Raw genomic sequence first — 288,358 nt, forward strand, 5'->3', positions numbered from 1 at the left:
ATTCTTGTTTGGATAGCCAAATTGTGAGTCTGAATTAATAACATTGTGTGAGGAATACGAATTTGCAGAAATCTGATCTTGACTGTTGTGACCAAGTACTGTCAAAACTAAAATGTAACATACATCTATTCCAGAACTACAAGAAATGGACAGAATAGAATCCCATTATTTGTCATCTCTCTCGAAACCCCAGCCCTCGATGGCCAGCAGCTAGTTCCGTAGCAGTACTAAAATATTTGTTCACCTCTGTAACTATTGTCTCTGGAAATATCACCAGGGTCTACGACCTTTAACTGGAGACAGCAAAAGAGTTACTCAGTTATCAACTTCCAGATTACCTGTAGTGGTAGTATGTTAACTGCCAGAGAACGAGAACTGTGAGCAAATATAATAACTACCAGAGAAAATACAGATCTCTGAGAGTTATTTCCACCATCACTCGAATTCCTTATAGTAACTGTATTTGTACTACCTGCCCAAACTAAACTGACAAATAGTGCAATGGCTCAAGGGAACGACCATATATGTGCAATGTCTGTATGGCCACTTCTATCAGCCACTGCTCTGACAGTAACTTTATTTAATTGTTTGTGCTCAAAGTAGTGAGGGCACACGAAAGAGTACACATTCTATCAACAGATGGCATGCAGTCTCAGTTATTTTCGCAACCTATAGAATACCCTCCAAATGGTCTATCCCTCTCCTTCGTAGTTAGATCTCTGATGAGTTGACACAAAAGTGTAGTACAATCTTTGCTCAACAGACGGTGCAAAGCACTGTTGGCAGTTATTGGAATAACTGGTAGTATCAGATGAGCAGTTATCACAGTTAACCGCTACTTCTCAGTAACTGGTTATTTCTATCAGTTACGTTATTTTTTGCCACTTCTACTCTGCAAAACACTGTGAAGCACCTCGAAGTGGGTACCTCCCCTCCCGTTGATGTGTTTGCATGCCTCCGTGTGCACAGCAATTATTGTAATCTTATCCTCGCGATACCTATGTGAGCAATACATATGAGGTTGTAGTATATTCCAAGTCATCATTTAAAGGTTGTTCTTCAAATTTTGTTAGTAGACTTTCTCCGGATAGTTAATGTCTATCTTCAGGAGTCTGACAGTTCCTTTTTTCAGTATTTCCGAGACACTTTTTCACAGATCAGACAAACTTGTCACCATTCATGTTGTCCTCTGTACATGTTCAGTAACCTCTGTTAAGGCCAGTTCACACATCATGTCACGTCACATCCTGTCCCGCCAAAACATTCTGCAATGCATTTCAAATGGGAGCATCCACACTGGCTATCTTGTCGCATCACATCATGGCACCATCAGGTTTTCTGAGGAGGAAAGTTTTGACGTTTGACATCATCCGTCCATTTCTGATCATGTTACCCACAAGCACATTTCCTCCTGATACACGGCCTCGGGATGATCTCCATATTTCGTTTTGTCCTGGTTTTCGCGCTTGATATCAGTTATTTGTTGTTAGTTATTTGCTTTAAATTGTTTTGTTTCGTTATTTTTTTGTTGAAATTCATAATAAATGATTACAGATCAATTGAAGCAGTGAAAAAGCAGTCTGGATTATACGACACGAGTGTACTAAATTACTTGCCCTCTTCTACATTTATAAAGTGGATTTTTATGAATAGTGTTACCGTATTTACCATTTCACTATGAAAAGAATTAGAACATGGCTGCAACTTACAGTGAAAAATGTGGAACTGCATTTTTACGTAAAGAAATGCTCTGAAAACATTTAGACACTGCAAATTGTTTGTATCAATATGTATTTGTAGCTATTAATTGTTAAGCAGCTCTTTGAATTTTTGTGTGTAACGGTTTTGCAAGCAGCATTCATCAATATTTATGTGGTTTCACTAGCTAACTCCAGTACAAATGAGGCACTTGAACTGCTACAAGCCAAATGCAACATATAAAGAAAAGCTATATACCTTCAAGGGAAGGGATTGAGGAAGACATGACTACTGTACAAAAATTTGTACTGGACTGGCAACCAAAATTAACATTAAACCAAGTGTCCACAGAATGTGATGGCAGCTCATGATACCATGTTCCTTTTATTTATTGCAATTTGATGTAAGAAATAAAAAACTGATGCTTCCAAATTTCTAAAACGTAAAATGCAGAATCCTTTTCTTCAAGGTCCTTGTATAAGGTGTGAAATTCCCGTTCTGTACCATATAATGACATTTTTCCAGACCCACTCACTTTCTTTGTGTCGTTATGCACTTCTGTCTCCCTTCTCTATAAGCAGTTGTAAACCATTTGAGTAAAATAAATCTCATTTTCATACAAATTTTGACTCCAGATATAAGCTACCGCATTGTGTATGTGCGCTTAGTCCACAAAATCAGTTGAAAATCATCTTGCAAAGATTGCAGTTCCCACAAGAAGAACAGTTGAGGCCCGCAATGCGAGAAGAGATCATATGACTTGAATTGGCTTGATGTGCCATGACATGACAGACAGTGTGAATACACCTCAACATGATGGTGCCATGACGTGATAATGCTGTGATGGACAGTATAAATTGGCCTTTAGTCCTGTTTGGTATGAGTCCCACATACTTGAGAACCAGTTGCATAAGTTATGTTTAAGCAATCTCTTTTGTAAGGTGGTTGCACTTTCCCTGTATTATATCACCCACTTTACCCACGACTGGACGTTCCAGTTCATATCCCCACAGAGTGCTACACCCAGCTACTGGTATGAGTTGGCCAGTACCACCAGTGACTCATTGATATTAGTCATAGAATAATATGTTTTTTTTTTTCGTTTTTGTTTTGTTTCGTGCCCGCATCTCGTGGTCGTGCGGTAGCGTTCTCGCTTCCCACGCCCGGGTTCCCGGGTTCGATTCCCGGCGGGGTCAGGGATTTTCTCTACCTCGTGATGGCTGGGTGTTGTGTGCTGTCCTTAGGTTAGTTAGGTTTAAGTAGTTCTAAGTTCTAGGGGACTTATGACCACAGCAGTTGAGTCCCATAGTGCTCAGAGCCATTTGAACCATTTTTGTTTCGTGAAGTGCTTAGTTTTACATTTTTTGAACATTTAAACTACAAGCGAACACCGGTGTCCGTGAGTAGGCATGTGTGATATTCACTACCCCATCTTCTATGATAAGGTATAGTTTCTTTAGGAATCAGTTAAATGTTTATGTTCATTGTGGCCCTCAGGATATCCATACATGTATAATTGACTCCAACAGTTCTTTTACATTTACATCTTGACCTTCTGTTATACAGATCAAAAATAAAACACCATCTAGTGCATGATTTCATATTTGTCTGTAACTTTAAAACCTCTAGTATCCTTGTAGTTTGTTCTAAGGTTGTCAATACGTTTGTTGGTATTGGATGCTATCATATCTTTCATATCAGTTTCAAAAAACTTGAAAAAATGCATCAATTTTGTCACAAATATTGTTTCAAAATGGCTCTAAGCACTATGGGACTTAACATCAGGGGTCATCAGTCCCCTAGACTTAGAACTACTTAAACCTAACAAACCTAAGGACATCACACACATCCATGCCCGAGGCAGGATTCGAACCCACGACCATAGCAGCAACACAGTTCCGGACTGAAGCGCCTAGAACCGATTGGCCACAGCGACCAACAGAAATAATGTTTGAATAGCTTGCGAGACTGGGTGAAACTTTTGTAATTTACTGTGCTTATTTTTTGTTTTGCTTTAGAGGCTGTTTTTTTACTCCAGTTTGGACATTTGTCTTTTCTGAAGAAAACCCCAGGTTCTGAATTGAATGGTACAGACATTCAAAATTGTCAGAAAGAAACGAGTATAACACAAACAGGTGTTCACAATATGGAGTGCCCCACTAGCGTTTTCCTTGTGAGACAATGCAGTATTGAGGGCTCTGAGTCACAGAGAGAGGGTAGAGGGAAGGAGGGGGGAAAGAGGGTCAGATAAACAAATACCTAGAGCTGCCACATCACAAGGCAGTGATATTCGGCAATGGGGCAGTCAATACTGCTGCGCACCCACTAAACCAAGCTGCCAATCTTTGCACCACTTTGAAATCTTATTAAGATCTGACTGAATATTCATGGAGCTTCTTTCTAGATAACTGCATCATCTTTGAAAAGCCTGAGGTCACAATTAATATTGTCTGCAAAGCTGTTAATATACAACATTAATGATAAGGATCCCAACAGTCTTCCTTGGGGCACATCTGAAATTACTTATACATCTGATGATGACTCTCCATCCAAGATGAGAAGCTGCATCCATTCGATCAAAACGTCCTCAATCCAGTCACAAACGTCATTTGATACACCAAATGATCATACTTTTGGCAGTGAACATAGGTGCAGTCCTGAGTCAAATTTATTTTGGAAATCAAGAAATACTGCATCTACCTACATACCTTGATCCAAGCTTTCAGTTATGTGAAAAGCATGCGAGTTGGGTTTCACATAATCGATGTTTTTGGAATCCATGTTGCTTGACATCGAGCAGGTCAGCCTGTTTGAGATATCTCATTATGTTTGAGCTCATCCGTTCTAAGATTCAAGAACAAATAGATTTCAACGATATTGGGCAGACGTTCTGTGTGTTACTTCTACTACCCTATTACCTCTACTAACCTTCTTGTAGATGGGCGTTACCTGTGCTTTATTCCAAGAACTGGGCGTGGTTTTTTGTTGGAGGGATATACGATTCATTATAGTTAGAAGAGGGACTAACTCGGCCGCAAATTCAGAATAGAATCAGATAGGGGTTCCATCAGGCCATGGAGCTTTGTTCAGTTTTAACAATTTCAGCTGTTTCTGAACCCCATTGCCACTAATACTTGTTTCACTTGTCTTTTCAACGGTATGAGGATTAAATTGGGGCAATTCTCCTGGGTTTCCTTTGTAAAGAAACATTTGAAAACAGAGTTCAGCACATCAGTTTTTGCTTTGCTACACTCAGTTTCAATTCCTGTCTTATTCGCTAGGGTCTAGACACTAACTTTGGTGACACTAATAGCCATTACATATGACCAGAATTTCTTTGGTGAAAGATTGTTTGCCAATATTCTGCTACAGAGTCCCTGAAGGCTTCGTGCATTGCTAGCTTGACAGCCAAATGTGATTCATTCAGAATCTCTCTACCTATAGCCCTATGCTTTCTTTTGTTCCTATTATGCAGTAATCTCTGTTTCTGTAGAAGTTTCTTTACAGTGACTGTACACCATGGAGGGTCCCTCCCCTTATGAACTGTTCTGCTGGGTACTTATCTATCCAGTGCATGGTAAATTATTCTTTTAAACGTGAGCCATAGTTCCTGTACATGCTCATACTCTGTGCTGAAAGACACTACTACTGATTTCTTTTCTAGTTTACTGAACATATATATCTTCCTGCTTGTTTTAGTCCTTTGTACTTTTGTAAACATTGTTGCCACAACTGTGTAGTAGTCACTGATACAAGTTTCAATGTGGACATCTTCACAGAGGCGAGGTCTATTTTTTGCCATTATATTGTATTTCCATCATGAGCGGTTTTCAGAACTATCTTTTCTAGGTAGTTTTCAGAGAAGGTATTTAGTAATTTTTTATTTTAGGCGTCTAGTTCTGTAGGACGAAATTTAGGAGCAAATTTACATGGTCACAGAATGTGTTAGTACATGAAATTGCAAAGAAAAATAATAACAGATAAAATAAAATGTTTATGAATCCTAAAAACACGTCGAGCTGTTCACATAAATGCGATTAAAAATATAACTTAGGAATCAGCTCAATGTTTCAAGGAATTCCTCAGCAGAATAGAACAAGTGACCCATGTGGAAACTTTTAAGATTCGATTTGAAAGTACACGGATTACTTGCAAAATTTTCGTATTCTTGTGGTAGCTTATGGAAAATGGATGTGGCAGAATACTGCACGCCTTTCTGCACAAGAGCCAATGAAGTCTGATCCAAATTCAGGCTGTATATCTGCCCAATATTAACTAAGTGACAGCTGCTGATTTTTAGAGATAAGCTGATATTGTTAACAAGAAACGACAGTAATGAATGTATATATTGAGAGGTCAGTGTCAGGGTATCCAGATTAATGAATATGAATCGACAACAGTTTCGCAAACTTACATCTCTTATTGCTTGAACTGCCCGTTTCTGAACCAAAATACCGTTTGAGCATGTAAAGAGTTACTCTAGAATATAATACCATATCATAAGCGAATGAACATAAGTAAAGTAGACTACTTTTTGTGCCAAACTATCTATCACTTATTTCAGATACTGTTCTAACAGTAAAAATGTCAGAATTAAGACTTTGAATAAAATCCTGAATATGGGCTTCCCATTACAATTCACTACCTGTCTGAAAACCTATAAATCTAAGGTGCTCAGTCTCAGTAATCATATACCCATCCTATGCAAATAGAACATCAGATTTTGCTGAATTGTGTGTTCGAAACTGTAAAAACTGAGTCTTACTGTGATTTAGTGTTAGTCTGCTCTCTACAAGCCATGAACTTATGTCTTGAACTGTACTATTTGAATCAGTGCCAACATTGCACACAACATACTTCACTACCAAGCTAGTGTGATCAGCAAACAGAAATGTTTTAGAATCACTTGTAATGCTAGAAGGCATATCATACACATAAATAAAGAACGGGAGTGGCTCCAGCACTGATCGCTGGGGCACCCATTCTGACCTCACATCATAGGCATTCTCAGTACTGTGAAGAATGACCTTCTACTGTCTGTTGTTAAAGTAAGAGGTGAAGCAATTATGAGTTACTCCCCATATTCCATAATGGTCCAACTTCTGGAGCTATATTTTGTAATCAACACAGTCAAACGCCTTAGTTAAGTCAGAAAAGAAGCCTAGCATTCGAAACCTCTTTTTAACCCATAAGATACCCCACAGAGAAAAGAGAAGATAACATTTTCAGTTGATAAACCACTTAAAACCAAACTACATTTGCCAGCAAATTATGTGTAATGAAATGATCGATTATCCTTACATGCACAGCCCTTTGATTAACTTTAACAAACACTGACGGCATAGAAGTAGGTCTAAAATGATCCCTTTCTCCCTTTTTATAATGTGGCTTTACTACAGAGTACTCTAATTTTTCAGGAAACTGACCAATCCTGAAGGAAGTACAGGACTAATATATGCAGCACAGTACTTTAGTATTCTGGTAGATACTCCATCATATCCATGAGAGTCCTTAGTTTTCAGTGTTTTAATTATTGACTCAGTCTCCCCCTTGTCAGTATCACAGAAAAGTACTTCAGATATCAGTCTTGGCAAGGCACTTTCCAAGAGAGTTGTATGTTTCCTTGTAGAAACTAAGTTTCAGTTTAATTCAACAGTTATGTTCAGAAAGCGACTGTTAAATATTTTACATATATCTGGCATCTTAGTAACACAAACATGTTTACTGTGTACTGACTTTATATCCTTGACTTTGTGTTGGTGACCAGACACTTTCATCACAGCTGACCAGATGACTTTAATTTTATCCTGTGAATTAGCTGTTCTATTTGCACCCACATACCCTTCGCATTCCTAACAATATTTTTAATCACCTTATATTACTGTTTGTAATGGGCTACTGCAGTTCGATTGCGACTACTTCGATCATTTTTATATAATTCCAGCATTTTTCTACATAATATCGTTATTCCACTAGTCAGCCATCCCGCTGCTTTTTACTACTAGTACCTTGCTTAGAACGTTCTAATGGAAAGCAAAGAGCATAAGAAATGTGTTAAGGAAAGCATTATATTTGTCATCTACGTCATCAGCACTATAAACGTCCGACCCTCTTGTTCCTTAATGAGGTTTAAGAAATTCTATAATGCCATTGGCAGATTAGCTGTTATACATAGTTTGCTATTATGTATCACATTTGTTCGAGTACAAGAAACTTTTGGTGTTAAAATTCATGCATCATGGTATGAATAGCCATTCACCCTTGTACTAACTGCATGCCCATCTAGTAATGAAGAATGAATAAAAATTAATATTGAAGTCACCACATACAACTAATTTTTGGTACTCCCTATAAAGTGAACCAAGACTCATCTTTAGCTTGAGCAGAAATACTCTGAAGATAAAGTTAGGGGACCAGTAAACAACAACAATCACGATGTTTACATGTGACACATCTTCCAGAAGACGAAAACCGGTTTTTCACTGTGATGTTTATGTGTTAAGATCTGAAGCAAATTTGCCATCGTAGTTAAATATGGCGCCTGGAAAACTGCTGATATAGTTGTGTCCTCGCAGTCTTTCACAGTGGCATGTGTGATTAAAATCTTATCGGTTTTCAAGCCGCATCATTTCCAATAACATTCTCGAGCATTTGATGGCTAGCTCGGACATCGTCGTCAGCAGTAAAACTATTGACTGTCAGGGTTGTTTTTTCTTCTTTATTGTAATTTCATTCCCCTGCCCCATATGGGCAGGAGAGGGCTGGCAGTGGCACAGTCCACTGCTCTTCAGCCAGTTGGCTTTACAAAAATACAGAAGGGCAATTACATCAAAAGGGGGACATAAGAAAACACAGTAAATCGAGATGATGGGAGTTAAAATATACACTAAGATGGGGACAGGCACTGGCAGACAGTTAAAAAGTCGATATAAAGTTAAAAGAACACAGCTGGCAAATCAAAGTGCACTTAAATACCACTGGAAGCAAACACAAGTTAAAAGTCGGGCACAGAATAAAAATCACACAGAGCAAGACACTTAAAAAAACCACTGGAAATGACAGAGCACTCATGAAGAATTAAAAAAAACTGTTGGTAGGGACCTGCAGAGGGACTGGAGGCTAGAGAGGAAGGAAAAAGAGGGGAGGAAAGTGTGGTGGGGGGCTGGGGGGTGGGAGGAAAAGAAAAAGAAGGGGGCAGGAGGTGGACTAAGAGGCAGGAGACGGGCAGGGTGGGAGACAAAGAAGAAAGACAAGGAAGGAGGGAGTGCAGAGACACTGAAGGGGAGTATGGGAGAGGGAGGAGGTGTAGGAGGGGGAAAGCTGGTTAGGAGAGGGAGCCCTGAGGGGGAGGCAGGAGGAAGGTGGGGTTAGAGTTGGTAGGAGGGGTAGATGTCAGGGCAAAGCTCATCATCTGGGAGGAGTAGGTGCTGGAAGTTGCGTTGGCAAAGGAGGTGGAGGGTGTGGTGATGGAGAGAGGGTGGGACACAACGGTAAAGGTGTGGCAATGAGCTGGGGGTCGAGAGAAGGGGGATACCAGGGGGTGAGGGGGATCGAGTCAGTGGACAATATACAGGGTATAGATGTGTTCAAGGAAAAGGAGAAGGTGGGGGAAGGGAATGAGGTTGTAGAGGATGCACGTGGGGGACGGAAGGCGGTTATGGGAGGTGAGGCAGAGTGCATAGTGTTCTAGGATTTGGAGGGCCTTTTAGAACCTGGGAGGGGCGGAAATCCACGATACACTGGCATAACAAAGGATGGGGCGGATCAAGGATTTTTAGGTGTGAAGGATGGTGGAAAGATGCAGTCTCCATGTCCGGCCGGACAGGAGTTTCAGGAGGTGGACTCTGTTGTGGGGTTTGTGTCGGCTTGAACAGAGATGGGGAGTCTAGGTGAGGTGGCGGTCGATGGTGAGGTCAAGGTATTTGAGAGTAGGAATGAGGTGGATAGGATGGCCATAAATGGTTAGGTAGAAATCGTGGAGGCAGAAGGAGCAGCTGGTGTGGCCTATGATGATCGCCTGGGTCTTGGAGGGTTTGATATGAAGGAGCCACTGATTGTACCAAGTAGTGAACAGGTCAATGTGGGTTTGGAGAGTACGTTGGGACCATTGAAGGGTAGGATAAAGGGCTAGGAAGGCAGTGTCATCAGCAAATTGGAGGAGTGCTTGTGTTTCTTTGCAGAAAGGAGGTTCCAGATGTGTTGCCGTAATTTCCAGTGACAGATGAGTGTATCCCAGTCATGGGTGCAGGGGAAGGAGTGGTAGAGCCTCTGGATGCACAAAGAAGAAGGACGGCCTGTGGAGGAAGCGTAGGGTGGTTAAGCATCCACAGCATCACTGATGGTCTTCTGAAGGAAAGAAGAGGCATGGGTGATGTCAGCGGGATGGTGAAAGGTGAGGGGATGGCTTGCGACCTGTGAGGCAATGGATTCCCAGTAGGCATCCCAGTTGGTGTGGTGGTAGTCATGGAAGGACTTTGGAGAGGCAGTTGGACAGGGGGCTGTAGGGGGGCCACGGGCAGAGGAGATGGTGAGAAGGATGGGGAGGTCGTCACTACCAACAGGATCGAGAATGTCCACAGTGATACAACCAAGTAGGTTCGGGAAGTGTGGATAACATCTGGGGTGGAGTTACTTTCCAGGACGGGTGTGTTGTGTGAGAGGAACAAGGTCACCATGGAGGGTGGCAAGGAACTGATGCCACTGGCAAAGAGTTGCAGGGTTACGGATTTGGATGTTGAGGTCAGTGGCAATCACATAGGTGGAGAAGGTATGGTGTAACCTCCCCACAAAAATTTTAAAAGAAAAGGACGATACTAATTAGAAATGCTGATGGACATGGCTCTATGCGTAACCTGCCCACAATGAAATGTACTGACAATGGCAACAAAAATGTGAAATTCGCAATCTGACTCAAATATAAATTCCTCATGAAAAATTAAAGTCCATTCAGTGATAAGGAAATTCAATTAAACCGAAATATCGGTCTTTGGCCCTGTGTAAAACAATCAGAATTAAAGTCTTACCTCAGAATAAATGGATGTCACATATCTGCTCTTGTTGTTGCGCACCGCTTGGAGGAACTGCATTGCAAATAATAATATTCTCTTTTTTTGTGATTTTACTGGAATTTTTCTTCAAAAGAAGTGGAATGAAATGGGAAGTGCCACGAAATCTTGAGTTCAATAAAAAATTAAACTTTTGAGAAAATGCTTTTGAAATAAAAAAATTATTATTGAGAGACTTGTTGGAGAATAATTACAATAAATAAAATTTTACATTATCTAATGATTATATTAATTAACAGTATACCTTATTCACCATCTTGACCAGTGTTGCCGTCCGCTCTCCATGACGACTATTAGCGTACCGCACGCGACGACTACCGACAGAGTACTGCTCTCAACTAGACAGAGCTACAGACTCGCAACGACTAACTGACTGACTCGCAACGACTACTAACGGACTCGCAACGACTACTACTGACCGACTCGCCACGACTACTCCTGACAGAGAACCGCTCGCAACACTCGCGCGGTCAAGCGCATACTCTCTGGTCACAGATGCTACAATGCCTCGCCATCGCTGCTATGTTACATACGTGTTTCATAACCCTCCACTGGGGGGGCAAAAATTTGGCAGCGATGGTGAGTCATTTGGACTTGCCAAGCGCGGCAAAATTTTTCTTTTATTAACAAAATCCTACAACTTACAGAATATTTAAATGTTGTGCACACGCACTAAGTACAAAATATATCAGACAAAGACAAAATGTGAATACTAAACATAGTAGCAAATCAGAAAAGTATATACAAATTATTTGACAGATAACAAAGTGCACAGGCACTGAAAATTCTTTAGCATATTCAGAACAAATAAACAGACTGGCAAGAATAATTAGATGTAGTACATAAAGTAAATGTTGTGCACACGCACTAAGTACAAAATATATCAGACAAAGACAAAATGTGAATACTAAACATAGTAGCAAATCAGAAAAAAGTATATACAAATTTTTTGACAGATAAAGTGCACAGGCACTGAAAAAATTCTTTAGCATATTCAGAACAAATAAACAGACTGCCAAAAAATATTATGTTGACAAGTGACAGATAACAAAGTGCACAGGCACTGAAAATTCTTTAGCATATTCAGAACAAATGAACAGACTGGCAAAAAATATTATGTTGACAAGTGACAGATAACAAAGTGCACAGGCACTGAAAATTCTTTAGCATTTTCACAACAAATAAACATAATGGCAAAAAAAATCATGTCCAAAGTGCACATGCACTGAAAAATGTCTTTAGTATTTTCACAACAAATAAACATAATGGCAAACATCATGTCGACCAGTGACATAAGTGTACTCACACTGGAGTTTAGCGAATCGAAAAATGTATAACCTATGAACATAAATGATGTTACCAAAAAAAAAAAAAATTTTTTCTTTATGTGACAAGAATCAGGATAGGAAAGGGAAGGATTGCATCATGGTTGTAGCACTTTAGATTGCACACAGCTGCTCTGAAAGTCCATATCTTTCCACAGAAGTACAATACCAAGTGACACAACTTGAAGATCTTTTCCCATCAGAATTTATCAGTGTAGCAAAGACACTGAACTGTCGTAGTAATGTTCCATGTTTTCATTTTGGCAGTACATTAGGTACACCAAACAGTGGGACCATAATAACGTCTTCATTGCTCACGGTGGTGGACAGCATGTCGTGTCAACACCACACTATTACAAGGCACACCAACGTAGAATTAGTGCAAAACCAAAGATAGTGCTCCATGATCACTAGGATAAACAGGACAAATGGACATTGCAGTAATTCAGGGTAGTTAGCTTATGAGGAGAAGGACATTATGTCACATAATATTGACAATTACAGACTTAATTAGTAGTTTGTGGCATTCATAGCCCAGTTATTGAACATTTCTGTACCAAGTATGTAGTATTACAGAAAAATGTTCATTAATTGTTGTACATAGAATCAGTAGCCTTCTTTTCCTGGTTACAAAGCATTATGAAATAATCGCATTCTTTTCAGTTACAGAGTATAATTAAGAATCATTAACCTTCTCCTAATTACAGTTAATTAATCATTTGTCATTCCAATAATCATTAGCCTTTGCCTAATTACAGTTAATTAATCATTTGTCGTTAATTAATCATTTGTCTAATTACAGTTAATTAATTGATCATTTGTCATTTCAATCTATTAAGAATCATTAGCCTTCTTCTAATTACAAAGCATTATTAAACAGTCACATTCTTTTCTGGTTACAAAGTATCAACATTGGAAACAAGAGCTAATCAATGGCATAATTAATAACAATTCGTGGAGTGACATTAATTATTGGCACTCAGTGGCCAGCAAGTATTGAATAGAATCATCATTCAGTATTATTCAGATTATTACGAAGTCATTATTAAAAATCAGTTAATTACAGTCAAATCATTAATAATCACAGGCATTATAAGTGGTAACATTACAATAAACAGTGTTCCTCCTTCAGTAGTATTCAGACCATTACAAAGTCATTATTAAAATCAGTTAATTACAGGCAAATCATTAGTAATCACAGGCATTATAAGTAATATCATTACAATAAACAGTGGCAGTTATCAGCTAGTGACAAAGCATTATTTTGAATATAGTCTCATTAAGAGGTCATTATTCAAGTGACATGCTATTCAGAGTTGATCAGTATTATTCAGAATTTTCTCAAACTGGTATCACTATTTGGGACTGTTAATACATTTTATATTTTTTTTTTGTTAGCAATGCATTGCGTTGGGATCGATAATTAATTGCTGAAACATAACACTATTTGCTTTTGACCTATTGCAGCAAATGAGGATAGGTAACGTCATTCGTCATGAGTCAGCTGTAGCAAGATTATGTAACAAGGCAGTATATGTGATCACATTTATAAGTGATAAACACAAATGGGTAAAAAAATAAAAATGCAAGTACTAGAACAGGTATAATAAGTAACAGGTTTAGTAAGTATCATGAAAAAACTTCTCCTGGAAAAATTACAAAAACGGATTATTGACCTGAAAGAAGAAACGCACACTATGCTGAAAAGTAGTGAACTTCGAATTAACAAGTAGTGAAATGTGTATAAAATGTGTTCCATAGCTGTCCTTTCCAAAACTTTCAGTCATCCTACTATGCAATGTAACACCTGCTGTCAAAGCAAACTGCAACAAATACTTAAATAACTACGTAGCATAAATACATTACTTCAACATTATCCTCATCTGTAAAGAAAAAAACTTCATTATCCATATCATCATAACTTCATTATCATCATCACCTGTAAAGAAAAACTTCATTATTCATAATACCATATCCTTCATCATTATTCATCAGTATTCACTATCATCTGCAAAAAATCACTTCATTACTCATTACATAACTATTCCTTATCTCTAGCATATTTCATCACTAAAACTAAGATGTGTAGTTCAGTCTGACAGCCTGCATCAATCACCTTGTATTCTGAAAGAAAAAATTAGTTAAGACTGCTATTCTTCGATGAGTATAGTATATTCTTGTTAATGTTTGTTAATCCTGATCCATTTACTCTTCCTCATAAAGTTATTGCATCTCCTTTCGTTTATTCCGTAGGTGAAATTCCATTTATGTTAAATTTATTTCTTAGAATCATCATTCCTTTCTGAAATTGATGAACAAAGATTAATGTCCTGCATTTAAATCATATACCCACTAGATAATGACTGGTTTATGGTAACATAATTAACCCTACAGCATAACATGACAGAAAACGTAATATGTCAAAAACATTGACAGTGTTCAAAAACAAAGATATACACAGAATAATACAATGCAGCAGCAAAAAAATGTGAAACAGTCACGATGTTGAGATGTCATAAGGCAAAAAAAATGTCAAAGTCGACTGGTGTGTGTTATATCTTAACTATTTCATAGTCCATACAAACAAAACTGGAGTACAGTCACATACACAAAAAAATGGAAAATGTGCACGGTCTGATGTGTAACGACAAGAAAAGCGACCTGCTAACCTTACCTTGCCGGGCACTTGCCAAGAAAAAATACGATAGTCATCAATAAGTAGTCACATAAATATAATTGCTGAAATAGTCGTAAATGTGTAAATTTATCTGGAAAAATATGCACGGTCTGATGTGTGACGACAAGAAGAGCGACCTGCTAACCTTACCTTGCCGGGCACTTGCCAAGAAAAAATACGATAATCATCAATAAGTAGTCACATAAATATAATTGCAAAAATAGTCATAAATGTGTAAATTCATCTGGAAAAAATATGCATGGTCTGATGTGTGACGACAAGAAAAGCGACCTGCTAACCTTACCTTGCCGGGCACTTGCCAAGAAAAAATACGATAATCATCAGTAATTAGTCAGGTGAATTAATTGCATTAGTAAATGGCATCATAGTGTGTTGAATCATACAGTGGTTTCACTCAATAAACGGTTTAATGTTTGAGATATGGTGATTGCCTTTCGATTTTCTGGTTCTCAAAGTTTCGACGTGTACAACATTGGGGTGAGGGATGCTGCGAATCCGATATGGACCTGCGTATAGAAGTTCAAATTTACTGCACTTACCTTTTAATTTGCTGGATAAATAGTGTGTACGCACTAATATTTTCTGTCCAACGTGAAAGTCTCGACGTTTACAAACCTGTTTTTGCTGTCTTCTCCGGCGCTCTGCGGCACGTTTGATGTTCTTCAGCGCAATGTCAATTATTTCGTGGTGTCTTAGTCGACGACATTTAGGGAAGTTTACTAATTCTGTGATTTTGTTAGGTGGTTCAACGTTTTTCAGTATAACAGTCGGAGATAGCATAGTGGATTCATTTGGAATGGAATTAATTACATCTTGGAATGAGAGTATGTGTGTATCCCAATCAATATGTCTTTTGTGGCAGTATATTCGGCACAGCTTACCAATTTCTTTCATTAATCTTTCACAAGGGTTCGAAGAAGCGTGGTACTTGGATATATAGATCGGAGAAATGTTTCTGGCTCGTAACATGCGTGTCCATACGCTACTACGAAATTGAGATCCATTGTCAGAAATTACTTTCATTACATGCCCTACATGAAATAGAAAATGTTTTACAAATGCATTTGAAACAGTTTTGGCAGTAGCTTTGCGTAACGGAGTGAAAGTAACAAATTTTGAAGTGAGCTCAACAGCGACAAAAATGTAGCAAAAACCTCTGTTAGTTCTCGGAATCGGACCAAAAATATCTACAGCGGCCATGTGTCTTAATTTCACAGGTATAATGGGATATAAAGGAGGAATATGTGAAGTGGTGTCTGATTTAGCTTTCTGGCAAATTTTACAAGACGCTAAAACTCGTCGTATACGTTTCTCCATGTTGGCAAAATAACAGTTCTGTCTCAGTATAAGAAAACATTTTCGTGCTCCGTAATGTGCGTAGCTTAAATGAGTGTACCAAATTAATTTGTTGACCAGTTCGTCAGGAATGCATAATAACCAATTGTTGCTGTCAGGATGAGAGCGGCGAAACAGAATGTCATTGCGTACAGTGTAGTGGTTTCTAATCGTAACATTATTCTTATCTTGCCAAAGCTGTTTAATTTCTTTCCACACATTGTCTTTGTTTTGTTCTTGTGCTATGTCCTGTAATGACGATGAAATAAAATTTTCAAATGCAACTTGCTGAATGTACATGACACTGAAATTTGTTTTGCAGAAGTTGGTTGCTACGTCTTGCTGATTGTTACCGAGAGAACGCGATAGTGCGTCTGCTATAACATTTTGCGTGCCGGGAATGTGAACTATTGTAAAATTAAATTCTTGTAAATAAAGTTTCCATCTGCTTAACCTGTCGTGAGTAAATTTAGCTGAAAGCAAAAATTGTATAGCTCTGTGATCTGTGTAAACTGTGGTATGTCTGCCATAAAGAAAGTGCCTAAATCTCATAAAAGCCCATACAACACATAATGTTTCAAGTTCTGTAACGGAGTAATTTCGTTCAGCAGGTGACAAAATGCGACTTGCAAATGCGATGTTTTTAATTACTGTAGAACCATCTTCTTCTATTTCCTGGAAAATGTGTACGCCTAAAGCGGTGTTGGAACTGTCGGTGGCAATGGAAAAATTTCTAGTAAGATCTGGGTGCGATAAAAGTGGTGCATTCAACAAAGCATGTTTCAAATAACATTCTCGTGAGCAAAATTCTGCGTGTCAAAAGTAATGTTTGCGTTACTGTCCTATGCAATCTGTGCTGTATCTGGTTAAATTCTGTCGTACGTGTTATTATTTACGGGAGAATGTTGTGGTATATCCACTATACGAACTGTTCTTTTATTTCTTATTGACGTGTTACGCTATGGATGACACCTATTGTCTGTTTCATTCATGATTATTTGTTGTTGCTGATGTTGTTGCTGCTCATAAGATTGACTGTTATTAAATGTACGCTGAAAATTGTGCTCATTATTTTATTTTTTTTTTTTTTTTTTACTTCTGTCATGATAGTAATTTCTATACGGCGTATTGCGATACGAGTTGAAATAGTGTGTTGTCTGTACATAGTTATTTCTTTGCTGCCATGCGTTACTATTTGTTGGAGCTGGGACTATACGTGCACGCGGCGAAACATTAAAGTTTGGTTGACCTTGTAGACTGCATTGTTGGTTAGGTATGCTAAGCGGCTTACTTTCATGCTGTTGTGGTGAAAAACATCTATTGTTACAAAAATATGGTTCCTATTGCTGATCATTTTACACATACTGATGATTACGATTTTATCTGTTATTAAAATTACGGCGGTAGTGGTCATTACGGGAGTGCCTACTGAAAATTGTCACATTCGGTAAAGATTTGTCATATCCGGTTTTCATTACATATTTTTCTTAATTCTAGGTAGAGCAATAGTTAAAGAGCTGTTTTGATAGATATAAAGGATAGTAGAAGAGAAGGCAGCAGTGCAGAAAACTAAAGATGAAACAGCACTACTACAGCTCGGGGCCCTATGCTCGCTACGGCACATATTCATTAAAGCGTAATGAATCCCCTGAGGTCAATTACGCACTGCAAATAAATTTTAGCTTTTGCGTTGCAGGCAATTGCGGTATAAATTCAAAAGCAAATAGTTGTATCCAAGTTAATTCTAGTTTCTGCATAATACGTAATGTTGATGAAAATACAATAGCAAATTGTCGCAAGTGCAAAGCTAGTTTCTGCATTACAGGTAATAGCGGTGAATGTACAAAGACAAATTGTCGTATACAGTGCAAATCGCGTATCTGTGTTCTGCCATTATTAAATTCTTTACATTTTCTTGCGGATAAAAATTGCTCGAAATCTACGTTCTCGTCATTGAATTTGAAAACACGTTCGGGTTTGTGTGTGAATCTGTTCGTCTGTGTCATTTCGTACTTCAAGTTGCGTATCTTTTCATATTTTAAGTCGCGTGGCTTTTCGGATTTTACATCTCGCAGTCTCTGTAAATTGCTCACATTATACACGCTGCGTGAGTCAGGCAAATGCTCGCAACGTGGCGGATTCTGTGACGTATTGGTGACTGAAATAGTTTTCAACTCTGTTACTGTAACACTTTCGACATTTTGGTTGTTCTGTCGTTCACTCTTATAATTGACTTCCGTATTCGCAGTGTGTGAAACTTCCACTGACTCTAAATTAACTTCGTCGCAAATCTGTACTGCGTTTTTAGGGCATTGTTCAGTGATTGCATTAATTTCGTGTACCTGTGTTTCGTTCGCTGAACATTGTTCGGTGACTCCAATAATCTCGTCTTTATGTGATTCTGTTGTGCCTACACGTGTGCTACTTAATTCCTGTGCAACAGTGCCAACTTCTTTATTACTGTTTTTAGCACAAGCCTCAGTATCCTCACGTAAATGTACTTTATTGTCCCGACATTGCACGGTAACAGCTGTAATCTGCTCACTAACTTGTTTGTTCTGTTCTTTAAGGTCGTCTTGTTTTTCGTTCGTCAGTTTGAAACTTTCATCAATTGTTTCGCTAAGTTGTTTGTAATGGTTGTCGAAACTTTCACTCTGTTGTCCGGTCCGTTCAATAAGTTTGTCTAGTTTCTTGTTCCGTTCACTAAATAGTTGTTGTAACTCTTTACGACTGTTGTCTTGCTTTTCTATCATTTGGTTAATTAGTTGCAACACTAGTGCCAAAAATTGATCAAGGCCAAAATTAGCGTTTATACTCTCTGTGCTGTTTAGTGGTGGATCTGGAATTGTCTTGTTTTGCGTGACCATTTGGTCATTCTGTAATTTACAAAAAGGTTTCTCACTCGAGTCCGTCGTATTTTCGGTACACTGACCACTTTCACGAGAATTTTTCAAACCGGGTGTGTTAGGCTCGGCAGCGCTCATTACTATAGAGCATTCTGCGTCATCAATTGTCGTCAAGTTAACAGACGAGACAATTGAGTTCGCTTGTTCATCATTAAGATAAAAGTCATCATTAATGGTTGGAATGCACTGATTGTTAGTGAACGCAGGATTGTCATCATTACGTTGCGTATCACAATTACTATCGGTCACGTTGTTTAAGTCGGTAATTTCATTCACAATACTTCGCGATACACTATTCACAGTCTTTCGCGGCATTTTTACAATAGTCAAAATTTTTCACAAAACAAATCAACACAGTGCAAAAGCAACACACAAATACAACAAAGCAACAAACTGCCGTTGACCTGTAGAGAGAAAGTCACAATATTATTAACAGCGTTGCGCTAAATCCTAATTATATCTAAGCAAACAACAGCAGATATCTGACTGTTGTTCAAAAGACTCTCAACGAAATACGATCCTGGCAGGGTCGCCAAGTGTAACCTCCCCACAAAAATTTTAAAAGAAAAGGACGATACTAATTAGAAATGCTGATGGACATGGCTCTATGCGTAACCTGCCCACAATGAAATGTACTGACAATGGCAACAAAAATGTGAAATTCGCAATCTGACTCAAATATAAATTCCTCATGAAAAATTAAAGTCCATTCAGTGATAAGGAAATTCAATTAAACCGAAATATCGGTCTTTGGCCCTGTGTAAAACAATCAGAATTAAAGTCTTACCTCAGAATAAATGGATGTCACATATCTGCTCTTGTTGTTGCGCACCGCTTGGAGGAACTGCATTGCAAATAATAATATTCTCTTTTTTTGTGATTTTACTGGAATTTTTCTTCAAAAGAAGTGGAATGAAATGGGAAGTGCCACGAAATCTTGAGTTCAATAAAAAATTAAATTTTTGAGAAAATGCTTTTGAAATAAAAAAATTATTATTGAGAGACTTGTTGGAGAATAATTACAATAAATAAAATTTTACATTATCTAATGATTATATTAATTAACAGTATACCTTATTCACCATCTTGACCAGTGTTGCCGTCCGCTCTCCATGACGACTATTAGCGTACCGCACGCGACGACTACCGACAGAGTACTGCTCTCAACTAGACAGAGCTACAGACTCGCAACGACTAACTGACTGACTCGCAACGACTACTAACGGACTCGCAACGACTACTACTGACCGACTCGCCACGACTACTCCTGACAGAGAACCGCTCGCAACACTCGCGCGGTCAAGCGCATACTCTCTGGTCACAGATGCTACAATGCCTCGCCATCGCTGCTATGTTACATACGTGTTTCAATGGTCAACTTGGAAAATGAAGTCGGATGGCAGAGGAGCTGCAGGACGGATATAGATAGCAGCACAGGTAATGGTGAGGGAGGGAAAAATGATGCTGAGGAGAAGGTGTTCAGTCGAGTCACTGAGCAGGGTTGTGGTCAGACAGGGAGGTGCTTGAGGTGGCCAATATCGACCCCACCTCAGGCGAGGGGAAGGGGATTGTTGGTGTGGTGAAGGAGATAGGGAGAGGAACAGACAACATGGTGAGGTTGGAGGGTTTCATTAAGGATGAAGGAGTCGACCTGGTGCTGGGAAAGGGTGTGCATGAGGAGGTATTTGTTGGCAGGGTGGTAGCAAATGTTGAGATAGAGGAGACGATACTGGTGATACGCCAAGAGATGGGAGGGGGGAAGGAAGCGAGGTGGGGAGAGAGGGGCTTAAATGAGGGTGTCTAGGCATGTGAAGGTAAAGTAGGCCTGGTTTTGGGAGTAGGTGGCGTAGGTATTTAAATGGTAAACAGATTGGGCAGTGAGGGAAATTTGCTGGAGGGTATGTGGGTGCTGGAAGGGGTGGATGTTGTGCAGGGTGATGGTTAGGAACTGATGATGTCTTCTGCCATAGGGCGAGGGTGGAGGGAATTGGTGGCATGGATGGGCAGGTCAATGGGGCGAAAGGGGATGCTTTGCATTTGGAGGAGTAGGTGGGGTTGGCTTTTTTTGCACGTGTTGCAGGAAGGGGAAGAGGCGAGGTTAGGGCACTGTTTAAGGAAGTGGGTGGTTTTACAATGGGGGCAGGTGGGGGGGGGGTTCATGCAGTTTAGGGTGAGGTGGTCTCTGTACAGGAGACAGTGCTAGCAGCAGTAGGACTGAGGGTGGGAATGGACGGGTCAATGGGGTGGCGGCGGTTGAAAACTAGGGCTCCCTGTGTGGGGAGGTGATGGATGGAGCAGGCGGACTCAGTAAAGATACGCATGAGGAAGGTAGGGCCAGAGGAGTTGTAAATGCGGTGGGCAGAGCGGATTTCCAGGGCGGGGTGGGCGTACAGTTCTGCCAACACCTCCGCCTCCGTGATCACAGGGCTGAGTTTTGTGATCGAGGTTGGCTCTATTTACCGGTTATATACCAACGATTACGGCCGCTGGCACCGATCAGCGACTGCCAGAATGGCAGAAGGTGAGTTGGGCAGCTCACAGCAGCTCCAGCCCTCTGCAGAACCGAATGACGTCAGGTGGTGCGAGGGGCTGGCGTCAGATTTGAAACTGCCACTCCCGCCTCCCAACGAGCGTTAAGCATTCGTTGTTGCTTCCTTTCGACATCTAATTTCCGCTCCAACGCCCTACTCAGTGTGTACCCATGGTAGCTGTTGAAATTGTTGCTGTTCAATTTAATCTTAGCCGCCTATTTATAACGGAGTTCCAGTATGTTGACGCATGGGCCAAGACTTTCGTGTTCTCAAACTGTTTTTTGTGACCGTTTTTGAGGCAATGCTCAGCTGTGGCCGACTTGGCGAACTCCCTTCGCTTGACATGTCTCTCGTGCTCGCTGCACTGCTTTGCAACTCTGCGAATTGTCTGGCCTATATAGATGCTGCCACACTCACAAAGAACACCATACACACGAAACACTCGAAGAGCTACGTCGCCTGTAACAGGGCGCAACATATCTCGTATCACGGGGGCGGGGCAGAAGACTGGTCTCAGTCCATGTCTTGCAGTACACGTCCTACCTTGTTGTTCGTTGTCCCACAGTATGGCAGGAAATCCCCCAGCTTGGCTTCTTTTGCCTATTCACAAGGCGTCCTTCTTCGGTGACACCTGAAAGTGTTTGCTGTAGTCGTTCTCCCTGAACATGTGCCTCAGCTGCTACAATTCAGACTGGAGGTGGTCGTCGTCAGAAATAACTTTGGCTCTGTTTATTAACGTGTTCAGGACCGCTTTCGTGTGTTCGGGTTGGTGAAAATTACCGGCGTTGAAACATCAATCAGAGTGCGTCGGTTTCCTGTACACTGAATGACCGAGCCGGCCTCCTGCCTTCCGCCCAGCTAAAACGTCTAAGAACGATAGCTAGCCATCCTTCTCCATCTCTGAGATGAATTTAATATTGGGATGGACACCGCTCATGTGATCCATGAACTGCTGCAGTTTATTTTCACCATGAGACCATATAAGGAAGGTATCATCAACGAACCTAAGGTAGCAAGAAGGAAGCAACACCGCAGAGGTCAGAGGCTGCTCTTCAAAGTGCTTCATGTAGAAATTCGCTACTGCAGGAGACAGTGGTGAGCACATTGCTGTGTCATCCGTTGTTTCCTGATATTCGTCGCGCTACAAGTAATACGTTGTCGTTACAACATGAGGGAAGAATTTGACAATTCCAAGTGGAAACTGTTGGGCCAAAAGATCCAGCATGTGTTGTACTGGCAACCTCGTAAAAAAGTGATACCACGTCCGGACTAACAATTACATCGTTTCGACCTATTTTCATTTTCTTGTGCGGAGGAGGAGGATATTGGTGTTTAACGTCCCGTCGACAACGAGGTCATTAGAGACGGAGCACACGCTCGGATTAGGGAAGGATGGGGAAGGAAGTCGGCCGTGCCCTTTCAAAGGAACCATCCCGGTTTCTGCCTGGAGTAATCTAGGGAAATCACGGAAAACCTAAATCAGGATAGCCGGACGCGGGATTGAACCGTCGTCCTCCCGAATGCGAGTCCAGTGTGCTGACCACTGCGCCACCTCGCTCGGTTTTTCTTGTGCGTTTCAAGAAATGTCTGCGAGTTCACAGTGACCCAATTTTGGCACTAACAATCCTTCAAGATGTTTTGCCAGTCTGTACGTGAACGAGCTGATTGCACAAACAATGGGCCTAAGAGGAACATGCTTCTTATGTATCTTCGGCAGTCCATAAAGCCTGAGAGGTCTGTTGACGTGAGGCATTAATTTCTTCATTACTACATCTGGTAAACCAGATTCCTTTAATAACTTCTCTGTTCCTGATTATGGCCTATGTCGGATCGTGACTAAGCCTCCGGTATGCATCATCTTCTAATAAATGTAGCACCTTCAGGTGGTAGTCTTCAGTGTTCAGAACCACGATGACGTTTCCTTTGTCGGGTGGCAAGACAACCAGGTCCTCGTTCTCATGCAATAGGCATACGCCACGTCGATCCTTCTGGCTAATATTTGATTTTGGTAGCTTGGCTTTCGATAGTATATGTCTGGCAGTGAGTCTCACGTCCTCAGATGCTTCGAGCGACAGATGCCTAATGTACTCCTATATTCCACTAACAGTCTCCAAACTTGGCAGACGCCGCAGGATTGGTGAAAAATTAAGGTCTTGACTCAGCGCTGCCACAGAGCCGTCGTCCAGTTCATGTTTGGAGAGATTAACAACTGTTCTGTGGGCCATATCAGTTCCTCCACGATTAAGCAGTCAAACTTGTTTCATTGTTTAGACGTTGTCTTGCACTAACTAGCACGCTGTTGTCCTGCTGTCGCTACGTCCACCCACTCCCAGTGGAATAGCGACAGCGTTGATGACAAAAATTGATGACAATCAAACAGATTTCTGGCATTAAGATCAAGTTCATATCTTATCTGCCGTATCCTCTATTCTCAGTATGGCGTGACCTATCCTCTTCAAAATTCTTTCCACTGCAGCATGTGGTGCTTAACTACAGCAACGCGAGCAACTACCTCCTTGTCACATGTATCGTTTCAAAAATGGTAACGAACTCAGCAGATGTGATTTTTTTGCGCAGTTTTTTCAGCAGTCTCACACTGCGCATTACATCCTCACTGTAGGGGAAACATATGTCTCTTGGCAGTCTTTCGAGGCGGCATTTCTGAATAACCTCTTCTCGGTTTTCAAGTTGCATCAATTCGAATAAAATTCTCGAGCTTTCGATGGCTAGCACCGCCATTGTGGTCAGGAGTAAAACCACTAAGTGCCGGGGTTGGCACTATTTCCTGCTTGTACGGCTACAATTGCGGCCACTGGCAGCAATCGGAGAGGGCCGGAATCACGCATGTGCGGAAGGTGAGTTGGGCAGCTCATAGGAGCTCCGGTCCGCCCCGGGACTGAGTTACATCAGGTGGCGCGAGGGGCTGGCGCCACATCTGAAACTGCCGCTCATGCCTCCCTACAAGCGTTAAGCAACCGTCGTTGCTTCCTTTAGACATCCGGAGCCCTCCCTACTCCCTGCTTAGTATGTACCACTGGTCTCTGTTGACACTGTTGCTGCTCGTTCTAATCTTATCCGCCTCCTTTATAATGGAGTCCCTGTATGTTGACGCGTGAGCCAAGTCTCTGGTGATCTCGAACTGTATTTTGTGACCGTTTTCGAGACAATGCTCAGCTGTGGCCGACTTGCTGAGCTTCCCTTGCTTAATATCTCTCTAATGCTCGGTACAACGCTCAACTAAAATATTTACGAACGGTAGCTTGCCATCCTTCTCCATCTCGATGGTAAATTTAATATTGCGACGGACAACGTTCATGTGATCCACGAACTGCTACAGTGTATTTCGCCACGAGGTTTCATCGAGATACATAAGGAAGCAAAACGGTTCTCAGATGTTTTAACTGAGCAGGTGGGAGGACGCTGCTTGGCCATTCAGTGTACATGAAACCCAACCACACATATCAGTATTTGAACGCCGGTAGTTTTAACTACTCTGTACACAAGAACGCGATCCTGAACACGGTAATACACATAGCCAAAATTGTTTCTGATGACGACCACCTACAGTCTGAATTGCAGCACCTGTGGCACACGTTTAGGGAGAATGGCTACATCAGAAGAGACGTTTCAAATGCTTTCAGGTGTCACCGAAGAAGGACGCCTTGTGAATCAGCAGAAGAAGTTAAGCCGGCCGCTTTCCTGCCATACTGTGGTGCAATGAGCAGCAAGGCAGAACGTGTACTGCAGAGACATGGAATGAGACCAGTGTTCTGGCCTGCCTCAAGATACGACATGTGCTGTGCCCAATTAAATACGACATAGCTCTTTGTGTGCTTCGTGTATGTGGTGCCTCTTGCGAGTGCGGCAGCATCTACAGGGTGTTACAAAAAGGTACGGCCAAACTTTCAGGAAACATTCCTCACACACAAAGAAAGAAAATATGTTATGTGAACATGTGTCCGGAAACGCTTACTTTCCATGTTAGAGCTCATTTTATTACTTCTCTTCAAATCACATTAATCATGGAATGGAAACACACAGCAACAGAACGTACCAGCGTGACTTCAAACACTTTGTTACAGGAAGTGTTCAAAATGTCCTCCGTTAGCGAGGATTCATGCATCCACCCTCCGTCGCATGGAATCGCTGATGCAGCCCTGGAGAATGGCGTATTGTATCACAGCCGCCCACAATACGAGCAAGAAGAGTCTCTACATTTGGTACCGGGGTTGCGTAGACAAGAGCTTTCAAATGCCCCCATAAATGAAAGTCAAGAGGGTTGAGGTCAGGAGAGCGTGGAGGCCATGGAATTGTCCGCCTCTACCAATCCATCGGTCACCGAATCTGTTGTTGAGAAGCGTACGAACACTTCGACTGAAATGTGCAGGAGCTCCTTCGTGCATGAACCACATGTTGTGTCGTACTTGTAAAGGCACATGTTCTAGCAGCACAGGTAGAGTATCCCGTATGAAATCATGATAACGTGCTCCATTGAGCGTAGGTGGAAGAACATGGGGCCCAATCAAGACATCACCACCAATGCCTACCCAAACGTTCACAGAAAATCTGTGAACGTTTGGGTAGGCATGATTGCACAATTGCGTGCGGATTCTCGTTGATTGTGAAAATTTACAATTTTATCACGTTGGAATGAAGCCTCATCCGTAAAGAGAACATTTGCGCTGAAATTAGGAGTGACACATTGTTGGATGAACCATTCGCAGAAGTGTACCCGTGGAGGCCAATCAGCTGCTGATAGTGCCTGCACACGCTGTACATGGTACGGAAACAACTGGATCTCCCGTAGCACTCTCCGTGCAGTGATGTGGTCAACGTTGCCTTGTACAGCAGCAACTTCCCTGACGCTGACATTAGGGTTATCGTCAACTGCACGAAGAATTGCCTCGTCCATTGCAGGTGTCCTCGTCGTTCTAGGTCTTCCCCAGTCGCGAGTCATAGGCTGGAGTGTTCCGTGCTCCCTAAGACGCCGATCAATTGCTTCGAACGTCTTCCTGTCGGGACACCTTCGTTCTGGAAATCTGTCTCGATACAAAAGTACCGCGCCACGGCTATTGCACCGTGCTAATCCATACATCAAATGGGCATCTGCGAACTCCGCATTTGTAAACATTGCACTGACTGCAAAACCACGTTCGTGATGAACACTAACCTGTTGATGCTACGTACTGATGTGCTTGATGCTAGTACTGTAGAGCAATGAGTCGCATGTCAACACAAGCACCGAAGTCAACATTACCTTCCTTCAATTGGGCCAACTGGCGGTGAATCGAGGAAGTACTGTACATACTGACGAAACTAAAATGAGCTCTAACATGGAATTAAGCGTTTCCAGACATATGTCCACATAACATCTTTTCTTCATTTGTGTGTGAGGAATGAGCCGGCCGAAGTGGCCGTGCGGTTAAAGGCGCTGCAGTCTGGAACCGCAAGACCGCTACGGTCGCAGGTTCGAATCCTGCCTCGGGCATGGATGTTTGTGATGTCCTTAGGTTAGTTAGATTTAACTAGTTCTAAGTTCTAGGGGACTAATGACCTCAGCAGTTGAGTCCCATAGTGCTCAGAGCCATTTGAACCATTTTTGTGTGAGGAATGTTTCCTGGAAGTTTAGCCGTACATTTTGTAACACCCTGTATATAGGCCAGACAATTCACACAGTTGCAAACCATTGTACCGAGCACGAGAGACATATTAAGTAAAGGGAGCTCGCCAAGTCGGCCACAGGTGGGCATTGTCTCGAAAACGGTCACGAAATAGTTTGAGAACACGAGTGTCTTGACTCATGTGTCACACTCAGACTCTGTTATAAAAGAGGCAGCCGAGATTAGAATGAACAGCAACAATTTCAACAGAGACCACGGGCTCACACTGAGTAGGGCGTGGGACAGGCTCTGGATGCCAAAAGGAAGCAACAATGGGTGCTTAACGCTTGCTGGGAGGTGGGCGCGGCAGTTTCAAACGTTATGTCACCTAACGTCACTCGGTCACATGGCGGGCCACAGCTGCTATGGGCTGCCCAACTCACCATCTGTGGGCTCGGGATTTCGGCATTCTCTGATTGATGCCATCAGCCTTAATCGTAGATATATAAGTGATAAATAGAGCCAGACATCCTGTGGGGTGGATTCCCATGACTTCCAAGCTGGAGGATTTTCGCTGCCTGGGCTACTCGCAAGTGCAAAATCGGCGTTTTGGAAGCTCCCCCCCTCGACTGCTGCTGCCGCCCGTCGGCACCTGCTGCTGCGTGTTGCGGCCCACTACTGTTACCCATCACTGGCTGCTGCTGGTGCCTGTCATTGCCTGCTACTACCCCTTGCCACCTGTTGCTGCTGCCAATTGCCGCCTGCTGTTGGTGCCCAATGGTGACCGTCGCCACCGCTGCCAATGCTGCCACCATTGTCCTTCATCGCCGTCGCTGTAGCCATCGCAGTCAGTAATAGGGCAAAGTTTGTATGAACCCAGTTTGTTAGTGCAGGCTGCCCACATCAGAAGCACGTGTGCACTGAGGGGCTATCCTATTGTTCTCCTTTGATTGGCAGGTACTTAACCTACTGTTCTTCTTTGATTGACAGGTTCTTAACCTATTGTTCAGCTAAAAGGATCCTTTCTTTTGACTGAAGGGTACTTAACCTATTGATCCCATGCCCCTTCTACTTCCCTCCCCCCTCAGAAACCCTACTCCCCTTCGCTGCCACAGGCACACTTTCAGGTATGAGTTATTGGAATAGCCCCTCTCACTCTTATCAATTTGATTGACAGGTACTTAACCTATTGTTGTCCTTTGATTGACATGTCCTTAACCTATTGCCCCCTCACCCCCTCCCACACCATTCCCCCAAAGAAACCTCCCCTTCGCTGTTAAGGTACACTTTTGATATCAATGTGATTAACTGTTTAATTAAACCTAACCCCATCCCCAACCTCCACCAGAAAATGGTGGAAGTTCAAATTCCAGCTGGACAATGCAACACACCAAGGCTACATCCACTAATCTAAGAAAACGGCGGAAAAACAGGTCACTTGGGCTACCTCCACTAACCTAAGTCATCTGACTGCTACCTATTCCTAGGAATTGGCAGGAAAAGGACTCAGCCCGTGCTGGATAGGAGGGACATAAGTCTTTATTTTGCAGGCAGTCTTTATTTAAACAATTTGAGGCAGTACTGCCACCCAGTGTGCCCACCATGACTTCCAGAGTCTAACTGACCTAGTACACAGTACTGCCACCAGAGGGCATTATCACCCCTCCCATGACGTAATCCGAGATGGCGGTCTGGAGAGGAAAATGGCAGGGAAAAGACTCAGCCTGTGCTGGGCTGCTGAAGAGAGGAAGGAGTGTACTTTATTTATTTTCGAACAATTTATTTATGGACAGATTTGACGTAGTATATTTATTACACTGATACAAAACACTCACCCTGACGTGCTTGAGGTCGCAGTAAAAACTCTACAGGCCTGCAAACTACTTGTAAATAATGCAGTACACTGATATGCAGAGACGCAAAGAACTCAGGGGCAAACATGTTGCATAACCCAATGTTCAGCACTGTACTCTGGGTGTCTTAACATAATGTTCGGCCCTTTGTCAGCACTTAACCTATTGTTCTGTTAAGTGGTTTTCCATGTCACCCCCATTTCCTTAAGCTATTGTACAGCCTTTATACCAAATTAAGTAATTAGTTATGTACTCCCACCCTTTTCTGGTACACTTTTCGAATTTCAAATGCTTTTGAACGCTATTTCTGGGGCATTCTTCTTTGTCACCCTCCCACTTAAACTATTGTACTGCATTTTACATAAAAATTATGCAAATTAACCTAGTGTTCTGCACTTAACCTGCTGTTCTGCTCCATGTCACTCACTCACACACACCTTCCCCTTAACTATCGTACTGCTAACATCACATTGACATAAAAAATTTATGCACGTTAATTAAATCGATGTTCTTCACATGTATGGGGTAGTTTTTTTAATTCACAGCATCCTATTGGTTGGTGATATCGATGGAATATAGTTTAAACAAAAGATCGCTAGTAAAAAACACATCCCGCTGTCCCCTGTCCACTGGACTGCACAGGACGCTACTGCACATACTCACGTGAGTCAGGGTGCACTGGAGGCCCCATGAAGTAACGACATGGCCATCAGCTGCTGAACCACGCACAGGTGTCAGTTCAGGCCCCCGCAAGGATGAGGCAGCAGCATCTCTTTCATACTTGACACCCAAGCAATTCCTGTCGAATTACGTGTTCACCTAGGCACCATTGCTGGCGCAATCACGCAGAGCTGCAGGTCCAGCGCTATAGAACTCTATTCCATAGCTTCACAGAATATCACAGGCTGCTTTCACTTTCTCGCAGTCCTAACGGGACATTCGAGCTGTGTCTAGCTGTGCTTACCTGCCCAGCGTGCCTGACATATTGCTGTGTAGTGTGCGCGTGCAGCTACACACCATCGCAAGTGCATCTGAAGAAATTTGCTGTGTAAAATAAGAACCAAGTCGACCTCTCGGAAATTGTATAGTGCCCCAGAAATAGTTAACGCTCACTTTTGTAGGAGCTTTTGTGATGTCTCAGCTTGTCTACATGGAAATTCCTGCCCTAACAGAACCTGTTTACGAAAATAACACAGAATAATGTCTTCCTCACAGTCCTAATATAGCATCTCGTCCGTTCCATGTTACCCCTCCTGCTTTCAACATACACAAAAGTTCTCACCGCTATGTAGAGACTCCTATATACGAGCACAAAGGACGTCTTGTGAATGAATGGAGCATTATGATTGGCTGTTATCGAATTTACCCCCTGGATTACTGATGCACCGTTCCCCTTTATTTTTCTTTCTTAGGATGAGACTTTCAGCGGCAAAAAACTATTTTACACAGATCCCCATATTGCACCGACAATTAAATCTTGCAAAGTGCCCTACATATCGTCAAATACATGGTGGACACAATGGGTGGCGGTACTGCCTCAAATTTTTTAAATAAAGTCTGTCTGCAAAATAAACACAGCACAGGCTCAGTCCTTTTCCCACCAATTTCTAGGAGAAGGTGGTGGTCGGATTACTTAGGTTAGTGGAGGTAGCCCAAGTGACCTTTTACCGGCTGTTCTTAGGTTAATGGATGTAGCCATAGTGTATTGCAGTGTCCTGCTGGAATTTGATCTTCCGCCATTTTCTGGAGGAGGTGGAGGATGGGGGTCAGTTTTAATTAAATAGTTAATCAAATTGATATCAAAAGTGTACCTGTAACAGCGAGAGGGAGAGGGTGGGTTGGAGGTTTCCTGGGGGGAGGGGGGTGGGAGGGGGTGAGTGGACAATAGGTTAAGCACCTGCCAATCAAAGGAGAACAATAGGTTAAGTACCTGTCAATGAAATTGATAAGAGTGAGAGGGGCTATTCCAATAACACAGACATGAAAGTGTACCTGTAGCAGCGAGATGGGGGGCGTTTCCTGAGGATGGAGGGGAGTGGGGGAGGGCATGGGAACAATATGTTAAGTGCCTGTCAATCAAAAGGAAGGATCCTTTTGGCAGAATAATAGGTTAAGTACCTGTCAATCTAAGGAGAGCAATAGATTTGCCCCTGAGTGCATTCCTGCCCCTGATGTAGGGAACTCGCACTAACAAACTGGGTTCATACAAACTTTGCCCTACTACTGCCGTCACCACCGTCATCGCCATTTATGTCACCATCATGTCCTCTCCTCCTGTCTCTGACTGCTGGTTAGCACTGTTTTAGTTTTCTCTCCCTACCTTGGTGACACCTGTCACCAGTGGGCCTCCACACAGTCCACCATAGACAACCCCACCACCAAAATCATTTGCACCTCTCCTTCACCTGCACTCACCACTCCATCCTGGAGTGCCTCCTCCAGAATTCCCCCTGTGCTCCACCTTTCCACCTCACAGTCTCCTCCACTTCCATCTCCTCTGCTGCTCTATATCCCCACCTATATACTGCTCCTGTTCCTGCACTGGCTCTTGTTCCTCCTCCTCCCACTCCTGCTCATGCTTATGCTCCTGCTCCCACTGCTGTCACCTGTCGGGACTGCTTTCCTCCACTCCTCACACATTCCACTACGCTCACTCTTGTTTCCCCCCACCCATGCCATTGCCTGCCACACCACAGTTGCCAACATGGAACGCACACCTTCACTTCCAAATGCCTCTGCCTAACATGAGGGCCTGCCACTTGTCACCTTCCACTCCCCTCCTCCCAGGCCACCCCTGCCAAAAAAAACCAAAGCGTGCAAGTGCTGTTCTCATCTGCACCACTGCCCATCCCTCTCCTTTCTGATCCTCCCCATGGACACAACTCCTCCTCCCACATCCCTAGCCCCCACTCTGCACATATTCATCGTTTCCAACCCCGATCCCAGATTCCTTAAAGCCAACACCCTGACACAAGAAATATGCAAGTATGTCCCCATTGTCCCCACTGCTCAGCTTACCCCCGCAGAGAGCATCCTTATCAAATCCCCCTCTCTCTCATTCCACACTGATCTACTCCAGAAACTTCCCCATGTCACCTTTGGCCCCAAGATGTCTGTCACACCCTTCCTTTCCACCTCCTCTCCCTATCAGCCCCAATCCCCTCTTCATCCTCCAATCATCACCTCCATGATTACAAAGTTCAGCACTGTAGTCACAGAGGCAGAGGTGTTGGTGGAACTGAATGTCCATCCCACCCTAGAAATTCGCTCAGCCTGACAAATCTATGACGACTCTGGCCCTACCTTCCTGATGCATGTATCTGCCAAGTCTGCCTCCTCTACTGATCACCTCCTCACTCAGGGAGCCCTGATTTTTCATCTTCACCACCCAATTGACCTGTGTCATTCTCCTCCTTAATTCTGCCACTGCCAATGACGCCTCCTATACAATGATCACCTCACCCAAAACTGCAAAAACTGCTACACCTGCCCCCCCCCCCCACTGTAAGGCCTCCCACTTCCTAAAACAATGTCCTAACATCGCTTCTTCTCCTTCCTGCTACATCTACAATGTATCCCATCCCACCTACTTCTACAAATGTGAGGCCAAACCCTGTCCCACAAATCCTAAGCTTACCATCCCCATTCAGCCCATCAATCAGTCCTCCCACCCTTACAGTTCCCTCTGCCCATACTCTGCAGCAGAAGATATCATGTGTTTCCTCACCATCATTATCCAGAACATACACCCCTTCCAATGCCCCTCAGGCAGATCTCCTTTGCCACCTGCTCCATCTTCCATTGGAACACCTACGCCACCTACTCCCACAACCTGGCTCAACTCACCTTTACCTGTCTTGACACCCTCATTTAAGCCTCTCTCCTCCTCCCTCCACTCCCTTTTCCCCTCCCAACGATGGGGTACCAACAGTATTGTCTCCTCTACCAAAACCTCCTCTTCTTCCCTGCCAACAAATTCCTATTCATGGATCGCCTGTCCTAGCGCCAGCTCCTTCATCCTTAATATAACCTTCTTATAACCTCACCATGTTATCCACATCTCCCCCTATCTTCCTCACTGCATTGACATGCCCCTTTCCCTAGCGTGATGTGAGGTCACTAATGGTCACTTCAAGCATATCCCTGTCTGGTCACAGCCCCTTCTTAAGGACCCAACTGAACACCTCAACCTCAGCATCTTTTTTCCCTCCCTCAATGTCACCTGTGCCACAGTCTATGTCTGTCCAGTAGTTCCTCTCCCCTATGACTTCATCTCCCATGTTGACTGCACCTTCTCCATGTATGTGATTGCTGCAGACCTCAACATCCACCACCGCTACTCTGCCAACCTTCAGCAGTGGCATCAGTTGCTCGCCACTCTCCAAGGCAATCTTGTTTCCTGCTATGGCACACCCATCCCAAAAGTGACTACACCCCAATGTCATCCTCACTTCCCCAAACGTTCTCACTGCATTGACATGCCCCACCCCTAGTGTGATGTGGGGTCACTATTGGCCACTGAGCTGACTGGGGTGTCTACTGCAATCCCATTTCCACTCAGACTGACAGCCACCAACTTACCTTCCAACATCCCACTGACATCACCCATGCCTCATCCTTTCTCCAGAAGACCATCACTGACACTGTGGAGGCTCATCTTCCCACCAAAATTATACATCCTCACCAATTTACTCTTCCTCCACAGGCTGTCCTTGTTTCCTATGAATCCCACAGGCTCTACTACTCCTTTCTCTGCACCCATGAATGGGATACACTTCTCTGACGGCAATTACAACAACACCTATGCAACCTCTTAACAACAAAGAAACGCTGGAACTGGTGTCAGACATGTACATGAATCAGAGCCACCCTCCATGTCAACTCCTCAAAGTTTTGGCTTGCTTTCCACTGCCTTACTGGTAGCCATCCTGCTCCCTTCTCCATGTCAACTGCTCCTTCCCTTACAACCTCAGTAAGGCTAACAATTTTGCTTCCCACCTCTCTGAAGTGTTCTCCATTCCTGATGATCCCAACTTCGATTACTCCCTCTTCCCCACCGTCCTTGGATGCACTGATACCTCCATCCCTCCACTCGCCTCCAATTTCCAGTACTTGGATAAGTTACCCCCCTCATGCATAAACACTCCCATTACAACACACTCTAAATGCACACCAGCCCTGGTCATGACAGTCTCACCTCAAGGAATCCCTCCTCCTTCCTTCCTGGCTGTCTTGGCTACCTTGTATAATGTCATCCTCTCCACCAACTTTTACCCCACCCTATGGAAGACTTCCTACATCCTCTTGTTCCTTAAACCCAACAATCCCACTCCTCTGACACCTCTTCCAATCATCTCATCTGCCTCATCTCCATGTTCAGCAAGGTTTTCGAGTCCATCTTCTCCCAATGTATTTGCCACCACATGAACCAGCACTATCTCCTTCCCCTTACCCAGAGTGGCTTTCGGTCCTCTGTCTCAATTGATGACCAGCTACTTAGCCTTACTACTCTTCTTACCCTCCAACTGAATTCCCATTGTTCCACTATCTTTGTTTCCCTCAATTTTCAGAACACCTATGACCATGTATGGCATCCTGGGCTCCTCTCTAAACTTCAGTCCTAGGCCCTTCCTATCAATTTCGTTTTTCTTGTTGCTTCCTTCCTCTCCCATCGTCCTTTGTATGTCATATCCACAATACCAACTCCTATATGTTTTATAGTACCAAGAATGTCCCCCAAGGCTCTCTCCTTTCACCTCTCCTCTATCTCCTGTATACTGCAGATATGCCCAAACTTTCCCTGCCTGTTCACCTCCTCCATTTTGCTGTTGACACTGTCTTCCTGGCCCTCTGTCCTACCCTCTCACAGTTCCAACATACTCTTCAAACCCACCTCAACCAGTTCACCACTTGGTACAACCAGTGCCTCCTTTTCATGAACCCTTCCAAGACCCTGGCAATCATCATAGGACATACCACCCCTTCCCTCTGGCTCCACGATTTTTACCTTACCACGGTCATCTTATCCATGGCACTCCTACCTTGAAATAATTTGGCCTCGCCCTCAACTGTCTCCTCACCTGGACTCCCTATCTCCCTACAGTACAACACAAAGCCCACAGTAGACCCTGCCTCCTGAAACTCCTCTCCAGTCGGACATGTCGGACATGTGGACTGCATTCTTACACCATTTTTCACATCTACGGATCCTTGATCTGTCCCGTCCTTTACTATGCCAGCATCACCTAGATTTCCACCCCACCTAGATTTTATAATGCTCTACAAATCCTCAAACACCATGCACTCTGACTTGCTTTCTGTATCTGCTTCCAGTCTCCCACAAGGGTCCTGTATGACCTCATCCCCTTTGGGCATCTTCTCCTTTCCCTCAGATACATCCAAACCCAGTACATTGCCTGCAGAGTTGATCCCCCTCATCCCCTGGTGTTTCCTATCCTCTCTACCCCCACCTGTTCGCACACCTTTACTGTTTTCCCCCATCCTCTCTTCATCTCCACACCCTCCACCTCCTTTACCAAAGCACTTCCAGCCCTTACCACACTCAGATGACGAACTTCACTCTGACATCTACCCCTCCTACCAACACTAACCCCTCATTTTCCCCTTCCCTTGGGCTTATTTCCTCCTTCCTTCGCTTCAGTATTGGGTCAAGGGTGCCACCACCCCAAATTACCGTTATCCAAGATGGCGACGACGATGTCGTCAAAATGGCGGCCATGACGTCATCCAAGATGGCGGCTTTTGATGGGAAGTTCGAATTTGGTGGAAGATAGGTCAATTTGACTACCTCCACTAACCCCCCCCCCTCCCCCAGAAAAATGGTGGGAAGTTCAAATTCCAAAAGGATAATGCATCACACCTCTACTAACCTAAGAAAATCGCAGGAAGATAGGTCACTTGGTCTACCACCACTAACCTAAGTCACCCGACTGCCACCTCTTCCTAGGAACTGGCACCAAGTTTTAATTTTGGTGGTAAAGAAAGGTCAATTCACATACCTCTACTAAGCTAAGAAAATGCCTGGAAAGAAAGTTTACCTCCACTAACCTAAGTCACCCAGCTGCCACCTCCTCCTAGGGATTCGTGGGAAAAGGACTCTACCAGTGCTGGACATATGTCTTTATTTTGCATATGCCAGTCTTTATTTAAACAATTTCATGCTGTACAGCCATCCAGTGTGTTTGCCATAAGGTCCGGACTCTAACTGACCTAGTACACAGTACTGCAGCCAGAGGGCACTCTCATGCGTGACATAATCCAAGATGGCTACGGAGAATGGCGACAGACAGTGTCTCCACCAAGAGATCTCGAGTCCGAATGACCTAGTACACGGTACTGCCACCAGAGGTTGTTGTCATCCATGATTTAATACAAGATGGCGGTGGAAAATGGCGACAGACTGTGTCTCCACCAAGAGATCTAGAGTCTAACTGACCTAGTACACGGTGCTGCCACCAGAGGGCGCTGTCGTCTGTTCTGTGACATATCCCAAGATGGCAGTCTGGAGTGGGGGAAAATGGTGGGAAAAGGACTTTGCCTGTACTGGACATGAGTCTTTATTTTTCAGGCAGTCTCTCCATCATGAGACCTGGAGTCAAACTGACCTAGCACACAATACTGCTACTAGAGGGTACTGTCATCTCTCCTGTGATGTAATCCAAGATGGTGGTCTGGAGGGGGAAAATGGCATGAAAATGACTCAGCCTGTGCTGAGCTGCTGGGGGCAGTTAGGAAGGAGTATACTCTATTTATTTTCGAACAATTTATTTAGGGATGGAGTATATTTATCACACTGATACAGAACATACACTCTGACATGCTTGGGGTCACGCCACACAGCCCACAGACCTGTAAATTACTCCTAAATAACGCTCTGCAGGCACGCAAACAGCTCCTAAATTACCGAAATAATTTCAGTACAGACATGCAACTCCTCCTAAATATTGCAGTACACATATGTGCAGACACGAAATCAACTAGTAAACTATCCAAATAAAGCATAGCACAGCCCACAGACCCGCTCGCAAAATAATGCAACAGACACCCAAACAACGCACACAGAAACCACCCACTGCCCCCTGTCCACTAGACCGCACAGGAGGATAACAACAGCCCCTCAAAGTGACGCAGCCGTCAGCTGTCAAACCACACACAGGTGCCCGTTTGAGTTCCACATGCATGAGGCGGCGACTTCCCTTTCATACTTGGTACCTGAAAAATTCCTCTCGAAATACGTGTTCACCTATGCACCGTTGCTAATGTGACCAGACTGGAGTGAAGATTTATTTACAGAGCGCAAACACTCCAAGCTGGGACGAGTGTGCATGGGTTTGCCACTACCCTCCCTTTACCTGTGGTCTGGCGAAGACGCTGCAGAAATCCATACCAGAATAGCACAAGCTGCTTTCACCTTAACGATTCTAATGGATCATTCATGACGTGTGGCTGACGCATCGCCGCACATAGCTACTTACCATCGCAAGTGCTTCTAGAAATGTCCTCAATGTTATACTGAAGCCACATGGCTATCTAAAATAATAACCAAGTCGAACTCTAGCAAAATTGCATAGTGTCCCAGAAATACTTAACGTGCACTTTTGTAGGAGTTTTCGTGATGTCTCAGATTGTGTGCACGGAAATTCTTGTACTAACAGAATCTGTTTACAAAAATAGCGCAGAATAACATCGAATGCACTCTTCCCAGCAGTCCTAACTGGATACCCCATCCATCACTTGTTACCCTTCCTGCTTTCAACACACACAAACGTTCCCACCACTATGTGCAGACTCCTATATCCCAGCACAACGGATGTCTTGTGAATGAACTGAGCATTATGATTGGCTCTTATCGAATTTACCCTCTGAATTACTGATGCCGCCAGTATCGAAGCACCATCCACCTTTTATTTCTTTCTGCAGACGAGACTTTCAGCGGTAAAATTATTTTGCACAGATCGCTAAATTTAACATAGGCTTTTGTAATAAGTGAAGAGTTTATAGATATTGTTAATATTTTTGAAGCTAATGAAAAGTAAGTGATTTTACAACAATAGAAAACATTTGAAACTTTGTAATTAATGAAAACACTAATAATTTTGTAATGAAAGAGAAAATATAGATTTTTTTTTGTAAGAAGTGAAAACTTTAGGAAACTCTGCTGATTTGTTTTTGGGTCACTAGTCTTCTAAGTGGTTTCATGAGACCTATCACTACGTCATCTCGTGTGCCACCCTCTTCCACTACGTCATCTTGTGTGCCACACTCTTCATCTCAGAGTAGCACTCATACACAATGTCCTTAATTATTTGTTGTGTATGTTACAATCTCTGACTACCGCTACAGTTTTTACCCTCTACAGCTGCCTCTAGTACGGTGGATGTTATTCCCCGACATTTTAACAGGTGTTTTATCATCCCGCCGCTACTTTTTGTCAGTGTCTTCAGTTTATTCTTTTCGTCTTCTATTCTGTGTCGAATCTCCTCATTTCTTGTCAGTCCATATAACTTTAAACATCCGTCTATAGCAGCACATACCAAATGCTTCGATTCTCTTCTTTTTCGGTTTCTGTTCTTCGAAACAATTTTATGCCCCAGATGCATATCCTCAGAAATTCCTTCCTCATATTAAGGCCAATGTTTAGTACTAGTAGACTTCTCTTGAGCAGGAATGCTCTCTTTAATTGACGTAGTTTGCTTTTTATTTCATCCTTGCTTCGTCCGTCACACATCATTTTGCTTCCAAGGTAGCGAAATACCTTCACTTTGTCTACTTCATGACTCCCAGTTCTACTGGGGACACAGATTTCGTTTCTGCTACTCCTCATTATTTTCGCCTTTCTTTAGTTTACTCTCAGTCCATAGTCTGTTTTCAGTATTTTGTTTATTCCATTCGATATGTCTAGTAACACATTCTCGTTTTCAGTGAGGATAGTAGTGCTATCAACGAATGTTATAGTTGATATTTTCCCTCAATGAATTACTAAACTTAAGTTTTATTTCCGTCATGGCTTCTCCGATGTAGAGATTGAACAGTAGAGGAGAAAGACTACATCTCTGTCTCGCAATCTTTTTAATCCGAGCCCTGCGTTCCTGGTCTTTTATTCTCATCATTCCTCTTGGTTTTTGTACATATTGCGTAGCAGCTGTCTTGGCCTATAGCTTACTCCCATTTTTATCAGAATTTCGAACAATTAGATACCCTAGTCAACATAGAGAGATAAGTGATTTGCTTGGTTGTTTCTGTTGGAGGTAAAATTCATACCTATTGTACCTAATCTCGGCCGTTCTTATGGTCAGTCACACATTTGATACGTGACTTTTTTCGCGGAAAACAATACACATCCATGTTCAGAAGCCTATCAGCCTCAAAACGTAATATTTTCTCGAGCTTCAAGCTGTGACAGATGGCTACAATATCAAGAAATGAAAGTTTGCGTCGTTAGAAAATCCTTCCGAGAAAAAGCTTGTAGTTATCGTCAGATTTCACAGACCAGTTCCTGTAATTCATACCCTAGTACACTTCCACTCGCATCAGATCTTGCTATTAGTTATGATTCACCCTGTATATGCAAATCGCTCTTGGACGCCTGCAGCGCCCCTCTTAACTTGGGCGCTCTAGCGGCATCTAGTGTCACGTGGGTCTTGAGCCTGTCGTGAACTCACTAGTACAGCGTGGGATCAGGCCATTGCGAAGCTGAAGCGGGCCCGTGTGCGACTACCTGCTGTCGTGGACGGCAAAATGAGGCGATGCAGGGCCGGATCTGCAGATGAAGGCGATTAGATTAGAGACTATTCAGCAACCTTGCACAGTGGACCGGATTATCCACTGTAAGAAACGAAAGAAGTGTATCTTAAGATGAAAACATGAATATAAAAATCAAACTATAAATAATAGCTCACACACGTACACCAGCTGATGCAAAACACAAATATACAACAGTTGAGGGGCGAAGACAGTAACACTCTCCCTTTAAATGAGCTGAGCAATGAACAAAACGATTCACAACCGATAGTGCTGCTGGTTGCTGGTGTGCCTACCTCCTTTTCCTTTTGTAATCACATGCAGCTTGTTATGAATCTTTTTCCATACCCAACTAAGCCGTGCACAGCTCGTGTTCATACCATTTATTGTTTGTCATCTTCTATTACGTTACTGCAGCCTCGTTTTCTTATTCCACTTACTGGCGTCACTAACTTCCTGCCTTACGTGCCCGTGAGCGGCAGCAGCAGCGCGTATCGATAAGTGCACTGTCGTACCATCTATGGAGCGACCGATAGCATTTCCGGGTCGTCGTGTGTCTGGCAGTGAGTTGAAGACGGACCAGCAGTGCAGTCGGCACGCAGCAGCAGTGAAGTCGGGGACGGAGCGCCGGTGAGGCGCGGCCAGCCAGTGCTCACCGACCGCTGGTGACACACATGAACTGTCCGACGGAGGGAGATTGGAGCGGGACGACTGTTGGTTGGTCGTTCGGTTGGTCGTCTCATCGGCCGACGTATATTCGGTCCTTTCACCGCTTCTGGGCCTCGGCAGTCGGTCGGTTGGCGTGGAGCAGCGAGGAAGTCTCCGTCGCGTGTACTCTGGCCGAGGCCGCTGGCGGTGTGCATGCGCTGTTTGGCGTGTGAGGTGCTGCTTGCAGGTGCTACGAAGTTCGTCACCGTCCGATCTTGGACATGAAAGTTGAGTCCTCGCATAATCTACTATCGAGCCTCAACTGTTTACATTTCTTCGTTTGATCCTGGTTGTCACTTTTGGGACATTCCCGCAAGCAACAACATCTGTGTATTCAAGTCGGCTAAGATTCCAGCCGTCTTCCTGTGGAGTTTAACTTAATTTATTCTCTGTTATTGAAGTTGACCAGCGGTATCTTCTGCCTTGTGGCCGTTGGCGTTCCGGTTACCTGCCCTGGTCGTTGACGTAATTTTCGGCAGTGTATTTTCCTTGTTGTGTTGTTGCTGTCCAGCGCGGCGTGTAGTTCGACAGCTGAGGTGTTGTTGGTCGTTGCGGGCGCCAATATTCTGTGTCGTTGTATTGAAATCTTGTAGTCGTTTTGCTGGTTGCGTGGAGTGGAACTGATCTTGTTGATTGGTTGATTAGCTGTCTGTCCGTTGGGTTGCCTCCAGATTAAGAAGTCGTTGAACATGCTGCCATCTCGCCTAAAGGGGTATTAGTGTTATAATTCCAGGCCGACCCTTGGAAACTTCTGAGCGCCGTTCCTTGTGTGTTACATAGTAATTTCCCTGTTTGGGTTTTAGTTATGTGATTGAAGTGTGGCCTTCAGTCGAGTATCAATATTTCTTAAATTGATTGTTCTTGTTTTGCCCTTAAGGCATGAGATTGTTATTCTTATAGGACCCTTCAGCAGAATTTTATACGAAATGTTTCAAGATATGGCCTTCTGCCTTTTAAAATTGAAACTCTTCTTTCTAGGGCTTAAGCCGTTAAATTATTTGTTGATGTGCGGCCTTCAGCCGAGTTTTAATATCTCTTAAATTAATGTCCTTGCCTTACCCTTAAGGCATAAGATTGTTATGCTTTTGTATGGGGCCTTCAGCCGAATTTTGCATGAAAGATAAGAACTTCTGCCTTTTGATTGAAACTCTTCTTATTGCTTAATATGCGGCCTCCAGCCAAGTTCCATTAAAATTATATTGCTAGGGCCTTCAGCCTGTTTAGATTGAAGATTTAGAAAATATTCTTGGGTGAAACCTCCAGAAGAACCTTGTACTTCAATTTCTTGCTTAGGCCTTGTGTCTTGGATTTTGAGTGTAGTCTTCAGCCGATTTAAAGTTAATCAAAGGAGGTCGATTAAAATTTCGAGTGTTTTGCATCCTTGTTGTAATATTGTGTGCTGATGAATAAAGTTTGTATGTTGAGTGCAACTAACAGCAACTTATTTTGGCCTGTTTCCACAACCTAATCCGCTCTGTCCTGCTAGCCCAGGCATTTCACCAACCTATTTGTCAGTTCGGCTCTGCAGTGAAAAGTCAATAACTCTTGGTAACAACAGACCCAGTCAGGGTAGACTTGCTGCAGACAGGCAGTTTGGGTGGCGATATACAATGGGAAACAGGACCAACAGCATGTCCGAAGGAACTTTGCGTTGTAATACGGAATAACACAGGCACTTCAATATCGTATTTATCCGCCGATACCGGGCAAGCGACGTTCAGGTAATATGTCCCCCATGCACGGTAATGTACATAGTGGATGTACGACTACAGTTGTAAACAGACGTGGAAGTTTGGGTTGGCCGCAAGTCATGCTCCGATAACCAAAAGGTAAGGCGACCGCTCGTGATAAGCGGGTAACCCGGGTTCGAGTACCGGACCGGCACAAATTTTCATTGTCGTCATTCTATTATACAGCTGATGGTTGTCCATATTCGGAATGCGAATAGGTTTCTTGCAGCCGCTACCTAGGTGCCGCTATCGAAGTCGCCTAACTTGCCGTCAATATGTCAGACAGCTGAGCCGAGAACGAGACAAAGCGACGAGAACGTTGCGCCAGACCGATGTGCAGGTAAACCTGACACTAGCCCCCTCTCATGACTTCAGAGTGGTTCTGTACGACACAATGCTGCCACCAACTTTTAAATCTGTGGCAGTTGTCGGGAGAAATCAACAGATATGCGTTTCGATCACCTACGGAGGGTACAAAGTCGAGTTCTCTAATGCGTGTCTCTCTTGCTTTTGGATTTTCATATGATTAATCTCCATATGGTAGACGCAATACCTTCAGGCTGGATGATTCCGGCGAAAACTTTTGCTACCGACTGTCTCTCAGGTGACTCACTTACGTTGTAGCATGGAGGCTCGGCACTGTGGTTATTCGGCAAATACGCCGCACCACAAACTCTATGATATATTACTCACTCACTTTACTTTTGGTTAGGTTCACTACATAACAAGCCAAATTAAATCAAGAGGCATAATAGATGTGCATATTAAACCCTAGGATTAAATAAATACACTCATGCTCATAAACTAAGAATAATTGCAGAATGTGGTGCCACACAACGTGGCACTACACATAACTGGCGCTAATAGCATAGGCACATAGGGAACACACACACACGACACAGATCTGTAAATACACGGTATGGTGATAACTTGAGAAAACCGTCCCGAAACACATGTGCTGCCAAACGCCACTGTTTTCTTCGCATGAACCCCGACATCAATATGGGGTATGATCATCACGCACACGTACACAGGCCGCACAACGGGTTGGCATACTCTGGATCAGGTGGTCGAGCAGCTGCTGGGGTATAGCCTGCAATTTTGCACCAGTGCCTATCGGAGCTCCTGAAGTGTCTTAGGGGTTTGAAGAAGTGCAGCGATACGTCGACCGAGAGCATCCCAGACGTGCTCGATGGGGTTTAGGTCTGGAGAATAGGCAGGCCACTCCATTCGCCTGATATCTTCTGTTTCAATGTGCTCCTCCACGATGGCAGCTCGGTTGTGCCGTGCATTATCATCCATCAGGAGGAAGGTGGGACCCACTGCACCCCTGAAAAGGCGGACATACTGGTACAAAATGACGTCCTGATACACCTGACCTGTTACAGTTCCTCTGTCAAAGACATGCAGGGCTGTAAGTGCACCAATCATAATCCCACCCCACACCATCAAACCACGACGTCCATACAGGTCCCTTTCAAGGACATTAAGGGGTTGGTACCTGGTCCCTAGTTCGCGCTAGATGAAAACCCGGCGAGAATCACTGTTCAGACTATACCTGGACACGTCCGTGAACATAACCTGGGACCACTGTTCCAATGACCATGTACTGCGTTCTCGACACCAGGCTTTACGGGCTCTCCAGCGACCAGGGGTCAGTGGAATGCACCTTGCAAGTCTCTGGGCGAATAACCCGTGTCTGTTCAGTCGTCTGTAGACTGTATGTCTGGAGACATCTGTTCCTGTGGCTGCAGGAAGGTCCCGAGCAAGACTACCTGCAGTACTCCGTGGCCGTCTGTGGCCACTGATGGTGAGATATCGGTCTTCTTGTGGTGTTGTACACTGTGTACGTCCCGTACTGTAGCGTCTGGACACGTTTTCTGTCTGCTGGAAACGTTGCCATAATCTTGAGATCACACTTTGTGGCACACGGAGGGCCCATGCTACGACCTGCTGTGTTTGACCAGCCTCCAGTCGCCCTACTATTCTACCCCTCATAACATCATCAATATGTGTGTTTTGATCCATTTTCAACACACATTCACCATTACCACCTCTGAAAACGTCTTCACACTTACTCACTGCCCCGTACTCTGACATGCACCAACACACCTCTTCTTATGTGGACTGCTCCAGCGCCACCGTGCGACGACCACAGGTCAAATGCACCGCATGGTCATACTCCGAGGTGATTTAAACCCGCAAACCGCCTACCAGAGGGTTGTTTCACCATGTATCGGCATTATCTTTAATTTATGCGCATGAGTGTAGTACACTGTCCAGCCAGCCACATTATTGTGATCAGCTGTCAAAAGCCCGAATAATCACCTTTTGCAACGCTGACCGCTACGAGACTTGCGAAAGACAGTCAGTAAAGTTATGGGAGGTACCGACAGGGATGTGAAGCCATCCTGACTCCAGTGCCGCGACCCTCTGCACTAGAATCCATGCCACGAACAGCGTGATCGAGCTGGTCCCACAGATTCTGGACTGGTTTTAACTCTGGAAAGTTTGGTGACCAAGGAAGTGCAGTAAACACGCATGTACACCAAGAGCTCTAAGACACATTGCATTATCCTGCTGGTAGATGCCATCATGTTGAGGTAGAAACAAACTTAATTTAGGGGTGGACATGGTCCTAAAGAAAAGATGCATACTGATTGTTGATCCGTTGTTCCTTCCAGGACGACGAGATCACCCAGGGAATGCCACCAAAAACATTCCTCACACCTTAACGCTCCCTCCTGGAGCTGTATACGCCAACAGCCATCCGTCCAATGGAGCATAAAATGTGGTTCATCTGAAGAGGCCGCCTGCTGCAACTCAGTGGACATCCAGTTTGGTACTGTGGAAATTCCAGTCTTCATCGCCGATGAAAAGCAGTCAGCGTGAGTACATGAGCCAGGTGCCTACTGCTGAGGCTCATATGTGACAATATTCGCTGAACGGTCGTTAGGGAGACATTATTAACAGCCCCTTGATTAATCTGGGCGGTCAGTTGCTCAACAGTTGCAGTATATCCGCTTGTACGCATCTCTGCTACCGTCGTTCGCCGATATCACGTATAGCCCGTGGTACACCACAGCTGCCTCGGCGCCAGTTTTGGACACCGCCATTTTGAGGTGCACGGTGTACTCTAACCATGGCGGCATGCGAACAGTTTACAAATTTAGCCATTTCGAAAATGCTAACACCCTTGGCCCGAAAACCAAAGATGATGCCCTTTTGGACGTCAGATAAATTGCTTCATTTCCGCACTAAGACAACGACTGCGCCGGCCGCTGTGGCCGAACGGTTCTAGGCGCTTCAGTCCTGAACCGCGCGACTGCTACGGTCGCAGGTTCGAATCCTGCCTCGGGCATGGATGTGTGTGATGTCCTTAGGTTAGTTAGATTTAAGTAGTTCTAAGTTCTAGGGGACTGATGAAATGGTTCAAATGGCTCTGAGCGCTGTGGGACTAAACATCTGTGGTCATCAGTCCGCTAGAACTTAGAACTACTTAATCCTAACTAACCTAAGGACATCACACACATTCATGCCCGAGGTAGGATTCGAACCTGCGACCATAGCAGTGGCGCGGTTCCAGACTGAAGCGCCTAGAACCGCACGGCCACACCGGCCGGCAGGACTGATGACCTCAGATGTTAAGTCCCATAGTGCTCAGAGCCATTTGAACAATTTTTGACAACGACTGCACTACTCTCCGCGTCCTCACGACAGGCCTAATATATTCCACATTGTTAGTGGTACCACCTGCCTGAAGGGAGTGGTTATTGCACGTTGTCATCGAACATAGGCGGTGGTTACATTAATGCGACTAGACACTGTAGTTAAGATTAGTATGAAAAATAACTCACTCCTCTGATACACAAGCAGACGTTAATGTTGCCGGTTCTAGATTTCCATTCACGTTTACGAAATTAGGACGCAGTTATTAGTTGCTTCGTTCTTGCGTTACACTTCTTCACGGATTCCAACTTAGCTTCTTGCTTTAGATGCCTAAAAAAGAAAATGGTTCAAATGGCTCTGAGCACTATGGGACTTAACATCTACGGTCATCAGTCCCCTAGAACTTAGAACTACTTAAACCTAACTAACCTAAGGACAGCACACAACACCCAGCCATCACGAGGCAGAGAAAATCCCTGACCCCGCCGGGAATCGAACCCGGGAACCCGAGCGTGGGAAGCGAGAACGCTACCGCACGACCACGAGATGCGGGCGAGGTTTAGATGCCTAATTCTTACAAAATATTCTTGTTCTTACACACACACAGCAGTAACTGTCACGAATCTCGGAGAATTTTTGTTTCAAAATTATGCACAGAAGTTTAGCGACTTTTTTGTTTGCATAATCTGTTTCCATAAAATCCAGCTACTTTGTATGTCCATGTCGGCATTAGAAAGGAAAAATCCCCACCAAATATAATCGATATCCAGTGTGCAATGCATGCTCCTACTTCATTCTTTGCTTCTGAAAACTCCAGTGAGTTATCAGTGGATTAGAATTGGAATGCAATGTATTTCACAGCCTGAACAAGAACATCCGAGATTACCAAGTCATTGCGCACTGTTGCCATACCTCTTAACGAATTTTCTTCGACGTTCACTCATTCTGGCGATTCATCGACAATATTTACACAGAAGTCACTGGTAATGAACCTCAGGGAAACTCGGCAGCCGTAACCAAGCTGTTTGCATAGACTGTTTGAACATTGCCAATCCGGGGCTTCTGCCACCCTGCCTCCACCTCCACACCCTCCATATCCTATCCGAAAGTAGACTCCAGCCTGTTGACACAGAAATCCACCGTGACATCTACCTTTCCTACCAGCTATAGCTCTTGTACCCATAACCTCTTCTTAGATCAAGGCTCCAGTACCTACCCAGCCTCCATACCCACCCTCTCTTCTTTCTGTTCCGGCCTCCATCTCACTTCCCAGCCCGAAATCACCCCTCAACTCCCAGACATGGCAACCCATTTGCCTGTAGGATCCCTCCATCCTTCCTTCTTTCCTTCCTTCCTTCGTACACCCAAAGAATTTAGTGGGAGCTGACCTTGAGGGACCTGCTGAAGAAGTCTCGTCACTATCGCTATTTGAATTTTTGAGAAAATCGTCTACACATATAATTTTTTATTGTACAATGCCAGCTAAAAATTGTGAAGCATCCAGAGGACATGGTCAGACATCAGTATAACTTCGTACATGTACACACGTGTATCAGTACATATGCAAATGATCAGAGTTGCAGTTCTCTGTGGATGGTAGAACGGCAGTACACTGCGTTAGTATCGCTCAAGTTTAGTGTTACCCGGCCTGGTAGAGTGTATAATGGGTGTGAACAGCGTCAGGTGTTGAATGATGTCTGTGAGGGTCGTGGAGATATCATGTGCTGCCAGGCAATTGTGTGAGACAGCATTATCAGCAGCTGACACACTTTGAAAGGGACCTCATTGTGGGTCTCCATTTGGCTACTGGTAGAATAGTTCATTATCCAGATTTTTGGGGCTTCCAGATGTGGTAGCTGCCCGACGTTGAACTGACGGGGATTGTGAGGGCAGGCATATTCGTAGTCAAGGTTTAGGTCGACCACACTGAATTGTTCCCAAGCACATTGCAACCCTTCACGTGCGGACCTGTCATCCGAGAAGAAGTATCGGACTCCCTCCAACATTCTGTTTCACCCTGCACTATTCGTCGGAGACTAGGAGCAGCTGTACCATGGAATCACCACCCCATGCATAGACTTCTGTTAACTTCACAACATAAATTGCTGCCGGCCGCGGTGGTCTAGCGGTTCTAGGCGCTCAGTCCGGAACCGTGCGACTGCTACGGTCGCAGGTTCGAATCCTGCCTCGGGCATGGATGTGTGTGATGTCCTTAGGGTAGTTAGGTTTAATTAGTTCTAAGTTCTAGGGGACTGATGACCACAGATGTTAAGTCCCATAGTGCTCAGAGCCATAAATTGCTACGTTTGCAGTTATCTGTTACCCTCACTGTGAAACATGAACTGGTGATGTGTTAAGTGATGAATTACGGTTCTACGCTATCCCAGATTACTATTCTTCCAATGTTACGAAGAGGCAGGGCGTCACAATGCAGGAACTGTGAGGTGTGATTTCCGGCCACGGCATGTAGTGACTGATGGAGCTCTGACGGCACAGGGGTACCTCACGAACATCCTGCTTTCTCATGTGTTACCTTCCATGTGACAGTATTGTGGTTCCACTTTTGAACAGGACAGTGTTCATCCACACACGACAGGTGTCTCTAAGAATTACCTGGGTGATACTGAAGTACTCCTGTGGCCAGTGAGATTAGCAGGCCAGTTCCTGATAGAACATGTGTGGGACCAGTGCAGACGTGTACTCCATCCCAGTGTCAGTATCTAGTAAATGCCTTCGTTTACTGCAACAGATGTGGGCCGGGATACAACGTCTTTGTGACACTCTACTGAACCTAATCACTGCATGCGTTAAGGCCGGAGGGAGTGGAAAGTCGTACAGATAAGGGGCCTCATGCTATCAAGTTCTTTGTAATCACTAAAATAACATCAGATACCTCTCAATCTGTGAAGTTTCGTTTTTTTTTCTCTCTCCCACTCGGGGTAATTCACTGCTTTTGCAAGAAATGTATTTTAATGCTGTTATTTTACTCTTTTAAGTGTAAAAACTACCACCTGTATATATTTTAACGTTTGGCGGCCTGCTCTTCTGACACAAGATAAAAAAATATACAGATTGTGGTATTGTTCAGAGACCGCGGTGCCACACCAAAGTGGGCAACGTGAATCGATACCACAGACATCAGTGAGGACTCGCTGCAGCCACAACGACGAATCGGATTTGCTCCTGGAGCCCACACCTCCGCTTTCAGCATAGCAGCAACCTCACACTGAGGTCATTACAGTGTCGAACATGCAAGAGCTCACTCCCATTCGGGACCTCAGCTACAGCAGTCAGCGTCATCACGGACAGTGACAGTTAAAAGTTTCTGATGTACTTCCATAAATGTTGCATTTCGTACTGCAAGAGAACAATCTGTGGCTGTACGCATCAAGTAATGCTTTCAGGCTCAATGACAGTTGAAAATATTCTACTCTCTTCTGTGGCAAAGAAGTGTTTCCCTGTTAAGTAAATCTTTTATTCACTTATCTAATAAATTGAACTAATATAAGGGGAGTTCAAAAAGAAACGAGCCAGAGTCTAGAATGCGCAAACGGGTGACAGGAGGGTAATACAGTTGCGTTTGTAACAAGGCGTGGTTCCGATGAGAGCGTGGAAATTCACAGCCCCTCGCTAGATGGCACACGTGCACGTCACGTGACTATACAGAGCTAGCAGCAGCATGCATCAATCGTCCAACACTGCCAGTCGCATTGTAAACAGTGACATGGAAGCTTCAAAAGAAGAGCAAAGAGGCGATGTTCGTTTTCTGACAGCGGAGGGAGTAGGAGGAACGGACATTCATCGAAGAATGTAACAGGTGTACAGCGAACACTGCATGTCCCTTGCAAGGGTCAAGGCGTGGCACACGCGCTTCAGGGAAGGACGGCTGTCGTTAGCCGATGATGCACTCTCTGGAGCACCACACTGAATTACCGATGACATCGTCCAGCTGGTGGATACGTTCATTACCCAGAACCACAGAGTGACAGTGGTCGGATTGAGCATCGGAAGTGTTCACACCATCATGAGGGAACGACTGAACATGCGCAGTGTGTGCCAAATGGGTGCCCCACAGTCTTCAACCACACCAGGAAGCATGTCGAATGGCCCACTGTCTTGCTCATCTGCAGCGCTGTGCTCGGGAAGGGAAGGCGTTCCTGGCACGAGTGATGGCTGTAGATGAGTCCTGGTGACATCACTTCGAACCAGAATCAAAACTATAAAGTCTCCAGTTTAAGCATCCAGGGTCACCACCACCAAAAAAAGCCAAGGCCATCCACACGAGTGCAGGAAAGGTTATGCTGACGTTCTTCTTTGACCAAGATGGCCCCCTTCTGATTCACTTCTTGCAGCACAGGACAACAGTGAATGCCCAGCATTACTCGCAAACCTTGACCACCCTTCACCAAGCGATCAAATCAAAACGACTAGGCAATCTCACCCTTGGGGTCATTCTGCTCCACGACAGTGCAAAGCCTCTTATGGCCAACACAGTCCTGCAGAAATTCAAATGGGAAGTTCTCGGGCACCCTCCATACAGTGCGGACCTCTCTCCCTATAATTACGCCATTTTTGGTCCCCTTAAAAAGGCTCTGAGGAGAAAACGATTCACCTCGGACGACGGCGTCCAGCTGTACGTGCGGAACTGGTTAAGATCGCAGCCCTGGGAATTTTATGAGACAACCATTCACCGCCTTGTTTCACAGTGGGACAAGTGTCTGAACAGCCAGGGTCAATACTTCTAACATAGAAGATAGTGGTTTCTGTAATTATGCCTCCGGCTCGTTTCTTTTTGAACCCACTTATATTTTATCTGTTACAGTAAAAAATGAGCCACACACCATGACGATTCTAGTCCCGTCAGGTCACAACACAGGTAGTGTTTTGTATAGGTCGGGGGAGTAGAGGAGACAGGGGGGAAGTAACAACCAGTAAAGAAAAAAAGTCGGTTTTAATTTCGTAGAGCTTGTAATGTCTCTTGCAGCGGTCTCTCCGCGATATTTTCAGAATTTTTTTTATAAATTGTATAACTGAGTACATATCTCGAAATATCTCTTCTTATCTTACCGATTCTTAAACTTTAACTTCAAGCCCTATTATTCCTTGGAGCGTGCATTTACTCCATGGAATAGCTTCTCTGCTATCTATGTTTTCTCTTATGAAAAGAATGATAGAGATCTTGCGGATTAGCCGTGAAAGAACGAAGATGTATATGTATGTATTGTTGAGCTAGTCGCCATCTTGATGAGATTCTGTATGAGAAGGAATTTAATTCATGAACTAAACTAAAGTAAGTGTGTTCGCGTGTTACCTAACTGATTATTACTTACAGTGTCTGCTTACTACGCTGTGTTGCACGGGATCAGTGGAGAACGTCTGAATTACTCTGGACGAACCTGCCGTTTTGTACGCTCAAGATATCCAGTTGATTACTTTCAATAAATGGGCTAACACGGTCTTACCAACAGATCTCCGGTCTTCCCCATGTGATCACCGAAAATTAACAATGATTACAAATGTTTTCAGGAGATCGACTGACAATTTTCGTCGCACCGAGACTTCGAAATTGCTTCACTGCCTTATGGAATTTAAGTTAAGCTCAATTTAATCAGGATAGAACAGTATTGAACTGTGTGAATGTGATAAGCGTGCTTTGTGAATGAAAATTCCCTTAATATACGCATGTTTTTTACTATCCTGATCAGTGAAGGTAAATCAGGCCGGTGTGAGAGAGGTTTTTAAATTTCAGATCCCACAAAAAATATATAGGTCGGGGGAGTAGAGGAGACAGGGGGAAAGTAACAACCAGTAAAGAAACAAAGTCGGTTTAAATTTCGTAGAGCTCTTTAATCATTGATGTGGCTTGAAATACAAGAAGGTTTTATTTATGCCTCTAACTCTGGGGCCATACGTTTGTAGACTATACTGTGGTCAAAGTACTTCACTGTTTCTTCTCTGGGCCGTAACAGTACAGTTGATGAAACTGAAACAATGTTAAAAAGTCATTAGAATAGCTGTGTATGTTGTGTACGTTGACAGGAAGGCGGCTACCAGCCGTAAGTCCAGAGGGATCACTCCGAAGATGCGGTGCGCCGGACGGAGACTCCGTACCAGTAACAAGAAGTGGCGAAGCTCCTTTGCATCCGGGCTGGCGGTGCGGACGTCTTGCAGACGCCTGCACACCGTGGCGGCGATCGACGCCTGCGCCTCGTAGAGCGCGTGTGAAGACACCAACACCGAGAGCAACAGCGACGTGTGCCACACGAGGAAAACGACCTGCTGCAGCTGGTGGCCAGAGCACAGCAGGAAGCAGACGGTGTGCCACGACGTGGAGACCAGCAGTGTGCCTGTGAACACCGCCAGGAAGCACTCGTGGGCCGCCAGCACTTCTTGGGAGGCGCCGCACACCGCCCTGTAGACTCTGCGCAGAGCGCGGAAGTGAGCCGCGCCTGCAAGCGGCCGCTTCACTGCCCTCAGGCTCCCCTCCAGGCATCGCAAGTCATTCGTCACCAGCATAACTAGTATAATATACTTTGAGACTGCAGCCAGCATGACACCTTGCATAAGAAACATAGAAGCTGTAATGTAAAGACCTCTTTTCTGCAATACATTCCGCACTACAATGCACAGAAAGGGAACAAACGAAGTTACGTATAGAGGTTTGCAGCCAAATGTCACGCGTTTATTAGACGAGTGCTTTAATTCCAAAATTTCAGTGTCTCGATAAGACAACAGGCTGAGTATTCTCTGGTATCTGCTGGTATTAAAGAAGAGATCTGTAGCTACAGGTACAACGGCCATCAGACAAGCTGCTATCGCTGTCCCTGTTAGCCACAAGAACCTAAGGGCAGAAATGTGCTCTTGACCGACGGTCAAGTAGTGTACCACATTTACTGATGCAGCCAAACACAGGACAAGAATGATTGCGGCGTACGCTACAGTGCAAGGTGATCGCCGCAGACAGCAATCTGTAGCGTCCACTGTAAAGGGGGTGAGGCCGATAATCCTGTAGACGGCATGGTATGGAACAGCAGTTCGTAGCAGACCACGTCTGGTCATGGTTTCGAGATATTCTTCCCCACAATGGAGACCGTTCAAGTCTGTAACACAGAATACATTTGACTTACAGTAATCAAAAAGTGGCTAGTCTAGTAAACAAAAAGTGAATAGTCATATCGTGGGATTAAGTTACCATGGATGAGCCAATCATACAATGTTAAGGTTTTTAACATGGCTGTCAATCAGCGACTGTTGTATAATACAAATGGTTCAAATGGCTCTGAGCACTATGGGACTTAACATCTGAGGTCATCAGTCCCCTAGAACATAGAACTTCTTAAACCTAACTAACCTAAGGACATCACACACATCCATGCCCGAGGCAGGATTCGAACCTGCGACCATAGCAGTCGCGCGGTTCCGGACTGAAGCGCTTAGAACCGCTCGGCCACCGCGGCCGGCTACTACAAAATTTTGAAAAACACAGCCCTCAGTCATACCAGATTCAAAGGTTACTTCGGATTAAATACAAATGTAATATTGCCTTTTCTACAAATAACAACTTGAGAAAAAATGTCATCCATAATTTAAAGTCAACTACTAGCCCTCTGCAGAATTCTGGTGTCTACAAGACTTCATGTGACACTTGCGGTGCTTATTATATTGGTCAAACAGGACGTGCCTTTTCAATTCGCTGTAAAGAACATTTTCTGAGGGAAAACGGTTCGTGTGCCCCTAATTCTTCTTTTGCCAATCACCTGTTAATCACAGGGCACTCTCCTAAAGGGGTTGAGAAGCTGGAAATTTTGCATACTGAAAAAAGGGCGTAAACTTGATATTTTGGAGGAGCTGGAAATTTTCAAGCATTTACTTGCGAATGACGGACTTTTTCTCAAAGAGCAGGTGCAGTTGCGCAGAAGAAGTTATTTCGATGGTATAAAGCCGCTGCTTGACGAGACCTAACATTCTGATGTACTACTTCTTGCAGATTCAGAGATGCCTTTTCTTTCTAATTTTTACGGCTCATATACGTAAATTAAAAAAAAACTTTTTTTGTTTTATAACGTATCTATTATAGTAAGCAGTAATGTAATTTAATGGATTATTTCGTATTTGTCTTCTTTATGCATTTATTTTGGATGTTGTGTATTACAGCCAGTCATTCATTAGTTGTATTTTATATCATGTTGTATCCCGCTATTGTCATTACTTCACGTACACCGTTCAGGTGTTTGTTTATTTCCCTCTCTGCAGTTACGAGAGATGTTTACAAAATCGCTTGCTTTACCAATTATCCACCAATGGCGGTATTGTCTTGAAGTTGCCGTGGTGCACAAATCACTTGATATTTCAGTTTTGTGTTGACTGTAGCAGAGGACACATGGCAGCCCCTAGTAGTTTGCACCTCTGTTGCATTTTATTTTAAATCTGACTATCTGATGCTGTCAGGTATGACCACAGCTTTCGTATCTTTTGGTACGTTATGCTGTAACATTTAGTTTTAATTTTGTCCGGAGAAGGTGTCCCTTGTGACACCGAAACCTAGGTTACAAATTAATTGTGTTCGCGACTGAGGGCTGTGTTTTTCAAAATTTTGTTTCATACAATGGTTGAGGTACGACAAAAAAAAGGAAGGAAGAAAGGAAAGAGATAGCGTTTAACATCGAGTCGATGGCGATGTCATTAGAAACGGAGCGCGAGATCAGATTGGAGAAGGAAACCTACGTTCTTTTTTTTAAAAAAAAAAAAAATTGGCGATTCCGTTAAGCGACTTAAGAAAATCCCAAAATCTGTACTACCGACGTATAATTGAATACGAGTCCAGTGACTTATCTCCTCGATCGATGAGATAAAGCACTTTTTGTCCTGACTTAGGAATGTGTGGTTCATCTGTAAAGGAGACCGCATATAGGACGCTAGTGCGACCAGTTCTTGAGTACTGTTCGAGTGTTTGGGATCCTCACCAGATCCGGTTAAAGGAAGGTATCGCTGCTATATTTGTTACTGGTAGGTTCCAACAGCACGCAACTGTTGCGGAGATACTTCGGGAACTCAAATGGGAAGGTAACGTTGTTTTCGAGGAACACTATTGAGAAAATTTGGAGAACTGGCATTTGAATCTGACTGCAGAGCGATGCCACTGCCGCCAACATACATTTTGCGTAAGGAGCACGAAGATAACATACATGAAACTACGGTTCATACGGAGGTATACAGACAGCCGTTTTTTCCTTCGCCCTTTTTTGCGAGTGGAACAGGAAAGGAAACTGTTAATAGTGGTACAGGATACCCTGCGCCATGCACCGTACGGCTGCTTGTGGAGTATACATGTAGATGTAGATGTAGATACAAATGTAGATGTAGACTTCTCCACAAATCCAGGTCAGATTGGACTTGCCTAAACTAGTTTGAAGGGTATTATCCAGTATCTGTCAGGGTGGAAATAAGCACAGTTAATTCAAAATCTGATTTTTTTCCTCGAACTAGCGAGGTATTGTAGTAAGGAATGTAGGAACCCTTAGGGCTTAACATCGCGTCGAGGAAGTGGTGAACGGACTCGGAGTCCAAGTCTGACCACAATGCCTTAACCACGATCGTTATTGGAGTGCATACAACAATTATCTCGTATTCGTGTCAACCAGGAGCGCAGCACTTCCTGTCATCTTAATTTAGATTGTCCTTTGTTTCGCTAAGTCACGTGAGACGAATGCTGAGATGGTTCCTTAAATATGGCGACGGTAAACAGAAGTCCTGCTCCGTCTTTGTAACGCTAAAGTTAACGAAATGTTATATCCTAACCTCTTTTCTTATTTTTTAAGTTTTTGAAAATATATAGCAATTTCTGTATAGTACGGAAAGCCAAATGTAGCAGTGAACTGGAACGATAGATACAGAAGGCAAAGACGAAAATGATAAATGGTAGAATGGAGATTAGTTACTTGTTAAAACTAGAAACTGGGAGAGAGCAGTACAAAAGAGTAATGATTGCGCTACTGAGGAATTAAACTTCGTCCGAACAGGCCATTAAGGCCCAACGGTACCGACCGGCCGCCGTGTCATCCTCAACCACAGAGGTCACTGGGTGCGGATATGGAAGGAGGGGCATATGGTCAACACATTGCTTTCCCGGCCGTGTATCAGTTTATGAGACCGGAGCCACTACTTTTCAGTCAAGTAGCTCCTCGGTTTACCTCTTAAGGGCTGAGTGCACCCTGCTTGCCAACAGCACTCGGCAGACCCGATGGTCACGTATCCAAGTGCTAGTCCAGCCTGACAGCGGTAAGCAAAATTATAAACTACTGTTTATTAAAATAAATTTTGGAAAAGAACTGGTGCTAGCGACGAAAGTTTCTTGAATAAGAGGACATTATTGGTAGCAAATATTAAGACAGAAGAGAGAGAAATTTTATAGAACAGTAATTATAGGCGCAAGATTGTATAGAAATGAAGAGAAGCCTGATGTATAGACAAAAAAAAGAGACCTGTGACGGCACAGAACGATGCTAAAAGCCAAATAAACAAGAAAATAACTAAACGAGACAGAATAGAAAGGAAAGAAATCTGTTACGAAACCTTACCAGAAAAAGAGAAGAACAGGCATTTGTTCGGTCAGCCAAAAATAGTTAAACCTGGAAGATTCGTCAAAGGGAGACTTTAGGCCAGAAACAGATTGGAATTCGTGTAAGACATTATCGGCGATGTTGTTTCTTGCATGTAAGCATAAATAAAATGAGCACTATCAGGTAGGAAGAGCCTAAAAGCAGAAAAGAGTTACAAAATAGTACCCTTTTTCAAAACATGCTGCTGATGATTCAGAATCTCAACTTCAATTTCGATAAGTGTTAAGATAAACTCTAAAAAACAAAAGGAACGGAAACTGACCCAAGATGGCTTGCTATGGAAGGAAATGGCACTCCACACCATCACTCCTGGCCGGCGGGCCATATAACAGGCGACAGTCAAACTGGTTGGGTTGGGTTTGGGGTTAGGATGTTTTGGGGAAGGAGACCAGAAATCGAGGTCATCGGTCTCATCAGATTAGGGAAGGACGGGGAAGGAAGTCAGCCGTGCCGTTTCAAAGGAACCATCCTGGCATTTGCCTGGAGCGATTTAGGAACATCACGGAAAACCTAAATCAGGATGGCCAGACACGGAATTGAACCGTCGTCTTCCCGAATGCGAGTCCAGTGTGTTAACCACGGCGCCACCCCGCTCGGTGTGTCAGACTGGTATCCCACCGCTGTCTGGGGTGTCTCCAGAAGCGTCTTCGCTGGTTTTCGGGCTCAGTACGAAGCGGGCCTCGTAACTGGAGGCAGTTCACCTCCAGGCAATGATATCCCAGGAGAGATGTACTGGGGTACCGTTTCTTTTCATAGCACTTTGGTTATCATCCGAGGCCCATACACCACAGCAGTGCGTCGTCCATATTCTACGCAATATTTTGTTACCGTTCATTGGAAGCCATCCTGGCTTACATTTCAGAAAGATAATGCCCGCCCCCACGCGAGGAGAGTTTCTACCGTTTATCTTCGTGCTTAGTTTTCGAGTTATTTAAGAAAAACATATAAAAGTGACCACCAAAAGCATTCCCGCTCCCACCGGTCATAATTTCTAGTGTGTTGTTTGTGGCCCTCCCTCCTACCAGTGTGCAAAAGTTTGCGGCTGCACGAATCGTTTCCCACTTTCGACCTTTTTTGGTCTTTATCATTAAGCCACCAGCTTAGTCGAGCACCTACCAATTGTAAAACTGGTATTAATGCAAATTTTGCCTATCACATTTGTAAATTTAACAGCATAAAATAAACAGCTACATCGCTGTATTCGTCAGGTTTTCTGATTATCTAACTTCTGTGCTTGTATGGTTTTGAGTTCGGATCGAATTGTCAACGTAATTAGTCTCAGCTCCCACGCCCGGGTTCCCGGGTTCGATTCCCGGCGGGGTCAGGGATTTTCTCTGCCTCGTGATGGCTGGGTGTTGTGTGATGTCGTTAGGTTAGTTAGGTTTAAGTAGTTCTAAGTTCTAGGGGACTGATGACCATAGATGTTAAGTCCCACAGTGCTCAGAGCCAATTAGTCTCAGCATAACGTTTACGTCTTCGGTTCATTATCCTCAAGGGCACGTTTGAATTAGTAATGTTAAAGAAATAACCGACAATGCTACTGGCATAACAGCACAATGATTAGAGGCAAAGAAGGGTCGGATATCGGGAATAGTTGGTGTTGTCGGAAATTTTTGTACGATGGTAGGAGGGAGTGCCACGAACAACATTCCAGAAATCCTGACCGGTGAGGGATGAGGTGGGGGTAGAAGAGCGTTTGAAGCTCCTTTTGTACATGTTTCTTGAATAACTCAAAAACTGTGACCTCCAGCGGAAACGTGTCCCAGTACAAAACTTGACCACATTAAATTTCCTACACGAAGCTCCTTTGTACATTTTCCGTAGGACTAATAATTTGCCCGTATCGAACAGGAGAATATGAAAATCCCGCGTGTGGCGTTTGAAGGCCAGATATAGAATCGTGGTTTTTATAAAACGACATCGCTAGGAGCAGCTGAAACACCTTGTATAAGTGAAATGAACTAAATATTCAAGTTAAAGATATCTTAAAAATTTTTAATGTGCTTGTTTTCTTCTGTACAGGACAGCAAGAGTGGATTAGATGTAGTCATCCAAATCAGTTGGGTTTCTTGAAATAATGAAGTAGCAGATTCAAAAAAAGAACACCGAATGGTTTATTCACGATAAAAAGGGCGTGTATTGTGTATTGAACCGGGGACCTAAAAAAGACGGAGATGCTTCGTCCCGCCGTAGCCCTCAGTGGTTCACAACCCCACAACAGGCCACAGCAGTCCACACCAACCCCACCGCCACCGCACACCGAGCCCAGAGTGCGGTTCGGCCCCCAGTAGACAACCCCCCCCCCCCCCCCCCCCCCGTCCCCCCCTGGGAACGTCTCATACCAGACGATCGTAACCCCAGATATTTCCTTGGTTGAGTAATTGTGGTGCTCGCATACGTGGAGACAGTGTTTGTACAGCAGTCGCCGACATAGTGTAACTGAGGCGAAGAAGGGGAACCAGCCCGCATTCGCCGAGGCTGATGGAAAACCGCCTGAAAAGCCATCTGCAGGCAGGCCGGCACACCGGACATCGCCGGGCGGATTCGTGCCGGTCCCCGGCACACCTTTCCGCTCGGGAAGCAGCGCGTTAGACCGCCCGGCTAGCCGGGCGGGCTGATAAAAAGGGGGCAACTGAGGCATCTGGAGAGGCAATCAGTTGCTTGGAACGGTGGCCACTACAACCGGAGTACTGGAGATGGCATGCAAATGTTAGGGGGTCAGAGGATGGCAAGCAGGATAGCAAAGCAAAGCTCCGTCCCCTGGCTGTCCGCGTCTGGTGCAGTGCTTAATTCTCCCTCACACCCCTATTGGCCCGGGACTGCGAACGAAGTCCACCTAAAGCGTCCCCCGATCAGCAGTCCTTACCGTCTGAACGACAATGGGTCAGCAGCACGCGCTGAAGCAGTGACTGGGCTGTGAATGTATACACAGCATCTCAACTCGAAATAAAGGAATGGATGCTGTCATATATATATATATATATATATATATATATATATATATATATATATATATATATTATTTTCTATCCTTATCCGCTCCAAGCGGGTAGCTACTGTAGACTTTGTGTCATCGTATGTTGTGATTATACCATCATGTTTTGTGGTGAATACCTTCTGTTGCTACAGCAGCGTTATCGTAGTGCTGCGACCAGAAACACTAAGCAGTGATGGTTTTTCTTTGATATATTTCTTAAGTTAAAACATCGAACCAGAAATTGTAGATGATTGATGTTAAGGTCCGAATATGAAGGCTTGAAACGCATTGTGTGAGTGTACTGAATTCGATAGTCATTGGCTGCGGTGTGCATCAGTAGTGCCTTATACAACGACAGGACACAAATGACAAATAAATGAATACATAAAAATCTTATGAGACCTGCGCCATGCATTAACTTGAAAAACTGGGAGCAGACGCTATATTCTTGCCCACTAATAACTCTCATTGAAATTATTACCACGTCTAAAACGATCAATATTGCAGCATAGCAGTGCTTCAATTATTTTCGAAGAGATGGTATATAGAAATCGAATAATTACTTTAGATTTGCCTTTACCAGAATTGGAGGCGCAGCTGTATGTCTACCTGAGAGTTCTGGAACGCTGTCGCCGAAAGAGAGCAGACGATGGGCCCGGGTGTTATTTAATGCAGCGGAACCTGCATGAAATATGCATACGACTGTTTCGCAGACGGGTGCGATAACTTGAGAAGATTGTGTGATCGCCCTATATCAAAAAGCAATAATAATTTTCATAAGTTATCATCTACCGCAGAAAGTGTCACATGTTCTGTCAGATACAAAAAGGAAGTTCACTCACTTGATAACATCGAGCTCGCTTATAGCAAGTATTAATTTTTATTTTGTTCCATATACCTTTTTTGACCAGAGAAGTTACATAATTTTTAGATTTTAGCAAGGGCGTTAAACAAGCGAGACATTTGTATGTCATATGCTTGTATATTATTAAACAATTATTATAATAATTAAATCAGCCCTTGAAGCCAAATTATTTAAGTGGTTAAGCCTCTGGGCTCATATCGGGACGAGCCGATATCAAATCTGTGCTAAGTCTTGGACTTTTTAATTTCCCATGCTATCCCTGAAGCGCTGAAAGCGAATGGCAGGCTGATTCCTTCGAAAAAAGGCGAGGAAAGCATGTTTCGTCGTTTTCCAACATGAACTACCGCTCCGTCTATGATGGGCATACTGCCGACGTGACATGAAACCCGAATCTTGTAAGGTAAGGGGACCGCATCTGCTCGTCATCATCATCATCAATTTCTGGTGCGTGCGTGCGTGCGTGTGCGTGTGTGTGTGCGTGTGTGTGTGTGTGTGTGTGTGTGAGTGAGTGGGCGCTCAACGGCAAGGTTATCAGCTATCATTCACCCACTCCCACCTCACTCACGTTGAACCACACAAGCACTCTACTTAAGATTCCTGAAGACAACTGAAAAATGGTGAAAGGTCCTGCACATGGGATTAAAACATATGTAAACCCATAAAAGAGCTAAAAAAAGCATAGGGAAATGTAAAATGTAAAAAAAAGGGAAATTTTATAGGTGCTCAGCCAGTTACATAAATTTCTTGGCGGGTGTCGAGCGAGGCACGAGACATTTATGTTAGTGTTGATTCCCGACAGCGGTTGGCGCAACGGAAAGAGTACAGGATACTAATCAAAGGGTCGTGGGATGGAACCCCAGTGCGGACAATTTTTTCAAATTTTACATTATTTACACTGGAAATAAAACACAATCTTCAATATATCGCAATTCTTATTTTTCCATAAAATGCTTGAAAATCCCCCCATGAGCCACGGACCTTGTCGTTGGTGGGGAGGCTTGCGTGCCTCAGCGATACAGATAGCCGTACCGTAGGTGCAACCACAACGGAGGGGTATCTGTTGAGAGGCCAGACAAACGTGTGGTTCCTGAAGAGGGGCAGCAGCCTTTTCAGCAGTTGTAGGGGCAACAGTCTGGATGATTGACTGATCTGGCCTTGTAACACTAACCAAAACGGCCTCGCTGTGCTGGTACTGCGAACGGCTGAAAGCAAGGGGAAACTACAGCCGTAATTTTGCCCGAGGGCATGCAGCTTTACTGTATGGTTAAATGATGATGGCGTGCTCTTGGGTAAAATATTCCGGAGGTAAAATAGTCCTCCATTCGGATCTACGGGCGGGGATTACTCGGGAGGACGTTGTTATCACGAGGAAGAAAACTGGCGTTCTACGGGTCGGAGCGTGGAAAGTCAGATCTCTTAATCGGGCAGGTAGGTTAGAAAATTTAAAAAGGGAAATGGATATGTTAAAGTTATATATAGTGGGAATTAGTGAAGTTCAGTGACAGGAGGAACAAGACTTCTACTCAGGTGAATACAGGGTTATAAATACAAAATCAAATAGGGGTAATGCAGGAGCAGCTTTAACAATGAATAAAGAAAAGGAATGCGGATAAGCTGCTACAAACGGCATAGTGAACGCATTATTGTGGCCAAGATTGACACGGAGCCCACGCCTACCACAGTAGTACAAGTTTGTGTGCCAACTAGCTCCGCAGATGACGAATAGTTTGATGAAATGTATGATGATATAAAAGAAATTATTCAGATAGTGAAGGGAGACGAAAATTTAATAGTCATGGGCGACTGGAATTCGATAGTAGGAAAAGGAAGAGAAGGAAACGTAGTAGGTGAATATGGAATGGGGATAAGGAATGAAAGAGGAAGCCGCCTGGTAGAATTTTGCACAGAGCATAACTTAATCATAGCTAACACTTGGTTCAAGAATCATAAAGGAAGGTTGTATACATAGAAGAAGCCTGTAGATACTGGAAGGTGTCAGATAGATTATATAATGGTAAGACAGAGATTTAGGAACCAGATTTTAAATTGTAAGACATTTCCAGGGACAGATGTGGACTCTGTCCACAATCTGTTGGTTATGATCTGTAGATTAAAACTGAAGAAACTGCAAAAATGTGGGAATTTAAGGAGATGGGACCTGGATAAACTGACAGAACCACAGGTTTTAGAGAGTGTCAGGGAGAGCATTACGGAACCATTGACAAGAATGGGGGAAAGAAATACAATAGAAGAAGAATGGGTAGCTTTGAGAGATGAAATAGTGAAGGCTCAAGTACGTAAAAAGACGAGTGCTAATAGAAATTCTAGGGTAACAGAAGAAATATTGAGTTTAATTGATGAAAGGAGAAAATATAAAAATGCGGTAAATGAAGCAGGCAAAAAGGAATACAAACGCCTCAAAAATGAGATCGACAGGAAGTGCAAAATGGCTAAGCAGGGATGGCTAGAGGACAAATGTAAGGATGTAGAGGAGTGTATCACTAGGGGCAAGATAGATATTGCCTACAGGAAAATTAAAAAGACCTTTGGAGAAAAGAGAACAACTTGAATGAATATCAAGAGCTCAGATGGAAACCCAGTTCTAAGCAAAGAAGGGAAAGCAGAAAGGTGGAAGGAGTATATAGAGGGTCTATACAAGGGTGATGTTCTTGAGGACAATATTATGGAAATGGAAGAGGATGTAGATGAAGATGGAATGGGAGATATGATACTTTGTGATGAGATTGACAGAGCACTGAAAGACCTAAGTCGAAACAAGGTCCCGGGAGTCGACAACATCCCATTAGAACTACTGATGGCCTTGGGAGAGCTAGCCCTGACAAAACTCTACAATCTGGTGAGCAAGATGTATGAGACAGGCGAAATACGCTCAGACTTCAAGAAGAATATAATAATTCCAGTCACAAAGAAAGCAGGTGTTGACAGATGTGAAAATTACCGAACTATCAGTTTAATAAGCCACGGTTGCATAATACCAACACGAATTGTTTACAGACGAATGGAAAAATTGGTAGAAGCCGACCTCGGAGAAGATCAGTTTGGATTCCGTAGAAATGTTGGAACACGTGAGGCAATATTGTCCCTACGACTTATCTTAGAAAATAGATTAAGGAAAGGCAAACCTACGTTTCTAGCATTTGTAGACTTAGAGAAAGCTTTTGACAGTGATGACTGGAATACTCTCTTTCAAATTCTGAAGGTGACAGGGGTAAAATACAGGGAGCGAAAGGCTATTTACAATTTGTACAGAAACCATATGGCAGTTATAAGAGTCGAGGGACGTGAAAGGGAAGCAGTGGTTGGGAAGGGAATGAGACAGGGTTGTAGCCTATCCCCGATGTTATTCAAACTGTATACTGAGCAAGCAGTAAAGGAAAGCAAAAGAAAAAAATCGGAGTAGGAATTAAAATCCATGGAGAAGAAATAATAACTTCAAAGTTTGCCGATGACATTGTAAGTCTGTCAGAGACAGCAAAGGACCTGGAAGAGCAGTTGAACGGAATGGATAGTGTCTTGAAAGGAGGATATAAGATGAACATCAACAAAAGCAAAACGAGGATAATTGAATGTAGTCTAATTAAATCGGGTGATGCTGAGGGAATTAGATTAGGAAATGAAACGCTTAAAATAGTAAATGAGTTTTGCTATTTGGGGAGCAAAATAACTGATGATGGTCGAAGTAGAGAGGATATAAAATGTAGACTGGCAATGGTAAGGAAAGCGTTTCTGAAGAAGAGAAATTTGTTGACATCGAGTATAGAGTTAAGTGTCAGGAAGTCGTTTCTGAAAGTATTTGTATGGAGTGGAATGAAACGTGGACGATAAATAGTTTGGACAAGAGGAAAATAGAAGCTTTTGAAATGTGGTGCTACAGAAGATTGATGAAGATTAGATGGGTAGATCACTAATGAGGAGGTGTTGAATAGAATTGGGGAGAAGAGAAATTTGTGGCACAACTTGACTAGGAGAGTTAGTGAGTCAGTGAGGTAGCGTGTAGTGCTTGAGTCGCTTACTCATTGCAAGGAAAATGATGGAACGTTTGGAGCAGCGCTACTGCATCAAATTTTGCCAGAAGCGGGACGGCAACCACGTGAAAACCATTCAGGAGACTTTTGTAGCGTAGAACCACATTCCTGTGCTTCAACAGATGCCTTATTCCCCTGATACGGCCCACTGATACTTCTGGCTGTTCGCCAAACTCAAGAAGCCATTGAATGGAACGCGAATTCAAACAGGAGAGGACATTATGGCAGCAATGACAGCAGAGCTAAACTATATTCCGAAAGAGGCTTTTTCGGCACGCTTCCAACGACGGAAGAACTGCTGGAAGCAGTGTATGGACTCCGAGGGGAACTACTTTGAGGGTGATTAGGTGCCCAACGCTCCAGGTAAGCCAGTTTTTTTTTCCAGGGCAAGGGTTGGATACTTTTCTGATAGGCCTCATATTCACTGACTCTCGCTGGGAAGGGTGTCATACGGACGTTATATATTCTCCAGAGGCACGCTGGCCCAAAACTGTTGTAACTGGTCCTTGAAATCCTTGATACTGTCATTGGGATAGGGTTGACATCCAGCACCGTCCCATACATATTTTATTGCAGACAGATCTGAAGATGTTCCCACCTAGAAGTACCGCAACATCACAGAGGCAGTTCATAGATGCATGTGCAATGTGTGGATGAGCATTTTCCTCTTGAGAAATGGTGCCACAATATTGTCACATGAGACTTGACACAAGAGGATGTAGGATGTTCACAACATACTGTTGTGCTATAAGAGTTCTCTAAATCACTATCAGATGGTTATATCTGATGGCTTCACGAATATTATCACTGTGCCCCTCCAAAATATTGTGAGAATGGGACCTCTTCCCAGAAGCCTCCATACTCACCGACAATGGTCATTCGGCGTAGCCGAAAACTGCGATTCATCACTGAAAATAGTGTGAAGAGCCCAGGTGGTGAGTGTGTGGAGTGAAGGGTTGGTGGACCCAGTAACACACTGATGGTCGAGAGAAATGTTTTATTCAGCTCCAAATACAAATCACATCGTCAGCAAGGTCAGGCAGACACGTTCAGCTCCAGTGATACTGGCCGGCATCGGCTCACAGGTGGCTGGCTTCAGCCTGGTGAGGAGATGCAGGCGTAGGCGGCCTGCGTTGCTGATGTCGGGCCGAGCAACGGCTGGCAGCCTGGCAGTAGGCCATGGCCTTGACGTCACTGACGCTCTCCTCCTTATGATGCAGCAGTGTTCCATTGCAGAATGGCCGTACCTGGCGACTCGCGCCCCACACGCGTCTAGCGTGGAGGCGAGTGGAGACTGCCGTGCATGGAACGCGGCATTCTGCCGACACCTCTGGGGGTGTCGATTCTGCTCCCTGGCAGGAGCCTGGAAATGGCAAGCACAGGTGGCAGGTCAGAGGTGCTGTGGCACCAAGTTCTGCAAGGAGACTCAGGGTAGGAGAGGGTGGGTCTGACCCAGTCTTGAACTCATGACTACAGCTGGCGGTGCCCAGTTGTCCAGCATGGATCTGGCGTCATGGTGGTGCTACTGGACTCTAAATGAATCTGCCTCAAAATTCACATCTTTTTATACGGCTTGTGGCGCATTTGTCGCACTACTACCCGGCTCTCAGTCAAGTAGCTCACAATAAGGGTCTTCCCATGGTGTGGTGACATCACCCTGTCTGCTCCAGCTGTGAGCACTACAGAGTGCAGGTTATACTGAGCACAGATAGCCGATTTCGCAGTCATTTGCGTATGTGTTATTACGTCTCTTCTTGGCCACACTGTGCTTTCCATCCCAAGGTAGCTACTGCAGTGCTTCACCGTGGCTTTCTAACAACTACCGCTAAAACTGGCTGGTGCCACTATAGTGCCCCCCTCCAAGGGGAAGACCTGGCCCATTTGGTCTTGCTCAGGGCTGGTTCTCCAGTGTGACTATTTCCACTCTTGGTCTATAAAATAAGTAAACACTGCCAAGATTATACAAACCTGGCAAATTTAAACATTATACACTTACTGCACTAAATTTTATGGCTGTTTTCCCTCTTCCTTAAGCTCGACAAATCCTTGCTCCATCTCTCACTCAGGAGGTCAAGTCCTCTAGTACATGAACTACCAGAGATTGGGTTCCTGAACGGCTCATAGTCTCAGGTAAATAAAAGCTATCCAGAGTAAAATGAAAGTCAGTATGGTGCTAGAAATTACAACACTCATTGTCATGGTTATCTGTCATCTGCCATCATGATACTGTTCAATGAGCCACGTTAGTCGCTCCACAATGATCTGACCCTCCTGTGCGACTATCATCTGGCTTAGTGCATTAACTAGGCTTAGTTCCTAGGTGTCATTTCATAAAGTAAGGTTATGTTTAGGCAACATCTGCAAGGACTCACGAAGACGTTACAGCTATGGTTTTGTTATATTTAAAATAGTAACTGTCTTTGTAGCTGGTAAATGAAATGTTGGTCCCGTAATGTCACACATAGTTTCATTAATTAACAACCCACCGCCCCTTAACTCCAAGCATCTTGCTCACATGAGCTTCCCTTGTTCCTAGCAGCTTGCCGCCACTATTATGTCATTGTACACCGAGTTCATCCAACGTCGACCTACGCGGTATAAGTATGGCTTTGGATCCGCTACCTACTTTCAGCATGGACACGTTTTGTCCTTGAACAACTGCATGATGCACGTGCTTCCTTCCATATGGATCTCTTTAGCAGGACAAGCAGGACGTATGATGACCACCCCGCTTTGGGATTGCAATAGCTCACTTCAATCATTACCACATGTCGATCCCCAGTTCTTTGATCAGTTTTTCTTGCACAGACTTATCCATTGTTTCTAGCCTTACCAGATAGGTGTGCGCTGCGTAACACAATCGATGCGTGCTTGTTCGTCACTAGTGCCTTCACTGACATATACAAGAGTGGCCATCTGTTTCCAGTTCCACAGTTTTCCAATGGTAATAGAAAGGCAGGTTATGGCTGCGGTTCTGTTACTAGCTGCACTTCTGGCGAAAATTCTCTCCGCAACTTTCTCAACTTCTTCAGATAGTGCTCGAGTGGCGATAAGACTGGACACAGTTGCCCATACAGCGGCTGATGAATGACTTCCTGCAAGCTTGTCAACTCCTCTTGCATCCCAGATACTATCTCCAAGTGACTACAACTGTCTCGTCAGAGTTATTCCTGCATCTAATTCTTGCTTGAAATGCCCCTAGATCCCAGTTCTGAGTGTTACCTGATGCTGTGGAATAACCCATTACATTTTTAGTTACCTTTCAACGCATGCAGGTACTGCTCAACGAAACACTCTCCATACCAACAATCGGCGTGGAATGCCATTCCACAATCGCCCTGTATCCTTCTGCCAATTCTGTCCCAGTTTCTTTTGTCCTATCCAGCTCGCTTATGTCATTTATATCTGCTGTCCCGCATATTGACTCGAGTAACCTGCATCCAGGATCTATCCATTACCTTTATTGCCCTCTGTGACTCTTGTGGCGCTACTCCCACTACTTCCTGCATCTGCTCCTTCAGTCGTGCATATGCCAAGGGCAACTTCTCGTCTTTGAAGTGTCGAGACAACATGTAATTCCATCTTTTACGCAACGACACAGACTCAGCATAATAGTCTGTAGGATGGTAGGACATATCAGGCAATCACCATCGACAGTTGCACCGAACATTTTACTTGGTACCTTTAAAAAAGAGAACTTGACAAATAAAACAATCACATGTTTAAAACTACCACACATCTTTAGAAATTACCATTCGGGTGAAAATAAATTACTTCAGTTTTAAACATACATAAAAACGCGGCACTAATGGCCTATTACACATTTACTGAAATGAGTTAAATTTTATATGCTCTAAATTGTAATCAAGCTGAAGAACAATTTACTAAAATTTAACTAATGTATTCTTTCAGTACGACAGTGATTGTTATTACCAAAATAATTCCGTGTTCAGGCAACAATCAGATACCATGGCACACAACAGGTTACTTAAATGGTAGGCACCACATAATTTAGCATACAAAATATAAAATTTCATGCGAGCAAACAAGCTCGTGAGATTCAACAACTACGCTCAGAAAACGGACGTCTGCCTTCTAGCTGTTTCCAATACAGGCTCGACATGGACCCCAGACCGGAGCAGCGACGGTCACGAATGGGCACAAGAAAATCCCAAAAGTAGTGGGTATCTATAACAGACTGACATCTGCCTTAAATAACTAGAAACACAATAACTCATTACAACACATAATCAGTAAAATTAATACATGAAATTAATTACAATATCGATCTACTGTCATGGAAGGAATTCTAGTACCACCATCAATAGAATCCGTTTCAGGCTATTAAACACACAATAACATCTGGCCTCTATTAACTGGTAAGAATTTAGGAAACTACTGATTTCAAAATTAAACACGTGTCTCTCAGACACACTATTAGTTCAAACAGAAACGTAGCAGTAATGTTATTACAATTCAGAGATAAATATATCCAGAGAAATATTTTATCTTTATATATATCAATCGCGACTGACAATCTCAACTCTTGGTGTGATATAAATACAATAACCAGGCGGTGCTTAAACAAGGGCCAGCAAACTGCTTTCAATGGTGGTTAAACCTTGACAGTAGGGATGTACAACGGATGTCTCAGCACTCCAGGCCCTCGTAATTGTTAATGATCACACCACATGTACCTTAAAACATTACGTATGAAACCAATTAAAATCAACACATTGAAGGCCAGACTTAGTAGGAGTAGCGACGGCCGCCCCAGAAAATAGTCAACCGTATTCCGGCCACAATTTACAGGACAAGCAAGGCCCTTACCCTCTTGCTTGTTCGACGAAGCCAGCCGCCGCAGATCCCGATGCCAGGAGACATGAAGCAAGCGTAAAAAACACCCACGGCTTTCCAGTAACCTCTCTTTCCACGCCGACGATATTTGCCACGGCGCCGTCACCCGGGTAACAGCCCCATTTAGACGTGCCCTGCTTGCTGGCTGACGCCGAACCTTAGCTGTCCGCCATAGCTCCCAAAACGCCGTTACTGCTCGGCGTCCAAAGCAAAAATAACTCCCTCTTTGTGAGCTTTTCCTCTCGCTCCCGATCGGCCCGGTAGGTGGCGCCAGCGCGCGCTCTGCGCACACCGCCGGAAAGATGACCCATACCGGCGGCGGGAATATCGCTGATCGAGCCACACGGCTCAGTCTTCTCCCTCCATCTTCCTGAATACTCCATTACTACTTGCTAACTGTTGCAAACTCGAAAATACCTCTCCAACCTCCTTATCTTGTTCCACAGTTCCTATACACTGAATACCAAACTTAACGACCGTTTGTGACCAGATAATACCACTTCCTTCTTCCTGAAATACAAACTCCTCCGTCCAGGTGAGGATGTTCCAGCGCCCCCACTCTTCCTAGGCGAAGACGTGCAGCACTGCCAGAACTAGCATTCCTCTTCCCTCGGAGTCTCCAAAAGGCAGCCTGAGAACAAAGACCATTACACATCCCCCCCCCCTCCCCCTCCCCCAGAAGTCTGCAGCCTCTGAACATCACCTCTTACCGAATAATTAAAGATAATCCTTACCGTAACATACATATACGATCGAACGCAAAATTAATTTAATAATCTACACAACACACAAAAAGAAGGTAACAGAAAAAACAAGAACCATAACGAAACACAAAACGTATTGATACCTTCTTGGCCTTAATGTATACAGTGTACACGATACATGGACGTCCTTTTCCTGTTGCCCATTCTTCCACTCCTACTTTTTTGCTTCCTTCCTTGGTATCACTAACACTCCCACTTGGATTGCTTCTGGTGCACCATGGATGGACGACATAAATACCCGACATATACAATTTTTTATTTCATTGGCAACTGTAGTTACACATTCACAGGTGACATAGTTTCAATCACTTGGTATGAGGCCTGTTGCCATGTCATAAAGTTCTTTGTCTTCCCACTGGTCCACCTTATATCGAGGTAAAGTTCCGTTACACTTTGGTATCTCGTCTTTCCCTTCCAATGCCTTGCTGTTCACTTGTTAAACCTTCTTCCACACCTCCTTCTCCAAACTTGCAAATTCTTGAACTGACTCTCTGATGTTGCTCCCCTTCTGCTTAATCGTATCAGTGGTGATGCCATTATTACATACACAACCTCGAATAGCGACAACCTCATACTGGTGTGTAATTTCGAATTATAAGTCTTACCACAAAAGATAAATACATGCATCAACACTTATGTTGGGAATTAACATAACAACTAAGCATCCTTCCAATCGTCTGATCAACCTCCTCTATACTTCCATTTGATTGCGGATGAAGTGGTCGTTCTTAATATTTTCAGTTGTTGACACAATTTCTTCATCACGTCTAACATGAAGTTTGTCCCTTAATCCCAATTATTGTTTCTGGCACCTCAAAGTTTGGGAGGGGGCAGAGCTGAGCCTCCGATCAAACCAGTGTGAGATCTGGCCTCTTAATGCCCTTAATGTGTTTATGCGCGTATGGAGCAAGCAACAGGCTTGACACGAGCTGCAGTGGCAGGCCTTAAGACGACCACGGTCGTGGTTCTAGTTAAGACAATATTCCTACTTATATTTCCCGCTGATGTTTACAGGTCCATAGTGATCTTATGGTGTCACTCCTCTTAGACAAGTTGATAGTGACGTCATTGTTTTAAACACACTAATAATAAAGGGGCGAATTCCTTACTGAAACATAGACTTGCTACATGACAAGAGTGTCTTTGTTGCTCTAAGCTAATTGTTAAACATTAAATTATTGGGATATCAGTGTATTTGTTTAAATAATCATGTCGCATTAACGTGTGTCTCTGCAATACTGGGAGAAAATCGGTGAAATTGTAACAAATAGCTCCAAAATTGTAAATAGCATCATACACTGCAGAAAATGCCGTTGGGCACAATACTCGGCTGCAAACTGCAGGTATCATCTGAATTTGGTGCAGACGCTTCATAGTGATCGACCAACATACAGAGCTCGAATGGTAGATCCACCTTATGAAGATGAGAACCCCGAAGATGGGTGGTGTGCATGTGTGTGGAGGGGGGAGGGAAGGGGGCTGGCGGTGGAGCACCTATAGGAATGTTCTACAGCAGTGGTGTGGGGAGGCGGCCATTTTGGATCATAACATATCCCAGTTAAGATTAGACTGAAGCCATTTTGTCATAAACTAGACATGCGAAAAACATTGCAAGTGCCTTGGAGCATAAATTACATTAATTACGATGGCGGTTGTGGGTAATTAATTAGATCTTAAATCAACAAAACTGAGAGCACAAGTGCGCAATTTGTTTTCATTAAGGTCGTAATGATACCAGTTTGCTTACATAAGGGTGCTTGGCTAAGTGCGGGTTTATTTACATCAGAAGAACAATGTTTGGTCCAGAACCTACCCAGAGCCCTTTGACTGGATCTTTGATGACGAGGACGCCTGTCCACACTTTCCCATGCAGTCCAACACTGGGCCAGTGTCACATACGAATGCCCCACAGACCTGGTTATTTCACTTCGCGATCTGACCAGCCGGTCAAATAGAGACTCACAGTTACGCCCCTTTCAAACTGTATCAGCTGCTGATAACGCTGTCTCAGACGAGTACTCGGAATCTCCGTGTCATTCGCAGTGATCATTCAGCATGTGACGCTGTTCAGGCCCCTTATGTATCCTACCAGGGCTGGTAACAACAATAAACACAGATAACACTAAAACACTCTGGTGGCCTTTCTTCCTGTCACAGAAAATTGAAAAAAAAAAGGTTCGAATGGCTCTGAGCGCTATGGAACTTAACTTCTGAGGTCATCAGTCTCCTAGAACTTAGAACTACTTAAACCTAACTAACCTAAGGACATCACACACATCCACGCCCGAGGCAGGATTCGAACCAGCGACTGTAGAAAATTGAAGCTCTAATCATTTACGTGATCCCCGATGGTGTGTACGTCTATGAACTTACATTGACATCTGACCGTGTCTTTTGGACGTTTCACTTTTTTGTCAGGCAGCCTATGTAGGGCACATTTGAGGCACACCAGATGTTTTCTTTCGCGTCTGTAGAACATTCGCCGTACAGAGTCCTCTATCACTCAAAAATTCATCGAACCAATCCAAAATCTATAAATATACTCTGCATCGATCTATGTCGATGGTCAGTCTATAGTGTGGTATGGAATCCATGGCCCCTAGGGACTCTCGGAAGACAGAACATACTTTCCACCTGCGTCTACTATTTAAAAGATATGGTGTTTGAAATATCGAGCTGTGTATCACACGAGTAGTTTCCCATAGCCCGAACTGATAGCGTAGTGCTCACTAGTCGCTGTCTCTTTGACGTACTTCTAAAAAAAAAAGTCTTTGTTTAGCATTATTTCACAAACTGTCTTCCCTGAGCACTTGAGAACGTCCGCTTATTTTTATCAGTCGATACTAGGCAAATTAAGGTAACCCCCTTACTACTACTGTATCGTTAAACTAATTCCATGCTGTTGAAATTATGCTATCTTTGAATTATTCGACGGTATCATTTTTCTGTATCTGTCGACCTGAAGAAACATACTGTTAAGTCTAAGTCTTAAGTCTAACAACGCCAGTGATTCTTGTCCATTTAGCTTCACAGTCGTATTGTTTTTGGACCTCACTAGAAGTGTTACTTCTTTTTATCGCTACACGTCAAGTAGAGCCTAATCTATATTTACAACGCACCTTCTATAAACGTTCCACGTGTGTTTGGAACTCTCACTAGTGTCGATTTTCAACCAACTATTCATATGCAACCAACAGCGGACAGTTTCCGTTACGAGATTGTACGTGATCACAGCTGTATGTTACCAGACGGCTCTTTCGATGGAAGATCACACTGAATGGATTATGACAGGCATTGCCAGTGCCTAGTGAGAGTATCCGTTGTTTTCGTACGAGAAAGTCTCTCACTGGATATATAAGAAAATCTGCAGCGTCATGCAAATCGTCCGGCCTCACAGGTCGCACGTGTGCTGGGAATAAAAATGCTACGAAACGAGATGTAGGAGCGAAACTCGTTTGTGCTGCTTGCTTCATGGTCAACTGCTTCTTCGAACCTACAGACATGCGTATGAAACGACCAGCAGCAACATTAACTCCTCAAAAAAAACTTACAGCACCTGCTTATCTACAAACGTGTGTGGACTTAGATAAATCGGAAGCAGGGATTGAACGAGTAAGCCTATAAAACCGAAAAATAATTTTATTTTTAAGTTCACAACGAAACATCAACGACAATAAAGGCAGTCAGTTAGAAAATGCTATCTTTGCAGATTTGTGAAATCAAAATCTGCTACTGGGAGAAATTCAGCACGGTCCGTTTTAAGCTTCTTTATAATTACCCTTAAATTGAGATTGGTTAGTAGCAAATTAAATGGATAAACTTAGCAGCTATAAGCGAACAAGACCATTCTTAAACCATTATACAGTTTGTTCCTCAATTCCTAGTACAGGCTTCTAGGATTGAAAACTTAATAGATAATGTACCGTTTGGATAAAATAAGTTTGAAGGTCGGATCGCTTTCGAATCCCGGTGTCACTGTACGCACACTGCGGCGGCTATGACCTCTGACCTGTGTGCTCTACAGGAGGCCATGGTATAGGCATTGTTTTCAATACTCGCCGTTATGTTCTCCTTTACTTGACGAAGGATGCCGTCTTCAAAGTCGAGAATGCGGACCACCAGTCAGCTCGCCTTGTCGCGAATGTACCTGTTTCTCGCAGGTAAATTTGTATTCGGACGAAAATGATTTACGATTTAATTACCAACAGCAACTGACGACGGCACCATCGTGTCGGTTTGTGTGTTTTCCGTGTAGCGGGAAATTCGAAAGTGATCCGATCTTCAAACTTATTTTACATCCAGATGGTACATTTCCGTACATGCGTTCATTATAAAACTTTATGTATAAATCCCCTTTGAAACCGTTAGAAGCTTGTATTAGTAATTTTGAAACACCCCATATAATAAAACTTCTATAATTGCAGTCAGTAACAGTCTTAAAGGCGTGGTAAGTATTGGTGGTAAATAACTTAGATTGTGACACTAACAACCTTCAAGAAATAATGTTTAACTTAATTAGTTTCAGGAAGGAGCAGAAGAAACGTCTAAAGGAATTTTTCTAATTTCACTCTGGTCCCGTCTTCGTCAAGTTGCTTGTGATATGTCATTGCTTCCGACATACATTTCGATGTAAAAGACGTATCGATTTGTGTCTATCCTCCCATCTCTACTGGCATTCCTCATAATAAAAGCACTGATGTCCCGACACTTTTTTAAGACCAGCTAAACAATACATAGAAGTGAAACATGAACCACGAAGAAATGTGAATGTAAACTAATTCATACTTTCCAACTGCCCTACCTTACTAAAAGATGTTAAAAACTAAACAATAAAGACACAGTAGAGACATCAGACGATAAAACGAGTTTATAGTAATAATATAATTATAGGAACAGACGCATTAAAGACGTATATACTAAAACATCTAGGAATTCTTAATTTTAAACTCGAGGGAACAGTAAAGAGGAAATAACGGAAGGGTTAAAACGAAGAGAAACGAAGTATGGAGACAGAGATTAGAACCAACTTTCTGCAGTCACATCCATCGCAGAGAATTTTTTACTGCTTTCTTTCCATTTACAGCTTTTTCGCAACTCACAAATACCTCCTTCATTCCAGCAGCAGCTTAACATACCAAGCGTGAGGCTATCAAACTGAGCGCTTGCAGGCTGTTGTTTACTTAATTTTTTATACTTTAGTTGCTAGATTTTTAAATCCTTAACAACGCCCCAAAATAAGGCGACAAAATGTTAGTAATGTGACATTTGACTAATCTTATGCTGACTATGCGAAACTAGATGCAGTTCTGATCGTTAACGAACACAGGATTAAAAGACGCTGTAACTTGAAGTTCAGAGGTGACAAAAAACAAGTTACATATTAACTTTCATAGAAATCGCGCGACCAGGAAAGGCACGTGTGCCTCAAATGAACTTTAACTCGAAAATAACAAATTTTACAATAAGAAGATAACAGAACTGTACATGGTATCTATCTGAAAATTCAGTAGCGTGTGAAGCTACCATGTCCTGCTTCCACAAGCTCACAACTGTTACTGTCCTCCACTGCTGACCCAAAATATCTACAAACCCTAGGGTTACCAGATTGTTTTAATGAAATGTGAAAAACATAGGACATTACACGCAAGCGGAGGACATAAAGGTTCAAAATGCAGGACGTAATATGGGGCAATGAGATAGGGCAGAGGATTTAATAATGACATCTAAATTTTCAAATACATTGTCTGATCATGTTAAATAGTAAGTATCACATGAGTGGTACATGTAGACATTAATTATCTTCTTGCTTTTGTACTTATATTTCACTGCAGAACTAACATTAATCAATAGCTTTGCTTGCTTTGAAATAGAGTCGCAAAATTCTAAGTAAGGTACAGTTTTGAAATTTTATTCAAGAAATATAATTTCCTTCACTGAGCCCATATTTAATCTGTTCTTTGATCTTCATCAACAGCAAACACAATGTTACTCCATACAAGACTATATACATTTGAAAGTGACTTGGGCCATTTTTATTTTATTGCTCATTACAAGCTACACCAAGATTTTTTTCATATCTCAAAGAAACAGTCATTTTACAGTTCCTTTTTGAGCAAATTGATGCAGTCCTAGACTAGACTAGAACCAAGCCACAGAATTTGTGGAAGGCTATTGAGTTCAACTCACACTAACTAGTAATGACAAATATCATAGGAATATTTTATGCTATTTTGTCTAAAACTGACATGTTCAGTGAAATTAACAATAATTCAAACATAAAACTCAATTTTAAAAGATGAGTAAACCTTATTCTCAATAACAAACTAAGCAACATTGAATCTGAAAATCAAGATGAATAGCCACAAATATTGATAATGTTAAATAAATTTTGTATGTATTTGCATACTAGTATGGCATTTCAGATACTATGATTAAATTAGCTGTAAAAATGGTAGGTAATGAGCAAAATTTAAACTCAATGACAAAAAATACACAATATACAGAAATACTGTAATTTCATAGTATTGAGTTGTACTAACTCATAATGAAAGGTCTTTCAGATATATCCTTCAATGCTTTGTAAGGACAACAGTAGAATATTATAATGGATAATTTGTTGTAAAATTAAGTAATAGGATCTATTATGGTCAGAATGGTTATCAATGAATATGAGAATATTGAATTGATGCATATGAACACATAAAATACCATCAACAAAAGTTCTCTAAAACCTATCAGTATGGTACTCAGTGGAAACCAACTATTGATGTGAAAGAATAGTCACAAATAAGTAACGTGGGTGGCTTCTAATGCTTATAACAATAAGTTGATAACGCTGCTTCATACAAGACTACATACATTTGAAAATGACTTGGGTCAAATACTTAATAATTTAATCTGTAACAGTTCATTTAGAGAGGTTGTATATTGTGTGTGTTTGTAACACCTTGTCATATATCTGGTCTTTTTTTAAACTAAAAGTTATTCGAACTGACCATGAACAATTCCCATATCTCATATAAAATCACGAATTCTTGTTTTAAAACAGAAAAATTAAATACGAGAATAATAAGAGACAATGGAATAGAATAGTATGTGCAAAGTAGCAAGGGGCTTTATTCAAAGAGTTTCCAACGGACGCCCCTTTCGTTTCATAACTATTATATAAACTCTACGCACTTATTGTTAACATCTTTCGCGTCTGTTAGTCTCTAGCGTCTGTGAGTCTTTAGCGTCTGGGAGTCTTTGTGTTCGAGATTATAGTGTCCGAGCTTTTTGCGTTGTAGTTCTGTATATTCGCAACCCTTAAGTTTATGCGCCGCAACGCGAAATAGTTAACCTCATTGGAAGCTGGGCTACTTAAAAGTAAATTTCTTTGACTTTAGATTATAGACACTGTTTGGACATTTATTATCTTAAGTATGACCAGCCATCGTAATGAATCATATCAAATAAACTGTGTTACACGAACTCTGTGACTTTTGAAGGAATTAATTTGGTGTACATGTGCAACGCAAAATCAAAGATATCATTTGACTTTGAAACACGAATCGCCCGCCTAGTTACTGTTAATGAGTATTTTTAGCGACAGCCGCTAAACAACGCAGCTTGCTAATGTCAATAATTTGAATTTAATCTAATTGATCAACAAATATTGACTGCAATGACAAATAGTGGCCGGCCGGTGTGACCGAGTGGTTCTAGGCGCTTCAGTCTGGAAACGCACGACCGCTACAGTCGCAGGTTCGAATCCTGGCTCGGGCATGGATGTGTGTGATGTCCTTAGGTTAGTTAGGTTTAAGTAGTTCTAACCTTTAGTGGACTGATGACCTCAGATGTTAAATCCCATAGTGCTCAGAGCCATTTGAACCATTTTTTCACAAATAGTGTTGTGTCGTCTCGCTTTCACGTATCTCGACGAGGTGAAGAATACTGGCTGGGCACAGAAAAAGGACTTCACTCCTTCACTGATCGTGGAAGTGCTAGGAGACAGAAATAGGATGCGTCACGCGTTTCTCTAATCATAACGTTTCACTTTGCACCACGAAGTGTTGATATTTTTCAAATGCACCAAATAATAATATTTTTAGTTCCCCTAACTTTGAGAGACACGTTGGGATAATTAAAGTCTTGTGAAATGCAATTACAAACTTTTTAATAAGTAGTAACACTTTCTTAATATTTACCCAATTTAGCAAATTGGCAATGAAGTTGACTCACACTAAGAACTCAAGGTCATATATATTGGCAGCTCTGAGGTTGTATCACCGCTATCTAGTGCAAATATTGACAATTTCATAAATCAATGTGATTAACTATTCTAGTGAACATTCTTCTATAAGCGTCAATGAATTATTCAGATTTCAACACTAGATGCTGTGAGGGAAAAGTCGACAATGATTCTGCGAACGGATGTCTTGTGTAACTTAACTCGCTCTGTTCGTCCACGAAATCCAGAGCTCGGTACACAGGGCCACCCGTATTGAGATTACGTTCCTTAATTTCAGTAAGCCATTTGATACCGTTCTGCACTGTCACTCTGTAAGTCATTTGATACGGTTCTGCACTGTCATTCAGTGAGTAAAACCAGACTTTTCCTTCTGCATGATTCAGGACTTTCTTGCAGATAGAATTCAAAATGACACACTAAACAGAACAAGCGCGACAAATGTAAAGGTAATTTCGGAAATACCTCAAGAAGCTAAGATAGAGCCGCTTTGTTTATGGTTATGTAAGTGATCTAATAGATAATGCGGGAAGTTGCAAGAGGATGTTCACAGACGACGGATACATAAAGGGTGCAACACCAGAAAACTGTAGCAACTTACAGGAAGGCTTTCAGCGGATTGGCAATTGGTGCAGGGATTAGCCGTAGACGCTCAACAAAAGTACTGTAAATGTAACATTAAGCATAAACGGCAAATGGAGTGACAAATGACTGGTTATAGCTGAAAAGCAGGAAGCCATTTTGTAGACCTCTTTTCATTAGAGAATAACACACTTGTTATAGGAGAATGATGGAGCAGAAAACGCTAGCAATGGTTTGTTAAGGTGAATTGGGTTACAGTGGCTGCAGGTACTGACTTCCAACTAACCTCATATCAGTTACTTTTAATATGGTGCAGGTTTCCCTCGTTTTTCTCTGGTTTTTTTTCTGTGAGTACACGCGAACAGGAAGCACGCTGCAGCTGGGGCAGGCAATATGGTGACTGGAGTAACGGCACAGACTGCATGAACGTCGCCACGCCGGGTCTGCCACAGCGGACGGTAGGAAGGGGGGAGGGGGGGTACAACTATTGTGCGTTTATGACCGAGCTCTGCCCTGTGGCCGAAATGAAGCGAGGAGCCAGGAAAGGAACTCTATCAGCGGGAGGCTGTTGCTTCCTCATATTCTGAAGAGTGCCTACAGGAGATAACGATGTCATGCTTTCCTAAAGAAACACAGCTTGCAGGAATATAAGATCCTAGCCAGGGGTGAAGTTTTTTACCTTCAGAGCATCTCTGATGCGAGGCTAGTTGCTGAATGCGAAAATGTACAACTGATAAATATGCTTGCGACATCATGGAGCAGCAGCTTTTTGGAAGAAGAAAGAGAGATGGAGAAGTCATCGGAGTGGTATCGTGGCGTGTTTTTCCTGGCGGTATTTTTGTGCATGAAGGAACCTCGGCATCGGCCAGCTGAGTTTTCTTATTTTGTGACTGGCGGGCATGTCCTGTTTGGAGGGCAGGAACAGTAGGCTGTACTGTTGAGCTAAATACCTAGAAGACAGGAAAGTGTGCGCATCTTGTGCACATCTGTAGCGTTTGTTCGGAGACAGAGAGCAGTGCGCTTTTGGCGCGCATCTCAGCAGATGAGAAGAGTCCATATTTGGTGTTGAAGGAAGCTCGGCCCTTTTCCTGTACCGTAGAGCCACACCCACGACAGCGACGTTCTGCAGGTCTCATGCTGATAAATTATGGTGAGTATAATTGGCGACATCGGCATCATAGGACAACTCTTGGTTCAGATTTGCTCACGTCATTGCGACAATCAGTCTCAAGTCTAGCACTGCTTTAGCAGATGCATGAGTTTCTAAATAACTAGTTTTCGGAATGTCAGGCGTGTCTAAGGAGCATGTTTCCTTGTTCGTGCAAGGAACGCTAAAAAAACTGTAAGTTCACTTCCACATGGGGAACATTGTAACGTCAGCTGATATTCTTTCAGAGCCAGATCCGTTTCATGTGTGCTTTAAATGAACAACTTAATATATTAATCCAAAGCTTGTTTCTGTTAGCTTCCATACGTATTACATTTATTTTTTTGTAATTCTCCACTTTAGCATCCGTAGCTAGGCTTCTAAATTATCCGCGTTATCCATTCCATTGTGCACAACAATTAGAGCTTGGGTCTTAAAGGCGTGTCCGGTTGTTAATTTTCTGTATCAAGATAAACATTTTTACACGCAAGGAGCTTTACACAGTAGCTACCATATAATATCTAAGTGTAAGTATTCGAAGAGACTTAATGTGGAATGTAGGAATAGAAGTTGCTGGACTGAGATAAAGAGGAAGACTCTTTGAGGGAACAATTCATCCACGAAATAAGTGGCGTACAAAAAGCTTTTTCAACCGATATTGTTGCCCATCAGTCTCGGACTCTTTAACAAGTTGTATTAATAGAAGAGACATAGAAGATTCAACGATGAGCTGTCTATATCGTCACAGAATTGTTTAGTCGGCGCGAAACGCTTACAGTTGCTCAACAAGCTTGTATGGCAGACTTTACAGGACAGATGTTGTGCATCGCTTAGAGATTTACTGCTGCAATTCCAAGTGTGTGCATTCCAATCTATGTTGGGCTACATACTAAACTGAGTGGCCGAAAGTCTTGGTAGGCATGTTCCACGTATGTCTCGTGAAATGACCACCACAAGCAAATCACAGAAATTATAGCACATGTGGAGACTTACCGACGATCATTTTTCCCTCACGCCATTCGCGAATGGAACTGCGAAAGGAGGGGGGAGGGGGGAAGGGGAGAAATAGTGATGCCAGAAGTACCCTCAACAACACACAGTAAGTTAGTATGCGGAATAAAGATGTAGATGTAGATAGTAGAGTTACAATTCTGGATAGTTATAGATGAACATTTTAGTGTAACAGAACATACTTGGCATGTTATTCAAGAGATTTTTCGCCAGAGGTCTCGTATGATGCGACGTGCACATCACTGCTGTTCACTTATAATGAATCCATTGTCGACTAACATGCTGGATTTGCTGCAAACCGTGGACGAAGTGCGACAGACAAATTCCATATTCCTAGACATTGCGAAAGAATTTGGCACAGTGTCACACTGCATACTGTTAATGGAGGTTCGAACATAAGGATTCGAGCATAAGGACTAGGGAATGGGTTCTCAGATATGTGAGTTGCCCAAAGACTCTGAGTCCAGTACATCGTCTCGGACGGCGTGTGTTCATCTGAGATAAAGGTCTCGTGAGGAATACCACTGGGAAGTATCTTAGAGTCGCCCTTGTTCTCTATTACACAAACGATCTGATGGATAGGTGAGCAGTAATCTGCGACTGTTTGTTGATGACGCTGCTGTGCACGAGGAAGAGTCGTCTTTGAGAGACTGTAGAAGTATACAGAGAGACTTAGATGGAATATCTATTTGTTCTGGTGAACGGCAACTTGCTCCATCCCTGGAAAAATATAAATTAATGAACATGAGTAGGAAAAACAATTCTATAATGATCGACTACTGTGTTAGTGGTGTGCTGCTTGACATAGTCACCTCTGTTAAATATCGAAGTGTACCTTGCGAAGTATCAGTAAATGGAGTGAGCACGTAAGGTCGACGGTAGTGAAGGCCAGTGGTCCACTTGGGTTTATTGGGAAAACTCTAAAAAAGTGTAGCTCAGCTCGTCTGTACTGAACACACCTGTGCAACCCAGTCTTGAGTACTGGCCGAGTATCTGGGATCTCCACAAGGTCAGATTAAAGTAAGACGCCAAAGCAGTTCAGACGCATACAGCTCATAGATTTGTTACTGGTAGGCTAGGACAACATTTGAGTGCTACGGAACTGCTCCTTGAACTCAAATGGGAATCGCTGAAGGGAAGGAGACTTTTTCGAAACACTAGTGGGAAACTTTAGAGAATTGGCACTTGCGACAGACTGCAGAACTATCGCACTGCCACAGTCGTACACATTGTGTGAGGACTGCGAGATAAATCAAGGCTAGTGCAGAGCCATACAGACAATTATTTTTCATACACTCCGCTTGCAAGTGGAACAGTAAAGATAAATTATTTCTTCTTTAGGGCCAGCGTCGTAATATATGTCTGATAACGACATGATCGTTAGAGTAGATATACCAAATAGCTGCTTGTAATGAGAAATCTTTATTTACAATTACGACAGACTGTTTTGGCTTTATCGCCATTTTCAAGTACCTGCAATTACAATTTTGTTGAGAATAGGTATGGATGTCAGTGTCATTCATATTAAAACATCTGTCTTGTACTCAAGTCTAGGTTGATGTGACGTCCGTATTGCGTCGTTAGTGGACTGTCACTGCTTTAATAAGATCGTAAATGTTGTAGTCAAGATGATAATATTGAATGTTAATTTAGACGTGACAGCAGTTTGACAGTTCCACTATTACGACGTTATACGTTTACAAAGATTGTGCATTTGAACAGCGATATTATTTTACTAAATAAAATTTGTTACGTATATCTTTGGTCGTTGCATATGTTACTTCCGATTTATCCATTTTCGTGTTCTAAAAGTTCAACACGTTTTTAAGGTAGTAAAGTATTTGTGTCTACATTCTGTATCTTCGTTTAATATTTCCTATGGGTATTTTCTCGTGGACATATAAATTTCTAATTCCTCAAGAATGTTCATTGCAAAACCTTTCGGTATTCTGTGCAGAATCTGTAGTGCATTTTCGATCGTGTCAGCAGTGTGATTTTGATTTTTCAAGTGTAGAAAGAAGCTCGACTGATTATATGCGCTCTCTCTAGTATGTTCTTTATATCTCACGTTAAAATTTCTTTCTGTTTGGCCAATCTAAAAGCTATTACAACTGCCACATGTGATTTTATATATGCCTGGGTTATCATAAAAAATGGTTCAGATGGTTCTGGGCACTATGGGACTTAACTTCTGAGGTCAGCAATCCCCCTAGAGCGTAGAACTAATTACTAACTAAGGACATCACACACATCCATGCCCGAGGCAGGATTCGAACCTGCGACCGTAGCGGTCGCTCGGCTCCAGACTGTAGCGCCTAGAACCGCACGGCCACTCCGGCCGACTGGGTTATCATATTTCGATGTTTTAGTGGTGGCGGGAGGTAATTTTATTGAATGGTTGCTATTAGTTCGAAAGGCTAGTGGAATACTTGTGGCTTTAAAAATTTAGTTAGTAAAATAATATCGCTGTTCATCTGCACAATCTTTGTAGACATATAACGTCGTAATAGTGGAACTGTCAAACTGCTGTCACGTCGTAATTAACATTTAATTTTAATATCTTGACAACAACATTTACGATCTTATTAAAGCAGTGACAGTTACAAAGCAATCCACTAACGTCACATCAATCTAGACGTGAGTACAAGACAGCTACTTTAATATGAATGACAATGACATCCATACCTATTCTCACCAAAATTGTAATTGCAGGTACCTGAAAATGGCAATAAAGCCGAAACACTCTGTTGTAATTGTAAATAAAGATTCCTCATTATAAGCAGCTATTTGGTGTATCTACTGTAAAAGTAAAGATAAAGACTAAGGCACAAGGTACCTTTCACGACACGCCATATGGTGGACTGAGAAGTGTGTACAGTGAGTCCAAAAAGTATTCGTCTAGCTGCACATCTTTTAGAAAACAAAGTCTGTGCAACATGAAAAGAAATGTACACCAATTTAAAGAGCCAGTCATGTAAGAAGTACCTCGGTAAGTCATTTTTGTTGAAAAGCAAGGAAAGAAATACATCCAAATCGACAGTAAGGTTAACAAATTAGAAAATGTAATACAACAGCTAGTTCATAAAGTATTCGTTCGCCATCTGAACATGCCCAAATTCAGTGATTAAACTATAACGCTGACCCACGACACACACTAGAGTCAACCGTGCGCGGCCCCACTCTATCACCTGTTGTGTTTCAATACGGCGCCGATACAGTGCAATTAGCGCCATGGGCCGTAAGGGTAGTGAGACGACACTGATCGAAAGGAAACTTATTCTGCGCTTACATAATGGGTGCAAATCTTCTTACTAGATTGCTAAAGTAGTCGGTAGACCTAGATCGACGGTTCAGTCGATAATAGATCGATTTTGCGCAACAAAATCACTAAGAAACCAAACAAGTACCGGTCGCCCTCACACTTTGACTGATGCAGACGTGAGATTTATCATGAGGGAATTGAAGAAGGAACCTAAAATCAACGCTCCTAAGTTGGCTGGGGAGTTAGAATTTAATGGAAAGAAGGTATGTGTCAACACAGACAGATATACCTTCAAAACGTATGGGTAACATGGCGGGGTAGCGAGCAAGATATTTTGGGTCAGTGAACGGAATCGAAAGAAACGTCTTCATTTTGCGTCGGAACATAGACGGAATAGAATAATATTTTCTGATGAGAGTAAATATAACTTATTCGTGTCGGATGGTAGGCGAATGGTGTGGCGTAATAAGAATGCGGAGATACTGCCACGCAATCTTGTGGCAACGGTTAAACACAGTGGTGGCTCCCTGATGGTGTGGGGCTATATGGGCGCTGCAGGTGTTGCAAAATTATATTTCATAGAAGATACAACGGATCACCATATGTATATCAACATTTTAAAGGACAATCTGAGTCCTAGCGCCGAAAAATTAGATCTGCAAGGAAATTACATTTTTCAACAAGATAACGATCCAAAGCATACGCCTCTAAATACAAGGCTGTGGCTCCTGTACAATACCCCAAAACAACGAACCCACTCAGAGCCCAGACATAAATCCTATTGAACGCCTTTGGAAAGTACCAGTAGATAGCATCAGGAGAAGACACATTTCTAACAGGAGAGACCTAAAAGAAGAACTTCACGACGAATGGGACAAAATTCCGCCCTCTCTGATGGCAAACTTGGCCAAGTCGGTGCCCAGACGATTACAAGGAGTAATAGCTGCAAAGGGAAACCCCACTAAATAATAATTTTTGTAATTGATATGATATTTTCAGTTTGTAAATTTAAAAAAATATCAGTGGACGAACACTTTTTGAAGTAGCCCTTGAACAAATTCTGCATTTTGTCAAATTTGTTATCGCTATGGATGTATTTATTTCCTTGTTCATCAATACAAATGACTGACTAAGGTTCGTTGCATATGACTGGATGTTCAAATTTTATGTTCGCTTCCTTTCACGTGACTTATACTTAGTTTTTTAAAAAAATTACAACTAGACATATAATTTTTGGACAGGTGTGCCCTACACAGTCCCCAGGCAATCAGAAGCATTTTATTCTTCGTTCCGGTCGTTCAGTGTTTTTGTTCAACAGTTGGCACAGTCCTGAACGGCAGATACAAACAAGCGGTCACGACAATAACAACTTCTAGTGTTCGGAATATACATAATCGATGTTGTTTTCTACAGGGAAATACCGCTGGACAGCTATGTATGTTAGCCGGCACCTGGCAGTGAGGGAGCTTCAGTCGGCTTCTCGTATCGCGAGTATTTATCGTGATATTTCACGAAACGCTGAAACACTTGATTGAGTGCGTGCGCACAAACGTGGCCGGTAGATGCGCAATCGCCAGGGCATATGTGGGGAGAGCAGTAGTGTGGGGGTTTCAGGCAGGCGCTGCAGGGGAAGTGCTGAGTGCTGGAGGGGAAGTGCCGTTCTAAACTGAAGCCTACGCTGAAAATTTTTGTAAATGTTAAGTGAAGACCCTACACACCCACACTTGCATGGTGACACTCAAAAAGATCTGTCACCTCTGATTTTTTAGTATCTAAAAAGAATTCCGCTGAAAATATGCAACAAAAGCAGCGATTTATTTTCGGTTGGCTTGTTGATCATTTGTAACTTTCACAGAAGCGTTATGACTGGCGAATCTTGAGCGAAACCTACATATATCTCTTGTTTCCTTTGTCAAAACACAGCGAAGTTTACACAGTTCAAAAATGGTTCAAATGTCTCTGAGCACTATGGGATTAACTTCTGAGGTCGTCAGTCCCCTAGAACTTAGAACTACTTAAATGTAAATAACCTACGGACATCACACACATCCATGCCCGAGGCAGAATTCGAACCTGCGACCGTAGCGGTCGCACAGTTCCAGACTGACACGCCTAGAATCGCTCGGCCAGTGAGGCCGGCGTTTACACAGTGTCACCTCACTAACAGGTTGTGCAGACTTAACTGCGAGAGAATTCCGAAACAGGGGTTTATTAAGTGAGGAACTGATAAAAGCAAGGTCAGTAGCTTACGAAAAAGCACATACTCGGCTCAAAAATAATCGAGTAAAGTCTTCATTTATGTTGCTCCAAAACTCACAGCATCTATCATTTCACCATCTATCGAAGGACCTTAAAAATTACATTATTTCATCGAAAAGTCTGTAGTTAGTGGAATAACACGACTGATAATGAAGTTCTGCGTTATAACCATATGACGAACACTCTCCTCTTCGTGTGCTATCGTTTTCCAATATCTCATGTCGATATCTCAAACCGTTCATGGAACATGAGGAATGTTGCGGGTATTTCACTCTGTCTTTACTGCCGGCGCTCAAGATCGCAAATGAGTGTGCTACATCAGAACAATTTTCTCGAGATTGGTGATAAATAGAGACCTGCACCCAGCTAAAGAAAAATTTAGTAAACAAATAAATTTCATACACAGCGTCATATTACGCATATGCACCAAACGTAAAGCCATAGCGACCCCTATTTTTCATTGCAAACGTTTTCGAATTTCATGCTCAGTCTTACTTTCATGCATGTATCACAATAACTATGACTGATAAGTCCGCAGCTCGTGGTCGTGCGGTAGCGTTCTCGCTTCCCGCGCCCGGGTTCCCGGTTTTGATTCCCGGCGGGGTCAGGGATTTTCTCTGCCTCGTGATGCCTGGGTGTTGTGTGCTGTCCTTAGGTTAGTTAGGTTTAAGTAGTTCTAAGTTCTAAGGGACTGATGACCATAGATGTTAAGTCCCATAGTGCTCAGAGCCATTTATGACTATTAAGGAAATCATGGGCACGTCATTATGGTTCAAAATGGTTCAAATGGCTCTGAGCACTATGGGACTTAACATCTGAGGTCATCAGTCTCCTAGAACTTAGAACTACTTAACCCTAATTAACCTACGGACATCACACACATCCATGCCCGAGGCAGGATTCGAACCTGCGACCGTAGCGGTCGCGCGGTTCCAGACTGTAGCGCCTAGAACCGGTCGGCCACTCCGGCCGGCACGTCATCATGAAGCTCGCGTATAACGCTGTGAGTAACGCATTTTTTTTTTTTTTTTTCGAATGGTTGCTGTAAAATCGTTTGAGAAAGATTGGAGGGCATACGTCTCGATTCTCTCATCGCCGACATGCCGAAAAGGGGGCAGACACAGTTGGCCTCCTCTTCCGAATATACGAGTGAACCTGCCCGGAGATTTGGGGAAAAACTGCACACTGCGCATCGACCACCGTATCCTGCGGGGACCTTACTATGTGCACAGCTATTTTGAAATCGTTCACAGTCCTATGCTCTTTCCTCAGTCGTCACTGTATTTGTCTTTTGCACCGTTACCGCGTGTTTCCGATAACGGCCACTGGAGGCCGAGTGCAGTTACCAGCGTGGTCAGGCAGTAGTCCAGAGTGTCAGTGTGGTTTCTTCTTCAAAGTGGCACGTCTTGTGGTGACGTAGCGGGCGGCCCTGTACAGCAGGTAGAGCCCAGCAGTCGGCACGACGACAACAAATGCGATGACGTCGAGCAGCCAGAGCTGCCACCAGTGGAGGTCCAGAGCCGCGCTGCGCAGGTGCGGCGCGCCCCGGTGGCGCAGAACGTACTCCACCCACCACACGGCGCGGTCCAGTGACGTCTCCTGGTGCTCGCGGAACACCGCCGAGAACTGTCTCATGTTCTCCTGGTACCTGCAAATTAACACGTAAGACAACTTTTTCACTCCTGAGCACTGAAAGACCTGGGTCGAAACAAGGTCCCCGGGGTAGACAGCATTCCATTAGAACTACTGACAGCCTTGGGAGAGCCAGTCCTGACAAAACTCTACCATCTGGTGACAAAGAGGTATGAGACAGGCGAAATGCCCTCAGACTTCAAGAAGAATATAATAATTCCAATACCAAAGAAAGCAGATGTTGACAGATGTGAAAATTACCGAACTATCAGTTTAACAAGTCACAGCTGCAAAATACTAACGCGAATTCTTTACAGACGAATGGAAAAACTGATAGAAGCCGACCTAGGGGAAGATCAGTTTGGATTCCGCAGAAATGTTGGAACACGTGAGGCAATACTGACCCTACGACTTATCTTAGAAGAAAGATTAAGGAAAGGCAAACCTACGTTTTTAGCATTTGTAGACTCCGAGAAAGCTTTTGACAATGTTGATTGGAATACTCTCTTTCAAATTCAGAAGGTGGCAGGGGTAAAATACAGGGAGCGAAAGGCTATTTACAAAAAATGGTTCAAATATTAGGCTTGTCGTGGGCACGCGGAGAGCAGTGCAGTCGTTGACAAAAATGGTTCAAATGGCTCTGAGCACTATGGGACTTAACTGCTGTGGTCATCAGTCCCCTAGAACATAGAACTACTTAAACTTAACTACCCTAAGGACATCACACACATCCATGCCCCAGGCAGGATTCGAACCTGCGACCGTAGCGGTAGCGCGGTTCCAGACTGAAGCGCCTAGAACCGCTCAGCCACTCCGGCCGGCCCGGCTATTTACAATTTGTACAGAAAGCAGATGGCAGTTATAAGAGTCGAGGGGTATGAAAGGGAAGCAGTGGTTGGGAAGGGAGTGAGACACGGTTGTAGCCTATCTCTGATGTTATTCAATCTGTATATTGAGCAAGCAATAAAGGAAACAAAAGAAACGTTCAGAGTAGGTATTAAAATCCATGGAGAAGAAATAAATACTTTGAGGTTCGCCGATGAATTTCTAATTCTGTCAGAGACAGCAAAGGACTTGGAAGAGGGGCTGAACGGAATTGACAGTGTCTTGAAAGGAGGATGTAAGATGAACACCAACAAAAGCAAAACGAGAATAATGGAATGCGGTCGAATTAAGTCGGGTGATGCTGAGGGAATTAGATTAGGAAATGAGACTCTTAAAGTAGTTAAGGTGTTTTGCCATTTGGGGAGCAAAATAACTGATGATGGTCGAAGTAGAGAGGATATAAAATGTTGGCTGGCAATGGCAAGGAAAGCGTTTCTGAAGAAGAGAAATTTGTTAACATCGAGTATACATTTAAGTGTCAGGAAGTCGTTTCTGAAAGTATTTGTACGGAGTGTAGCCATGTATGGAAGTGAAGCGTGGACGATAAATAGTTTAGACAAGAAGAGAATAGAAGCTTTCAAAATGTGGTGCTACAGAAGAATGCTGAAGATTAGATGGGTAGATCACAAAACTGAGGAGGTATTGAATAGAATTGAGGAGAAGAGGAGCTTGTGGCACAACTTGACTAGAAGAAGGGATCGGTTGGTAGGACATGTTCTGAGATATCGAGGGATCACCAATTTAGCATTGGAGGGCAGCTTGGAGAGTAAAAATCGTAGATGGAGACCAAGAGATGAATACACTAAGCAGATTCAGAAGGATGTAGGCTGCAGTAGGTACTGGGAGATGAAGAAACTTGCACAGGATAGAGTAGCGTGGAGAGCTCCATCAAACCAGTCTCAGGACTGAAGACCACAACAACAACATACTGGTCAGAAGAAAGTCCCGTCGGAATGGAATCATCAACCGAGCACGACGAGACAACAGCCATGACGTGGAAAGACAGCGAAACCGCGACATGGTATTGCCGCCTCACCTGCCGTCACCAATCGTGACATCAGTTGAAACTGTCGCCCGCGATTTTATAACAAGGCGATAAAAAATGTGGCTAATAGGAGGGTCACTCCAAAAGAAATGCACACCACTTTTGTAAAAATACAGTTTTCATTCTACATGTGTGAAAGTTTTACAGTGTGTAGATACCTCCTTCCTGCTTGTTATCAAACTTAGTTCAACCTGTTCCCGTGAGTGGCGCCGTCAGAGCATGTCTTCAAGATGGCTGCTACACTTCACGTTCGTCAGAAGCAACTTGCTGTCAGAGAATTCCTGTGCTGTGAAAACGACACAGTGGGCAACATCCACAAGAGGTCGAAAAAGGTGTATGGAGATGCTGCTATCGATCACAGTACAGTTAGTCGGTGGGTAAGCAGGTAACGTGATGAAAGCGGGATTGTCCTCGCAGCGGCAGGCCTCGTACTGCACTCACTCCTGACAATGTGCAGAGAGTTAACGAATTGGTGACTGCTGACAGACGCATCACAGTGAACGAATTGTCACGCTACGTTGGGATAGGGGGAGGAAGTGTATGCAGAATACTGAAAGTGTTGGCGTTAAAAAAGGTTTGTGCCAGGTGGGTTCCCAGGATGTTGACAGTGGCTCGCAAAGAAACAAGAAAAACGGTATACAGCGAACTTTTGGAACAGTACGAGAATGGTGGAGATGAATTTCTTGGAAGAATTGTGACAGGTGATGAAACATGGCTCCATCATTTTTCACCAGAGACGAAGAGGCAATCAATGGAGTGGCATCATGCAAATTCACCCAAGAAAAAAAAATTCAAAACCACACTTTCTGCTGGAAAAGTTACAGCTATGGTGTTTTTCGATTCCGAAGGACTCTTGCTTGTGGACATCATGCCAAGTGGAACCACCATCAATTCTGATGCATATGTGACGACACTGAAGAAACTTCAAGCTCGACTGAGTCGTGTTCAATCACATCGGCAAAAGCAGGATGTTTTGCTGTTGCACGACAATGCACGGCCACATGTCAGTCAAAAAACCATGGACGCGATCACAAAACTCGGACGGACAACACTGAAACACCCGCGTTACAGTCCTGACCTGGCTTCATGTCACTATCATCTCTTTGGGAATCTGAAAGACTCCTTCGTGGAACAAGGTTTGAAGATGATGACTCCCTTGTGCACGCTGCCAAACATTGGCTCCAACAGGTTGGTCCAGAATTTCACGTGCGGGTATACGAGCGCTGGTTCCAAGATGGAGTAAGGCAGTTGGGAGGGATGGGAATTATGGGGAGAAATGAAAATATTGTTCCCAAAGGATGTATCCATATACTGTAAAACTTTCAAACATGTAGGATAAAAGATGGATTAAAAAAAAAAACAACAGTGTGCATTTCTTTTGGAGTGACCCTCGTATTTTGAGAGGCGAAAGTACTCACAAAAACAAGATAAGCGAACCCAATAAACAGGGGTCCGAGAGCGCATCCTTTCTGTGATGTATAAACTTGGTTATTGGAGGGGATGAAACCAGAGCAACGCAGTAATATAGCAACTCACATTTAACTCTTGTCAAGCGCAATACATAGGAGAAACGAGCAGAAACGTCCGAAAAACCTACACAGAACAAGCACGTGAGAGCTCTGAAGAGTGTTTGCGGAACGCGTAATAAATAAAAACCACTACCTCACTAATATCGAAACTGATCTGCACAACCTAAAACATAGAAACAATTTACACCAAAAACTAAAAATAGAAGAAAATTGTTATGTGATACCTGCACAAAGTCTCGATGCAGCTGATATCATTACTTCCTCCCCTTTTCTTTCCTTTGTCCCCCCCCCCCTTCAACTTATGCAATGTGTATCACAGTTGGAACCCAGCATGGTGTCTGTTCTTTGGACATCCCCAAAAGAATAGCCATCACGCATCATATAATTGATTCGTCTCGATGACCAACGAATCGAAACCTTCAGTGCGGATGCACATTTACGTTCGACCTCCAATGGGAATCTAAAAATTACGAGTAGCTAACAGGAAATTTGAAATTTGAGGTAAGGACTATGGGACGAAACTGCAGAGGTCATCGGTCCCTAGGCTTACGCACTACTTAATCTAACGTAAACTAACTTACGCTAAGAACAAACACACACCCATGCCCGAGGGAGGACTCGGAACTTCCGACGAGGGAAGCCGCGCGAACCGTGGCAAGACGCCTTGACTGCACCACTACCCCGCGCGGCTAGCTAACTGGGAGCATATAGATGGGGACTGCGAACAGGTGGTGCTGGTGGGAATATGGGTCGGCTGCGGACTGTGGCGTGATAGTCTGCGCATTAGTGATAACACTGTGTCCGACTGGCGCAGTGTTTAACGTCACTGGAAATCCCGGGTTCAAATCTTGCTCCGACACAAATTTTCACTCGTCACCGCTGATTCCGCACAAAGTCCCGATGAAACTAATATAATTAGTTCCTTCCCTTCCTTTCATTTCTTCCCCGGTTGCCTTCAGTTTACATGGTAAGAAAATTATTACATACAAAAGGCTAGCCGGCCGAAGTGGCCGTGCGGTTAAAGGCGCTGCAGTCTGGAACCGCAAGTCCGCTACGGTCGCAGGTTCGAATCCTGCCTCGGGCATGGATGTTTGTGATGTCCTTAGGTTAGTTAGGTTTAATAGTTCTAATTTCTAGGGGACTAATGACCTCAGCAGTTGAGTCCCATAGTGCTCAGAGCCATACAAAAGGCTATAGCAGCAGAAAAACGTAATAAATGAAAACATAACACTTTTCACAACACAATCTTTACAGCTCTTAGAGAACTGACACAAGACACAGGACAGGAAAAACACACACACACACACACACACAAAAGCACTCTCCCATCACTTACAGAGACATAAACATGGAACAGAAGTAGTCAGAACTCCTGCTACAATTTTCAAAACCTTCTCGCAATATGCGATAAATTCTCACGACACATGCGAACTGCAAGGTTGCATAATGTTTTGACTTATGTCCAAGGAGTAAAAGTTACGTTTCTCTGTGTTTAAAAAAAAACTGCAATTCGATCAACGAATATGAGTACATGACAAGTTACGTAACAACCTAGTGCACATCCAAACTGTATCCACAACATTACCGCAATTCCCAGTGGTATAAGGGTGATGCATAAGTTCATTTTTTCGTGTTTATTAGCAAGAGCCGTCCATACATTTGTAGATGACATGCTGTATGCCGAATAAACGGCAACAAAACACAGAAAATATGCCGGAAATAATGGCAACAAACGCAGAAACCATGCTCTGACTTCAAGTACATAAGACATCATAAAACTACTCACAGAATACAATACTCGGAATCAAACACTGCACATGTAATAATGTATTGTAATAATCATACGATGCTAATTTTGCAGGTTTTAGAATGAAGCAAAACCAATTGTTGATGGCGATATTGTTGCTGAAACTAATTTTAGAAAAAAAAATGGAAAATACAAAATTGTTTTGCATTAAGGTAGACACACAAACCCATACTGGCGCTTTATCCATGCTGCATACTATATGTAGCATATGCTACAGGATCGGCGCTTTCTGCAGCTTAAATCCGCATATATTAAAAAATGAATGTATCTGTATATGTAGATTCCACATTTCCTCCTTAACCAGTGGACCGATTTCTACCAAACTTGATATACATATCATTTCCCGTCTGGAAGGAATATTTGTGGGAGTAAGAACCACATGCCTATCTAAAAGGTGCGGGTGCATGAGTTAAAAAGCTGCGTAGCCCATGACGCGCAAATACCGTTACTTTAGTCTTCCAGTATTTGAGAATGAGAGCACTTAGTGAGTTGCATCAAACTTTACACTAACATAAACCGTTAGGAAACTTTTTCTCTCTGACGACCCCCGCAAAATGGTGAAAGGACAAAAGTTTATCATTTGCTACATTTTCGAAGATCATGCAGTGAAACTGCCGCATGAAGCGTGACGTTTTGGTTTATAGCTTCTTTACTACTAACTGTATTCCCGATACATTTTGCAGACGTATTCCACTGCGTGTACCAGCAAAACCGTATTGTTGTACTACTCGTAGTTCAGAAGATGTACGCCATAAACACTAAGGCGCGTGAAAGAGCTGTCGCACCATGCCTGACGTTTTAATGTATTACTTTTTTATTACTAATGCGATTTGCATCTCGCAGACCGTTTCCACATATGTCGCTGAATGTACTTAGAAAAATATATCATTGTACGACACACAATTCAGTTGATATGATGTCAAACACTGAGATGCGTAAAAAACTGCCGCATCATGCATGACGTTTGGATTTAGTACTTAGTTCTACTAATTCTATTCACAACACATTCTGCAGGCAATAGCCGTGGGCAAACTCCTCCAGCCCCACCTCCCCCCCCCCCCCAATCTCTGTCTATCACCTCCTTCCCCTCTGTCCATTTCACCCTACCACTCTCTCTGTCCGCCGTCTGCTCCTGCCCGCCCTCTCTCTTTCAGCAAACTCCCCTTCTCCCAAAGAAAACCACAACTTGGTGTGCCTGCAAATTATATCACTATAGCTCAGAAGATACGAATGTTACAAATATTTAGCTGCGTCAAAACGAAACTGCGACGCAAAGTTCGCTAGATGTGTAGGTGAGATGTGTGTACAAACACGTTTGAAATATATTAAATATATGCAAGATATCTGTGACGTGTGCATTTTACACAGAGTACGCAAAAGAACTTGCCCCCCCCCCCTTCTAACAGCCGTGTACCGCAAGTCTCTAGAGGAACGGAAGGTTCCAAATGATTGCAAAAGAGCAAAGGTAGTCCCAGTCTTCAAGAAGGGTCGTCGAGCAGATGCGCAAAACTATAGACCTATATCTCTGACGTCGATCTGTTGTAGAATTTTAGAACATGTTTTTTGCTCGCGTATCATGTCGTTTTTGGAAACCCATAATCTACTCTGTAGGAATCAACATGGATTCCGGAAACAGCGATCGTGTGAGACCCAACTCGCTTTATTTGTTCATGAGACCCAGAAAATATTAGATACAGGCTCCCAGGTAGATGCTATTTTCCTTGACTTCCGGAAGGCATTCAATACAGTTCCGCACTGTCGCCTGATAAACAAAGTAAGAGCCTACGGAATATCAGATCAGCTGTGTGGCTGGATTGAAGAGTTTTTAGCAAACAGAACACAGCATGTTGTTATCAATGGAGAGACGTCTACAGACGTTAAAGTAACCTCTGGCGTGCCACAGGGGAATGTTATGGGACCATTGCTTTTCACAATATATATAAATGACCTAGTACATAGTGTCGGAAGTTCCATGCGGCTTTTCGCGGATGATGCTGTAGTATACAGAGAAGTTACAGCATTAGAAAATTGTAGCGAAATGCAGGAAGATCTGCAGCGGATAGGCACTTGGTGCAGGGAGTGGCAACTGACCCTTAACATAGACAATTGCAATGTATTGCGAATACATAGAAAGAAGGATCCTTTATTGTATGATTATATGATAGCGGAACATACACTGGTAGCAGTTACTTCTGTAAAATATCTGGGAGTATGCGTGCGGAACGATTTAAAGTGGAATGATCACATAAAATTAATTGTTGGTAAGGCGGGTACCAGGTTGAGATTCATTGGGAGAGTCCTTAGAAAACGTAGTCCATCAACAAAGGAGGTGGCTTACAAAACACTCGCTCGACCTGTACTTGAGTATTGCTCATCAGTGTGGGATCCGTACCAGATCGGATTGACGGAGGAGATAGAGAAGATCCGAAGAAGAGCGGCGCGTTTCGTCACAGAGTTATTTGGTAACCGTGATAGCGTTACGGAGATGTTTAGCAAACTCAAGTGGCAGACTCTGCAAGAGAGGCGCTCTGCATCGCGGTGTAGCTTGCTCGCCATGTTTCGAGAGGGTGCGTTTCTGGATGAGGTATCGAATATATTGCTTCCCCGTACTTATACCTCCCGAGGAGATCACGAATGTAAAATTAGAGAGATTCGAGCGCGCACGGAGGCTTTCAGACAGTCGTTCTTCTCGCGAACCATACGCGACTGGAACAGAAAAGGGAGGTAATGACAGTGGCATGTAAAGTGCCCTCCGCCACACACTGTTGGGTGGCTTGCGGAGTATAAATGTAGATGTAGAAGTGGACAAATCCACGGATAAAAAGCTCATCCTAAACCCCTGGAATGATTTCAGCCAAATTTGGTACATGCATTAATAACGATCTTGAAAGTGTGGGGCTACGAACTGCCACCCTCGCATTGGAGTAAGAGTGATAACGTGGAGAGAGAGGAAGGGAGGAAGAGATGGACTGAGAGGGGAAGGAGGAGATGGTCAAAGGGAGGGGGAAGGAGAAGGAATTAGAGGCGAAAGAGGAGGTCGACAGAGGGGGAAGGAGCTGATGGACAGATTGGGGGAGGGGGGGGGGGGCGTTTTCTGCCAGAGAGAGGCGGGCAGGAGCAGACGACGGACAGAGAGAGTCGTAGGATGAAATGGACAGAGTGGTAGGAGGTGATATGGATAGAGAGAGAGGGGGGGGGTGGGGGGGGGGGTGGAGCAGTTTGACAGAGAGAGGGGACGAAGGAGATGGTCAGAGAGGTATTCCATCTTAGAATATTTCTCAGATGTGTGGAACCCCTACCAAATATGACTACACTACTGGCCATTAAAATTGCTACACCAAGAAGAAATGCAGATGATAAACGGGTATTATTTGGACAAATATATTATACTAGAACTGACATGTGATTACATTTTCACGCAGTTTGGGTGCATAGATCCTGAGAAATCAGTACCCTGGACAACCACCTCTGGCCGTAATAACGGCCTTGATACGCCTGGGCATTGAGTCAAACAGATCTTGGATGGCGTGTACAGGTACAGCTGCCCATGCAGCTTCAACACGATACCACAGTTCATCAAGAGTAGTGACTGGCATATTGTGACGAGCCAGTTGCTCGGCCATCATTGACCAGACGTTTTCAATTGGTGAGAGATCTGGAGGACGTGCTGGCCAGGGCAGCAGTCGAACATTTTCTGTATCCAGAAAGGCCCGTGCAGGACCTGCAACATGCGGTCGTGCATTATCCTGCTAAAATGTAGGGTTTCGCAGGGATCGAATGACGGGTAGAGCCAGGGGTCGTAACACATCTGAAATGTAGCGTCCATTGTTCAAGAGGTGACCGAGACGTGTAACCAATGGCATCCCATACCATCATGCCGGGTGATACGCCAGTATGGCGATGACGAATACACGCTTCCAATGTGCGTTCAGCGCGATGTCTCCAAGCACGGATGCGACCATCATGATCCTGTAAACAGAACCTGGATTCATTCGAAAAAATGATGTTTAGCCATTCGTGCCTCCAGGTTCGTCGTTGAGTACACCATCGCAGGCGCTCCTGTCTGTGATGCAGCGTCAAGGGTAACCGCAGCCATGGTCTCCGAGCTGATAGTCCATGCTGCTGCAAACGTCGTCGAACTTGTCTTGCAAACGTCCCCATCTGTTGACTCAGGGATCCAGACGTGTCTGCACGATCCGTTACAGCCATGCGGATAAGATGCCTGTCATCTCGACTGCTAGTGATACGAGGTCGTTGGGATCCAGCACGGTGTTCCGTATTACCCTCCTGAACCCACCGATTCCATATTCTGCTAATAGTCATTGGATCTCGACCAACGCGAGCAGCCCTGTAGCGATACGATAAACCGCAATCGCGACAGGATACAATCCGAACTTTATCAAAGTCGGAAACGTGATGGTACGCATTTCTCCTTCTTACACGAGGCACCACAACAACGTTTCACCAGTCAACGCCGGTCAGGTGCTGTTTATGTATGGAAATCGGTTGGAAACTTTCCTCATGTAAGCACTTTGTAGATGTCGCCACCGGCGCCAACCTTGTGTGAATGCTCTGAAAAGCTAATCATTTGCATATCACAGCATCCTCTTCCTGTCGGTTAAATTTCGCGTCTGTAGCACGTCATCTTCTTGGTGTGGCAATTTTAATGGCCAGAAGTGTAATAGGGAACACTGAAAGTGTACAAAAGGGTGTAGCGAAAATGGTCACGAAGAGACTAACAAACGTGAACTGGCAGACATCTGTCTTGCGAAAGCCAACTTACAAAGTTTCAAGAGCCAGCTTTAAACGAGATATTTAAGAATATACCATTATCCCTCTAGCCACCGCTCCCAGGGAGCAAGGTGAAGCAGTGGTTATCACACTGGATTCGAATTCGGGAGGACGAGCTTTCTAACCCCCGTCCAGCCCTCCAAACTTAGTTTTACCGTGGTTTTCCTATATCGCTGGAGGCAAACGCCGTGATGGTTCCTTTGAAAAGAGCACGGCTGATTTCGTTCCCCATCCTTCCGAAATCCGAGCTTCTGCTCCGTCTTTAATGTTCTCGGAACGTTAAACACTAATCTCTTCCTCCTCCGCAGCTGACAGGGAGGTATGACAACTGTGCACTGAATAGAAGGTGTAACCACACTCGTGCCCCGATTGGTTGTTGCTATGGTAACTGTCGTGTAAACAACTAGCTGTCAACCACTTTGTTATTCTTATTAAAAATGATACTCCTCCAGCTGTACTTAAGATTTCATATTTATTTGGCTATTAGTTTCGACGTTGCGTCAACGCCATCTTCAGGCCCTTACACTTACATGATATCAATTGTGTGTGACTGAGTACTAGAAGTCCGCGGTGAGACCAATACGTGCTCCACACGGATGGCACTAGTTACTGCCCGCCATCCATGTGGAGCACGGTTTGGTCTCATGGCGGACTTCTAGAACTCAGATGTTCCATTGGGTTCAGGTTTGGACTATGAGCAGGTCAGTCATTAGAGAAATGTTATTGTCCACAAACCACTCCCTCACAGTCGCTGCTTTATGACAGAGTGCATTGTCAGAGTAATTCAATCATCGTCTCCTTCGCATTTCTACTTCACAATCACGTCGTCAACGGTCATCTCTGGAGGATAGACAACGGCTGAAATGTCCCTCATCGATTTGTTACTCGGGTGACCTCGAACGACTAGTGAACGTACAAAATCACTAACCTTTCGTAACCGACCCACGCCGCTGTTGCAGCTTCTCTACAGACACCACTGCCTACCTCCTTTTATGTTGGCAGGTTCGCCTCTTATGACATCTAGTGGCCAATTCTGCATTATATAAAGGTGCGCAGTCACTTCTGACAAAATAGTGTGCACAGGAATGAGCAGTGCTATTTAACTGGGGGAACGGTGGGGGATGCGTACCCCTAAACTTTTTCGTCAACAAAGTAATTTTTTTACGATGTTGAGAACTTGGAAGAGTGCCAGAGATTTATTTTAGCGGACGTCAATTTTTTATTTCATTTTTTCGTGTTGGTAATTGCAATACGAACGATACCAGTGTAGTTTTTGGTGGGAAAAGCGATGTCATTGGCATGCTATTAATGTAAGTTACACTGTAGTTTTATAGTTAAATAAATTTTCAGCTGTATTAAAAATTTGGTCAGTTGAAGCACGGGATACCACCTATCACCTGTGCCATTTCGGGACCCAAACACGGTTACTAAAGATTTTTGTAGTGTAGTTTCTATTGTTGTTGATGAGAGGTGTGAATGGTTTTTGTTGTATTGTGTCTTTTAGTGGTGTTTTTAGGTTAAAATATGTGTTCAGTAATATTTCCTTGCATTGTTTTGTATGTCGGAGGGTTGAGTGGACTCACCTGTTTCATTTGAGGTGTTTTATAGGTCAATTGAAGTGTATGATATCATTTTCTTTTATTGTTCAGGGGTTGGTGGGAATCACATGCATTATTTGAGGTGACATAAGCTGAATTGTTCGATACCACATTCTCTTGTATGTTTAGGTTTCTCGGTATTGCCTGCTTCCTTTGAGCTGGAAGTCAAATGAAGAGTCCGATACCACTTTTTTCTGTTCGACATGTTAATTATGTCATGGCTAAAAGCAGACGAGTGGTATCCCATGCTTCAGTTATAAGTAATTTTCGCTGCATTATATCCAATGTCGGATTACCCTCAAATTTTTTTTTAGAAAAAAAAGCAGCACTGGTCATGAGCATACCTATTCCAGAACTGAAATGTGGTGCCTTACCGTTACTCTTTTCTGTTAGAAGAAATTAGAACGACTGCATAAAGAGAAGTCTAATTGTTCAAACCTGCTTCACTAAATCATTTATTTCATTTGTTGGACAATTTCTAATAGATGCTGTAAATACATATTTAGATTCAAAATAGTTATACTGATAAGAGATGTGCTTCATAAAAAAAATTCTGGAGCTGGGGACAAATTCTTCACACAAAATTCGTATGACTTGAAATAAACACGTGGAAAAATATAGAACGGCACCACTAAAAAGAAATCGAATTGTTAACGTCGAAGCGGAAGAAACTTGTGCAGGCTGCGCTACAATGACATAACATGCTGCTTAATGACTGAACTGAACAAGTAAAATAATAAATAATTAGATACATTTCTTGTAGTAAGAAATCATTTTCTCACCTTTTGTCGCCAAGAACGGTGCGCACGGCCTTCAGTACCGATTCTACGGTGACATCCTTGAACATCAGGCGGTATCCTATGCCAGCTTGCACAATCTTGGCCACATTGTGCTTCTGGTCTCCCATGAACGGAATTGCGATCATCGGCACACCAAAGTAGCCTGCTTCGTTCACGCTCTGCAGTCCGCCTTGCGTGATGAACAGCCGCATATTCTTATGTGCTGTGAAGGTAATGAAAGGTAAGATCAGTCGTTGAGACAAAATTTTAGTTACGCAGATTGAAAACGTAATTGGCTACAGAGCGTCCACTGAAGATGGTGCAACAGGTATAACAATACTGAGCTGCTGACTGGTGCTCCGACCTTGATCTTTAACTTTCGTGGTTAACGCCCTGCCAATCGACGTACCTGAACGTGACTCAACGTTCGCAGATAGGAGCTGTGAACGGGTCAAATAGGGCGCTCGGATGGGTCGGTTGGAAGAGAAGCCTGTGAAAGTGGAAGATCTGGTCAGGGACACAACATGACCATGGCGTTTGGGCTTTATTTTACAGAAACTATTCACTGAAAATATTTGATTTTTGCCTTACTTCTAGCGTTATATGTCAGCTCCGAGGCGAAGTGCCCATGATCTCGCTCTTGACCATTCTTATTGTGATGTACACATTTTAGTAAGGCACTACGCAAAGCTCAAAAGTTTGCAACGAAAATTAGGGGTGGCTATGATTTTGCGTTTGGTGCGTATTACACCATATGTTGCAGCGTATGAAATTTAGCTAACATGTTGAATTTTTGTTTAGACTTGGGAGGCGGTTTCTATGTGCCTCCGATCTCTAGAAAATGGATCCCATGTAGCGCGCGGGAATGAAACACTCGCAACATCTTTCATGTCTCCTAAACCGCTCGAAACATCGAAACGAAAGTTTGGCGAATGATAGCACACAAGGAGGAGAGTGTTTTGCCAGTTCTTAAACACACAGAACTTCCTTTTCTACATATCAATACTTACTTATATATCAATACTTATACTTCCCTTTTTATTTATTTCACTACAGAGACTGTAGTTTTTTAAGAGCTATCGACAGCTAGCGAAACAAGAGCTTACTAGTATGAAAACAAACATGAAATTTCTTCTTTTATATTACTGCAAACCGACACTATGGGGTTTTCCGTAAGCTATTGAGCCTTGTGATTGCCAATTACTTGTTTAATGAGGCACTCGGTTTCGGAATTCTGTCTCAATAGCTGCTGTGATGCTGTGAGAACACCTGTGGAGATTATCCCTTCCTAAATACTTGTAACAGATCGTACAGTTACGCCAGCGGACTAAGCAGCGAGAAGATAACCTTTTTTTTTTTTTTTTTTTTTTTTTTTTACTTTCCTGCCTTACTTCTTAATCACATGTTTTCATAATATTCCTTGCTTCCTTATTCACTACCCTCTGCCCCTTCTTGCGATCTGAAAACATCTAACATTCTGCGTGGTGTCTGCTTGTTCTAAGTCGTGTCTCCCTACCACTTTCGCGCAACGACGCTCTGAGCGTGTTTTTTAGGGAATTGACTAGTTTTAACCTGGGACCTGTTGCTGGTAAGGAAACGCCAGACCACACATGACATGTAGAGTTCGGAAGAGTTCAGTGAGACTAGCGATGATATAATCAAATACTTAATGATTTCAGCGTCAGCTCCACTGCACTCCCTGTAAAAGAATCTTAATACTAACTAAACTTAGTGGAAGGGGCTTAAGGCTTTCATATTTTTAGTTAGCTGGTAAAATAACGTCGAAAAAGAAGTTAAGTTTACCATTGGAATTTTTATTCTACTCACAAAACATTGTTTATAAATTGCACTATTGATAAAAGGAAATATTTTAATACAGGATGATAAAAACCAACTGCGTTCAACAAAAATGTGAACGAATATTCCCTGAATGGGTTTCCAAATTACATAATGGATCGATCTATAATCTAGGTTTAAGTTAAGTTTCATAAAAGAGAAAACTATCAAAATGGTCTACAGTGACCCTCAATTATCTTTAATTACTTATTTAACTTGTTGTAAATTACAGTGGCTGACGTGGCTTCTCAATAATTATATAACAGAAAAATCATCGCGTTTCAGATTTTAACTTCTAATAGCAAATGTGAATACCACGAAGTTTAATTGACGATCGACACTAGTATTACGTAAAAAGGGGTGTAACAGATGAGACTTCTGCAGTTCTGAGTGAAGCTTTATGCTTTGTTATGCGGCATCGCGTGCGTTCATTACCTTGTCGTCAGGGGGGGCGGCGGCGCAGCTCCACACACCTCGCCGTTTCGGAAGCAACTCTTTCTAACTTCTCCTCACTACAATTTACCGAAGTTGGTTTAAGAAAAGCTATCTGGCTGTGTTTTCAACTGACCAATCAGGGTCTCAATGTTAACCTTAAGCTCCGCCTACAAAAATTCTGTCTGTCCAATGAGAAACGTTATACTTTTCGTGGTGGGACAATGTTTTTAACGTTTGCAACGTAACAGAGACGCGTATAGTCTCACGCTAAAACTTGCAGCTGGTGTGGCCCTTTTAGTGTTGTCGTAAGATCTATACTGTTCTTCTGGAGGGCTCTATCTTTTAACATGGGCTGGGGGTGGTCTTGACGGTCGGCTGGCAACGTGGGTGTCCGTCCCTTATCGTAGGGCCTTCTAGCTTAACACGGTTCTGCTCTCGGCTTCTGTTCTCGTTACTCCCCTCAGAACTGCGTCTGTTTCACGGTGGGAAGGTATGACATGCATTTAGGCGTTCTTGTGTTAGTCTGTGGTATTCCATTTGCTCACTCGTTGATCGTATTACTTTGGTTAATTCAATGTCAGGATTTATTCGGAGCTATGTGACATACTGCCGGATTTGCTATCATGTCAGGGTTTTCATGGAAGGTGTTGGATTTGGCTGACACCTTACAAACATCGCAGAGGCATATGGTACAATCCCAGCGGCCAGTGGCTCATCAGTTACTGAAGTATGCATTAGAGGACGTTGCGGAGGACAGCTTACCCAGGACGTCCTGTTGGGGCCACCACTTGGCCGTCATGACGTTGTCCGGCTGACCGGGCATGCTGCCCGCCTCCCACTTCCAGAGGACGCGCTGCGGCAGCTGTGCGAAAGCCTCCAGGAACGCCAGTCGCTTCTCCTCCGGTATCGCGCTCCCTCTTACGTTGCTGCCCAGGCTGAAGTATATCACGCCGTCCTCCGCTTCGTCGAGAAACTTCTGGATATCCTGAAGCACACGACGGTAAATACACTACCTGACAATTGCTGAGGAAGAGAGACAAATGGTTCAAATGGCTCTGAGCACTATGGGACTTGACACATGAGGTCATCAGTCCTCTAGAACTTAGAACTACTTAAACCTAACTAACCTAAGGACATCACACACATCCATGCCCGAGGCAGGATTCGAACCTGCGACCATAGCGGTCGCACGGTTCCAGATTGAAGCGCCTAGAACCGCTCAGCTCCAGCGGCCGGCGAAGAGAGACATTTTTGGACAGCAATAATCACAGCCAACGATGGACAACATGAAATATAGTGCAGTGAGACAATTACTGAACTACATGAAATAAAATCAACATGACTTCTGAATGGTTTGCGTCAGGACGTTCAAACTGCACGATTGGCCACGTGACACTATGGTTTAGCGACGAAGCGTTAAATTTCGTCGGTCTGGGAGAGTTCAGACCCTCGAAGCCTACGTATAGTCTCCACTCATGTCTGTTTTTCATTTTCACTGTCTCCTCTTCCTTTAGCTCCCATTTCTTCTACCTCCGCCCACCTCTCTTCCTCTTTTACTGCTACTGTCTCTCACTGACCATCAATATCTCCTCTCCCTTTGGTTTTCACTATTATTGTCTTCATCCAACTCTCTTTCTTTGCCACTTTCTCTCTCCCAGCATCACTGTTTCCTCTTTCTTTCTCTTCCACCAACACTCTCTCCTTCATCAAATGGTTCAAATGGCTCTAACACTGTGGGACTTAACATCTGACGTCATCAGTCCTGCAGACTTAGAACTAATTAAACCTAACTAACCTAAAGACATCACACACATCCATGCCCGAGGCAGGATTCGAACCTGCGACCGTAGCGGTCGGGCGGTTCCAGACTGAAGCGGCTAGAACTGTTCGGCTACAGCGGCCGCGGAGGAGAGACGTTTTTGGACAGCAATAATCACAGCCAACGATGGACAACATGAAATATAGTACAGGGTGACAATTATTGAACTGCATGAAACAAAATCGTCATGGCTTCTGAATGGTTTGCATCATGACGTTCAAACTGAACGATTGGCTGCGGGGCATGATGGAATTAGTGTACGCTGCACGGTTTGGTTTAGTGACGAAGCCCACTTTCATTTGGATGGATTCGTCAGTAAGCAAAATTGGCGCATCTGGGGGACTGAGAATCCGCAGCTAGTAATCGAGAAATCTCTTCACCCTCAACAGGTGATGGTGAGATGTGCAATGTCCAGCCAAGGAATACTCGGTGCGATATTCCTTGATGGCACAGTGACTATCAAATGGTACATGAAGGTTTTGGAAGATGATTTCATCCCCATTATCCAAATTGACCATGATTTCAACAATGTGTGGTTCGTGCAAGACGGAGCTCGACCCCATCGAAGCAGGAGAGCGTTTGATGCACTGGAGAAGCATTCTGGCTCTAGAGTACTGTAATGGTTCTTTATTTACGTGGCCATTACGGCACTCCAACCCCAGTTCTCGATACCAGTAATATCGTACAACTTTTCTGCGAAGTAACAGACATATTTTTGTGACAATATTCACATTTAGTTTTATTAATGTATAGGTACTCCGATGTATCGATATATTACAGTGATATGATTTTTGTGTGTATTCATTTTTGTGAGACTGTCATAATCTTTGACTTACTTGTAACAGTTTTGGCGCGAATGCGCACAGAGCAGGCTTTGTTTCACTTTGCAGAAGTTGTTATTTCGCTTTGTAAAAGAACAGTCAAGTCTTGTGTTTGGTTAAAGTGGAAATGAAATATATGAAGATTGAAACAAAACTGTTTTCTTGATGATGTGACAATTAAGAAGAAGTGTATGTGAATTTACAAGAAGTTTAATAAAAATGTGGATCGTGAACACCAAGTCAAAAATCATTTCTACCATACCATTGTTCTGATCTGGGATTGTTTGATCATTAAGAATTTCCTGAAAAACGGATTTGTTAGGTCTTCAAATATTGCTAAAATACAGATCTGGACCTTCTAGCAGTCAAAGTGGAATTACACTAGAATCAACAAGATGAGCCCTAACAACTTCGACGAAATCTACGTGGGAATCCATTCAAGATAAGTGCCAAAATTAATGACTTTTTTACAATGACTTCATTATTTCCATTCTGACGATACCATCCACAGTCAATAACTTTGTTGTTGCCCTATAAAGCGAACATATGCTGCGTGAGCAACATTATTAATCTGATTTCTAAACTACTTTGCAAGTGGTGGTATTGTTAGAAGTACCCAGAGGCCACTGACATGGACCTCGATTGGCCGGCGTGTTCTCCGGATCTGAACACATGTGACTCCTTTTTGTGGAACTGTATTAAAGACATGGTGTACATTAATAACCCCAAAACAACTGCTGAGCTGAAAACAGCCATTCAGGAGGTCATCGACACGATTGATGTTCCGACACTTCAGCGGATCATGTAGAATTTCGCTATTCATTTGCGCCACATCATCGCCAACGATGGCAGGCATATTGAACTTGTCACAACCTAAATCCGAATATCTGTAGTGAGGTTTACATGTTGAGTAAAGTGTAGTGACTAATTTACGTTTTTTTCATGTAGTTCAATAATTGTCACGCTGTAGATACGCAGCGGAAGTCGAGTGATAAATTATAACGAAAAATGGTACAGATTTCACCATATGGGGAAAGAGGACAATAGACATAAATAACGTTATGTCAGACTCACAATAGAATGGTCGATATCGGACTCTCAGCACTTCTCGGGCACTATTCCACATTTTGTAGCTGTTATTCATGCTGGCTACCGAACTGTTCAGGTATCCTTGGGGAATATTATACCATTCCTCTCTTTAGGTGGTTTTCAGTTCTTTTACCGTTCGGGGAAGGTGTATTCGTTGAGAAAAACATCTTCCAAGAGATTCTCAGGCATTCTCTACAGGGTTACGTCTGCGGAGTTCGCAGGACGTTCGATACGTTGGGTATCTTCACTTTCTAGTGCATCCGGCGCTTGAGTGGTCTTGTGTGGGCGGGCGTTGTCGAGTCCTATCGCACATCTAAACAAATTTACATCATCCAGAATAATCTCCTCCGTAATACCTCTGTGCTGTAACGGTACCTCACACAGATATATGCAGCGGTGTTCGGCCATTCTGTACTATGCCTGCCCGGCACACCATAACGCCTAGGCCATATCGATGACGTCCATGAACATTATGTGGTCTGTAACGTGTTCCCCTCTTCTCCACACTAACTGATGGCCAAAATCACTTGCCACAGTGAAGTGGGATTCGTCAGAGAACATCGCTCTGGACCACTGTTGCTGACCCCAACCAACGTGGTCCATACTGACGAACTCATTCTTGAAGAGGGCGTGGTTGAAATGGGAAGCAGCAGACCAGGCTTCGGAGTATACAAAGCGGTCTGATTCAATCGCCGAGGTGTGTTTCTGGCAGAGACACGCGCACCAGTAGCGGCTGCAAGCTACGTATCGACCCTCTTGCGATGTGGTGGTCTACGATCACCGACATGCTTTCGCATAGCATTTCCACCTCCAGCGGCCTTTTTTAATCGAGAGCTGACACTTTTGGACACTACCATTACTGTGGCCACAGTAGTCACACTTTGACCAGTTTCCAGCCGTCTAACAGCTCGTCCACGATCGTAAGGACTCATATATTTTGCAGACATGTTGCCGCACTACACGGCATCTCGCACTAATCAGTTGCACAATTAGCTCCGACAAACACCAAACTGAATGGACTCTCGAATGTATATAGAATGTTAGCGCATAGGCTTCTCTGCAGTGTACTTTTACTATCAGTTAATAAATGAACAGCTACTTTGCGGATAATATGACATGATTCCAAGAACGACATTCTCGGATTAAAAAGATTGTAATATAAGGATGCTGTTTTTTCCCCTACTTTTCGATTTTTACATGGAAGAATCTGCGCCGGAAATAAAGGTTCAAGAGTGAGATTAATATTCAGGGTGAAAGGATATCAATGATAAGACTGGATGATGACATAGCTATCCTCACTGGCAGTAAGGATGAATTATAGAAACTGTCGTATGGAATGAGCACACTAATGAGCACATAATATGAATTGAGACTAAACCGAAGGAAGACGGAAGTAACGAGAAGTGACAGAAGTGAGAATAGCGAGAAACTTAACATCAAGATTGATGGTCACGAAGTAGATGAAGTTAAGAAATTCTGCTACCTAGGCAACAAAATAACCAATGACGGACGGTGCAAGGAGGACATCAAAAGCAGACTAGCACAGGCAAAGAGGTCTTCCTGGCAAAAAGAAGTCTATTAGTATCAAACATAAGCCTCAAATTGAGGAAAAAATTTCCGAGAATGTACGTTTGGAGCACAGCGTTGCATGGTGGTGAATCACTGACTATGGGAAAACCAGAACAAAGAAGAATCGAAGCGTTTCAAATGAGTTGCTACAGAAGAAAGTTGAAAATTTGGTGGCCTGTTATTGAATGAGGAGGTTCTCTGCAGAATTGGCGAAGGAAGAAACACATGGGAAACACGATCAAGAAGAAGGAACAGGTTAATACGGCATCTGTTAAGACAGAGTGGAATAACTTCCACGGTACTAGAGGGAGCTACTCCAAGATGACAAAGTTCGCACAGGTGAGAAGTCAGAGGCGGCCTGCATCAAACCAGTCGGAGAAGTTGTGAGTCGATAAAAAAGAGATATACTACAAAAAGGCGCCACATTAAATCAGAGATGTAAATGGCGCGAATAGTATCTGAACACTAGCAATAAAAGTTATTTCAAGTTTATCAGCTGAATTTCGGAGAACAAAGTAGCATGAAAATTGGGAGTCTTTAAAACGAAAAGAAGCCCTGGAAAATTACAAGCTATGTTTAAATGAGGAAGTTTTCCAGTTTCTTGTCTGGATGGGTTTCCTACCTGGTCGACTGCGGGACATGTCCCAGACATAAAAAGACGCCCATTCAAAGCCTGACCACACTTGCTGTCAACCATAAATGTGACACAGTTTGTAAGTTCACAGATAGAACCGGCAAACCGAAGGAGGGGGTGTAAGGCAGGACAGAAAGGGAAAGAACCACCACCCCGCAAGTATGATGCAGGACGGCAAGAAGAAAAGTAACAGAACCGTTGACATACCCGAACATATGCGTGAAAGTTGGCGAGGTTCAGCCCTCTGCACTACTTACGCGCTCGTTCAGCCATGGTCTCCACATCTGTCTTCACACTCATAGTTCTAAGCCACATATTGAAAATTGTGAGTGCATACCTCCATTATCCATCGCGTAAACTGTGATGGCCTCGAAGCAGTTCGAGTTTGTTGCTATTATAGTTCTAAAATCAGTTGCATGACACATGTAATTCTCAAATATTTAGACAAATTCTTTTGAAATAAAAGGCTTGTCTTTATTACAATTTCATGGCAATTATTGTAATCCAGTGTAGGAAGTACTGATGTAAGTAAGTTATATACGGGGTGATAAAAAAAGTTTCCGTTTGAGGGAGTTGCAGCGCATACGCAACGTACCGCGACTCCGAAGATGGTGTATAAGCAACGACATGGTGTTTAACCTTTGAAATGATTATAATTTATTAGTGAAGTGCACCAGCGGTATATTCTGCCTTGTGACCGTTAACGTTCCGGTTACCTGCCCTGGTAATTAGCGTAGTTTCGCGGCAGTGTGTTTTCCTCTCCATGTTAATGCTGTTCGGCACGTTGTGTATTACGACAGCTTGGTGTTGTTCTCTTTTCCTCTTCGAGTGTTTATTGTGCCTCGATTACGTTCATATGCCAATTATTAAGACATAATCCTGCCGCGAACCTCGTCCTCGCTGATACCTTTGGTTGACGTGCTGTTGGTCGGGTGGAAAGGAATTGATCAGGCGGTTGGTTGATTCGTCAGCCGTCCATAGGTAGAGCTGCAACCCGATTGCTTAGTGTAACGCTTGGCTGCCTGTCTTACCTAAAACTGTGGTTAGAGTTTCCTCCCCAGGCCGACCCTTGGAACACTACTGAGCACCACTGTTTGTTGTTTGTGATTGTCATTTTATTTGGTCACATTTACTGTGCCAGGCCTTCAGCCGTGTATTAATACTGTCTGTTTTATGTTTAGTATGTGGCCTTCAGCCGGACTTAATAACAATTTTAAGATTAGTCCTTTAGCCGTATTTTATTTAAAACTCTTGTTGCTCTGTATTTAAACCTTCAGCCGCGTTTGTTTCAGAATCTGTGGCTTTAATAACTTAATCCTTGTCTGTAAGGTTTCTCTTTAATTACCTTGAATTCTTGAAACGGTCTTCAGTTGTGTTCTGTAAATGTTTATCTTAAGGTTGTCTTTAATTATTCTTGAGTTATTGTTTGGGCCATCAGCCGACAAGATACTTCAAGTTTTCTTAAGATGTTTTTCTGTTGTACTGCGTAAAAGCTTATGTTTAAATAGCCTCTTTTATTATGTAAAGAAATTTTTTTTTATTCGGCCTTCAGCCAAAGAATTAACTTGAATTTTCCTTAATATGGCTTTCAGACGGAATTGGTATATTCTTAGTTTTTAAAGAATTTCCTTAGCCGATCTGAAATATTATTTCGGCCTTTAGGCGAAAAGATATTGTAATTTTGCTTAATTAAGGCCTTCAGCCGCTATTTTAAATGCTGGTGTTTTAAAAGCAATCATTCAAACTTATTCTGGCGAAGTTACTTGAGCCCTCAGCCGTGAATTGATCTTTGTTGTTTTAAAGAGAAAACTGTGCATGGGTTTGAGCAATAAAGTTGTGTGTGTTCTTGTATAACTAACAGTAATTGACCTTGGCCCCTTTCCACAACCTGATCCGCTCTGTCCTGCAAAAGCAGATTTCAGCATGCTGTAAATGCGGAAACGTGAACTATGGTGACGTTATTACCAAATGCGTCCAAGCAGGACAAACGTACTGTTACTCTTTCTTGTCTGTCGAAGTAAAAACCCTGGTGTACATCTATCAGAGAATGAATAATATGTATGGGGCAGCATGTGTGTCGAAAACCACTGTCGTGGAATGGTGCGCCAAGTTCCCTGTGACAAGAGCTACCGCTGCTCCGTGATGACGCTCATCATCATATCGCAAATGGCGTAACGCAGAAGTTACGCCCGAGCAGCTGCCCAACTATCCCGATTTCTCCCCATGCGATTATCGCGCCTTCGATCACTTAAAAAAAGTATTGAATGATCGACGATTCTTGTCGGACGAAGATTTTCGGCTAGCAGTCACGGACTTCACGCAGCAGGACACGCTGTTTTACAAAACGGGTAGCTTCACCCTGGTGCGTCTGGGGAATGATTGCTTCAATGCTCACAGCAGTTTCTCCTAATTGGTATACCGATTCTGGACTGTACGGCCTTCGAACGGAGACTTTATCGCCCCTTTTAATTACGTTAAAAGATTTTATACGTACTGACAGAAGTGGAAAGTATTACACTAGAATATTCATCACACAAGCAGTATTAAATGACTTGACTTCCATTCCATTTAGAAATGATGCTTATCATCACCGCCAGTATAATGTGTGACGCTACATGGATACAAATACACTCTTTTATTCCTTGTTGCATGTAACCAGAAGCTCCCGAATGTCAATGTTTCAGCCACGACCGAAACATGTTACCCTCTGCCTGTTCATGAATGTTGCTGGTTGTAGGTTGGTATGAAAGTACGCGTCTTCCAGTAACATTCTAGACATTCTGTGTGGCTCACAAATAAGGGGCAGAACTGGCCCGTCAAGGAACTGCGCATCCCTGAGGGCGTTTGTAGACATTGCATTATCCCGCTGTACAATGCTTCTTGGTTCACTGGTCACGAAGAATAGTCGGCCGCTGTGACCGAGCGGTTCTAGGCGCTTCAGTCCGGAACCGCGCGACCGCTACGGTCGCAGGTTCGAATCCTGCCTCGGGGATGTATGTGTGTGATGCCCTTAGGTTAGTTAGGTTTAAGTAGTTCTACGTTCTAGGGGACTGATGACCTCAGATGTTAAGTCCCATAGTATGCAGAGCCATTTGAACCACGAAGAATATTCTTGACATATAATGGCGACCGTTCGATCTCCCTTTTCAGCTATTACCAAATCAGTCCTGTTGTCATGTCCAAGAGCTCTCCATTACATTAGCCCAAGAGTTCGAAAGGGTTGCGTCTCAGGAATATTTGCTCGCTGTGACCTTTCACCAGGTCTTCTACAGGCACGCTGAGGTCGGTCTGACCGCCACAGTCAGAAGCGAAACTCTTCGCTGAACACCACAGGTCACTCAATTTTTCCAGTTGATGATCGCTGTAATCATGCAACTCTCTGTTGTTTATGATACGTGGGTCAGTCAAAACGTATTGCCCTCTTTGTTTCTCCTTAAACAGGGTTTGTTAAGTCAGAAATTTGAATTTGGCGCAATTCCGCAAAGCTTCTTATCCAAACTACTGCATAATTACTTTCTGCATCAACAGATGCCAGTACTGCAGTCGTTTACAAAATTACGGACATCGATGTTCTTATTAGAAAGCGTTTTGTGATAGAATTTTTGAAGGCCCATTCACAATATTGGATGTCAGCACTGTTAGACGACAGGTTCATGGCTGTAATGAAGCTTAATGACAATAACTGTTGGCTGACGAAACGCAGAGCGGCAGGCCGGTGACTGCATTAACAGCAAACAACATTCTGCAGGTCGATGAAATCATTCGTGGCGACCACCGGGTGACTGGAGACGATTTGTGCCACATTACCTCCCTCATTAAAGGCAGTGTGATGACGATTATTCAACAACAGCGATACTCAAAGGTTTCAGCAACTTGGATTCCAAGAATGTTAACCAACCAGAATAAAGAGACAAGAAAAACAATTGCCTCCCAACTCTTCAAGGGAGAGGAGTTTGTGGAAAAAAATATGAGCAGAAACAAAACGTGGATTCATTTTCTTGAACCAGAATCAAAGAGGCAGACAGTGGAATGTCGTCATAGAAACTCACCGAAGAACAAAAAGTTCAAAACAGTGTGATCAACAAGGAAAGTTATGGCTATAGTATTCTGGGATGCAGAGTGCATTATTGTGGTTGAGTTTTTGGTGCGGGGATGCATAATAAATCCTCCCCAATACGTCAGAACCCTCAAACAGCTTGAAGTACGTCTTCAGCGTGTCAGTAAAACAAAAGCTATGGCGGATGTTCTTCTGCTTAACAATGCAAGACCACACGAGTCGACACACCACGGGAGAGATTGTGATAACTGGATAGGAAGTGTTGTTTCATCCCCCATAGAGCTCTGACTTGGCCCCATCAGACATCTTTCCTTTCGTGCCGCTAAGAGAAATTCTTCGTGGGGTTTACTTTGAAGATGAGGATGTCGTGAAAACGTCCACGAGTCAGTAGCTTGGGAAGCAGGACTGTGAATTTTACCAACAACGGAATAATGCCGTTGTTAAGAAATGGACCAAAACTGTGGGAATATTGAAAAGTCATAAATTAATCTCAAATAACGCGGTTTTCAACCTATGTAGTTTTATTTGAAACCCTAGGCAAATTAGAACGAGAAAGGAGGCACTACTTTTTGGCTGACCCTCGTATAATGCAAATCATAAACGTCGCATGGTAAGTTAGTATCTTAACCCAACTTCCCGCAATCTACTCCAGACTGTTCGTGGAGACAATCTGTTTGTAACCTCTTACCAGTTTTCATTTGTTGTCATCCATCTATTTGTCAAACGCAGACAAATGCTCCTACGATATTCTCACGGTGTAGTCCTTCTGAAAGGTACCTCTGCCGTCTCTTTTGGTCATACTGTTGGCAGAGGCCATCTCGTCACCAATCTTTCTGCAGTCATTGCACCACATTCTGCTACTGGCTGGTTATAATTAAAGTGCAGCTACTCAGTGTGGGCTTTAGTTATCTTGGTAAATATTCAAATGTAGAACCGATTTACGCTGGAAAAAGAATAATTCCCATTTTGGCCACAAGGTGCAAATCTGGCGCTGTGAATACAAAAAAGATGGAGTTTCCATATGTAATGGATTAGGAACGGGCAGGAAAGGTCAAACAGATGAGAAAGGCATAATGTTGATTTTGTTATTATGCAACAGATTTGTTTCTGTGGCGAAAATTGGAATAAATTTCTTTCCAGTGTACATCGGTTCTGCATATCTACCAAGTCCCGCTCCCATAATTATAATTGCAGCACACACTGGACCTCCTCACACACTGGACCTCCGTCAGTAGCTGCACTTTAATTGTAACTAGCTGGTACCTGTCCGACCTCATCCCAGTGATTCAACCTTTCTCAAAGTCCCAAAGATGCCGATAAGCTTGAAAGGGGTCTACTTTGGCCATCTTTCATTAACCAGCACTCATATTTCCTTATTTTTACGATTATGAATAATATAGGCTTTTTCTGTGATAATAAAGTTTTTCGAAAGGGAATACATATGGATCAGCATGTTTTCTTCAGCTTGAAAACCAGTAATCTGTTTCCATCCTAAATCGTATCTGTAAGTGTGAATGCACGAGTGCGTGAGTTTGAAATATGTTGGTGGTGGATAAAAAGTTTCTTTTCTATCACGTAGATTTTTCAACTTTTTAGAGTTCCTCCAAAGATATTGGTAAAGTATTTACCTTTAGATTCTCATCTTTCCTGCTGAAAATAAAATGGGTCCTCGTGGCAACGACCGTTAGAAAAGATTTTTCAAGTCGCTCTGGGACTGGCTGCCTAGCTATGATTATGCCCTTGTTCTCTGGAAGAAGGCTCGGTACGATTTCATTTCAGTTAGTCGGACTTAACTTTTTTTATTTATTTGGGAATAATTGGTTCAAAATGGTTCAAATGGTTCTGAGCATTATGCTCAAAAATGGCTCTGAGCACTATGGGACTCAACTGCTGAGGTCATTAGTCCCCTAGAACTTAGAACTAGTTAAACCTAACTAACCTAAGGACATCACAAACATCCATGCCCGAGGCAGGATTCGAACCTGCGACCGTAGCGGTCGCTCGGTTCCAGACTGTAGCGTCTAGAACTGCACGGCCACTTCGGCCGGCTGGGAATCATTCAGCGTGGTCCCAGCTGCAGGGTCAACGGCTTGCGAACTTCCGTCTTGCGAACTCTGTCCCCTTTGATTTTACTGCCTTTCAGCATTCTCGTAAAATTCCGGAACAGGTATGTGTCTAGAATCAGTTACCAGTAGTTAGAAAATTTTTCGAAGCATTCCGTTTACTTGAAAAGGAACGCATCCAGAAAGCCCAATTTCTGTTGTTCTAACTAGATTCGTTGTGTGATGTGAGAACAGTAGAGCCGCACTCACTTCCATTAGCTCGCATTCGCCATTTTCTGACAACCAGCGGAAAAGAGCTCCTAATAGCATAATAAATAGGCGGAAACGTTTCTCTTTGAAATACTTTGACAGAAAAATCGGGAGCCACCTGCCTAAATCCTCATTCCGTCTTCCTCACCAAAAAATTTGGTATGCGAACACATTCGCGTTATTTTAACACATAACATGGTAAATCCTTTTACCCAGCCTCTCTTTGTAGTTAACCTTCTTACTGAGCATTTCCGAGCCACTGCCTCTGTCTGTATTATCTCTTCCACTGTATCCTTTGCCTTTCATTAATAAACAGCGTTTCCTGGGCGGTGGCGGCTCGTTTCGAGGCCCACGAGGAAGACGGGCCATGGAGCGTACGTCACAGCACGTGACACTACAGGTCTTAACGAGTGCCAGCAGCTGTCTCCGGCGGTGAGCGAGAAACTTATTTCGGACGAGTTTAGTAACTCTTGATTGCGTGTTTAAATGCGTGCCTGTTCTCGGTAGCACACGACGAAATTAAGACATTTAGTGGGTACCTTTCCAAATTAAATATTGATTTCCCGTAGGCGCTGGAGAGAGCCGAGCGCTCGTGAAGCGTGGCGGACAAGCCGACTAGTGTGACAAGTTCATCGTAAGGCTCGAATATCACGTTGGCTCCGATCATCGCTGATTGCATACCTTTGGTTCGCTGCCGCACCGCGTGGCTAGGTGGCGTTCCGGGGACCAGTGGGTAGCTAAGCGAGGGAGAGTTGGAGTAGCGACAGTGAGGTGAGTTTAAAAAAATGGCTCTGCGCACTATGGGACTCAACATCTGAGGTCATCAGTCCTCTAGAACTTAGAACCGCTTAAACCTAACTAACCTAAGGACATGAGACACATACACGCCCGAGGCAGGATGAGGTGAGTCCGCCAAGGCTGACGAGACCGTTTACGAGGAAATGTGCCCTACTGGGCGTGCTGCATGCTGGGCTGTAGCGGCTGGTTGTACTTTATTTTGGTTGCACACCGGCCGACGAGCAGAAGTGGAGCTACCTTGCTTGCGTTGATCGTCCACGCTTGGGTTGCTGAGAGTGTTGTTCTGGCCAGTCCACACATTTCGATCCGGAAGGGACACCTATACATTGGGCGACACACCTTGCTGACCTTGTTGCGAGCAACCATTCCACAGGGGCTTCGTCTATATATTGGGCCTCTTGCAACTACTCCACACACACTAATTAGCGAAGTTAAGATGTTGTTCATTGTGGTTGGAAACTGGCCTTGGACCTTTAATATTTCATAAAATAACTGAAACTTATTTTTTTGTATATATTTCAAGAAGTTAGTTACTGTAGTATTTGATATTCTTGCATCTGGTCTGTTACTGTGTTGATTAACAGTTTTCCGTGCCCAGTCATCCCTTAATTGTGTATTGTTCTGACTCATTTCTCTAACGCAATATAATCGATAAAATGTTGATTATTCTTGTAATTTTGACGCAGTTAATTTTCTGAAAAGGTGCAAATGGTCGTGAGTGCTTGGCGGAATAATTCCACTGTGTCTTCGTCGAAATGATTCTCCAGTAGTTTCAAAGAGTCCTCTAGCGGTACCCTCGCGAAAAAGGATGTAACATCAGCCGTCCGGAGAGGCCGAGCGGTTCTAGGCGCTTCAGTCTGGAAGCGTGCGAGCGCTACGGTCGCAGGTTCGAACCCTGCCTCGAGCATGGATGTGTGTGATGTCCTTAGCTAGGTTTAAGTAGTTCTAAGTTCTACGGGACTGATGACCTCAGAAGTTAATTCCCATAGTGCTCAGAGTCATTTGAACTAGAAAAAAAAGTAACATCAAAGCTGATCATAATACCTTTTTTGTCAAGACGCCACTCCTTGAGTGCCTTGACAAACTTCGTGGAATTCTTGATGTGGTAGGGACATTTACTCACGGGAGGCTTGATTGGTTGTGTCAGGTGTTTGGCTATACCACAGTTAAGAGAATTGATCATGTCTGCTATCAGGCATAGCGCTGCCTCCCTCTTGTGTATCTTGGGGAGGCCATATAACCGTGGTGGAACCGGAGCTCTGGCCTTTTTACCAGGTCCTGGTCCAGACCTGAGTTGTTGAGAAGACCGATGCTCTTTCTAGTCACAGCTGTTGTAGGGTCCTTCTCCACTTGTTTATGGGTCTGGTCCTGCAGCAGAGAATTAATCTTATCTTGTCAGCTGCTCTTAGCAGCGCCGTCGCGTTCCCTCTGTCTGTTTACAGTATCCTCATCTTCTCTGAGGCTGCGTATCGCTCTACGTTCAGCCTCCGAGATGTTGGTTTTAGGCATTCTCGCTTTGTCTAGGATTCTTCAGGTCGCCAGCCTGCGTATGGCCTGTTCGACGCTGCTGATGATCTCTAATTTTGCTAATGTGCTCGGAACTGCAAAGTTTAATTCTTTGGATAGTACTGACGTTGTCGCCTCGCCCAGTTCCTTGCTGGTTAGGTTGACAATGGTCCTCGAATTCTCGGTGTCGGCCTCCTGCAGCGACCCTGGTAGCCGTTGGAATTTCTTTTGTTGTTTCGTGGCGGCCTTCCGTTTGCACAGTTCACTGGAGGCGAAGGTATTGCCATCTACACATTCCCACGTGAAAGGCGAGAGTGTCGAGGCCAATTTCAGGTGGCATGCGAGTAAGACGCGTCCAATTTTGTTAAGTTCAGACCGTGTGACGTGTATGCGCTTCCTCACCAGTGAGCTGGCACGTTGCAGGATGCGTTTGGTTCTTGCCGTATGGATAGGATGTCACAGATGTGTGAACTGAAGCAGTACGTCCTTGTCCCGACAACGTTGCAAGAACGCGAGTCTGCTGAGCAAACTTTCCTTCTTGATCCGAAGCTTTTACGTCGACTTGACGCTGCAATGTATGCCCTACCCGTAGAGGTGCGTTATCTGAGAATGCAGGCTTTCTCGGTGAATCTTGATGATACAATCTTCTTGGGTTGACAGCCGAGTCAATGCGTTGTTCTCCAGCAACGCTTCAGCAAGTTTTTTACTTGCCTGAAGATGACAAGTAAGAAACTTGCTGAAACGTTGCCGGAGAACAACGCATTGACTCGGCTGTCAACCCGAGAATATTTTATCACCAAGATTCGCCGAGAAAGCCTGCATTCCAATATCACCTTCTTTTAATTGATTAATTGTTTATGTAAATTGTTGTTTCTGAACGATTATGATACATATATATTCGTGCTTAAAATTAAACGCTGAATGCTGTTGAACAATTTTGGGGTCGAGTCCTTCCGTGAGAATTTTTTCCTAGAAATCTCTTGAGCGTAATGTGCCCATTTCACATCCCATTGCCACTGTCTCCTCTCTCACTTGCACTGTCTCCTTTTGCGTGTCTTTCCCGTTCCTCCACCATATCATAGCAGGTCAAAAATTCTGGCGGGGGGGGGGGGGGCGTCAAACATATTTTTCCCCTACAATCACTTTTTAAAATTTCTGTTCAAAATGCGCTCTCCATTATACCCACACGTTAAATTTCGTCGGTGTGGGAGAATTCAGACCCCGATGCCTACATATGGTCTCCACTCATCTCTATTTTTCACTGTCTCCTCTTTCTTTAGCTCCCATTTCTTCTACCTACACCCATCTCTCTTCCTCTTTTACTCCTTCTGTCTCTCACTGACCATCAATATCTCCTCTCCCTTTGGTTTTCAATATTATTGTCTTCATCCATCTCTCTTTCTCTGCCACTTTCTCTCTCCCACCATCACTCTTTCCTCTTTCTTTCTCTTCCACCAACACTCTCTCCTTCATCAAATGGTTCAAATGGTTCTTAACATCTGACGTCATCAGAACTACTTGAACCTAACTAACCTAAGGACATCACACACATCCATGCCCGAGGCAGGATTCGAACCTGCGACCTAGCGGTCGCGCGGTTCCAGACTGAAGTGCCTGGAACCGCTCGGCCACAGCGGCCGGCTCTCCTTCATCGCCACTGCCTCTCTGCTACTCTGTTTCGGCACAAAAAATTGCGAATATGTTTGCATGCCATAGTTTTTGTTGAGGAAGGCGGTATGAGAACTTCTCTGTCAGGGTTTTTAAAGAGGACATATTCGCCTTTTTTCGCTGGTTCTCTTCTTCTCCCTGCTATAGAAGGATGTGCCGCTTATGTAAAACGGATTCTATAGGTCAGTAAAATTTTGACGGTTCGTTTATATACTTTGACATAAAAAGAGCAAATAAGCACGCATAATATAACACTAACTCATTCGCCTTACATTTTTTCTGGATACTTTGCTCATCGATCGTAGTTCATCAGAAATGCCCGGCTTATGATTTGCAGTTTAAAAGAGGAAAATTTTTATTAGAAATACTTTATTGAATTCGCAGACTTTCCAGTGTTACATAATTTTTTGCAGTCATTTTAAGTTCTTTTCAGACATCGTAACACCCTTTTTAGGCCACTTTTTATCACTGGTGTATGACTTTGAGCATATTCATATAGACGTACACTGCCCATTATACAGAGACAGGGTGTCATAAAGTTTATTCTGTGTAAAAATGTAGACTAAAACCATAGTTTGGTGCTCTCAGAACCCTTGTGATGACCTAGAATCCTTGCCACGTGTTCACTTCGTCAGTTAAAATACATTTACTCCTTAGACCGCATTTTACGTGCAAATGTACAGTAACTTTCAACGTCTGGATCTCACTAACGGATAATGATTTCGAAAAAACTTTCATTGTTCCGCGAGAAAAGGATCATAATAAGAAATGGTAACAATTTTGACGATTTTCCATGAAAATGAATTATAGGGGTGGCTATTCCCACAACTGGTACTTTTGAAACCCGAAAATCCTGGTTTTTAGGCTGTACATTGAGAACGGACATAGATTCTAGAAAATGGGAAAACACGTTTCTAGATGAATGTCTCAAGAATGTACAGATAAAAATTGAGCCATTTACTACGCTTAGTTATTTGGATAAGTGTAGACCACTGTCCAAAACTGGCTAAAAACCGGTCTTTGTGTTTTTCTGCATAAGTACGGAAACTTAGAACTTCTGGTTCTCGGTCACAGATAATGTTATCGAAAAAAGTATCTGAGTTCCAGAGAATATCATCTTCAGAAAATACGGAAAAAATTTCAACAATCTTCCATGAATAGACATTATACAACAGATCGTCTCCACAACTGGTACTTTTCGTATTCAAAAACAATGGTTTTTCTGAGTTTTCTCAGGAATCGCCCTTGGGCAAATGTTGCTTTTATAAGCTGCCTAAGGTCCACTCTACACCACATATAACGCAAAACAACCAATCGATTTGCTCAATTTGCCTGGACTAGAGGCCGGCCGGAGTGGCCGAGCGGTTCTAGGCGCTACAGTCTGGAGCCGCGCGACCGCTACGGTCGCAGGTTCGCATCCTGCCTCGGGCATGGATGTGTGTGATGTCCGTAGGTTAGTTAGGGTTAAGTAGTTTTAAGTTTTAGGGGTCTGATGACCTCAGAAGTTAAGTCCCATAGTGCTCAGAGCCATTTGAACCATTTTTGAACCTGGACTAGAGGAAGTGTCTAATGTTTAAATTTTAACCTTGTACTGTATGGAAGTGTGCCTAGTTTCCTGATAGGTATACAAAAGGTCGCTAGGCCGTGCTACCTTTTGTCTGTGATCAATAATATCTGACATATGACCCCATGAAAACTCCCATTTTCGCGCACGGCTTTTGGAACATGTTGTACTTCCTTGAAAGCATTTCCGGCTCGTAAATTTATTGCAGGAAACATTGCTGGGGAATAGTCGCCGTTTGTGTTGTGTTACATGTGACTGCAATTCGTTTGGCCGCGATGTTGCCAGATAACATTGTCTGAATATACAATTTTTATGGCCCATGCAAACATACCTTTACGCCACACAAGCTGATTAAAACAAACACCACACGATTGCTTTAGAAACCGTTACAAAACAAAATAATTCGCACATTACGACTACAATAGTCTAAAGTTATTGGTGAACGTTAAATAGACAAGCAAAATCGAAATTCGTTGATAGCGACATGTGTGTGCGACGCTAATAAATTTTCGCTCTCGTCGTAGTTTGACGCCCTCGAAAGTAAAGAATTTACTGTCAGTGAAGTTGAGAAACTGACCAGGTCAGGCCTGAAAAAGCTCTCCAGAAATTGTCGCAGGATACTGTGACGCACAAGAGGGGCGTAACTGCTGATGCGTCGAACAGGAAACGTCATCCTTGCAAGCTGCTCGTCTACTAAAGAAGTTTTGCGTGATTATGAGTATAGCGGTTCTCACCCGTTCAAGACAATGCAGCAAACATTTTGTGTACACAACTGCTATGAAGACAATCGTAGCAAACATTTTGTGTATACAGCTAGTAAGAAGACAGTCGCCATTTCCTCCCTTTGTATCTTCTTCCCCCTGATGATCTTGTAAAATTTGCGGCAAGATCTTATGGGACCAAACTGCTTACGTCACCAGTCCCTAAGGTTACTCACTACTTAATCCAACTTAAACTAACTTACGCTATGGACAACACACACATCCATGCCCGAGGGAGGACTCGAACCTCCGACGGGGAAGCTGCGCAGACCGCGACAAGACGCCTGGGAGGGCGCGGCTACCCAGCGCGGCGGTGGTCTTGCTTGCGTCCTTTCACCGAGGAGACAATAATCATGGGATACCTCCCAATATCGAGTCGGATCTCCGTTTGCCCAACCTAATGCAGCAACTCGACGTTGCATGGATTTAATAAGTCGTTGTTAAGTCCCCTGCAAAAGTACTGAACCCTGCTGCCTCTATGGCCGTTCATACTTACTAAAGTGATGCCGGTGCAGGCTTTTTTGTGCAACCTCTCGATTATATCCCATATACGCTCGACGGGATTCATGTGGGGTGATCTGGGTGGCCAAACCAATCGCTCGAACTTGTGACGGTACGTCACATAAATAGACATTTGGAGAAAGGGAAAGGCAGTTTTTGTTATGAGACTTGTGAATTATAAATTATTTCAAGACTGTGTACGTGTGCGCGATGTATGACAAATAGTAAAGAACGTAAGTTATTATTATCAAGACACAAATATCGATGTAATTAACAAAACACAGTTTTTTTGGTATAATCTCTGTGTAACATAGGCCATGAAGATCAGAGACAATGCTTTGATTGAACTATCTCGCCTGTTTTGTTTCGTCTAGCGGTAGGCCGCCATTGTAGTGCTGTCTGATAGTTAACGTAAGTTTTATCTGTATTTTTGAAACATATAATAGGAATTGTTATTAGAAAGTGTGTGTGACTCACTTAGTTGTCACCTCTCATGATCGCAACCTTTAATTATAATTAACAAAGGTTTTACAGGACTTCGTAACGCAGGGAGCTCATCTCCCCTAGCAGGACTTGGTCAGCCATTACGCATTTTATTAAATGTAAATGCGAGAGATTCCCAATTTTGATCTTTCATTAATTTCGAAGTTAAAATTAATTTCAGTTACCAAAATTCACAGCACTGAATGAGTTCAGTATGTTTTATTTTGGCCGCCTAACGGCAGACGAGATTCTCTCCAGTTTTGCCTTGCAAATAATGAACAAGAAGCATTGAAAATCATTACATTCCGCAGTATCTCAGTTAATCTTTATGTAATTTGGTACATAAATAACCAGTAGCCCCTGAGACCCATATTAATAATTACAGTTTGCGTAAGAATACGCATATTTTCTTTTCTAAATAGCAGCGCTCACGCAAAATATTTATTAGAAGGCGTTGAGTCGCGCGCTGTGTTTAAAAAAATATTATATCGTACGTACTTCGGGGCAGCCGATGTCCGTACGAGTGTTATCGCGGTATAAGTTAATTAAAAGTCTCATGTTAGCCCACAATATTTAAATCCACCCCAACCAAAATCATAAAATATATAATTATAAAAATAAAAATATACACTTATACCGTGATAAACTGTCCAGGATGTTCTTCAAACCTATCTCGAACAGTGGTAGATCGGTGACATGGCGCATTGTCGTCCATAAAAATTCCGTCATTGTTTGGGTACATGAAGTCATGAAATGGTCTCCTTGTAGCCGAACATAAGTATTTCCTGTTAATGATCGGTTCAGTTGAACCACTCAGTCCGTTCCACGTAAACACAGCCCACACCATTATGAAGCCGACACCACAACAGTGCGTTGTTGACAACTTGGGTCCATGGCTTCGTGAAGTCCGCTCCACATTCTAACCCTACCATCAGCTCTTAACATCTGAAATGGAGCCTCATCTGACCCGGCCACGGTTTTCCAGCGGTCTAGTGTCCAACCGATACGGTCACGACCTCGGGAGAGCAGCTGCAGTTGATTTAAAAAAGCGGATAAAGTGTCACTAGAAGCCTTCCTAAGAGACAATCTCCATTCCTTCCGAACTGACTATGCAAATGTAGACGAGATGTGGCTCAAATTCAGAGATGTAGTAGGAACAGCAATTGAGAGATTCATACCTCACAAATTGGTAAGAGATGGAACTGATCCCCCCTGGTACACAAAACAGGTCCGAACGCTGTTGTAGACGCAACGGAAAAAGCAAGCAAAGTTCAGAAGAACGCGAAATCCCGAAGATTGGCTAAAATTTACAGACGCGCGAAATTTGGCACGGACTTCAATGCGAGATGCCTCTGATAGGTTCCACAACGAAACATTGTCTCGAAATTTGGTAGAAAATCCGAAGAAATTCTGGTCGTATGTAAAGTACACAAGCGGCGTGACGCAGTCAATACCTTCGCTGCCCAGTGCCGATGGTACTGTTACCCACGACTGTGCCGCTAAAGCGGAGTTATTGAACGCAGTTTTCCGAAATTCCTTCACCAGGAAAGACGAATGGAATATTTCAGAATTTGAAACACGAAGAGCTGCTAGCATGAGTTTCTTAGAAGTAGATACCTTAGGGGTTGCGAAGCAACTCAAATCGATTGATACGGGCAAGTCTTCAGGTCCAGATTGTATACCGATTAGGTTCCTTTCAGATTACGCTGATACAATATCTCCCTACTTAGCAATCATATACAACCGCTCGCTCACCGATAGATCTGTACCTACAGATTGGAAAATTGCGCAGGTCGCACCAGTGTTTAAGAAGGGTAGTAGGAGTAATCCATCTAACTACAGACCTATATCATTGACGTCGGTTTGCAGTAGGGTTTTGGAGCATATACTGTATTCAAACATTATGAATCACCTCGAAGGGAACGATCTATTGACACGTAATCAGCATGGTTTCAGAAAACATCGTTCTTGTGCAACGCAGCTAGCTCTTTATTCGCACGAAGTAATGGCCGCTATCGACAGGGGATCTCAGGTTGATTCCGTATTTCTAGATTTCCGGAAAGCTTTTGACACCGTTCCTCACAAGCGACTTCTAATCAAGCTGCGGGCCTATGGGGTATCGTCTCAGTTGTGCGACTGGATTCGTGATTTCCTGTCAGGAAGGTCGCAGTTCGTAGTAATAGACGGCAAATCATCGAGTAAAACTGAAGTGATATCAGGTGTTCCCCAGGGAAGCGTCCTGGGACCTCTGTTGTTCCTGATCTATATAAATGACCTGGGTGACAATCTGAGCAGTTCTCTTAGATTGCTCGCAGATGTTGCTGCAATTTACCGTCTAGTAAGGTCATCCGAAGACCAGTATCAGTTGCAAAGCGATTTAGAAAAGATTGCTGTATGGTGTGGCAGGTGGCAGCTGGCGCTAAATAAACAAAAGTGTGAGGTGATCCACATGAGTTCCAAAAGAAATCCGCTGGAATTCGATTACTCGATAAATAGTACAATTCTCAAGGCTGTCAATTCAACTAAGTACCTGGGTGTTAAAATTACGAACAACTTCAGTTGGAAAGACCACATAGATAATATTGTGGGGAAGGCGAGCCAAAGGCTGCGTTTCATTGGCAGGACACTTAGAAGATGCAACAAGTCCACTAAAGAGACAGCTTACACTACAATCGTTCGTCCTCTGTTAGAATATTGCTGCGCGGTGTGGGATCCTTACCAGGTGGGGTTGACGGAGGACATCGAAAGGGTGCAAAAATGGGCAGCTCGTTTTGTATTATCACGTAATAGGGGAGAGAGTGTGGCAGATATGATACGCCAGTTGGGATGGAAGTCATTAAAGCAAAGATGTTTTTCGTCGCGGCGAGATCTATTTACGAAATTTCAGTCACCAACTTTCTCTTCCGAATGCGAAATTATTTTGTTGAGCCCAACCTACATAGGCAGGAATGATCATCAAAATAAAATAAGAGAAATCAGAGCTCGAACAGAAAGGTTTAGGTGTTCGTTTTTCCCGCGCGCTGTTCGGGAGTGGAATGGTAGAGAGATAGTATGATTGTGGTTCGATGAACCCTCTGACAAGCACTTAAATGTGAATTGCAGAGTAGTCGTGTAGATGTAGATGTAGATGTACTGTTAGCAAAGGCACTCGTGTCGGTCGTCTGCTGCCATAGCCCAGTAAAGCCAAATTTCGTTGCACTGTCCTAACGGACACGTCCGTTGTATCTTCCACATTGACCTTTGCTGTTATTTCGCGCAATGCTGCTTGTCTGTTAGTACAACACTACACAAACGCTGTTTCTCCCGCTCGTTTTAAGTGCAGGCCTTCGGCCACTGCGTTCTCTGTGGTGAGAGGTAATGCCTGAAATTTGACACTATGCATCTCGGAATATTGAATGCCCTAACGACTTCCGAAATGGAATGTTCCATGCGTCTTAACTCTAACTAGAATTCTGCGGCCCTAATCACGTAGGAAACGTTTTCACGTGAATCAACTAGGTACAAATGACAGCTACAATAATGCACTGCTCTTTTATACCTTGTGTACGTGATATGTGTATATTGCTATCGCGTGACTTCTGTCACCTGCCGGCCGGGGTGGCCGAGCGGCTCTAGGCGCTACAGTTTGTCGCAGGTTCGAATCCTGCCTCGGGCATGGATGTGTGTGATGTCCTTAGGTTAGTTAGGTTTCAGTAGTTCTAAGTTCTAGGGGACGGATGACCTCAGAAGTTAAGTCCCATAGTGCTCAGAGCCATGTAAGCCAATCTGTCACCTCATTGTTGAAGCGACAACAAAAGTAACGCTACGTTGGCAACACTGTAGTTGTACGCGGTAGGTGCGCTCAAACAATTCATCTTTAACGGGGTTTAGTTGTTAAGCGCGATTTGCGGAATACAAAATTTTCTAGCCTATAGGTCACAATATTAAGCACTAACCTTGGGCAGAGGCCGTCGCTGTTTCTCAAGATGTAGTCCTGTCAGCTCTACCATGTTGGGAAGCAGCGGCCGTGGGTAATTCATGCTGTAATGATTATTTATAAGAAGGAGGCTGCAGTTTCGTTCCATTTCGTACACAGATGGAGCGTCAGGGCCAAAATATTTCCTCATTATCCGCTCTTGATCTGGCATAATTACATAGTTCCATGAGTGTAGAAAGAGGCCCATTATGTATGCGTTGTACATTCTTTCCCAGAACGACATGTGGTCGTTGTAGGGGAGTGACATATCAGGACAATAGGCGGGGTTGTTGGGATTTCCTTGCATTACGTGCAGCGGACCGAGCGCAGTAAGCGAGACAAAGCCTATGAGTGGTGGTGATCCCACCTTGTGTACGAGGCCGTAGTAGCACTGGTACATTAGTCGCTCGACAATAACGACGTCAAAACTAGGCGCCGACCTGAAATCGAAAATAAAGACTTTGTATAACCTGTCTAGCAGTACGAGTTACTGATGTCATGTTTGACAGGTAATGATAGTTGAGCAGAGTCACACTTACCGGATAAAATCTTTCATCTCTGGGGAGTCCAGTTGGATTTCACATATCTTTTGCCCCATGTGAGGTAAAAGGCGCAGCATATCGTGTGGAACGGCATCCGACAGTGAATTGAAGTCATACGTCGCTCTCCAGAAATCGTACGTCACGGATACATCTATTTCAGTATAATTTACTATTTTTTCCTGCAAAATAAAGAGCAAGATAATGCAAAATTGTTCTATGGGAACATTGTAACGTTGGCGCTTATCTTCGTGCTATGATACCACCATCAGAGATCTTATTTGAAGTATCTATAGAGCAAAATTAAACAGGAAAAAATTAAAACTGTAAAAATTACGCCATACCAAAATCATACCAAAGGCTCTCAAAAGTGAACAATAATTCTTAATAATGCAATGAGGAGCAATATTCTCGTATACAAACCTCACTACTATGTCAATGACATACAGAACCCCACTGAAAAACACATTTTATCTTGTAATTTTCATTTTTTCAGACACTTTCAGACTTTCTCAACTGCCTGTGTATCGTACAGTGTCACCACTAGCTTCAACATATCTAACTCTAGCAGTCCCTATTGTGTACTGGTCGGCAATTTCATGTACCTATTTATCACAATCTCAAAATAATGGTTTTCAAGTTACTGTCTTTGTCCCAGGGCCCAGGTCCAGTCCAGCACACTGTTTTAATCTATGAGGTAGTTTTGAACAAGTGTTCATTTGTGTTTCATATGATATTCTTAAACCAAATTACGATGAAGATGAAGTGTAAATCGTTGCACAGAGGCTGAGTTTGCTGTTTTAAGAACATAACATGAAGCTCTGTACTGCTAAGCCAAAAGCAACAACCGAGCGACGTGGTGCAGTGGTAGCACACTGGACTCGCATTCGGGACGACGACGGTTCAATCCCGCGTCCGGCCATCCTGATTTAGGTTTTCCGTGATTTTCATAAATCACTCCAGGCAAATGCTTGGATGATTCCTTTGAAAGGGCACGGCCGACTTCCTTCCCCAACCTTCCCTAATCCGATGAGACCGATGACCTCGCTGTTTGGTCTCTTCCCCCAAACAACCCAACCCAAAAGCAACACATAAGATGAAAAATTGTCGTTTATGATAATACAGTAGAGCAGACTGTCTTGGAAATTAACCACGCTATCTATAAGATCAGCGCCAACGGCCTTGCGACAGTGGTAACACCGATCACCGAAGTTAAGCGCAGTCAGGCTTGGCCAACACTTGGCTGAGTCAGTGTACAGGTCTGTCGAGTAGTGTTGGCAAGCCGGGTGCACTCAGCCCCTGTGAGGTCAATTGAGGAGCTACTTGACTGAGAAGTAGCGGCACCGGTCACGAAAACAGACAACGGCCGGTGCTGACCACATGACCCTTCATATCCGCACCCGGTGACACCTGACTAAGGCTAACACGACGGCCGGTCAGTACCGTTGTACCTTCAAGGCCTGTTCGGATAGCGGTTTTTTTTTTCTATAAGAACAAGATGTAGATTAAAAAACATGTAAAATTTCAATACATTTGTTGCAATTTTAAAAAATAAGATAAGGAAAGAAATGAAAATTCATAATACTATCACATCTTTGTACAGGATGGCGCACGAAATGTGTTACCATTTTGTTTTTGAATATAAACTTTATTGTCAATACAATCTGAAAGGAACATATACTATAGCCGGCCGCAGTGGTCTAGCGGTTCTAGGCGCTCAGTCCGGAACAGCGCGACTGCTACGGTCGCAGGTTCGAATCCTGCCTCGGGCATGGATGTGTGTGATGTCCTTAGGTTAGTTAGGTTTAAGTAGTTCTAAGTTCTAGGGGACTGATGACCACAGATGTTAAGTCCCATAGTGCTCAGAGCCATTTGAACCATTTTTGAACATATACTATAAAGAAGAGCCGTCCATGGAGATCTGTTCTAACTCAGCACATGCTCAATATGTCCACCATTTCGTTTCCTAACCTCCATCAAACGAACACTAAAGTTAGTGATTACCCTACGGCACATGTTTTCCGTAATTTCACTGCAAACTTGAAGAATAAGTCTTCTGAGCTTCATTAAATCACGTGGACGTTACGCGAAAATTTTTTCCTTTAGGTACCCCCGAAAAAAGTCACAAGGATTGAGGTCTGGACTATTGTGGGGGGGGGGGGGGGGGGCAATTTTGTCCGTCATTGAAGCGACCTGGAAACCTGAATGAAATGATCCGCATGTCGAAATGCTCGTGTAAAAACTCCAACACAGTGTTTGCATATGTGGCCTTGCTCCATCTTGCATGAACCACTGCGTGTTGAAGTGCAAGGCAGTAGCAAGAAGCTGTGGAATGAAGCTATTGCGAAGCATGCCCAAATAACGCTCGCTGTTCACAGTTTCTTCAAATAAAAAGGGTCCAGTAAGTCCGTGACTGGAAATTGCTGCCCACGCTGTAATCCTCGGAGCATAATGTTATCGTTCATGAAGCACTTGTGGGTTTTCAGTGCCCCGAAAGTGTACATTTTGTTTGTTAATCACACCGTCTAAATGAAAATGCGCCTCGTCTGAAAACCAAACGTTGTTGAGAGTTTCTTCCCTATCCTCCGCCCACTGAGCAAACGGTAGTCTCTGCTGCTTGTGTTCTTCAGTGAACTTCTGTGCATAGGTCATCTTGTATGGGTACATATGGAGGTCACTTTTAAGAATGCGTTGGAAGGAGTGTCTGGATATTCTCAGTTGCACTGCCGCCTATCTACACGATTTCCCGGGACTTCTCTGTACAGCAACTCGTACCGCTTCAATATTCTCCGGCGAACAAACAGGCTTAGGCCGAGGTCGCTTCGCTTCTAATACTGTTCCTTCCTGTACAAATTTATCGTACAACCTGTGGATGGTCTTCTTGCAAGGGACTCATCGTGCGTTAAACTGTTGTCGAAAACGCCTCGAGTCACAACAAGGCTTTTCGTTTCATGAAAAAGTAACACAATTGCCGATCGTTGCTGTGTCGTCAGCCTTCCATTGTCAGCCATTGCTGCTTACTAGTCTCCTAGCGGCAGTATCGTGAATTACACGTCATTTCGTAACTCATTTGTTTTTCCAAGCTCTGCTGGTAGTGCTCTAGATCCCAGCGGGATATCTAATGTGCGTCGTAAATTGTGAAAGAAACAATTGGTAACACATTTCGTGCGCCACCCTGTATATGATCAGCAGTTACAAATAAAATAACCTGTGGGTGCAGCATGGTTACATAAATAACATCTCTAGATACACCTGTGCACATGGCAAAAAAATTCCAGAAATTACTTTACATCAATGCATAGACAACATAACAGCAGTTCTGGCAACGTATATGTTACAAGGTGTCAAACCTATCGGGCATCTACATGAAGATGTTATCTTCATACACCATTTTCATACAGATAAGGCTTACCGGACAATGATCTTCTTCAGTGCGGATACAGTCACATTGCTCAAACTCTTACGGGAATCGGTAGATTGCCTGCCGCGAGTAATGAGTATAGTGAACAGGGGCATTACGAATGTAGTCTGTGGACGCTAAGTTGGAAATGTGGGTCTCACGGGGAGCGTGCCAGAGATAAGACCGTGCAGTCGCACTATCCTCTGTATCCCTGCTGATATTTATCAACGCCTGTAAGCACCTAATGGTCTGGATTTCATTGTAATTTCATACCGGGCATCTGATCAGGTTTAAATTCTTGTGCTTATGACACAGTATAAATGGAATTACAATTATCGTAAACCAAGCAAAATATTAAGCCAATAATACGAGGGTGAGTCAAATGAAAACCTTAAATTTGTAATAACAAATCGAAATTTCGTTATCCTGTAAGTTGGTAAGCGTGCTGCAAACAGCGTGCAGAATGGCCAGTAGGTGGCAGCATAGTGAGATGCACACATACCGTCGCAGTATCAGCATAAAGATGGCCGCCCCACTTGCGACTTGTACCAGGGAAGAACAGCGTTGGTGGTGGTTAGTGTTTAACGTCCCGTCGACAACGAGGTCATTAGAGACGGAGCGCAAGCTCGGGTTAGGGAAGGATTGGGAAGGATATCGGCCGTGCCCTTTCAAAGGAACCATCCCGGCATTTGCCTGAATCGATTTAGGGAAATCACGGAAAACCTAAATCAGGATGGCCGGAGACGGGATTGAACCGTCGTCCTCCCGAATGCGAGTCCAGTGTGCTAACCACTGCGGAAGAACAGCGTTCTTTTATTCGGTTTTTGCGTAGTGAAGGTGTGAAACCTATCGAAATTCATCGACGAATGAAGGTTCAGTACGGTGATGCATTTTTGTCACAACAGCAAGTCTACGAATGGAGTAGGAAGTTCGCAAATAGTGTGACTTCAGTGGAAGATGCTACTCGTCCAGGTCTGGCACAACAAGTTGTGACTCCACAGAGCACTGCAGCAGTTGAAGCCATAGTTAAGGAAAACCGCCGAGTGACACTGAATGACATTACAGCATGTTTACAGATTAGTCATGGGTCAGCACACCACACTGGGCATGATGTGTTCCAGTTTCACAAAGTGTCTGCAAGATGGGTGCCAAGGCAGATGACTCCTGAAATGAGAGAACGACGTGCTGATGCTTGTGAAGAACTTCTTCGGCGCTTTGAACGAGAATGTGATGGGTTCCTTGCAAGAATTGTTACTGGGGACGAAACCTCGGTTCACTTCCACCAACTGGAAACGAAGAGAGCGAGCAACCCAGACCTTGCCCCAAGTGATTTCCATATGTTTGGACCACTCAAAGACGCAATGGGAGGCAAGAAGTTCCGTTCTGATGAAGAGGTACGACAGGCGGTTCATAAGTGGTTGAGCGGACTACCAAAAGAATATTTTTCTAAAGGAATTTATGCACTTTGTAAGCGCTGGAGGACTTGCATTGAGCGCGGGGGAGATTATGTTGAAAAGTGATACCGCTTTATACCACTTCTGCACAATAAATAATATTTTAAAAAATATTTAAGGTTTTCATTTGACTCACCCTCGTATTTTCTGTTTCCATAATGTTAATGTCATTACAGTACATATTATCTGTAACCAGTTTACAGTTGAATTATAACCAGTTGTAGTGGATGTCTGTAACTACTCTCTACAAGCAATGAAAATTTATAGCATTGATAACAAATCCCTAAGCAGAACACGAGTGAATATTAATCTCAAAGGATACTGACATATATTGAAAAACTGTTTTATGCCCCAGGAGCTACTTAATGAAACTGTAAAATTATGTGAATTTTCTCCTATAATAAAGTCATAAAATAAAGTAAAAATTGCTAAAATCACCAGAATTATCTTGTTTTACCAGTGGTGTATGCATAGTTAAAGAAGAAATGTCAATGCTGCAGTTACCTCTACCTTACATGTTAACCACCATCACCTACTTCTGGCAACTAACTTTTCGTTTGGAATCAAGGAATTTTTCGATGGGCAAAACACCTATCAAATCGTAAACTATTGTATTTATATAAGTAAAAGCCAGTACTATAAAACTGAGTGAACATTATTCTGGGAGGACACCGTGACAACATCAAAGATAGACTTATAGTTACTACAATCACAAGTAACCACTTTTTAATATACAGAATAGTTATCTTATGCCATTTAAACAATCTGCTCTATAGCAGGTGGATTTGCAACTTTGGTACTCGCTGTACACAAGTATCTATTCTACTGCAACTTGCTGCAGTGACGTACAAGTACTAGCTGAGAGAAGTAAACATTCCGTAATTATGTTATGTATGGGTGTCAGAGGCCCTTCTTCTATCGGTAGATGAAATTATACACCTGACAGTGGCCCTTAATGCCCAGTTATGGAATGTTCATTTCAGTGGGCTGGTACTTGTACTTCGCAATTTAGCGTGTCACCAGACACTTGAAAGCAAGGTGCAATGGAATGTATATTTGAATACAGTGGGTAGTAAAGTACCGGTCTTTCTGTTTTGACACATCTGTATAGCTATCGGTCACCCGGAAAGCCACCATGATGACCCCTTAGATGTACAATGCAATGGTGTATTTCTCACTCAAGGTTACATATGTACAGATCCCCCTACAGTGGAGCAGATTGAGTATATGGCATAATAATAACGGCGTCTAAACTAAATAATTATTGTATAAGTCAAACAAAGGTTTGTTGAAAATAACCCACACATTTGAGACTGATGGTCTTACACAAATATGGATTCAAATTACAACAAACATAACGAGCACAAGAACGAAAATTAAACACATATGGGCAAATTTTGTTTAGCAGCTCATTAATGATGACATTCTAAAACAAACACTCATAGCCTGGAAATACAGTTCCTCACTATTAATGGTGACCTAATATTAAAGTTGATTATGCTAAATATTCATTGCGAAAATCAGGAAACAACTCTATTACATACGACTCTCAATATTAACTGCAGCAAAACAGTTCAAGTGTTCAAATACCTCTAGTCCCACAAACAAAATTAAAGTTCACATAGGCGCTCAAGCTCAGTCACCAAAAACCACTGTCAAACATTCTGTGTCTAGTGAAAGGGTAAAATATGAGCTTACACTTACAGAAAACAGATCTAACAAGAGAACAGTTCAATCCGACATGTCGAAACGCTCTCTGAAATATTTTATATACGACGACTACGCCAAAAGAAACACTATGTTGAAATTTTAACTGCCCAGACAAACTGCAATTATTTTTAAAAAATGTTGAAAATTATCAAATTCATACTTCGCCAGACGTGTGGAGAAATGTTCATCACTACTATAGCTGTAGCAGACAGCGCATGGGTAACACGACAGGTTCATAGCCTTGGCTGACGGGAGATCGGTAAACTGATTACATGGCAGAATGCAATTGTAATTTTCAAGACGAATGTTAGTATCCGTAGACCCGCCAGGGTAGCCGAGAGCGCTAACGCGGTGCTTCCTGAACCCGGGTAGGCGCGCCGGCCCCGGATCGAATCCTCCCGGCGGATTAACGACGACGGCCGGTGTGCTGGCCAACCTGGATGTGCTTTTTAGGCGGTCTTCCACAGCCTACTTGGTGAATACAGGGCTGGTCCCCACGTCCCGCCTCAGTTACAAGACTCGCAGACGTTTGAAACACATTCACGCTATTTCACGATTTACACTAGACGCAGACAGCTAGAGTACACTAATTCTGTCCCGCAGGGTATGGGGTGGCGGCAGGAAGGGCATCCGGCCATCCCTTAACATTAACATGCCAAATCCGATTAACCATGGCCGACTCTGCGTCACTGCGGGACAAGGTGCAAGTGATAGATACAGTAGATAGATAGATAGAATGTTAGTGGCCGTAGATAGTTCCTCTGACCCAATTGCCGCAGTTACTATCCGCTCGTATTTGCAACCCTTATAATAACCATTATAATTGTCAGTTGCCTGTGCGATGTCGGTAAGAGTAACCAATGGAGATAAAACGGAATTATTTTTTTTTTGTTTTCTCTGTATATGTTTGCTAATAGCGTCTGTCTTTGTGCAGGTTCTAGAGTTTCACAGTGATGTGCAATTCGATTAATGTTTCCAACCATCCAAAGATGAAATATGAAGAACATGATACACAATCTAAGCCACCTACTTCTTTTGAAGACCTAGATATGTGTTATTTATTAATTAATTCCTTAAACATTCATTCTAACGATGCCAGCATTTCGTTAGAAGGTGTGGAAACATTATAAGAAACAGGAAATAGCTCTGACGATTCTGTGAACTGTGGTTTGAACCGTGATTGTTGTGCTAATTAAGGTCCAGAACAAAACTATAGTACCTCGCTCGTCCAAGTAATATATTACCGTTATAGCTTGAAACGACAAAGAAAAAGGCTGTAAATGTTGTAGTCAAATGAAGGAGGGAGAAAACGCTTATAGTTAAGCAATCTACTAAGCTGGTTTCGTTTCGTAAAATCCGAAATTGAATTGTGTAAATGGATGAAAGATTTAAGTGAACTACTTTAATTCAAGTAAACATATAGAGGAGATGTCATTAATGGTTAATATTCGTACAACAGAGAAATTCGAAGCAGATGTAAGACGAAGCTTCTTGTTGCTCCTAAAAATGCTATGTATAAAAACCGTCAGGCTTCGTGCTTGGACTGGGCGATAAACATACTTTATTATTTCGAGCGAAAAAAGACGAAGCGCTTGTAGTTCATGAAAGCTATGACACATCTGTATACAACAATGCCAGTGATAAGGTCAGTGGATTACTGTTTCCGCAGATTTATATATTTCTCAGGACCTCAAGGCAAATTAGAAGAAAAACTTTTAATCGACAGAGGAAAATCTGAAAAAGTGGGAGAAAATAGTTTTAATATTACAGCTGAAACGTCTGCTTACCAGAAGCAGAAAATAATTCAGTGCTGTTGTGGGACTCGTAGCCTGGAACATAACAACATCCCCGTCCTCAGGAGGACGACGAAAAGACCGTTAATATAATTCGGATACCAACCGGAACCAATAGTGAGATTATGCCTTTCAATAGAGAATTATTCTACAGTGCAATACAATTACCGATATCTTTTCGTCATTTTAGGTTTAAAAACGGAACAGTATTGTTAAACTTCAGATATTTGTGCCTTGTCAGTTTGCATCACTACATTTTATGAATTTGATCAAGAATGCCTCGTACATGACCATAGTTTTCCTCTATCCCAATTGTGTCTAAATTAAACTAGCAATTACTATGAAGTTCCTGAATGCACTACTTTCTCCTTTTATCATATGTGCCTGATGTAAGGAAAATGTTTGTTTTCGTCGTCCAATAGACACTTCGCATTTTTATTAGGACTACAGGGAATAAAGGAGTAACTGGTCCGTCGTTAGCAAACTATACATTGTTCAAAGGTTATATAAGAACTGTGCTACAGGAATTGCTATACAAGATTTCGTGTAAACACATTAAAGTCCCTATTAATGGAAGTCGTCTGTAATAGAACATCATACATTGCCTTGATTTTGTTTCTTGTACTAGTCACCTCAGTTAAAACTATATCTGCAATAGTTTAGCTGTCGACATGAAATGCAAGTTATTAAAAAAAAGTTAATGAATCGAGGTACGTTTGGTACGTTTAAACGCTTAAAATTCATGTGTGTACACTTTGGATTTCACGCTCTTGTCACGGCTGCATCGTCAAATTGTTCACTACGCAGGAAGAACAGTACAAACCGCTTTTATAAGAGACCTCTCCCTGCTGCAAGTATGAGTAACTTCAACATTTTTTTAAATACTTCCTTTTTAAATACTTCCTGTGCGACTTATCAGCTAAAATTTTGCCAGTGTATTTCTTTTGGTGTATTCTTCCTGTATGAAAAATTTCAGGGTAGGTATCGACATGTTGGATTGGATCACTTCCTTGGAAGAACCATGTTGTTGTTGTGGTCTTCAGTTTGATGGAGCTCTCCATGCTACTCTATCCTGTGCAAGCTTCTTCATCTCCCATTACCTACTGCAACTTACATCCTTCTGTATCTGTTTAGTGTATTCATCTCTTGGTCTCCCTCTACGATTTTTACCCTCCACGCTGCCCTCCAATGCTAAATTTGTGATCCCTTGATGCCTCAGAACATGTCCTATCAATCGGTCCCTTCTTCTTGTCAAGTTGTGCCACAAACTCCTCTTCTCCCCAATTTTATTCAATACCTCCTCATTAGTTATGTGATCTACCCATCTAATCTTCAGCATTCTTCTGTAGCACCACTTTTCAAAGGCTTCTATTCTCGTCTCGTCCAAACTACTTATCGTCCATGTTTCACTTCCATACATGGCTACACTCCATACAAATACTTTCTGAAACGACTTCCTGACACTTAAATCTATACTCGCTGTTAACAAATTTCTCTGGACGCACCATAAAAAGCCCAAATATTTAACTAGGATGGTTGCTTTGCGACCTGGACTATCTTGACTGCCACCAAGTTCATCCAGCAATGCACTCATAGAAGACAAAACTTCCAACGATGATGCACCACTGCTTGCCCTTAACTGTTTTCCACGCACCACACACTACTAAATCCACGTTAGCCACTGAAAATTCGGCGGAATGGGAGGGGGGGGGGGGACAGGTGTGCGACACCTACTGCACCGGGATATGGTGGAACAGTGAGGTGGGAATACAGTAGAGCATTGGGTGGAGGCCTGGCAGGCATCCGACGTGTTGACAAGAAAACATCATTGTTAAAAAATTTATTTATTGTTCGTCAGCTGCAGATGTCATTATGATACTTGAAGAAGTCAATGCTGTCAGGGTGTAAGCTGTACATGGCCTGCAAGGAGATGGCCTAACAGCTTGAAGCATCAAATAGAGGCGAGAGCTGAAGCAAGGACAGTCTCCATCGTCGCCAAATTTTTTCAAGATATGGCAACGTCGCACAGAAAACGCCACTGGATGATCTCAGGCGTTTTCCCCTCTCCTCTCCTTCCATTTGCCCCCACACCTTTCCCATTACCATTCCCACCCCTCCCTCCTCTGCACCCCTCCCATCCTCCATCTACAAATTGGCAGGAAAAACTCAGTCTGAGCTAAGCTGTTGGTGTGAAAGGATGTAGTGTGATGGCGGGAGGGGGTTCTTTCTTTATTTGGGTTGTTATGTAGGAAGAGTTTTCCAACACCACCGGCCGCGCGGGGTAGCCGCGCCATCTAGGGCGTCTTGTCACGGTCCGCGCTGCTTCCCCCGTCGGAGGTTTGAGTCCTCCTTCGGGCATGGGTGTGAGTGTAGTCCTTAGCGTAAGTTAGTTTAAGTTAGATTAAGTAATATGTAAGCTTAGGGACCTATGACCTCAGCAGTTTGGTCCCATAAGACCTTACCACAAATTCCAATTTCTCAACACTGCCAACAATTACCATGAAAAGCTCAGGAAGGTGCAAGTATCACAATGACCAGCAACTACGCTCCCTAATTACGTAATTACACTGCTACAGTTCATCAATCTACAAAAAAATCAAAAGCACAGCTACAGATCCAATATTCAAGAAACAGTAAAACAATCCTCGCCTATAAAGATCCAAACATACTGCAAAAAAGGTACCGCAAACATCGCCTATAAAGATCCAAACATATTGTGAAAAACGATACTAAAAACTTCGCCTAAATTCCACCTACAAAGACCTTGAAAACAGTAAGCCAAAACGGCTAAGGCGGACCAAAAATGAAGTCTGTACACTTGCGCTCTCCGCTAACAGTTCTGTGCAGATGCGTGATGCTATAGAACACCGTTAGTACACTCGATTAGAAACACCGTTACTGCACTGAGCCGGGACCACTACCAAGTCACTGCACGGCTGCCCGCGGCCTGCGTTATCGCCGGGGCCATGGCGGTGCAAAAGACGATTGTCGCCGACTTAGCTGGTCAATATTATTCTTAGGTGCTACAGTGTGTGGTGGACAGCACACGGATAGTAGTAATATGCTGAACTAATAATGATTCTCCCTCCAGATGGGATTGCAGAAATCTGTCCTTTCCCACATCTCTAGACTGACTGGCCTACTCCGCAATACCGCCCCCTCCTGCTCCCCTTACCAGAACATCACCACCGCGCGGTGTAGCCGCGCGGTCTAGGGACCTTGCCACGGTTCACACGGTTCCTCCCATCGGAGGTTCGAGTCCTCCCTTGGGCATGGGTGTGTGTGTTGTCCTTAGTATAAGTTGGTTTAAGTTAGATTAAGTAGTGTGCAAGCCTAAGGACCGATGACCTCAGCAGTTTGGTCCCATAGGAACTTACCACAAATTTCCAATTTTCCAAAACACCATCCCCTTCCCAGCTCCACACCACCTGGGAACTGGTGTGAAACGACATAGGTTGGAATTTTATTTATTTCATCATTTTTGGGGAAGCTACGGTGTTATCCCATTAGAAGATGAATTCACAAATCATCCCACATCTTCCACTTTCCACCGTGCCCCACATCTACTTTTTTGCGATTGCAATCATGTGTGTGTGTGTGTGTGTGTGTGTGTGTGTGTGTGTGTGTGGAAGTACCTGTCTTTCACAATACCGCCGCCTAAGGGGTCTCGAAATTGTGAATTCATGGATTTTCCGCCCCTAGAAAATTGCTGGGAAAAGCTGAGCTGGTGGTGTGGAAGATCCAAGTGTTATCCTGTTGGGGGATGCCCTAATTATGTACAAATCATAAAAAGAAATCACATACACCTATAAGCACAGCTAAAAATCCAAACACATTGCAAATATCGTGAGAAACTTCGTCTGAACTTCATCTAGATACCATAAACACACACCCTATGTACTGCAAATGGCACGCTACAGGACGTCTGGCTCAGTGCTGTCCTCGAAGTAATCGATTTGTAACAGTTCGTTATGTCAGGTATTTACATGGCTGCTGTGTCGACCGAATTGCCGCTGGAGGCTGCTCCACGATCTCGGGGTATTGTACAGATCCCGTCCACTGACAGCTCCGAGCAGAAACACCGATACTGCACTGCGCAGGGACTGCTATCAGGTTGCCACATTTTGCAAGCACGCAATGCAAATAGATCTTGGAATACCCATAGATCATCAACATAAACATCTTTTATGAAGTGTTTCATTTCACATCATTTGAAAATATCTTTAAATTTATCCAGTTTATTCTTTTCACTGCAAACGGATTGTCGTGTGATAAGCCTAAACCTGCTGTCTTGTACTTATTTTCGACGTATTTCTCTTGCGCGCTGGTCATAGCTGCCAGGTCTTACGCGTGAGCTGCAGTGACAACTCTGCCAAATACCACACAATTTTTCCGGCTCGCATCACTGCCTCAAGACATAAGAAACACTTGTGCATGGGCTATATGCCCAGTGGAGCTACCTGCGAAGCGTAATCCCGATGAACGCGCGAAAATGCCGAGTGCTACAAGTTCAGGGCGGCGTCTGATGTACTTAGTGCAACTGTCAAAGACCATCATTCCAAATTGACCATCATTCCACATAGAACATCATCTGCCACAAACCACCACATGGCGTCATTCACTGCTGACCATCATTCAGTTTTCACTCCACCCCCTCTGACGTCACAATTTAAACAAAATGGTTCAAATGGCTCTGAGCACTATGGGACTTCACATCTATGGTCATCAGTCCCCTAGAACTTAGAACTACTTAAACCTAACTAACTTAAGGACATCACACAACACCCAGTCACCACGAGGCAGAGAAAATCCCTGACCCCGCCGGGAATCGAACCCGGGAACCCGGGTGCGGGAAGCGAGAACGCTACCGCACGACCACGAGCTGCGGACACAATTTAAACAATTGTCACCCTAATTCGAGCTGTGAATCCCCGTCTTTAGAGTCGGAGATGCCAGAGTGGGTGGAAGCGATCCCTGACGACCTCAGGGATATGGTTTCATTGTGGAGGCAGTGCGACATAGCTAATTTATATACGCATCCAGCTTGTTCTTTATTTTTGTAGTACATACAATAATATTTTATAGTACATATAATATGTTTCTGGTTAGGTTAGGTTAGGTTAGGTTAGGTTCACTTCAGCAGGCGACTTTAATCAATCTCTGGTACGTTGTACTTATTTTCGTTATTCTTTCTCACCACAGCTGATGAGCCATCAGCGCCTGGAGCGTTTATGTTACAACCTGTGAGCTGTTGCATACAGTCTCCTTAACAAAGAGAGCATTGTTTAGTAGCAAAACCACTCCATACTTGTACTCGTTATAATAACATCAGCATATTTTGCACATTAAGATTCCACCATGAATCTGCCCCTCACATATCGTTAGAGCTCCGACATCACAATATTGTTGATGACAGAATCACAAATCTGGTAATTCGAAGCTTAATACTTCTGAGAGGAACGGTTGCAGAGTCTGTGTGCACAATGATATTTTATAAAGTCAACTTTACTAGAAGATAAAAAAACGTTGTGAGACCCATACGCAGTAACTTTGGTCACGTATACAGTCGTGATGGGACTCATTAAAGAAAAGCTTTCTGGCAACGTATGTAGTGTTACATTACAATCGATGTATCACAAGACAGCCTCAGACTCTGGTTCCTACGAAGAAGATAAAGACTTATCACCAACCAATGGGTTCTAAAAGGTCGCTGACCGACTTCGTAGCAGTGATTCGTTTTTCGTTGTAGCACACTCCTTACTAAGCGAATGACTTCTCCTACGTCTAATATTTCTTCAGAATTATACGTATGTAAGCACTGGATCAGTAAAAAATAGACTTTTATGGAAGCAGCTCTTGTTATAACTGTAGCCTACAGCCATTAAAACAACTAGTAAGGGTCTCAGATTGTTGATGAAATTTCATATTTTGTTGTAACACGCCATGGAACATTTTATGTACGCGCTAAATAATTACTGATTCGAAGACGAATCGTAGGTACCACCATTCTGACGTTAGCACTATGTAGTGAAGTCATGACGGATCTTGAAAGATGACGCTTCTGTCAACAGTAGCTACGAGATCATAAGAAAGCTGGGCTCTTAGTCTTGATCCTATAAGAAGTAACATGGGCAGATGTGATCATTTCAATCATCCTGGTGTGTAGCTCCGAATTCCACCATAAGTTCGGCTATCAGTAAGATGCTTTGTGTAAATGATTCTTACATTAAAACGAAAGGTACACAACAATTTTTTTGTAAATCGTTATAGGTCCTGATCGCCTTTTTTAAAGTAGAGTATCAAAGTATTGCAACTTACCATTACCGACTAATCCATTAAAACTACAGAGTTACACAACAAGCAGACATCCAGTCAAAAGCATAAGATCTGTTCGAATTTTAAAAGTCACAATCAGAAAAGACATCACGATCTATTCCATCGGAGCTACTATTACTCATCTCCAATAGACAAACTGCGGAACGGTCTTATGCTTACATATTCAGTAATTTTAATACGCCTGCACGACAAACAACGGCTCCCGTAGATACGAGGAAGGCATAATTTATTTTATATTGCAACCAACCAGACCTTCCTGAGCAGATGTGTAGTTGTTCTTTGCATTCTCAGGTTTACTTCCACTAGAATTTCCCATACTGGTTTGCTTATGACGAATAGACAGTCATTTGAATGTGCAGCATGGAATACCACATGTCTGACGCATGGTTTTATAAACCATTACAGTTCTTGATTGTCTTTTTTTTTTTAAAGTAGAGTATCGAGATGTTACATCCTGCCATTACCAAATAACCCATTAAAGCTACAGTCTTCCACGTCATGTACACATCCAGCTAAAAATGTATTACAATTTTAGGAGTCATAACCAGTACCGTACGACGGTATCAATATTCACTCCCCAGTAGACAAGTTCCAGAATGATTTTAAGGATACATATACGAAAAACTTTAATAGTTAATAGTCTAAGTCTGCTCAACAAATAATGATAAACTATAGGGATATAGTTCCATAACCGATTATCCGACCTGATTGTCAGGAGTATGTGTGACTCTTTTCGCATCATCCATATCTCCCCTGCATGTTGTGTTTTAGATCTCACATCTACCTGTCTTAGCATTTACTACTTCTCTCTCACATGTGTCATGTTTTGTATGCGTGTGCTAAGCATAGGATGGCATTTACTCGTACTGATGACACAAAACAACATCTGGGTAAAGATGGAAGCACTTTCGGTCATATAGGATAACTACCCTTTCAAACACCTAACATACGCCTGCTCGATACATTACAGCCTTTAGACATCTGTGCAACCACCAGTTAGGTCTCTCCTTTGCATTGTCGTAATTACTCCCACGAGGCTTTTTCCCAGTATTCTTAACACACCAGTGAAAATCTCTGAGAAAGGCTAGGCATTTTACGATGTTAGAAACCCTAAATAACAAGCATGTCTCCCAGTCTTGATTCAACATCGTGCAACAGACCCCCGGCAGTAAAATGTCTGACGAACACGCTACCAACCCATCCATTTCGGACTGAGAGAGGGGAAAAATAGGGTTCTACAACACACTAATTTACTTAAGAGCAATATCCAGCAGTTCAAAACTGGCTCTGAGCACTATGGTACTTATCTTCTGAGGTCATCAGTCCCCTAGACTTAGAACTACTTAAACCTAACCAACCTAAGGACATCACACACATCCATGCCTGAGGCAGGATTCGAACCTGCGACCGTAACGGTTGCGCGGCTCCATGCCGTAGCACCTAGAACCGCTCGGTCACTCCGGCCGGCAATAGCCAGCAGTGCCTGGAAAAGAGAAATCTGGTTTATAAGCAATAATGTTTCAAATATTTTTAAAACCAGTGCACCATGACGAGAGAAGCTCGCTGGATGTCAAATAGAGCTGTCATAGTCCCTGGACGATTCAGCAGTGATGGACATGACCAACTACACCCAGTAGCGATGAGATATGGACTGGTGGGTGGGCGCGATTTCGGCAACCCCTAATGATTCGATTACAACAGTAACCGTGATCTACCATACTGATCTTCTGTTGTGTGAAATATAGTTTATGAGTACCAATCCGAATTCGGCTATGTCTTCATCTGACGGTATCGTGGAGAACAGCGTCAGGCATTGAGAGAGGTATGCTTCTCATGCTTTAATTTAACACTTCTGAGTAACACTTACGCCGTCTTTGTTGGAGTCAGTGTCAATAATCTTAATTTAAAAGATAATTAAAACTATATGCAGAAAGAATATCATTAATAAACTCTCATCAGTCTTGAGTCTCAGGACTGTCTGAGGCATTTTTCGAGTATTCTTACTACCTCCAGTAGATAACCTGTTGCCATCTTGGAAGTTATCCGTTAGTTAACACCACATGGGATTCTTCAACTGGGTCAAACACACGGTACATTTTCTGGTAAACCTTCCGGGTTGTAAGGTCGTGGTCCATGAAACTCTTCTGCTCCTAACGTTTCGTCCAGAGCTGCGCTGGACATCTTCAAAGGGGTGTTTCTCCTCCGGTGAGTCGGCAAGACTCACCGGAGGAGAAACACCCCTCTGAAGATGTCCAGCGCAGCTCTGGACGAAACGTTAGGAGCTGAAGAGTTTCATGGACCACGACCTTTCATCCCGGAAGGTTTACCAGAAGATATGTCATCCGGTCGTGAAAGCCTTCATATTTATGACGCGATACATTCTATAGTTGTATATTGTAGTTGTATATTGCTGCCTCCAGTCTGGTAACGCAGTGGTCTTTAGCCAAGGAGTATTTAAAAGCTCCTCAGAGTCACGTGTCTAGAGACTTTATAAAATCTATGAGGTCTGTACCGATAACTTTGGTCACGCTTGGGCTTGTGATTTGACATAGAAATTTATTATATCTCTTTACAATACGAGGTCATCCACTTACAATAGTCTGTTCAAATTGTCTTATCGGTGTCCACAATTACGTAGCTGTTTCTTCGGCAGAAGTTGTGCTCTGATGTTACGTAATCGGCATATGTGGTGTCACAAATACCTACTCTTTACAGTTCCTCTAGACCGATCACCCTATCTGCATAATAATTGTTTTTGTAAGTACCGTACATCTGAACACATGTCAGTCACTTCTTATGTATAAGCACCAATAAATCCCGCATTTTTTTCCAAGGGTTTGTAACGGGACAAAAGAGTTTGCGTGCCGTCACGAATTCTTGATCGTTTCAACATATTAATTTAGAGGTTGGAAAGACGTTAAAACCGTGAAGATTGGTGTAAATTTATTACTGCTATGTGCCTTACGCCGTTGTATGTCGTTAGGTTGTTGAAAAGCGAGCAAACGTCCGCTCTTGAAAGTAGGAGCAAGTTACAGCAAAGACTCACCATGCGCTCACTGCGCCGGAAATTCCATCCCACCTAGCTAGCCACTACACGACGCAACGAACGCTGCAGAAGAAAGAATAATTGTTAACAGCAATGGAATCGTAGTGTGAGTGTCAAAAAATTTCTTCCCCTATGGACAGCTCTATTTGAGATTGTGTGTTGGAAAGTCACCATTTAGATATCGTATGTAACAGTCGCCGGGGAAAGATTGATGATTGGTAATCTAACTGATATCGTGAACAGTTAATTTGTTGGGAATGTCGTTGATGAGCTGGTTTCATTTGAGATTTAGATTTATGTGTCGTTGGGAATTCTAATCACTTCCATTGTTTGTTAGAACGATGAATGACATTTCAAATTGGGACTGTTAGTGGGAATCTGTGGGCCAGCGACTGAAGAGGCTGAGTTTTGCCTAATAATTTAATTCAGGTTACAAGTGGTGGTAGCATATGGGTTTCTTGTTTTCAGTTTTTTGTCCTTCCTATTTCCGTTTCATGTGTGTTTAATTTTGAGTCACTCGTTTACGATAAAATTCGAGCTTGTATTGAATCTATTGAACTAAAAGTAAATAAAGAAAGAAGTAAAAATAAAATTTTTCGTTACGAACATTCATTTAGTGGAAAGGATAGAATCCCTACTAAAGTTATTTACACGAGTGGTTTTACAAGGAAAGGTATTCTAAAGTGACAATCGCAAGGATAAGTCTTTTTCAGGAGTGTCAGAGGTAACAAAACAAGGTAAGTTATTTGTCGTAATTATATCAAGTTCCAGAACAATTTAATTAAATACAGGAAAAAGTTTCAATAAGAATCTCCATTGAGCAACATAAAAAAACTTCCCTAACTAGAAGGGTATTTGAACGGTTTGAAGAAATAAAGACAATAAGCGTAAAAATAGAGATCATAGTGAGGCATGGCGCCGTATATCGCTTCTATCTAGAGAGCAGATGTCAGTTAAGAGGCATATTGCGTAATGATTGACTCTAATATATCACTCCTAGTCATAGTTTTTTAGGGAAGCGTCCAAGAGTTCTCCTCCAGACGCTTACTGCTATGTCACATCTCGACTACACTCTAAGTATAAATCCAGATATCGTATGTGACCATATAGTATCGAGATTTCATACCAAATTTTTGTCGGAGCTCTAACAATATATGAGAGGCGGATTCGTGGTAGAATCTTATCGTATAGTGTCTGCTAATATTACTGTAACGAGTACAAGTGCGAGGTGTTTTTGCTACTGAATAGTGCTCTATTTGTTAATAAGACTTTATGCAGCAGCTCGCAGGCATGTAATACAAATGCTTTAGGCACAGTCGACTCGCCACCTGTAGAGAGAGAGAAAGAATAACGAAAATAAATACAGCCTTCCAGACATTGATTAAACTCGCTGTTGCAAAGAAATAACACTGATTATATGTACTACCGCAAAAAATAAAGAACAATCAGGATGAGTATATAAATTACCGATGTATGAAAGTATATTCACGGACAAACTTAGGGCGAATATTGTTTAAAATGCGACGTCAGAGAGATGGAGTGAAAATTGAATGATGGTCGGCAGTGAATGACGCTGTGTGGTGGTTTGCAGCGGATAATGTTCGATGCGGGACGATGGTCAACGTGGAATGATATTCAACGACACTTGCATCAGATATGACCTCAATTCACGACGGACATACGAGAGGACATGCACTAGGTCCGCAAGAAACTTCAGCTGGGCGGTACGGCGCAGCTATCGACTAGTGATGCCGTGGCTCCTGTCAGACGCTCCCCCCAGAACTTGCAGCACTCGGGATTTCCGCGCCACCTTCCGGCTTAAAGGCTTCGCAGGTAGCTCCCCAGGGCGTAGATCTATACCTCCTGCACAAATGTTTCCCGCAGACTCTTCTGTCTTGCGACAGTGATGCGCGAAGGAGAGGCTGAGTAGTATTGTGTGGAACTGCTGCTGTAGTTCATGCGACAGATCTGCCCTCAACGGCCAGCGCGCGAGAGAAATGCGTCGTAAAAAATACGTGTGGTAACCTGTCAGCGGTCCTGGAGCTGTGCAGTAACAATATATCTCTTCGAAGCTATCAGCAGAGATTGTGAAGCAGCCTCCAGCGGCAATTCAATCGACACAGCAGCCACATGTACCTGACACAAAGAGCTGTTACATATCAGTACTTCAAGGACAATTCTGAGCCAGACGGCCTGTAGTGTGCTGGTTGCCGTATACAGGGTGCGTGTCTATGATCTCTAAGTGAAGTTTAGACGAAATATTTCTCGATATTTGCAGTATTTTTGCATCATTAGCTGTGCATTTAGATGCATATCATGTTTTTGTTATCTGCATGTGATTAGGGCATCCACCGATAACAGTTCCACTTTCCACGCTAACAGCTCAGATTTTCCTGATAATTTTCGAGGGAAGAACAACGTGTGACATCACATTTTTGGATCCCCTCAGGTACCAGTACTGTGAAAGAGAGTCCTCTCCAACACACGTCTACTTGCGACCAGGTGGCAGGATGTGGCATTGTCAATTCTTCCAAAGGGATAACACTTGCCCTTCCCCCAAATAAGGAGAAAAAAGTACCCTATGTCCCTCCACAGCACAGACTGGACGTTTTCACCAATTTCCAGTTGGAGGCCGTAGAAAGTGGGGGCAGGGGGGTCATACTGTGAACTACGCCAGTCGCCTCACACTCAGTCTCAGCCAAAATTCCGCAATGACATATATATAGCCCGACAGGTTTGAACTGGCAACTGGCCTTGGTCAGGGGGAGGGGAAAACCAATGACATCACAATTTCGAGCACATTCTGGAGATGGTATTGTGAACTAGCTCAGTCAGTCTGGATTGTGGATGAGGACAGGTTGCTGCAATCCTGTCTGTTTGGCTGCAAGGAGAACCATTATTATTTCAGCCTATTACTAATAACAGTGTGCTGTCTACCACAAAATGCAGCACCTAAGAATAATATTACCTTCCTGCCAGGACAGTGGTAATCGCCTCTTTGGCCACCAGACCTCTGGCGGCCTTGCAGGCGGTGGCCGTCCCTGCAGTAACCTGTTAGTGGTCCCGGCACAGTCCAGTAACGGTGTTTCTGTTCAGAACTGTCAGCGGTCCCGGCGCTCGCCGTAGTGCAGTAGCGGTGTTTTGTAGCACCACGAATCTGATTGGAGCTGTTACAGGATAGTGCAAGTATTACTGTAGACGCCATTAGTTGTGCACGTTAGCTGTGTTGGTGTACTGTCTTCAAGTTCTTTATAGGTGAAGTTCAGGCGATATCTTTGGTGTCGTTTTTCGCAGTATGTTTAGATTTTTGTAGACGAGGATTGTTTTACCATTTTTTGCCACTTGTTATTGGATCTGCAGCTGTACTTATGATTTTTTAGATTGATCATCTGGAACAGTGTAATTATGTAAGTAAGACATTTAGTTTCTGGTCAGGGTGATACTTGCACCATCCTGAGCTTTTCTCGGCAGTTTCAGGTGCTAGTGGAAAATTCTTCCTACATAACTCTCGTAATTCCACGAATTAAGGAAGAACCACGCTATGTCCTTCGACACCAACGGTTCAGGATGGACTGAGCTTTTCTTGCCAAGTCATAGGTGGGGGAGGGGAGGGGAAGATGGGAGGTGGGGATGTGAGAGTTCAGGGGGTGGGTAAGTGGGGAGAGGGCTGAGGGGAGCTGAAAACCCACATCATCCGGTGGTGCCATCAGCGCGATGTTGCCACATCAACTGACGCCATCTTGAATAAATTTTGCAGCAGTTTAGAGTGTCGTAGTTTCAGCTCTCTCCCTCTACTAGCATCATGCAGCTGAGGAGCAAAGTCAGCAGCGATTCTGCTAATGTGCTGACTGCAACATAAGGTGACACTTTGCGATGCAGACTAGAGACTGCTTGGCGCACACGACAGGGTGTGCAGAATAACGTCACGAACATAGCTTGGATGAGATGGCTCACAGCAGCAGCAGTGTCTGCCTGCAGGAGCAGACATAGTCGGGCCGGCCGCGGTGGCCGTGCGGTTCTAGGCGCTCCAGTCCGGAGCCGCGCTGCTGCTCCGGTCGCAGGTTCGAATCCTGCCTCGGGCATGGATGTGTATGATGTCCTTAGGTTAGTTAGGTTTAAGTAGTTCTAAGTTCTAGGGGACTGATGACCACAGCAGTTGAGTCCCATAGTGCTCAGAGCCATTTGAACCATTTAGACATAGTCAGCAAGAAATTTACCTGCACTGGCCATAACCGGAGCTTGGACCAGACTCGGTGCAAACCAAGTCACCTATGCCACAGTAGCTCATCTTTTCCATTGTGTTAACAATATCACTACTGTAGTCCCTATACTGTGCTGGACTATAGGATAATTACACGATGCCTTTGGCGCAGCACTTCCACATCAGCACTTGTAAATTTGCAAGGCTAGCCCAAACTTATCCGTTTCTGCAGCCTCTTCCATTAGCCGTGCAAGGTGTCTCAATTTTACTCAGCCGTGCCTAGTAAAGTATTTGTGGCACAGCATTGTTAAAACAATGATGAAAATTCATAATTAACACTGTCTGCACGTATATGTCGACATACTATTAGAATAAACGCAGCATTATTACCCTCACAGTATTACATAAGTTACTAGCAAAATATCTAAACATGCTCACAATCTGTTTTACAATACGAAACAGTTACGTTAAAATTACGAAAGACACTTGACCATGTAGAGAAAAGAGCATCCCTCCATTTACCACTGCTCTTTCATGCAAATATTTTACTTTAACAGTTTAATACAAACTATAGTTAGGGCCATTAACATGTATAATCATTTATAGTCATTATCTGGGAGGATTAGGAGAGGGCCGCGCGGAATTAGCCGAGCGGTCTAAGGCGCTGCAGTCATGGACTGTTCAGCTGATCCCGGCGGAGGTTCGAGTCCTCCCTCGGGCATGGGTGTGTGTGTGTTTGTTCTTAGGATAATTTAGGTTAAGTAGTGTGTGTGCTTAGGGACTGATGAAAAAAATGGTTCAAATGGCTCTGAGCACTATGGGACTTAACATCTATGGTCATCAGTCCCCTAGAACTTACAGCTACTTAAACCTAACTAACCTAAGGACACCCAGTCATCACGAGGCAGAGAAAATCCCTGACCCCGCCGGGAATCGAACCCGGGAACCCGGGCGTGGGAAGCGAGAACGCTACCGCACGACCACGAGCTGCAGACTAGGGACTGATGACCTTAGCAGTTAAGTCCCATAAGATTTCATCCACATTTTTGAACATTTGATTAGGAGAGGAAATAGGTAACTCATACGGCATTCACACTGACTATGGCACATTTGGATATCTATATTTTATAAAAGCGTCTGTATCTTTTGAAATATAGCTTATTGTAGTGTTTCGATACACCATCAGCTTTCATTTGACACTACATGTGATGTGATCGCTTCAATGATTTAATTGTTAACAATTTCTATTTTCCGTACTATACTAATATTCATAATCCCTAGCTGTTATTAATCATATCGTAGAACCATACTTGAAGTTACACTGAGCTCGTCTGAACCCTGTATTTTTATGACGCATTTAGTTTTATTGTGTCATGCTTGTAAGATTTGTAACGCAGTTTATTTGAAAAAACAATATCCATTTTATTTTTCGTTCACTGTAGTCGTTACTGCCTATTCTTCAACTACGTCATCCATACCTGCATGAACTCGTCGAGGAAAACATCGTGCCCACCGGTCACTCTGCTTACGTGCGGGCAGCCCTGCTTGGCCCTAGCGCTCACCACTGACACAGTTATGCAACCTCCACCAGCTCTGGCTCTCTGAGACGACTACTCGTACCGTCACACCCCACTTTTATTTCCATTTGCGAATATTGTACGAGAAAAACGACTGCCGATATACCACCGTACCCTCGATCCTCGTGAGATAACTCCAAATGTTTAGTCCGCAGCTCGTGGTTTAGTGGCTAGCATTGCTACATTTGGATCATGCGGTCCCGGGTTCGATTCCCGGCCGGTTTGCGGATTTTCTCTGCCCGGGGACTGTGTGTTTGTGTTGTCTTCATCATTTCATTACCATTTATGAAAGTGTCTAGATTGGACTGTGTACAGATTGGAAATTTGTACGGGCTCTGATGACCGCGCAGTTGAGCGCCCCACAAACCAATCATCATCGTAATCATCGTCATCATCTAAATGTTCAAATGTGTGTGAAATTCTAAGGGACCAAACTGAGGTCATCGGTCCCTAGACTTACGCACTACTTAAACTAACTTATGCTGATAACAACACACACGCACACACACACACACACACACACACACACACACACAGACGCACATGCCCTCGGGAGGACTCGAACCTCTAGCGAGATAACTCTCGGAAATGTAGCAACAAACCTCTGCGAGTCACAGTACTTTCAACTGGACTACGTTTCCAGACTAATTGAGAGGGTATTAACAGGTTACTTCCAGTACTCACCCTTATTGGATCTGTAGTGACGACTGTAACTTGGTGTCCCCGCCTGGCAAGTTCGAGCGCAATGAGGCGGAAGGGCGTTTGGTGGCTGATGGAAGGCGTCGGGATGATGCCCAGAATCCTGGCCGCTTGCGATGCACCAGCTGCCAGCACCAGAACAACTGCCAGCACTGTGCACAGTCTCATGGCAGCTGCGTACCTGAATACACAAATGGAACACAGCGTTCCAACTCATCCAGATTATGTGACCGAGACACAACAGCAAGTGACGGAAAAGGAATCGTATTGGAGTCCTCTGTCGCTACTTGCTACAATAACTTGACATTTAAGTGTCAAAACTAAACAACAGTTTGTCACACTAATAGTTGTTTATTGTTACTGGTCTCTGGCTTAGACCTGTTACTGGTAAAATGAAAGTTAGTTAGTAATAAACAAGTGTTAGTTGAACAGAATACAGTTTATTACATTTTTACCCGTGCACAGAGAGTGTAAACCTCTAAGACCACATTTAGAAAGTACTACAAACACTAAAATACTTTATTAGTATTTGCACCAAAGGAACTCACAAATGTGTATCATAGTAATCCAGTACCACAGAGGTCTGCCTCACGGTATTGGAACTAATTTTCGTCACTGAGAGTATGTTTACTAAATAGGAGTCACTGATGTGTTAAAATACATGGGAAGCGATAGAAAGAGGATCAGCATCACAATATTGTGGGATCCCCACTTTCTCCTTCTTCGTCTCTGTTAATAAGTACAACAGACAAAGACTCAAACTATTGATTTATTAATGATTTTGTAACTGACAGTTACGAAATTAAATTAATGAATTCGTGGCACGAGATTCTAATAACACATTGCGTTTTGAAATGGTTCGTTCTGCGACGACATTTCATACTCTAGCAACAACGTAAACATTATTCGGGCACGCAGCTAAACACATATCACGGCAACTTTACACTGGACCTACTTTTGCCTGGCGTAGTACAACAGGTCCACGTGGCATAGACAAGTCGTTGGAAGTCCCCTGAAGAAATATTGAGCCATGCTGTCCCTATAGCCGTCCATAATTTCGAAAGTGTTGCCGATTCATGATTTTGTGCACGAAATGTCCTCTCAATTATGTCCCATAAATGTTCGATGGAAATCGTATCAGGCGATCTGGGTGGTAAAATCTTTCGCCCGAATTGTCCAGAACGTTCTTTCAAACGAGCTACGAACAACGCTTTCCCGGGTACATGACATCTATGTTTGGGAACATGAACTGATGAATGGCTGCAAATGGTTCCCAAAGATCCAAACATAACTGTATCCAGTTAATGATCGGTTCAGTTGGCCCAGAGTACCTAGTCCATTCCACGTAAACACAGCCCACACCATTATGGATCCATCACCACCTTACACAGTGCCTCGTTGACACTTGCGCCACACTCGAACATTCCATCAGCTCTTATCAACTGAAATCGGGACTCATCAGACCAGCGGGTTTTCGAGTAGTCTATGATCCAACTGATATTGTCACGACCCCAGGAGAGGCTATGTATATCATGTCGAGCTGTTAGCAAAGGCAGTTGCGTCGGTTGTCTGTCGCCATAACCTATTAACGCCAGATTTCACTCGGATACGTTCATCGTGCGCCCCACATTGATTTCTGCAGCTATTTCACGCAGTGTTGCTTGTCTGTTAGCACTGACAACTATAAGCAAACGCAGCTACTGTTGGTCGTTAAATTAAGGCCGTTGGCCACTGCGTTGTCCATAGTGAGAGGTAATTCCTGAAATTTTATGTTCTCGGCACCGTCTTGACACTGTGGATCTCGAAATACTGAATTCCCAACGATTTCCGCAAGGGAGTGTCCCACGCGTCTACCTACGAGGTGCATTCAGGTTCTAAGGCCTCCGATCTTTTTTTCTCCGGACTGGAAAGAGATAGAAACATGCGCATTGTTTTAAAATGCGGCCGTGTTCATTGTCAATACGTCCCAGAGATGGCAGCACTGTACGCCAGATGGAATTTTACCGCCAGCGGCGAGAATGAGAACTGTTTTAAATACTTAAAATGGCGACGTTTTCCTTACTTGAACAGCGTGCAATCATTCGTTTTCTGAATTTGCGTGGTGTGAAACCAATTGAAGTTCATCGACAGTTGAAGGAGACATGTGGTGATGGAGTTATGGATGTGTCGAAAGTGCGTTCGTGGGTGCGACAGTTTAATGAAGGCAGAACATTGTGTGACAACAAACCGAAACAACCTCGGGCTCGCACAAGCCGGTCTGACGACATGATCGAGAAAGTGGAGAGAATTGTTTTGGGGGATCGCCGAATGATTGTTGAACAGATCGCCTCCAGAGTTGGCATTTCTGTGGGTTCTTCGCACACAATCCTGCATGACGATCTGAAAATGCGAAAAGTGTCATCCAGGTGGGTGCCACGAATGCTGACAGACGACCACATGGCTGCCCGTGTGGCATGTTGCCAAGCAATGTTGACGCACAACGACAGCATGAATGGGACATTCTTTTCGTCGGTTGTGGCAATGGATGAGACGTGGATGCCATTTTCCAATCCAGAAACAAAGCGCCAGTCAGCTCAATGGAAGGACACAGATTCACCGCCACCAAAAAAATTTCGGGTAACCGCCAGTGCTGAAAAAATGATAGTGTCCATGTTCTGGGACAGCGAGGGCGTAATCCTTACCCATTGCATTCCAAAGGGCACTACGGTAACAGGTGCATCCTACGAAAATGTTTTGAAGAACAAATTCCTTCCTGCACTGCAACAAAAACGTCCGGGAAGGGCTGCTAGTGTGCTGTTTCACCAAGAAAACGCACCCGCACATCGAGCTAACGTTACGCAACAGTTTCTTCGTGATAACAACTTTGAAGTGATTCCTCATGCTCCCTACTCACCTGACCTGGCTCCTAGTGACTTTTGGCTTTTTCCAACAATGAAAGACACTCTCCATGGCCGCAAATTCACCAGCCGTGCTGCTATTGCCTCAGCGATTTTCCAGTGGTCAAAACAGACTCCTAAAGAAGGCTTCGCCGCTGCCATGGAATCATGGCGTCAGCGTTGTGAAAAATGTGTACGTCTGCAGGGCGATTACGTCGAGAAGTAACGCCAGTTTCATCGATTTCGGGTGAGTAGTTAATTAGAAAAAAAAATCGGAGGCCTTAGAACTTGAATGCACCTCGTACAACTACCTTTCCGCGTTCAAAATATGTTAATTCCCGTCATGCGTCCATAATCAAGTTAGAAATCTTTTCACATGGATCACCTGAGTACAAATGGCAGCTCCACCAAAGTACCGCCCTTTTATACTTAGTGTACGCGATTATACCGCCATCTGTATATGTGCATATCGTATCCCATTACTTTTGTCACATCAGTTTATCTTAACGACCGGCTGACTCTCAACTACAACCACAACTACCGCGCTGCGCGCCTAAACGAGCAACACATCTCGTTTTTGTAGTTGGAAATGTTTAGACACACATTGTCACTGCTCACAGAGCCTATATTTGTTCTCCTAACGAAAGAGGCACAAAATTTCGACCTTGGATTCCCTACGCGTATGTGAAAGCCAAGCGTGGAAATTCAAAACAAACCCCTGTCGAAGCATTCAAGTCGACCAAGAAAGATTACATATAGCGGGAAAGGTCAATCAATCGTTAAATGGTGGCATGTCTATAATTAATTTATATATTATATACTTAACGTAACTGTCACCAGTGAGAAGTCAACGAAAACATAGACACACATATACATTGAGACCTTGTCCGTAAGTACGACATACTATTGACGAAACTTCCAGATCTTTCCTTTTTCTTCGGCGAACTGGGTCAAATTGCTGACTAAATATGTATAGGTCTCACTAAACTGACGCAATGTCAACTATATGAAACTACAGCCGTTGTATTTCCTGAGGTCTTCCAGTTTCACAGTGTGGGTTAATGACGACGACATCCTCGTGGGTAAAATGTTCTGGATGTGAAATAGTCCCCCATTCGTATCCCATGGTGATGACTACTTAGAAAGACGTCGTCATCAGAAAAAACAAAACTGGGATTCTACCGGTCGGATCGTGGGATGTTACATTACTTCATCGGGTACGTAGATTAGAAACCATAAAAAGAGACATGGATAGGTTGAATTTAGATGTTGTGGGAATTAGTGTAGTTCGGTGACAGAAGGACTGGAACTACTGAACATATAAGTATGGAGTTGTCAACACAAAATAAAATATTGGTAATGCAGTTGTAGATGCAGTAATGAATAAGAAAATAGCAAAGTGAGTAAACTGCTATGAAATGTACGGGATCAGATTTTGGCCAAGATATACAGGTTGTTTCCGTAAGAGAGTGCAAAAATTTAACAGAACATAAAGGACCCTCCACAGACTAATTTGAGGGAGGGAACTTGGAGTCGGAGAAGCCATCTTAAAGAGATTGTTATTTGTTGTGGTCTTCAGTCCTGAGACTGGTTTGATGCAGCTCTCCATGCTACTCTATCCTGTGCAAGCTTCTTCATCTCCCAGTACCTAATGCAACCTACATCCTTCTGAATCTGCTTAGTGTATTCATCTCTTGGTCTCCCTCTACGATTTTTACTCTCCACGCTGCCCTCCAATGCTAAATGTGTGATCCCTTGATGCCTCAAAACATGTCCTACCAACCGATCCCTTCTTCTAGTCAAGTTGTGCCACAAACTTCTCTTCTCCCCAATCCTATTCAATACCTCCTCATTAGTTACGTGATCTACCCACCATATCTTCAGCATTCTTCTGTAGCACCACATTTCGAAAGCTTCTATTCTCTTCTTGTCCAAACTAGTTATCGTCCATGTTTCACTTCCATACATGGCTACACTCCATACAAATATTTTCAGAAACGACTTCCTGACACTTAAATCTATACTCGATGTTAACAAATTTCTCTTCTTCAGAAACGATTTCCTTGCCATTGCCAGTCTACATTTTATATCCTCTCTACTTCGACCATCATCAGTTATTTTACTCCCTAAGTAGCAAAATTCCTTTACTACTTTAAGTGTCTCATTTCCTAATCTAATTTCCTCAGCATCACCCGATTTAATTTGACTACATTCCATTATCCTTGTTTTGCTTTTGTTGATGTTCATCTGATATCCTCCTTTCAAGACACTGTCCATTCCGTTCAACTGCTCTTCCAAGTCCTTTGCTGTCTCTGACAGAATTACAATGTCATCGGCGAACCTCAAAGTTTTTACTTCTTCTCCATGAATTTTAATGCCTACTCCGAATTTTTCTTTTGTTTCCTTTACTGCTTGCTCAATATACAGATTGAATAACATCGGGGACAGGCTACAACCCTGTCTCACTCCTTTCCCAACCACTGCTTCCCTTTCATGCCCCTCGACTCTTATAACTGCCATCTGGTTTCTGTACAAATTGTAAATAGCCTTTCGCTCCCTGTATTTTACACCTGCCACCTTCAGAATTTGAAAGAGAGTATTCCAGTTAACATTGTCAAAAGCTTTCTCTAAGTCTACAAATGCTAGAAACGTAGGTTTGCCTTTTCTTAATCTTTCTTCTAAGGTAAGTCGTAAGGTTAGTATTGCCTCACGTGTTCCAACATTTCTACGGAATCCAAACTGATCTTCCACGAGGTCCGCTTCTACCAGTTTTTCCATTCGTCTGTAAAGAATTCGCGTTAGTATTTTGCAGCTGTGACTTATTAAACTGATAGTTCGGTAATTTTCACACCTGTCAACACCTGCTTTCTTTGGGATTGGAATTATTATATTCTTCTTGAAGTCTGAGGGTATTTCGCCTGTCTCATACATCTTGCTCACCAGATGGTAGAGTTTTGTCATGACTGGCTCTTCCAAGGCCATCAGTAGTTCTAATGGAATGTTGTCTATTCCCGGGGCCTTGTTTCGACTCAGGTCTTTCAGTGCTCTGTCAAACTCTTCACGCAGTATCTTGTCTCCCATTTCGTCTTCATCTACATCCTCTTCCATTTCCATAATATTGGCCTCAAGTACATCGCCCTTGTATAAACCCTCTATATACTCCTTCCACCTTTCTGCCTTCCTTTCTTTGCTTGGAACTGGGTTGCCATCTGAGCTCTTGATATTCATACAAGTGGTTCTCTTATCTCCAAAGGTTCAAATGGTTCTAATCGCTCCGAGCACTATGGGACTTAACATCTATGGTCATCAGTCCCCTAGAACTTAGAACTACTTAAACCTAACTAACCTAAGGACAGCACACAACACCCAGCCATCACGAGGCAGAGAAAATCCCTGACCCCGCCGGGAATCGAACCCGGGAACCCGGGCGTGGGAAGCGAGAACGCTACCGCACGACCACGAGATGCGGGCTATCTCCAAAGGACTCTTTAATTTTCCTGTAGGCAGTATCTATCTTACCCCTAGTGAGACAAGCCTCTACATCCTTACATTTGTCCTCTAGCCATCCCTGCTTAGCCATTTTGCACTTCCTGTCGATCTCATTTTTGAGACGTTTGTATTCCTTTTTGCCTGCTTCATTTACTGCATTTTTATATTTTCTCCTTTCATCAATTAAATTCAATATTTCTTCTGTTACCCAAGGATTTCTATTAGCCCTCGTCTTTTTACCTACTTGATCGTCTGCTGCCTTCACTACTTCATCCCTCAGAGCTACCCATTCTTCTTCTACTGTATTTCTTTCCCCCATTCCTGTCAATTGTTCCCTAATGCTCTCCCTCAAACTCTCTACAACCTCTGGTTCTTTCAGTTTATCCAGGTCCCATCTCCTTAAATTCCCACCTTTTTGCAGTTTCTTCAGTTTCAATCTGCAGTTCATAACCAATAGATTGTGGTCAGAATCCACATCTGCCCCTGGAAATGTCTTACAATTTAAAACCTGGTTCCTAAATCTCTGTCTTACCATTATATAATCTATCTGATACCTTTTAGTATCTCCAGGATTCTTCCAGGTATACAACCTTCTTTTATGATTCTTGAACCAAGTGTTAGCTATGATTAAGTTATACTCTGTGCAAAATTCTACAAGGCGGCTTCCTCTTTCATTTCTTCCCCCCAATCCATATTCACCTACTATGTTTCCTTCTCTCCCTTTTCCTACTGACGAATTCCAGTCACCCATGACTATTAAATTTTCGTCTCCCTTCACTACCTGAATAATTTGTTTATCTCGTCATACATTTCATCTATTTCTTCATCATCTGCGGAGCTAGTTGGCATATAAACTTGTACTACTGTAGTAGGCATTGGCTTTGTGTCTATCTTGGCCACAATAATGCGTTCACTATGCTGTTTGTAGTAGCTTACCCGCACTCCTATTTTTTTATTCATTAGTAAACCTACTCCTGCATTACCCCTATTTGATTTTGTATTTATAACCCTGTAATCACCTGACCAAAAGTCTTGTTCCTCCTGCCACCGAACTTCACTAATTCCCACTATATCTAACTTTAACCTATCCATTTCCCTTTCTAAATTTTCTAACCTACCTGCCCGATTAAGGGATCTGACATTCCACGCTCCGATCCGTAGAACGCCAGTTTTCTTTCTTCTGATAACGACGTCCTCCTGAGTAGTCCCCGCCCGGAGATCCGAATGGTGGACTATTTTACCTCCGGAATATTTTACCCAAGAGGACGCCATCATCATTTAATCATACAGTAAAGCTGCATGTCCTCGGGAAAATTTACGGCTGTAGTTTCCCCTTGCTTTCAGCCGTTCGCAGTACCAGCACAGTACAGCAAAGCCGTTTTGGTTAATGTTACAAGGCCAGATCAGTCAATCATCCAGACTGTTGCCCCTGCAACTACTGAAAAAGAGATAACAGGAATAAAACGATATTACATTATACTTTTTTATTTACATTAGTTACAGTTACCTGCAAATACCATCACTGACACTATGAACGTAGCATTTGTACTGTATCTTACAAAATGTGCTGAAACTGACGGCCATCAACCTCAATGCAAGCATGACATCGGCGAATAAGAGTCTGAAGCACTCTGGGAAATATCCCTGGTTTGTTTCGAATAATATCACAGGCAGCTACAACTCTAGTAACTAATTCCATCTCCATATCCACTGGGATCTGATATGCCAATGACTTTACATATCCCCATAGGAAATAATCAAGGGGATTCGGGTCAGGGGACCTCGCAGGCCATGGAGTAGGACCTCTCCTTCCAATCCAGAGACCAGGAAATACAGTACTGAAATGGTTGCGGATATCCACACTGAAATGAGGCGCTGCACCATCATGCTGTATAGTTACCCTCTCACGAAAAGCCAAGGGTACGTTCTCCAACAACTGAAGTAGAACTCTTTGCACGAACCTCAAGTACAGGTGGCCATTCAGACGGCCGTAGAAGATATGGCCCAATGAGTTTGTCGCCTACAGTGCAGGCCCAGATATTCACAGAAAAGGTGCTTGATGGTATGTCTCTACTATAGCGTGAGGGTTTTCATCATCCCGCACAGGGCCATTCCTGCTGTTCGAAATACCATCAAAATCAACTGAGGCCTCGTCAGTACACAGCACTATCAATGGAAATCTGGTCGATCAATCCATTGTTGAAGCAATCGCTGACACAATGCGATCCTTCGTGCAAATTCAGTCACAAGCATTGCATGGACTTGTTGTGGGTGATATGTATGTAATTGTTGTTCATGGAGTTCTCGCCACACGCCATTATCCATTTCACGTGCAATACGACGAGTACGTGTAGTGGGGTCCGCTGTGACACATTCCATCACCTCCTCTTCAAAACCGGGGGTGCGAGTGGTCGTCATGTTGCCAGGTCCCTCTGGTCACTCAATCCATTGTTGAAGCAGTCACTGACACAATGCGACCCTTGGTGCAAAGTCAGTCACAAGCATTCCATGGACTCGTTGTGGGTGATATGGATGTAATTGTTGTTCGTGGAGTTCACGTTCAATACGAGGAGTACTTGTAGTGGTGTCCGCTGTAACACATTCCATCACCTCCTCTTCTAAACCGGGTCCCTCGTTTCTCCTTTCCAATGAATCAGCTCCTGCATTCGTTGATCGTGAGAAATACACTCGGCGTGAGGGATGGTTCCTATTAGGAAATCGCTCCCTCTATAACTTTTCGGCAGCGTGAGCAATGCAACCTCATATTTCTCCATACACAAGTGAGTTCTCCGAAACTGTACTGGTACTGCTCCATCGTACTGTACTGTACGTCTCTGAACAGCTCTGAGTAATGAATGGATCTGTCGTTGATTCACAACACGTTCTGTCATAGGACAATGTAAATACGATACAACAAAGCCACCTTACAGACAAGTAAAGTAAACAAAACCTGCATCATGACTTCCTAGTACTTAGGTTCGTCTTCTTTGTTTCCTTGCAGGAAACAAAGAATGACACGTAAATAAACGGCACAATACGTGTAAATTTTTACACATGTTTGTTGTAAATAAGCTGGAAAACAGTAATGCTAGACAAAGCAGTAGGCAAAACTTACTTCCATATATCCTTTAGCTGGCTTCTCCAAACCCAGGCTTCCCACCTCAGATTGTTCCATGGAGCATTCTGCATGTCCTGTTACATTTTTTCTCACTTTTATGGAAACATCCTATATACGAGGGCTATCCACAAAGTAGATTACGTTTTGGAATTAAAAATAAATAAAGTATTGGAAAAAATTTTTGTTATATACAGATGAAAGCCACACTTAAATACTACTTTTCTACATAGTTGCCATTTAAATTAAGGCACTTATCGTAGCGATGGACGAGCTTTGAAATTCCTTCGTCGTATAATTCGGCCGCCTGCCCCTTCAACCACGTGGTTACCTCTTCTTGAAGCTGTGCGTCGTCATCAAAACGCTGCATAGCCAACCACTTCTTCATTGCTGGGAATAAGTGGAAGTCGCTCGGTGCCAGGTCGGGACTGTACGGCGGATGAGGAAACAACTCCCACTTAAAAGATTCGAGAACTTCACGAGTGGCATTTGCCGTGTGGGCCCGGGCGTTGTCGTGAATTAGCAAGATCTTTGAGCCCAACTTTCCCCTGCGCTTGTTTTGTATTGCTCTTCTGAGGTTGTGCAGAGTTTGGCAATACCTTTTAGAGTTTATTATAGTGCCTCTTTCCAGGAAATCCACAAAAATCACACCTTTTCTGTCCCAAAAGAAGAGGTAACCAAGTGGTTGAAGGCGCAGGCGGCCGAATTTTACGACGAAGGAATTTCCAAGCTCGTCCATCGCTACGATAAGTGCCTTAATTTAAATGGCAACTATGTAGAAAAGTAGTATTTAAGTGTGGCTTTCATCTGTATACAATAAAAAAAACTTCCAATAAATTATTTATTTTTAATTCCAAAACGTAATGTACTTTGTGGATAGCCCTCGTACAAACTCAACGCCCAGCACAGTAGTGTAAGTTGGTAAACTTAGGAGTACTGGTTCCGCAGATTGGGGGGGGGGGGGGGGGAGGGTGGATTAAGAGAAAAAGAAATGAGTCGTATACTTATGGGAGATGGAATTTTAATTGAAGCAGAACTGATGGGAGGACGTGAAGTGGGGAAAAGGAATCAAAGGAGAAGCTGCCTGATAAAATTTTGCAAAGAGCACAACTTAATCATATTAAATACTTAGTTAAAGAACCATGAAAGAAGTAAGTCTGCGTGGAAATGGCATAGAGACATTGGAAGGTTGCAAATAGATTATAGAATGGTAAAACACAGATTAAAAACCAAATTTCAAACTACAAAACTTTTCCAGGTGCGGATGTAATCTTACCCTAAGTTATTGGTTATGAACGCATAATTAAGAAGAAAGAAAATTAAGAAGACCTTTTTGTTGAAAAAAAGCTGTTACGTGTTTCAAAGGGAGTAGTAACTTACGATTAATTGAAACAGGAGAAAGGAATACAATGCAGGGTGATTGGATAGCTTTGAGACATGAAAATGTGAAGGTAGCACAGATGCCAGTAGTCAAAAGGCAAGTTTCATGAGATATTCTTTGATAACAGAAAAGGAAATACGGGCAAAAGGAAATATAGGTGTCTAAAAACCGATATTAATGGGGGGTACAAAATGACACAACTGAAATGGCTATATGCAAAGCTAAAGAAGTACGTATAGCTATGGCAATGATAGACTGAGTGAGTTGGCACACTGGTTGGCACACTGAATTCGCATTCGGCTAGAAGACGGTTAGAATCCGCGACCGACGATCGAGATATCGGTTTTCCGTGATTCCCCTTAATCGCTCCAGGCAAATGCTGTGATGGTTCCTTTGAAAGAGCGTGGCCAATGTCCTCCCCCATCCTTTACCTGTACGAGCTTGTGCCTGTATCTAATGGCCTCGATCTCATCGAGATTTAACTCTAATCTTCCTTACTTTTGGGGGGGAGGGAGAGGGGGGTGAGAGTGACAAGGAATCATAGATTTCGCTTATAGGACTATTAGAGACCTTTAGAGAAAAGAGACACACAAGTATGAATACCAAAAGCTGTAGAAGGGGACTGAACTTACAGACAATTTTATAGAAAGGAAAGTGGGAATAAATGAAGAAGAGATGAGAGATGCGATACTGCAATTAGTGTGAATAGTGCTGAAAGACATAAGCTGAAATCAGACCCCTGGAATAGACGATATTGTGTCAGAAATATTGAGACCCTTGGGAAAGCGAGCCATGAAAAAAGTTTTCCACACGGTGCGCTACATATCTGTAAGACAGGCGCAATGCCCTTAAAATTCAAGAGGAATGTAATAATTCCGATTGTAAACAGGGTGGGTGCTCACATGTGTGAATATTACCGAGCCGTTACTTCGATAAGTGTGGCTGCAAAATACCGACTCGAGTTATTGGCAGAAGTATTGAAAAACCTGTAGAAGCCGACAAGAGGGAAGAACGGTTTGGGCTCGGAAGAAGTGTAGGAACACATAAAGCTAAACTTATCCTGCGACTTATCTTAGATTTACCGAAGAAAGGTTAATCTACGTTTTTAGAAGAAGAGGCGATCAATGAGTGGTGTAACACTTTTTTTCTGAATACAGATTGGTTTAATTCAGTATTCCAATAACACCACGTTATTCCCCCACTCTTTTGGCTACAAAACCCTAATTTCAACGTCACCTCCGTTCCATGCGCCGGCCTTACGCCACCTTACTGGAGGGTGGGGGTGTGGGGGTGGGGGGGGGTGGCGGGGGGGGCTGGAGGCTGTTATGCCCTCATGGTACCACTCTACTGGTCGACGTCGGAGCCAACGTCTCGCTGCATCAATAACCTCCTCACTATCCACGTACTGCTTCCCGCGGAGTGTATCCTTCATTGGGCCAAACAGATGGAAGGCGGTAGGTACGAGATCGGCTGTAGGGTGGATGAGGGAGAACCGTCCAGTGAAGTTTTTTGAGTACCTCTCGGGTGCGCAGACTTGTGTGAGGCCTTGCGTTGTCACGTAGAAGGAGAAGTTCGCTTGCATTTTCGTGGCACATTCCAACATTGCAAGAGTCACAGTTGTGTGCGGCCGGCCGTCGTACGGTAGACCGGAGAGGTTTGCGCGACCTCGCTGCAATGACGACAGACCCCCTCGCCCGACTCACCGTGCTTTTGTTCATTGTCAGGTCTCTGTAGACATTATTTATTGAACTCTCCTCGTATCTGCAGATTTAAAGAACGCTTCTAACGATGCTGACCCGGTAGACTCTTCGTAATTTTGAAGGTACCGAAGAGGAAATATATGGAGCAAAAAATTATCTATAACTTATATAGAAACCACACTGCAGTTACAAGAGTCGAAGGGCGTGAAAGGGATAATGTAGTTGAGAAAGGAGTGAGACAGTGTTGTAGCCTACACCAAATGTTATTCAGTCTGTACCTTGAAGAGTCTGTGAAGGAAATTAAGGACATATTTACATTAGGATTAAAGGTCGGGGAAAAAATTGGAGCTCTATCGTTTGAAGTTTATATTATAATACAGTCAGAGATGGCAAAGGCTTGCAAGAGCAGCTGAACGAAATGGACAGTGAAATGAACACGAACAAAGATAAAACAACGGTAATGGAATGGCTCAAATAAATCAAGTTTTGCTGAGGGAACCACAATAGGAAAGAAGACAGTAAAAATAATAGACAAATTTTGTTGTTTAGATAGCATGGTAAGTGACTATGGCCGAAGTAGAGAGAAAATGAAATACAGAGCGCCAATAAGGGTCAAAAACATTACTGAAACAGAGAAATTTGCTAACATCGAATATAAACTTAAGTATTAGGATGCCTATCTAGAGATTTTTGTCTGAACTCTGGCCTCCTATAGAGAGGAATCTAACCGAGAGGGAAAAAAGTATGGCATCGCTTGACTAATAGAATGGATCACTTGATAGGAAAAATCCTGAGGCACCAGGAAATCGTCAGTTTGTTAATGGAAGGAAGGCCGCTGGTTAAAATTTGTAGAGGGAGATCTAGGCTTGACTACCGTTCGCAGGCGCACATGGATGTACTCTGAGGTGATAAAAGACGTGGGATTGCGATGTGCACATATACACATGGCGGTAGCAGCGCGCACACGAGGTATACAAGGGCAGTGATTTGGCGGAGCAGTTGTTTGAACTCAGATGATTCATATCTACATCTACATTTACATCTACATCCACATGGATACTCTACAAATCACATTTAAGTGCCTGGCAGAGGGTTCATCAAACCACCTTCACAGTTTCTATTATTCCAATCTCGTACAGCGCGCGGAAAGAACGAACACCTATATCTTTCCGTACGAACTCTGATTTCCCTTATTTTATCGTTCTGATCGTTTCTCGCTATGTAGATCGGTGTCAACAAAATATTTTCGCATTCGGAGCAGAAAGTTAGTAATTGGAATTTCGTGAGAAGGTTCTGTCACAACGAAAAACGCCTTTCTTTTAATGATGTCCAGCCCAAATCCTGAGCCGGCCGGCGTGGAGGAGGAGGAGGAGATTAGTGTTTAACGTCCCGTCGACAACGAGGTCATTAGAGACGGAGCGCAAGCTTGGGTGAGGGAAGGATGGGGAAGGAAATCGGCCGTGCCCTTTCAAAGGAACCATCCCGGCCCGACCGTCGTGGCCGTGCGGTTCTAGGCGCTTCAGTCTGGAACCGCGTGACCGCTACGGACGCAGGTTCGAATCCTGCCTCGGGCATGGATGTGTGTGATGTCCTTAGGTTAGTTAGGTTAAAGTAGTTCTAAGTTCTAGGGGACTGATGACCACAGATGTTAAGTCCCATAGCGCTCAGAGCCATTTGAACCATTTGAACCCAAATCCTGTATCATTTCAGTGAAACTCTCTCCCATATTTCTCGATAATACGAAACGTGCTGCCCTTCTTTGAACTTTTTCGGTGTACTCCGTCAATCCAATCTGGTAAGGATCCGACATTGCGCAGCAGTATTCTAAAAGAGGACGGACAAGGGTAGTTTAGGCCTTAGTAGATCTGTTAAATTTTCTAAGTGTCCTGACAATAAAACGCGGTCTTTGGTTAGCCTTCCCCATAATATTTTCTATGTTCCTTCCAATTAAAGTTGTTAGTAATTGTAAATACTAGGTATTTAGTTGAATTTATTGCCTTCAGATTTGGCTGATTTATCGTGTAGCCGAAGTTTAACGGATTCCTTTTAGCACTCATGTGGATGACCTCACACTTTTCGTTATTTAGGGTCAACTGCCACTTTTCGCACCATTCAGATATCTTTTCTAAGTCGTTTTGCAATTTGTTCTGATTTTCTGAAGACTTTATTAGTCGATAAACCACAGCACCACCTGCAAACAACCTAAGACGGCTGCTCAGATTGACTCCCAAATCGTTTATATAGATAAGGAACAGCAAAGGGCCTATAACACTACCTTGGGGAACGTCAGAAATCATTTCTGTTTTACTCGATGACTTTCCGTCAATTACTAAGAATTGTGACCTCTCTGACAGGAAATCACAAATCCAATCACATAAATGAGACGATATTCCACAAGCACGCAATTTCATTACAAGCCGCTTCTGTGGTACAGCGTCAAAAGCCTTCCGGAAATTCAGATATACGGAATCGATCTGAAATCCCTTGTCAATAGCACTCAACACTTCTTGCGAATGAAAAGCTAGTTGTGTTTCACAAGAACGATGTTTTCGATACCCATGTTGATTGTGTGTCAATAGACGGTTTTCTTCGAGGTAATTCATAATGTTCGAACACAATATTTGTTCCAAAATCCTGGTGTATATCGACGTTAATAATATGGGCCTACAATTTAGTGGATTACTCCTACCACCTTTCTTGAATAATGGTGTGACCTGTGAAACTTTCCAGTCTTTAGGTATGGATCCATCGTCGAGCGAATGGTTGTATATGATTGTTAAGTATGGAGCTAATGCATCAGCATTCTCTGAAAGGAACCTAATTTGTATACAGTCTGGACCTGAAGATTTGCTTTTATTAAGTGATTTAAGTTGCTTCACTACTCCGAGGGTATTTACTTCTACGTTACTCATATTGGCAGCTGTTCTTGATTCAAATTCTGGAATATTTACTTCATCTTCTTTTGTGAAGGCATTTCGGAAGGCAGTGTTTAGTAACTCTGCTTTGGCAGCACTGTCTTCGATAGTATCTCCACTGCTATTGCGCAGAGAAGACATTGATTGTTTCTTGCCGCTAACATACTTCACATGCGACCAAAATCTCTTTGTGTTTTCTGCCAAGTTTCAAGACAAAGGTTCGCTGTGGAAACTGTTGTAAGCATCTCGCATTGATTAGGAACTTGTAATATGTCACAAAATCAGTTTACTTTCCGACGCAAACGAAAACTCGAGAACTGTGGCTATAAGATATTTCATTAACACGCAGAAACTCAAGAAACTAAACTATTAAAGCAGAAAGATGCTATTATAAAATTCACTCCTGATTAGGAACTCGTAAAAGTAACAATATCGGTTACTTCCCTGTTGCTGCTTGTTTGTCGGCCGGCTACTGCTGCCTGCAAAAGTTTCCGACGTTACCATGGCCACACGACGGGGGATTACTAGAGCTTGAACGCATAATGGTAGTTGGAGCAAGATATTCTGTTTCGTGTATTCTTGGTAAAATCAATATACTGAGATCCACAGTGCCAAGAACTGACAAGCAACACTGAGTGAAATGACCGCAGAAATCAATGTGGGAAGTACGATGAAGATATCCATTAAAACAGCGCAGCGAAATTTGGCGTTAATGGGGGCAACAGACGACCGACCCGAGTGCCTTTGCTAACAGCACGAGATCGCCTCAGCGCTTCTCCTGGACTCATGGCCATATCTGTTGGACCCTAGACGAGTCTCCTGGTCAGATGAGCCAGATTTTAGTTGTTAAGAGCTGATGGCAGTGTTGGAGTGTGGGGCAGACGCCATGAAGCCATGTACCTGTCAACAATGCCCTATCCAAGCTGGTGGTGGTCCCATAATGGTGTGGACTGTGTTTACGTGGAATGGACTGGGTGGTTAAGCTGAACCGGTCTGTAACTGGAAACGGTTATGTCCAGCTCCTGGGAACCATTTGCAGCCATTCATGGACTTCACCTCCCCAACCACGATGGAATTTTTACGGATGACAATGCACCATGTAATCGGGCCGCAGTTGTTCGCGATTGGTCTGAAGAACATTTTGGACAATTCGAGCTAAATGATCTGGCCACCCAGATGGTCCTACATGAATTCCATCGAACATTTATGGGACATAATCGAGAGAACAGTTCGTGCACAAAATACTGCACCGGCAACTCTTTTGCAATTATGAACGGCTACGGAGGCAGCATGTCTCAATATTTCTGCAGGGGACTCCCAACGACTTATTGTGTCCACGCCACATCGAGCTCCTGCACTACGCCGGACAAAAGAAGGTCCGACACTATATTAGGAGGTATCCCATGACTTATCACTCTAGTGTAAGTTACTGCAGCTATGCAGAGATGAAGAGGCGTGCAGAAGACGATTAGCGTGGAGATTGGCATCAAACCAGGCATAACGACAACAGCAACAAGCGATCTTTGTACAAATAAATTAACTACGCAGATCATTATGAACAATTTGTATCTACAAAAGTGTGAAAGATATGGTTCAAAGAGTCTGTATAAATGCCTTCAGGTTAAAACATATACACTACGAGAGTACTAAAGATAATGAAACATGACCGAGTAAAGTGACCACGGTATTCACGAAATTACGGGCAGAGATATCTGTGCAGGCAGTGTCGACTGTGAAGGAAACAGGGAGTCTAAGGGCATAAAGAAGTGCTTTCTAAAGAACAGAACAGCATTCGAAGATTACAAGAATTACCTGACATCCAAATAGAGCTATATAGAACAATGAACCTTATCAGTAGCGAAGAACACAGCGTTAATAACTTACAGATTAATAAGAAATCTGTTACCTCACACAACAATAAGAGACAGATTTCATATAATCATACAGACATATTACCTTAAAGTCACCGTGCATTCTGAGCCAATGTTCTATTGACAAAGAGGTGACCCATATCTCTCAGCAAGGCGAGAGGAGATATGATTGCGTGACAAGTCAGATAAACAGCGATCACGACCTAGCCACGGGTAGTGCTAAGCCGATTTTACACCACACACCTATCGTACACAAGTCTGCACCAGCACCAGGCGAACAAGTCCGAACTGGTATCTTTTTGTTGGCCCTATTACACAACACACATAACACGTTAAGTGTGCGCCAGTGCCTCAACAGTACATCTTCTGAACCACAGACCTGTTTACGTCGGTTATAATGTGGGATGTGAAATTTGATACTTCTGGAAATGTGGTATTTATTCATACTGAAACTTCTGAGAGTTTTAGCTTCGTGTTTGTAAAGCAATTACATATTGTTATCTTGTGCAGCTATAATGAAATTATGTTTTTATTATACAGAATCATGGACCAAATTGTTTTACGAGATGCTGGTACAAGCAAATAATTGTCTATGTTTACGTTTTAGTGCATTTTAGAGACAGAGGACGCAGTTATCTGAGTAGCATTTGCCGTGACAGTATCCGCTTGAGTCGTTGGGAGAAGAGCAGGACGACGATGTAATGCCAGGAGTGAGAAAGAGGGGCGAAGGCAGGAACATATACTAAGTGTTTACTGTAATGAAGGAACTGAGGCCCAAAGATCCACAGGAATTTATGAAATTTGTTGGAATGGATATGACTTGTCGATCGTACATGACATGGTTCGAACAAGTGACACAGTAATGACGGAAGCTCTATTTGACAATAGTGCGACCGCAAAGATGCAAAACGGCTTTTACAGTCCTCACTGGTCGCGGCCGACACAGCTGCACTGACTCTTAGCGGCTATTCTCCCTGCTCTGTCGTTCCTCACATGCTGAAATAATACAAAAGATGCAATCAAATCAAACAGATGCGATACTGTCACAAGGTGATACGTGACATATCTAAACTAATACTAAATCCACATTTACGTAAAACATATAATCTCAGCATTAAACATTTGTAGACGTACCTTACCATATGGTAAGCGTACACAGGGAATCATAAGCACTACGTTTACATGTGACACATCTTCCGAAAGACGGAAACCGAATTTCAGAAACTGTTTCTGGCTGTTGTGTTTACGTGTTAAGGCTTGAAGCGGATTTTCCAGCCCAGTTGAATATGGTGTCTGAAAGCAGCTGTTCCAGTTTCTGATTTATCCAGCACAATCGCCATTTCTCTTCAGCTAAGCATTAGAGGTAGACAGATTCACGCTCAGTCTAATATTCCTATTTCTCTTTCACTGCACAAAAAGTCACTGCGTCCATATCAGCCGAATATTTTTAACTAGACGCAACACGACAACCCACGCAGGTTTCAAAACCAGTTGTGGATTTACATGGGAGCAAAAATCGCTTGTGGAAGTGGAATAGCCGGCCGGAGTGGCCGAGCGGTTCTAGGCGTTTCAGTCGGGAATCACGCGGCTGCTACGGTCGCAGGTTCGAATCCTGCCTCGGGCATGGATGTGTGTGATGCCCTTAGGTTAGTTAGGTTTAAGTAGTTCTAAGTTCTAGGGAACTGATGACCTCAGAAGTTAAATCCCATAGTCCTCAGAGCCATTTGAACCATTTTTTGAAGTGGAAAACCAGCAGCTAGAACCGGATTTCCAGAACCGATTTCGGAGTGTTTACAAGGCCAACTACAAGCGGTATTGGGAATCCGGTTTCAGAAGTTTCATGTTAAGAGGCTGATAGGCACCTTTCCTCGCTGTATGCCTCGACAAGCGTGCTTATACTTTCTTTGTTTCATTCCATTTCGACGGTAAGAAAATATTATTAGATATACAGGTTTTCTTAACGGTAATACAAACAAAACAGCATTTTCAATTGTTTTATTACTGTATTTGTAAAAAAAAGTACTCATTGAAAAAATGTGTAGAACATCTCGCTCAATAGCCAGAAACGTCCTCAAGAGCTCACGTATTTCTCCTCTGCTGACCACAAGTGAAAACAACAAGCAGAAAGCTGTCTCCAAACGTTGCGTTCTGCGGATGCACGCATATACGTCGTCTACTGCACGTGCCTGGATCCACGGCAGAATAGAACTGTTCCTATTTGTCCCCAGCGGATGAACCGCCTGCTGAAACTACAGCTTCACCCTCTCTGCCGCTGGACGGCAAGTCATCTACACCGGACTTGTACGGTACGCGTTATGTGTGTCGCGTAATACTAGCTTCACTCACACGCCCGTATCCCCAGAAGTAATGTCAAAATGACTTATACAAGTCGGCCATGTTAACCTAGCACTCTTGTCAACTGCTGTCGAGTTTCGTGGTCGAATCGAGTTAGGTAGAAGTTGGTTGCCATCTTCTTGACTTCTCCGTGTCCATATTATCCATGTATCAAACTTGGTGCTCTGTTAGCAAGCCAATAAAAATAACCTAAGTTTAACTTTTTTATGCTGCCAACTGCGATTTCATTTTTCTGTGTAATTTTTACGTCGATTTCCGGGATTTTATTCTCATTTTTAAGTGCTTTTTTGTATATTATTATATTTATTAGTTATGTTTTCCATGTGAGGTGCCGCATTCTTTTGTTATCTTTTCTGTGGCCTATAAATATGGAATATTGTAATTAATGATAGCTCTTTAGATAGGTAATGCCAAATTCCATTGTAATCCGCCAATTTATTTATTTAACCAGCTTATATATTACAGTAAAAGCAACTGAATGATGCAGCAGCTCACACACATACCATCTCAAATAAATGGCACACACGATAAAAAATCACAAGAAGGGACTCATTTCCCAGTAATAATGAGCAAATCGCAACGGGCAGCAGAAAGTTATTTTGTAAACGAACCCGCTGTTAAATTAACGCAACATCGGATGATACAAAGGTAATTTCTCTGAAATCGTTATTTTATTAACTTCTTATATGAGAGACTCGATTTGAAAGGATAAACATTTCCCCTTTACAACTGAGACATTCAAGATTATTAATTTTAAAAGTGATTCAGAACCAAACTGAATGTTAAGTAGTTACAGTAAGTAACTCTACTGCACACATATGTAGCCTATATGAAATGTTACTGCCGGCTGGTAATCAGTAGCCTTTCTGGCTTAAAATTTTGCAGTGGGAAGAGATGTGATTGAACTTGGCAGTGTAATATTCAGCATCTGTCCTGTTTATGGTTGGTTTATATGTTTTCTATGGCTTACGTGATGAAACTGATCTTAGATTCCCGTCTCGTTTGGGCAGGTCAGAATTGACACTTTGAGTTTTATACCCTTACGATCGATTTACAAATATACATAGTTGTAATGGTTAGTATCCTAGTCTTAAGGAAAAAATCACGATACGAAATCCTTGGTTTTGCACCATAAATTATAGCAATAATTTTTTTCTGTGACAGTAAAGGCTTGTAACGTCTTGCTTGTGTTTTCGCTCCCACACTTTGATTCCATAGTTTATATTACACGACACCAATGCATGATAAATGGACTGTTGCACATCAGCATCATCGCAGTTTTTATTGAGTGAATTTATTACAAATACAGCTTTAGCCAATGTGCTTGCAAGAGAGAAATGTATCCTGTATTGTTATTCCCAGGAATTTTTCACAGGTCCCTCTAATTGCAGAATCATTTCCAGTGCACTGATCCTTTATTGCTCTTTTCATGGTCTGTCACTGAGTTGACTCTCACTGAGGTACTAAGTTTAGAGACTACCTACAAAAATGTCATGTTGGAGCATGCAGGTCTGTGTTGTGAACTGACTTCCATCCCTACCAAATCAAGTTTTTCAGGAAGTATTTACCAGAATGAAGATTGTAATCCCACACTGTTGTTGGGAATGGCACAACGAAGGATGTGGACCGACTGAATTTTTAAAAAATGTTCTCCGCATATTGCGATTTGGTAATCGCTCTACGTTGTTGTTAGATTTGAAAAACTTCGACTTCTTCTCTATGTGAGCTCCGCCACACAGTACGTAAAAATGAACATTGTAAGTCACTAATGAAATCAACCAATGGCGGGTCGGTTCAGATCGAAGCGTTGCGTCTTTCTTGCTAGAAATACTGAAAAACGCAATTCAAAAGACAACGAATATTCATTTAAACGTGTGATATCTTGGATTAATAAAATAATCAACAGAGTAATAGCTCAAATAATTTAAAATATTATGAAATCTTTTACAGCTTCTAATCATGATGCTTACATTGTAGCGAATGAATGCAGTAAGACAAGTGCAAACAGCCAGGCTTCTCCTAGCTGCTCCCTAAAAAAAAAAAAAAAATTGAAGGCTCCGCCTTATGTTATTGCTGAGGTATGTACATACAAAATTGGTGACATTTCTATCGATACAAAAAATAAACGTTTCAGAAAGGGACATTACAATGCCCTCTGAACGACTACAATACAATTCGTTGCTGTTCCTGGTTAATAAATACTGGAAAGTTATCAGGGGGTGATTTTAACAGGGAGGGAGGGGGGGGGCGGCTTTGGAATGGATCACGGTTGGAAGAAGGAGTGAACTCAGTCAAGCAGGATTCAACATTGACCTTAGGTTGAGTCTGATTGGTAGATTTGATGGCGAGAAAGTGTTTCCTTTGTAGGGAGCGGTTGAAGGAGAGAAAGTCTACAGCAAGTACAGCATGGTTGAATTTGGGATTGGGGCAAAAGGTAAGGTCTTTTGAAACGACTGATGCTTCTGTGGGTCTAAAGCTTTTGGAGAAAAGGTTCATGACTGTGGCTATCTTCAGAATTAAGAGTACCGTAGAAATGATCGTCAAAAAGTGCGAGGGTCGTCGAATAAATAATGCAACACATTTTTTCTCGCCCGGTTTCAATTGAAAAAAAATGCGGAATTTGTTGAGGGACATGATGCAATATTCCCTCATCAGCCTCTATATTTTCAAGAAGTTGGTGCGCTCCAGGCAGAAGGGTGTCATTTTATTCTTTTGGCGGGAAAACAGAACATCATAGATATTCATGGGCACTTGCAGAATGTTTACAGAAACCTAGCAGTGAAAAAAGCACTGTGAGTCGTCGGGTGAGGAGACTGGCATCATCGCGACAAGGTCGCGCAGACCCGTCCGATCTCCAGAGTGCCTGCCGGCTCTTAGCAAGCTGGAAAAACGGATTCAACGTGTTCGTCGCCACAAAAATGCATACAAATTTCTCCTTCTTCGTGACAACGCAAGGCCTCACACAAGTCTGGACACCCGAGAAGTGCTCACAAAACCGCATTGGACTGTTCTTTCCCATCAACCCCCTACAGCTTGGATCCTCGCACCTTCCGACTTCCCTCTGTTTGGCCCAGTGAAGGATGCACTCTGCGTGAACCAGTATGTGGATGATGGGGAGGTCACTGACGCAGCAAAGCGTTGACTCAGACGTCGACCGGCAGAGTGGTGGCACGTAAGGTGGCGTAAGGCCGTCGCAATGAACAGCGATTATGATGAAAAACAAGGTACTGTTGCCAGAAGCTTGGGAATAAAAGAGACCGACAGATATAATTGACCACAGCTTTTGTGATAAGTATGGGTGCTAGTCTCTATACCTATATACTGTAATCCAGTATTACTTATCGTTGAAAGAAATTCGTACATTTTTTAACTCTCATATTCCATGATTATTAATTATAGGCTATACGGTTTAAGCATTTTTGCTGTAAATGCGAAATTTTTCAACTTCCCCTTGATTTTGAATCTAATCTTTTACAGTTGATACCTCTGTGGGTATCTTTATGTACTAGGAACACCTCAAATTTTGTATCTCAAAGGAAATACTTATCATAAGTCTATATTTTTCAAGTGAATGCCGCCTGCCAGATCTTGTAGAATAATTCTGTGTAGAAAATTGTGTAGGTAAGCCCCTTGCCCAACTATGACGAGAATTATCTCCCTTCTAATAGCTTTTCGTTTCTTATCCTGTGCTACCTGCAGTACGTATACGTCACACGTTTCATCAAATTGGGTTCTAGTTCTCATGGATCGCTAACTTCAGTTTTGAAATTACAGTGAAATCCAGACCATTAGCTGCTTACAGCCGTTGATAAATATCAACGGGGATATTTTTTTTCTAGTTACAGCAAAGAACTAAATTTAATTGGAAAGTTAATTTTATCTTTCTTAGCTTTATTTTCTCTGGTAGTATAATGTAGGATGACAATCCTAATCAATATGTTTACAATGAGCAGGACTACTATTTCGGGCCGGCCGGTGTGGCCGTGCGGTTAAAGGCGCTTCAGTCTGGAACCGCGTGACCACTACGGTCGCAGGTTCGAATCCTGCTTCGGGCATGGATGTGTGTGATGTCCTTAGGTTAGTTAGGTTTAAGTAGTTCTAAGTTCTAGGGGACTGATGACCACAGAGGTTAAGTCCCATAGTGCTCAGAGCCATTTGAACCATTTGATTTGACTACTATTTCGAAACCCCGTAATTTCAACGACTCAGATGTTTGACATTTAGGTCAGAGGGGCCTACCACCTTACCCTGGAATGGCGTAAAAGCTTGGCGCTCTGTGACGTCACCTTCGGGCTCGGAAACGCTTCAAACAGCAAGGTTTCATAGCTTCCACATGAAGTCACGAAGGAGGTATGCGACCATGTCGAAAAATATGTGCGGTCTGTAAAATGCTGAATAGATCGTTGAGGAAAAAGTCTTTGGCTGGATGCAAACTGACTTCATTATTTCAGTATTATGTGTTTTGGACGTTTTCATCAGCAGATATCCTGAAACATCATGTAGCACGTAGATACAAAACTTAAATGTTATAGTAGTAACGAGCATAAGTAGAGTGATGCGAAAAAAAGGCCAGATCCAGAGGTTCATATGAGATGTGAGGTGGGTTAATAGTGTCACATGTGCACCAGAGCTCATCACAATTCCGTCCGGCGCCACTGTGGGCGTGTCACGCGATCTGAGGGCCTTCACACCCTCTTTTACCCACATTTCACTCCTTTTGACGCCTCTGCGATGGAAGTGAGAACCATGACGCCTAGCGATCAAAGCAAGCGGGTTCGTTACTGGTGGTAGAGGAAAATATTTCGAAGACAACCGCCGCTCTGCATCGACACGAAAAGGATTCAGGTGTGGCATAAAGGGCGTCAATGAAACCACTCCTTTCCTTAGGGCGTTGCTTGCCAGACATTTCGCTGTCGAAATCGAATGTTCGCAGTTCGATGTCCAACAGGACGACGTTCTTCACAACATTTGACACCGGAGACACCACCGAAAGATTCTGTGGTTTTCTATCAACATCGTGGGTTTTCATCCCCATTGGACGTGAGCGCACGGCTTTGGAGTAAAGTGCGATCGCATTTTTTGCTTTGGTGTACAGGATGGAACTATTAGGGATCGAACAAAATCGTTCGACGAAATTTGAACGTGACCCGAAGCAGCAGAGGTCTTTATGAGTTTTCAGCCCTCTTGTTACTCGCCATCAACCTGTGTTCCAATACGCCAAACAAAATCGCCACTTAGTATTCCCCACATCAGATACTGCGTGAGCACTGGTTACAAGGTGGTTGTTATAGCATCGTACACTCAGTTTACCGACAGTATTTCATACGGAAAGTCAAACGACAATAGTAAATAATCTTACGTTTGCCACTGTGAGTACATAAACATTCACTGTGTATAATAGGCTCAATGCGCAAAGCGTTGCGATCAGCTGGGTTGATGCTGCCTAGCGTCAGGTGGTCGTAAGTCATTCGAACAGAAATTGCCCTGATCAGGACGAGCTCTTTCACAGACAAGTTTTCTTAAGTTTTTTTTATTACTTGCAGGTTAGAAAATGAAGTAAATTAGCTCTGTACTTACAACGGACTGACACTGTTAGCTGGCAGACGAGATGTGGTTTATTAATTTACAATAAAGTCACGTTCAGTAACTCAGCTTTCCTTTTGCAATGCAAGACGTTTACCATGATCAACGAGCGCAGCAGAGTAGTTCAAAAGAAAGATAACACTTCAGGTGCGTACTTCCGCATCTTACGGTCTATGTAGATGGCCGTTACTTGATTTTATGTCAGTGATTGCAAACTCAAGTCGAGTGTACACATTGCATAGTCAAGGCAGTTGGTTAATGGCGATTCATTCGAACAAGCAAATTCATGCAGGGAACAGGCTGTAACCCACTCCAGGGCATCTGAGTGTAAGAATTCTAATTATGTGTGCCATACCTTGTAACACATCCGTTTATCATATCCCAACCTGATCTGATCGAATAGCAGCCCAATAATTATTATTAATGTGACCGTGTACCTAATGGGGCTGGCAATCGGAATTGACTGCTACGGAAGCTGTTACTTTCCAGTTCGTCCTTCTCAATACTGTAATAATGGAATGTCTGCTAACAAGAAAAACACCAACACAGTTTCACTAATTATGAACCTATATTCGTCTCAAAAACACAAAAAGGAGGAGACAGCCACTGCCTTCGTCATACATATCTAATTACGGCTAATCTCAGCACAGGCTTCTTCATTTTCCATTATCGTCACACGCTAATCCATCACTGCATCCAACACTGCAAACCAACACTGCAATCCAACACTGCAATCCAAGGTGATGCCGGCGCGGTAGACGCGAAACCAAAATATCGGCCCTAGAAATGTCACTAATCACTTTCGTAATAATACTTCTTCACCCTCCCGATATTATTCTAGTACAAAGGGGTCTAACCACGGCGATGGCGACTCCCTTCACCGTTAAAGCCTTGCATTTCAACAACTGGCCTCCACACACCTCTGCCCGCAACATGGCACTCTCTCAACTCCACACTCGCTCTCGCAACACGACACAATCGATTGTTCGCCCTATCGACCTGTGCCGAGTGCAAATTTATAGTAAGGGCCTACGGACCCCTTACAACCTGCTTTACGACAAAATCATGACCTAGCTCCATGTGGATTTCGGTAGTCTGTATGATTGATGCTAGGTTGATATACGTGTGGTCAGGGTTCGTTTGGACTTTAGACGACGGTTTTTATAGGCGCAAATAAATCCTATTTACTTCTTTTCTGAAAGTGCAGAACGTACAACTTCACCTTGGTTCCAAATTCACGGTAAACATGATCTCTATTCGCTACTGACTAGAAGTTAGGTGACGGCATGTCTAAAGTCCGTCGCATGCAACCTCTCTTACCCCAGTAACTTTGCTTTAGTTAATGAAACATACTTGTTTCATCCTGTATTTGAGATTGACATGTTGAATGTAATGGTTTGGACTGGAATTCGAACAGTGACCTTCCCATTCGCGGGAAATGATATCTTCGTGGCAATGCAGCTCAAGATTTCAAAATCCTGAACGTCACCGCTTATGTTGAGTGTGTGTGTGTTCGAGTTCTGGTCCGACACAAAAGTTTTCGTCACGTCTTTTTAAGGTCTGGCATTAGCACACCAAACTACTGGTGGAAAATAATATTGATTTTTAACTTCTCTCCATTCCTTGTCAGCAATTACGACATGTGACGGTTACGACATCCAATGAGACACAGAACTTTTCTTCACACCGTTTCAGGTTCAATCATTCCAGTTCGAAATATCGATTAAAAAGAATTCGATAGTTAATGTCTCTTCACGTGTAGTCGGAGACAAAAGTTCGATTCCCAGACAGCACTGTACTGTGTCACATCATTTCTGGTTCAAACAAGCGCCCATCGCGCGACTGGTGAAGTAAACCTATATTTAATTTACATCCGTGGCTAGGAAATAACGGCGCTAGGTGCCTGTTAAAACAGAAATTATTCATTTTTTTCATCATGTCACTTTCAAACTTCTCGCTACTGGTGAGAAAATTCGATATCTGACGTTTAATTGTGCATTTAATAATTCTATTAGGTTCTGGGTTAAAATCCCGTCCACACAAAACTTTACGTCATGTCATTTCTAATTTGTTACTTGTGAGTAGAACCATATTTAACATCTTTCATGGCTAGTTAAGAAGGACAATAGTTGGTGGATAGGAGTCCTACTCTAGTACCGAGATTTGCGGCATGTAATTTTAAGATCATATTTACTAATTGTTACTATTTGAAAATGAGGTATGTCACGTCTCTTTATGCCTAGTCAGCAATGAAAATCAATCCTGTGCTACGTCTCCGTCAGGTCAGTAGTTTGGGTTAGTTGCATTGCTTACTTAGATTTTTTTATATGATTTAATGTTAGATAACAAGGGTGATAGTTCTTTTCAACTCCACATAGATCCACGTGCCATCGTGAATACAGTGACATTACAAGTGATTTGTTATTGATGTTGATGATCGATCGCTTGACGCTATTAACCTTGATTTTTTTCTAACTGGTATGCTTATTAACTTGCCTACAGAAAACCATTCACGAAGTGAATGACGGTTGATAGTTATTTTGAAAACCTTTTAGAGAGCAAGAATACTTTGAACATTCATAGAATATTTGTTCGTCATTCTTTTAAAAAATGTGTTATTCGCAAATGAAATTAGTTTTGAGTATGGCTTACGGAACGATTTATGTGGTAGGGTCAATCGCATTAGTTGTCTTTAATACTACTGAGAGTAATACATGTTACAAACGTCATTTATTGTCAAAATTTAAGTTTACAAGCATTACCAACTGTCTCATCTCCAGTAAGAAGCTTCCTGATATTTGTAGTGTTATGTTATTCGTTTACATCAGACGTTATTGCCATACAGAACATTGTTCTGTAGTGGTCACTTGTGGTAACTATTTTGTTTAGTCAAGCGACTGTACCGAAAAGTGATTACAGGCTCTGCAAGGCAGTTACCTTATGTGGGCTGTACGAAAATCAGGCGGAACGCAATTCTGGGAGTTCGGATACTTTTGAGCATGATATTACGTACTAACTGAAAATGGCTAGAAAAGCTGGGACTGTGCAATAGTGATGCCACAAACGCAAGTTTTGACAAATAGTTTACTGCTTCATCGGAAAATAGTTTTGTCCGTCAATAACTGCCAGGTATTTCTCGATGTAAATTAATTACCTTCATGCAGCGTCTGTTTAAAACAGCTCTTGAAAATGTGAGATACCGTATATGGAAGAGACTACCAATGGACATTTTATACCAAGAAACCGACAAACTAAAGTTTGTGGCATCAGTAACAGACTAGATTAGCAGATGATACCAAGCCGATGGGAAGAACAACACAGGTAGACATACGTGGTTACCGCTCGTGATGGTGTCAAGAAATACAACAAGGTTAACTGGCAGGTACTCTAAGAAGGGCTCTCATTATCTCGCGTGAAGATAAGATTACATTAATCACACATTAACAGGGGGCGAATAAGCATTGTTCTGAGAGCGGGTTACCCTCTGTCACAAACAGATTCTCAAAATGCGGTCGAAAACCGACAACGTTGTGAAGGATATCAGGCAAAGTTCAACGGCTAATCATGGATGAGAGATGAAACGCGACAGTGAAATGTAATTCCGAGATGGCTGAGTCATGTTTTGGGCTGGTATCATCAACGGATGTAGAACGGCTTTATCACAAAAGAGGGGTAATTTGAAGACTTTGCAGCATGGGGTAGACTAGTTTAACTTATTAACTAGACCCATACTCAACATTTCGGCTGTAGGTTCAGTGATGTTGGTACCTCAGCACTGACGAGTGCGGTATTTTTCTGGTGCCTGATGATTGTCGCAGATGAGTGTGCATGCGGCACAGGTACCAGAGCATGTCTCACGTATACACTCTCACGGGTTTAGCGGGGAGATGGGTCAGTCACATTTCGGGCCGGTATTGCCTGTGGACGGTGGGTGCCCCTCGTCGCTGTCGAGGGTAGTCTGAGGTCCGTGCAGCATCAGGACAGACTCATCGAATCTATTGTCCAGAATCATCTTGCTCAGTTTGGAAGCTCCTTTTGAGATTTTTCCGAGTTTGCGGTTTAATATTTGTTTCCTTTTTTTTAACACCGCATTATACAAAACACTATTTCTTTCTATTCACTGAGACATGTTTCGATACCTCTGTGTCTTCTTTTATGGCTCTGTTTTATTTCTATAAAGTATAATACTAATTTCATGATCAACTACCGTAGACCTAAAAATTATAACCTGGGCATTTTGTTTGGTTTGTTTCGATTGCTGAAAATTACATCGCTGGTGAAAGTGCATTTTACTGTTCGGTTTTTGTACCCTATTTTTTCGTCCTGACAGCATGTCATTTGCAAAGTAGACATGAAGAAAATGTGTTTATTTTTCCAGAACTTTTCCGTGGGTAGTCGTTATGTGTGTTAGAGTACTTACATTTTTTGTCCTGTTGTGCTTCTCTGTTGGATATCTCTTCCTACTGCTAGTGTGGACATCTCTTCCTACTGCTGTTTTCGCACCGCTTTTTAATATAATTTCACTCTCACTTTTATTTCACTCTTATTTTACGCAGAATACAATTTGAGCAGACAGTTACGTTTCCATATTCGTGCTATGTTATTGTCGCTGCTCACTTGTTCATCGTATGCCTTACGTTTAGTGTGGCGAAAATTTTGAATGTTTCGTGAGAAGTACTGTGGTGTCTCTGCTGTGGGAGAGCTTACATTATGCAATGAGAGAGAGAGAGAAAGAAAGAGAAAGAGAGAGAGAGAGATGGAAAGAGGGCTGTTGAGGGGAGAGAGGGAATTGAGGAAAGAGAAGTTTTTGAGTATTTGGGGGTATTAATGTGCTGTCAAAGACACCACTCGTGCGCTCGCCGTCAAAAAATCCGCATCTTTGGACCGCGAGGGGTGGCGCCAGAGTAGCAGTATATGCAAATGAGGGGCGGCACCTCCCCTGTCTGGGAAGACTACACAAAACCAGCGCCGTCTCCGACGCTGGCTTTAAGGGACGCCGACGACAGTGCTCGAAAGTCAGTTCGTCAGCGCAGATCGTTCACTCAGTTCGACAGCTCAGCTCCAGGGGACTGCAGCTAACTACGACATAGTAGTTACAACAGCAAGAACCAGCGTAGCTAGGAATATAAGTTTGCTGTTGAGTTGACGAAAGGCTTTATTCAGAGATTGGAAACGCTTTTTATGCCCTACATGACTGCTTCTCAAAATATAAGTAAATGTGTTTGATTAGTCTATTATAGCACCGTCTATAGATATTCTCTAGTGTGTCATGATACCCTGATATATCTCCTGCTTCCTAGTCTACGAATTACTGTTGTGACCACTGGAGACACACCTAATTGATTATTATGTTTTATGAAGGGAAGTGTCTATAGATCATTGAGTGTTCCAGTGTTCTGTTTCACAGTGTTGTATTTTCATTTAATACTTTATTTCCTTATATCATTGCTTATAGTAATTAATAGTTCTCATCTATTGTGAAGATTTGATAGAGACTAGTACTTTCTGTGATGATCTTAAGATCAGTCTCATCATCAGTGTTGCTTGAGTGGTGGTTTTTGTTGAGTTGGCTGAAGAGCCAACACCGTGTTACGAGAGGAGGCCGAAATGCACGCGTTTTAGCTCACGCAGGCTCGCGTGAGGAGGGAAGGACTATACTGACGTGAGGTCTGGAACATGACAAGGAATGAGAATTCAGAAAGCGGACGTAGTTAGTTTCATACTTAACTTTAATCCATTAATGATGAACGTCGCTCTTGACGGTACATGATTCACAATATTGTCTGTTCAGAATACATTCTTGAAGAATGTGGCGCCTTGCTAGGTCGTAGCAAATGACGTAGGTGAAGGCTATGCTAAACTGGCGTATGAGAGCGTATGTAGACAATGAACCATCGCTAGCAAAGTTGGCTGTACAACTGGAACGAGTGCTAGGAGTCTCTCTAGACTAGACCTGCCGTGTGGCGGCGCTCGGTCTGCAATCACTGATAGTGGCGACACGCGGGTCCGACGTATACTAACGGACCGCGGCCGATTTAAAGGCTACCACCTAGCAAGTGTGGTGTCTGGCGGTGACACCACAGTTTTCTTGTGCGAGATGATCTACAAAAGCAGAGTCTGTACTGTCTCTTTACAAAGGTCTGAGGTGTTCAGAATATCACCTTTAGAAGTGTTTGGATCTATGGCCTACGTAGACAGCTCTACGGTCAACCTCGTGATCACCATCCTTCAGTAGGCACAGATAAAATTCTACAGCGTCCGTTGGTATAATCTCTGTTGAGAATACTTGAGACTACTTGAAACTCGCAATGTGTCATCGCGTGAAGGCTGCTCGAACGTTGCATAATCACTGGAGAGTCGCCGTCAAAGAGCAGAACAGGCCTCAACAACGTGCCAATGAGGATTCGAGCGTGTTACAAGGGGTGGAGCAACGCGTTGCTGAATGTTCCCCAGCAGGATATTTTGTTTCACACGTGTACACTTTCTCATAAAATACTGCCTTTAGTTTGGTTGTTGTTCTGATTTTGATTTTACTGTAAAGTTACGTTTTTGTTTTCACAAGGGTTTTTTTCGTTTATTCGCCGTTCCTCTTGAACCCAATTCCAAAGACGTTCGTAGATATGCAGGTGGTATGTAGCTTTTTTAGGCAGCCTGTTGTACTTTGGTATCTGATACAATGTTGCCTGTCAAAGAAACATCACCAATTTGACCCCATATTTCAAGGAGGAAAACAGCACAGTAACAAGTTATCAACACCAACAATCGATCCCGTGGGAAAATTTGCCCCATAATTCTGCTACTACGTAGTTCTGATCGTCTGAAAGTACAGCATTTAAACTTTTGCACGCACTAGTCATTTATCAGTCGCTCCGTCCCGCTGCTGCAGCCAAATGCCCGAGTGGAGTGACAACCAGAGTCCTCACAACGGCGGGATGTTGAAGGCCTGGGAAGATAGTATCAGAATTATGGCCCACATTTTCCCTAGGGATCGATTTATTGTTCAGATATCTTGTTAGTGTGCTTTTTTCTCCGTAAAATATGACGTCAAGTTGCTGATGTTACTTTGCCAGACAAAAACTAAACGCATGTCTTTGTGTGCGTACACGCAACTCTGCATGTTTCTATAGAGCATGTGACCTCTGCAATGAAAATAGACATACTAATAAATTAAATTTAAATTTAAATTTTAAAAAAATTAAATAAAAAAGGCAAACCTACGTTTCTAGCATTTGTAGATTTAGAGAAAGCGTTTGACAATGTTGAAGGGAATACTCTCTTTCAAATTCTGAAGGTGGCAGGGGTAAAATACGGGGAGCGAAAGGCTATTTACAATTTGTACAGAAACCAGATGGCAGTCATACGAGTCGAGGGGTATGAAAGGGAAGCAGTGGTTGGGAAGGGAGTGATACAGGACTGCAGCCTATCCCCGATGTTATTCAATTTGTATATTGAGCAAGCAATAAAGGAAACAAAAGAAAAGTTCGGAGTAGGTATTAATATCCATGGAGAAGAAATAAAAACTTTGAGGTTCGCCGATGACATTGTAATTCTGTCAGAGACAGCAAAGGACTTGGAAGAGCAGTTGAACGGAATGGATAGTGTCTTGAAAGAAGGGTATAAGATGAACATCAGCAAAAGCAAAACGAGGATAATGGAATGTAGTCGAATTAAGTCGGGTGATGCTGAGGGAATTAGATTAGGAAATGAGATACTTAAAGTAGTAAAGGAGTTTTGCTATTTGGGGAGCAAAATAACTGATGGTCGAAGTAGATAGGATATAAAAAGTAGACTGGCAATGGCAAAGAAAGCGTTTCTGAAGAAGAAAAATTTGTTAACATCTAGTATAGATTTAAATGTCAGGAAGCCGTTTCTGAAAGTATTTGTATGGAGTGTAGCCATGTATGGAAGTGAAACGTGGACAATAAATAGTTTAGACAAGAAGAGAATAGAAGCTTTCGAAATTTGGTGCTACAGAAGAATGCTGAGGATTAGGTGGGTAGATCACATAACTAATGAGGAGGTATTGAACAGAATTGGGGAGAAGAGGAGTTTGTGGCACAACTTGACGAGGAGGGACCGGTCAGTGGGACATGTTCTGAGGCATCAAGGGATCACAAATTTAGCATTGGAGGGCAGCGTGGAGGGTAAAAATCGTAGAGGGAGACCAAGAGATGAATACACTAAGCAGATTCAGAAGGCTGTAAGCTGCAGTAGGTACTGGGAGATGAAGAAGCTTGCACAGGATAGAGTAGCATGGAGAGCTGCATCAAACCAGTCTCAGGACTGAAGCCCACAACAACAACAATAAACTAAGTGGAACTAGAAGCGCAACAAGAAATGAACAAATCATATGCGTTGTCTGTGAATTCTCTTACGATGTGATTCATCTAGTACTGACGCAGATCCGCAATCTGTTTGTTTGCACGCGAGGATGAATACATAATACTTCTCTCGCTGCAGCAGTAGCGGCCTCATCGCTTAATGTGAAGACATCGTAAGCTCTAAAACACAGAACACGATTGACTGAACAATAAATTAACGACACGATTAATCTTTTACATTTGTTTTATTTTAGTAGCTTGAAGTTGTAGATTAAATGTGTTTGAAAGGTCACGTACTGAGTCAACGATCCAATTTACAGGGTTGTTAAACTTTCGTTACTTTAGAGGGCCTCCAAGGAAAATGAATGATCGTAGGACAATTAAAATCTGTGGAAACATTTGTTAGCACATGTGGAAGAGAAATAACGTATAAACCATTGAAAGAAATACATTTTAATATCCACGCAACAGGATGATGTTGGTTAACTGCAAATCATGTTTACGTTACAGGTTACAAATGCTGCTCATTGTGACGACCATAAGTATCCACGACAGCCTCGAACCGCACTAGAGATACCATTCCACAATAGTTCATAACTTTTACGAACGGTAGACCGGCGAACCTTTAGCTGTCATTACACGGCTCGTGTGCGGCTTGTAGATCATACATTGCCTCCAGGATTCTCAGCCATGGCTAGGGTAAGTTCTTCAACAATTTGTAGTGCACTTGGTCTTCGGTCTCCCTCGTGAGAAATTCCCAAATCACCAGTTCATTCAGACCTCCAAATCATGCTCTTCAACCGCGTTGCGGAAAGAGGAGCTCTCTGCAGGTCTTTAATACATCGATACTCGGGAAGAGCAGCAGCACTGTTGTTGATTTGATAAAACAGCCTTACGAGTAAACCCCTGCTGGCTATCTTCAGACCGATGTTTACTGACTGCAGCTGGAACGTACATTGACGCTTGTGTTTCAACCCTACGTCAACGTACCAGTAGCGACGCCTAACGGTAAGTTATGACACTAACACTACTAACAACGCAAATCCCGTCTGAACATCATTCCTATAAAGTTGCGTACCCATACGGTAAACAATTTTCCGTCTACACTGGCTCAAATAGCGAAAGCTTAATTGTAACAGCCGTCTATGATATCCTTCACGCAATAAAATACCACTTTCAGGAGTGGAAACCAGAATTCCTACCGCGCTCCTTAGATCATCCATGCGACTGATAATAACGGAATAATGAAGTTGAAACAACCGCCATGGCACGGATTGGCGCCAGTGATGCACTCCTAATGCGTGTGTCGTTACGGCTTGTGGTTGTAATTCAGAGATATAATTCCGCAATGAAAGTAATTTCGTGATGAAGTTTCAATAAGAGACTTTAGCGGCGTCGAAATTGATATAAGAACCACTGGCTTGAACGGCCCTGCATTATAGGATTCAAATCGGGAGACCTTACTAGCACGAGCGGTTCTGAGCCGGCACGGTAGCTCAGCGTGTTCGGTCAGAGGGCTAGCTAACCTCTGTAATAAAAAAACTGAGTGGATCAACAAAGAACCTGAACGGCTGTCATCGGACGTCCACCACGAACAAATCCATCGACCAATATGGAGCAAAATGAGATTAAAAAAAAAAAAAAAAAAAAGGCGGTACAGTCTGGAACCGCGCGACCGCTACGTTCGCAGGTTCGAACCCTGCCTCGGGTATGGATGTGTGTGATGTCCTTAGGTTAGTTAGGTTTAAGTAGTACTAAGTTCTATGGGACTGATGACCTTAGAAGTTAAGTCCCATAGTGCTCAGAGACATTTGAACTATTTTTTGAACCTTACTAGCAAATCCGTGTTATCCTTATCTTTACCTGTTACAAACCGTCGACGTGAGCGACCTAAGGCGGTCAACGGGAAGGGGCTGGGTGATTAGTCTTATGTGATGTGAGAGTAACTTAGGGAGTACTGAACAAAAGACGATTTTCAACTGCTGTCCATTTACTGAGTTTCGAGCTTTGTCTTTTATCACAAGTCCAATTTTTGTATTTAGTATATGTTTGGTGTGGAGAGTTCTATTTATATCATCACACTGAAATATATCTCTTATCGTCGTTATCCAACATGGAGTGATCGACGTGACAAGCAAATTTTATGTACACGCTAAGACAAAAAAGAAAAAAAGCGTTGCATCGTGAAGGAATTATCCGAATGGGACGGGAATCGGTAAACGAGACGTACATGTACAATCAAAAAAATTATTACAATTTCAGAAAAATTGAATGACTTATTCGAAAGAAAGAGCTTCACAAATGGTTCAAATGGCTCTGAGCACTATGGGACTTAACATCTGAGGTCATCAGTCCCCTAGACTTAGAACTACTTAAACCTAACTAACCTATGGACATCACACACATCCATGCCCGAGGCAGAATTCGAACCTGCGACCGTAGCTGCAGCTCGGTTCCGGACTGAAGCGCCTAGAACCGCTCGGCCACACCGGCCAGCAGAGCTTCACAAACTGAGGAAGCCAACAACGCAATGGTCCACCTCTGGCCCCCATGCACGCTATTATTTGACTTGCCATTGATTGACACTGTTATTGGATGTCCTCCTGAGTATTGTCATGTCAAATTCTGTCCAATCGGCTCGTTATGTCATCAAAATCCCGAGGACAACAAAACGAGGCCTAGGATATCGTAGACGTACCGCTGTGCTCTGAGTGTGCTGCGCATCACAACCGAAGGGGTCCTGCTATGAAATGCAATGGTACCCCAGCCATCACGCCCGGTTGTTGGGCCGTGTAGAGGGAGACAATCAGGACCCACAGTTGTCCTGGGTGTCTCCAGACACTTCTTCACTCGTCACGGGGGCTCTGTTCGAAGTGAAACTCATCACTGAAGACTATTCTATTCCAATCAAGAAGATTCGAGGCCGAATGTTTCCGACACCGTTGGCGTACAGAGATCGATAGCAGTCGGCACAAGGGGTGCCGTGAGCTGACAGCCCTTTCCGTGAGCTGACTGTAATAGCTCTTGAAGCCCCAGTACTGATGAAATTGGAAATTTGTGGTAAGGTCTTATGGGGCCATCGTTCCCTAAGCCTACACACTACTTAAGCTAACTTACACCAACTTACGCTATGGACAACACACACATCCATGCCTGAGGGAGGACTTGAACGTCCGACGGGGGGAGACGCACGGACCGTGACCAGGTGCCCAAGACCGCGCGGCCACCCCGCGCGGCAGTAATAATGAATCCGGTCGCTGCGTGCCTCTGTCACGATTGCCCGGTCTTCTCGTTCTTTCGTCTCTCTAGATCAACCGCATCCTTCTTGACAGTGTGTTCCCCATGGTTCACCCACTCCTGCCAACGACGTCAAATAGCGTCACTGCTCCTAGTCGAATGTCGAGCGATTCGCCCATTACTCCAACGCGCTTCTTTGATCCAACTCACGTCCTTTCTCAAGTGCTGACATCTGCGTATATTGCTCACAAACCAGTCTGCGAAGCACAGTTACTGTCTATGTCCGTCCCCGGTAACTGAATGGTCAGCGTGACGGATTGTCAATCCTCTGGGCCCGAGCTCGATTCCCGGCTGGGTCGGGGAATTTTCTCCGCCCGGGGACTGGGTGTTGTGCTGTCCTCATCCCATTATCCTCATCGACTGCAGGTCGCCGAAGTGGCGTCAGATTGAAAGACCCGCACCCGGCGAACGATCTGCCGGACGGACGCCCCTAGCCGTACGATTAAACAAATTGAGTAAAGTTACTGTCTGAGCACAAGGAACGAAATTCGGAAAAGCTCTACGCCCTAGTATCGACGTGTCCCCTATTTACTATTCCTACTAGCTGCGCGGTGAAACTACGCTGCAGTGTCACACATTCATCCATCGCTCGCCGAAGCTTACAATTTTCTATTTTCCGTCGATACCTGTGTGAATATCAATTTGTGACCAGTTTGAATAACTCCTTCGTGGTGCGTCGCTTTTACTCTCTTAGAATGTATAACAGAGCATTTGTTCTTATTGAATTACACTCTCTTTCGCGCTGGCTCGTATATCGTAGATTCGTATATTTTTTTCTTAAGATTTATGATAAGTAATCCTGCATGCCACGCAGTGAAATCCAGTAACAACAAATTCTCCGTTGTATATAAAATATCGTTGTCACGTAGAGAACATCATACTGGATTATGAAGATATGAGGTACATTTAAGTATGATGATAAAAAAAACTGCCCACACCAAAGATATCTTAAACAGAAATACGTGGCTTGCGAAAATGGGCAAAGACCGAAACTAGTCAGTCAGTAGATAAAGAGCAGATTCTTTCATTCATGTGCTATAAACGAAAGACTTACAGAAAAATAAATACAGAATCCATCCACCGTTAAAAACGCATCTTCAGATGGCTCTTCACTTTCAAATCACGTTTAGCTTATACTTTACATGTGATATTAGCTATTTTTGTTGTGGCACAAGTTTTTTGGTGGCAATTTTGTGAAAATGAAGCTGACAGCCAGTTAAAACAGTATTATTAGGGCCAATTGCAACAAAGTAGTTCTTTTTCTTACATCATTTTTTGCTGCAGGGAATCACCAGCCCGAAAAACTTCCGTCACAACGAAAAGGAGCCAACAACCTGGGCGCAGTGTAAATCGTAACCTGCAATGGTGCAATGTGTTCCTGCTAAATGGTTAGTAACGGTGACTGGTTGATGTCTTACTTCTATGTAAAAGAATTATCTCCATCCTGCTGTGTTACCTGCAATTGAGCAGGTGCTTCTAAAAAAAAGTTACCAGCCATGTATTTACTCCAATCATCCACTAGCCCATCTCCTCCACCAGCCTCTCCCTATCCACCTTCTCCAACCCCCTCCCTGCCTACCTCCTTCACCCCCCCTCTTCCTGTCCACTTCCTCTAGCCCCCTTTCCCTATCCACTTCCATCGCCTCCTCCCTCTGTCCACCTCTACCCTCTCACTGTCTGTCTTTTGAACCAAATCTGGTTGAAATCCTTCCAGGGGCTTAGAATGAGCCTTTTACTCGTGGCTTTGCCCGCATACATACATGTCAAATACATTTCAAGTGTTTCTAATGTTTATCACGTATTCGCCGCGCTGGATTATCCGAGCAGTCTTGGGCGCTGCAGTCATGGACTGTGCAGCTGATCCCGGTGGAGGTTCGAATCCTCACTCGGGCATGGGTGTGTGTGTTTGTCCTTAGGATAATTTAGGTTAAGTAGCGTGTAAGCTTAGGGGCTGATGACCTTAGCAGTTAAGTCCCATAAGATTTCACACACATTTGAACATTTATCACGTATTCGTGCACGTATTTCACTCGTATTACTAACAATTTCGCCCTGCAGTATCACTTTCACGCAACTCAATGTCTGTGACTTCGTATCTCGTGAAGTACCAGTCGTACAAAGATATAAATGTGCCTACTGTCTGTGAAATGTGTTCTGAATAGAGCTGGTAGTAAAGAAGAATAAATTAAAACGTCATACACGATACGACAGTTTTCCACCCATCTCAGTATTTGGCCTCATATCTCCTGAACTATGTGTCGTTAAGTAATATGTTTCTGTAGGTACATTTAGTGACGTACACTCCTGGAAATTGAAATAAGAACACCGTGAATTCATTGTCCCAGGAAGGGGAAACTTTATTGACACATTCCTGGGGTCAGATACATCACATGATCACACTGACAGAACCACAGGCACATAGACACAGGCAACAGAGCATGCACAATGTCGGCACTAGTACAGTGTATATCCACCTTTCGCAGCAATGCAGGCTGCTATTCTCCCATGGAGACGATCGTAGAGATGCTGGATGTAGTCCTGTGGAACGGCTTGCCATGCCATTTCCACCTGGCGCCTCAGTTGGACCAGCGTTCGTGCTGGACGTGCAGACCGCGTGAGACGACGCTTCATCCAGTCCCAAACATGCTCAATGGGGGACAGATCCGGAGATCTTGCTGGCCAGGGTAGTTGACTTACACCTTCTAGAGCACGTTAGGTGGCACGGGATACATGCGGACGTGCATTGTCCTGTTGGAACAGCAAGTTCCCTTGCCGGTCTAGGAATGGTAGAACGATGGGTTCGATGACGGTTTGGATGTACCGTGCACTATTCAGGGTCCCCTCGACGATCACCAGTGGTGTACGGCCAGTGTAGGAGATCGCTCCCCACACCATGATGCCGGGTGTTGGCCCTGTGTGCCTCGGTTGTATGCAGTCCTCATTGTGGCGCTCACCTGCACGGCGCCAAACACGCATACGACCATCATTGGCACCAAGGCAGAAGCGACTCTCATCGCTGAAGACGACACGTCTCCATTCATCCCTCCATTCACGCCTGTCGCGACACCACTGGAGGCGGGCTGCACGATGTTGGGGCGTGAGCGGAAGACGGCCTAAAGGTGTGCGGGACCGTAGCCCAGCTTCATGGAGACGGTTGCGAATGGTCCTCGCCGATACCCCAGGAGCAACAGTGTCCCTAATTTGCTGGGAAGCGGCGGTGCGGTCCCCTACGGCACTGCGCAGGATCCTACGGTCTTGGCGCGCATCCGTGCGTCGCTGCGGTCTGGTCGCAGGTCGACGGGCACGTGCACCTTCCGCCGACCACTGGCGACAACATCGATGTACTGTGGAGACCTCACGCCCCACGTGTTGAGCAATTCGGCGGTACGTCCACCCGGCCTCCCGCATGCCCACTATACGCCCTCGCTCAAAGTCCGTCAACTGCACATACGGTTCACGTCCACGCTGTCGCGGCATGCTACCAGTGTTAAAGACTGCGATGGAGCTCCGTATGCCAAGGCAAACTGGCTGACACTGACGGCGGCGGTGCACAAATGCTGCGCAGCTAGCGCCATTCGACGGCCAACACCTCGTTTCCTGGTGTGTCCGCTGTGCCGTGCGTGTGATCATTGCTTGTACAGCCCTCTCGCAGTGTCCGGAGCAAGTATGGTGGGTCTGACACACCGGTGTCAATGTGTTCTTTTTTCCATTTCCAGGAGTGTATGTGGATACTAGGTGCGGAATGTGTTGCGAATAGAGTTGGTGTGAAACAAGTAATAAATTCAAATGGCACACATGGTGCGGTAGTTTTTTAGGCATCTCTGTTTTTAAGACAGCCTATCTCCAGAACTACGTGTCGTACAATATAATTTTGCTGGTGCTTTCAGGGGTATATGTGAATGCTGTCTGCAAAAAGTCCCTAGAATACAGTTAGTAGCAAAGAAGTAACGAATTGAAATGTCATTCTTCACGCGTGGACAGCGAAAATGTAGTAAGCACTAAACTGTTTTCCTTTCATCATTTTGTGGGGTTGTCAGAGAGAAAAAGTTTTATAAAGCTTTGTATTGTGTGGAGTTTGCTGCAAGTCACAATGTGTTGTCATTCTCAAATAGTGGATGAATAAAGTGTGGGTATTCTCGCGTCCTGACCTACCTATCATAAGATAGCCTTTGTGTTAATTCAAGGTAAATTTCATCCAAATCTGTCCTGGAGTTTCAGTGAGAATGGGTGACAAAGGTACTAACTCACACACAAACACACACTTTCGTAAGGTACGCTCTCATTTCAACTCTAGACATAATAGCACAAATTGTTATTTTCATTTTATTCTTTTTTAATGGAAGTAGGTATGAAGATCTTCGTAAAAGCGAAACAGCTTATCAACAACCGTGTGAGCTTAACTGTTTTAAGATGAGTTTTTTTATAACCAGTCGTTGTTATTTCTTGAATAATGTTTTTAGAATGATAAACAGTCTTTCGGCTCAAGCAGAACTTTTTAGTGCTCTGACGTGTTATTGTGTGATATTGATGTTGTAAATTCAGTCTCTTGACATAGACACTAAACTCTCCAATCGACCATCGGAAAGAGAAGAAAGGTGCAGTTCCTGACATACAACCAAGTGAAACATGTCCCTGATAGTGGCAATGTGAAGTGGGACTTTAGGTCGCAATGCCAAGAAATAATTATCTGGACCTGAAGGACAAATTATCTGCGCGATTCTCCCTGTAATTATTTTATTTTCTCATTGAAATACTACTAAATAATCCGAAATAGTATATAGATACATTCAACTTGAGCGTGAGGACGCCAGAGAAAACCGTACTGTCACGGTTTAAGAACGAGTTACAAGCCGTCTTTGAATAAGGTAGGTATATCTCTGAGCTGAGCTCTGGTTGTGGCTGTTGAGCCCAGGCAGACGTCACGGACTTGCAGTCACTAGCTGCTAGTTAAGGCCCCCACACATGCTACTGCATGCTTGACAATCACGCTTGCGCAAGCGTGCTTCTGCAAGCTTGCTTGACTGTGTTTAGGGTAAATTAGCGCAAGCACCAGGCTTTCACAGGCAGCTTGACGCTTAACCGAATTTCGATTATGCGTGCTTGTGCAAGCCTTCAAACGTGTCCATGCTTGCTCGTGTGTGCCTAGAGTAGGGACGCTTGAACAAGCACACATCTGTCATTCGGACACAAACTGTGGAGAGCACGTGTTTATTTAAATTTTGTGTCGTTTCCTTCTTCGTTCTGACGTAGGACCGGTGTTGGAGGAATTTATTAGGTGCTACGAAAGACACCCATGTTTATGGAATATTAAAAGTAAAGAATATCACGGTAAAATGAAAAGAGACGCGGCATATGAGGTGCTTCTCACAAAGTACAAAAAAAATAGAGGCATCAGCAACTAAAGATACTGTTGTTAAAAAATTAAATATATTACGAACGAATTGCAGACGAGAAAGAATGAAACGTGACAGCACTTACAAATCAGGGGCTGCAGCAGACGAAGTTTACGAACCTGTTCAGTGGTAAACAAACTGATGCTTGTAGATGCGTGCTTGAGTCGTGTGGAGGCGCGAGGACTTTGTGCATGCTTGAGCACGCACGCTTGCGCAAGCGTGATTGTGAAGCATGCAGTAGCGCGTGTGGAGGCCTTTAGAGGAGCACTATGGCGATGTAAGGTACTGTCGATCGTGTTATATATAATTACAATTGTGCGCTCTGTTCTGAAGTTTGAACTTCCATGAAGTGACATAATAAGTGAGTTACGAAAGAGAAAAATGCGTATCAGAGATTATTTCAAGTTGTGTCCAGAAGAGCCTTACAGAAAAAGAATTCCGCAACGGGAAAATAAAGTATATACAATTGCACGGCGACAAAATTTCTGCGCTGGATCTGACGAAGAATTCAAAAGTCATCTCCTCTTAGACAAACTAAGAAATACAAGGTACCGTCATAACTGATTAACAAAAATTATAACAATAGAGTACAGTTCTGAATTAAAAAAATACTATGTAGGTAGCCTGTTTAATTACGCTGCAATTGGAGACTAAATGGTGGTATTGGAGAACTGTATCCATAGGTATCACAACTTCCAATTCAACACACTTAAATACAGAAATATACCATCATTTACGCAATTAAGTAACATCTCTTTACTACTCATTTTTAGAATCTAATTACATTTTTTATTAGAGCCTGCTACAAGTGGTCTAGGCGCGGTCCTTTCGCGGGCCTATCTCAACCATTCACTAAAGCAAAACTGCAGTATTGTCGCAGCTCTATTGGTGACTACTGTTTTGCCTGAAGCAATTTGTGCTTGGCGGTTAAAAGCTACCAGCGATGGGAGCTATCAGGGATCTTCTTCGCTGACTCAACTGCAGAGATGGTCTAAACAGTTAGTGCCAGATATCAATTATGGCATTTATTTTTTGGTAACGGTTTTTATAACAATGTTATTAATAACTGACAAAAATAACTTGTTTGTATTACCAAATCTTCCAATAGCATACCTCCACAGTTGGTATAAGTTATTGCGGATGAGTTCATTTATCAGTGTAGCAGTCACAGAACAAATAGCAGTTAATGCGGTTATTGGTAACTAGGAGAAATACCTGCTAAACTGTGCCATAGTGTCAAGTTCTGCAGCCTACATACATGTAGCGATCTTGAGCTATGTTACCAGAACTTTTCAGTTAAGGATGTTTCTGAAGTTATCGGTGTTTCAAACAAGATGGGTATTGTAATCTAATGTAATGTGTATTCATGTAAAGAGCCTCACGAAGTTAGTTTCAAAATTGCAGCCCACGAAAAATTTGAATGCGATATTAGAAGTGAAATTCTTAATAAGCGCTATTTAAAGTTTGATCAATGTGTCATGTAGACAAAATTCGAAGCTTAATTTCTGCTGTTTGGCGTAGTGAAGTACTACACAAGTAACAGTGCTAATAAGACTGTAGAGTCGTTTATTCCTGCGCAAGGTTTACGCGAACTCGTCTAAAATAGTGAAGTATTTCCACACTTGTCTGGTTCTGGATTTCATCATCTCAGTACGCCGTCGGTAGTAAAAGTGCATCCTTGTAGCGTCTTCGACAAATGAATCTGGAATTGACTTCCATTATCCATTATCCGGATTATCAGTAACCTCGGAAATAATCGGTTATACGATTAGTCACTTCCACGGATATAAGAATATCGTTAATGTCACTGTGATTTATCCATGGCCAGATAGAACGACACCGAATTAGTTAGTTAAACAGATGGTGCTCACGAACATCACGTGGTTAGTGTATTCATTATTCGTGGGAAGAAAGAGCGAGACTGAAGCGTACTAGGGAAATACGACGTATGTGTGTTGGCAATGATGCGCGCGCGATATTGGCAGTTATCGAAATGACTCTTGTTTTTCAGAGTCTGTGTTTTACGGTGTACCATGCAATTTTCTTAAGACATGCTTGCTTAGTATTATACAGTATTATCATATTATATGCCTAGACGGACAGCGAAAGTAACACATTTCTCCAGGTGCGGGGATCACAATAAACGTGCGACTGCAGGGCGTGTACACACGGTGACACATGGAGATTTGAGTCAGTCTGGGAGGTGCACTCGAACAGTCGAAGTGGTTAGGGCGACCACACACGTTATGAGAAAATTCCAGGTTCGAGTTCCGGTTCGGCACAAATTTTCATGTCTCTAACAATTAGTACAGCTGAAGTCTAATCGTATTCGCAATTGCGAATACATTTTTTTTAATTGAAATAACTACCTGATATTGATAAGCGGTTATTTGAATACTCAGTAACCGGCTGATTAATCCAGTTAAGTTATTTTTGGCGCCTCTGCTGAGCTGCATGCTACAACTCACTTGGCCCGCCTCCCCGCAACGTGTCGCCAGCAGCAACTGGTGGTGCGTGGTGCTCAGCTGCCGCTGCCGCTCTGGTGACCTCGGACAACTTCGCGCAGAGCGGCCAGTGTGCTCGGCTGCCGGCTGGCTCGCGTTTAAGCCACAGTCCAGCTTCCTAACGAGCAAGGTGTATTGTGGAGGGGCGAGAGGAAAGACGACCTGCCTGCCAAGGACGGTCTTCACGTGCTCGGCGACTGCAAGGGTACTGCTTTCAATCTGCATTCGTATGAATGAACAGCACAGTCTCACTGCAGGTTTTCGGGCTTTAGACGACGTATCTGGTCAGCTGAAGATTTTATACAACTGGCCATTAAAATTGCTACACCACGAAGATGACGTGCTATGGGTGCGAAATTTAACCGACAGGAAGAAGATGCTGTGATATGCAAATGATTAGCTTTTCAGAGCATTCACACAAGGTTAGCGCCGGTGGTGACACCTACAACGTGCTGACATGAGGAAAGTTTCCAACCGATTTCTCGTACGCAAACAGCAGTTGACCGCCTTTGCCTGGTGAAACGTTGTTGTGGTGCCTCGTGCAAGGAGCAGAAATGAGTACGATCACGTTTCCGACTTTGATAAAGATCGGATTGTAGCCTATCGCGATTGCGGTTTATCGTATCGTGACATTGCTGCTCGCGTTGGTCGAGATCCAATGACTGTTAGCAGAATATCGAATCGGTAGCTTCAGGAAGGTAATACCGAACGCCGTGCTGGATCCCAACGGCCTCGTATCACTAGCAGTCGAGATGACAGGCATCTTATCCGCATGGCTGTAACGGATCGTGCAGCCACATCTCGATCCTTGAGTCAACAGATGGGGACTTTGCAAGACAACAACCATCTGCACGAACAGTTCGACCACGTTTGCAGCAGCATGGACTATCAGCTCGGAAACCATGGCTGCGGTTGCCCTTGACGCAGCATCACAGACAGGAGCGCCTGCGATGGTATACTCAACGACGAACCTGGAGGCACGAATGGCAAAACGTCATTTTTTCGGATGAATCCAGGTTCTGTTTACAGCATAATGATGGTAGCATCCATGTTTGGCGACATCGCGGTGAACGTACATTGGAAGCGTGTATTCGTCATCGCCATACTGGCGTATCACCCGGCGTGATGGAATGGGGTGCCATTGGTTACACGTCTCGGTCACCTCTTGTTCGCATTGACGGCATTCTGAACAGTGTACGTTACATTTCAGATGTGTTACGACCCGTGGCTCTACCCTTCATTCGATCCCAGCGAATTCCTACCTTTCATCAGGATAATGCACGACCGCATGTTGCAGGTCCTGTACGGGCCTTTCTGGTTCAAAATGGTTCAAATGGCTCTGAGCACTATGGGACTTAACTTCTGAGGTCATCAGTCCCCTAGAACTTAGAACTACTTAAACCTAACTAACCTAAGTACGTCACACACATCCATGCCCGAGGCAGGATTCGAACCCGCGACCGTAGTGGTCGCGCGGTTCCAGACTGTAGTGCCTATAACCGCTCAGCCACAAGGCCCTTCTTGATACAGAAAATGTTCCACTGCTGCCCTGGCCAGCACATTCTCCAGATCTCTCACCAATTGAAAACGTCTGGTCAATGGCGTCCGAGCAACTGGCTCGTCAGAATACGCCAGTCGCTACTCTTGATGAACTGTGGTATCGTGTTGAAGCTGCATGGTCAGCTGTACTTGTCCACCCCATCCAAGCTCTGTCTGACTCAATGCCCAAGCGTATCAAGGCCATTACGACCAGAGGTGGTTGTTCTGGGTACTGATTTCTCAGGATTTCTGCACCCAAACTGCGTGAAAATGTAATCACATGTCAGTTCTATTATAATATATTTGTCCAATGAATACCCGTTTATCATATTCATTTCTTCTTGGTGTAGCAATTTTAATGGCCAGTAGTGTACTTTGCATTACGGTGCTCTCAGTCCACTAATTTATAGAAAGGGGCGTGTGGGGTTTTGAAGGAAGTTACGGGCGTTGTTTATTTACATATAAACTACTGAAAATACTTTACGTTATGAAATATTATTGTAATACATTTCTAATGCTACCAAAAAGATTTCGACCGATTCAGCCGACACATTTTATGGAGTTGTTTATATTTTACATTCTGTGTGCAGAGAGTGTGCACTACTTTTAACAGTTAAGTTTGTTTCAGTCAAGTGTTCGTGTCTGTCCAAACAGTTTCGACTGCAGAACCGGTTCGAGGATATTTTTCCACACGAGCGACTTTTCATTTGCCCCCCTCCCTCTTTTCTGTGTACATCTTCCCCCGTGTCAATTTCTGCTGCGGATTGTGATACACACTGTATACAAATCGCTTCTCATTGTGACTGTCATGAACGTGTAATTGTGGCGCCTTTCGCACACCAAAAGTATCACTTGTGCGTTAAGGTGAGGACGTTTATGAAAAACACACACTATTTAAAAGCTACACCAAATACACGATTCTGAAGATACGGCAATGAGATTTTGTATCATGTTTTACATGGAATTAACACATTTACTACTAAGTTCCTTGGATTATGTATATTTACGTTTTTTATGGAATTTAAAAACTTTGATTTCAAAGAATAATACAGGAGTGTTGTTTGAAAAGTTTTCGGAATCACCACGAGAGGTCAACGCTAGCGCAACGAGTTGTTCGCGTGATATTCATTGGACTGTTGCCTGTAAACAAGTGCCACGTCAGTGCTCTTGGAAGAGAGCTGTAGCGGTGACGTGGTTCTGTTGTTGTTCCCGCATAGTCCATTTGCGAAGATGGAAAAAATCGAGATTCGAGTAGTGATTAAGTACTTCGTAATGAAAGGTATGAAAGCAAAGGACATTCATGCCGATTTGCAGAATACACTGGGGAACTCTGCTCCTTCATGTTCAACTGTTGCTAAGTCGACAAATGAATTTCAATTTGGCCGTGAGAGCTTAGATGATGATCCGCGCAGTGGTCGGCCAAGATGTGTCACTACTCCAGAAATCGTTGCAAAAGTGCACAAAATGGTCATGGAGGATCGTCGATTGAAAGTGCGTGAAATTGCTCAAGCTTGCCAGATGTCACGTGAAAGGTTATATCACATTTTAACTGAAAAATTAGAAATGAAAAAATTATCTGCAAGTTGGGTGCCGCGACTCTTGACGCTGGATCAAAAACGGACGAGAATGGACATAACGGAACAATGTTTGGCTCGTTTTAGGAGAAACGAACAAGATATTTGCGCCGGTTTGTGACCACAGATGAAACTTGGGTGCACTACTATACCCCAGAGACAAAACAACAGTCAAAGCAGTGGAAACATGCTGATTCTCCGCCACCAAAGAAAGCAAAGACAATTCCTTCGGCGGGAAAGGTCATGGCATCAGTGTTCTGGGATGTGAAGGGGATTCTGTTTGTAGATTATCTCCCCACTGGGCGAACAATTATTTGAGAATGCTATGCTGACCTCTTGAACAAAATGCAACAAAAGATACGCCTAAAAAGGCCAGGTTTATCAAAGAAGAAAGTTATCTTCCATCAAGACAATGCGCGCCTGCACATATGTGCCGTCGCCATGGCAAAATTACACGAACTAAGGTATGAACTGAAACTTTCTGGAACATTAAAACTGTGTGCCGGACTGAGACTCGCACTCGAGACCTTTGCCTTTCGCAGGCAAGTGCTCTACCACCTGAGCTACCCAAGCACGACTCATGTCCCCTCCTCACAGCTTTACTTCTGCCAGTACCTCGTCTCCTACTGATCCCTATATATAGGCCTAACTGCCTCAATTACAGCAAGTGGTAAGGTATTCTTGTGGGTATATTGTGTGCCTGTAGCATTTCTCAACCAGTACTTGCGCCACGAATCTTCCCCTTTTGGGCACAAACCATGCTGTGGGGTTTCATCTGTTGACACTCTGTGAAACCATGTTGCCCAAACAGCTCGTCTCATGTTCTCCAAACTCCTACATTTCTCCTTATTGTTAGTCCATAATATTAAGTCAAAGAACAATTTCACTTTCTGTAAGACGACCTGGCCCACCTATGTGTTTTCCGTCTGACAGTTTTTTCCACTGAAGTCTTTACATAATTTTCCCAGCTGAGTTCCCAGTCGTTTTTGTACGTGCCCGAGACATTCAATCTTTTCTATCAGAGTGTCCCCATATGGTCTGTCATTAACAACAGAAGTGTGTCCTTTACAGTCTCCATCCCCACGGTAGCCTACATACCTCACACCATGACTGACCTCTGATCTTCTAAAAATGTTTAGAACTCCTTCCGTTTCCATGTTTCCACTTGGGCCATCAAAGTTCTTAACACGAACACGGGTGCCAATAAATTTACTTGTACAACCCTGGCAGTGCTTTGTTAGACGTTCATAATCTAATATCTTACCAGCTTCAATTAATGTGGCAGTTACAATCCCATTCAGAGAACTATGACCTCTCTTCTACCAAGATCCATCAAATGCTGCTACAATGTCTGTATTCTCTACTTCTGCTGCTCTTTTCATTGAATGTTCACTTACACCACATAAAGTATTATGTATTAATTTATTCTATCTGTCAAACCTCAGTGGGGGTGGAGGCAAATCCATCACTGCACAAAAAGTCTGGGCAGTTCTCCTTCCCTTTCCAACACATCGCATTGCATAAGCAAGCTGAATATTTACACTATAATGTCGACTATCAGTTACTGGCGATGTCATAGTATGACTGTGCATCTTGCAAGAGTTACAAGCAAACACTAACCGACATGAAAGGCCCTTCCTTGCTGAAATGTCCTCAGAAACATCAATACTATCTTCACAATTGCAAGAATCACATTTCACAGTACTCTTCAAAAGTCTTGACAGCACATTTAGGTTCACAATAACATTTCCGTCGTTATTGCTGCTCACAATACTACTAGGCTTGTTCTTATTACATTCAGAAAGCGAAAGTTTACGTCTAGAAGCACTGCCCGTTTCCACGGGCGACTTTTGAAGCATCTGATGTGTATTATTCGATTGTGTTAGGAACTTGTCGCCACTAAACTTTCGTTTGGGTTTTAATTTTCTTTACTGTCGGCATTTGCAGCAAGGAAACAGACTCAAAGAAACAAAACAACACACAATAACTACAAAACCACACGCATATGAAACTCCGAAATCATATATTCTCAGATATTTGTTTACATTCGAACTATAGCCCTCTAGACATGCCTGTACTTTGGTTCTGGGAGTCAGTGCGTTCTAGACTACACCTGTGTTAACGATCCGTAACTAACGACGGAAAAAAACGGAAGAACAAAATACTGCATCACGTATTCTGACTCACTTCATACTAACAGATGGGAGTGGCCCCTGTGCAACATCAAGTTCAACCTCAATTTTAGAATGAACGGAAAATTATAATGCCCATAAACTATACATTTTTGAAATCAGCATGACATGCTCTTTTCTATAGATCAAGAAATATTTGAAAACTTTTGGTCATTTTCACGAGCATGTCCCTTTAACTATCACCAGAAAAACGCTCCATTGTTGTCGCTATGATTTAGTTGGGTGACCAAGAGGGAACTGAAATCGGCAGGAGCTGGCGGCTGAGACGAGAATTCATTCCCCATTTCTTTTAGTGGGCGACAGGAGAAGATGATCATCTATTTGTTGAGAATGCTTTCTTATTTGTCTTCCAGTGATGATAAATCACAGGTTTACGCACCTTGATTAATTTGCGATCATGCACTGTAGACCCAATGAGCTACATTTTCTGTGGATGAAAGATGAATTGAGACAGTCATCCACAAGTGAGTTTCTTTGTAACAAAGAATATGAAATTAAATGAAAGCTGTTTTAATGTAGCCCCTAATACAATGAGTAGAATAAAAACTGACACTATCGTGAGTTAAAGAGCAGTCGACTCGAAGGCTTCTGAATGGTTCCGATACTGGAGTCGCTGGTCACCTCTTTTGCTTGTTTACTATAAACACTGCTTTGACAGCCAGTAATAACAATCAGATTGTATTATTCAGTGAAAAGTAGATGGTGAAGTTGCACCAGACAGCCTCAGTGTAAATAGTCACCGCCGGATTGACTAGACCTGAATTAAGTGTAACTGAATTGTGCTTTGTTATTGATCACTGAAAATGTGTGATGAAGATAACAAAAAGAAAATAGAAGGCCATCAAAATCGTATAAGGAACAGAAAAATAGCGAGTAGAGCGAAATAGGAGTTCAATAAAAACTAGTAATTATTAAAAACTTTACCATATATTTTCAAATAATATTCTGGACCTTTTTGGAATAATAAACCAGTGGTAAGTGTTCGTCCGTTTCATGAAAATCTGGCAGTAATCCAGAATGAGATTTTCACTCTTCAGCGGAGTGTGCGCTGATATGAAACTTCCTGGCAGATTAAAACTGTGTGCCCGACCGAGACTAGAACTTGGGACCATTGCCTTTCGATGGGAAGTGCTCTACCATTTGATCGTCTGGTCGCTGCGGACGTCACATGACATCCGCTCAAGTTCGTTTGTTGATCCTTCGGCTCAGTTTTTTTATTACAGAGGCCAACCGGCTCTCTGACCGTCCACGCTGAGCTACCGTGCCGGCTGTCATCTGAGCTACCGAAGCACGACTCACGCCCGGTCCTTACAGCTTTACTTCTGCCAGTATCTCGTCTCCTACCTTCCAAAAAATCTCATTCTCAAAATATCCCCCAGGCTGTGGCTAAACCATGTCTCCGCAGCATCCTTTCTTTGGGGAGTTCTAGTTCTGCAAGATTCGCAGGAGAGCTTTTGTAAAGTTTGGAAGGTAGGAGACGAGATACTGGCAGAAGTAAAGCTGTGAGGACGGGGGGTGAGTCGTGCTTCGGTAGCTCAGATGGTAGAGCACTTGCCCGAGAAAGGCAAAGGTCCCGAGTTCAAGTCTCGGTCGGGCACACAGTTTTAATCCGCCAGGAAGTTTCATCTGGCAGTAATGTTTAGCTTTAATCACAGTCACAAAAATTTGGTGGGATATGTCTCCAACTCTCTCAACCAACCAAGTGCAAGTACGAGCACAATATGAAGACTGGTCTCGTAGTGTTCTTGTAACGTTGAGGGATTATATTTTTACTTGTCCTTTACTGTTTTTCGTAATTTTCAAGAAGGCGATCAAAGCAATATGGCGAGTTTCGTATAAACGAGTTTCACTTAGGTTAAGTAGTGTTTTGATTTTATATTAAAAAATGTACCTGGGTTATAGGAAGTTAGGTGTGAACAGTAGTTCAGCTATCAGGTTTTTCATTTTAAACCAAAAAATTCCCAACCTATGTGAAAATCGCGGAAACGTAACTCGCTATACCGCAATCGATATATATCGTTTTGACTATCTTCTTCAAAATAACAAAGGTTTCAGTCCTGAAAAAGGACCCTACAAAGAAAGTGTTAAGTGCTACCCAGCGATCAATAAAAACTCTTCCATTCCCACAGAAGATAAAAGATACCTTTGCAAAACTGAAGCTTAGCCTCCTAGACTGTATGGGTTACCTAAGATACACAAGCCCAATGTCCCATTGTGACCGATAGTAAGTGCCATTAGGGCTGCTACTCAAGAGCTGGCTAGATATCTTGCTTCTTTGTTGCAACCGTATATAGGTAAAACTGACACTCATATTAAAAATTCCATGCATTTTATCGAAAAACTGAGGGAGATCACAGTTAGTCCAAGTGACATCCTTGTCAGTTTCGATGTAGTATCCCTGTTCACCATGCCGGCCGCGGTGGTCTCGCGGTTCTAGGCGCGCAGTCCGGAACCGTGCGACTGCTACGGTCGCAGGTTCGAATCCTGCCTCGGGCATGGCTGTGTGTGATGTCCTTAGGTTAGTTAGGTTTAAGTAGTTCTAAGTTCTAGGGGACTGATGACCACAGCAGTTGAGTCCCATAGTGCTCAGAGCCATTTGAACCTGTTCACCATGGTCCCTGTTGACGAAGCTCTTTCTTACATAGCTGATATGTTTCCTACAGATATAGTAGCTTTGTTTCGACATTGTCTATCCTCGACTTATTTTCAATATAACAACGAGTTTTATGAACAAATTGATGGGGTGGTCATGCGTAGCCCTCTAAGCCATGCTATTGCTAATCTATTTATGGAATTTTTCGAACAACAGGTGCTGCAGTCGGCCAAAAAAAGCCCTTTGAAATGGTATCGATACGTGGATGACACCTTTGTGATATGGAATCGTGCTGAAGAGGAACTGAGTGATTTATTGGCGCACATAAACAGTTTCAATCCAAAGATACGTCCGCAGCTCGTGGTCGTGCGGTAGCGTTCTCGCTTCCCGCGCCCGGGTTCCCGGGTTCGATTCCCGGCGGGGTCAGGGATTTTCTCTGCCCCGTGATGACTGGGTGTTGTGTGATGTCCTTAGGTTAGTTAGGTTTAAGTAGTTCTAAGTTCTAGGGGACTGATGACCATAGATGTTAAGTTCCATAGTGCTCAGAGCCATTTTCCAAAGATACAATTCACCATGGAGAAAGAGAGTAATGGACAACTAAATTTTTTGGCTTTATTGGTTATTAAACGGGCAGATGGGACTTTAGGGCACAAGGTATATAGGAAAGACACACACACCGATCGTTACCTACATAAGAATTCGAATCATCATCCTAGGCAGAAGAGAGGAGCCAATTTACTTGCAAGATGAATTAAGCCATTTGCGAACAACATTTTTTAAGAGAAATGGGTGCACTGACAAGGAAATAGATCGAGCACTCCACCCTAGAAGAAAAGTGTCCGAAAATACAAGACAGCAACAACCGTCGGCTGGAAAAGTTTTTCTTCCATTTACTCATAACATCACGGACCGTATTGGTAAAGTTTTGGCCAAACTAGACAAGATATGGTGGTCGACTCTGTACCAACGAAGTGACAGTTGATTACCTGTAATCGATAGAGATGGCACTAGCCAGAGATAATTTTAGAGCCGACAGCACGTGCTGAGTGGTGGCGCCATCTAAGCGCTCTATATAAGCGGGACCTCCAGCGCCTAGCAGCCAGTGGCCGACTTACCTCAGAAGATGTAGCCCGCATAGGCAACGAAACGTCAGGAAGGAGAAGAAGTTTTATATATGGACCACGGAAATTCAGCCCGGAAGTTTTAATTAACGAAGATGCCGGCCGTGAAAGCTTACATTCCATGATTACTCCTCTTCTGCTTAACATTTTCTGTTTGTTGAACAGGCAACTGTTATGAAGTGATCCACCAAAATAAATATGCGCATGTCACAAGGAGGACTGTGAAACACCACAGGAAAAACAGCACTAGTCAACAATGGAAAATGACGTAACACACGCTGCGCAGACAGATATCTGGTTGTTGAAAAATTGCTTTTAACCACACGGATCTGCGAGGCCCGTACCGGAGGAAACGTCACCAACACTGTAACGCAAAGCCATAGGGAAATCTTCATAATTTTTTTTTCCAAAATTATGACTAACTTGACAAATTAGAAAAAGTCATAAAATTTCATTAAAGTAAAATGTATAGTTACTAATAGAGAAGATAGTAAATATAAAAGACGGGCCTCTGAGAACTGATGATAGGTGAAAGGTTAAATTAATTTAATATTCTTCGGTACAACAGACAATCATACTTTAATGTAATTGGCTCCACAATGGAAATTTACAAATCTACGTACATTTGAAATTGATGCCATCACAGTTAATCTGTAACTCGCTTTTAGTTGGCATTGGTCAGCAAGAAACAACTAATCATTTGTGCTTCTACGTTCCTCCACCCCCCCCCCCCCCCTCCCTTCCCTTGGCTACTGTACTTATGCCTCATGCCTCTGCCTTGTGTAGTCTGCCGACTTTTCCCGAGCTTGCAGTATGTTAGTTATTTTACAGATCCGTCTTGATCAAACAAACTTTTACACTTCACTTTTACCGTTTTCCCTACTGCCATCTTCAGATCTGTTACAAACAAAAACAGAGTGTAACCAACTAAGTTCAGTTAGCTGACGCTAAATCTATAAAAGACCTGGTGCTAAATAAGAAAGATAAAAAGTGTTTATGTGATTAACAGCCATGTATACCAGCGCAGTCATACATACCATAAAATATTCTGATGTCGCATCAACGTCAGACTTAACTTGTACAGTGCTGGTGGTGATCAGAATGCGCCTGGTTTTTATACAAAAAAAACCGAGGTCAGCAGAGGGCACAATACTCCGTGTAGCAAATGTAATGGTGAGAATACAGTATGCGTAGTCGTTAATTAAAATTACTTTCCGTGGCAAACGAGCATCTGACAATAAAACATACGTGTAATTAGATCCATACTTAAAATCTACATAAAAAGTGCAAATACTAATAATGTGAAGCTCCTTGCCTGCCAAAGTATAACATACAATTGTGTAAAAGCCAGTATAAAAAGTGTATGAGTAAAATTACTTTCCGTGACAAACGAGCATCTGACAATAAAACATACGTGTAATTAGATCCATACTTAAAATCTACATAAAAAGTGCAAATACTAATAATGTGAAGCTCCTTGCCTGCCAAAGTATAACATACAATTGTGTAAAAGCCAGTACAAAAAGTGTAAGAATAAAATGGCCTCTATAAAGCGAAATCTTCCAGCATGACAAGACAATTACTGGGCCGAAAGTGTAAGGCAATTAGTGAAACAGTGACAATTAATTAAAGCACAAAAATCGATATTCGATAATACATCCGGAGTGGGGTGTGCATGGCTTCTCTGTACAACGTTCTTGTTTACCTGCGTCGGAACTTGCAGAGGAAGCCACAGTCTCCTCTACCCTGGCGGCCGGCGCACTCGATCGCACACCAAGCCGCTGTGGCGCTCGACGCTGCTCAAACCAGTGGCTTTCTGAATACATCAGAATAAGCATTCAGGTTAAACTCATTCTGTTCATTCAGCAATAATTCCGGTTGCCGTTTCCTGTGTACATAATTCTCCATTGCCTCGAGTAGGTTCAGTAACTGCTCCTTCGGCGCCCTATGCAACACTTTCATATTATTCTCTATGTTCCCTGATGAATGCTTCTCTCTGTCCAAATGTGTACCGAAAGCGCTCCTACTATGGTTATACGTGTTCTCCCCAAAACGAGTCTTGAAATTCCTTCCCGTCTGACAGACACAAAACTTATCACAGTCTTGGCAGTTGATCCTATAAACACCAGATTCCAAACATTTGTTACTGTTGTTACCAACTTTATGTCGTAGCCTGCAACTAATCGTAATTTTCGTTTGAAATCCAATTTTTACTTTCGTTTTTCTGAAAGCCTGTGCAATTCTATCTAAAAATGCATCATTGTACGACATAGCAACAAACTTCTTGTCGTCTGATTCTATTGTCTGCTTCTTGTCGCATGTTTTTGACTTTAGTTTATTATAAAGGTTCATTACATCACAGTCCTTATATCCGTTTGCTCGGCTATTTGTCTTATCACATTTAATTCTTCCACCTCGTCAGTAGGGGTGAATGGTAGTTTCAGCATCTTGTTGATCATGGTTCTGAAGTATGTCCGTTTATGCTTCTTAGGGTGGCAATATCTCATATTTATAATCGTGTCAGTAGCCGTCGTCTTCTTAAATATGCTAATCTTATACCTTCCATCCCTTTCAGTTAACCTAAGATCTAAAACACATATTTCCTTCTTCTTCCAGTGCATCCCACCCATTCCTTCTGCTACCTCGCCTATTTCATTTTCGTCACCTTTGTACAGTAGCATGATGGCGTCTACATAACGTCTGTAATAGATAAATTTTTTGTAGACATCAGGATTTTGTTCAAAAATCTTATTTTCTAGCTCATTTAGAACTAGTTCAGCTAAAGTACCAGTATTTTTCACATGCGTTAAGTATTAAAATCTAGTTACATGGCGATATCCCACAAGAGCAATAACGCAAGAAAAATAGCAAGAAACATTTTGCTATCTACACATAAGAACATAACTTTTTTATTGTTTTCTGTTAAAAAGCAGTTGAGAGAAGTAAATAAGCAATGTCGTGAAACATTATGGCTAAAAAGGCAAGTGCAATTAATGCACGAAAAATAAAATATTTATTCTATTATAATTTTTATTTAAGACATTTTAGCAGATACTTGTAATTGCCGTTATGTAATATGAGTTTACTTTTTCCGTATTTTTCCAGGTGGTGGTAAACTGGTTCACTAATTCACAAAACTGAAGGGACGCTTCGTTGCTTCCGCACACAGGTGCTGACCGCAGTTATCGCGCTACTTAACCGCCGCATTAACTACTGTGTGGAGGACGCAGAAACAGGCATCCATGGCGCGGAGAAGCAAAAAGTCGCCGAATCTGGATGTAATCCCTCATTCATTTTACAGAGAGAACTCTTCAGGATTTCCCCAAACTTAGCTTGAATTTGTCGTGAATCTCTTGCCCAGCGGAAAAGTTCCAAGCGACTGGTTAGGTGATTCCTATGTACAACAATGCAAAAAAAAAAAAGAAGAAGAGGACACGTAAAATTAGAGGCAGATATCCTTAACATCGTTTCGCTCCGTAACTCTTCAACGTGTTCTGAATTCCAGAACAATAAATTTCCTAGGGAGAAAAAAGCTTCTACGCCCTTTGTCAGAAAAGTTCCAGAACATGTTTTTTCTGAGTTTGCAATACTAAAAAGGAGCAAACGTTTTTGTATTGCCTGGCATTGTGCTTCCTTGAAATAACACTCTCCATGTTTCCCCACTAACTCACTAGGTGGCAGGACTGTGCTTAGCAACACACTGTTTGGGTTCTTGGCGCATTAGTTACGGTGACACAACGGCTGATGCTTGTGATCAAAGTGTGAACATTAAGTTCCGCGTTAAGCTAGGGAAAACCCCTAGTGAAACGTGGGCAATGTTTAAGCAAGTTGGTTCAAATGGCTCTGAGCACTATGGGACTTAACATCTATGGTCATCAGTCCCCTAGAACTTAGAACTACTTAAACCTAACTAACCTAAGGACACCACACAACACCCAGCCATCACGAAGCAGAGAAAATCCCTGACCCCGCCGGGAATCGAACCCGGGAACCCGGGCGTGGGAAGCGAGAACACTACCGCACGACCACGAGCTGCGGGCGTTTAAGCAAGTATTCGCAATTGAGGAACTTCCAGAAGTCGTGTTTTAGAGTGTCACAAAAGGTTTCATGAAGGCAGGGATTCAATGCAAGACGATCCCAAAGCTGGTCGCCCGTTGTGGCGAAACGAGTGCTGTAATCATTTGAGACATACAGAGGCGAGCGAGTGAACCCTGACTTATCCCAGTTCACTGCTACTAGCGCCACGTCATCATAACGCGCCTGGGCGTAGCATATAGTGTAACGTGCCATAATATAAGAATGAAATTAAAAATTAAAGTAGCTTCTCCAAACTTTGTCAACATATGTTTCAGTACATAAATGTTTGAATTGTTAAATTTCAGAGTGATAAAATGAATATGTTTCCCTAAATATATCGTTTTAAGAAAAAAAGATGGCGCTAAATGATTAAGCTAGAAAGCCAAAAACTGTTCAGAATGTGCATATGTATGTCTCAAATAACTGTTACAAGTCTCAACTTGATCAGAGCAATAGTTTGCTTGAAATTGGCGCTTTTACGAAAAACTGAAGAGCTAAGTATTTGACTCAGAAACATGGAAATTGGTATTGAAGCTTCAGTATGATATAAAAACATTAACTATGTAACCCCATATAGTTGTACTGAGATGCGACAAGAAGGAGACAATAGAACCAGAGGGCAAGAAGTTTTTTGCTATGTCGTACAATGGTGCATTTTCAGATAGAATTGCACAGGCTTTCAGAAAAACGAAAGTAAAAATTGGATTTCAAACGAAAAGAGCAATTAGTTGCAGGCTACGACGTAAAGTTGGCAACAACATGAACAAATATTTGGAATCTGGTGTTTATAGGATCAACTGCCGAGACTGTGATAAGCTGCTGCTAATGGGTGAAAACTTATGGGACTCAACTGCTAAGGTCATCAGTCCCTAGGCTTACACACTACTTAACCTAATTTGTCCTAAGGACAGGCCGGCCGGAGTAGCCGAGCGGTTAAAGGCGCTACAGTCTGGAACCGCACGACCGCTACGGTCGCAGGTTCGAATCCTGCCTCTTGCATGGATGTGTGTGATGTCCTTAGGTTAGTTAGGTTTAAGTAGTTCTAAGTTCTAGGGGACTTATGACCACAGCAGTTGAGTTCCATAGTGCTCAGAACCATTTGAGCCATTTGAACCTAAGGACAAACACACACACACCCATGCCCGAGGGAGGAATCGAACCTCCGCTGAGACCAGCCGTGTGATAAGCACCTCAGTAACTTCTAATTGTTTTCAAGTAATTTACTAAAAACTTAATTTCGAACAAAAACTTCCTTAGTCGTATCGATTAAGTATCATATATATTAATGATAGAAAGTTTTGATTACAACACTTGATTACATCCATTAATTAGTAAATATATAACAAGTTTCAAGACCTTAATGTAAATAACAATCAGTACAAGGGCCCTTAAAGAAGTAGTTCAGAGATCATGTTCTACTGTCGGTTCCGTTCTAAAAATTCTAGCCGGCAAAGTTTAAATGCAGTCGAGCTAAAACTTTTTCTGTTATTAAAGCCAATTTACCTACATTAATATAAAAATTACAAATATTGTAAATTGATACATAACAATATTATAAAATGTGTCTGAGAAATCAGCCATTTAAATGCTACTACGGGGGCATAGAGCGGATGACGGCAGATGTTCGTTTGCCCGTCCGCTGTGCCCATATACAAATACGGCCTGAGAGGCAGTGAGAGACACACTTGGCACCCAGCAGTTTTCAATCAGTCCGCGTCAGCCAAACGCCAGCTTACGCGCTTTTTTTTTTTTTTTTTTTCTTTATTGTATTTCAATTCCCCATCGGGGCGGGCTGGCAGCAGCATATGCGCTGCTCTTCAGCCGAAAGACATAGAACAAAACAATAGAAGACATTTAAAAACAGCAAAGGAGAGAAGAAGGCGAACATAGATATAAAAAAGGGAGAACATCATGGAAGGCAATATACAGAAAACGGGGTGACTGTAAAATGGAGATAAAAGAAAAAAAAAACTGTTTAAAAGTAGCACACACAAAAAGCCACACACTGTGACGATTAAAAGAACACAAAGCACAGTATGACTGGAGCATAAAGGTGTTGACGGATGGCATAGCACACAACGTAACACTGACGGCGAACCTCAAGGCAGTACACAATTAAAATCACACCTCTGGACGCACATGAGAAACAGCACGAAACACAACACTGACGTGGCACACTGATGATGATCGATACAGAGGATCTGCCAGGTTCAAGGAGATGAGGGAGACCTGAAGAAGGGAGGGAGGGGAAGAGATGGGGGAGGGGAATGGGGGGCGCTCGGAAGAGGGCCAGGTAGGGAGGGATGTGGGAAGGAGAGAGGCAAGTATGGGGTGCAGGGTCTCAGGGGAGGGGGGGATGGAGGAAAATCCGCTCTGGGAGAAGGAGGAAAGAGGAGAAGGGGGCCCTGGGGAGGGGGGGGAACATGGCCGGGTTATAGTTGGAAGGAAGGGTATATGTCACGGCGAAGTTCGTCATCCGAGAGGGGGAGGCGTTGGAAATTGCCCTGATGAAGGAGATGGAGGGTGTGGAGGTGGAGAGAGGGAGGGATACAGCGATAGAGGCGCGGCAACGGGCGAGGGGTGGAGAGGAAGGAGGAAACCAGAGGGTGGGGGGGATCAACCCTGCGAACAATGTAAAGGATGCGGAGATGTTGGAGGAACAAGAGGAGGTGGGGGAAGGGGATCAGTTCATACAGGAGCCGTGTGGGGGAAGGAAGGCGGATACGGAAGGCAAGGCGGAGCGCATGGCGTTCAAGGATTTGGAGAGCCTTGTAAAAGCGGGTGGGGGCGGAGATCCAGGCGACGCTGGCATAACAGAGGATAGGACAGATGAGGGATTTGTAGGTGTGGAGGATGGTAGAAGGATGCAATCCCCATGTCCGGCCGGACAGGAGTTTCAGCAGGCGGAGGCGGGAATGGGCTTTCTGCTGGATGGTCAGGAGATGAGGGGTCCAGGTGAGGTGTCGGTCAAGGGTGAGGCCAAGATATTTCATGGTGGGGGTGAGTTGGATAGGACGACTATAAAGGGTGAGGTAGAAATCTTAGAGGCGAAAGGAGCGAGTGGTACGGCCGATGATGATTGCCTGGGTTTTGGAGGGGTTGAGACGGAGGAGCCACTGGTTACACCAAGTGGTGAACTGGTTAAGGTGGGTTTGGAGGGTACGTTGAGACCGTTGAAGGGTAGGATAGAGAGCCAGGAAGGTGGTGTCATCAGCATATTGGAGAAGGTGAACTGGTGGGGGTGGCTTGGGCATATCAGCTGTATACAAGAGATAAAGGAGAGGGGAGAGGACAGAACCCTGGGGGACGCCAGCCGTGGGATAAAAGATACGGGAGTTGGTGCTGTGGAGGGTGACATAGGAAGGACGGTGCGAGAGGAAGGAAGCGACCAGATGGACAAAATTGATAGGCAGGGCGTAGGTTTGGAGTTTAAAGAGGAGACCGGGATGCCATACATGGTCATAGGCATTTTGGAGGTCAAGGGAAACAAAAATGGCGGAGCGGCGGGAGTTGAGCTGGAGGGACAGAAGGTGAACAAGGTTGAGGAGTTGGTCGTCAGCAGAGAAGGAGGGTCGGAAGCCACACTGGGTAAGGGGGAGGAGGTGGTGTTGAGCAAGGTGCCGATGGATATGGTGGGAGAGGATGGATTCAAGGACCTTACTGAAGACGGAGGTGAGGCAGATGGGACGATAGGAAGAGGCGGCAGAAGGGGGTTTGTTGGGTTTGAGGAAGAGGAGGACGCGGGAGGTCTTCCACAGGTCAGGGTAGAAGGCAGTAGAGAAGATGACATTATAGAGATGGGTGAGGACAGTTAGGAAGGAATAGGGGCTTTCTCGAAGGTGACGGTAGGTGACACAGTCGTGACCAGGGGCCGTGTTGCGTTTGGACTGGAGGAGAAGTTTAATGTCTTGTGCTGTGATGGGAGTGTTGACGTCAGAGGGGGGCAACTGCCCCAAGTACTGGAGACTAGGAGCAAGTGGAGCGACTGAGGTATCAGCACGTTCCATGACGGTGGGGAAAAGAGAATAATCAAAGTGGGGATCATCGGGGATGGAGAAGACCTCGGAAAGGTGGGAAGCGAAGTGGTTGGCCTTACTGAGGTTGTCTGGAAGGGGGCGATCGTTATGGAGAAGGGGGTAGTGGGGAGCGGAAAGGGAACCAGTAAGACGATGGAAGGCAGACCAGTACTTGGAGGAGTTGATAGGGAGGGTGGCATTGAGTCATGTGCAGGTCTGGCGCCAGTCCCGGCGTTTCGTTGCTGTAATAAGGTTCCGTACGTGTCGCTGTATTTGCCGGTGGCGTTGGAGTGTATCCCTGTCACGAGTGCGGAGGAAGGAGCGATAGAGGCGGCGGGATTCATGGAGGAGGAGGACAGCCCGCGGAGGGAGAGTGGGACGGTGTGGGTGGATGGTTTTAGTAGGAACATGGGCCTCCACGGCGTCAGTAAGTACCGTCTGAAGAAAGGACGAGGCGCGGATGATGTCGTCAGGATGGCGATAGGTAAGAGGGTGGCTTTCGACCTGGGTGGAGATGGAGTCCCGGTAGGCATCCCAGTTGGCACGGCGATAGTCATGGACGACCTTGGGAGGGGGTGCAGGTTGCGGAGCCGGAGGGGGGCGGTTTGCAGACGTTATGGTGAGAAGGACAGGGAGGTGATCGCTACCTGTGGGGTCAAGGACGGCGACAGTGATACGCCCAAGGAGGTTGGCGGAGGCAATGACAACATCGGGGGTGGTGTTACTTTCGGGTCGGGTGTGCTGGGGAATGAGAACAAGGTCACCCTGGATTGTGGAGAGGAACTGATGCCACCGCCGAAGGGCAGCAGGAGTGCGGCTATGGATGTTGAGGTCGGCGGCAATCACGTAGGTGGAGAAGGTGTGGTCAATGTGTGAGATGAAGTCATAAGGAAGAGGAGCAGTGGAGCGGACATAGATGGTGGCACAGGTAATGGTGAGGGAGGGGAAGAAGACGCTAAGGATAAGGTGTTCAGTGGGGTCATTGAGGAGAGGTTGTGGCCGGACGGGGATATGCTTAAGGTGGCCAATCGCGACTCCACCCTGCGCACGAGGACCAGGAGCATCAGTGCGGTGGAGGATATAGGGGGAGGTGCGGATAGAATGGTGGGGCTGGAGAAACGTTTCGTCCAAGAGGAAGGTGTCGACCTGGTGGTGGGAGAGGGTGTGCATGAGGAGGTATTTGTTGGAGCGGAAGGAGCGAATTTTCTGGAAGAGGATGCGAGACTCGTGCCGCACCATGACGGGAAGGAGGGGGGGGAAGAGAGGGAAGGGAAGAGACTTAAATGAGGGTGTCGAGGCGGGTGAAGGTGAAGTGGGCTTGGTTGTGGGAGTAAGTGGCGAAGGTGTTCAGGTGGAAAACAGAGCGAGCAGCAAGGGATATTTGTTGGAAGGTGTGTGGGCGCTGAAAAGGGTGAATGTTTTGGAGTACAACGGTAATGAACCGGATGATGTCCTCTGCCGTGGGGGGTGGACGGAGGGAATTGTTAGGATGGACAGGACGATTGACGGGACGAACTGGGACTGTAAGTTCAGGGGTGGCTGGAGGGGGTTTAGCTTTACACTTGTGGGAGTATGTGGGATGGGGACCATTGCAGGTATTACAGGAAGGAGGAGCAGCGAGGTTGGGGCAGTTCTTGAGAAAGTGGGAGGCCTTGCAATGGGGACAGGTGGGGGGGTTTTTGCAGTTGGGAGTCAGGTGGTCATTGTACATCAGGCACCGTTGGCAACGGTAGGATTGGGGAGGGGATTTGGAGGATTCAACAGGGTGGCGACAGTGGTATATCAGGGCACCCTGGGTGAGGAGATGGTCTATGGACGGGGCGGACTCTGAGAATACCCGCATGAGGTAGGTGGGACCAGAGGCATTGTGGATACGGCGGGCAGAACAGATTTCCAAGTCCGGGTGGGAGTTCAGTTCTACCAACACTTCATCCTCTGTGATCACCGGGCTGAGCTTGGTGATCACAGCGGTGTAGGTGGGGGGGCGACGGGGAGGCTGGGGCTGACGAGGAGTGGAAGCGGAAAGGAAGGGTGTCAGAGAGGCGTGGGGGCCAAACATAACTCGTGGGAGTTTTCGCAGGAGGTCTGTGTGAAATGATGGGGACGGGGACTTGATAAGGACTGAGTCCCTGCGGGGAATGAGTTGGGAGATGGGAGCACCAGGTAAGTACTTTCGTATTTCCTTGGTGAGGGTACGAGCGTCGAGGAACTTAGGATCGGGAGTTGACAGGACAAAGGTGTGGAGGGTGGGGGCCAAGGTAGGGGTGGCAGGAGGAGGGGTGGTGTCCATGGTGACGGCAGGGGGAGGGGGAGGTGGCGTTGATTTTTTGTGGGAAGTGGCGGGAGCAGAGTCGGTAAGGACGCGCTTTTGGGGTTTTTTGGAGACTGGAGGCTGGAAGGAGGGGAGAGGGACGGGGAGGAGAGGGAGGTGGCGGGTGGCAGATCCCTGTGGCGTAGTGGAGGCACCGGGAGAAGCAGCTGGTTCAGTGGTGGCGATGGCGGCTCGGCGCAACGTGATGCGTGCGGGAGATGCAGAAGACGACGCGACGGGGTCGGTGAGAGAGGGGAAGCCAACCACCTGAGGGGCGGCAGCAGAGGCGGCAACAGAGGCGTACGTGAGGGCGGGGGTAGTAGTGGGAGCTGTTGAGGGTGCGGAGGCTGGAGGAAGGGTGTAGAGGTGTGGGTATACAGCAGGGGAGGAGATAGGGGGGTGGGTAAGTGGAGGAAGGGAAGGGGAGGTGGAAGGAGGGAGGCCAGAGGCGGCACTCCAGGAAGTGACTGTGGGAGAGGGGGAGGGGGAGGTGTAGATGACTGTGGAGGTGGGAGTACTCATTGCAGACGAACGGCGACGGACAGACGGACGTGCAGCAGGCGGCGTCGGCGTCGGCGATGGGCAGCGGCGAACAGCAGGCGGCGTCGGCTGCGTCGGCGGCGGCGAACAGACGGACGAACAGCAGGCGGCGGCGGCGGCGGCGATGGGCAGCGGCGAACAGCAGGCGGCGTCGGCTGCGTCGGCGGCGGCGAACAGACGGACGAACAGCAGGCGGCGTCGGCGTCGGCGATGGGCAGCGGCGAACAGCAGGCGGCGTCGGCTGCGTCGGCGGCGGCGAACAGACGGACGAACAGCAGGCGGCGTCGGCGTCGGCGATGGGCAGCGGCGAACAGCAGGCGGCGTCGGCTGCGTCGGCGGCGGCGAACAGACGGACGAACAGCAGGCGGCGTCGGCGTCGGCGATGGGCAGCGGCGAACAGCAGGCGGCGTCGGCTGCGTCGGCGGCGGCGAACAGACGGACGAACAGCAGGCGGCGGCGGCGGCGGCGATGGGCAGCGGCGAACAGCAGGCGGCGTCGGCTGCGTCGGCGGCGGCGAACAGACGGACGAACAGCAGGCGGCGTCGGCGTCGGCGATGGGCAGCGGCGAACAGCAGGCGGCGTCGGCTGCGTCGGCGGCGGCGAACAGACGGACGAACAGCAGGCGGCGTCGGCGTCGGCGATGGGCAGCGGCGAACAGCAGGCGGCGTCGGCTGCGTCGGCGGCGGCGAACAGACGGACGAACAGCAGGCGGCGGCGGCGGCGGCGATGGGCAGCGGCGAACAGCAGGCGGCGTCGGCTGCGTCGGCGGCGGCGAACAGACGGACGAACAGCAGGCGGCGTCGGCGTCGGCGATGGGCAGCGGCGAACAGCAGGCGGCGTCGGCTGCGTCGGCGGCGGCGAACAGACGGACGAACAGCAGGCGGCGGCGGCGGCGGCGATGGGCAGCGGCGAACAGCAGGCGGCGTCGGCTGCGTCGGCGGCGGCGAACAGACGGACGAACAGCAGGCGGCGTCGGCGTCGGCGATGGGCAGCGGCGAACAGCAGGCGGCGTCGGCTGCGTCGGCGGCGGCGAACAGACGGACGAACAGCAGGCGGCGGCGGCGGCGGCGATGGGCAGCGGCGAACAGCAGGCGGCGTCGGCTGCGTCGGCGGCGGCGAACAGACGGACGAACAGCAGGCGGCGGCGGCGGCGGCGATGGGCAGCGGCGAACAGCAGGCGGCGTCGGCTGCGTCGGCGGCGGCGAACAGACGGACGAACAGCAGGCGGCGTCGGCGTCGGCGATGGGCAGCGGCGAACAGCAGGCGGCGTCGGCTGCGTCGGCGGCGGCGAACAGACGGACGAACAGCAGGCGGCGGCGGCGGCGGCGATGGGCAGCGGCGAACAGCAGGCGGCGTCGGCTGCGTCGGCGGCGGCGAACAGACGGACGAACAGCAGGCGGCGTCGGCGTCGGCGATGGGCAGCGGCGAACAGCAGGCGGCGTCGGCTGCGTCGGCGGCGGCGAACAGACGGACGAACAGCAGGCGGCGGCGGCGGCGGCGATGGGCAGCGGCGAACAGCAGGCGGCGTCGGCTGCGTCGGCGGCGGCGAACAGACGGACGAACAGCAGGCGGCGGCGGCGGCGGCGATGGGCAGCGGCGAACAGCAGGCGGCGTCGGCTGCGTCGGCGGCGGCGAACAGACGGACGAACAGCAGGCGGCGTCGGCGTCGGCGATGGGCAGCGGCGAACAGCAGGCGGCGTCGGCTGCGTCGGCGGCGGCGAACAGACGGACGAACAGCAGGCGGCGTCGGCGTCGGCGATGGGCAGCGGCGAACAGCAGGCGGCGTCGGCTGCGTCGGCGGCGGCGAACAGACGGACGAACAGCAGGCGGCGGCGGCGGCGGCGATGGGCAGCGGCGAACAGCAGGCGGCGTCGGCTGCGTCGGCGGCGGCGAACAGACGGACGAACAGCAGGCGGCGTCGGCGTCGGCGATGGGCAGCGGCGAACAGCAGGCGGCGTCGGCTGCGTCGGCGGCGGCGAACAGACGGACGAACAGCAGGCGGCGGCGGCGGCGGCGATGGGCAGCGGCGAACAGCAGGCGGCGTCGGCTGCGTCGGCGGCGGCGAACAGACGGACGAACAGCAGGCGGCGTCGGCGTCGGCGATGGGCAGCGGCGAACAGCAGGCGGCGTCGGCTGCGTCGGCGGCGGCGAACAGACGGACGAACAGCAGGCGGCGGCGGCGGCGGCGGCAGCGGTTGCGACGACGGCGATGGACAGCCAGCAGGCGGACGGACGGACGGACGAACGAACGAACAGCGACAGCAGCGGGCAGACAGACAGACAGACAGACACACACAATCTTCGAAGACGGAGATTCCACCCTGAGAGTAGCCCAGGCTTTGCAATCTGACGCTTTCGAAGGAGGGGATCCAACCCTCTAGATGGCTTACGCGCTGCCAATCTGCTGCTAAACGCATGTTTTCGGTACAAATAGGAAGTGAGCTCGCGAGGACTGTACACCGTCCTGGCTCGCTTATATTTCACAGAAGTAACTGTTTCTGTGCCGCTCGTAATGTTAACGAAACCGCGTGGGAAATGGTGAGACTATTTTCCAGTTTTGTGGCGAGCAAACCATTTTGGTGATTAGAAGTCAGGGCGAAGGACCATTTAATTGAAACTTACCGTAGAGGTCGCTTCTGAACTGCTCATAGCGCTGTTTATGATAGGGACATTATTATTATCTTTATAGGGACATTATTATTATCTTTATAATCAGGACTATTACTGTTTTCACGCGTGTGAACATATAATGAATACATGAATCAGTTAGAACTCAAAACTTCTATTTATAATCATAGTTTCTGATCCCGCTGAATAAATAGCTAGTAGAAACATTTCTTTCAGTGAACACAAGAACAGTGTGGACTTGCGGACCGGAAACTATGGTCAGTATGTTCTCCATCGCTTTCTGGCTGACCGCAAAAATAGTTTTCAGGCTCTTGTAAAAAAGACGGCGAATAAATATTCTATATTATTATATTCAAGCCGTTGCCCCATACCGTCTACAGCACATACCGCTGCAAACGTGGAGTGTGTAAGGCAGTTATTGCAAGAAGACCGTCACGTAACTGTGCGTGCGATATCAAAAGAACTTAATTTGAGTCGTGATGTGTGCCACAAGATTTTATGCGAAGATTTAGGGAAGCTGGAACTTAATCCAAAACTCATCCCTCACAGACCAACAAACAAACAGGAAGAGGAAAGACTAAGAAATTCTGATGAACTACTGGATGGAGCCAGCGATCCCACATTTCTGTCGAAGATTATTGCTGGGGCTGAAAGTTGATGCTACCAGTATGACCCCCACATGAAGCGTCAGTGCTGAATGGCGGAGTCCTGGATCACCAGCCTCAAAAAGAGTCAAACGACTACTTTAGAGAAGAAAGAGAATGTTGATCGCATTCTTTGACAGTAAAGGATTAGTTCACGATGAGTGTGTTCCTCCAGATCAGCCAGTGAACCAGACATTGTACATTGAAGTCTTGAACATTTGCGACAAGCAATTGGATGTCGCTCCCATGATTTATGGCATTCTCAGGATTGATTCTTACTACATGACAATGCAATACTACTTTATCTGTTATTGAGTATCTGGCCAAACATTCTGTTATTGTCATCCCACATCCACCACATTCGCCTGACCTCTCGCCTTGCCATTTTTTCTTGTTTCTGCGAGTGAAAGGAAAGCATCATCAAGACATCGCAGACAGCTAATGGGCTGTGACAAGTGAGCTTACAAGCACCGCAGTTGAAAAATTGGCTATTCGTTTGGCAACTATATGTAGATAGGTAAGGGTGCGGTGTTGTCGAGAATCTAGAGCGGCACAGAGTGTATCGACCACCACAGACATACCGCACGGAAAAGCGGTATCACAAGGCGCCAAGGAGATGCTTGGAAGAAGCCTTGCTCCCGTAGTTCCAAGGCGCCACCGCTGCGCATCGTCAGAGACGGGACGGTAGTTCTGGTCGAGGTTGTATCCTGTTCAAGTCCCTGTCGGAGTAAGGTCATTGTGCTGCGTACTCGCCATGATACAGCCCGTGTCGACTGTCGGGGAGTGAACAGGCTTCTGTCACCTGTGAACTGTGCCTACACACCAACGCTATCAGAACTGTGTCGTCAAGTGACGACGAACTTGTTTTTTCTAGTGATTGTAGTGAAGCCACAGTACGGCCATTCTGATCTCGTAGCAATTCACACTCAGTAATCGTAGCTTATTTAGCGTGATCTGAACCCCATATCCAAGTGTACAGTTTCATAGCTACAGCTGAGCCTGGCGATTTAAGGTAAGTTTTGCTCTACTTATTGAAGTGTTACGTACTCAGAGTGTTCTAATTAACTATATTATTACGAGCCACGTCAGTGTCCCAGAAATCAGAAACAACAAAGGGGACTACTTCGATAGGAACTAGATCATTGCTTCGTAAGTGAAATTTTCTATTTCTGGAAAAACCTGTCCTCTCACTTTCCTGACAAAGTGAATGTCAACAAACAACAAGGATCTAGGAAGAATCGCTTGTGTGAAACTCGGTTTCCCCCTTTATCACACAATTTCCTGCGAACCATTTCTGAAATGCAATAGGCAGATACCGAATTTCTACATTTCCGGACAGTGTTTGACATAGGTCGACAGTGCAGACTGTTGACAAAGGTCCGAGCATGTGGAATAAGTTCTCAGGTATGTGAGTACCTTCAGGACGTCTGAAGTCACAGAACCCATAACGTTGAGCTGGGCGACGAATATTCGTCGGAGATAAAAGTATCGTCAGAAGTGTTCAGGGAAGTCTGACTGAACCACTCTTGTCCTCTATATACGTAAAATTAATGATCTACCGTCAGAAGTGTTCAGGGAAGTCTGACTGGACCACTCTTGTCCTCTATATACATAAAATTAATGATCTAAAGAACAGGGTGAGTAACAATCTGCAACTATTTGATGATGATGCTATAGTGTATTGGAAAACACGGTTTCTGATTGCTCGTTGGACGGTAAAGGGCTGAATCGGTATTTCGCGTGATGAATAGCAGCTTACTGTAAACAGGAGAAAATATAAGTTATTGAAGATAAGAATGACAAACAATCGTGCAATGTTCGAATAGAGCATTAATGGTGTCTGCTTGACAGTCTCATAGATTAAATATCTAGATGTAGTGTTGGCTTAGCGACATGAAGTGGAATGAGCACGTATGGTAGATCGTAGGAAGGTGAACGCTGAACTTCCATATATTGGGAAAATTCTAGGGAAGTGTAACTCACCTATAAAGCAGACCGCATATAGACACTTCTCGACCTGGACTTGAATATTGCTCGAGTATTTGGTATCCCCACAAGGTCGACTTAGAGGACAACACCGATGACATTCAGTGGCTTAGAAGTGTACTGCTACTCGTACAGTTGATACCGGAAGGTGCGATCAACATGCGAGTATTATGGAAATGCCTCATGAAAGCGAATTTGAGACCTTAGAAGGAACAAGATGTTCTTTTTGCCATACGCTATTGAGAAAATTTAGAGAATCGGCATTTGCAATAGATCTCACAACTTGTCAACTGCCGCAATTGTACATCTCACGGCAATACCGCGAGAACAAGATACGAGACACGTTCAATAGGTAATGCAACAATGCAAATTGGTTTTATTCAGGATTACACCATATTGTTCCCCATTCTTCTGGCTACGATGTCAAATTTTTCAACATGAAAAAATGAAATGAGCGTATGGTATTGTTGGCCGGGAGACCCCATTCGGGGGAGTTTGGCCGCCGTGTTGCAAGTCCTTTTTAGTTGACGCCACTTCAGCGACTTGCGAGTCAATGATGATGAAAATGATGATGATGGACACATAACACCCAGTCGCCTGCCGGGAATCGAATCCGGGTCCCCTGCGAGGCAGGAGGTAACGCTACCGCTACGCTACGGAGGCGGACTTTTCAACATAATTTCCGTTCAACGCGACGCCCTTATGCCACTTATTGGGACTGCGTGTATGGCTGCATAGTACCACTTAGTCGACGTTGGAGCCAACGTCATGCTGCATCAATAACGTCCATCACTTATCCTGCGGAGTGCATCCTTCAGTGGTCCAAACAGACGAAAGTCGAAAGCTGCGAAAATCAGGCAGTAGGATGGATGAGAAGAACAGTCCAATGATGTTCTGTGGGTCCCACTTCGATGCACAGACTTGTGTAAGGTCTTGCATTGTCTTGTAGAAGTTCGTTTGCATTTTTGTTGCCAAGAAGGTGATGAAGCTGTTTCTTCAATTTTCTGAGGGTAGCAAAAGACACTTCAGTCTTGATCGTTCCACCATGAGCAGAAGAAGCCTTTCAGAGTGCCTTAAGACCGTCGCCATGAATTTACTGCCTTAGGGTGCGGATGTGAACTTTTGTATCGGAGGTGAGGTGGTGTGGCGCCACTTCTTCGATTGTCGTTTTGTATACAGTTCGAAGTCATGAACCAATGTTTCATCACCTGTGATGGTATTTGACAAAAAAGTGTCACGATAAGGCTGGTAACGCGAAAGTAATTCCGCACAGATGGTCCTTCGTTGTTCTTCATGGTGTTCTGTTAGTCGGTGAAGAACCCAGTGGGCACCCACGTTTGGTGCCCCAACTGATGGATGAGTGTCCCAGCAATACCAGCAGAGACGTCTATTGAGCAGCGAGGTGTTTGATTGTGATCTGTCGATCATCTTGCAAGAGAGTATCTGCACATTCCAGTACTGCGGGAGTCACAGCTGTGTCCAGCCGGCTGACACATGGGAGATAGCACTGGTTTGTGCGACCTTGTCGCGATGATGACAGACGCCTTGTACGACGACTCACCGTGCTTTTGATCACTGTCACGTCATACTGCAATCGTGTCTGAGTATCTGCGATGCTTGGACGCTTATAGACAGTCATGTTCTCCTCGCTCCATTTGTTAGTACAATAGGAAAGAGAATGACTAAAGGGGTCGTCACACTCTCCATATTTAGCGCATAACACTTGAAACTTCTTTATTTAAATGAGTGTGGCTGTACTTAAATTGCTGAATGACTGAGACCCACAATATCCTAGCGCAAAGCAATATGACTGCTCAAAAAAAGATAACCTGACTTCAAATAATTAATTCAAAAGAATGGCCTTGACTAAAAATAAATCCTAACAACAACCTACACATTTCATTAAGCACTTACCTCACAAGAATCTTCATTACGTGAACTACTGCAATACAGCGATCGTCAATACAACCAACTAAATAAAAGATTCTAACTACTAAATCCACTAACTACTAGTAGGCATGTGGTTAACAAAGGAAAGATTTCGTTACGAACCAAAGAATGTATTTTTTGTTTACCTTAATAATGTGACGTCCAGTTCAGACACGAATATAAATCTTCATTGACATCTAGTACAAAGATATATAATCATGAATAATATTCAGTCTCCAAGTAGAACATGTACATATCGTTAGCCTACGCAAACACTTCAGACCTCTACCCTCCATCAATGCTAGATTCTCACATCTAACATTCATCACTGCCGGCTGTTCACCTCCAACTGCCCAACAGTGCTTCCATCACTGCTGGCGACTAACTTCCAACTGCCCAACACTACTGGCGATTAACTTCCAACAACGAGTCCGACCAGCCACAGAGCCTCTTACAAACAAAGCGCAGTCAGAGATCCAATATAAAGCGTTACACAGCGCTGCCAACACAGAAGCAGCCCTCTTACACACTGAGCACTGCACAGTGATATTGGCCGTATGACAACAGTACGACAGTATGTGCGACACGCTGAAGATGACTTCTGTGGTATCGATAGCTACGATGCCACAATGTAGGTGCAGGTTCGTAGGTTGGCACTACGACACCGACACAGACGACAGCGCCCTCTAGCCAGCGCTGTGCAGCTCTACGAGCGCCGCTCCGGATTCAGCCCATTTAATTTCGAGTAGACGACCAGACAACATTGTTTCTATTTCGTAGTGGGCGAGCCACTACAGATTTCGACTTAGTTATTTCTACCCGATGTTAGATTTGATGTACAGCTTCGCACCTACGTGCTCGTCTCAGGCAAAGTTAAGTTAGAGTTTACGAATTCAAGTTATTGTGTAGTGAGATAGTAAAACCATTTCTAAGAGCGGTACCGAGAGATTTTTACCTCACCGGCTCCTACTCCCTTCCTACATTCGGCCTACCCTTCAATTTATAGGAGCAGAACCACGTGCCGCCTACCAGGCGGGATACAAAAGCTGGAGACGAGCAGGGACTAAAAAAATTATCTTGGACGTTTTCAGGCTCAGCAAATGACGCAGCTGCTTGCTGCACACTAAAAACTGCAGCTAATAGGGCGCCTCCGACACCATCGCCTGTACCGACGCCGGCGACGCCTCCAGCGCCGCCATAATGTGGCTTCAATCCTGACGTTGAACGCTGGCCAGAATACATCGCCCAGCTCGACGCACACTTCACAACATACAACATACCAGGTACAGAGTGGCTTGTCTTTTTCACTGCCAACGCGGGTGTTGTGTTATAGCGCGTGCTCATCAAATTGCTTCCCACCACTCGCCCAGAAACTAAACCTTACGACGAACAGATTGACGCTTTGAACTCCCACTTCTGTGACAGTGTAAATGTGGTAGCTGCACGCTACAAATTCTTTCGCCTCCGGCGTGGCCCTACTCAGTCCAATAAATCTTGATTAGCGGACCTTCAGGAACTAACATCTGATTGTGACTTTAATTGCTCATGTGGACGCTCATATGCAGATATAATGATTAGGGACGCTACTGCGCAGAATGTGGTTGATCACCGCATCTGCGAGCAAATCCTAAAATTTAAAAACCCGTCTTTGCAGGAAGTAGTGGACTTGCTAGACAGACAAGATACATTAGACATGGCTACTTCTGCTTCCGATGTGACCCCGGGTGTGTGTACTGTTCGCGCGGCACGACATGTGCCCTCCCACCCAGCCCCAGCACAGCCAGCCAGCCACGTCGCGCCGCTTGCGCCCACGTAGTTTCAAGCCCGGCACCTAGTCAGAAACTGAAATCATGTCCGAACTGCTTTCATGCGCACCCACAGGACAGTTGCCCATCTCGTCAAGCACAATGTTAGTTTTGCAATAAGAAATGACACGTGCAAGCTGTGTGCAGTAAGAGAACCTCTAACTCACAACTTGTCTCCTTTTCGCATGACTCGCGTGGGTGTCACCGCAATGGGAACCACCGTGATCATGATCCACATCAGCCTATGGACGTTAATGCCATTTATCCAAACCCTTCTGCTTCACGTGCTTCTACAGCTCGTCGTGTGAATCAAGTTTTGCCAGACACTTCCTCTCGCATTCAGCGCAATGCGAGGAAACTTTTTGTGACTTTTCACATTTGTGGAATTTCTGTTCGCATGCAGCTGAACACTGGTGCGTTAGTTTCTTTACTGAACAAATCGTCGTTCACATTCCACACTGACTGCATTTACTGAACAGGAAATCTCAGTGCTCAGCGTGTGTAGTTTGCTAGCCACATATGGCGCAACGACCCATACAGTACTAAAATGTAAACTTTCACGGCCGGAAATATCATGTCCATTATAATTATCCGGGCTGTTATGCCGTGGTCGGTTGATGAATTCTGTGGTGATTCCCAACGTTTCGTCTCCGGCTGCGGAAGACATCTTCAAGGGGGTCCGTAGCTCGATGGAAGGTCCAACATACACACTGGCTCGCTACTGACTGCCGCTAAATTCCGTGTCCGCGCGCCCCCGCGCCGCGGCGTGACGTCACGTGTTTTGAAAACGTCAGTGCAATTGGCCGCTGTCCGTCGCCGTCGATCGCCGTTGCCATCACCCAGTAGTGGACGAGTGGTACACATCTTCTTTAACACCGGCATCCATATACCGTTTAATTTGACGCCCTCCTCCTTTCGGTTGAAATTATTTGGGCGTTTAGCGATTTCGATTGCCTCCCTGTAGAGCCTTTCGTAGTATCCGCTCGTGGCCGCTAGTACTTGCGTCTCCTCGAAACGAATATTGTGGTTCCCTGGCTGGAAAGCATGCTCCGCAACAGCTGATCGTTCCGTTTCTCCTCTTCTACAATTTCCCTTGTGCTCTTCCAAACGTTTAGAAACAGTTCTTTTGGTGGTACCCACATAAACATCACCACAGCTGCATGGGATCCTATACACTCCAGATTTTTCCAATGGTTTGCGAGCGTCCTTGGCAGGCCTAAGGTATTCCTGTATCTTCCTGGTGGGCTTCTAAATTACGGTAATATTCCGCTTCGTCAAGATCCTCCCTATTCTTTCATTCTTGGGAATCACCACAGAATTCATCAACCGACCACGGCATAACAGCCCGGATAATTATAATGGACATGATATTTCCGGCCGTGAAAGTTTACATTTTAGTATCAGACGCCTCTACGGGGAGGAGGTGTCAGGAGAAGTGCGACGCCTGGAAGGACTCCAGAAGAAGAGAGTGCAGCTTTTGTGTTCCCTCACATTCCTGTCTCGTTGCAGAGCCGTCGGCGTTATACCGAAGTTTCTGAAGATAAAGCGACTGTTCTATTCGGGAAAGGCACAACGCATTTTCAAACGGAATGAGGAGGCCTTACTACGAGAGCGCATTCAGCAGACCCGACGGGACTTGGCAAGCACAAACTGTAAGTTAATGTCTCTCCATATTACGATGAGTAATAAACTGTGCAGCGGTGACTGGGATAAAATTGATAGACTACTGCACGATACCATGGCGAAGCGTATGTTGACGACGTCTAGTAGACAGAAGAAGAAGTTTGATAATTTGCAACCTAATCAGACTGTTCGGCATTTAGACGTTTCCCGGACCGTTATCAATTTGTCCAAATGTTCGTTATCTGACGATGAGACATCTGTGCTTGCCAAGGGAGGAAATTTTGCTGTTAGTCCGCGTTTTGTGCCCACGGAAGAAATTATAGCCAATGTAGAAGCAGGAATTCGCAGTGTAGATTCTGTAACAGCTGAAGAAATCCGTATAGAAACAGTGAGAATATTAGCCAATGCAAAACCGCCGAAAAGTAATATAACTGTGGGTGAGAGAAGAGCTTTAAAAACTCCTGAATGACGACGATAGTATTTTGGTTCTCCCAGCTGAAAAAGGAAGCGCAACGGTGGTTATGGATGTGTCCGACTATCAGAGAAAAATTACGGATCTACTGGATCCGCAAGCATATAGGAAGCTGAATAAGGACCCCACTAACAACATTCTCAGAACTGTGTCGCGGTTAATAAAAAAAGTCCTCCATTGAAGAGAGTGTACAGAAAGGTCTCTGCAGTTCGGTTGCGCTACCACCGAGGCTTTATGGATTGCCCAAAATTCATAAAGAAAATGTTCCGTTAAGACCGATACTAAGTGCCATTGGTTCGCCCACCTACTCCTTAGCCAAGTTTTTGACTACGCTGTTAAAACCACATGTGGGCCGTTCGGACTCGTATATAAAGAATTCGACACATTTCATCAGCAGATTGAATGGCATAGTGGTCCAGCCGGAGGACATATTGGTCAGCTTCGATGTGGTATCGCTGTTTACCATGGTTCCACCTAATGATGTATTGGAACAGCTGGATCGAATTTTTCCTGCCGATATTTTAGAGCTGTTTAAGTGTTTCCAGAATGAGATTTTCACTCTGCAGCGGAGTGTGCGCTGATATGAAACTTCCTGGCAGATTAAAACTGTGTGCCCGACCGAGACTCGAACTCGGGACCTTTGCCTTTCGCGGGCAAGTGCTCTACCATCTGAGCTACCGAAGCACGACTCACGTCCGGTACTCACAGCAGTTTGGAAGGTAGGAGACGAGATACTGGCAGAAGTAAAGCTGTGAGTACCGGACGTGAGTCGTGCTTCGGTAGCTCAGATGGTAGAGCACTTGCCCGCGAAAGGCAAAGGTCCCGAGTTCGAGTCTCGGTCGGGCACACAGTTTTAATCTGCCAGAATGTTTAAGTGTTGTTTGACGACCACATACTTCAAGTGGAATGAACAGTTTTATGAGCAAACGGATGGCGTGGCTATGGGAAGCCCCCTAAGTCCCGTAATTGCAAACTTCTTTATGGAGAAATTCGAAGAACAGGCCTTAGGTACTGCCAGCATGAAACCAAATGTATGGTTCCGATACGTGGATGACACGTTTGTGTTGTGGAGACATGGTAGGGTGGAACTAAGCCGGTTCCACGAACATCTGAACAGTATAAACTCAAGAATTCAGTTTACAATGGAGGAGGAGGTAGACGGCAAACTACATTTCCTCGATGTGCTTGTGTTTAGAAACGAAAATGGTAGTTTGGGCCACTCAGTGTACCGCAAACCCACGCACACGGACCGTTATTTGCACCGGGATTCGAACCACCACCCACAACAGAAGCGGGGTGTTATCAAGACTTTAGCGGACAGAGCTAGAAATATTTGTGAACCTGAGTTGCTCGACGCTAAGATGGAACAACTCCACAATGCACTAACGAAGAACGGATATTCGTCCGCCGAAATAAAACGTGCGTTGAGGCAGCCACTCAGAAATCATACTGACGTACAGGCTACTGCAAAATCTAAGGTTTTCCTGCCGTTTGTTAAAAATGTAACGGAAAGAATAGGGAGGATCTTGACGAAGCGGAATATTACCGTAATTTACAAGCCCACCAGGAAGATACAGGAATACCTTAGGCCTGCCAAGGACGCTCGCAAACCATTGGAAAAATCTGGAGTGTATAGGATCCCATGCAGCTGTGGTGATGTTTATGTGGGTACCACCAAAAGAACTGTTTCTAAACGTTTGGAAGAGCACAAGGGAAATTGTAGAAGAGGAGAAACGGAACGATCAGCTGTTGCGGAGCATGCTTTCCAGCCAGGGAACCACAATATTCGTTTCGAGGAGACGCAAGTACTAGCGGCCACGAGCGGATGCTACGAAAGGCTCTACAGGGAGGCAATCGAAATCGCTAAACACCCAAATAATTTCAACCGAAAGGAGGGGGCGTCAAATTAAACGGTATATGGATGCCGGTATTAAAGAAGATGTGTACCACTCGTCCACTACTGGGTGATGGCAACGGCGATCGACGGCGACGGACAGCGGCCAATTGCACTGACGTTTTCAAAACACGTGACGTCACGCCGCGGCGCGGGGGCGCGCGGACACGGAATTTAGCGGCAGTCAGTAGCGAGCCAGTGTGTGTGTTGGACCTTCCATCAAGCTACGGACCCCCTTGAAGATGTCTCCCGCAGTCGGAGACGAAACGTTGGGAATCACCACAGAATTCATCAACCGACCACGGCATAACAGCCCGGATAATTATAATGGACATGACCCATACAGTGTCTTTCCATGTGCTCCACTCAAGTGATGCTACGAACATTTTTGGCATAGACGCATTTGAACATTTTGGCTTCGCAATTCAGGATAATGTACTTGGCATCAAAACCAGTGACCATGCAGACAGTGTTGCCACCCTATGCGATGGTTTTGCTGACCTCTTTTTTGATGGCCTTGGTTGCGCCGCAGACTTTGCAGCGAATGTTGTATTTAAAGACAATGCCATACCTGTTTTCCGGCGTGCACGCCTGGTACCACATGCACTGCACAACTCTGTAGCTGCTGAACTTAATCATTTGCAAGACAGTGGTGTCATTGAGCCAGTTTCTGTTTCGCCATGGGCTTCGCCTATAGTGTGCGTGAAGAAACCAAACGGTCATCTACGTATTTGTGCTGACTTTAAATCTACAGTAAATCCCCAGACAGTGGTAGCTACATTTCCCTTACCACGTCCCGAAGACCTTTTTGATGAGCTCTGTGTGGGAAAATTCTTTTCCATGGTTGATTTGCAGGACCCATACTTTCAAATTCCGCTCGATGAACAGTCGCAGTGCTATTCTGTGATCAACATCCACCTTGGATTGTTCAAGTTTCTTCACCTTCCGTTCGGTTCTGCTTTGGCTCCTGCTATTGTTCAGTCTTACTTGCAGGAGTTGTGTGCCACTGTCCCTGGTTGTCCCAATTATCTGGGCGATATTGTCGTATCAGGTCGCACCCCTGACGAACATTTGCAGAATCTGCGTACTTTTGCAGGCAGGACTCAAGTGTAACAGACAGAAGTGCAAAGTTTTTCAAACTGAGATTCAGTATTTAGGACATTTGATTAACGGACAGGGTATCCACCCCTCGCCGTCAGATCCCAGTGTGATAAGAGACTTGCCAGCACCCAGGAACTTGAAAGAACTTCAGTCTGTGTTGGGCAAAATTACATATTACATTCGGTTTATACCCAATGCAACGCAGATTGCAGCGCCTTTGCATCGCCTTAGGCGTAAGAACGTTCCCTTTGTGTGGTCTTCGGAATGTGACGCTGCTTTCCACAAGCTCAAATCTGCTTTGTTGAGTGATTGCTGGTGGATTCCTTTCGATCCCTCCAAACCAGTTGTTTTGGCTGTTGATGCATCTTCTCACGGCATCGGAGCGGTTCTCTCACACAGCATTAATTCTGTCGATCGCCCAATCGCTTTTGCGTCTAAGTTTCTCAGTTCTGCCCAGCAAAACTATTCTCAAATTGAGAAATATGCTTTAGCTATTTATATGGAGTGACAAAGTTTCACGATTTTTTATACAGCCCAAGCTATATTTGGTCACCGACAATAAGCCTTTGTCGTCGTTGTTTCACTCGTCAAAGCCAGTTCCAGCCCGTACTGCACAAAAGTTGCAACGTTGGTCTTTGTTTTTGTCTAACTACAACTACGGACGAGCATGGCAATGCTGATGCTTTGTGTCGTCTACTTATCGGTCCTGATGCAGTGTTTGATTATTCCGAATTGTCATGCATGTTTATTGATTCGCAAGATAAGGAATTAGCTGATGGTTTTCCGGTGGATTTTCGTAGCATTGCTGCCGCGACAGCTGCCGATGCTTCTTTGCAGACTCTCTTGCGGTATATTGGTACTCAATGGCCTCCATCTGCTACCCAAATTAGTGATCCCCTTGTACAGCGTTACTTTGCGCAACGTCACAACTTGTCTGTACACCACGGTGTTATCTTGTTACGAACTGACAATGATCAGTCTCGTGTGGTTGTACCTCGTTCGTTGCAGTCGGAAATCCTCCGATTGCTGCATGCTGGTCATTGGGGTATAGTGTGGACGAAGCAATTAGTGTGTCATCAATGCACTTGGGTCGGCATTAATAAACAAATTGAGAATTTGCTTGCTAATTGTCGCTCTCGCGCGGCGCAACCATCTGCTCCCTGTCAGCGCTTCTTTGCATGGCCGATTCCTACTGCTCCTTGGCAGCGCGTTCATATTTATTTTGCGGGTCTTTTCTGGGACACCCGCTGATTGATAGTTATTGATATGTACAGCAACTTTCCTTTTGTTGTGCCTATGTCTTCTACTACATCGGCCACTACTATTCAGGCTTTCACGTCTATTTTTTGTATTGAGGGCCTTCCTGAAGTTATTGTCTCCGACAATGGCCCCCAATTCGTGTCCTCAGAGTTTGAAGCGTTCTGTGCTGCTAATGACATTCGCCATCTGACCTCAGCCCCGTTCCACACCCAGTCAAATGGTGAGGCTAAACGTCTTGTGTGTACGTTTAAATCGCAGATGAGCAAGTTGAGCGCCACGCACTCTCGTGAGCTTGCTCTCTGGTCTTGCCTTGCTTCAGATCGCTCCCAGCAGCGCTACACGCGTTCCCTAGCGGAATTGCTACATGGCCGCACCCATCGGTCACTCTTGCATCCATTACACCTGCCGCCACGCGCTCCCGTTGCTTCGTCTCTTGGCGGCGCATGATTTGGTGTTCTATCATGTTCTCTATGGCAGGCAGCGCTGGGAGCATGGGCGCATTCTTCACCAGCTTGGCCGCGCCTTATTTGTCATTTCTGATCCCTCTGGCACTGTCAAGCGACACCGTAACCAGATCCGTTTGTGCCGTCCTCGGTTTTCTGCCGCTGGTTGTATTCCGGCAGAATAGGAGGCTTCACGGCTTCCGCCGCCTCAGCCAATGACTCCACCACCGGCACCTCCAACGCTCCGCGGGCGCTCCTGCCGGTCTGGTCACCTTCACCAGACAGGTTCCTCTCGCCGCCGCCATGGCCTCACCTCTGGCCGCCGCCGCTGTGGTTCCTCCGCGGTGCTGGAACCGATGGACGCTTAGGATGCAGTCACGCCGCCGCCGCCACCGTCGCTCATGGAGGACGTTGCTCCGCCTACTTATCCGACCATACCCAGTGGTGGTGCGCGGCCTGGGCAGGTTTTCCACGGGGCATTTTCCTTCCCTCCTCGCGAGCAAATCAGGGACGTGGGTGGACAGCGCGACCCAGTAGTTGCACTGTCTGCCCCCTCAGTTGCACCGCCCCTGGGTCCATCCACCCACCATCGGAAGAACTATTCAACGACGGTGCGCCGTTTTAGAGGTGAGGAATGTGGTATCGATAGCTACGATGCCACAACGTAGGTGCAAGTTCGTAGGTTGGCACTATGACACCGACACAGACGACAGCGCCCTCTAGTCAGCGCTGCGCCGCTCCGGATTCAGCCTATTTGATTCCGAGTAGACGACCAAACAAAATTGTTTGTATTTCATAGTGGGCGAGCCACTACAGATTTCGCCTTTGTAACGTCTAGCCAATGTTAGATTTTATGTACAGCTTCACACCTATGTGCTCGTCTCAGCCAAAGTTAAGTGAGAGTTTATGAATTCAAGTTATTGTGTAGTGAGATAGTAAAACCATTCCTAAGAGCAGTACTGAGAGATTTTTACCTCACTGGCTCCTGCTCCCTTCCTACATTCGACCTACCCTTCAGTTTACAGGAGCAGAACCACGTGCCACCTACCAGGAGGGATACAAAAACTTCAGAGCTTTAAAATTTTTGACACTCTTTTGAATGTACTGCTCAATATATTGTACTGTGCAAGGCTGATATTGGGCAATACACAGCAGTTCCTGCCGAGACTTCATGATTTGTGGATGAGCAAACAACTGATACAGCAACACCAAACGAATACAAATATATCACGAGTGACAGACGAAACGTATCATTTGTTGAAGTTCATTCAGAGGAGTAGTTTGGCTGCACATTTTATACTTATTCAGTAGTTAACTGTGGAATCAGTCGACGAAAGTGTTTAAATGCAGGGAAATAACACTGTAATTATTGCTTTCAGAAACTTCAATTATTATTGCGTGAATACATAACAAAACTACCTATCGATTCTCTGCAATAATGTATCTTACTCTTCTCAGATTTACAAATCGTTTCCAGCGTTGCGAAAAGTGAAATTCGGCGAGCATATGAACAATATTTTTTCTGTTTACGTAAGGCATAACGACGTTCAACAGTCCATTGAAATAGTCGTTGTTCATCTTTAAAAAATTTCTGATTGTCGTCTGGCTCTGCTGTAAGTTTTATTAGCATGTTAGTATAGCTGTGTGTAGAACGCCTTCCAAGCCACTTTTTGGCTCATCGCCGCTTCCTCTTGCGTCTCTTTTTGCAGGACGTACCGTGCAATAGTAATACAAGCGAGTTTCGCGTCACCGAGCGTCGATATGTGTTGTGCGCAGGCAAAGTTCTAACTGACTCGTCCTGGGAATAAATATTGCGCAATAATATTGTGCCATTCTTGGGCTCGCACTCTCGCGCGTTTTATAGTAACAGTATTAATGTACAATGAATACTGAGTGTATTAGGGCTCCTTAACAGTCGTACAGGATACCCTCCGCTATGTACCGTATGGAGGCAGGCAAAGTGTATATAAGGGGCGATCAAAAAGTTTCGGTTTGATGGCTATGCTGCAGAGTATATGCAACGTAGGGCCACTCGGTTGCGGGTATGTACGCATCGAAATGCAAGGGGTTAGTGTGACATTCGTGTCTGTCCGACGTGCGTGCAGTAAATGCGGAAACGTGAACTATGGAGAAATTATAAGCAAATGTCTCCAAACAGGAAGAAAGTGCTGTCACCCTTTTCTTGGTTGGCGAAGGACGAACACCGGTAGATATCCATTGGAGAATGAAGAAAGTGTACGGGGCAGCGTGTCTGTCAGATACCACTTTGTAGAGTAGGGCGCCAAAGGGTACTGCTGATTCATGATAACCCACATCCCGGTATTGCAAATGTCGTAACGCAGAAGTTACACCAGCTCAAGTGGGAGACATTTTAGCACCAGCCCTATAATCCTGATGTCTGCCCACGTGATCATCGTCCCTTTGGTCTCTTAAAAAAGGCCTTGAATGGTCGACGATTCCTATCAGACGAGGATGTGCAGAAGGTAATTACGGACTTCTTCATGCAGCAGGATCAGGTTCTTTACTAAACGGGTATCTTCAACCTGATGTGAGGGTGGGATGATTGCCTGAATGCTCACAGCGATTTGGTCAGATTGGCACACCGATTCTAGGCTGTACGGCCTTCTAACGGAAACTTTCTGATCGCCACTTATGTGTAGTTGTAGATACAGAACAACCATTTGATTCCCTTTGAGTACTTTTTTTCGTTTAGAATCATCGTTTACATGTACCACCACAAACGTTCAATGTGCCCTTCACAGAAGGAATAACATACAGCCAGTCGATATTCAAATTTATCTCATGAATTACGTGAGCATATCTGGAGTTGCTTCCCCCTCTGGTGTTTCCATGCGGCACCCCAGTTCAAAAAAATGTTCCAATTTGTGTGAAATCTTATGGGACTTAACTGCTAAGGTCATCAGTCCCTAAGCTTACACACTACTTAACTTAAATTAGCGTAAGGACAAACACACACACCCATGCCCGAGGGAGGACTCGAACCTCCGCCGGGACCAGCCGCACAGTCCATGATTACAGCGCCGTAGGGCACAGTTCACCGGAAGTTTTTGAAAGGGGAGGCCATAGATGAAGTCTTTCAATAACGGCCACAAAAAAGCACGTATCGTGATATCAGGCACCAGTGATGCAATGCGAGAAGTACACGTTCATTACGGCAGTTCCATTGTCGAGACAGTTCATTATTAACAAACGGTTTTGCATGTACAGAGGACGTCACAAGTATTCGACCATAAAATTATTTTCTAGATGTATCATCTTTATAGTTACACAAAGACAGTAGACATAAATACAACTAGTAAACAATAAAGCTGAGTCTTTAACTAAACACATAAACTAATGTAAAGCAACTGCAACAAGTTTCCACTACCAGAAAGAAAGAAAATAGTCTACATCTGGAAAAAATTATAGGAACAGAGAACAAGTAGTACCTAGTTATCATCTTCTGTCTATGAATTACTGGCGTTAGTCTTTTGCACCTTGACTGTAGGTGTTATTTGGTGACGGCAGAGTCCATATTTCTCCACTCTATTTGAAAAAGATATTTCAGATGGCCCTTACTTCTGATGTGATGTTTACTGACACAGTCATCGAGTTGATTCCAGATGTTCTCTACAGAATTTAAATCTAGCGATTACGAGGTGTCTTCAAAGTGTGGCGAGTGCTCTACACTTTCCTAAGCTTGACAGTTTCAGTAGTAGTCTTTACATCAATGGTCTGCTGGAAGTAATACCCATTTGCTGATCCCAGCCTCTATGCACTCTTCTTAAGGTTGTTTTCAAGAGTTCTCTTGTATTCAAACTTGTCCATGATCCCATCTATGAACACCAGTTCCCAAATGCCAGATGAAACCATACAGCCCCACACCATCACAGTGCTGCTTCCATGTTTCACTGACTCTACCACGTTCTTAGGTTCCCATTCTGTATTTGGTAGCCTCCACAATAAACGCATCCATCACCCTTGTGTAAGCAGAATTTGGTCTCGTCCGACCAGAAAACGTGATCCCAGAATCGTGTTAGTATCACCATATACTGGCTAGCAGATTATCGACACTTTTTCTGATTCACAAGACTGAATTACGGTTTCCTCTTGGGAACAACTGCATTGTAACTGGCACAATTTATAACAGTTCAACTGTGCTAGTCTGAATCACAGTGCCAGAATACTGTCCAAGGGTTCCTCTAATTTCCACTGCAGTCACCCTTGGAATTTTTTCTCCAGTTTTATTATTTACATGCTGTCTCAAGTAGTAAGTTTTGAATGGCAAGTATCGGCTTATTCACAACCCTATTAGTGCGTTTGAAGCGCTGGATGATGGAGAAGACCATAGTTTTCCATCTGTTGACTGCGTTGGCAGTTTTGGAGAGGGTTTTGTGTAGTTTTTACAGATTAATTAATTTCTCTCTGTTACCGTTGTCTCCCTACCTTCTTGCTCCACTTCACTTCTGATCGCTTAAGAGTGCATCACAACTACGCTTCACAGTATTAATTCAGCGGATGTGTGGTATGACATAGAGCATGCATTCAGTCGCGTGTCTCTACTCGTCTGGCTACGTCAGAAAACTTTCATTGTCCTACAAGTGGGACCGCAGGATAAACACCAGATAGATTCTGTGACTAGTACGTGAATTATGATATTTTAAATATAGTCTCTGAGACTCACAATAGCAGCGTCTGGGATGTGGCACTGAAGGACACACCGAAATCACAGGAGTAATCCATTGTGGTTGCCACATATTTCTTTATTGCAATCATAAAGCTTTTATCAAATCCCAGTCATAACAATAATACAAAGGCGATTGCCTTATAAAGCCACATAACTTTAACAAATGACACAAACAAATTTATTTAATTAGAACAATGCCCATTAAACCTGAAAAATTGAATGTGACTATGTGAACTCACTCAGATTAATTTCATTACTTAGATGGAACTGATGTCCACACGATTCCTATCGGAACTCTAATTACTTCCAACCGTAAAGAAAATACATTGTCCAAAACACAGATCTTGCAACATTTGGCTAGCCAACTTTCCTTAAATAAAACAATATTTATAAAAGCTTTATTAGTAAAAGCAAGAACCACTTCCACGACTAAGGACGGGCCTTAATTTCACCAAACAATTTTTTAAAATTTGGTTAACCAAGTTGATTAATGAAAAATATTCATAAAACCATTGCTAATAGAACATAACAATATGACAAATAGCCCCTAAAATGAGGCCGCTTCAATTCTGCGTATGAATCAGATAGACACGACCACAACAAAGGATTTTAACCAATGCAAGAGATCCACAGGACAGAAAACGAAATGGAAATGTACTCAACTTTGCACTGCAAATTAAACTTCAGACACCATAACCATTCACCGGAAGGATGGAATCACAAAACACTAACAACATAACCCGATATGCAAGGGGGGGGGGGGGGGAGGGGGGCCAGGGCCTTAAATATCACTCTGCCACCGTGGTACCGGCTCCCAGTTTGCTCGCGCCGACCACTGCCAATGATCTGCAACATAAAACGCATCAGCGGCAGACTACATTCTGAGGCGTGAGATACACAGTCTTATCTAGAGAACAGGTTATCAGTAACTTTCAATGATATACGTCACAACAAAATGCAAGCACAATTAACCTCCATGAGTTTCTTGGCCAGTCACAGCCCTTAAAATTTAATGAACCAACTGCTTAAAATAATGGCCTAGAAGCTAAAAAGACACACAATTATATCGGCGCACATTTAAACGCCAGACTACATTAATGAACAACAAGGTAGAATGGGAGAAATATCCCGGCGTGGCTTGGAACGCCAGACACCGGCTTATGCGCTACTTGTTGCACTTCTAGCTACGTATTTAGCCATACTTGGTGTCTGTTTTTTGGGCGTAGCTACACTTCCTTAACTGCCGTCTAGGTATCACGTCACGACGCCAAATTGAGTGATGAACAACTAGAACAGTCTCAAATGGTTTTAGTACACTGGAACATTCAGCTAAGATGCACACAACCCACCGAAGCAACACGACGACTCCAATTCATTCGGCCTGTGTAGGTTGTAACAGACTCGAAGGAACTTGTACTTCCAACCTCTAGGAAAACCCCATCACCATGGGCAATGGATCTGCCTTGCACGATTAAACACGTCGTAGCGGCTGGACACGCCCCTTCGTGATGCCGACTCGGCGTATCGGCGTGCTACATACATACACAGTGTCACGTCACTCCACCTCACACCGCGGATATTCTTAATGTCTACATATTTGCAACCGAGTGAGGTAGCGCAGTGCTTGGCACACTGGACTCGCATTCGGGAGGACGACGTTCAAACCGCGTCTAGCCATCCAGATTTAGGTTTTCCGTGATGTCCCTACATTCCATACGACAGAGCGCACGCGCTGCCGTTAAATCAAAGATGTGTAGAAGACAAATAAGCATCGAAATCGACTCAAAGGTCAAAATGACACTCGATGGAAACTGGCGCCAAAAACGCACCAGCTCAACGTCTACACAGAGTGTTTAGCAGTTCCCATTGCAAACTCCTAGGGATGTTAGAGAGGAGTGAGTGCATCGTATCTTGAGCATGAGCCCATGTCGGGAAACGCACCGTTTCCGTGCTACAGACGTTTGAAAATATGTTTGTTAGGTAGGTGTGGAAAAGGGTAGTCATGGTGGGAGCGAGGGGGGGGGGGGGGGGGGGAGTGGTCACGTCGGATCGGCTAATATTTGACGGCTATCTTCTCTGACGTAGTTTGCGCTTATTCACGTGGCTGAGTGTTAGAATAACACGGTTAAATACAGGTTTGCAGAATACATCGACATGATCCTTCTGAATGGCGGAGCTCGCGGTAATGGAAGTGCTGGTCGTCGCCTTTATCAAGATCGTTTTCCACAACGTCCGACTCCATGGCATATCTATCTCGCAACAATAACGCAACGGCTTCGATAATGAGTACTTTCACCGTCAACAGGCGTGACTCTTGTACGCCAAGGAGATGCCGCACACCCGAATTGGAAGGCGTCGTACTGTGTCACGTTGAAGAGAAATCGTCAACGAGTGCACGACCAATTTCATTGGCTATTAATGAGTATAACGGTAAAACAAGTGATGTAATGGGTCACGCCTAATCAGTTAAGTACAAATGTGTTTTCAACTTGTTGTATTACAAGAGGGCGTGCTGAAAAGTAATGCCTCCGAATTGTTTGGGGAAAAACTCTTAAAGCTAAATAAAACAAAAGTTAGTAACATTCTGCATCTTTATTCTTAATGTCTACATATTTGCACCCGAGTGAGGTAGCGCAGTGCTTGGCACACTGGGCTCGCATTCGGGAGGACGACGTTCAAACCGCGTCTAGCCATCCAGATTTAGGTTTTCCGTGATGTCCCTACATTTCTGCAGGCAAATGCCGGGATGGTTCCTTCGAAATGGTACAGTCGATTTCCTTTCCCATCCTTGACACAATCCGAGCTTATGCTCCATCTCTAATGACCTTGATGTCGAGGGGACGTTCAATCCAGTCTTCCTTCCTCCTATATATTTGAAGCTCTCTTCCGGTAGAGGGCTCCGAATTGTCACGTGTAACATAGCGGTGTGTAATGTACCTATGTTGGTTTGTGAAAAACGGCGAGCTGTAATCCACTAATTTGAAGAGTTCGTCCACATATGGAGTCTCCTCTACTTCAGGGTGACAATGCCAGGCCACACGTGAGCGCTGTGACATCTGCTACAATCCGACTCCTTGGTTTCGCTGTCATCGATCATCCTCCATACAGTTCCGACATGGCCTCTTCCGAGTTTCATCTATTTACAGAACTTAAAGAACACCAACGAGAACTCCACTTTGCTAATAATGAAGCGGTGAAAGCACAGGTCAAATATTCTACAGGGAAGGTATTAAAAAACTGCCCTCTCGAAGAAATGTGTACGTAGGGCGACCACGTTGAGAAATAAATATGCAGACATGAAGAATAAAGATGTAGAATGTTAATGAAGTTCGTTTTATTTAAACAGTTGTAAGAGTTCTCACATAAAAATTTCTGAAATTACTTTCCGACAAGCCGTCGTATTATTCGAATACTTCTTCTAACTCTCCAAAGCCTGAAAGTTAAATTACTACTGACCTTCAAAGTAGTCACCCGTTGCCAGCGATGTGGAAGTCGTAGCATACTCTTAGCAGTGCCAATCGTGTTGAAAGTTCAAGCGGCGCGGTCTATTGCCCGACGAATTTCTAGCAGTTCTGAAGCGGATGCCGTGAAGTGTTTCCTTCAGTTTAGAAATCGAATTGAACTTACGAGGGCATAAGTCAGGGGAGTGCAGTAGGTGGTATAGCACTTAGCAGCCCCATCAGTCAGACAAATGAGTAACAGCTTGCACTGTACGTGCTTGAGCACTGTCTTGCAAAATGAACGTCGGATCCTGCTGAAAGTGTCATCCCTTCTGTCCCTAAGCTGGTCGTAGGTTGTGTTCCAAAAATGACCAGCATTCCCAGCGGCATTGCACAGTGGGTGTAGTCACAGCTCAGGCAATTTGTGAGCAGAAGCTATGTCTTCAAAGTTAAATATGATACGTTGACGCTCTCCAGACGGAACGGTGGGTTAAACCTCACGGACGTTTATAAAAAGGCACAAGGTCTCTACCTGAGCAGTACGTGCAAGTTATGGAAAAACTCTCTGCATAGCGTAATTGCTCAACCTGCTTAACGAAGTCTCCCTGTCAGACCCAAATCCAACTGATGTCCATCATATTATACATGACGTCAACCATATGAAGCACTTTTTGTTTCTCTTATGTCCTAACAGGGTTCCACCAGAGGTGGAAAAGCGAATTCGTAAAACCTAGATCGAAACCAAGGCCAGGAGTAGTATAGAAGAAAAATATAAAGATCTTAATTGTTGTGTAAGTTGAGAAATTTGCCATGTAACATGGTGGCATCTTGGTGCATTATCTCGAGTAAAAAACGTGGCAACCAGTGGCAGAGTCTATCGCACTCATTTAAGCGATTGACCCCAGTGCAACACACGCAATCTACAACATAATGACAGTCAGAGATACTTGAAGGGCCATGAGACAGTTGCTGACAAGCATTATCAGGAAATTCCCAACTACCATAACGACAGCAGACTTCCTTTTCCCGGATGTTGACCATACCCCGAGTCCAAAAGAAATTGGTTAAAGGCACGTAGAGTTTACTATATATTCAATGACAAAGAAAACAGTCAAGAAGACTTTCTTATGCACACTCTTGCTCATAAATTAAGGATAATGCTGATACATGGTGAAACAACGCTCTGGTGGGCGGTTTGCGGGTTTAAATCACCTCGGGGTATGACCGTGCGGTGCATTTGACCTGCGGTCGTCGCACGGTGGCGCTGGCAGCACTCCACATACGCACAGGTGTGTTGGTGCATGTCAGAGTGCGGTGCAGCGAGTATGTGTGCACAAGTTTTCAGACGTGCTAATAGGGATTATATGTTGAAAATGGCTCGAAGAACACATATTGATGACGTTATGAGGGGTAGAATACTAGGGCGACTGGAGGCTGGTCAAACACTGCAAGTCGTAGCACGGGTCCTCCGTGTGCCACAAAATTTGATGTAAAGATTATGGCAACGATCCCAGCAGACAGGAAACTTGTCCAGGCGCTACAGTACCGGACGTCCACAGTGTACAACACCACAAGGAGACCGATATCTCACCATCAGTGCCCGCAGACGCCCAAGGAGTACCGCAGGTAGCCTTGCTCGTGACCTTACCGTAGCCACTGGAACAGTTGTCTCCAGACACACAGTCTACAGACGACTGAAAAGACATGGTTTATTCGCCCGGAGACCTGCAAGATACATTCCACTGACACCTGGTCGCAGGAGTGCCCGTAAAGCCTGGTGTAAAGAACACAGCACATGGTCATTGGAACAGTGGTCCCAGGTTACGTTCACAGTCGAGCCCAGGTATAATCTGAACAGTGATTCTCGCCGGGTTTTCATCTGGCGCGAACCAGGAACCAGATACGAACCCCTTAATGTCCTTGAAAGGGACCTGTATGGAGGTCGTGGTTTGATGGTGTAGGGTGGGATTATGACTGGTGCACGTACACCCCTGCATGTCCTTGACAGAGGAACTGTAACAGGTCAGGCCATCTGTCCGTCATTTTGCACCAGTATGTCCGCCTTTTCAGGGGTGCAGTGGGTCCCACCTTCCTCCTGATGGATGATAACGGACGACCCCATCGAGCTGCCATCGTGGAGGAGTACCTTGAAACAGAAGATATCAGGTGAATGGAGTGGCCTGCCTGTTCTCCAGACCTAAACCCAATCCAGCACGTCTGGGATGCTCTCGGTCGACGTATCGCTGCATGTCTTCAAACCCCTACGACACTTCAGGAGCTCCGACAGGCACTGGTGCAAGAATGGGAAGCTATACCCCAGCAGCTGCTCGACCAAATGATCCAGAGTATGCCAACCCGTTGTGCGGCCTGTGTATGTGTGCATGGTGATAATATACCATATTGGTGTCAGGGTACATGCGCAGGAAACAGTGGCGTTTTGTAGCACATGTGTCTCCAGACGGTTTTCTCAACTTATCACCAATACTGTGGACTTACAGATCTGTGTCGTGCGCGTTCTCTATGTGCCTATGCCATTAGCGCCAGTTGTGTGTAGTGCCACGTTGTGTGGCACCACATTCTGCAATTATCCTTAATTTATGAGCATGAGTGTACTTAATGATACAGCGTCAAACACTAAGGAGGAAAAACAAACTATAAGAACAATTTTACAAATTTCTTAAATAAAACGATAATTTTTTAAACTATCGTAGAAAGAAACAGCAAGAAATAGCTAAGACGACCTGATGAAACAGTACGGGAAAGGCAACATAAGTGATTTTGATATTGCTTTCCGTTACAGAATTGGTGGATTATACCATTTAGTTCAGAAAGACAACGTGGGGGTTACATAAAAAAGACAAGAATAATAAATCGTGTATCATGAAGGTGCCTACATATCATCTACATATATTGCATACATGTGTACGTATGTTTGTGCATCTGTGTACCAAGACGCTTATTAAAGTTATTTTAGCAGGACGTGGACGCCAGACCGAGGAAGGAAATTTTGAGTTTCATTGACTGTCACTGAAGAATCGTACGTTTTTGTTATGTTTTTGTTCCAAAGGAGATATTTTTAAGCTTATGAAGCTAATAAATATCGAGTTTCCTACGGAGCAAGACTCTAACATTACCCATTTGTTAATATTTGAAGGAGGAATTATATTTCACATTGAAAACGGACTTTTCCTGCATCTGTAAGTGAATATTTCGTGTTATTATTTTAATTAAGGAGAAGCCAGGTCAAAGAAGGCATGTATGGAGAGTGAAAAGAGAAGCTGAACGGGAGGTAAGGAGGCACTATATAAAATGTGAAAAAATAGAAAAAATAAATAAAAGATGAGTTATGGTTCCTGCTTTGGGTGCAGGAGGTTCTAGGTATAAATCCCGGACAGTCCAACAGCTCCGACAGCGGTGAAGAAGCTAGGTACGAGTATGTGGAGTTCACTCGCGTTTGCAGGTCTGCATAGAAATGTGGAATTGGTGGCTGACACATACACACGTGTGAAGGACTACGCTCATAAATGGCCCAGTGGATACGGCAAGAACCCAACACCAGTGAATTACATAGCTCTAAATCTTTAAAAGCAATGAAAGCAGTGATTAAAGCATCTGACTTGAAATCAGTTTTTATTTCGGAGCCTATGTTCGAATCTTGTCGACGACGAAAATTTTCTCTTTCTTAAATGACGAACATTCTGCAGCATTCTAGATGTTGCATGGCCTCACCAGACACTGCAGTTGAGTCCGTTTCGGCGTTCAGGCAATGACAGCCAACAGTCTAGGAGCCAATACAAATTGAACACATTACTGTGTGTATCTGCTGGATACTGCTCCTTATACTGTTGGCAGGTTGATTCTTTCTTGAGTCTCGTTCTCTGTAGACGAGTTGCCCTTAATACTTTTTAGCTTCATAGTGGCTTAGTGTAAAGTCAGCGAAATTCACATCAAGTGACTCAACGTGTTGCTTATTACGATGATACGACGATGGAAGCAGATGAAATGTGTGAGGTGTTTCACTGTGCCGGATGCACAACTTTCAGTGTCCTATGTATTGTCAGAAGAAGTAGACTCTGAAATTTCCAGTGTGACGAAAATAAACGATGACACAGAAAGAGCAGTTCTTCATGTCAGCCGAAATAGCTCGGTTGAGGAGAGTTAGACTGAAGATGTGAAAGTTCTTCGCTTGAGCCCGGGCTTCGGCACAGATTTGTTTTTAGGCCATCGAGATTCGAATAACTCTGCGTCCGTAACAACGGCGCTACAGTTGAGAGCAAAAACCACACCCTCCTATAACCGTTCTGTTTGTGCAGTGTTATAATGGTAACGCATTACAATAATGCAACACAGTACATGACTCATTAAGAAGGTGCAACTTGAGGCCGTCAACTGAACATAAAGGAAAGAGGCTAAATATGCGAGATTTGATGCAGTAGTGCCCTATGCAGCGAGAGCTGCTAATTTACAATACTAAACTCGCAAGTGTGATTTTGTCTGTCAAACGTGTGGCGTTCCTTATGCAGATTCTTTAATTTGGGACATTATAATCCACTTGGCTTCAGATCGTGAGGTTAGTGCAAAGGCTTTAGAATATTCGGATCCTGGTTTGTGTGATGTTAAAAGTTACTAAACAATAAAAAGTGATTGTCTCAGAATAAGCTCTGCTCGGTGGTTCTACTAGTTTCCACGTTGTCAGTAGTATTAGTCCTCTTCGTACTCTGATGTCTCCCAGTCAAGTCCGCCAGCTGAGTGCTAACGTGTTTGCCTACCATGCAGCAGGCCCAGGTTCGTTCCCGACCGGATTGGAGATTTTCTCCGCTCGTGGACTGGGTGTTGCGTTGTCCTCATCATCATTTCATCATCACCGACACGCAAGCCGCCCAACGTGACGTCACCTGAAATAAGACTTGCAACTCGGTGGCCGAGCTTCCCCGAACGGGGCCTCCCGGCCATCAGTGCCACACGATTTCATTTCATTTCCCAGCCAAGGTCATCATCAGATGTAGCGAGCTATCGTGCGTCCAGTAATACGGCTCCATGGGATTCAGTAGTTAGTCCTTAATCACCCTCCGAATTGGTAGACACTCAAAGACGAAAGCGCTAAGCTCGCCGTCGACGTGTTCCCCAAGCGAACCGCTGCTCTAGAAGAATTTCCCTCTCCGTCGTTGTATGAGAACGCCAGCATAAGTCCTGCCTCAAATCGCGTCCAGAGTGTAGCCCTCATCATCACTACCCTCACTGCCCATACCATGACGTCATCTGTTTTCCTTGCCGCAAGCCAGGACGTCTCACGAGTTTCCACCTCGACCCGCAGGGGCAGCTTCGGCCGCTATCACGCTGCACCCTATCGTGCCGCTGCCAGGGGCAATAGCAAAAGGGATGCAGCGTGATACACGCTGCAGCTGACGTCGACGGAGTTACGACGGACTTCATGTTGAACACTGGCGCTCAGAGTGGTGACGTACAACGCCCAGTCGATCCTACTGCAGGGTCAGATCATGGTGGAAGCTAAGTACAAAAAAGGTTACTCGGCAGCTAACCTTGCTTGTAGTTAATTACTGGTCAACTACTAACATTTTTGGTCTCGAAACTTCCGCGTTTTCTGGGTTCCAAATTCATGATCACATGAATGCAATTTCTAACTTGATCGTGGTCCTGTTCGCGGAACTATTATGCATTGTATGGAAATTTCAAACAGTTCTTTGAATCTACCTTAGGTTGTGCTACGAATTTTCAGGCACACTTCTCTTTGAAGCATTCAGCAGTGCTTAAGTTCTGCAGAGCCCGTCCGAGCTAGGTAAATAATTGGCTCCTTTTACCGACCTCCCGACTCAGCAGCATAAGTGGCAGAACAACAGAGAGAAAATCTGGAATACATTTCAGCATGTTATAGTCTTAGGTGGAGATATCAATTTACCAGATATAGACTGGGACACTCAGATGTTTAGGACGGGTGGTAGGGACAGAGCATCTAGTGACGTTATACTGAGTGCACTATCCGAAAATTACCTCGAGCAATTAAACAGAGAACCGACTCGTGGAGATAACATCTTAAACCTACTGATAACAAACAGACCCGAACTTTTCGACTCTGTAAGCGCAAAACAGGTGTAACCTCCCCACAAAATAAAAAATATAATATAAATAATATTCACATTTAGTGTAACTTCAAAACAGAAAAATTCCTAAATCTCTCGACAGTAAAAAATATAATTATGTCGTTCACATTCAGTATAACCTACCAACAGGAAAATTGCGTAACCTATCAATAATAAAATGTGACTAATCCCTCAATAATAAAAAATGTGACTCACTTATAACCTTTCAATAATTGACTGTGAAATTAAACTGGTAAATTTTAGACGTCAGCAGTGCTGCGTCATGGCCCTGAAAGATCATTCTGAATAAATAGAAAATTCTTACCTCAATTAGGTCGCCGGATAACGCGTATATATCTGCTCCTATAAGAAATTTTTCTCGCACAGCTGAGTGCAATGCTGGCCGATAGATTTCTCATTTATAAAAGGTAACAACTGATTTTTCTTTTCAATAATCGGGATGACCAAGGATTGGAGACATTAGTAAATTCTTTAAATTGAAATGAATGATCGTCAAAAGTTACTTTTTATGAGAAAGATTATTATTAAGAGAATTTTTTTAAACATTTACATGGGACTTGAGATAACAATACTACATATCCGCGAGGCTGCTTTTACCTTATACTACAACGCTGAGACTCCGCCATCGTTGCACACGAACGGCCCAGCCAACACGATACACCAGACTGCTCGCTAGCAACAACTTACTCCTACTAACACACAGTTCCTACTGCAGTCAACACTGCTCTTTGGTCTCAGGTTCTCTTATAGCTTACATATCGCAGGTAGCGCGTGAGCAATCCATCGAAATTACATCATGGACCTCTTACATAACCCTCCACTGGGGGGTGGGGGTGGGGGGGCAAAAATTTGGCAGCGATGGTGAGTCAATTGGACTTGCCATGAGCAACCAATTTTTCTATAATCTATTTAGTTTACTAAGGCTACAGTCACAGAGTATATACATTACTGATTGACAAAGTGTATGCGCAATGAGCACAAAAGATATTAACAAATTACATAAAGTGCACACACATTATAAAAGTCTTTAGCATATTTGTGACAACTAATCATATTAACAAATGAAATGAAGTGCACATGCACTGTATAAGTCTTTAGCATTTTTTTACAAGAACTAAATAAATAAAGTGCACATGCACTGTAAAAATCTTTAGCATTTGTACATGAATTAGACATATGAAGGAGTGAAATAAAGTGCACACGCACTGAATACGAAATATATTAACAAATGACATAAAGTGCACACACACTGTAAAATTCTTTAGCATTTTTACAACAATAAAACATATCAAGGAGTGAAATAAAATGCACACGCACTGTAGAAGTCTTTAGCATATTTAGGACAACTGATCTTATTAACAAATGAAATGAAGTGCACATGCACTGTGTATGTCTTTATCATTTTACAAGAATTTAAACGCACTGTATAAGTCTTTACCATTTTACAAGGACTGGGAAAGGAATGGGAAGGATTGCATCATGGTTGTAGCACAGTAGGTTGCACGTAGCTGCACTGAAAGTCCATATCTTTCTACAGAAGCACAACACCAAGTGAGACAATCTGAACTTCTCTTCCCTGAAGTGTAGCCAAGACACTGAAATGTTGCATTAATATTGTATGTTATCATTTTGGTAGTACATTAGGTATACCAAACAGTAGGACATTAAGAACATCTCCATCGTTCAACGTGGTGGACAGCATGATGTGTCAACACCACATTCTTGTAGAATCCATACTCTTTCACCAATGTAGAATTAGTGCAAAAACCAAATATAGTGCTCCATGATCATGAGAGTGGATAGGACAAACGGATATTGCAGTAATTTCTGGTAATTAGGTCAGAAGGTGAAGGACATTAAGTCTTATGCTAGTCATAATTCAGAATTACATTAGTGTATCAACCGATTTGAATAATTATTGGCACTCATTGGTTAGTTATTAAACATTTCTGTACTATGTATGGAGTATTACAGAACAGTATTCACAAGTCATCTTATTACAGTAATTATTACAGAACATTATTCATAAGTCATCTAATTACAGTAAATATTGGCACTCATTGGCCAGTTACAAACCATTTTTATGCATTATTCAGAAGTCATCATTCAAAGCAAGAGTTAATTAATGGCATAGCATTTATGCATAAGTCATCATATTACAGCAAACAGTGGCATTCATTGCCCAGTTACTAAACATGTAGCAAGTATTGAGTATTACAAAACACTATTCATAACTCATCTGATTGCAGTAATTATTGGCACTCATTGGCCAGTTACAAAGTATTCATATATTTTTACAAAACATTATTCAGTATTATTCACAAGTCATCATTCAAAACAAGAGTTAATTATTGGCATAGCATTTATAGAGTGTAACAAAATATTATTTACAGATATTATTAGCATAGCATTTATACATTATTACAAAACATCATTCAGTATTACTCAGAACTCATCATTCAAGTGACATAGGACATATTTAAAATGTAACACAGTGTCACTTTTACTCAAGGTCTGTGATCCAATAATACATAGACATAATGGATTCAATACATCTGAGTAATTTGCATTATATTTAGGACTAGAAATATATCTTAAACTGGTAGCATTATTTAGTTGTATACTAATAATAGTTGGGACTTGTAATTTTTTTTTTTTTTTTTTTTTGCTAGCAATGCATTGCGTTGGGATCGCTAATTAATTGCTGGAGCATGAAAATATATGCTTTTGACTTATTGCTGGAAATAAGGATTAATAGCATCATTCGTCATGAGTCAGCTGTACCGAGGTTATCAAACAAGTAGAGTATATGTGATAACATTCATGAATGATACACAACTGGGTAAAGAAAATGCAAGTACTGGAACAGGTTTAATAACTAAATGCTTATAGCATATTAATATCACGAAAAGCTTCTCCCGGAAAAAAAATACAAAATGGATTATTGCCCTGAAAGAAGAAATGTATTCATATTATGCTGAAAAGTAGTAAACTTCGAATTAACAGGTAAGGAAACGTGTACTCAATATCTATGTACTGTAGCTGTCTTTCCCAAAACATTCAGTCATTATACTACGCGACATAAGACATACTGTCAAAAGGAACTGCAACGAATACTTAAATAACTACATAGCATCTCTTAACTAATAGTAAATATATAAAGTTCATCATTATCATCATCTGCAAGGAAAAACTTCATCATTCATATTACCATAACTTCATCATTTTCATCATCTGCAATTAAAAACTTCATTATTCATATTACCATTTTCTTCATATAACTATTCATCATCATTTATTATCATCTGCAAAAAATAGACACTTCATTATTCATTATTCATATTACCATTTACTTCATACAACTATTCATTATCATTCATTACTTCATATAGTATAGAATTTCTTACTTCTAGCATATTTCATCACTAAAATTAACATGTGTAGTTCTGTCTGACAGCTTGCTCAATCGCCTCGTATTCTGAAAGAAAAATAATTAGTCAAGACTGCTATCATACGATGTGTATAGTATATTCCTGTTAATGCTTGTTAATTCTCGTCCATTTACTCTTCATGACACGGTTATTGCATTTTCTTTCGTTCATTCCGATGGTTAAACTTCCATTTCATAGTAAGCCACTGTGGTTTGTTTAATTTATTTCTTTTACACGTCATTGCTTTCTGAAAATGATGAATATGGATTAATATCTTGCATTTAAATCATATACCCATAAGATAAAAACTTGTTTCTAGTGATACAACTAAGCATACAGCATAGCATGACAGGAAAACGTATTAGGTCAGAAACATAGACAGTTTTCAAGTGCAAAAAATGTACACACAGTATCATAATGTAGTAGCAAAAAATGTAAAATCATACATACACAAAAATGGAAAATGTGCACTGTCTGATGTCTAATGACAAGAAAAGCGACCTGCTAACCTTACCTTGCCGGGCACTTGCCAAGAAAAAATATGATCATCATCAGTGAGTAGTTACATATACATAATTGCTTAAGTGGTCATATATATATATATATATATATATATATATATATATATATATATATCAGGAAATGGCATTACAGAGTGATAAATCATTGTGTTCACTCAATAAAGGGTTTAATGTTGGAGACAAGGTGATTGCCTTTGCTGTTTCTGGTTCTCAAAGTTTCGACGTGTACTACATTGGGGTGAGGAATGCTGCGAATTCTATATGGACCTGCGTATAGAAGCTCAAATTTACTGCATCTGCTATTTCCTCTGTTGGATAAATAGTGTGTGCGTACTAATATCTTCTGTTCTATGTGAATGTCACGGCGCATACAAACCTGTTTTTGCTGTCGTCTCCGGCGCTCTGCGGCACGTTTGATGTTGTTGAGTGCAATGTCAATTATTTCATGGTGGCGTAGTCGACGAGATGTAGGAAAGGATACTAATTCTTTAATTTTGTCAGGTGGTTCATCATTTTTCAATATAACACTCGGAGATAGCATAGTAGATTCATTTGGTATGGAGTTAATTAAATCCTGGAATGAGAGTATGTGTGTATCCCAATCAATATGTCTTTTATGGCAGTATATTCTACACAGTTTACCAATTTCTTTCATCAGTCGTTCACAAGGGTTCGAAGAAACGTGATACTTGGACGTAAAGATCGGAGAAATGTTTCTAGCTCATAACGTACGGGTCCATATTGCAGATCGAAATTGTGGTCCATTGTCGGAAATTACTTTCAATACACGCCTTACATGAAATAAAAAATCTTTTACAAATGCATTCGAAATAGATTTAGAAGTAGCTTTGCGTAACGGAGTGAAGGTAACAAATTTCGAAGTGAGTTCAACAGCGACAAAAATGAACAAAAACCTCTATTAGATCTGGGAATCGGACCAAAAATGGCTACAGCTGCCATGTGTCTTAATTTAACGTGTACAATAGGATGTAACGGAGGAATATGTGTAGTCGTGTCTGATTTAGCTTTCTGGCAGATTTTACATGACGCTAAAACTCGTCGAATACGTTTCTCCATGTTCACAAAATAACAGTTCTGTCTCAGTATAAGAAAACATTTTCTGGCTCCATAATGTGCGTAACTCAAATGAGTATACCAAATTAATTTGTTAACAAGTTCGTCAAGAATACATAGTAACCAATTGTTGCTATCAGGGTGAGAGCGGCGAAACAGAATGTTATTGCGTACAGTGTAATGGTTTCTAATGGTAACATTATTCCTATCTTGCAAAAGGTGTTTAATTTCTTTCCATACTTTGTCTTTACTCTGCTCTTGTGCTATGTCTCGTAATGACGACGAAATGAAATTTTCAAATGCAACTTGTTGAATATACATGACGCTGAAATTTGCTTTGCAGAAGTTGGTTGCGATGTCTTGCTGATTGTTGCTGAGAGAACGGGATAGTGCGTCTGCTACAATATTTTGTGTCCCGGGAATGTGAACAATTGTAAAATTAAATTCCTGTAAATAAAGTTTCCATCTGCTTAATCTGTCGTATGTAAATTTAGCTGAAAGTAAAAACTGTATAGCTCTATGATCTGTGTAAATAGTAGTATGTCTTCCATAAAGAAAATGCCTAAATCTCGTAAATGCCCATACAACACATAATGTTTCAAGTTCTCTGACAGAATAATTGCGTTCAGCAGGTGACAGAATGCGACTTGCAAAGGCGATGTTTTTAATTACTGAAGTACCGTCTTCTTCAATTTCCTGAAAAATGTGTACGCCTAAAGCGGTGTTAGAACTGTCGGTGGCAATGGAAAAATTTCTAGTAAGATCTGGGTGTGATAAAAGTGGTGCGTTCAACAAAGCTTGTTTCAGATTGACAAATTCAGACTGTGCTTGGCTATCCCAGGACCAAATAGCGTTTTTACCCGTCAATTGGCATAATCTAGGGGTGTCTAAAGCAGAGTAATGAATAAATTTACGGAAAAAGTTAATTAAACCCAAAAAGCTGCGTAGTTGTTTCTTCGTCGTAGGAACAGTAATGTCACGTAAAGCTTGAAGTTTTTCCGGGTCAGGCGCAATGCCTTCTGCTGAAATTACATGTCCAAGAAATTTTATGGAAGTTTTGCCAAAGTGCGATTTGTTAAGATTAACTGTGAGTCCTTGTGCACGAAGAGTTTGCAACAGTTGTTCCAGAATCAGATTATGTTCAGACCAGTTAGCTTCTGCAATAAGAATGTCGTCTACATACGTTGTGATTCTGTCTTTTAATTCTGTCGGAAGTATAGTATTCAAACCGCGAATAAATGCTGCTGAAGAAATTGTTAAACCGAACGGTAATTTGCAAAACTGGTAACAGTCACCAAAACAGAGAAAGCTGTGTACTTTCTGCAGTTCGGATGGAGCTGAATTTGCCAAAATCCCGATTTCAAATCTAATGTGGAATAAATAGCAGTACCATGAAATTTCTGCAAAAGTTCTTCTCGTGTTTGTGGGCGATACGTTTCATTAATAATAATGTCATTGATGTGACGCGAATCAAGTACGAGCCGAAGTGAGCCATCCTTTTTCTTAACAATATGGAGCGGGTTTATGTACGGACTAACTGCTGGTTCAATAATTCCTTGGTCACGCATAGCTTGCAATTCTTTCTTAACTTGTTCTCTGTGGATATAAGGAATGGGATAATGTTTAGCTTTAAATGTGTCGTGCTGTTTAACTTGAAATTCATACATAAAACCGGACATAGTACCAGGGACGTTATCAAAAACGAGCTTGCTGTAAAAGAATATTGCGTAGTTGAGTACGTTCGTCGTCTGTATTTGCACTGCTTTGTTTTACTTTATCAGAAATCATTTGCACAACGTCATAGTCGGCTTCGTCTGGTGTATTATAATTGTGTACATACGTATCTGTGAACAATGTGGAATGACAGTCTAAGTTACGTGATGCAGAAATGACCTCTGTCCGATTAATTGTTTGTTCTTCTGCAGATAGAGAGTGCTGAAATTCTAATGCCAGTTATACATTTTCATCCTTTAACATTAAATAGGAATTTTGAAAATCAATAATTGCGTCGTGTTGTACCAGAAAATTCGTACCTAAAATAACGTCTGTTGTCAACAAGGCAACAATCCAAAAATTTGAATGGAAAGTATGACCTGCAATACAAAACGATAAGTGTGTCTGTAATTTTACATCTACTCCTTTACCAGATACTGCTCCTTTTACTTCAGTTCTGCCTAATGGTAACATAGGATAAATATTCTCTTTGTTACATTCGTTGAAGGTTTCTTCATTTATAACTGACATAGGTGATCCAGAATCGATTACTGCTGAAAATTTGGATGATCTAATCTTTACTTCAATTACAGGGTGGGAAATGGTTTTTTTGAATAACTGGTTTTTCATGCAAAAGTGTGTCTCGGATGTCGTCAAAAGTAATAACATTTTCGTGAACGAGAGTCTGTGTGTCAAAAGTATTGCTTGCGTTGCTGCACGATGCAACCTGTACTGTATCTAGTCAAATTGTTTCTGACGTGCTGTTATTTGCGGGAGGATGCTGTGGCATTTCAACTATTTGTACTGTTCTGTTATTTCTTCCTGACGTATTACGTTCGGGATGATACCGACTGTCTGGTTCATTCATGATAATCTGTTGTTGCGGATGATTCTGCTGCTGGTAAGACAGACTGTTATTAAACGTACGCTGAAAACTGTGCTCTTTACTTTTACGTCTGTCATAAAAATCATTGCTATACGGCGCGTTGCGATAGGAATTGAGATGATGTGTTTTCTGTACGTAGTGATTTCTTTGATGCTGTGCATTACTATTTGTCGGAGCCGACGCTATGCGTGTAGGCGGGGAAACATTAAAGCTTGGTTGACCTTGCAGACTACATTGTTGGTTAGGTATGCTAGCCGACTGGTTTTGTTGCTGTTGTGGGGAAAACCCTCTATTGTTGCAAAAATGTATTTGCTGTTGCTGATAATTATGTGGTTACTGATAACTAAAATTTTCTCTGTTATTAAAATTATGTTTTAGTTCTTGCCATTTCGGAAGTGTCTAATGAAAACTGTCACTTTCGGTAAAACTTGTCGTATCAGGTTTTCTTTACTCATTCATAACCCTAGATAGATCGATAGTTGAAGAGTTGTTTTGATAGATATGAAGGATAGTAAAAGAGAAGGCAGCAGTGCAGAAAACTGAAGATGAAACAGCACTACTACGGCTCGGGGCCCTGTGCACGCTACGGCACATATTCATCGAAATGCAATGAATTCCCTGAGGTCTCTTACGCACTGCAGATAAATTTTAATTTCTGCATTACAGGCAATGCCGGTGAAAATTCGAAAGCAAATTGTTGTATCCAGTCCAAAGGGTGAATCTGTGTTCTGTCATTATTAAATACCTTTAATTTTCTCACGAATAGAAAGTGCTTATAATCACTATTATCGTCTCTGAATGTCTCAACTGGTTCAGGATTGTATGATAATCCGTTTGTCTGTGTCTGTTCGAAATCTAAGTCACGTACTCTCTGTAAATTACCTAAGTTGCACTGACTGTGTGAATGTGACAAATGTTCGGAATGTGGCGTATGTTGTGACGTGCCGGGGGCGGTGGTCTCGCGGTTCTAGGCGCTCAGTCCGGAGCCGCGCGACTGCTACGGTCGCAGGTTCGAATCCTGCCTCGGGCATGGATGTTTGTGATGTCCTTAGGTTAGTAAGGTTTAAGTAGTTCTAAGTTCTCGGGGACTGATGACCACAGATGTTAAGTCCCATAGTGCTCAGAGCCATTGTTGTGACGTGTTAAAGGCTGAAACATTTTTTATTTCTGTCACTTTAAAACGTTTGTCAATTCGGCTGTTCTGTCGTTCAAATTTCTTATCAACTTTCGCATCCAGAGTGCGTGATAGTTCTGCTGACATTAATTTAAACTCGTCGCGTAACTGTGTTGCGTTTTCAGAACATTGTCTAGCGACTGCACTACTTTCATCTCTAAGTGATTTGTTGTGGCTGCATGTGTATTACTTAATTCTTGTGCAACAGATCTAATTTCTTCACTACTGTTACTTGCACAAGCCTTAATTTCCTCACATAATTGTTCTTTAGTATCATGGCGTCGCACGGCAACGGCTGTAATCTGTTCACCAAGTTGTTTGCTCTGTTCATTAAGGTTGTCGTGTTTTTCATTCGACTGTTTGAAACTTTCAGTAAGTTGTTTGATCGACCTGTCATATTTTTCATTGAGTTGTTTGCACGATTCATTAAGTTGTAGCAATAATGCCATAACTTGATCCCAACCAAAATTAGCGACTCTATTCACTGTACTGTGTGATGGTGTATCTGCATTTGTCACGTTTTGTGTAACCATTTGGTCATTGTCTGATTTACTAAAAGGTTTGCCAATGGGATGTGCACTGTTGGTCACTACATCGGAATCAAATAAATCTGACGTATTTTGAGTACATTGTTCACCTTCGTCAGAAACAATTATCTGTTCGCTACGTAAATTTTGCTTATCAGGTGTGTCAAGCTGGGCAGCGTTCATTGTAACGGAACGTGCCGCGTCATCAATTGTTAAATTTACTGTGGACATAACTGAATTTCTTTGCTCATCATTAGGATTACAATCATTACTAGTGGTCGGTACGCACTGATTGTCTGTAAATGGAGGATTATCATTAAGACACTGAGTGTCGCTAGTATTATCGGTCAAATTATTCGAATCGGCTTTTTCACTCATTACACATCGCGATGTACTGTTAGCAGTTTTTCGCGGCATTGTCATAAATCAAAGTTAAGCACAAAATGAAGCAAAGACAAAGCAAAATTGGAACAAATACAATTACAACAAAGAGCAATAAATTGCCGATGATCTGTGAAAGAAAGAGTGACAAATTAGTAAATGCGTTGCGCCAGATGTAAACGACATCTAATATTAGGTAAATAAGAGCAGATATATATCTGAATACTACTCAGAAATTCACAAAGAAAATACGATCCTGGCCGGTTGTCGACAAGTGTAACCTTCCCACAAAATAAAAAACATAATATAAATAATATTCACATTTAGTGTATTTTCAAAACAGAAAAATTCCTAAACCTCTCAACAGTAAAAAATATAATTATGTCGTTCACATTCAGTATAACCTACCAACAGGAAAATTGCGTAACCTATCAATAATAAAATGTGACTAATCCCTCAATAATAAAAAATGTGACTCACTTATAACCTTTCAATAATTGACTGTGAAATTAAACTGGTAAATTTTAGACGTCAGCAGTGCTGCGTCATGGCCCTGAAAGATCATTCTGATAAATAGAAAATTCTTACCTCAATTAGGTCGCCGGATAACGCGTATATATCTGCTCCTATAAGAAATTTTTCTCGCACAGCTGAGTGCAATGCTGGCCGATAGATTTCTCATTTATAAAAGGTAACAACCGATTTTTCTTTTCAATAATCGGGATGACCAAGGATTGGAGAAATTAGTAAATTTTTTAAATTGAAATGAATGATCGTCAAAAGTTACTTTTTATGAGAAAGATTATTATTAAGAGAATTTTTTTTAAACATTTACATGGGACTTGAGATAACAATACTACATATCCGCGAGGCTGCTTTTACCTTATACTACAACGCTGAGACTCCGCCATCGCTGCACACGACCGGCCCAGCCAACACGGTACACCAGACTGCTCGCTAGCAACAACTTACTCCTACTAACACACAGTTCCTACTGCAGTCAACACTGCTCTTTGGTCTCAGATTCTCTTATAGCTTACATATCGCAGGTAGCGCGTGAGCAATCCATCGAAATTACATCTGCTCGAGTGCGCTAGCAACAAATTTCTTAATCATGGACCTCTTACACAGGGAATCAGTGATCATAAGGCCGTTGCAGCATCCCTGAATATGGAAGTAAATAGGGTTATAAAAAAAGGGAGGAAGGTTTATCTGTTTAGCAAGAGTAATAGGAGGCAGATTGCAAAATCTGAAAATTTCTGTTCCGACACTGACAATGTTGAGTGTTTATGGAAAAAGTTCCAGGCAGTCGTGAAATGCATTTTAGACAGGTACTTGCCGAGTAAAACTGTGAGGGACGGGAAAAACCCACCGTGGTCCAACAACAAAATTAGTAAACTACTGCGAAAGCAAAGAGAGCTTCACTGCAAATTGAAACGCAGCCAAAACCTCTCAGACAAACAGAAGCTAAACGATGTCAAAGTTAGCGTAAGGAGGGTTATGCGTGAAGCGTTCAATAAATTCGAAAGTAAAATTCTATGTACCGACTTGACAGAAAATCCTAGGAAGTTCTGGTCTTACGTTAAATCAGCACGTGGATCGAAACAGCATATCCAGACACTCCGGGATGATGATGATGGCATTGAAACAGAGGATGACACGCGTACAGCTGAAATACTAAACACCTTTTTCCAAAGCTGTTTCACAGAGGAAGACCGCACGAACGAAAAAATGGCTGACATCGAAAAAAGTGTCCAAGGAACAGAAAAGCACAGAGTACGCGAAAGAACTTGCCCCCCTTCTAACAGCCCTGTATCGCAAGTCTCTAGAACGAAAAGGTTCCAAATGATTGGAAAAGAGCACAGGTAGTCGCAGTTTTCAAGAAGGGTCTCTGACATCGATCTGTTGTAGAATTTTAGAACATGTTTTTTGCTCGCGTATCATGTCATTTCTGGAAACCCAGAATCTACTCTGTAAGAATCAACATGGATTCCGGAAACAGCGATCGTGTGAGACCCAACTCGCTTTATTTGTTCATGAGACCCAGAAAATATTAGATACAGGCTCCCAGGTAGATGCTATTTTCCTTGACTTCCGGAAGGCGTTCGATTCAGTTCCGCACTGTAGCCTGATAAACAAAGTAAGAGTCTACGGAATATCAGACCAGCTGTGTGGCTGGATTGAAGACTTTTTAGCAAACAGAACACAGCATGTTGTTCTCAATGGAGAGACGTCTACAGACGTTAAAGTAACCTCTAGCGTGCCACAGGGGAGTGTTATGGGACCATTGCTTTTCACAATATATATAAATGACCTAGTAGATAGTGTCGGAAGTTCCATGCGGCTTTTCGCGGATGATGCTGTAGTATACAGAGAAGTTGCAGCATTAGAAAATTGCAGCGAAATGCAGGAAGATCTGCAGCGGATAGGCAATTGGTGCAGGGAGTGGCAACTTACCCTTAACATAAACAACTGTAATGTATTGCGAATACATAGAAAAAAGTATCCTTTATTGTATGATTATGTGATTGCGGAACAAACACTGGTAGCAGTTACTTCTGTAAAATATCTGGGAGTATGCATACGGAACGATTTGAAGTGGAATGATCATATAAAATTAATTGTTGGTAAGGCGGGTACCAGGTTGAGATTTATTGGGAGAGTCCTTAGAAAACGTAGTCCATCAACAAAGGAGTTGGCTTACAGAACACTCTTTCGACCTATACTTGAGTATTGCTCATCAGTGTGGGATCCATACCAGGTCGGGTTGACAGAGGAGGTAGAGAAGATCCAAAGAAGAGCGGCGCGTTTCGTTATTTGATAAGCGTGATAGCGTTACGGAGCAAACTCAAGTGGCAGACTCTGCAAGAGAGGCGCTCTGCATCGCGGTGTAGCTTGCTGTCCAGGTTTCGAGAGGGTGCGTTTCTGGATGAGGCATCGAATATATTGCTTCCTCCTACTTATACCTCCCGAGTAGATCACGAATATAAAATTAGAGAGTTTCGAGCGGGCACGGAGGCTTTCAGACAGTCGTTCTTCCCGCGAACCATACGCGACTGGAACAGGAAAGGGAGGTAATGACAGTGGCAAGTAAAGTGCCCTCCGCCACACACCATTGGGTGGCTTGCGGAGTATAAATGTAGATGTAGATGTATATACTGTTCGCCCTGCACGAACAAGCTAAGGCAGAACTAGACAGATTGTGGAATCTGGGTGTTATCTCCCCAGTCTTACCTAGTCACTGGAGGACCCCTATATTCATTGTACAGAAGCGTAATGGCTCGCTTCAGATCTGTGATGATTTTCAGTCTACCTGTCGTAGCGGCCCCTTATCAGTTATAGGGCCGCATAACAGACAAGCAAGGTGGGCTGCCGACGTTCCTTCAAGAGCTCAGATCCAAACATAGCCAATGGATGTAAACAACAACAGACTCGCCGCATAAACGAGGAACTACTTCGTGGAAAGCCATATGACAGAGATCCACCAATTGGAACTAATGTGACTATGTGTAACACTTCGCTGAATCGGCGTTAGAAGCACGCCAGCAGAGTCAGACCGGCAGTGTGTACCTACAGCTAGGACAGCTCCGGCCAATACCTACGGCGGCTTTAGCACAGTAGACACTCGTCGTAGTCTTCAGTAGAAAGTTGTATCTATGTAATTGTGCTAGAGTAGTATTTTGGTTATTATTTTCTTTTCACTGTCTTGTACTTTTATCTGGTTCTGCCACCACAAGAATTGTGTGCTTCTTGTTTTTGCGTTTGGAAATTAGTGAACGCCAAGAAGGGGGTTTAGTTCTAATAAAGTGTGTTCAAACTTGATCGTTTGTTCTCTCCTGACTACCGCAGGACACTGCAGTTATTGGCGACGAGGATAAAAATTTCATTTTCGAACTGAATGACCTCCTCCGAGTAACTCTTCGAGTCCCTGATGGAAACTCTACAGTAGATTCAGGCGGTGCTCACAAGGTCAGAACATCGCTCTCACTCCTCAGCGTTGCAAGAGGTAGCTCAAAGAGTTAATTCCATCGCGGGCAAATTGAACACTTTGCACATGGCTCCACCGACGTTTCCGGCTTTTGATAGGTCTGTCGAACCACGGTCAAATTTTATCGAACGGAACAACATTTACAGACACATGGGATCCACGACGAAAATCTAAGTCGGGCTTTTTTTTTTAGCGACAGTCGGTCCACAGGTGTATCGTTTAATTCGACAATTGAACCCTGAGCAGTCCGCTCGCAATTTCTCGTTTACCCACATTAAGGGATGCCTTCGTGAGTACTTTGACGCACAAATACAAGTCACCTCCGTCCGTCAGACTTTCTTTTCTTGTGGAAAGTCTTCAGGTCAGACATATGGGAATGGATTACGACGCTCCACGGTATCTCCCGCAATTGAAAATTCCGGTGATCCAACGTTGCCTGCAAGCAGTCTTATGCCTGTTCGTCGATTCGCGACGTGTGGTGTTTCACGCACCAGACGAGGGTCTTCAGGCTGATATTTTGAAGTTACAGGACGCGTCCCTCGACACCTGTCTGCTGATCATTCGTGCGTTTGAACAGTCTCACCGGCTACAACCGCATCTTGATCCGGCTGTTTTCGCGGTTCGCCAGTTGCCTAGTGCCGAGCGGGAGTCTCGTCGGTCCATTGGTACATCCCGTGACAGAAAGTCTTTCGCCATTTTCCAAAGTTATTTGGAACACCTCACAAGTCAGGTGTCCGATGCGGCAAATTATCTGGACGATGTCATCGTCGGTGGCTCGTCCACGGTGGACCTCGCGGACAAGCTGGATAGGCTGTTTCAGATTGCGTTGCCGAAAAGAAAAGTGTAACTTTTTTGCGCGCGAGATCAGTTATCTCTGGTTCACGATTGACGCCCATGGCCTACACACCTCTAAGGAGTATTTCGAGGTGATTCAAAACCTGCCTCCTTCCACCACTGTGAAGCAACTGCAATCCGTCCTCGGTAAAATCAACTACACTCCTGGAAATGGAAAAAAGAACACATTGACACCGGTGTGTCAGACCCACCATACTTGCTCCGGACACTGCGAGAGGGCTGTACAAGCAATGATCACACGCACGGCACAGCGGACACACCAGGAACCGCGGTGTTGGCCGTCGAATGGCGCTAGCTGCGCAGTATTTGTGCACCGCCGCCGTCAGTGTCAGCCAGTTTGCCGTGGCATACGGAGCTCCATCGCAGTCTTTAACACTGGTAGCATGCCGTGACAGCGTGGACGTGAACCGTATGTGCAGTTGACGGACTTTGAGCGAGGGCGTACAGTGGTCATGCGGGAGGCCGGGTGGACGTAACGCCGAATTGCTCAACACGTGGGGCGTGAGGTCTCCACAGTACATCGATGTTGTCGCCAGTGGTCGGCGGAAGGTGCACGTGCCCGTCGACCTGGGACCGGACCGCAGCGACGCACGGATGCACGCCAAGACCGTAGGATCCTACGCAGTGCCGTAGGGGACCGCACCGCCACTTCCCAGCAAATTAGGGACACTGTTGCTCCTGGGGTATCGGCGAGGACCATTCGCAACCGTCTCCATGAAGCTGGGCTACGGTCCCGCACACCGTTAGGCCGTCTTCCGCTCACGCCCCAACATCGTGCAGCCCGCCTCCAGTGGTGTCGCGACAGGCGTGAATGGAGGGACGAATGGAGACGTGTCGTCTTCAGCGATGAGAGTCGCTTCTGCCTTGGTGCCAATGATGGTCGTATGCGTGTTTGGCGCCGTGCAGGTGAGCGCCACAATCAGGACTGCATACGACCGAGGCACACAGGGCCAACACCCGGCATCATGGTGTGGGGAGCGATCTCCTACACTGGCCGTACACCACTGGTGATCGTCGAGGGGACACTGAATAGTGCACGGTACATCCAAACCGTCATCGAACCCATCGTTCTACCATTCCTAGACCGGCAAGGGAACTTGCTGTTCCAACAGGACAATGCACGTCCGCCTGTATCCCGTGCCACCCAACGTGCTCTAGAAGGTGTAAGTCAACTACCCTGGCCAGCAAGATCTCCGGATCTGTCCCCCATTGAGCATGTTTGGGACTGGATGAAGCGTCGTCTCACGCGGTCTGCACGTCCAGCACGAACGCTGGTCCAACTGAGGCGCCAGGTGGAAATGGCATGGCAAGCCGTTCCACAGGACTACATCCAGCATCTCTACGATCGTCTCCATGGGAGAATAGCAGCCTGCATTGCTGCGAAAGGTGGATATACACTGTACTAGTGCCGACATTGTGCATGCTCTGTTGCCTGTGTCTATGTGCCTGTGGTTCTGTCAGTGTGATCATGTGATGTATCTGACCCCAGGAATGTGTCAATAAAGTTTCCCCTTCCTGGGACAATGAATTCACGGTGTTCTTATTTCAATTTCCAGGAGTGTATTATTGGCGTTTTATACTCCACGCCACTGAGATTTCGGCGCCCCTGACCGGATTATTGCGCAAGGGTGTGCGTTGGGTTTGGAACACGGCATGTGAGCAGGCTTTCACACATCTCAAGTCGTCTCTCTCCCACCCATCTTGTCTGGCCGCTTACGATCCTTCCCTGCCCCAAATCGTCACCGCCGACGCATCGGACTGTGGCCTGGGTGCAGTCCTTTCGCCAAGTGGTCGACGGCGTTGGGACGCCGGCGCCTTTCACATTCAAAAAATTGACTGATCCTCAAACCAAATATAGTCAAATTGAAAAGGAAGCTTTGGCGCTGGTTTCCGCCCTGACGATATTCTATGATTATGTGCATGGTCGTCATTTCACTCTGCAGACTGACCACAAACCTTTGGTTTCTTTGTTTCACCTGGTTGCCGCAGTGCCCACCTGGACAGCATGCCGCCTCCAGCGTTGGGTGCTCTTCCTGGCCACGTTCTACTTTGATATTGTCTACCGCACCTCTGAATGGCACGCAAACGCCGATTTTCTGTCCTGGCTGCCTGCCAGAGCAGACCGTGAGTTTGACGCCTCCCTCTTGGTTTGTTTCCATGTGGAACTGGACGTGAGCGCAACTCTGAACGCGCTTCCGTTGGATGCCGATGCAGGCCGGAGGACCACTGCTCAGGATCAGACACTGCAAGCTCTCCGCCACCTAATCGCTGCAGGTTGGCCGACCAGCCACCGTAACATCCGTGATGCGGAGGTGCAGCGTTTTGGAGTTCATCAGCACAGTCCCTTTTTCCGCAATGACGTCATCCTTTTGCATAGTGATTCGGATGTTCCCCGGATGGTCATACCACATGCATTGTGCTGCTGTGACCTCGACCTCCTCCCCGGTGGCCATTGGGGCTCGTCCTCACCAGACAGCTGGCACACCGACACGTTTACTGGCGCGGTTTGGATAAAGACATTGCCTCCCTCATGTTGGAAAAAATTGTAAATTTGTGGTAAGGTCTTATAGGACCAAACTGCTGAGGTCATCAGTCCCTAAGCTTACGCACTACTTAATCTAACTTAAACTAACTTACGCAAGGACAATACACACCCAGGCCCGAGGGAACACTCGAACCTCCGACGGGGGGAACCATACGGGCTGCGATAAGGCGCCTCAAACTGCGTGGCTACCCCGCGTGGCCCGTCGTGTCGGCCTGCACCACATTCCAAACATGTCAGGCAGCACCTCTGTGCCAGTGGTAACGTCTCCACTTAGATTTCGCCGGGTCTTTTCATGGTTCCCAGTGGCTCACCATGATCAACTCCAGGTCGAAAAACCTTTACATATCCCGAATGATGAACACCACTTCTGCTGAGACTAATTCTCTGGCGCCTCTTTACCATGGAGGGACTCCCGAAAACGATCGTTATGGTTAACAGGCCACAGTTTACTTCACCTGATATTATACAATTCTGTTCTGCCAATGGTGATTTCCTTTGTCCATACGTCCCCATTTCACTCTACATCAAACGGATGGGCAGAATGGTTTGTGCAGATGTTCAAGACCAAGCTCCATAAGCTGCTGAGCTTATCAGCTGCTGGAGGAGGCCATTCTTCTTTTTTTGACTACTTACCACACTGCCATCCATGCCGGTATATCTCCAGTGGAGATCCTTCATGGTCGACCATTCCACTCTCACTTATCTGTCCTTGTTCCTGAGACTTCTCACCCTCCAGTCCACACTCTTGGTGCACTCCTGCATTGGGCAGGAGGTCTGGGCGCCGATCTTCTCTCATCCATGAGTGCACTGCGCACCTGCCATCATCACCAAGCTCTGTGGCCGGGTGATGGCGTCTCTCTGGTGGGAGGATGATTCCACTGCCTGCTGGCACCTCAACCCGCTCTGCCCCTGTCTGGTAGACCATGATGCCGCAGGGAGATGGCAGTGCCTGTTGCCAGCCGCCCTGTGGCGGACCCTCCCTTCCACCTGCACCTCAGTTGATGTCTCTGCCACCAGCTGCCCCTGCTGCATCGGCACTTCGAGCCTGTGCCAGCCACGAACCTATGGATGCGAATCATGATGCCCCTGTTCCTATGGATGTTTGCGGTGCTGTGCATTCTTTTTACCGGGGGAGAAATGTCATAGCGGCTCCTTATCAGTTAGAGAGCCCGCACAACAGACAAGTGAGGTGGTCTGCCAATCTTCCTTCAAGAGCTCAGTTCGAAACATCGCCTGTGGATGTTAACAACAGACTCTCCGCATAAACACGGAAGGAACTACTTTGTGAAAATCCGTGTGAAAGAGATCCATCAATTGGAACCACGATGCTAATGGGACTACGTGTTGCACTCCGCCAAACTGGCATTATAAGCATGCCAGCAGAGTCATCCGGCAGCTCCGGCCAATACCTGCACCAGCTCTAGCTACTAATTGTAGCCTTCAGTAGAAAGTTGAATCTTTATAATTGTGTAGAGTGGTATTTTGGTTATTAATTTCTTTTCATTGTCTTGTACTCTTATCTGGTTTTGCCACCACAAGAATTGTTGTGCTTCTTGATGTTTTTGCGTTTTGGAAATTAGTGCACGCCAAGAAGGCGCTTTAGTTATAATGAAGTGTGTTCAAACTTGATCGTCTGTGCTTTCCTGCTGACCGCAGTACACTACATTACCATTAATGCCCAAGAAATGTTGACTTGCACCCAATTCCTAGGCAAGAGAAACTGTTAGCTAAATTGGCTGGAGATCAGTATTTTTCAGAAGTTGATCTCACTGATACATATTTTCAGTTCTCTCTTGATTAGCCCATAAATCAGTTTTTAGTGATTAATACACCATTCGGCATGTACAGGTACAACAGATTGCCATCTGAGATCGCTAGTGTTCCTGCAGTTTTTCAGATGTACCTAGATCAGCTCAGCCAGGGCTATCAAATTGCCTATTATTTAGATGATTTTTAGTTACGGCGGCCATGCGGAAGTAGCACTTGCGCAGTCCACGACTGTCATTTGAGCTGCTGCAAGCCAATGGTCTCTGGTATCGTCTCACCAAGTGTTGATTGTTCCAGCAAAGTCAACTATTTGGGCCACGTTTTAAGTAGAGATGGGCTTACACGCTCACAAGACTATGTGACCGACGTTATTAATTAAATAAATGCAACCTTTTCTGGGCAGAGTCAATTATTATGCCATGTTCATTCCAAATGCTGCTCATATTTCCCATCCCCTTAACCAGTTACGTAGAAAGGGTGCTTAATTTGTGTGGTCAGTGGCGTGTCAATAGGCGTTTGTGCAATTTAAAAAGCCTCTTAGGTTGGTCCCTTGTCGGGTGACATTCCAGCCGTGCCAGCTGTTAACCCTGGCCACAGATGGCCACAGATTTTGGTGCTGGTACTATCCTGTCGCATAAATTTGCCAACGATATGGAACAGCCTAGCGGGTTTGCATCTACGACGTTAAACTCAGCAAAGCGAAAACATTCACAGATTGATGGTTCAAATGGCACTGAGCATTGTGGGACTTAACTTCTGAGGTCATCAGTCCCCTAGAACTTAGAACCACTTAAACCTAAATAACCTAAGGACATCACGCACATCCATGCCCGAGGCAGGATTCGAACCTGCGACCGTAGCGGTCTCGCGGTTCTAGGCTGTAGCGCCTAGAACCGCTCGGCCACTCCGGCCGGCATTCACAGATTGAAAAAGAGGCGTTGGCCAGCATGTGTGGTGTCCAGAAGTTCCGTGTGCACTTCTGTGGTACCAAGATTCATCTGATTATGGACTACAAGCCCTGCTGTTGCTCTTTGGTCCTCATGCAAAACTTCCTGACAAAGCGACGCAATGGCTGCAGCGCAGTGCGTTGTTTCTTATTAACTATACTTATGACATCTGTTACAGAACTGCCACCCAGTACTCTAAAGCCAGTGCCCTGTCTTGTTTGCCATGTAGCTCTGATGCCGATTTTGACGGATTTGAAAGGCTCCGTTTTGCCTTGGACACGAACTCGTAGCACACCCATAACGAGTTTCGTATTATGATGGGCGACATAGTGGCCGAGATGAACCAGGACCCAATCCTTTGCTGGATGTTGTCCACGGTGCGGAGAGACTGATCTACACATTTTACTAAAATACGCAGGTTCAGAGTGACGCAGTTGCTTACTCCTCAGGCACAGACTTAATGTTGCACACTGGGGTATGTGCCGAATGAAAGCAGTGGCGCGGCATCATCTGTATTGTTCGGGCACAGACGACGCCATTGAACATACCGTCCACATCTGCTATGCCTGTGCACACAACGAGTCATTCAAAGCACAGCGTTTTATCTCATGGCCCTGCCCTCACCACTCATGGCGTAAAGTACATGTAGATTTCACCGGCCTTTTCCAGGGAGCGGTGTGGTTGTTGGTAATTGATACCCATTCAATTTTCCTATATGTGTCTAAGCCTTATCAATTATCTTTGCTTTAGGAGGAGCCCCAGCTACACTGATTTCCGACAATGGCCCACAATTTACGACTTCGGCGTTTCAGGATTTTTGTAGACGTAATGGTATCAAACACCTGACTGCCACCCTGTTTCACCTGGCATCCAATTCGAAAGACGAGCAGTTGGTCATGACGTTTGAGTTGCAGGTAAAAGAACTCTTGATGTGAACCAACTGAATGGATGCACTCACCAACTTCCTGGCCATTTACCATTATACCCCTGCCAATGGACGTAGCCTGGCCGATATTTTGCACAGACGTCCACTGTGTACCCTGTTTGATCTCCTGCACCCAGTGACGCGGGCTCCACACCCCCACAACCCGCTACATTATCGCGTCGGCTCTCATTTGTAGGGCCGCACATTCTGCCAAAATCATGGGTTGACAACAGGTGGCAACAAATGCTCGAGGTGGAGGTCAGACAGGAGTAGCCGGTCCATCACCACTATCAACTGCTCCCACAGCATTTGTGCCACTCATAAATCCTCCTTGGGCACTGATGGTGCAGCACCGTTGTGCTCATCACAAAACCATACTACCCTGTGAGCTTGCTTTTTCCCCTCCACCCTCTGTTATAGTTCAAGGCATCGACGGGAAGTAGGCACTAACAAGAGATATGAGCCAGAGGTGGTGGATACACTTGCTCCTACAGCACTGTTGCGCCCACATGTAGTAAGCGTTGCTTCACGCAGTGGAGAATGACAAAACAGAGGCACACCGGCGACCGAGGCATTGCGAAGTAAGCAGGCACAGATAGCCTTGCTGACAGCAGCAGGCTGACACAAGGACGCACACAGACCAAGCGCTGAGCGAAGCCTGGAGAGTGCTAAGTAAGGGGAAGTGAGGCCAGCACGCTAAGTTACGCTGCAATATACTGTGGGAGTAATAACAAAAAGCTACCACAGAGGGTAAAAAACGTCCTCCTGCCGGATATAAATAGCGGAGCGCAGCAGCAACAGATAGAAGCCATTAGGAAGCAGTTCGGATCTGAGGACGGACGTGGTCCGTGTCCAAATGTTCAATCTTCGTAGGTGACGATGCCGGAAGTCTGTTCCAGCTCGCAGGAGTCATCCATTCGCCGCCAGATGTCAACTTCAGCTCTGGAGGTCAGCCCGAGTTCAGTCGGTACTATGACTGACTAACTACAGCGAGAACTTCCAGCAGGACTGGCCGCAGCGCGGTCTTGGTCACAGGCGCCGCCAGGGGCTGACGCCCGGACTTCACGGCAACCCCGCCCCACGGCGCATGGTCCGTCCATGACGGTACCTCGCGGACATCGCGACTGACAGCTTCCCAGCCGCTGGTGCAACAGGCGTCGGAAGCTGGCCCCACGGCGCGTGGTCCGTGCATGACGGAACCTCGCGGACATCGCAACTGACGGCTTCCTAGTCGCCGGTGCAGCAGGCATCCGCAGCTGGCCTCACGGCGACGCTGCTCCATGGTCGTTCCCGTACTGGGGCGCCGAGTTCATCTCAACCACAGGGCATCCTGGCTTCAGCGGAGCACTGGTGGCCTGAGGCTCCCGAGTGCGATCAGCGGCACGTGTGGCGTGCATTGTCGAAGAATCTACACAGCAGCAGCCAAGCGGAGGGATCTGCAGGGCTGGGCAGCGACCACGAGGGAGAAATTATAAAGAAAGTTCAATAAATAATTGTAAAACTCCACGCCGTCTCAGTCTTTGGCGCAGCCACTGTGTCTGCTGCTAACAAGTGGTGCAGAAGTCGTAACAAGTGGTGTCAAGTGCACCCACGCCACGACTTTGACTAGCACGGTGCAAATAGGGTGAGTCCAGCAACTGCCTTCTCTCTATGTTTTCTGTGTAGCTAGACATGTCGAGGGTAATGTTAAGGGATGTGAGAGTGTCATTTGAAAGGCCTAGCAGTCCTGTAGACTTATCACAGTTTCGTGGGAATGATAGTCACGTTAACTTAGTACTATCTAAATGTGTAGTGTGTGGATTAACAGGTCACGTCGCTCCTTGCAATAAATTTGTACCTGGCACTTGTGATGTGTGTGGCTTCTATGGTCATGTAACAGGGCAATGTGGTAAGTCTAGATGGCTTGCCATTAGACGTGCTAGGAATTAACTTGCTTCTGGGTAATACAATTTTATTTTTTTGAGGTGAGGTATACCACACAGAAAATGCCAGAGACACCTGCAACCAGGAAAAGTGACCCCGTAGTCGCATTGACGGAGCAAGTTAAGAAACTGATTGAAGAAAATAAGTTGCAAAAGCAGCACATGCAGAGGATGGAGCAACAATTGTTGCAAAATACGCAATCAGGCTCGGGAAGCGATAATGTAGAATGCTAGGGTACTGCCTTTTCCAGTGTGGCAGATTGTTCAGCAGCAGTCTGCGACGGCTCACCTGAAGATGACTGGCAGGTGCCCAGTTGAAATATCGTGCGAAGTATTGAACGACGACCGGCTGCAAGCCCGAAATTTGTTTGAACAGTCAATTCGCCGGGAAAATTTTAAAATTCACATCGATGGGAACTTGTTCTCAATGGGTACAGCCGTTGCAAATGTTTCAGAGTCGAAGGTGCACCGATAGCTAAGGTGATACCGATTAAACTGCGTACAAGTGTATGAAAGGTGATTTCGTGTGACAAAGTACAAACAGGTACAGGGAAGTTGATCTGGGTACCGGTGGACGTCGATGTGCCACAGCAGGGGTTATTCTTGGTAGAGCCACTACCGAGTAATGAGGTTTTAGACGAAAAGCATTGCTTTATTCGTAGGAGTGTACATGGGTAACGGACATAAGCGGGCAGTTTATGGTTACGGTGAGTTTAGATAACTTCGGACGGGATGATGTCGATCTGCCGAAGGGATTAGTAATAGCCACAGTAGAGTTAATGGATGAAGAGGACATCAATAGTTCGAGGCTAGACTATGATGTAAAGCAAACCGTTAGCACGTCTGCACTTCGTGACAAGGTAAATCATTTGAGAGGAAATGATCGTTCGGGTATGGAAGCATTATTACTAAAGTATAAAGCATTGTTTGAAGCACAGGGTACGTTACCTGCTACACCAATAACACAGCTTCGTATTCCAACAGGGAATCACGCTCCGGTGTATCGTAAGCCATACAGACTACAGAAACAATTAAACCAGTAGTAGAGCAATTAATAGAGCAACAACTGGAAGATGGGTAATCCAGCACAGTAATAGTCCTTGGTCTAGTAGCGTGGTCCTAGTTCCGAAAGACACCAGACGGGTCGAAAAAATTTCGCTTTTGTTGCGATTACAGACATTTGAATGAACGGACAGTGGCGAATGTATATCCGATTCCGAATATTATAGAAACGTTGGACAACCTAGGGCAGTGTAAATTTTTCTCCACTATGGATTTGCGAAGCGGTTATCACCAGATTGAAGTATGTCTGGAGGACAGGCCAAAAACAGCATTTACGACGCATTGTGGTCACTTCGAGTATAAAAGAATGCCGTTTGGACTAAAAAACGCTCCAGCAACATTTAAGAGGTTGTTGGATGGAGTCCTTCGCGGGGTGAAACCAAAAAAATGCATGGTGTATCTGGATGACATACATAGTTTTTTCAAGAGAAATAGAGCAGCATGTGGAACGGTTAGAGGAGGCGTTTATAAGATTAGAGGCAGCACGGCTAACATTCAGTTTGGACAAATGCCATTTTGCGCAAGCACAAGTAAATTATCACAGGCATGTTATCAGTCAGGACAGGGTACGGACAGATCCTCGTCTCACTTCTGCAGTACGAGATTTTCTGGTTCCGCAAACGGTAAAACAACTGCAATCGTATATTGGTCTTGCGAGCTATTATCGAAAATTCGTACAGGGGTTTGCAGAAATAGCAAGGCCACTTACTGAGTTGCTAAGAAAAGGTGTTACCTTCCAGTGGACGTCAGAGTGCGGGAAAGCATTTCAAGAGTTGAAATGGATACTGACATCAGATCCAGTTTTGAAGTTTCCAGACTTTTCGAAGGAGTTTATACTACAATGTGACGTGTCTAATCACGCTCTTGGGGTTGTAATTCGGCAAGAAATTGATAGCAAAGAACATCCAATAGCATTCGTGTCTCGTCACTTTAACAAAGTGGAACAAAATTACTCCACGACGGAGAAGGAATTGTTAGCGGTAATATACAGGATTTCGTACTTTCGATGTTATCTGTACAGTAGAAGGTTTAAGGATGTGACGGATCATTCAGCTCTGAAATGGTTATTAGGTCTGAAAGACCCAGCGATTAGACTAGTGAGATGGGCGCTGAAACTCAGTGAGTTCGATTATGAGGTGATACACAAGCCAGGTGTGAAACATGTCAATGCTGACGCATTGAGCAGGAAAGTGGCAGTATTACAAGTAACAGGATTGACTGAAGATGAGTGGAAAGGGCACAAGCCGCGGATAGTGACTGCCAATTGTTCAGAAAGCAACCACAGTTCCTAGAACAGGATGGAGTACTTTGCAGGTCGACGAAATGCGGCCCACGCATCGTAGTACAAGCAGCGTTAAGATATGAAGTTTTGCAACAGGCGCATGACCATTTTCTTTCAGGACATTGCGGGAGAAGAGCTACGGATAGGCGGATAGTGGAGAAGTTTTGGTGGAGGACACGACGTCAAGACATGGACGAGTACATCAGGAATTCTGTGCCATGCGCACAGCGTGTGGACTTGAGCGATCAAAAGATTCAGCTTCAAAGATTACCAGAGGCAGACAGACCTTTCCAACAAATCGGAATTGATGTATTAGGCCCATTTAATAAGAGTGCAGCAGAGAATAAGTATGTGTTAACACTGATTGACCACTTTTCTAGGTATTTAGTCATGGTCGCATTACCAGATCAGAAAGCAAGTACGGTGGCACAAGCTTTAGTTAATAATTGGTTACTCAGGTATGGGATACCTCAGTCCTTAATCTCGGATCAAGGTACTAATTTCACGTCTGATCTGATGAAGCAACTGTGTTAGTTACTGAAGATAAAGAAACTACGGACTAGTCCATTTCATCCCTAAGCAAGCGAATGAACGGAGAGAGTGCATCGTACAATCGCTAAGATGTTGAGTCACTATGTAAATAGTCAACACACCGACTGGGATGTGTGCTTGCAATTCGTAACCAGTGCATATAATAGTAAAGTACATACGCTGACAGGATTGTCACCATATGAAGTGGTGTATGGGCGGAAGATGCCATCACTTTTTGACATGTTTCGTCCAAGGCTGGGAGCGGAGGGCGAGCATGTAAGGCAATTTGTGAAAACCATTAAGGAAGTATGGCAGAGAGTTAGACGAGCTAACACGAAAGCGTTGGAACGACAAGAACAGATGGGAGGTACAACGAGGAAGTTGCCACAGTACAGAGTAGGCCAATGGGTGCTACTAGCTAATCCGTATGTTCCAAAAGGGAGAACCCAGGTAGTGGAAATGACATCACCTGTCAATGTAAAATTACAATTGCCTATCAAGACAACGATGGTTCACGTTAGTAGAGTTAAGCCGTTCCAGGGGGTAGTAGATCCGTGTATATGTACTTCTCCTTCTGGCAGAAAGAGAAAAGAAGCGCCAGAAGCAGACAGTAAACCGGGTATTAAGTATAAGTTCGAGGGATGTGTAGTTAGCAGTAATTATCATGTGTGTATTATCTTTAAATGTGAACATTTTTAGGTTAGGCTTTACCGTGACTGTTACTGACATTAAATGATACTCATGCTACTATGTCGAGTTTAGAGTTGAGTAGATGTCTAACAGAGTCAGTTTCCATTTGTCCATCACGGGTTGTTTTCACAGGCAAGGGGTCGTGTGAGATCCAGTTATTTGGGGCAGAAGCAGAAGCTTCGGAGTGTCGGACAATAATAGTGAAGCCTACACCACATCTTCAGCAAGTTGGGAGGCAATTGTTATATTCAGTATTCGCTACGGAGAGGATATCAGCCAAGTGTCATGACAATGGAAATTGAACAGCAACCACAGAGATGGAATTATGGGACAGTGGTTTGCTAATCACGGGACAAATTGTGAAATAGTAGGGGATCTTTTCAGCTTACCAGCGACAGTCACGTTGACTGGCCTGATGCGTCATTCAGCATCGCTCCAGGAGAAAATTTGACGTATATTAACAACACCTTAGATGCTACACTATTGCAAACGATAGATAAACTAGTAGATTTGGAGAAAGGTCAAATTTCAATGCACCAATTATTAAGGCATGTGGAGGAGTACGATACCAGGCATAATGTAGCATAGTGACCATTGGTATTTCAACCAGTACTATTACCATGTTGATTGTATTTATCAGTGTGGTATATATCTTATTAAAACGGAGGATTCAGCATGTTAATGCAAGACCCCTCCATGAGATTCCTGTAGAATGGATTACCAGTCAGGGCAACCTGGATGTGTACAGGGTGTTACAAAAAGGTACGGCCAAACTTTCAGGAAACATTCCTCACACACAAAGAAAGAAAATATGTTATGTGGACATGTGTCCGGAAACGCTTACTTTCCACGTTAGAGCTCATTTTATTACTTCTCTTCAAATCACATTAATCATGGAATGGAAACACACAGCAACAGAACATTTGCGCTGAAATGAGGATTGACACATTGTTGGATGAACCATTCGCAGAACTGTACCCGTGGAGGCCAATCAGCTGCTGATAGTGCCTGCAGACGCTGTACATGGTACGGAAACAACTGGTTCTCCCGTAGCACTCTCCATACAGTGACGTGGTCAACGTTACTTTGTACAGCAGCAGCTTCTCTGACGCTGACATTAGGGTTATCGTCAACTGCACGAAGAATTGCCTCGTCCATTGCAGGTGTCCTCATCGTTCTAGGTCTTCCCCAGTCGCGAGTCATAGGCTGGAATGTTCCGTGCTCCCTAAGACGCCGATCAATTGCTTCGAACGTCTTCATGTCGGAACACCTTCGTCCTGGAAATCTGTCTCGATACAAACGTACCGCTCCACGGCTATTGCCCCGTGCTAATCCATGCATCAAATGGGCATCTGCCAGCTCCGCATTTGCAAACATTGCACTGACTGCAAAACCACGTTCGTGATGAACACTAACCTGTTGATGCTACGTACTGATGTGCTTGGTGCTAGTACTGTAGAGCAATGAGTTGCATGTCAACACAAGCACCGAAGTCAACATTACCTTCCTTCAATTGGGCCAACTGGCAGTGAATCGAGGAAGTACAGTACATACTGATGAAACTAAAACGAGCTCTAACATGGAAATTAAGCGTTTCCGGACACATGTCCACATAACATCTTTTCTTTATTTTTGTGTGAGGAGTGTTTCCTCAAAGTTTGGCCATACCTTTTTGTAACACCCTGTATAGGGAAGAAGTAGAATATAGGATAGAACTAAAGTTAACGTATAGGGTAAATTCGGGGACGAATTTAATTTTTAGGAGGAGACAGTGTTGTGGCCACATGTAGTAAACGTTGCTTCACCCAGTGGAGAATGGCAAAACAGAGGCACGCCAGTGACCGAGGCATTGCAGAGTAGGCAGGCACAGATAGCCTTGCTGGCAGCAGCAGTCTACCAACAGGCTGACGCAAGGACTCACACAGACCGAGCGCCGAGCGAAGCCTGGAGAAAGCTGAGTAAAGGGAAGTGAGGCCAGCATGCTAAGTTACACTGCAATATACAACGGGAGTAATAACAAAAAGCTACAACCGAGAATAAGTCCTCCTGGCGGATATAAATAGTGGAGCGCAGGCAGCAACAGACAGCAGCCATTAGGAAGCAATTCGGATCTGAGGACGGATGTGGTCCATGTCCGAATGTTCGATCTTTGTAGGTGACGATTCCGGAAGTCTGTTCCAGCTCGCAGGAGTCATCCATTCGCCGCCAGATGTCAACTTCAGCTCTGGAGGTCGGCCCGAGTTCGGTCGGCACCATGGCTGACTAACTACAGCGAGAACTTCCAGCAGGACCGGCCGCAGCGCGGTCTTGGTCACAGGCGCCGCCAGGGACTGACACCCAGACTTCATGGCAACTCAGCCCCACAGTGCGTGGTCCATCCATGACAGGACCTCTCAGACATCGCGACTCACAGCTTCCCAGCCACCGGTGCAGCAGACGTCGGCAGCTGGACTCATGATGCATGGTCCATTCATGACAGGACCTCGTAGACATTGCAACTGACGGCTTCCAAGCTGCCGGTGCAGCAGCTGTCAGCAGCTGACATCACGGTGACGAGGCTCCGTGGGCGTGCCCGTACTGGGGCGCCGAGCGGCGACGAGTTCATCTCAACCACAGGGCATCCTGGCTTCAGCGGAGCACTGGTGGCCTGAGGCTCCTGAGTGCGATCAGTGGCGCGCGTTGCGCGCATTGTCGGAGAGTCTACACAGCAGCAGCCAGGCGGAGGGATCCGCAGGTCTGGGCAGCGACGACGAGGGAGAAATTGTAAAGAAAGTTCAATAAATAATTGTAAAACTCCATGCCGTCTCAGTCTTTGGCGCAGCCACTGTGTCTTCTGCTAACAAGTGGTGCAGAAGTCGTAATAGCACAGTGCACAGCTCTTATCCCTACCACCAGTGCTGCGCACTTCGAATGATCATGGGACCACACGTGCTTCCAGGTCAGGTGTCAATGGAGATTGACCTGTTTGTGCCAACTCCGTCACATGTGATAGCCACTTCCACGCTGGCTAATCGAAGTTGCGCCCCAGAGGTTATTACTGGATCTCAGTTCATGCAGAAAATATCACTTTCCACTCTGGATGTGCTGCTCAAGCCGTTTATGGGGATGCCAGTTTCGCCATTCCCCATCCTCAACACAGTCAGCATAGGTCTAGCCATTTCTAGCCCAATGTGCCGATTAAAGGGAGGAGTTTTGTATCCAAAAGTGATTCAAGACGCACGCATCATGTGGTGCCACCCAGTGGTGACTCTTCGCTGCTGAGTCTGTGGCCCTAGCTTCTGGAGCGGCTCGCCCATTGCTGTGTTTAACTGTTCACTTTGTTCCACTGCGTAGCCGAATTGACTTAGTTCCTTTCCGGTCTCGAGTGGTTACCGATTTGTAAATTTGTATTGTTACACTGACTTTGCTACATTCCAGATTTGTGAGTGCTTAGTTCATTTCATGAACTCAGTCACTTGCTGACTTACAGGAACGTGTGTTTCTTTCCCTGCGGTTTGGTGTACCCACCGGAGCAAGAAACAATAGAGATTCTACATACACCATGTAGGACAGAAAAGTCTGTTCTGTCAGATATGCCCAACAGAACAGATACCACACTGTTGGCTCATACAGCAGGCGTAAATATCAAATTTCGATGCAAATACCGACGGCAGCCGCAATCGGACATCGAAATAACTGACAGCAGAAGCTACTGTACCTGAATCAGATTAACAAAGTGATTCACCTCTAGCCGTCTAGCTGTTTACAGCGCTGCTACCATGGCAACAGCCACTCAGAGAACGTGCTTGGTCTCACCTTCTGTTCCGTTCACCTTTGTCAAATCTCTCTGCTACTGCAGATGGCGTCTACTGTAGCGACTTGCAGACGACGATCGCGGGCGGTAGCGCAAACAGTTGTTGTGCGCTTTGTTGTGTTCTTTATTTCTCTGTGTGGTGAGTTTATCTTGCGCCACAGAATTTCTGAAGCTTGTAGAAGTGTGCAAAAAATCTGGCTGCTAAGCAGAAAGTTCAGCGATCTGCTCACGTTTTGTGTCGTCAGACATTTGAGTTTGTGTGCTTGGTACGGAATACTTTGATAAGAGACAATGGTGCAACTCTATTGCCTCTAATAAAGATACATAAAAATACTGTCGCCAGAGTTTGTAAGGAGTAATATTTGCACATGGGAAAGGACCTGGTTCCTCTTAACTGCGGTCACCCTGTGAAAAGAGGACAGAACCAGGCGTAACAAACTTGGACTTTTCTCATCAATATGCTTGCGCCGCCACATACACATTGCGAGAAAAAGAACATCCAACTATATACAAACCGTGTGAGGTGGAGTTACTTAGTGGCAGCAAGACGTCTTTGTTTTTCGGTAGAAAAAAGTTAATGGGAGAAAAATTGTAATGGAGATAGTTGACATCGTAGCGTCGCTTTGTCGATTTTTAAGAAATATCGTTGAAGTGCCATTTTAAGACATTGTGTGGCTCGATGAAACCTGGACAGATGAAAGCATATGTGGAAGCTCTGCTGTCCCGGTGAAAAAGGGCGCAAGAATTATTGTCTTGCTTGATGGGACTGCATCTGGTTTCGTGCCTAAGCGTCTCCTCGTTTAAGATCAGAACTTCGTCAACAAGTGTCTATGAATTTGTGTTTTTTAGTGACGGTAGTGAAGCCACAGGGTGGTCATTCTGAATTTGTATCAATTTGTTACTCAGTAATTGTGGCTTATTTAGTGTGTTCTGAACTGCAAGTCCACATCTGCAGTTTCATAGCTACAGCCAAGGATGGCAAGCAAAGATACGTTTCGTTGTGATTAATAAGATATTACTTATTCATAGTGTTCTGATTAACTGTATTATTACTAGCCACTTCAGTGTCCAAGAAGTTGGACACAACACTTATAGCTTAATACCAGACAGGTGTGTACGATTTTGTCCTGCCTGGGCGCACAACGGTTTGTCTGCCTGTGTGCACGTAACTGTGCCCGATCTGGCTGCCTGCAGCCATGGCCAACTGAACAATTGCTGCAGATGGGGGTGAACTGGTGCCCTGATAACCTTCAAAATGATCACTATAGCGAATTTTATAATACGTATTTCAAAGTTGTAATGCAGTGACACGGCACAAACAACTGCTCAACATACACCCACAGGAAAGCAAGTATCATGGAACATTTAAACAGAGTGATAAAAAGCCATATATGAATCCTCCTGATTCATACAAACAGCTATATATTTTCCCACGAATAACTGCTCAGTATAACCAAAGTAAACACCATATGACTAAAAGCAGTTTTGTTACGAGGCTGTGATTGCTCCTGAAGCCTTTAATAAAAGAACAGTTCGTCATTTATAACATAAAATGAAATGTACTGATGTTCACGGAAATGAGGTTCTAAAAACTATATACAGGGTGGCGCACGAAATGTGTTACCAATTGTTTCTTTCACAATTTACGACGCACATTAAATATCGCACTGGGATCTCTACAGCAGTACCAGCAGAGCTTGGAAAAACAAATAAGTTAGGAAATGACATGTGATTCACGATTCTGCCGCTAGGAGACTAGTAAACAGCAATGGCTGACAATGGAAGACTGACGACACAGCAACGATCGGCAATTGTATTACTTTTTCATGAAACTATAAACCTTGTTGTGACTCAGAGGCGTTTTCGACAACAGTTTAATATACGATGGGTCCCTTGCAAGAAGACCATCCACAGGTTGTACGATAAATTTGCACAGGAAGGAACAGTATTGGAAGCGAAGCGAACTCTGCCTAAGCCTGTTTGTTCGCCGGAGAATATTGAAGCGGTACGAGTTGCTGTACAGAGAAGTCCCAGGAAATCGTGTAGAAAGGCAGCAGTGCAACTGTGAATATCCAGACGCTCCGTTCAACGCATTCTTAAAAGTGACCTCCATATGAACCCATACAAGATGACCTGTGCACAGAAGCTCACTGAAGAACACAAGCAGCAGAGACTGTTTGCTCACTGGGCGGAGGATAGAGAAGAAACTCTGAACAACGTTTCGTTTTCAGTCGAGGCGCATTTTCATTTAGACAGTGTGGTTAACAAACAAAATGTACGCTTTTGGGCCACTGAAAACCCACAAGTGCTTCATGAACGACAACATTATGCTCCGAGGATTACAGCGTGGGCAGCAATTTCCAGTCACGGACTTACTGGACCCATTTTCTTTGAAGAAACTGTGAACAGCGAGCGTTATTTGAGGATGCTTCGCAATAGCTTCATTCCACAGCTTCTTGCCCTTCAACATGCAGTGGTTCACGCAAGATGGAGCAAGGTCACGTACTGCAAACACTGTGTTGGAGTTTTTACACGAGCATTTCGACATGCGGATTATTTCACTCAGGTTTCCAAGTCGCTTCAATGCTGGACAAAATTGGCCCCCAAATAGTCCAGACCTCAGTCCATGTGACTTTTTTCTTTGGAGGTACCTGAAGGAAAAAATTTTCCCGAAACGTCCACGTGATTTAATGGAGCTCAGAAAACATATTCTTAAAGCTTGTAGTGAAATTACGGAAGACATGTGCTGTAGGGTAATCACTAACTTCCGTGTTCGTTTGAAGGAAGTTAGGAAACGAAATGGTGGACATATTGAGCATGTGCTGAGTTAGAACAAATCTCCATGGACGGCTCTTCATTGTAGTATATGTTCCTTTCAGATTGTATTGACAATAAAGTTTATGTTCAAAAACAAAATGGTAATACATTTCATGCACCACGCTGTACAATCATATTAATATGAGGTATCCATGCAAACAGAAGTTTAATGTAGGTTATTTGGTAGGTATCTCAAAGTATAATATGGTGTTTGAGAAATGTTAGTTTCTGAACTACTCAACAGAAATATTTGCAGTTTCCACAGTGCAGAGAACAAACCATGGAACTCACATTTGAAAAGGTGGTGAAGAGGAAGGAATTACTGAGAGTTTACACACAGAATAATTACAGATAATCTCTGGACCAAATGTATTTCTTATAGAGTGTATCATAAGACATCGAGGGAGCAGGGCTTCAGTTATATAATTTGGTTTCTCATCACTGCACAACCGTTAGGTGAACACACATGATTTGATATGTAATGGGGCGCACGAACCTCACACCATGCAGCAGAGCGGTAGGAGGCACATTAGAGGCGGTAGTGGTATTTTCAATATGCTGCCAGTGCTATTCCATATGGCTTCATAATTACAACTACTGTGGACTGGGAGCAAAGCTTGAACTTGAAAAATGAACAGTGCATAGTGATCAGAGGATTAATCTATTGGATGAGGTGCACAAGCAACACAATATTGCATATGCTGCAAATAAGGCTTGGCAGAACATCACATTGCCATTGAATTTTAGCTGATGAAGTTAGACAAATAGGCAGAAAAAGAGACATCAGTGTAGGGCATCACACTGCATCATTTGCAATCAGTAAAACAATGAGACGAGGCTTAGATTTGATTTGGGAGTAATATCCAGGAGGATATGAATGCTGCTTGTCATATGCTGAAGATGACAAAGAAAAAACCTATAGAATGTTTAAAAGTTGCATTCAATCAGTGCTGTCAGCAGCCAAAAGAGCACGATAGGAGGAGGAAAAAGAAGGTGAAGGAGAAGAAGAAACAAAAGATGAAGTAGAACAATTAACCCCTCAAACCGGGAGCCCGAGTACGTACTCGCACGCTGTGAATGTCCGCACTGGCAGCATCCCGACCACGTACTCACCAGTTGCAGTCTTGGAGGTAAAACTGTATTGCTCTGGCATCTGTTGACGACAGTCAATACTACTTCGTCAGCTAACTACAGACATATCTGTGCTGGTCTGCTTCGAAGATCTTTGTCACAAATTGAGGCAATCGGGAGAAATAACGTGTTGTGTCTTACAGTCCAAGCTAAGGTTACTAAATAATAAGGTTGGGCAGTAAGCGCTCTGCTCTGCCATTGGCTGGCCTAGTGACGTCAGCGTGGAAGCAAGCGCTCACAAGCAGACGACACGGCATGCGCGTTTACGTCAAGTTTTTGGCGGAAGATTTTGTTTATACCAGAAATGAGATGTCTAAATTGCTTTTCTGCTGCTAAAATGTTACAGTTAAAACTGATGAGTTATATTCTTTCGCAGCTTATGCCTCACACATCGGTAAAATGTCAGATCACAACCACACTCACACACTTGAAATTCGAAACCTCGGTTCAAATAAATCAGAAACTATTCATTTAATCGCATTGAAATGAATTTACCTAAGAGCTCGAAGTTGCACACACTTGTTTGTAAGAACAGCATTCCTTCTTTCTAAAGCCGCTATAGTATTCATCAAAGTAACTTTACCTGTGTCTGAAAAAAAAAAACTGTCATCTGTCCATGTACTCTTATTATGATGTTTCTTATTTGGTGACAGCTTTTCCAGAGATTTCTTATGTAGTTCTCGTTTCTTATACCGTTTGGTTCTGTCTTCTGTTGCGGGTGACACATTGACAGTCGCACTACTGCACGGCAAATTGCGCGAAGGAACTGCATCTGGCTTGAGCATTCTTTTTCGGGACAAATTAAGCAATTCAGACTGTAAATCCCTTAAGTAATCTGTTTCTGCGAAATGGCGAGAACATATTCTTGCATGCGCAACATTTACACTGTCTTACCTACAACATTTCGACAACCATAGTTTTTGTAATGTTTCATTACGCGGGAAACTATGATACATTACGTCAGTTCCCTTTCTGCTCCAGTTGTAGGAAAAACAGCCCGTTACAGCACAGCCTGGCATTGTAAAAATTAATTTTCTCACTCACTTGTAGATTCTCCAATAAGAATTTCACAGGACGAACCATAAACTATAGAGCTGGCGAAGGCAATGTTGATTCCGCTGTCCACTATCGCTAACTATTTCAGTTCGGAATCAAACATCAGTTACAGCAAAAACCGTTAACACTCCCGAATTCCGAATGTTTCCGCTGTTGACTGAGTACCTCAGAAGAAAGAACTCAATCAAAATACTTCTTCAAACACAAAACAATACAAGAAAAACAATCACACACAATTCGAACTGTGTACTGTTTGGCACAGCTGCTTCCACCGTGACGTCATACGCACAACTGAGAAAACACGTTGCTTTCTGCGCATAGCTTTCTGCGCCCCCCTGGTCCAAGCGACACTCTCGAATACAAAACGATGCAGCCAAACACTTTGCGTGGTCCAGCTTCAGAGCAAATTCTCGCAATTCTCAATGAACCGACGAATGGGTTAGATAGTATAAACGACAGCGGGAGTGATCTAGATGTTGACGATGAAAGTGATTTTGACTGTTTGGAAGAAACACCCGAAAGAAGTGAAGAAGAAACGGCGGACAGTGAGGATGACATCGAACAAGGTGCAACAGCGAAATGCACACGGAATGAAGAAGACTGGAAATAGCAAGAAGTTGACGCTCTTATGTCTCTTTGAAAACACCATTCGTTGGTAAATGTGTACCTGTGATACAGGTAAATTCTGCAGCTGAAGCTTTCAAGCTGTATTTCGGTAAACCATTCTAGAAACAATCGTGTGTGAAACTAATCGTTATGCTGCAAATTGTATACAAAAACAGACTGTTCTACAACCTTGTTCTAAGCTATGTAACTGGGTAGATACTGACAAAGATGAGCGTTATATGTTTTTCGCACTGCAGATGTTGATGGGAATTATTCAGAAGCCATTCATAAAGTCGTATTTCAGCAAGCATCCGCTTTTAAACACGCCGATTTTTTACCAGAGTATACAACAAGAGAGGTTTGATCATACAATGAAGGCTTTCACGACTGGATGGTACTGTTGTTGATACAGGGTGTCCAGAAAAGGACTCCCTGATTTCAAAATTAAATGTCTCGAAAACAAAGATCGATAGAGGAATGCAGTAAACGGTATGTATATTGTGAAAGCTGTAAGAAGTTTATACAGCAGTTTGAAGTAATAGTTAGAAAAGCTGCTAACAGATGGCGCTGTAATCGCCATACGTAATGCCTATAGTTCAATTCTTTTATCTTGGCGACTCTCGCATGCTCGCCCAGACGCGGGAGATTGCTGCGTTGCCAGTTGCACACGACGCACGCGCCTATAGAAGCAGCGCCATAGTATGGCATAGTTCGCAAGCTTACGTTTAGGGGGGAGCGTACATTTCATGAAGTAAAGCCACCACGGCCGCATTAACCCTTTCGCTGCTACAAAGACGTGCTCCCTGCATTCCGCGCTGTGCGCGATTTTGTCACTGCACAGCTCGCCTGTGTAGACACGTCGTATTCCGACTGCTTTGACACTCTTATCATTCGATTCCACAAAAACTATTTGGCCGAAAAATTAGATTTTTACACATCTTCTTGACTGATACCTTCCCCCATAAATGAGTTAATTTTGTTTCGATGTTCAACGCAGTTATTATGCAGCATTAAATATAGTAAACCATTGCACGAAATTTTGAAGAGTTTGCAGAGGTCAAAGTCCATAGAGTATACTTTCCGTATGGTCGATTTTAGTTGCCACAATGTTGAGAATGAAATGTGGACAAGATACTTAAATTTCATATAAAATTTACTGTACAACAATATCTCATTTAAGTACCACATAGGTGTCGTATGTAATATTGAGAAATATTCCGTCTTTCACGACTGTAACAAAAGTTTTATTTACACTGAGGACGTTTGGCTTTATTTTAAAGCACTTCAATCAATCAAAAGGAATTAGACAAAATACATTAAACAAAACTGTGGACCTACAAAAACATTAGGACTTGAATATACCGTCTATCAGTGAAGTGCTCTGAGCTATGTCAAATACAATTTTTGTGTGTGGCACACAAAAAAACATCATTTATTTGCGAAAACACTGATCAGCCAACACAAACGTTGAATATTATGTTACCGCAGCACAAAACTACGAAAGGTGACCTGGCAATGGAGGAGACAAAATACTGTCCACTGAAGATGCTTCAAAAGAGAGAAACGCGTCTGGTCTAAATAAGTCGCTTATTACAGTTGCAGAAGGGGAATATATTTCAGTACCATTGGTAAAATTGCGACTGTGGAACAAAAACAAGAAAGAGAACATGAGTACCATTGTGTATGTGCCATACCTTTCATTGATTGATGTGCCAAACGCGTCCGGTGTAAATAAAACTTTTATTACAGTCGCGAAAGACGGAATATTTCTCAATATTACATACGACACCTTTGTGGTACTAAAATTAAATGAGATATTGTTATACAGTAAATTTTATATGAAATTTAGGTATCTTGTCCACATTTCATTCTCAACATTGTGGCAACTAAAATCGACCATACGGAAAGTATACTCTATGGACTTTTACCTCTGCAAACTCTTCAAAATTTCGTGCAATGGTTTACTACATTTAATGCTGCATAATAACTGCGTTGAATATCGAAAGTGGCCGAGCGTTTCTAGGTGCTACAGTCTGGAACCGCGCGACCGTTACGGTCGCAGGTTCGAATCCTGCCTCGGGCATGGATGTGTGTGATGTCCTTAGGTTATTTAAGTTTAAGTAGTTCTAAGTTCTAGGGGACTAATGACCTCAGAAGTTAAGTCCCATAGTGCTCAGAGCCATTTGAACCATTTTTTGAACATCGAAATAAAATTAAGTCATATATGGGGGGAAGGTATCAGTGAAGAAGACGTGTAAAAATCAAATTTTTGGGTCAAATAGTTTTTGTGAAATCGAATGATAAGTGTGTCAAAGCAGTGGGAACACCATGTGTCTGCACAGGTGCAGTGATGACAAAATCGCGCACAGCGCGGAATGCGGGGAGCACGTGTCTGCAGCAGCGAAAGGGTTAATGAAGAGGCAAAGCACTAGAAATTTCAAAAAATTGCATTCAAACGAATATAATTCGTTAAGTAAGGCACTTCGATACTGTTTTTAAATAATGAAAATATTAAGCATCACACAAGATTTGAACTCATAACCTTTAACCGTTACGCTAACGCAGCTCGTCTTACTACAGAGCGCCATTAGGACTCTAACACGTCACGCAAAATATTGACAAACACTGTTGGTATGACTATGAATTACTCACGTTTTGTCGAAGCACAATAGGAAATAAACAATTACCGCTATTCTTTATTGCGAAAAAGCGGTTTGTGAGATTGATACAAACACCTTTCCTTGCTATCGCCTGAATTAGGAGTCTTATTGCTTGTTTGGTTTAATTAATTAATAGAATATGAAGCAATTGGTATAAAGAATGCTTTTTCCAAACTTTCTACAAAAGAAAGTCTGCTATCAAGACATTGCTTTTGTTCTATTACTTTATTTAGGACTGAACGTTTGTAAAACTGAAGACACTCGTCCATGCTCTGCACTGCAGTCGAGATCTGGCAACATCGTTCTCTGTTCATTGGCTGACTGTGTTTTGTGACGTCAGATGTGCAGAACGAACCTAAACTCGGCCGCCAACATAAATGATGCGCACTTTAGTATAAATAGTGATCCAAAGCCTAGAGCGATCAGTTCCACTATTGAAACGTGAAATGAGGTTAGCGTACCAAAGGAAGAGATTAAAACCATGTACTCCATTGAACAACGCGTTTTTCTGGTGCTAGAGTACCACAGATTAGAAGAGAGTCCCACGGCAACAAGGCGAAGTTTTCAAGCACGATTTAATGTTCCAAAAGGACCCGATGCGAAAACCATTCGTATGCTCTTCGCAAAATTTCAACAACAGGTGGTGTAACTGATGATCTAGTGGGGCATGTTGGCCGCAAGCAAACCGCATTTACGCCTGAAAATATCGCCACAGTTTCTGGAATTATTCAGCGAAATCCAATGTCATCCGTCCGTAGAATTGCATCTGAGACTGGTTTGAAGCGTTCCAGCACGCAGAAAATACTGAGAAAGAGCCTACACATGTTTCCATTCAAAATTCAAACGCACCAGGCCATGCCCGTACGAGCTGTGCAACGAAGGGTTGCCTTTGCTAAGCAGATGCTCACAATGATTGATAGTGAATGATTTGAAGTTGGCTGCATCTGGTTTAAAGATGAAGCACACTTCCACCTGAATTGATACGTGAATAAGCAGAACTGGCGATTTTGGTGTTCCGAAAAGCCATATTGGTGTGAAGCAAAACCCCTATATTCTCCTAAAGTTACTGTGTGGGCTGCAGAATGCAGCAGAGGCATTATTGGCCCTTTTTTCATTCGAGAAACGGTCACTGGTGCACGTTACGTTGCAATTTTGGAACAATTTGTCGCCACACAGCAAGCATTAGAGGATCGACCAGGTACTGAATGGTTTATGCAAGATGGAGCCCGACCACATCGGACCGAACAAGTATTCCGCTTTCTTGAGTAATACTTCGGGAATCGAGTCATTGCTTTGGAATATCCCAAATTTACTGGTGCAGGCATGGATTGGCCTCCATATTCGCCGGATTTGACTCCCTGTGACTTTTTTTTTTTTTTTTTTGTGGGGCACAGTGAAAGACATGGTCTACCCAAAGCATCCTACCACGCTGGACGAGCTTGAATCGGCGATCTCTGTGGCATGTGAATCCATTTCTGTTGAGACACTACGAAATGTGATGGCGAATTTCATTCTTCGTTTGCGCCTCCTTTGTAGTGCCAATGGTGAACATTTTCAAAACATTGTGATGTGATTGTTTGCAAAGATTGTTTTCATACGATTATTTCACTTGTGTACGCTGATATGAGCTGTACAGTGTACAGCGCCATCTGTTAGCAGCTTTTGGAACTATTATTTCAAACTGCTGTATGAACTTCTTACAGCCGGCCGGAGTGGCCGAGCGGTTAAAGGCGCTACAGTCTGGAACCGCACGACCGTTACGGTCGCAGGTTCGAATCCTGCCTCGGGCATGGATGTGTGTGATGTACTTAGGTTAGTTAGGTTTAAGTAGTTCTAAGTTCTAGGGGACTTATGACCACAGCAGTTGAGTCCCATAGTGCTCAGAGCCATTTGAACCATTTTTTTGAACTTCTTACAGCTTTCACAATAAACATACCGTTTACTGCATTCCTCTATCGATCTTTGTTTTCGAGATATTTAATTTTGAAATCAGGGAGCCCTTTTCTGGATACCCTGTAATTATTCCGGGTTATACGACCGTGGTTCATGGAACTCTTCTATTCCTAACGTTTCGTCCAATACTACGTTGAACATTCTCAGAGGTATGGTTGGTCCTGTTGAGTCCTGCCAACTGACGAGTCGGGCGTCGGAGAGCGGCCTAAATACCGAGGAAAGTGGGCGTGGTCTAGCTTGCACATAGTAGCAGAGAGAAAACTAGTCAAAGATAAAATGTAACTATCGATAATAGTCCGTCATAGATAAAAAATCACTTATCGATTCTGTAACGCCACTGTTCATAAACATGAATGGACAGTGGCGTTACAGAATCGATAAGTGATTTTTATCTATGACGGACTATTATCGATAGTTACATTTTATCTTTGACTAGTTTTCTCTCTGCTACTATGTGCAAGCTAGACCACGCCCACTTTCCTTGGTATTTAGGCCGCTCTCCGACACCCGACTCGTTGCGCAAACATCAGCACTGCAACCCAATAACACTACACACACGCCCAATACGTTTCCGCGAGAAGGTCAAATACCTCGGTGTCTGGCTGGACAGGAAACTACTCTGGGGGGACCACATTCAACACGTGACCAACAAAGCTAACGCGAGGCTCAAACAATTCTACCCCATGCTTAACAGGCGTAGCATACTGAACAGGAGGGTGGCTAGGTCCATGTACATGACACTTATTCGACCTCTGATGACGTACGCAGCCCCTGTCTGGGGATACGCTGCGCCAACTCGCCTGCGCCGTCTGCAGCTCATACAGAACAAAGTACTCAAAATCATAAGCAACGCTCCGCGCTACACACGCATCGCGGACCTTGACCGGGAATACCGGCTAGATACTATCTTGCAGGTATTCCAAAAACTCTCCACACGACTGTACAGTAACACGAGACACTAGTGCAACCTGTTTATCCTTTCGATGGGTAACTACGACCACAACCATAGATGGAAGCATAACAGACCAAAAACACTACTGGCTAGGAACTAAACATCTATGGCCCATAGAACGCTAACACGACAGTACTGGCGAGCCCCTGCAATACAGTTATTACTGGCAACCCCAGATGTTTGACCAGTAGAAAAACAGGCAACCGCAGGGAAACTGTACGGTACACTGCACGCAAACCAACCACACACACCACCTACACAGGGACGCAGCAACTGCAGCAAGCACCGCAACGAGCTCCAACAACGACAAAGGTAACGATGCACGATACCTCGAACTAACATAACCACACCTTGCATGCACATCTTCCTGCACCTTTAATCCACAGACACACACTCTCCTGTTCACTTATTTTACGATGATTCCTTGTTCTGAACGAAAATGCCTGGTTAGATATGAAGTAGGAGATGCCCAAGTCTCTATTAAAAACTTCTCCAACATGAAAAGTGCGGTAGGCTATAACATCTCTTGCATTAAATGCTTCCAAACCAGTAACATTCTTCACTTGATTACCATCATAACGAACAACAGCAACTGTAATCCAACCATTGCCAGCTTGATGTGCATCTAATTGGGTAAGTGTAAAATTAATAATACAGCCACAAAACACAGATGGACCTCGCAAAATAATCTGTGCTCCTTTGTTAGCAACTTTGACCTCCAGATCTTCTAAGGCCTTATAAACAGTTAGACGCGAACGTCTATATCTTCTCCTATAACGAGGCATCTCAAATAATAGTCCGGTGCTGCTGCACGCGCTGCTGCACGCCGAATGAAGCCGGCTTAGACTGGTTACTCCTTATATAACCCACATGCGCGCCAGAGAAAAAAAGTGCCCGATGACGTCACCGACCACGCCCAACTTGATTCTCAGCGGACGGCGTTAAGTTAAAACTAGTAACGCCGGCCGGCCCCCCACTCCGCCCCTCCCCTACCTCCTCTCCCGCCTCAAGGTCACTCTCTGGCGGCGCGCCAATATAGATATAGACGTTCGCGTCTAACTGTTTATAAGGCCTTAGAAGATCTGGAGGTCAAAGTTGCTAACAAAGGAGCACAGATTATTTTGCAAGGTCCATCTGTGTTTTGTGGCTGTATTATTAATTTTACACTTACCCAATTAGATGCACATCAAGCTGGCAATGGTTGGATTACAGTTGCTGTTGTTCGTTATGATGGTAATCAAGTGAAGAATG

The 288,358-nt window shown here is 43.9% G+C and overlaps 2 protein-coding genes across 3 annotated transcripts; both read right to left on the reverse strand.

Moving 5' to 3' along the window:
• Positions 1–52,571: 52,571 nt before the first annotated feature.
• Positions 52,572–195,995, reverse strand: LOC124594393 (UDP-glycosyltransferase UGT5-like). Of its 2 annotated transcripts, XM_047132765.1 has the most exons (8): positions 195,889–195,995; positions 151,110–151,305; positions 126,909–127,090; positions 126,350–126,809; positions 103,595–103,817; positions 100,565–100,784; positions 87,842–88,143; positions 52,876–52,979 (listed from the first exon to the last, which is right to left on the reverse strand). In XM_047132765.1, the coding sequence occupies exons 2-7, from the start codon at positions 151,290–151,292 to the stop codon at positions 87,870–87,872; spliced, it is 1,542 nt and encodes a 513-aa protein (XP_046988721.1). In that variant the 5' UTR covers positions 151,293–151,305; positions 195,889–195,995; the 3' UTR covers positions 52,876–52,979; positions 87,842–87,869. The 2 variants fall into 2 exon arrangements, with proteins under 2 accessions (XP_046988727.1, XP_046988721.1); XM_047132771.1 differs by lacking the exon at positions 87,842–88,143 and having other exon boundaries at positions 52,572–52,979.
• LOC124544613 (ice-structuring glycoprotein-like) lies at positions 168,715–224,273 on the reverse strand. Its single transcript, XM_047123252.1, has 3 exons — positions 224,244–224,273; positions 215,233–218,020; positions 168,715–168,779 (listed from the first exon to the last, which is right to left on the reverse strand). The coding sequence occupies exons 1-3, from the start codon at positions 224,271–224,273 to the stop codon at positions 168,715–168,717; spliced, it is 2,883 nt and encodes a 960-aa protein (XP_046979208.1).
• Positions 224,274–288,358: the final 64,085 nt, after the last annotated feature.

The sequence above is a fragment of the Schistocerca americana genome, chromosome 1 (assembly GCF_021461395.2).
Source record: "Schistocerca americana isolate TAMUIC-IGC-003095 chromosome 1, iqSchAmer2.1, whole genome shotgun sequence".
Classification (NCBI taxonomy): Eukaryota; Metazoa; Arthropoda; class Insecta; order Orthoptera; family Acrididae; genus Schistocerca; species Schistocerca americana.

What these genes read in the sequence shown, in the direction of transcription:
- LOC124544613 (XM_047123252.1), bottom strand. Translation starts at nt 224,273, where the DNA reads ATGGCGGCGCTGGAGGCGTCGCCGGCGTCG. An exon ending in TGGAGGCGTCGCCGGCGTCG is followed by an intron (nt 218,021 to 224,243) that starts GTACAGGCGATG and finishes CCGCCGACGCAG; the next exon opens with CCGACGCCGCCTGCTGTTCG. An exon ending in TCCTAAGTTCCTCGACGCTC is followed by an intron (nt 168,780 to 215,232) that starts GTACCCTCACCA and finishes GTTGTGTAATAG; the next exon opens with GGCCAACAAAAAGATACCAG.
- LOC124594393 (XM_047132765.1), bottom strand. Translation starts at nt 151,292, where the DNA reads ATGAGACTGTGCACAGTGCTGGCAGTTGTTCTGGTGCTGGCAGCTGGT. An exon ending in GAGATGAAAGATTTTATCCG is followed by an intron (nt 126,810 to 126,908) that starts GTAAGTGTGACT and finishes TTTCGATTTCAG; the next exon opens with GTCGGCGCCTAGTTTTGACG. An exon ending in ACCGTTCTTGGCGACAAAAG is followed by an intron (nt 88,144 to 100,564) that starts GTGAGAAAATGA and finishes GTTAATTTGCAG; the next exon opens with GTACCAGGAGAACATGAGAC.